At 48.9% G+C, this 233,557-nt stretch overlaps 3 protein-coding genes and 1 long non-coding RNA gene across 13 annotated transcripts; 2 read left to right on the top strand and 2 right to left on the bottom strand.

Moving 5' to 3' along the window:
- The first annotated feature begins 2,510 nt into the window (after positions 1-2,510).
- On the top strand, positions 2,511-156,352 carry HIP1 (huntingtin interacting protein 1). 2 transcript variants are annotated; one of them, XM_023246656.2, is made up of 31 exons: positions 2,511-2,691; positions 105,454-105,517; positions 108,120-108,262; positions 108,497-108,553; positions 116,368-116,448; positions 118,721-118,797; positions 119,276-119,337; positions 124,066-124,206; positions 126,589-126,646; positions 129,907-129,982; positions 130,092-130,232; positions 130,567-130,664; positions 131,025-131,097; positions 131,757-131,940; positions 132,708-132,796; positions 133,165-133,281; positions 134,809-134,910; positions 135,156-135,299; positions 135,765-135,900; positions 137,657-137,743; positions 137,935-138,042; positions 138,125-138,258; positions 143,434-143,544; positions 144,319-144,377; positions 144,780-144,873; positions 146,331-146,431; positions 146,954-147,059; positions 147,775-147,898; positions 148,362-148,423; positions 151,700-151,808; positions 152,546-156,352. In XM_023246656.2, exons 1-31 carry the CDS (start codon positions 2,572-2,574, stop codon positions 152,596-152,598), a joined length of 3,111 nt encoding a protein of 1,036 aa, XP_023102424.1. In that variant the 5' UTR covers positions 2,511-2,571; the 3' UTR covers positions 152,599-156,352. The 2 variants fall into 2 exon arrangements, with proteins under 2 accessions (XP_023102424.1, XP_019676125.1); XM_019820566.3 differs by lacking the exon at positions 2,511-2,691 and adding an exon at positions 71,925-72,043.
- Positions 125,621-130,001, bottom strand: LOC109495160. Of its 2 annotated transcripts, XR_006591288.1 has the most exons (4): positions 129,512-130,001; positions 128,770-129,025; positions 126,538-126,654; positions 125,621-126,323 (listed from the first exon to the last, which is right to left on the bottom strand). It is a non-coding gene; the product is annotated as an uncharacterized LOC109495160 (long non-coding RNA). The 2 variants fall into 2 exon arrangements; XR_002150410.3 differs by lacking the exon at positions 128,770-129,025.
- An 8,680-nt stretch (positions 156,353-165,032) lies between the features above and the next one.
- On the top strand, positions 165,033-218,844 carry POM121C (POM121 transmembrane nucleoporin C). 3 transcript variants are annotated; one of them, XM_023246876.2, is made up of 13 exons: positions 165,033-165,176; positions 193,904-194,119; positions 194,654-194,812; positions 196,466-196,546; positions 198,064-198,235; positions 210,060-210,151; positions 210,793-210,866; positions 211,303-211,427; positions 211,545-211,647; positions 212,078-212,254; positions 213,099-214,712; positions 216,013-216,135; positions 216,573-218,844. In XM_023246876.2, the coding sequence occupies exons 2-13, from the start codon at positions 194,055-194,057 to the stop codon at positions 216,668-216,670; spliced, it is 2,883 nt and encodes a 960-aa protein (XP_023102644.2). In that variant the 5' UTR covers positions 165,033-165,176; positions 193,904-194,054; the 3' UTR covers positions 216,671-218,844. The 3 variants fall into 3 exon arrangements, with proteins under 3 accessions (XP_023102644.2, XP_044903979.1, XP_023102643.2); XM_045048044.1 differs by lacking the exon at positions 165,033-165,176 and adding an exon at positions 172,462-172,594; XM_023246875.2 differs by lacking the exon at positions 165,033-165,176 and adding an exon at positions 192,394-192,980.
- On the bottom strand, positions 218,838-232,069 carry NSUN5 (NOP2/Sun RNA methyltransferase 5). 6 transcript variants are annotated; one of them, XM_006942031.5, is made up of 11 exons: positions 231,908-232,069; positions 231,691-231,813; positions 231,039-231,216; positions 230,829-230,937; positions 220,586-220,724; positions 220,388-220,395; positions 219,854-220,032; positions 219,460-219,670; positions 219,246-219,386; positions 219,052-219,157; positions 218,838-218,961 (listed from the first exon to the last, which is right to left on the bottom strand). In XM_006942031.5, the coding sequence occupies exons 1-11, from the start codon at positions 231,998-232,000 to the stop codon at positions 218,947-218,949; spliced, it is 1,302 nt and encodes a 433-aa protein (XP_006942093.2). In that variant the 5' UTR covers positions 232,001-232,069; the 3' UTR covers positions 218,838-218,946. The 6 variants fall into 6 exon arrangements, with proteins under 6 accessions (XP_006942093.2, XP_003998598.3, XP_006942094.2 ...); XM_003998549.5 differs by having other exon boundaries at positions 220,388-220,503; XM_006942032.5 differs by having other exon boundaries at positions 219,460-219,548; positions 219,894-220,032; positions 220,388-220,527.
- Positions 232,070-233,557: the final 1,488 nt, after the last annotated feature.

Raw genomic sequence — 233,557 nt, forward strand, 5'->3', positions numbered from 1 at the left:
GAAGCCAGCAGGGTCCTGCAGTTTACATCCTGGGGGAGGGCTTCCCTCAATCCTTGGCAAAGAGAAATCCTTATTTTTAACTCTAAGTTTCAGACGAAGGTTAACTCGCCTGAGTCTTTCTCCACAGGGTGCCTCCAAACCACAAATTCCTGATTCCTACTCTGGTTTATCCTAATAAGAAGTAGGTTGAGCCCTTAATCCCCGTTTAAAGGGCCCTTGTTTATCGAAGCAGTAAACTCTGGGCAAAGGGTCATAAATCACTCTAGCTGGATCCAGAGCGTGAGGCGGGTGCGGGCTAAGAATGGGCACGCAGAGGTTACATTAACTGTCAATCTTGTCTGTTTTCCTGGTAGCCATACTCCTGGGAGCCCCTGTGCTGGGCCAGATCCAGCCTTGAATCTTCTCCACTCTGCTCCGTATGTAGAAGGAGGGGCGGAGGCAGTAGCGATGCATCCTCCCTGCCCCCTACCCCTCTTCTCTGCTAGGCTTGGCCAGTGGAAGGCGCCAGTAGTAAATCAGAGATAGGAGAGCTAGAGACTAGTGTCTCCCAATGATTGTTTTTTTTTTTTACGTGAGGCCACAGCTCTGGTCAGATGCCTCCCTTCCCAAGACTGGAGCCCCCAGTTGGTTGGGGTACAGCTCCCTTGCCCATGTCCCTTTAGGTCTAAGGCTGATAACAGCTTCCCACTGTTCTAATCCCTGGGTTCTTCATCCTCCCTGGTTGATCCTCAGCTTCTAGCGCACACCTTTGTATGTGTTCCTTCTTCAATTCAATTAGCCCTTCCAGTGTGTAATCCCTTCCCCACCGCAGCTCTGACCCAGACGTCTTCACAGCCCCCAAACACGGCCCTCATCTACTGTCTTTACATCCCCAGAGCCCACGGTTTGCTGATACACCTCCCTCAGGTCCTCCCACCTTGGCCTTGGCTCCCCTTCTGTTTCTCTGATTCTTTCTCCCCAGGTTCCTGTGTTTCCACCCATCACCGGCCCTTTGGCCTGTGCTGACATTGCTCTGCCCAGAATTGAAGACATTGGCCTCTTCTTCAGCCAGCGCTCACACTGTGCATTTGATATCCTCTGCCTTCCCAGACACAAAGCCTTGAAAACTAGGCGACAGCTCACTTCTGCCTCAGAGAAACCCAAAGGGAGCCACTACCCCCCAAAAGGTGAAACCAGTGTGTTATGCAAATATAGCCTCAAGGCAATTACCCCTGCATCTCATGGCCACCCTGAAATCCCTCCTTATAGGGGGATTCTGGCCCCACCACTGCCTCCTCCCTCTCCCCACTCCAGGCATCCAAGCATATCCTTAAAACATCCCACAGGACATTCCTCATTCCTTTGTAGGCCCTCAATGTCTCTCACCTACTGCTGGAGTCTCTCTGTTGGTTCCCTCCCTTCCTCCTCGCCCCCATAATCTGGTCCACACAATACCAGTCCCCGAAAGCACAGGTCTGAGCAAAAGCCTTCCCTAGTGCCTGTAAAGGCCCACCCCCTCATTCACTTCTCTATTGAATGTGTGAATTTTTATCAAAAGCTCTTAGTTAAAAAAAAATTAATACTTTCCGTCACCTCCAGTTTTAAAACATTTGTCTTTAAAACATCAACATTAGCATTTAATGGGAAACTTCTTTCTTCGGCAACTCCGCTAACGATCACGCTTCCCTCTGCCTCTCGGCACCCTGGCTGACACCGAACAGGATGGGAGGGGTGGCCCCGGGCCGCATATAAACACAAACAGAAGCAGGGGTTTCTACCAACAAGTTTGTTCTGGCCGGCTCCAGACCCGGAGAGGTTTGGATAGGTGTCCCACTGTCCCACCCAGCGCCCTCGGGTCGGCGATCGGCGATCGTTACAAAGGGGATGGGCAGGGCTGCAGGGCAGGGTCAGGACGCGGGAGCAAGCAGAGGGAGCAGGGTGGGGGCCGCCACTCCGGCCGCCAGGTCTGGCCAACGCTGGCCCTTCCAGCGGGGACCTGGCCTGGGGCAGCGCTTCCCCGGGCTGCGGCCGCCGAGCCCGTCCATCCCGCGCTCTCCCGTCCCGCCCGAGCGGCGTAAACAAGGCTATTCCCAGGCGGCCTGGATTCCCTGCGGGAGGCCCGGCGCTCCCGCCCGCGTGACCCCCGCCCACCACGCCGGGAACCTGGCAGCGCCCGCCGCCGAGGAGAGCGCGGCTCGCGGGGAACAGGCGGGGAAAGCGGCGCGCCGGGCGTCGGGGGAGGGGCGGGCGAGGGCAGGTCAGGGCAGCCCCGGCCCGGGCCCCGCCCCCCGCCCCGCCCCCTCCGGGGGCGGCTGGAACCGGTGACGGACAGGCGTCCGGGCCGGTCACGGCGCGCCTCGCGGTCCGGAGAGCCCCAGAGGGGCGGGGCGCGCGGTGGGGCTCCAGAGGGGGCGGGGGCGGGCGGGGAAGCCTCTGGGTGGGGCGGGGCCGCGGGAGAGTAGCAGCGCTCCCAGCCAATAGGAGGCGGAAGCCGTCCCGTTAGCGCCGGATCCCAGCGGGTAGGGCGGGGCGGGCGGCGCCGTGGGGATCCCGGGGCGGCCGAGGGCCCCTGACTCGGCTCCGCGCGGCGACATGGACCGGATGGCTAGCTCCATGAAGCAGGTGCCCAACCCGCTGCCCAAGGTGCTGAGCCGGCGCGGGGTGGGCGCGGGGATCGAGGCGGCCGAACGGGAGAGCTTCGAGCGGACTCAGGTGAGGACCGGGGGACCCCGGGGCATGCGTGGCTCGGGCATCCCGAGAGACGCAGTGCCCGGGAGGGGCTTTGAAGGGGGCAGAGGTCTTCAGGCCCAGGGAGGACGGGGCAAGGGGGCCGCGAGACGGAGCATCTGGGTGCTCAGGTCGAGGCGATCCTGGGGAGGTCGGGGACCCGGAGGCATCCCAGCTGGCCTGGGGAGAAGGGCAGGGCGGCTCCGAGGAGCTGGCACGACCCGTGGGGCAGGGCAGGGGTCACAGGGACGGTGAGAGCCGAGGGAACGGAAGAAGGACCGAATGGAAGGGGTGCCCTCTCAGCAGGGGAAGCGCATTGGGGGGCCACTCAAGTGTGGCGGCGGAGAGCGGAGCGCTGGACTGGGATGAGAAGCGGGGAGCCCTTTCCTCCCCTCTCCATCGCTTCTGGGTTGCACTGACATTCCCCCCCACCCCCACCCCCAGCACCCCCTTCCTAGTGCCTCTTGCTTGGCTCACGCCACCCCCAGCTGTCGGCCTCCGAGGGCCAGGCTGCAGGGGTCTGAGCGGCGAGAAGGAATGTAGGAAATGCGACGTGTGGCCGAGCTTGGAAAATGGGGGCTGGAGGAGAGGGCCGGCCAGGGGCCAGGGGCCAGGGGCCGGCCTTTGGCCGGACAGCCCGCTGCTGGTCAGGATGAGCTGCCCAGTGATGCCCAGAGCCCTGACTTGGGATTTTGGTTTCATCCCCCAAGATGTGCCTGACAGCTAATAGGCAGACTGCCCTATTTGTCCAGCCTGAGCAGGGCTGGGGGCCAAAATTCCCCAGTGTCATCAACAAAAAGCCACAATCCATTTCTACCTCGGAGTTTGAATGCCTGGTGTATTGATTTGACTGAATAAAGCGGACATGTTTCTGGTGTTCATCAACTCGTTTGTATGCAAAATCCATTTCAAAGGGCACAGCACTTCTTTTAATCCCGGTGCCAAAGTTGTATGGGCAGATTTGTGCTTCACTCTCGCGCTCAGGGTAGAACCTTTGAAGATCCAGCTGGGCCTCCACAGCCAGAGGCTGGTTCCCCTGCTGTGTTCTGCCTCACCCCCACTGCCAAACACAGTACAATGTGAAGGAAGGCCTTTGGGGTTTTAGATAGAAAGATTGTGAGGACCTGACTGTGTATTCTGTGTATGGAAGCTTGCAAAGAAGAAAGCTTTTCACCCCCCCCTGGGAACTTCATCTTCTCTTTCCAGTTGCCTCTGGCCCTTTGCACGTGTGTCTGGGTGGCGTAAAGTAGGGAGTGTCCCCTCCCTGGGTCATCCTACCCCAGGCGTGATGGGAGAGATGGCAGTTCCCTGCTGCCTCCCAGGGACCAGCTGGGTTTGGGTTTCTGGCTCTGTGGACTGGCCCCCTTGGAAGGAAACAATCTTTCCGTCTGCTTGTCCACTGTGTGTGTTCCTGCCTCAACGAGCTGCCTGATCCTGAGGCTTCTTGCTCCAGGAAGCAGTGTGAATAGTCTCCTTTTTTTTTTAACGGGAAAGGAAAAGAAATAGGTGTTCTTTTATGATAACCCCTTCCGTCTGGAGTCTCAAATCAGTAAACACTGGAGCACTAGAGGAAGACATGTAAAACTTTGACCCATTATAGTGATGGAAATTAGATTTGCAAAAGCTTCCTTCTACCCAGGACTGGCATGTCCCCTCGCTATCCAGGGACCACCCAACAAAGGAGACTCTAGGTCAATGTTCGCAGGTTTTTTATAGGTGGAACCCTTGCGATTGGCCACACCTGACCGAGTGCCTTGTTTTGGGGGTGGGGGGGAGAGTGAGGAGGTAGGCTGGGGCAGGAAAAGAGAGTTTCTCTATTATTGAAACCGTAAAGGGGGGGGGGGGTCTGAAAGCAAAGAAAAGAGAACAGTCCTAAAACTTGGCATTAATCAATCTGCAAAAGCTCATTTTGTTTAATGACTTCAACTGTATCCAATGTATTATGAGATACAAAAATGAGCTAGAAAACACTTTTAATGAGTTGAGAGACCATGAGAATCAGCCAAGGTGTAGTGATAATTGTAGCTAATTATCGTGTTTGCCGCCGTTCTAAGTACTTTGCTGTATTGCCTTCTTTAATCTCAACAAGGACCCATGAGGTGGGCATCAGCCCCATTTTCCATGAGGAAATTGAAGCACAGAGAGGTTAAGTCACCTGCCCAAGGTCACACAGCTGGAAGTGGTCCCAGCCTTTAACCACTGCGCTGTGTTGCCTCTGAGGCAACAGTGGCACCCAGTGCCTCTGGGTAGAACGGTGGCATTGGAGTGTAAGAGGTTTGAGTTTCATAGCCAGGCACTTGGATAGGCTATATGACCTCGGGCAGACCTTTCTAAGTTTTCCTTATTATAAAATAAAGATGATACTTACCTTACAGGTGTATTGTGGGGGTTAAATTAAATAAGAGGCGTGAAGGCATTTTTGTAAACTTTGGGACACAATTTCAGTGATTCTTGCTGTAATCTGGGGAGACCGAAGGAAGCACAAATGTTAAGTAATGGTGCAGGCTGTGATTAACTCTTCAGAAGGGGGGCAGAAGTGTTCCTAGGTAATGTGATAATTACCGAGAGCACATGCGGAAAGTACAGGCTGGCGTGGGTGTGGAGAGGGGTTGGGAGCCCTCACCAGGACCTAACCGCCATTCAGCATGAGATAGTGCTTGCTGGGTGGAGAGGAGGGGAGGTGGGCATTCTAGAAATGGGGAATGGCAAAGGACACGTCTGGAGATGAGCGCAGATGAGGCTAACTGGCCGAAAAGCAGAATTGGCCACTCCCGCCTCTCAACCCGTAGCACCTGTTACCCTGTCCTGTCACTCTCTCTGTTGCCCTCGGTCAACTAGGAGCTTCATGAGAACAAGACTGTGTCTTTTTTTTTTTTTAAGTTTATTTATTTATTTTGAGAGAGCACGCAAGCTGGGGAGGGGTACAGGGAGAGGGAGAGAGAAAGAATTCCAAGCAGGCTATGTGCCGACCGAGCCCAACTCGGGGCTCGATCTCGTGAACCGTGAGATCATCACCTGAGCTGAAATCAAGAGTTGGACATTAACCAACTGAACCACCCAGGCGCCCCATGATTGTGTCTTGCTCTCACCTGTGTCTTCAGATGCCTGTGTTAGTGCTGAGCCAGCTGTAGGTGAGGGTAGAAAATGGTTAACGTCAGCAGGGAAGCCCTCGCCTGGGTTAAACTCAGCTGTGGGCATCAGGTGGCATCTTTAATTACTTGATGCTTTTTCCTAACAGCCCCTGAGTGCCCTCCTGGTCCTTTGTCTCCTACACCCTCAGTCAGGAGCCCTGCCCCATGCCCATGAGAGGACTGTGAATTCTCCAGCATCCCTGCCAGAGTGGGGACCCCAGACCCACCTGCCGCAGCCCCCATCTCCAACCTGATCCCTGCTGTGTCCCCCACCCAGCCCATCACAAGCACCCTTCAGGTTCTAGGGGAGTGAAAAGTGGCTCTTGCCCTCAAAAAACTTGCTGGGGTAAAGATACCTTGCCTGGAACACTTTACAGTTTATACAGCACGTTTTAGCCATCGTTGGGGGCTCTACTGTGGTTGGGTATTAAACACCCTCATCTTACGGGTGAGAGCTTGGTAACTTGCCCAGGGCCACCCGCTGGTGACTGAAAAGCAAGATTCAGATCCAGGACTCCAGGTCCCAGGCCCCTTCTACCACGCTGTCCTCATGTTGGCCAAGGAGGGCAATTCTGGAATGAACCAGGAGGGCTGGCACCCATAGACAAAATTCCCTGTCTGTATTTGCTTAGCTGGAAAATGGTTTTCTCCATGGTTTATGTTTTCACCATCCATTTAGTGAGCAGAGAGCGTGGAGGGGACACAGAGATGGGTAAGATAAAGAGACCAGCCTGGGGGAGCTCATGAGTCAGCAGAGAGGTGGACCAGCTACTGTGGGGCTCTTCTACACAGAGGACTTACAGCACCAGCATCACCTACTGAATGAGAGCTTGCATTTCAGCCAGAGCCCTGGGTAGCCCTGGGCACCCTGAAATTTGAGCACCTCTGCTCTATGGTTGGTGATTGCTAAGGTCAGAGGAGGCGTTGGGGCTCTGGAAACACAGAGCCTTTGGTCACAATCTCTTCCGGTGGAGCCCGCCACAGAGTAACAGGATCCCAACCAACCGTGAGCTGGAAAGAGCCAGGAAACTCGGGTTCTCGAGAGGAAGAGACAGAAACAAATATTTATTGAGGGCCTGGTGGGCACTAGAAACATGCTGAGTGATTTATAGCCATTATTCTATTTAATAGCTCAGGCTCAGAGAGGCCAAGTGACTTGTCCAAGGTCACGCAGCGAGTAAACCGAGAAGCCAGGGTTCTGAAATCTGATGACCAAAACGTCAGGGGGTGTTTCTACCATTTTGCTCATGATCTTCAGCTCTGGCTTTGATTCACCTGCTCAAAAATTTTGGGGTTTGAGCAGAGGGATCAGGGCTTCTTTTTTTTTAATTTTTTTTAATGACTATTTTTAAGAGAGACAGCGTGAGCAGGGAAGGGGCAGAGAGAGAGGGAGACACAGAATCCGAAGCAGACGCCAATCTCCCAGCTGTCAGCACAGAGCCCAACATGGGGCTCGAACCCACCAACTGTGAGATCATGACCTGAGCCGAAGTCAGACGCTCAACCCACTGAACCACCCAGGCGCCCCGAGGGATCAGGGCTTCTTGACTCTGGCTGCACAGGAATGGTTTCTAACATAAAAGGTGCTGTCCCCCTCCTGTCCCCTGCTTGCTCTCTTAGTTGGTATTGGAAAGGTAGAGAGGATGCTAAGAGCTTTCTTTGAACTTGTGGTTCTGTACTTTGGTTTCCTCCCATTGATGATAATGAGAATAGCCAACATTTATAGCATTTGCTGTGTGCACATGGTAAAGGCCTTTATGAGCCACACCTGCTCCCAGTTCTTGGAAGGAATTTACAAATTATGATCCCTATTTTATAGATGAGGAAATCAAGGCTTAGACATGTCAGTAACCAGCCCAAGGTTCTGAAGTCAGGGTCAGAGTCGGGACCCAAACTCAGGAAAACCAGCCCCGGATTGTGCTTGATTGTCACCCTGGAGTCACAGCCTAGCCCCCTCAGCTCTCTTTCTCCCCCTGACAGTTGGGTCCCCAAAGTGCTAACCTCACCCCACTTCTCTTTCACCTTCTGTCCACTTCCTCTGTGCTCAGCTCCTCTGATAGTTTCTTTTCTTACTTCCTGTGACGCCACCTCCTGAGTTCTTGGCCTGTGTGACCACTTCCCATTGGACGTTTGTCCCTACATAAACCACACATGCTCCAGACTCAACTTTGGGCCTCCCCGGCCTCTGAATGCCAGTGTCTGGTCCTCGCTGGTGCCCTTCAGCTCCCTGGCATCCACTGTGAGTCCTCCCTTTCCTGTTTCCTCACAGCCACACTGTGTTCTGTGATGTTTCTCTTGTCCACTGCTCTGCTCTGCACTGTTCCTGCCCTTAGTACCTCTTGCCAGTGTGGGTGTAATCCCCTCCTTTCTGCTTCCCAAACAGCCTGGGGCCAGACGGGTTGTCTCTAAAGCCCAACACTGGCTTCTGTAACCCCTTTTTTCAAGAACCTTTGCTGGGTCCCAAGAAGCCCTGCGTGACGGGGCACCTAAGGGTCCCCGGTGCCTCTCTCTTCCGGGCCTTAGCACCGCATCCCTCCACTAGACCGCCACTGCAGTCTCCTCCAGCCAGATCAGGTATTCCAGCAAGCAGGGGCCCGTAGCTACCGTCTGTCTGTCCCATTCACCCAGGTCACACTGTGGCTTCTCTCCCAGACTGTAAGCTCTTGGGGGCAGGGTCTGGCTCTCCGTGCTGAGCGAGCCCTTGCAGGAGGCAGGCGCTGGGCCTGTTTGCCAAATGTGTGGATGTAAAACAGTTGGAGGATCTACTGGGAGCCTGGGTGCTACAGGCAGGCCTCTGCTTGCAGAGTACTTTCCCTTTGCACATTTTGGAGACTCTCCCTCTGTCTCCTTTGATTTCTCCAATGATTAACTCTTACTAAGTGACTGCCCTGTGTGCCAGGCTGGTGCGCCCAGGGTATCCATTTAGGAGAGAGCCTGCAGAGTCTAGAGATGGGATTAGGGCTCACGGTCGACGATTGGGATTTCCGTTAAGTTCCGAACACTTTACAAACATTCCCAGGACACGGGCTTGGACTTCCCAAGGTTTCTTTCTGCTTCGGGTGGGGCCATTCTGAGCTAGAAGGTATCACAGGGAAGGGAGAGAAACTGGCCTAGTGTGTCCCAGGCACCTGGACACGGCTGATGGCAGTGGCCTGCGTACTGCTGCTGGAGTAAGGGATGTGCAGACGAGTGCGGAGTAATGTGAGAGTGCTCCCTGGGGAGTGAGCAAATCTGGCTCTGCTACTGAATTTCTCCGCTCAAACTGGGGAGGCCGGGCAAGATTTCCAGCTCTCAACCATTTGGGCTAATAAAAATCCTGTAAGCGGGTTTCCACCCTGAGGAATAGGGACCCGCGCTTGATCGGAGCTCTAGGCTGCTCCCTTGAAAAGCTTCCGCGTCCCCCCTGTATGTAGACTGGGGCGCATGAAAGGATGGGGCTGAAACTTGCTTAGAATGGGATGAGGAGCACCCACGTGGCCGGAGAGCTGAGTCCCCGCCCCACTTGGGCACTGAAAGGGCTCCTTGCCTGGCATGTCAGCAAGGCACCGAGGAGGACTGTTCTACACCCCCTGTCCACCAGCCCACTCACTCCACCACTTGGGACAAAGTACGGAGCAGACCCGGGTGGGGGGTGGCGGGGCGGTGGGCCAGCGGCCAGTGCTTCTCTCGCATCCAGAGGGTTGATGGCCTGGAGAGGTGCCCACCTAGGAAAGGGAGCTTGTCAGCCCCACCTCCTGGCAGGGTGGGGGCTGCTTCCTGTTTTCCTGCCCGGGCAGGCGGGGAGGAGCCCTGTTCCTGGCTCGTGGGCAGTCCAGTCTGACACAGTGCGGGCAGAGGGACGGGGATTGAAGGTGTCCTCTGGCTGAGACGGTGGAAGGGAGAATGGGGATTTTCTTGGATCTGAAAGGTTGCTGCCGCTGCCTCTATTAGCGCTACAAGACAGCTCTCGGGAAGCTGGTTGGGGCCGTTCAGGAAGCCCGTGTGGCCGATTGCTTCTGATTTTAACTGATAGGCAGTTTATAAAGCACATTTGCACATAACCTCCCTTCAGCCGCAGAACAGCCGTGTGACAAATAGTGGGCCGTTCTCAAGTGTGGTCACTGAGGCTCAGAGAGCTCAAGTGACTTGCCCGAGAGCACTCAGGAAATGGGCTCGCAGACGCTTGAACCTGGTGGGTCTTATCTCAAATTGTGTTCTTTCTAGATCTCCCTTTAAAGCTGAAGCCTGGTCTGGGGCTGGTAACTTAGAAAAATGACAGATTTTTTTTTTTCTCTAAGTCTTTTCCAATTGATTTATTTGGACTTCTGAAATTCCTCCCAGAAGATTTTTGCAACACGCATAACTATCAGAGGGCCTGTTTCCAGAATGTGTAAAAAAAAAAAAAAAAAAAAAATCTGAAAAGAGATCAAAGGACCACCTAAATGAAAAATAGTCAGGAAGAACTTCACAAAAGAGAATGAATAAATGGCCGATAAACATATGAAAACGTGCAACCTCATTAGTAATCAAGGAAATGCAAATTAAAATTGCAACGAGGGGCACCTGGGTGGTTCAGTCGGTTAAGCATCCATCCTACTTCTGCTCAGGTCATGATCTCACAGTTCATGAGTTTGAGCCCTGCGTCGGGCTCTGTGCTGACAGCTCAGAACTCGGAGCCTGTTTCGGATTCTGTGTCTCCCTCTCTCTCTGCCCCTTCCCCACTTGCACTCTGTCTCTCTCCGTCTCTCAAAAATAAATAAATGTTAAAAAAAAATTTTTTTAATTGCAATGAGTACTATGGGTACAATGAGTACCCATAAAAAAATTCAAAAATTTTTTAATTGCAATGAGATACCACTATGTACCCATCAACATGGCTGAAGTAAAAATGGAAAAAAAAAAGAAACACTGACGGTGTCGAGCATTGGCAAGGGTGCAGAGCAATGGAAACGCTCGTGCATTGCTGACGGGGCTGCATGTTCGTGCAACCGTGTTGGGTAGCAGCCTGGTGTTATCCTAAAATTAAGGATGTACAGACTCAAGAGGCCAGCACTTTTCCTGTTAGCTGTATACCCAACAGCAGTGCACACACGTGCCCCAAAAGATCTCTGGAAGCATATTCATAACCACCTTTTACACCAGCTCCAGACTGGAAATAATCCAAAAGTCCTTAACAGTCGATGGATCACTGACTGAATCGTGATGTGGTCTCTCCTCGGGATACTGCACAACACGGAGAATGAAGAAGCTGGAGTTACGTTCAACAACGTGGATGAATCTTACACACAGAATGGTGAATGGAAAAAAAAAAAAAAAAAAGGCAGAGCCAAAAGGACACCTTCTGTATGCTTCCATTTGTATCAAGTTCACAAAACAGGCAACGCTAAACTGGTATTAAGTCTGCTGCTTCGATGGTAAAGCAGTAAAGAAATAAGGGGAAATAGGGGGACGGACGATCACCATAAAAGGCCGGATAAATATTGTCCTTGGATGCAAGGGAGGTTAGTGATTGGGAAGATGTACAAGGAGAGTGTCTGAGGTCCTGCCATCAATCTGTTGATTGGTCTGTGTAGTAGTTTATGATAATTTATTAAGCTGTACATTTTATTTTGTGCAGTTTTTCTCTATGTTATATTTCAAAATACAGAAAGTTAAAAAAAAACTCCTTCCAGGGAGTAAGAGACAGTGTCTTGAGGAGACCAAGAACTTCTCACTTACATGTCCACTTACCATTTGAGGTCTCCCCCAAATACAGCTTCCCCTGTGAAAACCCTTTTTTTTAATTTTTTAATGTTTATTTATTAGAGACAGAGACAGAGACAGATCATGGGCATGGGAGGGGCAGAGAGAGAGGGAGACGCAGAATCTGAAGCAGGCTCCAGGCTCTGAGCTGTCGGCACAGAGCCCGACACAGGGCTCGAACCCACCAACATGACCTGAGCTGAAGTTGGACGCTTAACCGACCGAGCCACCCAGGCACCCCAAACCCTTCTTTTTTTTTTTTTAATGTTTATTTATTTATTTTGAGAGAGAGAGAGCATGAGCAGGGGAGTGGCAGAGAGAGAACCCAAAGCAGCCTGTGCTCTTAGTGCAGAGCACGGGGCTCGATCCCACAAACCACAAGATCATGACCTGAGCCGAAAATAGGAGTCAGGTGCTTAACCGACTCAACCACCCAGGCGCCCCTTCCCTGTGAAAAGCCTTCTGATGCAGCTTTTGACTGAAGACACACAAATATCCAAGCATCATGTTCCACGCCCCGCTGTAACAGGTAGTTGTGAAGTTGAGACTTATCATTAGACCACACTGAGCGTGTTGCCCTCGGCTTCCATTCATTTGTGTCTTGTGTCTGCAGCGGCAGACGGGCCCTCAGGTCCTCCTTCGTCTTTCAGTGAGTCACTCCATGTCTCGCAGAGGGAATTACACACTGGCTAAGGCTCGGGAGGTCCGTGAAGTACAAAATAAATCAGGTGATGAAAAGTTCTCAAGGGAGAGAATGAGAGAAGAAAGTGTGGTCTAGGCTCAAAAGAAGCATATTTGAATAAAAGCAAAGATCTGGAGTGGGGGGGGGGGGGCACCTGGGTGGCTCAGTTGCCTAAGCGTCTGACTTCGGTTCAGGTCATGATCTCATGGTTCGTGAGTTCAAGACGCGCATTGGGCTCTCTGCTGTCAGAGTGGAGCCCATTTCAGATTTTCTGTCCCTCCCACCCCGCGGCCTCTCTGCCTCTCTCCGGCTTGTTCTCTCTCAAAATAAATAAACTTTAAAAAATAACAGTAAAATTAGTTAAAAAAAAAAAAAAAGATCTGGGTGGCGGACTTGTGGAAGACATGACCCCACGCTTGGCTTGTGCTCCACAGATGTAGATCGAGTCTTGCTTGACCAGCAATGTCAAGTGTGAGAACCTGGGAGCTTGGGGGATGTCTTGAGGGAACATGGCCGAAACGCTGACCTTCTAACAGTGGTTCTGTGAGGTCCCTGTCCTGCTGCATGGTCCCTGGGGCCAACCCACAATGACAGTTCTTAGTTTAGACAGTTGTTGGTGTGTGTGTGTGTGTGTGTGTATGTGTGTGTGTGTGTGTGTGTGATTACGTCTTACTGCCTGTCATGTGGCCCTTCTGCCATATTAATCTGGAAACTAATGCTTTCTCTGGTTTTTCTTGGGTCCGTCTTGACCAATGCTATATTCTTCCTTCCCATTTTCCATGATCCTTCAGAAGGAGATTGACAGGCATGAGCTGTGTGGTTTTGCCTCTGAGCAAGATGCAGGGCAACTTTCCTTGAAGTAACAGGTCAGCCCAGGACTCTACCTCTCCGGGCCTGGCACCTGGTAGGCTTGCCAAGACTCTGTGTTGAGAACCTTATTCATCTTTGAAGCCTCAGGCTCCTGACACAGCATCTGGCCCCGAGTGACTCTTGATAAGGGTCCATAGAATGAAGGATGAAATATTTTGAATGAAGCCCTGATGAGTGTCAGCCATTTTTGGTCCCAGTTCTGAACTGTGAACCCTAAGAAGTACACCCTGACTCTGGGTTCACGGGAGCACGACTGGAGCCAGCAAGAGCCGGGGCCCCTGAAGTGACCAGCTGTCTGACGTAACTCTGGGTGGTTCTCAGGGACTTCCTCTTGAACGTCAGCTCCCTGACTCATGCTTGGAAGTGACTTGAGGTGCCCTGTTTTCTTGAGATTCTTACTGCAGGAAGGGACCTCCCTGTACAGCCTTAAGCCCATTACTGCCGATAAAAAACAAAACTACCCCAACACACCTAGACCCGAACTTTGTCTCCTGCCACAGACTGGCTCGCGGTCCTTTGTTCTCAGTTCTAGAGAATCCCAGTTTATAAACCATCCCTGACCCTTGAAGCTGAAATTCTCACGGCCATTTTGACCTCCCCGCATTCTGCGCCCCTGCGGCTAGGCGTGGAGACCAGTTGTGTCTTCTTGACTCCTTGATTGTTGTCCATATCGCTTCTGCTTTGCCACCCGCTGCTTCTGCCTTAGCTCAGGCCTTTTTCTGGAGCTTGGGCTACGTCTTTCTTGCACAGCCCAGCTGGCCTTCCTGCCATCCAGCGTCGCCCCGCGTGGGATCTGCCCTCCCTTTGGCTGTCTTAACGAGTTCTGTTTTAATTTTTTTTTTCAACGTTTATTTATTTTTGGGACAGAGAGAGACAGAGCATGAACGGGGGAGGGGCAGAGAGAGGGAGACACAGAATCGGAAACAGGCTCCAGGCTCTGAGCCATCAGCCCAGAGCCTGACGCGGGGCTCGAACTCACGGACCGCGAGATCGTGACCTGGCTGAAGTCGGACGCTTAACCGACTGCGCCACCCAGGCGCCCCAACGAGTTCTGTTTTAAAAGGCATACCTGCTTGTATCACTCCATGTTTTAATTTTTTTTTTAATATTTATTTATTTTGGGGAGAGCGTAAGCCGGGGAGGGGCAGAGCGAGGGGGACAGAGGATCCAAAATGGGCTCTGCACAGACAGGCTGACAGCAGCAAGTCCAGCGTGGGGCTCAAACTCACAAACCGCGAGATCATGCCCTGAGCCAAAGTCGAACACTCAACTGACTAAGCCACCCAGCGCCCCTATAACTCCACGTTTTAAAAGCCTCTTTGTCACTCTAAGCTGAAACTCAAGCATATGGGCATTGCTCAGAGCCAAACTTTGCGCCCCACACCCCCTCCCCCCCAGCCCTACTCTATCCCAGCAGCCCACTGCTTCACGCCTCTGTGTGTCTCCAGGTGGCACACCATTCTTTTTGGCCTAGAATGCCACTCCCACTTTTTCCACTTGGCTAAATTCCTCATTCTTGAAGTCCCACGTCCGATGGCCCCCTCTCTGGGAAGTTCCTCCACCACTCTTCTGGGCACATCTACTTGATGGTATTTCTGCGTGTTTCTGTGTCAACGCGTTGATCTGGATGACTGTCCATGACGGACTGTGAGTTTCCCTGTAGCTTAGCCTTCTTTGTAGCCCCCACCCCAAGCATGATGCTCAGGGCCCCGCAGGCCCTCAACAAATGTTTGCTGAGTGAACTCATAATGTGTATTGAGGACCTGACTGTATTTGATTGTTGCTCTAACCGAAAATGGAATAGGGCCCAGATCCCATTCCAAGGCAGGTGCCCCATGCTGGGGTGAATGTACGTGGTCTCTGTCACATTGGACTGAAGCTGTAGGTTTGGCTACGGTGGTAGGGAGAGGAGAGCCTGTTTTAGGAGCGGAGGATTCAGTGGGAGGGACGCTTTCCAGAAAGAGGCTTGTGCATGCAAGAGTCGGTGTGCTGGGAGCCAGTATTCCCAAAGTGTGTCCCACAGGTGGGATGACAAGGATGTGGTAGGCAACACAATATACGCCCCCCTCCCACCACATTCACATGGCGAAAAGGGCCTTTGCAGATGTAATTAAGGACCTTAAGATAGGGAGGGTAATCTGAACTTTTCCCAGTAAGGAACACAGCTGCACCAGCACCTTGAATTTAGCCCAGTGAAACCGAGTTAGCCTTCTGACCCGCAGGACCGAGAGCTGATAAACGGGCGTTGTTTTAAGCTTCTAAATTGGTGGTAATTTGTTACTTTGGCGATAAGAAGCCGATACGGGATGATAACAGGTAACTCACGCTCTGGGACAACAAACCTCATGGAGCCCTTGCCTCGCTGCACAGACAGGCCACCCTTTTTAAACCCGGAGGGACACTTGTTATTTCATCTGTGCTTATTGTGGCCATAGATAAAACATTGCATTTCCACACTTGGTGCCTATTCACAGAAATCTTATCCTGGGAAAACAATTCAGCAGCCGTTCAAACATTCTTTCCTGCTGCGCCGTGGGGTCCTTTGGTGCAATTCCAAGTGTGAGGGTCACAGATATAATTTACTTAACCTTACTTTTTTCTTTTTCTTGATCAAGCCCTGTGCTGTCTATTAAAAAAGGCGGGTGAGAAATGCCTTTGTTTTCTCTACGATCATGATGGCGTCTTTGCTCGAAAGAGAGCTGACTTGTGGTCAGGAATCAGAGGTGGTGATAAATGCACAGCTTCCCTCGGGGTGGCCCTGCAGTGTGCTGGTCCTTCTTCAGGGTCACCAGGGTGGTCTGGAGTGTGCCTGGGTAGTCCTGGCAGCCAGGAGCTCCCTTAGCACTGAATTAAGAATTGGGAACCCTCAGGGCACCTGGCTGGCTCAGTCGGCAGAGCATGAACGCTTGATCTCTGGGTTGTGAGTTCGAGCCCCATGTTGGGTATAGAGATTGCTTAAAAATAAAATCTTTAAAAAAAGGGGGGGGTGCCTGGGTGGCTGAGTCGGTGAAATGTCCGACTCTTGATTTCAGCTCAGGTCATGATCTCATAGTTTGTGAGTTCGAGCTCTGTGTGGGGCATCTGTGCTGATAGTGCGGAGCCTGCTTGGGATTCTCTCTCCCTCCCTCTGTCTCTGCCCACATTCACTTTCTGTCTCTCTCTTTCTCAAAATAAATCAACTTAAAAAAAGAAAAGAATCAGGAAGTCTTGCTTCTCCTGGCTGTGGTTCCCCCTGCTCCATCGTGGTCCCTACCTCCTACATACAGGTCTTCAGTCACAGTCGTGAAATGAGGGGGATTGGCTGAGATCACCCCGAAGGTTGAGAGACTTGGTGGTTCTGTGAAAGCACAGTTATTGACTGAAGCAGCAGCCCTGTGAGAGTTGACTGTCTTTTGACAACACCTGGCCCTTGTTATTCCAGTTTTGCTGTCCCGTTTCTCAGCTTCGAACACGGAATTCTGTTTGGCTTTCCTTCTCTGTGAGACCTTCCTCTGTAGCCCTGGCTGCACTTAACTTCTATGGGTAACTTCTTCTGCATTGGTCAGAGAGGGTCTTGTGCCTCCCCGCCCACCAAGAACTGGCCTTCCAAAGTCACTCACACAGAAAAATTACCTAGCGAGAAGTCTTTTGCAGTTGGTCACTTCTGCCCAAGCACGATCTTCTGTAGGACCACCAGGTACATCTGCATAGTCTGAGCACTGCAAAACTCCAGGAGCAACTTCTGATCTTGGGCTTCCCGGGGTTAGTCCGTTAGGCCAAGGTGGTAGCACATGACAAAAATGATTTTCCAGAAAAGCTCTTTGACGCTGACTCAAAGGCCACGCAGGGTGTCCAAAAGGGTGCCATTTTGTCTTCTGCCAGCCTGCTTCACGCGTTGACCTTCCCTCCCTGGTGCCTCCCATTTTCTGAGGTGTGGCCTCTGATCCAGTCCAGTTTCCCAGAGGAAAGTGAGGATTAGAAAAGAAACTTCAACTTGCCTAGGGTCCATTCTGCAAATCCTTGCCCAGATTTGAGGCAGACCCAGCCTTGTGTCTGGGTCCAGGTCGTGCCCCAAGACTCTGTAAAGGTTAGGAGCATGGGCTTTAGGTCCGGCGGGTCACCTGCCATGGGTTCCAGGCAGGCTGCTTTACAGAGACGCTGGTGGGCATAGCTTGATCTGACTCAGTTAAGCAGAGAGCCATGGGAATAGCATCTACAGTAATGAAAATACCTACCTCATAGGCGGTTGAAAGCATTAAATGACATAATGCAAAGAAAACGCTCAGTGCATTGCCATCCATATAGCGAGCACTCAGATGTATCAGCTCGTGGGGTGCTTGGGTGGCTCAGTCAGTTAAGCGTCTGACTTCGGCTCAGGTCATGACCTCGTGGTTCGTGAGTTCAAGCCCCTCATCAGGCTCTGTGCTGACTGTGCAGAGGCTGCTTGGAATTCTGTCTCCCTCTCCCTCTCTGTCCCTCCCCTGCTTATGCTTCCTCTCTCTCTCTCTCAAAATAAACAAATAAACTTAAAAAAAAAAAAAAGAAATATCAGCTGATATTATGATTCTCTTACTAGTACTTAAGCACATCTAAATTTGGGGGCCTAGTGCACTACTGGGCACGGGGTAGGCTCATGGCTGTGAGATAAGTAAATGAATGGATCTTGGCTTCCTTGTTGGTCTGCTGCCCGAGGACGCCTGAGTTGAGGGTCACCTAGATGAGGAAATCCCACATTTTCAAGGGTGGGCACAGAACCACAGGAAGAGTTACCAGGAGATCTCAGGAGACGATTGCCTGGACCATGACCCCCCACACACTGGCCCGCCTTTGCACCGGACCTGGGGAGGGATGGCGTGCTTGGAGGAATCTGTCTTTCTGGTCCTAAGTCCCAGGGCTGGCTCAAATGCCGGCTAAGATGACAGAGGGCATGCAGAAGGAATTGTCTAGTCTGGAAAGACAAAGGCCGAAGCGAAGGCACAGACAGGAGGGCAGAACACTGGGGTCTGGGTCGCGGCTCTGCCTGTGACCAGTTGTGTGATTTTATTTCCGTTGAAGGTCTGCATGTACACAGTTTCAAGGGTCAGATAGCAACTCAGACTTGTCACCACAATCCAGGAATGTCCTGGTCCAGCACTTTGCTCCTCCCCAACTATGTCCTGCTTCCCAGAAGCACACCACTTTTAATTCTTGAAACTGCTTTCGTTATAGCCATTATTGTGAACCTCATTATAGCCATTATTGTGAACCTGCCATTCTGGAAGTTAAAGATCTAGCTTTCATCTGCATATATGCTCCCCCCATCCCCAGGACACTTTTCCTCCTCTGTGCCGCTAGAGTTGTAACTCTCTATTCAGTGTCAACTTTATCACGACCCTGGAAATGCCAGGAGCAGCTGAGTATACGTGGTGTCTTGTCCTTTCCTGCCTAAGTTTTTGTTATTCCCAGACTAATGAATTGTTTTCATTTGCTTGCTTGGGGTTCTGTGTGCTTACCACTGATTCATCCACAGCTCTCCCTTAATATGCAAATCTCCACTTACTCATTATGGTGGGGGTTGCCTCGGTTTCCCCATCCTAGGTCAAGTGAGAAGGCGAATGAGCAGGAGGTTGGAGGGAAGTCAGCAATCGTGAAGGTGACATCAACCAGTGATGATTGTTGCTGTCTGGAACTTTCTTCCCAAACCTCTAACTGGAAAAGTAATTATAGGGCAAGTGAAGGGGTGCCTCCCTGTGCACAGTGGGGATTAAGGCCCACCTAACTCAAGAGGCAAAGTCGGCTAAACCGTATAGGGCCGTAAGGAGTCTGGATCAACTCACAGATGACTTAGCCGTGACCTTTTAGGAAGGAAAGTCTGAGCAATTAAGGGTATCCTTATGTCATAGGGAAAGACCTGGACCTCACAGACCCCTTTGGGGGCCTCCTTGGAAGCAGAACTTGGGGCTGATTGGACAAGACTGATCTGATGACACTAATGATATTTTTATGGAAAGAAAAAGTTTCCTCTAATGCCTTAGAAAAACAGTAACTGTCATAGCGATGATGGTGACTGGTGACGATGATGGTGACTGGTGACGGTGTGGCCATCTCCTTCACACCCTGCTCAGGGGACGGCTCAGAGCCTGGGGTTTCTTTCTATTTATTCTCCGTGCCATTGAACGTATTCAGAATGTCTTTTCTCATGGGAAATGGGAAATAAAACCCATTGGTAGGAGAGAGTCTTAAATGCCTGGGGTAAATTCCCAGCTACTATTCTGCCTTAGGCCTCAGAGTGAGGGGCAGGCTGGGTAATGAGTGGCCCTGAGACCCTCCCAGCCTCTGCCTCCTCATTTGCAAATGACTTTATGTAATAGTACAGGCCCACAATCCCTTGTCTGCAGTTCTGAGATCCCGAAGGTCTGGAAGACTACAGGTTTATTTCAGAGTGTGGTACCCGACCTGTACTTGTCTGGGCCTGTTTGTAGACTTTGTTATGTGCCCGTCTTAGAATGGAAGGTCCTACGATAGGCTGCAAAGATGACCGTGTTTGATCAGAGGGTGTTGCCCAAACCCTGAAGTTCTAACTCCCCAGACACACATGACCCCAGAAGTTTGGGATAAGGGATCAGGCCCCTGCAGCACCAACTCCACTGTGTTGTGGCAAGGTTTTGAGCAAGATACTTTAGGGATGAAACATGAAGCCTTATGCCCGGCAAATAGTAGGCGCTCAATAAATGTTAGCTGTTAGGAGTCATCGGTTTTAGAATCCTATCTGTAAGACAAGGAATAATTAGGTTAACCATTCAAGTCCAATTTCTTCCGATCAGTCAAGGTCATATGAATGAGTTTAAATTGGAAAGAAGTGAAATGGCAGCTTGGCGTGTCCTAGAAAGAACTGGGTGCAAATCCTGTCTCTGCTGCTTATCACCCCAGTGACCTCGGGCAAATGCCTTAATTTCTTTGCCTCAATATTCCCATCTGTGTAACGGGGATAATAATACCTGTCTCATGGGGCTGCCTTGAGTATCCAGAGAAACCCAAGAAACCGGTGTGTGAAAATGAATGGCTCCTGACAGATACGCTGAACTGGGCACATCACCCGAGTGGTTTTCTTGCCAAAAGTGCGTAGCCCCAATCTTATCATGAGAAACATCAGACAAAGCCAGTGAGGGATGTTCTACAAAATAACGGACTAGCAGTTCTTCAAAAAAGTCAAGGTCTTGGGACGCCTGGGTGGCTCAGTTGATTAAGCGACCGACTTCAGCTCAGGTCACGATCTCGTGGTTCATGGGTTCAAGCCCCACGTCAGGCTCGGTGCTGACAGCTTGGAGCCCGGAGCCTGCTTCGGATTTTGTGTCTCCCTCTCTCTGCCCCTCCCCCAGTCGTGTTCGTTCTCTCTCTCTCTCTCTCTCTCTCTCTCTCTCTCTCTCTCTCTCTCTCTCAAATATACACATTAAAAAACAAAATGTCAAGGTCTTAAAAGACCAGGAAAGACTAAGGAGCTGCCACAGACCGGAGACGAGACAGTACGAAGTGGGATCCAGATTGGGTCCTGGAGCAGAAGGAGGACAATAGTGGGAACACAGGAAGCAATCCAAATGATTCTGTAGTACATAGTTGGTAGTATTGCACCCAGGTGAGCTTCTTAGCTTTGATGACTTTCCTACGCTTATGTAACATGTTAGTTAGTGTAAGGGGAAGCTGAGCAAAGATGTACGGGAACTCTGAACTATTTTTGCAATTCTTCTTAAAGTCTAAAATTATCTCAAACTAAAATGTTAAAAAAAAAAAAAAAAAAAAAAGGAATGGCATGTTGCTTGGCCGAGCTTAGTCAGGGCTAAGTAAACGTGCGTTCCCTGGCTCCCTTGGGTCATCCGGGGGACATGGGAGACGCGCATACGCAGGGGGGCCGATCACGCAGGGGGGCCTATCAGTGGTTTGTGAGGAGGGAAAGTGTGACCAATCCAGGCTGCATCGGGGGAGGGAGAGGTCCTGTGCCTGAGCCGCGAGGAGCTTCCCTGACCGTCCCAGGTCTTCCGGCAGAATCGGAGTGGGACCCGCGTGTGCGGTCTGGGGGACGCGCTCCGTCAGCCTCCACCTGTCGCTGCAAAGAGTGGTCAAGCCCTTTGCAGTCAGACAATCTGTTTCAGCTCCAGCTCTGTTATTTGTTATCTCTTTAGACTTTGGGGAACTTACTCATCTGTGATCGGAGATAACGTACTGGCATCTGGGCTCAATGAGTGGGTTCAAGGAGAGGGTCCAGAGCAGTAGCCAGTGCTGAGGGTTGTTTCCTTTCCCAGATGGCACCAGCAGAAGTGCCCCCCCCCACCCTCTGGGTTCCCCACAGCACTCACTTTGTGCTCCCCCGAGAGCCCTTTCTATGGATGGCCTCCTAGGGTCCTTGGCTTGTGCATCCTGTTTGCCACGTGACCTAGCGCTCCTGTAGGCCTCTGGGCTTTCAAGTAGGAAGATGTGCAAATGTACTGAGTGGGTGAATGAACAAGGGAGCGAATGAATGAGTGAATGAGGGAGTGAATGAATGAGTGAGTGATGAATGAGTGAATGAATGAATGAGTGAGCGAATAAATGAATGACTAAGTGAAGGAATGAGTAAAAGAGTGAAGGGGCGAATGAGTACATGAATGAGTGAATGAGTGAGTGATGAATGAGGGAGAGAATGAATGAATGAATGAGGGAATGAGGGAATGAATGAATAAGTGAATGAGTGAGTGAATAAACGGATGAGTGAGTGAAGGAGTGAGTAAAGGAGTGAAGGGGCGAATGAGTACATGAATGAGTGAATGAGTGAGTGATGAATGAGGGAGAGAATGAATGAATGAGTGAGTGAACAAATGAGGGAATGAATGAATAAGTAAATGAGTGAGTGAATAAACGGATGAGTGAGTGAGTGAAGGAGTGAGTAAAGGAGTGAACGAGTGAGTGAGTACTTGAATGAGTGAGTGAATGAATGAGTGAACAAACGAATGAATGAAGGAGTAGCGATGCCCCTCCTGCCTCTCTGAAGGAGGGCTGTGTGCTGTATATGATCACTGGCTCGCATAGTTGCCCCGTGGCAGGCCATTCTCGAGGATGCCTTTCGAAGTGTTCAGACCAAGCACACCGTTTTATTATGATTTTTCTCCCCCTATCTTGGGTGCCAGTCACCTATCCAGAAAAAGCAATTACCTCCTTTTCTTACACTGAACCTCTCAAGCCTTGAAGCTGTGTGTTAGTAGTTCAGAATTCTCCAGGCCTCTCTCCTTGCTGCTGAGAACTTTTTGCCACAGGAAATCAGTCTCATTTTAAGGGCCAAATAGTCACTAAATATAGCCTCCCAGCACAGATATTTAAAGAGCTGCGTTGATGATGTTATGTCTGAACAGAGACGAAGGGGAAGAAAAAAATTTTTTTTTTTTTTTTTTTTCTGGAAAGAAGCATGAAGTTACACCAGCATTTCTGTGGGTCTGCAAGGAACAGACTGACGGTATGGTGTCAATGTCTTAGTTATGGGATCGCCGGCTTGGGCCTCGGAGTTTAGGTTTCTGGTGCCAGGTATTTTTTGATAATTCCTCCTTATCTCTATTTAAAAATGACTCCTGCCCTGGAGAGTGACCTCCGACGAGTGTGCCCTCCCCGCCAAGCCCAGGAGAGCTGCCCTCCCCCAGCTCCGGGACCAGACGGGGGTGGAGTGGGACCCACCCCACATTATCCTCTCCCAAGTGCTGGCAGCAGGTGACAAAGGCATGAGTGGATGGCGTCCAGAGATCTTTACTGAAAAGTGAGCAGTGGGTGCAGAAGCCAGGAAACAGTTCATGCCTCAGAGAGAGGCCTGAAATTCCACTCATGCTGGCCACCATGATGTGGGGGAGGGGGGTGGCTTTCATGGGGGCTGATGGCTTCCCACTGACTCTCCTCTGGCTTTCACCTTGAACTCATTGCACGGTCAGGGTAATATCAAGAGAGTATAAAACCTCGGGGATGATGTTTTTATTTCTCAAATATTCCTCCTAGAATATAAATAAGACTATTTTAGGACTTCTTCAGAACTTTCTTTGGGGCTGAATTTATGATCTCTTTGGGAGAGGAACTTCATAGCTGTTTTCTGCAAGAAACTGCAGTGAACTATCTTAGTCTTTGTCTGAAGATGTCTACGTATATCACTGTCTTTCACCCCACCCCCCCCAACCCTGTCATAACCAAGATTTTATTGGTACTTGTTTGTTGATTGGTACTCAGACATCATGAGTTAATGCTGGTATTAAAAAGTCTACGCAATGTAATTGCAATACTTTGCGAAAGAGTTACTTAATCAGTGTTCCAGCTTAAACTTTGGAGACATTTTATCCACAAGTAGAGGTCACCAGAGCTCGGAATCTTCAAATATTTGTAACTCTCAAGCCTTTTATTGGGACTGCCCTGATAACACGGAATGTGATATCTTACACATTATATCCACGGCCCATTAACAGGTTTGGGGAAATTCTGGACCTTCCTTCCCTAGCCCTGATAGTGTGCAATTCTGATAAGGAGACAAAAGAACACACAGAAGACGCAGAGACAACAATAGTAGGAGAAAAACACAAATATGGAAGGTGGGTCATTTAAAATGACTCTGTCACTTGGGTTATGTGTATTTTAGAGGATTTTTTTTATAATGCCCTTCAAAGTGGATGGAATGTTAAGTTTACATCAGACAAAGCCTTTCTTAGTCCAACATTCCACTATTTTCTGCTTTTTCTAAAATCAACTAGCACATTTTATCTCTTAAAAAGTCATTGTACTGGGGCATCTGGGTAGCTCAGTTGGTTAAGTGTCCAACTTTGGCTCAGGCCATGATCTCACAGTTTGTGGGTTCGAGCCCTGCATTGGGCTCTGCGCTGACATCTCAGGACCTGGAGCCTGCTTCAGATTCTGTGTTTCTCTCTCTCTGTCTCTCTCTGTCTGCCCCTCCTCCACTTGTGCGCGCGCTCTCTCTCGCTCTCTCTCTCTCAAAAATAAATAAACATTAAAAAGTAAATAGATAAGGGGTGCTGGGTGGCTCAGTCGGTTAAGTGTCAGACTTCAGCTCAAGTCATAATCTCATGGTGCATGAATTCTAGCCCTGTGTCGGGCTCTGTGCTGCAGCTCAGAACCTGGAGCCTGCTTCAGATTCTGTGTCTCCCTCTTCTCTCTGCCCTCCCTCACTCATGCTCTGTGTGTGTGTCTCTCTCTCAACAGTAAACGTTAAAAAAATGAAAAAAAAAAAAAGTCATTGTACTTATTTAAAGATGTATTAAAACATGGGATGTTGTGGGAGTCCATGCTTCTTTAAAAATATGTTTCTGGGGGGGCGCCTGGGTGGCGCAGTCGGTTAAGCGTCCGACTTCAGCCAGGTCACGATCTCGCGGTCCGTGAGTTCGAGCCCCACGTCGGGCTCTGGGCTGATGGCTCAGAGCCTGGAGCCTGTTTCCAATTCTGTGTCTCCCTCTCTCTCTGCCCCTCCCCCGTTCATGCTCTGTCTCTCTCTGTCCCAAAAATAAATAAACGTTGAAAAAAAAAATTAAAAATATGTTTCTGGGGGCACCTGGGTGGCTCGGTTCGTTAAGCCTTTGACTCTTGATTTTGGCTCAGGTCATGATCTCAGGGTCGTGAGATAGAGCCCCATGTCAGTCTCCACACTGGGCTTGGAGCCTGCTTAAGATTCTCTCTCTCCCTCTCCCTCTCTTTGGTCCTAGGCCCCCACTCATGCTTTTTATCTCCCCCCCTAAATAACAATAAATAAAATAAAAATATGTTTCAGTTTATTACAGAAAACTTGCATTCCCAAAATGTTGATAAAGCTGCCTCTTAGAACTGTAGGAGAGAGAGTATGCAAGAACCACCACTGAGATTGGTCTAAGACCGCTTTGTCTCCCACAGCATTTGGGCCTGAAATACCTTCATTTTTAGATTCTGGTTCTGCTGTGAAATCTTCTTTAGTCTCTGTTTGATGATCCTCCTCTGCCCATTTGCTTTTGTTTCATTTCGCCCCTTTTGTTGAGACTTTTTTGGTCAGAAGATTTATCCTTTCCTATTGTCTTTGGGGGCCCAAGCTTCCATTTTTTTCAAGGCCAGATTAGATTACTATATGCTGGTATTCTCGGGGGTTTCTCTTTAGTGCCCACTGAGCAGAATTGACACTTTCCTTCTTGTCTTCTTGGCTGCAAGCAGTAACTATGGACACAGTGGGACAGGGTGGCAGTGCTAGGTGCCTATGGTACCATGGTAAGAACCTTCCAAAAGCCAGCAACCTGGACACTCACCCTCCTGCCACCTGAACTTCTGGGATACAAGGTGGAGGTAGAAGAGCAGAAGGAACAGGATTAGGATACTGCTTCCTTCTCACCACACTGTTGGCTCTTTTTCTTCCTTGCTTTTAAGCTCTTCTGTTGTCTTGAGGCACTTAATTCATCTAATTGTCAATCCCTTATGGATAATCTACCTTTCTCTCTGATAGTTTTTCTTTTCTCTTCTTTTACTGTGGTGTACCATGGGCACTGGGTGTTTTACTTTATTTGGGGAACTTGTTTTGGCTTTTACTCTAATTTTGAAAAATTCTCAGCCTTTGTCTGATTATTGCCTTTGATTTCTTTATTCTCTCTTTTGTAATTTCTGTTAAGTGTATTGTGGAACTTCTCATTTTATTTATTCCATTTTATTTAATGTCTTTCATAATTTCCTGTCCAGTTTTCTTTCTGCATTTTCTAAGTGATTTCCTCAGATTCATCTTCCTATTCATGAATTCTCTCTTTGGTTGTGTCTAATCTACTCTTTGACTTCTAGAATATCTTATTTGGTTCTTTTTAAAACTCACTTGCTCCTTTTCTGTAATGCCTTGTTTTTGTTCTGTGGTTTCTATTCCTTCCTTTATCTTATTGAACATTTTATTTTATTTATTTGTTTTTAAGATTTTATTTTTAAGCAGTCTCCACACCTAGCATGAGGCTTGAACTCACAACTCTGAGATCAAGAGTCACACACTCCACCGACTGAGCCAGCCAGGTGCCCCTTGTTGAACATTTTAAAGTCCCTTTTGGGGAACCAGTATTTATAGTTCCAAGGTACTTTATTCTCTGTTGAATCTGCTTTTTGTATAGCATTTGATTTTCCCTGTATCTTTTGTCATTTTTGTCTGTGAGATCAGATTATATTCTGTGGGGTCCTGCGTGTGCCTTGTATTATGGAAGTGTCCCTTGGGAAAGTTGTATGGTTGTCTCTTCTAGGCCCTACAGGACTCATTGGTTCCAAGTCCAGTTTTACATGATTTTCTGGGGGCAGGGCTTCCACACTACATGAGTAGTAAGGGAAAGGGAACTTGCAACCCAGGTCAGAGACTCTGGCTTCTCTCTAGGCTCCCCACCAAGAGTCTATGCCTTACAGCTTTGTCCAGGAATTCAGTTCCAGATCCCTGATGCACACACAGTCAGGGGTCTCAACTTTGGTCTCTTATAACATATACCTGGTTTGTTTATTCCATAGCATGTGTATTCAGATCTCATCTGCAGTAGCCTTCTGGTACCTGCATCTACATGTTCATGTTCATCTACATGTTAATAACATTTTTAAGGGGCCGCCTGGGTGACTCAGTCAGTTGAGCGTCCGACTTCGGCTCAGGTCATGATCTCACGGTTTGTGGGTTTGAGCCCCATATTGGGCTCTGTGCTGACAGCTCAGAGCCTGGAGCCTGCTTCAGATTCTGTGTCTCCCTTTCTCTCTCTGCCCCTCCCCCACTCATGCTGTCTCTTTCTATGTCTCAAAAATAAACATTAAAAACTTGTTTTAATATTTTTAAGGTTTTTTTCCCCCAGCATTTCTACATATTATGTGAGAAAGATCTTATGTATGACAGCTGCTGTCTTTCCCCAAGCGTTAGTCCCCTACTATTCATCTTCCGCAAAGCAGCCAGAGAGATCTTTAAGAAAACCCTCCTTCCCCCCCCCCAAAAAAAAACAACACATAAGTCTGATTCTTTCACTGCCTGCTTAAAACCTTCTAGTGGCTTCCTGATTGCTTAAAATAAAACCCGCCTTCATGAAGTGAGCTGTGACATCCTCTCTGTGCTGTCCCTCACATCCTCACTGGCCTCGTGCCCCCTGGTCTTCAGCCTCGTGGTATTTCTGCCCGCCTTGCTCCTGTCTTGGAAGCTCTGCGTCTGCTTCGTATGTTCTCTGCCCAACTGCGGCCTCTTTTTTCTTTCATTTTAATTTTTTTAATGTTTTTCTTTATTTTTGAGAGAGAAAGAATGCGAGTGGGGGAGGGGCAGAGAGTGAGGGAGACACAGAATCCGAAGCAGGTTCCAGGCTCTGAGCTGCCGGCACAGAGCCCGGTGCGGGGTTCAGCCTCGTGAACCACGAGGTCATGACCTCAGCTGAAGTCAGATGCTCAACCGAGTGAGCCACCCAGGTGCCCCCAAATTGCTGCCTCTTTAATCCACCCCCCCCCAAAGCTGGAGTGAGCTCCATGAGCACTAGAAGAATCTGTCTTATTTGGGGCACCTGGGTGGCTCAGTCGGTTAGGTGCCTGCCGCTTGATTTTGGCTCAGGTCATGATCTCACGGTTCGTGGGATTGAGCCCTGTGTCGGGCTCTGCCCTGACAGCATAGAGGCTGCTTGGGATTCTCTCTCCCTGCCCCTTCCCAGCTTGTTCTCGTTCTATCTCTCTCTCAAAAATAAATAAACATTAAGGGGCGCCTGGGTGGCGCAGTCGGTTAAGCGTCCGACTTCAGCCAGGTCACGATCTCGCGGTCCGGGAGTTCGAGCCCCGCGTCAGGCTCTGGGCTGATGGCTCGGAGCCTGGAGCCTGTTTCCGATTCTGTGTCTCCCTCTCTCTCTGCCCCTCCCCCATTCAAGCTCTGTCTCTCTCTGTCCCAAAAATAAATAAACGTTAAAAAAAAAAAAATTTAAAATAAATAAATAAATAAATAAATAAACATTAAAAAAATTTTTTAAAAAATATGTCTTATTTACTGTTGACTCTTGGCCTCCTGCCCAGTGCAGTGGGATAGAAATTAACCCGAGGCTTCTCCTCGGTAGATGAGATCACTCAAACCCCTGCCGCCTCTCTCCAGAATTCCTACCGGAAATGTCAGGAAAGAACCCACCTGAGGCAGAGTCAAAGATCCGTGTTCGATTCTGGCCGCAAGGCATATTCCCCGTGTGATCTTGGGCAAGTCACGTCCTTTCCCCCAGTCTCCATTTCCTCACCTCTAAAAGGACAGCCGTGCGTGGTCGAGATGTTGTGAGAATGTGACGTGGATGTTCTCATCGTCTCGGGAGAGGGGGCATCGATCCTTTTCGTTTAGGAGTAAAGGCATTCACCTCTCAGCGAGTGGCTGCGTGGGTGCCCCCTTCCAGGACCGAGGAGCCCTGGGAGACTTTCCTCACTGGGTCCCGTGCATCTTCTTGTTGGCTTTCTTCACGTGTTGGCTCTGGTCTCTGCTGTGGCTGTTTTTCGGGTGACTGGATGGTAAGCTCCGTGAAGGCCCACCGTCAAACCTATTTTTGAGGGCTCGCTCTGTGTCAGGTGTGCAAACCAGATCCGGCCCTCATGGAAGCGTCTGCCACGTCCCTTGAGGGCAGGCATCCCATTGTCCGGTTTGGCTTGTTCTCCAAAAGTCCTGTCGGGGGTTCCGAGGAAGTAAGTTAGTTGACACGCCTACCTGCCCCAAAAGCATACATCCTTCAGCACAGAAGGTTTCCTCAGTGCCTGCAGTGCTAGGAGTCTGGAATGAATCAGACTTGCTCGCCGAGTTCAAGTTCCTCCTCGACCGAAGGAAGAATGTGGGCTGAACGGTCACTCCAGTCCGCTAACCGCAGAAGCAGAAGATGCCAAAGTGGGTGGGAAAGAGCCCAGGAAGTCAGGATGACCGGTCTCAAGTCGCTTATGAAAGAACTCAGGGCCACACCGTGGCTGGCACTGATTCTAAAGCGGACGGCCCTGGAGAAGAGGAGAGAAGTTCTGGGCAGACTGGACAAGCCAGGAAGGCTTCCAGGGGCAGGAGGGCTTCAGAGGACAAAGAGGTGGGGCTGAGGAGAAAAGAAGGGAAAAGCGTATTGACGGGGAATGCAGCGTGCAGACTGGCGTCCTGGAGGCTGGATTCTCTTCTGGCCTTGTTTTGTTTGGCTCACACGGTGTTTTTTAAAAACTGTAACTTAATGTTTTCACACGGGGGGCACTCCTGCCCCATGATCCCCAACACTCTGAATTTCCATCCCCGACCTGCCCAAACACGTTCACGGAGCCAGCCCAGGATCCCCGCACGAGCCACTGAAAACCCAGGAGAATCGGTGGAAAAGAGAATGAACGGTCAAGTTCAGCATCAGGAATAAAAGTGCTGGGAGCAAGATGTATAAAAATCAATAGTACATTTTCCGCCACAACAGCAGCCAGCTGGAAAGCGTCTTAGAACACAGATCCTATGTGAGTAGCAAAGAGCAAGATCATCCCCTGCCTTTATAAAAATCTGAAATCTCCAGGCATTCACTCGAATCACCTTTATTGAGTGTCTGCCCTGCATTTTATGTGAAATTCAAAATTTAAAAACGTATGTGAATTTTGAATAGGTAAAATGAAAAAAAAAATTTTTTTTTTTAATTTTTTTTTCAACGTTTATTTACTTTTTTGGGACAGAGAGAGACAGAGCATGAACGGGGGAGGGGCAGAGAGAGAGGGAGACACAGAATCGGAAACAGGCTCCGGGCTCTGAGCCATCAGCCCAGAGCCCGACGCGGGGCTCGAACTCACAGACCGCGAGATCCTGACCTGGTTGAAGTCGGACGCTTAACCGACGGCGCCACCCAGGCGCCCCAAAAAATTTTTAATTAAAAAAGATTTTTTAATAGATTGTATTTATTGAAGACAGTGTTTCCTTTTTTTTTTTAATGTTTATTTTTGAGAGAGAGAGAGAGAGAGAGAGAGAGAAGGAACGCATGGGCAAGGGAAGGGTCAGAGAGAGAGGGAAACACAGAATCCGTAGCAGGCTCCAGGCTCTGGGCTGTCAGCACAGAGTCTGATGTGGGACTTGAACCCATGAACTATGAGATCATGCCCTGAGCTGAATTTGGACGCCCAACCGACTGAGCCACCCAGGTTCCCCCAAAAAGAATTTTTTTAAGTAAAGAAAAAAAAAAAAGATGAAAGGCTCCCTCCCACCCTTGTCCCCTGCTGCCTTGTTCCCGTTCAACTCCAAGAGAGAACCACTCATTTACTAATTTCTGGTTGAGTCTCTCTACATTATTTTATTTTCACGTACAAGGAAACATGAATATCCTGAAATATGACCCTCTTGCCCACTTTTCCTACAAGTGATAGCTCAGAATCTTTCTTTTTCCCTTAAGGGACTGTCTTGGCAGTCTTCCTCTACCAGCATAGAAAAGGCATCCTCTGGGGCGCCTGGGTGGCGCAGTCGGTTAAGCGTCCGACTTCAGCCAGGTCACGATCTCGCAGTCCGTGAGTTCGAGCCCCGCGTCGGGCTCTGGGCTGATGGCTCAGAGCCTGGAGCCTGTTTCCGATTCTGTGTCTCCCTCTCTCTCTGCCTCTCCCCCGTTCATGCTCTGTCTCTCTCTGTCCCAAAAATAAATAAACGTTGAAAAAAAAAATTTAAAAATAAAGAAAAGAAAAGGCATCCTCTGACGCCTGGGTGGCTCATTCGGTGGTCCGACTCTTGATTTTGGCTCAGGTCATGATCCCAGGATCATGGGATGAAGCAGGCTCTGTGCTGCGCACGAAGCCTGCTTGAGATTCTCTTTCTCCTCCTCCCTCTGCCCCTCCCCTGCTCACGTGCTATCTCAAAAAAAAAAAAAAAAAAGTCATCCGCATTCCTTTTTACAGCTGGATAGTAAAAATACTGATTTCAGATAAAACCACGGGCTCCAGAGTAAAATTGCCTGGGTCAGAAACCTGCTGCGATTTTGACCTAATGATCTCTGTGCGCCTCAGCTTTCCATGTGCAAGTGGAAATAATGGGTCCCTGTTCATACCGCTGCAAGAATTTAGTGAGATAATGCTTAGGAAAGTGCTGAGAACAGTTGCCTGGCGTCTTGGTGAGCTTTCTCAGCTGCAAAAGCAGGGTAATGGGATAAGGAGTGGCGTGGGGGGTATTTTAGATAGAGGGGCCCTGCTGAAAATCACAAAGTTTACTGAGAGATGTAAAGCAGGCAAATTAATGGAGAGACACGCTTTGTTTCTGGGTGGGAAGTATGGATTTGTAGAAATGTCAGCTCTGCCTGGTGTAATTCATGTCTCTCCCGTTTGCAACTGACACCCCAGTAAGAGGATTTATTTGGGGACTTAGGTTTTTCTCAAACTCATCTGGAAGAATAAATGAGAGTAGCTTTAAAACATCAGCAAAGATGGTGATAAGGAGAAACTTGCCCTGCTAAATATCGGAACGCGTTTTAATGATTAAAACTGACGTAATTAATGGCTTAAGAATAAACGGGAGGTGACTGCGTGGCTCAGTAAGTTGAGCGTCCGACTCCTGGTTTCGGGTCGAGTCATGATCTCACGGTTGTGAGATCGAGCCCTGAGTCAGACTCCGTGCTGGGCATGGAACCTGCTTGGGATTCTCTCTCTCCCTTTCTCTTGGTCCCTTCCCCACTTACACTCTTTCTCTCTCAAAATAAATAAACACTAAAAAAAAAAAAAAAAAAAGGATCAACAGAATAGATCACTCGGAAACATACCTTTATGTACACATGAATTAATTGTATGACAGAGGGGACTTCACACGCCAATACGGATGGAAAGATCTTTTGATAAATGAGGCGTGGTTAGGCATTTGGTTAGCTCTTCATGGGGAGAAGAGGGTATTTTAGATTCTCCCCTCAGGCTCCATGCCTAGATAAATTCTAGTGGATTAAAATGTTAAATTTGAGAGGGAGGGGGAATACAATCATTACAAAAAAAAAAGACCCTTAAAAGGAAAAAAACCCTTGAAGAACATAGATGGAAGCTTTTGGGGAAGAGGAGGACCTCTGAGTTTGGGTTTTTTTTTTTTTTTTTTTTGAAGTTTATTTATTTATTTTGAGACACAGAGAGAGAAAGAGAGAGAGCAAGCAGGGTCGGGGCAGAGAGAGAGAGGGAGAGAGCGAGAATCCCAAATCCCAAGCAGGCACTGAACTGCTAACAGGAAGCTTGAGGAGGGGCTCTCAACCGTGAGAGCATGACCTGAGCCGAAACCAAGAGTCTACTGTGAGCGCACAGCCCGCTGCGGATCCTCTGTCCTCCTCTCTGTCTCTGCTCCTTCCCCACTCGCGCTCTCTCCCTCTCTCTCAAAAATAAATAAAACATTAAAATAAATAAAAAAATAAGGATCCCAGTCATATTGGATTAAGGTCCCAACCTACTCCAATGGAGCCTCATTTCAACTAATATCTGCAAGTAAGGTCACATACCGGGGGTTAGGGCTTCAACACATGTTTCAGAGGGAGTATAATTCAACCCTGAACAGGCTTCATACGTCAGAGCCCAACAAAGGATTTCACCTAAAGTAGCAGATTGGCTACATACCTCCATCCCCCAAGATTGGTTACAATTATAGTAAGGAAACATGATAAAGACCTCCAGGACGAAGAATGGGAGCAGGACCGTTATCAAATAACACATTTCAACACTTTGGAAGGAATTTGGAATTCCTTCCAACATTTTGGAAGGAATTAAGGAGACAGTAACAGGAGAGCAGATATGCTCTGCTGGGCCAGACCAGCTTGAGTTTGGAGGTGTCATGGTGGAGGTGGCAGGACTGAAATCAGGTGGAGAGGGTATCAGTCTATAAGAACTGGTCCTCCCACCCCCTGCTGCATTCCAGTGGACAGGAATTTATCCTGGGGCTGTGGACCAGATTGGAGAAACAGACCTGGATGAGATCCTAACTCACAGACCCTTTGTGGCAGAGGGTGGGGATTCCGTGGTGCTAAAAACAAGGGATTTAGTTCTGGAACTTGCACTCCATCCAGATGGGCCACCAATATCCACCTCCTCGGCTGGTGATCAGAAGATGTTTTCTGAGGGCACCTGGGTGGCTCAGTTGAGTATCTGACTGTGGCTCCCATCATGATCTCACGGTTCATGAGTTCGAGCATCGCGTCAGGCTCTGTGCTGACAGCTCAGAGCCTGGAGGCTGCTTTGGATTCTGTGTCTCCCAGTCTCTGCCCCTCCCCCACTCACACTCTGCCTGTCTCTCAAAAATGAATAAACATTGAAAAATAATTTTAAAAAAAGGAAGATGTTTTCTGGAGGAACCCAAGACTTCAGAACAAAGCCCTTCACAACCAGATCTCTGGGAGGCACCGGTGTGGGGCTCACTCCCTGCCCACTCTCCCGAAAATGAAATGTGCTGGCTGACGAGCTCCACCATTGGAACTTCCACACGGAAGCTAATGTAAACAGCTAACCAGGGATCAGCTGACATGTAAGGAAAGGCAAGGCTGCGTGAACAAAAGAACTAAAATAAACAATCAGGAAGAAGTTATCTGTAGGAAACAAAGACTATGCAGGTTCAGAAGAAAACTTCAGAAACTTCCAGATAGTATTCACATAGAGTTCAAGAGGTCAGTGAACTCAGAATTTCATTAGAAAGGTAGAGAGGATAAAGTCAAGGAAATCTTGTACAAAGTAGCAAAAAAGGACTAGGAGTTGAAAAGTACACACAGTGGATAAGACACAATGTAGCATCAGTCTAAAAGGTTCCAATTGAAAAACAGAGTTCCAGAGGGGCAACTGGGTGGCTCAGTCGGTTACGCCTCCAACTCTTGATTTCGGCTCAGGTCGTGATCTCACAATTTGTGGGATCGAGCCCTGAGTCGGGCTCTGAGTTGGTGATGCGGAGCCTGCTTGGGATTCCCTCTCTCCTTTCTCTCTACCCCTCCCTCTGCCCCCACATGCATGCACTTTCTCTCTCAAAAGTAAATAAACTAAAAAAAAAAAAAAAAAAAAAAAAAGAAGAAGAAAAGAAAAGAAAATAGAGTTCCAGAAAGAGAAATAGAGGCAACAGAAGTGAGGAAGCCTGAAAGAAGTTGTACGAGGAGCGTATCTGCAGACCACAAGTAACCAGCCCAACAAATGATAAAAGTCACACTAAGGTGGGTTAATGAGGGGATTCTGCAGTTGTCCAGAGAGGAGCACCAGGCACAGGAATGGGAATTGGAGGATATCGAACTTTCCAAGAGTGACTCTGGATGTTAGGTGTTGTATGCCCTAGAGGAAAATGATTTTCCGCGTAGTATTTCATACCCAAGTATGAAAGCAGAACACAGATCTTTCCAGAGAACCAAGGATGCAAGAAAAAGGCATCTCCGTGATTCCTTTTTCTGGGAGGTGCACTTCAGCAGGATGAGAGGTAGAAGACAGCACGAGGTGCAGGAGAGTGGATCCTGTGCAAGGGAGCAGCAGAGGGTACAAGGGCTGCCTCCCCGAAACACGGCGCCCCACAGAGTTATCTCCTGCAGCAGAGTATTTGGGAGAAGTTCAGAACGTGTCTGTAGAAAGTTATGCAAATAAAATAGCAAAGGAATTTTTAACTTAAGGAAAGTTAAAAAAAAATTGGACAAGAATGGAAATGTAGTCATTCCCCACCTATCTCTGTGCAGAACATTTATACAGTCATAATTTTGAAACACTGATTACTTAACGGAAATATTTGTATGACCACTGAGAAGATGAAGAAGTTGAGATAGTTGGATATCTAAGGGAATTTTGTCTGGTCTATCATAATAGGAAGTCATTAGGAAACATTTAAAATTAATAAATTAGGTCGTGTACACATAATAATTGAAATAGCAAGCGTATTACTACCTACTAGAGGCGGAAAGAGGTGAAAAACAAGGCTGCCTTTGGGAAGTAGACTTGGAAGAGTGGAGGGGGGAATAAGGAACTTCTGGTTGTTTATTAGAAGCTGTCCTTACCACTTGATTTTTTTTTTTTTTTTGAATTTTCGCTTCAGAAGCAATTAACCATTAACTATTTTAAAGTATAAATTTCCGTGGCATTAAGTACAGTCACAGGGTTGTGCAACCACTCTCTGTATCTAGTTCCAAGATATGTTCATGCTCCCCCACAAAGGAAACCCATTAAGTAGTTACATTCTTGTCTCCTTGCCCCCACCCCCGGCTCCTGGCAACCACCACTCTGCTTTCTGTCTCTAGGAATTCATCTGTTTTGGAAGTTCTGTACGATCCTGCAATATGCAACCTTTGTGTTGGCTTCTTTTGCTCAGCGTCACGTTTTCGACGTACTTACGTCTATGATGTAGCGTGTTATCAGTGCCTCCTCGTTCCTTTTTATAGCTGAATAATGTTCCACTGGGTGAATAACATGACCTTTGTTTACCCGTTCATTGACCAAAGGACATTTGGGTTATTTCTACTTTTTGGCTGTTGTGAATAGTAATGCTATGAACATTTGTGTTCAGGTATTTGTTTGAATACATATTTTCAGTTATTTGGGTAGATACCTAGGAGTACAATTTTTGGGTCATATGGTAATTCTGTTTAACCTTTTGAGGAATTTCCAAACTATTTTCCACTGTGGCTGCACCATTTTCTGTTCCTACCAGCAACATACAAGAGTTCTAATTCCTCCACAACCTTACCAGCACCTGTTATTTCTTCCTTCCTTCCTTCCTTCCTTCCTCCCTCCCTCCCTCCCTCCCTCCCTCCCTCTCTTTTTCTCTCTCTTTCTTTCTTATCAAGTATACCCAGACTAGTGGATGTGAAATAGTACCTCATCGTGGTTTTGGTTGTCATTTCCCTAATGAGTAACAATGTTCAATATCTTTTCACCTGCTTATTAGCAATTTGTAGATTTTCTCTAGAGAAATGTTTATTCATGTCCTTTACTTATTTTTTTAATTGGATTGTTTTTCTTTTTGTTTCTGAGTTGTAGGAGTTCTTTATATACTCAGGATTCTAGACTCTGATCAGACACATGATTTGTAAACATTCTCTCCCATTCTATGGGTTGGCTTTCACTTTCTTGATAGTGTTATCACTTGATTTTTTGAAACTATATTCATGTATGGTTTTGATGGTCTTTATTAAAAATTTAAATTAGTAAAAGGATAAAAATCATAGCTATTATCAAAAAGGAAATGCTTTTTTTAATTTTTATTTTATTTTTTTGTTCTTTTTTTTTAAACATTTATTCATTTTTGAGAGATGAGACAGAGACAGAGTGTGAGTGGGGGAGGGGCAGAGAGAGAGAGAGAGAGAGAGAGAGAGAGAGAGAGAGAGAGAGAATCCAAAGCAGGCTCCAGGCTCTAAGCTGTCAGCACAAAGCCCAACATGGGGCCTGAACTCACGGATGGTGAGATCATGACCTGAGCTGAAGTCGGACACTCAACCGACTGAGCCACCCAGGCACCCCGGAAATCTGTTTTTTAAAGGGGTAGAGTAAATATTTTTGTATATAAAGAATTTACACGAACCTCTAAGACTCTCCAACAGATAACTGAACAGGAATAAATGACCCGCAAAGGAAGAAAACAGTTCATAAACACAAGAAAAACTATTAAGTAAGGAATACAAAATAACCAAATAAGATACTCACACTTTTTTCTAGTGACAACACTGAGTAATATTAGGATGTACAAGATAGACACTCCTCTGATAAAGAAAGTACAAATCGGCGTGACCTTTTGGAAAGCAGTTTGGTGCAACATGTCAAGAATCTTATTTGTTACTCTTTGACCTAGTAACTCAACTTCTAAGAATCTGTCCTAGGAAAAGAATTTGAAATATATAAAATACTGTTATAAACAAAGATGTTTATCACAGTGTTATTTAATAGGGAAAAACTATAAACAACTTATGCGTTCAGTAGGAGGTGGGTGAGTAATTTCTGATACACCCAGTGCTTTGAAAAATGCCTAGTACATGGGCATAAAATAAGTAGTTGTTGAATAAATGAATATATTCACAGGTAGGAATGTTATACAGTCATGTAAAATTATATTTATATATTTTTAACAGGTGAAATTCTTAAACTTCAAGGGGAACATGACATTTAAAAGTTTATCAGGATTACGGTCTAACCACCTGTTTTTTGTTTTTGTTTTTTTAGATTTTTATTTTTTTGTTAAAAATAAAGATTCAGGCGAGCCTGGGTGGCTCAGTCGGGTAAGCGTCCAACTCTTGATTTCAGCTCAGGTCATGATCTTACAGTTGGTGGGTTTGAGCCTCGCATTGGGCTCCGCACCATCAGCACAGATTCTTGGGACTCTGCTGGGATTTTGCTTGGGATTCTCTGTCTCCCTCTCTCTTGGCCCCTACCCTGATTGCATGTGCACATGCTCTCTCTCTAAAAAATAAATAAACAATAATAATAATAAAATAAAGGTCAAACAAAAGCATATTAATATAAAATGGAAATAAAAGGAAATAAAAATGTTACCTCTGGGTGATGGAATATTAATAATCAAAAATATACCATTCACTTAACTCCTGCACAGCTATCCAGGCTATCTCAGCTTAGATAGTTTCCCCAGGACCTCATCACCTGGGCAGAAGGAATGATCAGAAGGTGGAGGCTATGCCTCCTCCTGTGCCCTCCTTTCCCCCATTGGATTATTTCATTAAAGACTTCAGGGGCGCCTGGTGGCGCAGTCGGTTAAGCGTCCGACTTCAGCCAGGTCACGATCTCGCAGTCCGTGAGTTCGAGCCCCGCGTCAGGCTCTGGGCTGATGGCTCGGAGCCTGGAGCCTGTTTCCGATTCTGTGTCTCCCTCTCTCTCTGCCCCTCCCCTGTTCATGCTCTGTCTCTCTCTGTCCCAAAAATAAATAAAAACGTTGAAAAAAAAAAAAAAAGACTTCAGCCTTCGTTAGAGCTGGGGCATCTGAGTCTTGGCTGGGTATGCTGGGAAATGCAAAATGTGCGAAATTTATTCTCAGCCACTCTCTAGCACCTGTTTTGCACCAGGGACCAAGGACACAAAGTTCAAGGAGCCCCTCACCCCAGGAACTTCACATTTAAGATCAAATAAAACCTAAGGGCGCCTGGGTGTCTCTGTCAGTTGAGCTTCTGACTTCCGCTCAGGTCGTGATCTCACGGTTTGTGGGTTCGAGGCCCACGTTGGGCTCCACACTGTCATTGCACAGCCTGCTTGGGATTCTTGCTCTCTCCTCTCTCTGATCCTCCCCGACTCATGCTGTTTCTCTGTCTCAGGATAAATAAACAAAAAAAAACAAAAAAAAATCAAATAAAACCTAAAACCCATCAGGACCCCAAACCATCTTCTGTACACGCGTTGCAAAGGATGATGTAATTTTCAGGTTTCCTGATGGCGCTGTCGGGGCAAGTGTCTCAACCCGCTCAGTTGACGTGTCTCTACCAGGCCTAGGATACCTGAGTGCTCATTCTGTTGCCAGCTCTCACTCTGTTCTTGTGGTTTGTGGCGTGGGCTCCTCGTGGAAACACAGACACGGACGTTGAACATACTCCAAGGAGACTGACTGCCCCCAAGTGCCAGGGCACAGCTAAAACTTTTATTTATGTTACACATTCATACATGTATGTGTATACATTTATTGATATATATATATATATATATGTATATATACATGTGTAAATGATTTTCTGTGAGTTGATACTGCCTTTATACAAAATAAAATTGGGGCGCCTGGGTGGCTCAGTCGGTTAAGCTTCCGATTTCGGCTCAGGTCATGATCTTGCAGTTTGTGAGTTCAAGCCCCATGTTGGGCTCTGTACTGACAGCTCAGAGCCTGGAGCCTGCTTCGGCTTCTGTGTCTCCCTCTCTCTCTGCCCCTCCCCTGCTTGCATTGTTTCTCTCTTTCTCTCTCTCTCAAAAATAAATAAACATTGAAAATTTTTCTTTTTTTTTTAATTTCTTTTTTAATGTGTATTTATTTCTGAGACAGAGAGAGACAGAGCGTGAGTGGGAGAGGGGCAGAGAGAGAGGGAGACACAGAATCCGAAGCAGGCTCCAGGCTCCGAGCTGTCAGCACAGAGCCCGACGCGGGGCTCGAACTCACAGACCGCGAGATCATGACCTGAGCCAAAGCCGGACGCTCAACCGACTGAGCCACCCAGGCACCCCTGAAAATTTTTCAAAAAAGCAATAAAAATAAAATTAAAACTAAAAAAGTCGATTTCTGCTTTGCGTTTCCCTTTAGGCATTCGCTCTGCTTGTTTGCTTTATTGTCTTGCTGTCTGGGTCGCCTGTGGGCCGTCCAGGAGGCTCTGCAGAGGAGGACAGGGATCTGGGCATGGCCATAGTGTGGAGCTGAGCCAGAGGGCCTCAGAGAAAATGAAGGGGCCTTGAAGAGAGCCCCTGGTCACCTGGAGGCACTTTGTGACTCAAGCTGGGGACACCAGGTGCCGTGGGGCTACTCTCTGCTCCTGGCTCCTGAGGAGGCTCTAGTGATTTGAAGATTGCAATTAGAAGCCAGGGTGGGGAGGCCAGTGATGAGCCACCTCCCACCCGCTGCTGTGGTACAGCTGTCCCCGGGAGAGGACCAAAGGCTGCCCATGGAGGGAGGGAGGCAGGCAGCTGCTGGCGGCAGGCACGGGGCCAGGCCTGGGAGCACCAGGCGGAGGAATCGCGTGGAGGGCCTGACAGGTGGAGCTTTGTGTCCCGGGTGTCCTCATCCGGAGGGGTGGCCGAGCAGATCTCCCCTTAACCCAGCTCCCTCTCATCCGGCCGCACTTGGCTGCCTTCCAGGGACTCGCTCCTGCAGGATCTGTGCTGAGAGCCCCTCCGCCGCCTGCTCCCCGCAGATGCAGCACCATGCGGACCCCGCATTCCCCGAGGGCCCCTCAGCCTTGACCACTCATGGTGAGGCTGAGGGCCTTTGGTTTCTGTGGTTGTGTGTGTGTGGGGGGGTAGTCTCGCTTTCTGATCACAGAAAGTTCCACCAGCTCCTGCCCTGCCTAAGGGAAGGAAGCACTGGCAGATCTGCAGACAGCACCTGCCCGGCTTGTGGCACACAGTGGGGTGCCAGCAGTGTGGACAGGCACGGTGGTGCGTCCAGGGTGCAGGAAAGACCCCAGCTCTGCCCCCAGTTTCGTGGAGGAGAGAGAGTCAACAGCCAGAGTGAGTGTACTAGCCAAGGTGTGAAAGGATGCTCTAGGGGCTCTGGGAAGGAAGGAAAGGACTCTTTCTAGGTGGGGAAGATAAGCTTACAGAGGAGGTAACGCATGAGCTATGCCTTGGAGTTTTACGGCAGAAGAGGACAGAAGGGAAACAAATTCATTGAAGAAAACATCACAGGGAAAGCCCCGGAGGAGTGAAAGAAAGTAGAGTTTTGGGAACAGCCAGTGTTTGAGGATATGGGGTGAGAAGGGTGTAAGGCGCAGGGGAAATGAAGCTGGGAAGGACAGTGGGGCCCAGACCGTGGCCCTACCGGATGCAAGCCTGGACCCTCTCTGCACTGCCTCACTCCAGGCCTCAGTACCTTCCAGGGCCTTCGTAAATCTCAAGTGAGTAATGAAGGCTGATGTTTGTCTCTTGGAGCTCATTTAAATCCTTCAGCCTCACTGCCAAAGTCCTTGAATTAGAATGCCCCATCCCAGCCACCATGCCCTTGCCTGACCAGCAGAGCAGGAATGGATTAGCAGCAAAATCCCTCTAGGGCAGCAGGCTGGGACACATTTAGCAAGGAGGAGGTGGGGGCACGGTCAGAATAGTTTGCTGCTGTTTGTAAGTTTCGTAGCAGGCGTGTTTTGAGTGTATGTGTGTGTCTATACCCACGTGTATCTATCAGTGCTTCCTTAAGCCTTCCAAGGTCAGAGGCCTGCGTAAGACTCTTACCTCCTGGGAAATAGGAATTTCGGTTCCCTCTGGGCGACAGGGTTTTGGTTTTTTTTTTTTTTAATGATTATTTATTTTTCAGAGAGAGAGAGAGAGAAAGAGAGAACAAGCGGGGGAGGGACAGAGAGAGAAGGGGACAGAGAATCCAAAGCAGGCTCCAGGCTCTGAGCTGTCAGCACAGAGCCAGACACGGGGCTCAAACTCATGAACTGAGAAGATCATGACCTCAGCTACAGTCAGACGCTCAACCTGCTGAGCCACCCAGGTGCCCCTACAGTTCTTTTTTTCCTTTTTTGTCTGTGAAATGAGGATCTGGGCCTAGATAGCCTTCAAACCTTTTAAATTTACTAATTTGACAGGCATTTGTTAGTCGTTCTTCACGAGAGCAGACATTGTGCCAACCCAAGTGGTACGTTTGGTGGGTGGACAAGACAGGACCGGGCGTCCCCTTCGTGCATCCGGCGGTGGTAGACAGATGTTTAACACGTGATGACAGGTATGACGTGGCATAGAGAAGAGCAGGTGCTATGGGGTGAATAATAGAACCACCCTAATCTGGGGATGGCCAGCAGAGAGGTTCAAGTCAACATCTGAATTAGCTGGGAAGGAAGATCAGACAGAGGGTGCAAAAGCCAGAAGGTGGAGAAACGCTTTCATTCCAGGAAGGGTGTGGAGTGTGTCTACAGGGTGGATAAGGAAGAGATAAAGGGCTTCAGGTAGGGCTGAAGAGACAGGGCAGACACACAAGGCCCTGAGAGTGTTCTACTTTATCCAAAGGACAGTGGAGAACCTTCAAAGGGTTTGAGGCAGAGGAATCTCATGATCGCATCTGCGCACATTTGCAACCCCACAAGTCTTTGAATGAGGGCAGCAGAACAGGTGAAAGGGAGGCCTCATTGGGAAGAATGAGATGGGGGAGGAAGGAGACAGTTAGGATGAGGAAAGTGGATGGAGGCCTCCACAGGGATGGAGAAAAGTGGACGGGGGGCACTTAAAAGACCACGTTGCCAGCACTTGGTCATGGGTGAGATATGAGAGGAAGCATAGTCAAGGATTAATCTTAGGATTCTGGCTCTGGCCATGATGACACCATGATGGTGTTATCAGATTGCGGGGGTGGTCAGGGATGGATTTGGGATATGTTGAATCTGCGGTCACTGTGGACATTGCTAAGCAGATCCAGAGGTCAGAGAGATGGAAATTCTGTTAGCTTCTGGGTGGTAATTAGAGGCATGGGGGTGGGGGAAACCACCGAAGAAGAGAGTGCAGAGGGCCAAGAGGTTATGTCTGTCTTGAGGACCCCAACATTTAACACCCAGGTCAAGAAGAAGCCAGCCAGGGAAAGGAAAATGGAGAGAGAAAGGAGGGAAACCAGGAAAGTTTGGTGCCACGGAGGCCAAGGGCAGATTGTTTCTTGGAGGTCAGAGTGCCGAGCCATGGAAAACACTACGGCCAGCTGTAGTTAGGGGGGAGCTGGAGAAACAAAATGTGTTCTTTGGATTTTACAAATGGAGCTTTATTGTTGATCTAGCAAGAGCTCGAGGAATTCGTGTGAAATGAAGACAGTCAATGAAAGACGGGTCTCTCAAGACTTTTGACTTAGAAAGGGAGGAGTGGGCTAGAGTTGGAGGGGTGTGTCCGGTTGACGAGGGATATTTTTTTAAGTTGGGGAAATTTGTCTAAAAGCAGATGGAGATAAACGGAATGGTTGAACGTACGGGACCCCGTGGGTGTGGCAGCTGGGTTCAATCAGAGAAGCAGAACCACTTGGGTTATAAAGATTTGGCCTTGTGTAGTTGTGGGGACCCATTGCCCTGTCTATGTGAAGTTGTTGTCTCTGTATCTGGCGCTAGGCTGGGAAGTCCACGGGGCGGAGGGGAGGGGGCAGTTGGGAAGGGTAGAGGGATGGGGCGCCTGGGTGGCGCAGTCGGTTAAGCGTCCGACTCCAGCCAGGTCACGATCTCGCGGTCCGTGAGTTCGAGCCCCACGGCAGGCTGATGGCTCGGAGCCTGGAGCCTGTTTCCGCTTCTGTGTCTGCCTCTCTCTCTGCCCCTCCCCCGTTCATGCTCTGTCTCTCTCTGTCCCAAAAATAAATAAACGTTAAAAAAAAATTTAAAAAAAAAAAAAAAAGGGAAGGGTAGAGGGATGTGAAGTCGGTGGGGAAGAAGAAAAAGCAGGAACCTGAGAGGTTGACCTGGAACCCACCAGGAGGGACCAGAACTGTGCTGACTTCTCACTGACTCCATTCTTCCGACTGTGATGATAAAGATGTCATGCAAAGTAGGGCTGTTCTTTGTCACAGAGCTAAGTATGCCACTGGCCCAGGAGTTGGAAAAGCTAGAGCTAAGGGAGCTGCGGGCCTGCCTGCTGCTCCGTGCCAACCAGTTGACCCAGCAGACAAGTGGCCGTGTGCATCTCTGCAATCGTGCCTGGTGCTTACACCAGCTTCCTGAGCACAGAGGAGCATGGCCGCTCCTTCATGGTCGCCTTCCAAATCTTGGGCAAAGCACCCCGTGATAATCTGGAACTACACCAGGAAGGGAATTCTGGGAAGCACCTGACAGAGTACAGATCCATCTTAGAGGACTTTAAGATGTTTAAAGATGTTTGTCTGTTTGTTTGTTTAGAGATAGAGAGCACACACAAGCAGGGGAGGGGCAGAGAAAGAGAGGGAGAGAGACAATCCCAAGCAGGCTCCGTGCTGTCAGCACAGAGCCTGGCGCAGGGCTCGATCCCATGACTGCGAGATCATGACCTGAGCTGAAATCAAGAGTTGGATGCTTAACTGACTGAGCCCCCCAGGTGCCCTTCCCGTGCTCCATTTTTAAGTCAGTGTTTATCAGCAGATCCAGGCACCACGTTAGAAGCTGGGAATGGAATGTAAGTTGGAGTTCATCCTCACAGAACGTAGGTTCCAACAGGGAAATCAACCAATAGCAAATACATACATGATATCATGCCAGATTGTGATAAGTACTACTGAAAGAAAAGAAAAGAAAAGAAAAGAAAAGAAAAGAAAAGAAAAGAAAAGAAAAGAAAAGAAAGAAAAGAGAAAAGAAAAGAAACATCTAGTGTTGGTGGTGGGGGTTGGATGAGAAGGAGGTTTTTTTTATTAGAGAGGGTGATTGGAAAACTTCTTTGATGAAGTAACTTTTAATCACAGATCATAATGAAGTGATGAAGCCAGCCAAGCAGAAATCATGGGAAAGAGCTTTTCGGGCAGAGAAAAACATTATGTGCAAAGGCCCTGAGGCAGGAACAGTTTTGTTCAAGAAACTGCAAGAATGCCAGGGTAGCTGGAGCACAGGGGTGGGAGGGGAAGTTGGAGAGCTAGGCAGGAGCCAGACCATGTTGAATAGTCATCATCTAACCTAGCTGGTGGTTCCCTTGAAGATGTCACTGGGAAGGCTTGTCCTTTTTTGACCTTACTTACACCAACCCCAGTGCTTAAAAGCCTCTCCCCAGGGACATTTGCTAAATATTTTAACATCACAGCTGCATGAGGCAATGGATTACAGTTGGTGTGAACAATAGACTAACATAAGGCTTAAAAGGAAAAGGCTGAAGAGTAGGATGTCAACTGGGGGCTTTTTAGAGCTCTGATGTTCCTGTAGTCCGTGTACATGTGTTGGCTGTGTGCATGTTCAGGGAAGACTTGAGAAGGCACTAATCTCTCACCTCTGACTGACCTCGAAGCTGTGTGCAAGCAGGACGTGAAAGTCAGGGCTGAGGTATGTACACTGCCTGGCTGGGTGCTGAAGGCATGCCCCAACACACAAACAGAACCCCTCAGCAAAGAGGGGGAGATTGATTGCTTCCAGGAGTTTAAGGAAATCTCTGTCTAATCATTAGCTGACCGCTAAGTTAACTGAGCAATGAAAGACTCCAGCAGTCACTCATGACCTAGAGTACAGACTTTGCAGAATTAGTTCAGGAAAGTCACCAAGCAGTCACCGCATTAAGCAGCAACAGTGACAAACCCTATGACGGGGCAGGATCTCATTTCCAGGGCTGCCACATTATATTCTTTGGAATGTCCGGTTTTTGACAAAAATTTTGAAACATACAAAGAAACCATAAGAAAATACCATGGGAGGGGGAAGCAATGGACAGAAACTGTCCCAGAAGAAGCCCAGAAGCCGGAATTACTTGACAAATACTTTAGATCCGCTATTTTAAATATGTACAAAGGACTAAAGGAAGTCATATCTAAATGACAGTATGGAAATGGAGTCTCACACAAAGGCAATCAATGGGGAAAGAAATTATAAAAAGATACCAAAAAGAAAGTCATAAAATTGAAAAGTGTAACTCAAACCGAAGGAAAAAAAAATCACTAGGAGGATGCAATAACTTATTTGTGCAGGCTGAAGAAGGAATCGGTGAGCTGGAAGGTAGATCACCTGAGATATTTGAAGAAATAATGACCCCAAACATGCCATTTTGGATGAAAAAACATTCACCTCCACATACAAGAAACTCAACAAACTCCAAGTAGGGTAAATTCAAAGTGCCTCATCTGGACGCATCATAACCACAGCGTCCAAAGCCAAAGACGAGGAGAGAAAGCAAGAAAAGTGATTCATCATGTACGGGGGATCCTCAATATGATGAACAGCTGATTTCCCATTCAAAAACCAAAAACCAAAAACCAGGGAGGCCAGAAGGTGGTGGGAAGACGACCAAGAATTCTATGTTTGGTAAAAGTGTCCTTTGAAAATGAAAGAGAAATTAAGATACTCCTCAGCCTGATAAAGGGCATCTACAAAAAACCCACAGCTAACATTATACGTAATAGTGAGAGATTGAAAGTTTTCTTCCCTAAGATCAAAATAAGGATTATTAAAATTAAGAATATAATTCCATTTATAGTAGAATCAAAAACAATAAAATACTTAGGAATAGATGTAAGCAAAGATGTGCAAGGCTTGTACACTGAGAACTATAAAACATTGTTGAAAGAAATTACAGAAGACCCAAGTAAAGGAGAGACATCATATGCCCACGGGTCAGAAGACCCAAATAATATTGTTAACAAGGCAATACTCCCCTAATTGATCTACAGATTCAGTACAGTCCTTACTAAAATTTCAACTGCCCTTTTGCAGAAATAGACAAGCCTAGACTAAAATTTATTTGAAAATTCTAAGGACCCCAAATAGCTAAAACAATTTTGAAAAAGAACAAAGTGGGTGGAGTCAAACTTCCCCATTCCAAAACTTACTACAAGGCTATAGTAATCAAGATAGTGTGGTCCTGACGTAAGGACAGACATACAGGTCAGTGTCACGGAATTGGGCTTCCAGGAAGAAATCCATATATCAACGGTCAGTTTATTTTGACTAGGGTGCCAAAACCACTCAGTGGGGAAAGAAGAGTCTATTCAACAGATGGCACCAGGACAACTGGATATCCATATACAAAAGGTGAGGTTGGACCCCTACCTCACACTGTATATAAAAATGAACTCCCGGAGGATCAAAGACGTAAATGTCAGCGCTAGCCCTATAAAACAGGAGGAAACATAGTTTTTTTTTTTAAAGCCACCATGCCCTTGGCATTCCCGTCAAGGAAACTGGAACTTGTACTTTGCTGATGGGAATGTAAAATGCTAAATTCTATGATATTGAATTATATCTCTACTTAAAAAGCGGGGGGGGGGGGGGGGGTTATTATAGGGAAGGAACATAAGTGCCCAAGAGTGGGAACTGGAAGATTATGCAGTCTAGTGAGAAGTTGATGATGCTCTAAGGTCCCAAGAGGATGATGCCTTTAAAAGGTGGGAAGGCCCAGGACAGGACTCATTTGGAGAGGCTGGCCTCAGGAGGAAGAGGGACACCTCCCAACATTCAGGCAACAGAGAAGAAGGAAGGTGTGCACAAGGGTGGCAATTTTAGAAAATTGGGTCTGTCTTTGGATTTGGGCCAGAAAAGATTATGCGTGACTGGGGGCAGAAGATGCCTGAAAGCATCCAATAGCTGTGGGCGAGCAGGGAACTTGGCCTTGGCTTCCGGGAAGATCATGGAATCCCGTAACAGGGTATGTGGGGTTGTTTGCCAGGGAAGCGGTCCTCTTGAGTTGTACCCAACCCTGAGTTTTGAATTGGAATATGGGGAAATCTGAGATATTCATCCCATTCCTATGGCTCAGTAATACCAGCTACAGATGGATTTTCACACAATGACTGTTTTATGAAATCAAAGTGACTGATTAGTCAAGAACTGGATTGTATTTTACAATTACCATTTAATTTTGAACTGGGTGTGTGCCAATGCATTGATCAAAAAAAGAGAGTGAAAGGTAGAATTAATAATTATATTAAAATACCACGCCTTACTTGATTGACAGATTTTTTTTCCCCCGCAGGGTCTCACTTGGTGTCTGCGGCAACCGTGTGAAGCAAGTTTTATTATTTTCACACTCATTTTATACAAGGCAGTGGAGGCTTAGGGAGTTACTTCTCTAAGCAGCCTGAACCCAGGCCTTCTTAATCTCGCGTTCTTTCCACTATGACTCCGTGAATCAAGCAGGGTACTTTTTTGTTTATTCAAATGCTCAGGGTATTTTGCCAAGGTGTCCTTTTCCAGAAAGTCTATTTTTATAGAATGTCTTTAATACTTGCCCATTCCAGTGATTATTTTGAATGACATTTTTTTTCTGTTAATAATACTAATGTTAATTATAGAAAATCTAGAAAAACATTTTTTTTTAAATCCCCACTCAGATAACTCCTGCGAACATTTAGTATTTCTTTCCAGGGTCTGCCTATAAATAATACTGCCTATAAATACACACACACACACACACACACACACACACACACACACACATGCAGTTAACCCTTGAACAACACAGATTCCAAATGAGCAGATTTACTTATACGTGTGGCTTTTTTGTGGTCCAGTACTGTAAATGCATTTTCTCTTCCTTAAGAGTTTCCTTAAATTTTTTATTAGCTTATTGATTGATTGATTGATTTAGAGACAGAGAGAGAGCAGGGGAAGGGCAGAGAGAGAGGGAGAGAGAGAGTATCCCAAGCAGGCTCCACAATCAGTGCACGGAGCCCAACTTGGGGCTCAAACCCACCAACCATGAGATCACGACCTGCGCTGAAATCAAGTCGGACGCTTAACCCATTCAGCCACCCAGGCGCCCCTCTTCCTTATGAGGTTCTTGATAACACTTTCTTTCCTCTAGCTTACTTTATTGTAAGACTACAGTATCTAATACACATAACATACAAAATATGTGATAATTGACGGGTTTTGTCATTGGTAAGGCTTCTGGTCAACAGTAGGCCATCAGCAGTTAAGTTTTTTGGGGAATCCAAAGGTATATGTGGATTTCCAATGCACGGGGGAGTTGATGCCCTTAACCCCCTCATTGTTCAGGGGTCAATTGGACTTATGTTTGTTGTTTTCTTTTACAGAATTGGGCTCATACTGTAAACAGTTTTGTGCACTGCGTTTTCACTTAGTATGATGTTGTGGTGAAGGTTAGTTAGGCCCTGGAGCCAGAATGCAACACCCTGTTAGCTATATGCCCTTGTGAAGGCTGCTTGACCTTTTTGTACCTTAGTACAATGGTCCATCCTGCACACTCTCCTCTGAGCCCAGGTGATCTCTGATCTTGGGGTCAGGAACTTCTCCATGTTAGAAACATATCTGCTGTGTCTCCCATTGGCCAGGGGGTCCCTGCCTTCAGTCCCCTTCCCTGTGTCCTGTTATCCCTTGCCCTGTGACTTTCTGCAACATCTACTCCAACCAGTGAACTCCCCAGAGGCAGCCGCCCGACAGCATGGTCTTCCCAAGACAGTCTGTGGCTATGCAAGCTTATCATCTAGGTGAACTTCCCGCGCTACGTCACTTAATCTATTTTTCCTGGATGTTGTTTGTATGGGCACATATGGTCCCACCTTTTTTGTTTTGTTTTGTTTTGTTTTCAAACTGCCATGTGGGGGAAGGCTTTTTAAAGAATGCCATAAAACCTGTAAAGGAAAAGCTCGTCGATTTGGCTACATAAAAGTCAAAAGGGTTGGGGGGCCTGGGTGGCTCAGTCAGTTGAGCGTCCGACTTCGGCTCAGGTCATGATCTTGCAGTTCGTGGGTTCGAGTCTCGCGTCAGACTCTGTGCTGACAGCTCAGAGCCTGGAGCCTGCTTCAGATTCTCCCTCTCTCTCTGTCTCTGTCTCTCTCTCTCTCTGTCTCTCTGCCCCTCCCCTTCTCGTGCTCTGTCTCTCTCCCTCTCTCTCTCAAAAAGAAACATTAAAATGAAAGTTTAAAAGTTAAAAGGATTCATTCAAGAAAAGATGCCATAAACAAAGTTAAAAGACAAAAGGGCGTGCGTGTTCAGCAAGGCCTTCTACGTTGCTCTGTGATCCTCTTGTGGCCTCACACCTTTCTCAGCAGCGACTGCATTGGGAACCCCCCCCCCCGCCCCCTCTCCCCGTAAGATAGCGGATCACTTCCTGCGGTTCCAGGTACCCTCAGTCAACCAGTCAGAAAACAGATGATCCTCCTTCTGACGTAGCATCAGAAGGTCGCAGTGCCTGAGCCATTCACCTCATTTCATCCCGTTCCGTAAGCATCTTATCGTCTGGCATCATTACACAAAGAAGGGTGAGGGGTGCCTGGATGGCTCAGTTGGTTAAGCGTCTGACTCTGGATTTCAGCTCAGGTCGTGATCTTACTATGGCCATGGGATTGAGTGCCACGTCGTGCTCTGCACTGAGCGTGGAGCTTGCTGGGGATTCTCTCTCTCTGCCCCTCCCTTTGCTTTCTCTCTCTCTCTCTCTCTCTCTCCCCCCCCTCAAATAAATAAACATTAAAAAAAAAAAACAAGAAGGGTGAGTTCAATACAGTCAGATATTTTGGGAGAAAGAGAGACCACACCCACGTAACTTTTCTTACAGTATATTGTTACCATTGTTCAATTTTATTGGTTATTATTACTGTGCCTAATTTATAAATTAAACTTGATCATAGGTGTGTGTATATAGGAAAAGACACTGTATATGGGATTTGGTACTCTCCACGGTTCCAGGCATCCACACATCCCCCGGGGGTCTTGGAATGTATAAGGTCTTGGAGTGTGGATGAGGGAAAACCACTGTATTTCAAACCTTCCTGCTCCCCAGAGCTCTACCGTCATCCCTCCTTCCTTGCTTGTCTTCTACTTCACCTAGAACGCCAAAGTCATGAGGGGCAACTGCTGTCCCCCCACCCCCAGGCCTCTAAATGTATTTGAACCCGAGCCCACCTGCCCCACCTCCTGCAGTTAAAATGGAACGTATCTCTCCTCCTGTCTGAAGCTGACACCACCTCTGTGCCTGGATCCCACCCCATCTTGCCTTAGTGGGACAGTTGCCCCGTTAACTACTGAGTCAGAAAACTACAAGCCAACCTGCCCGACCACTGCTCCACTCCCGCCCTGTCGAGTGCTGTGTCCTGCTGCCTTTCACCCCCTCAGCCTGTCCCACCTGTGTTCTCTCCCCTGTTTCCTTCCCACGCTGCTCAGCGTCAGGCCCCAGCATTCCGTGCCTGGACCACCGCCGCACCCTCCCCACTGGTGAGTGCTTTCACCCTGGCCATTCTGGATGCTGTCCTCCACACGGCGGTCAGCGGTGTGCCTAAAACTGGGACCTGCTCGTGTCACCTGACTGACACCCTGCACCGACCCCCTGCCCCCTCCGTCAGGCAGTCTCGGCTACTATAGTTTGGGGGTAAGAGCAGCGTGTGAGGAATCTTCTGGTTGGTTAGGGATGGTCTGATCATACGGGGCCCTCTCCTCCATCAACCTCATGGCCCGTCTCTCCAGATTCACCTGCCGGCTTTCCTGCATTTGACTTTGTGTCCTTGTGACATCAAGCTGCCACATACCTACCCCCGCTTCTTCCAGAAATATGCTCATCACCCTGCTTCACCACAGTGGCCACTTCCAAAAGTCTCTCAGAACTCGGCTCAGGCATCATTGCCCCCGTGCTGACTGGTAAGTGATACCCCCCTCCTCTGGGCAATCCTAGCATCCTGCACAACCTAAGCGGTTTATTGAGCAGTGTGGTGGTCTGGCTGTGCCCCCTCCCCGGGAAGCTAGTTGGAAGTTACTTGACTGTGTAGAAGGTGGAACACATATCACCCCTTGGGGCCCAGCTTTGGGTCACAGCAGCCAATTCTGGGGCAACGGGAAATGTCCCCCTTCCTTCCTTCATAGCGCTCGCCATGATGCTGAAACTATATTAAAAGGGTCTATGACTTACCTCCCGTCTACACCATAAGCCTCTTGAGAGCAGACGCTGTGTCTTGTTCTTCCCGTGGCCTGCCACATACCTGGTGCGGCTGAAAAGGAACTTGGCAAACCAATGGACCGAGCTGAGTGTTTTCTTGGTCATTGCTCCGGAACAGATGGGCATCTAGACAATTTATGAAATGTCGTTAGGGTAAGTGTAAGTTCCTGTAGTTACATCCAAGAAGCAGCAGGCCTGCAGGTGTTCGGTGGGCGGCCGTGGCTCTGCAGCAATTCATGTGGAAAAGGGGGAGGGTTTTCACTGCGGAAGCCTCAGTGTGAGTGGCCAGTGTGGCGAGGCTGCTGGGGTTGTGGTCCACCATGCCTGTGTCCCGTAACCTTGCCCATTCTCACTCGTGTCTTCAGTAATTTGCCCTCCCGTCCTCTTGGCCTGGAGACATGCCTTTGTGTCCCCCAGCCTTAAAACCCTCTTCCTCAGGGTGGCCCCCCCGTTCTTTCCTTTTACACTCTTCAAAGCAGAGTTGGAACTCACCGCCTCCCCGTCCTCACCATCCTCCCCTCACCATCCAAAAACTCTCCTCCCACCTTTGCCTCTGGGACACCGCTCTGTCTCAGTTCTTCCTTCCTCTCCGGGGATAACTTCGCTCCATTGAAAAGATGGAGACCCTCCAACACAAGCATCTTCTGCATTTCTAATTTCCTCCACCATGACATTGACGTTGTCGGATGGGCTCCTTCCTCTCCCCGCTTCCCAGTCCCCTGATGGTGGCTCGCCTCCCCCCCTGTTCCTTTGAGCCCACCCAACCTCAGAGACCTAACTCAACCATCAATCTCTCTTCTGCTACGAGCCTGTGCAAGTCTTCCCTGTCCTAAAACACCCCGCTGCCTTCTGGAGATTTTTCCATCCCCTTAGGAACTTCCTGTGGCTTTGCCACCAGCCTCTTCCAAAGAGAGGGCCTCCTCCCTGCCTCCCCCATGTCCCCTGGCACCTGTCGCTCAGCCTGACTTTGGCCTGACTTACCCTGCCACAGCTGCTCCCCACATGGCACCAGAGGCCTAGCCACAACCTTTCGTGCCTTCCCTGCCTCTCCCCTGCAGGGAGCTGCAGGATTCAGCCAGTTCCTCCCCCTTGTAAGGGGGTCCAGAGTCCCCATCTTCCCCTCCCGAATTCTGCACTTTCTTGGGTCTCTGCAGTGACTGTTCCACCCATTCTAGAAGGAGGCTCTCCCCATGCTCTGCCTTGGTCTTCTCTCTACTTTACACTTTCCCCATTGCCTCCAGTGAACAACGAGGCTGGGAGAGGCTGCTGACGCTTTCAGGATGGGGGAGCTCTTTGTGTTGGCTTTTGTTGTTGTTGCTTTGGCAAATGGCATGAGGGATTCCTCGGGCTGTGACAAAAAGGGTTTTAGAAGGAGATCAACAAACCACATGTTGGTTTTGGTATTTTCTGGACTTGCCACAAATATTCTCTGTCTTCACGGTCTTGTGCTTATCATCTCGACCTATTGTGTCCTCTCCTTGCTCTCAACGTCTGTAATACTTCTCTTATCCATCAAATATGGCGCTACGGTCATTTTACCACATACTGTAGCTTAGACACTTCACCGGTCCACTCAGGCTGTCTCGAGATCAGGACTCGGCTTATTTCACATCCCCGGGAGCAGGTAACAGAGATTCTGGCTTATAGTGGGTACCAGTAAGAGCTTCCCCAGTAGCGTCAGCCAATGGGAAGAGCATGAGTTTTCGATGGTTCTGATGCTGGCTTTGCCCTCGATCCTTGCTGGTTGAGCGACCTTGGGCACATTGCTTGCCTTTTTAAAAAATAGTTTTGCATTGATTTTATTTTTTATTTTTTTAATCTGTTTTTTTTATTAAGTTTTTAATTTTAATTCCAGTGTGGTTGACATCCTGTGTTTTGTTGGTTTCAGGGTGTACAATATAGTGATTTAACAATCCTGTCTATTGTTCAGTGCGCAGCCTGAGAAGTGTGCTCTCGAGTCTCCTCTTCACCTGTTTCACCCATTCCCCACCCACATCCCTTTTGGCAGCCATCAGTTTGTTCTCTGTAGTTAAGAGTCTGTTTCTTGGTTTCTCTCACCCTCTCTCTCGCCTTTTTTCTTTTGCTCATTTGTTTTGTTTCTTAAATTCCACACGAGTGAAATCATGCTTGTATTTGTCTTTCTCTGAGAGACTTATTTCACTCAGCATTATACTCTCCAGCTCCGTCCATGTCATTGCAAATGGAAAGATTTCCTTCCCTTTTATGGCTGAATAATATTCCATTATATATATATTATCACATCTTTATCCGTTCATCCACCAATGGGCACTTGGGCTGCTTCCATTGGTTGGCTATTGTAAGTGATGCTGCCATAAACATAGGGGTGCCTGTATCCCTTTGAATTAGTGCTTCTGTATTTCCCCAGGTAGATATCCAGTGGGACAATTGCTGGATCATAGGGTAGTTCTATTTTTAAGTTTTTGAGGAACCTCCATGCCATCTTCCACAATGGCTGCACCAGTTTGCATTCTCACCAACAGTGCACGAGGGTCCCTTTTTCTCCACATCCTCGCCAACACCTGTTGTTTCTTGTATTTTTTTATTTTAGCCATTGTGACAGGTGTGAGGTGATGTGTCGCTGTGGTTTTGATTTGTATTTCCTTGATGATAAGTGATGTTGAGCATCTTTTCATGTATCTGTTGGCCAACTGGATGTCTTCTTTGGAGAAATGTCTGTTCATGTCTTCTGCCCATTTTTTTAGTTGGATGATTTGGTTTTTGGGTGTTGACATTGCTTACATTAAATTTTTTTTTTTTTTTTTACTATTGATGTATAGTTGGCATACAATGTCACATTAGTTTCAGGTATACAACATAGTGGTTGGACAGTTTTATACACCCGTGCTCACCACGAGTGTAGTCACCATGCATTATGACAGTGTTATTGACTATGTTCTCTATGCTGTACTATTTATCTCCATGACTTATTTATTTTTATAATTGGAAGTTCGCACCTCTTAATCTCCTTTGCTTATCTCTCCCATCCCCCAACCCACCTCCCCTCTGGCAACCACCAGTTTCTTCTCTTTATTTAAAGTCTGATTTGGCTCATTTGTTTTCTTTTTTAGACTCCACATACAAGTGAAATCATATGGCATTTGTCTTTCTCTGTTTGACTTATTTCACTTAGCATTATACCTTCTAGGTCCATCCATGTTGTCACAAATGGCAAGATTTCATTCTTTCTTCGTGTGGCTGAGTAGCATTGCCTATCTTTCTTTTTTTATATATATAAATTTTTTTTAAACGTTTATTCATTTTTTGATAGAGACAGAGCGTGAGTGGGGGAGGGGCAGAGAGAGAGAGGGAGACACAGAATCGGAAGCAGGCTCCAGGCTCTGAGCTGTCAGCACAGAGCCCGACGCGGGGCTCAAACTCACAGACCGCAAGATCATGACCTGAGCCGAAGTCGGACACCCAACCGACTGAGCCACCCAGGTGCCCCAACATTGCCTACCTTTCTAATTACAGTGATTGTGGGGATGAAATGTGATAGTGGGTGCTCAGAAGATGCGGATCCCCTTCCCTTCTCAGATGGGAAGGGGCCAGAAGAAGTGGAGGGGGGTGGGCACCAGTGGGTGGGGACACTAGGACACCCAGTGAGACCAAAGCCAAACATTTTTTGCAGACCTGAGGATTTGGGGGGAAGCCATTTGCAAGACTGCTGTAGTTTGTCATAACACAGTATCCTCCGTGAGTGATTTACAGTTTCAACCCTGGGATTGGCCAGAAGTAGGAGGACACAGAATGACCTAAAGCAGCACATGAGGACATGTTGATGATGCGTGATGTGCCTCTGCCTGTAGACAAGTAGCCAGTCATTGGAATATTACTGCACTTGGTATGACCCCTTTGACCTTCACACTGTCCTGCCTTAGCTTACTTTCCTGCTCTTTTTTATAGGGTTTTTCCCTGCCTCCTTCCCTCCCTTGACCTCCTTCTACATGCACAAATAACACCAATACTCCAACCCTGCTATCCTCTTTCTGACTTCCTTTCCCTCAGAGTTAGCTGCAGGGGTAGGACATGCTAGGCCCTCATCCCAAGTCTGGCAGCTCTTCAGATGGATTCACACAAAGTCGTCCTGGAGCCCGGCAGGTGTTATTCCACAGCAGAATCCTTTGAAAATGAAGCCAGCCAGCAAATCCATTTGGAGTGATCCGAGGGGGTGGGGTTTTCTTTCTCTTTTTCTTTGAGATTTTTCTATAAGCATGTTTCTTTTTTTTTTTTTTAAGTTTATTTATTTATTTTGAGAGAGAGAGGGTAGGGGAGGGGCAGAGAGAGGGGGAAAGAGAGAATCCCAAGCAGACTCCGAAGTCTCAGAACGGATTCCCACATGGGGCTCAATCTCATGAACCGTGATATCATGACCTGAGCCAAAACCAAGAATCAGGTGCTTAACTGACTAAGCCACCCAGGAACCCCCTTCTGCAAGGCTTTTTAGATCAATGCCATTCTTTTTAACAACAGTATAGTATTTTTTTCTTACATATTCTTTTTCTTTAATTTTTTTTTAATGTTTATTTCTTTTTCTTTAATTTTTTTCTAATGTTTATTTATTTTTGAGAGACAGAGTGCGAGTTGGGCAGGGGCAGAGAGAGAGGGAGACACAGAATCCGAAGCAGGCTCCAGGCTCTGAGCCATCAGCACAGAGCCTGATGCAGGGCGTGAACCCACAAACCGTGAGATTGTGACCTGAGCCGAGGTCAGACGTTTAACCGACTGAGCCACCCACGCGCCCCAGCATAGTATTTTTTATAATTAAAATACCCTAGTTTGTTTCCTCCTTCTGCTGTGGTGGGAACATTTGCGTTGTTTTCGTTTTCTCCTTAGGAACAATGCTCTGGCAAATGCCCTTGAAAATGGCTCATGGGAGCATTTCTCTGGGATAGATGTCCAGTGGTTAGAGGATATGTGTATTTATGGGTACTCAAAATTCTATTAGATCCTGCCAGACCGTCCAGTTCAAAGACCATACCGCCACAGGAAAAATGTTTTCCTCTTTGGTGCCATCATTCTATATCTCGCCCGAGAAGAGCTTCTCATTGCCTAAGTTAGAACAGCTTTTTCTGTATTTTTTTTCTAAGTTTGTAGTTTCTTTTTTTTCACTTTTGGTTCTCCAACCCCCTCCCCCGCCCGGTTGAGAACTCTTTCAGTTGTGCTGAGACCCCCTGCATTGTCTGCTTTGTTTTCCAACCTACTGTTCTATTTCACTGATCTGTGGGTCTACTCCTGTGCTACTGCTATTGTGTTTTGCGTGTGTGTGTGTGTGTGTGTGTGTGTGTGTGTGTGTGTGTGTGTGCATTTAAAAAAATTGTGGTAAAGTAGATATAAATAAAATGTGCCATCTTAACCATTTTTAGGCATGCAGTCTGGGGGCATTGATTACACCTATAATGTCCAAGAATCACCGCTGTTTCCAAAATTTTTCATCAGCCCAAACAAACTGTGCACCCATTACACAATGGTTCCTTCCCGCCCTCTAACCCCACCCCCTGGTAACATCTAGTCTACTTCTGTCTTTGTGAATTTGCATATTCTAGAAATTTCATGTAAGTGGGACCATACAACAGCTGTCCTTTTGTGCCTGGCTTTTTTCACTTAGCATAATGTTTTCAAGATTCATCCATGCTGAATCACGTATAAGAATTTCATTTCTTTTTGTAGCTGAGTTATATTCCATTTTTTTGCATATCCATTCATCTGTCGACGGACACCTGGGCTGGTTCCATCTTTCGGCTGTCATGAATGATGCTGCTGTGAACATTGGCTCACAAGTACCTGTTTGAGTCCCTGTCTTCTGTTCTCTTGGCCACAAAACTAGGGGTGGAGCTCTGGGTCATACAATAATTATGCTTAACTCTTTGAGGAGCCACTAAACTCTTCTCCACAGGGGCCCCAGAAGAGATATTACATCTCCTTCACTGCTGCCTGAGACTGCTCCAGACGATACTAGATTTTGCTCTTACCCCAATTTTGCATTCCCCTCCCCACATCCTCCCCCTCCCCTGGAGCCGAGCACAGAAGCTGGCTCGTGGTGGTAGCAGGTGAAGGGTGGTCTGGCAGGGTGGGCGGATGGACAGATGAACTGCAGACCACTGGGTGATCGAGCTTCTCCCTGTGTAATGGGACAGCAAGAGGGAGGATGATGCTGTGGAAAGAGCCTGCGGCTGTATTTGGTGAATGACTCTGAAAAGAGACGTTTCTGTTTCTTAGATGAGCCCTTAGTTTCTCTGGGTCCCGTTTAGCTCATCTGTGAAGGGCGATTGCATGCCTACCCCACGGGATGTTGACACATAAGATACGGGCACAAAAGCCCTTGGGTAGAGCCAGAGGCAGCCGCCTGCATGAGAGATTCCCTGCATGAGAGTTCCCCATGCGCCCCACCACTCAGAATAGTGCCAGGCACGTGGGTTAAGTGATTTCCTGCACGCGGTCATTCATACGTTCAGCTGCTGGTACCTGAGTGCCTGCTCTGTGCCAGGCGCTGTTCTGAATGCTGGGATTCGGCTGCAAACAAGAGACAAAAAAGCCGTGGCCTCATCAGTCATTGTGGTCCAAGAGTGCATCCCAAGAGTCCTCACTCCCTATTCCTTTTTTTTTTTTTAATGTTTATTTATTTATTTTGAGAGAGAGAGAGTGTGAGCGTTGGTGGGAGGTGGGGGGTGTACAGAGAGAGAGAGACAGACAGACAGAATCCCAAGCAGGCTCCACGCCGGCAGCGCAGAGCCCGATGCGGGGCTCGATCTCACATACCGGGAGATCATGACCTGAGCCAAAATCGAGAGTTGGACATTTAACCGACTGAGTCACCCAGGTGCCCCTAACTCCTCATCCTTTTTGGCCCCAACTCGAGACTTTTTAAAAATACAGCAAGAGGGGCATCTGAGTGGCTCAGTCGGTTAAGCATCTGACTTCAGCTCAGGTCATGATCTCATGGTTAGTGGGCTCAAGCCCTGCGTCGGGCTCCATACTGACGGCTCAGAGCCTGGAGCCTACTTCAGATTCTGTGTCTCCCTCTCACTCTGCTCCTACCCCATTCATGCTCTGTTTCTCTCTGTCTCAAAAATAAATAAACATAAATTAAAAAAAAAATTTAAATGCAGCAAGAAACGCAGGGGGAGAGCTTGTATCTTAAAGCAGCATCTTCAGCTTTGAGGAGGAAAATGGATTTTAAAATGAAGAACAAAGAATGGGCCAGGTAATTGCCAAGTTGAACAGCTTGAAACTCCATGAGGGGAGCTGTTTTGGGGTTTCTGTGTGAAGGGAGGAAAGAGAAGATTCCAGATATATTGCCCCCTTCTCTGTCGCCCCCACCCCCAGGAAAAATGAGAGGGCCATGGGTTCCATGCCTTTCCTTGCAGAAGCTTGGGGCAGGGGAGACCGTCACCAGGCTCGCTGCAACACCAGATCTAACTGAGAATGGTGTCGGGTGACACCTTGGCCCCACCTGGCCTCCACAGGGAAAGAGAGGTCTGCTTATCCGGTGTGGTCACTGTGCCCTGCCCCCCAGGAGCCTCTGTGGTGGCCCAGGAGCTCATGGCCACTGAGCACACTTCCCATGCACTGGATATCAATCATCCCATTTAATCCTGTCCACAACCCTAGGTCATCTCCAAAAGACAGGCACAGTGAGGGTAAGGTCCTTATCTAGACCATACGGCTATATGTGGTCAAGCCAGAATCCTTGCTCTTACCAGGATGCTAGTTGAGCCAGATCCTAGGGGCCGGGCGAGGGGAGGAACGGTGAGGTTGGCAGGATGAGAACTGGCAGGAGACTCTATAAAATAAAACCTGTTATACCCATAAGGACAGGTGTGTTATTTATTAATAAAATTAGCAATACAGGGAACTTTTTGGAGCCCAGAAAATTTCATGGGCATTCATAGTTTACTCTAGGTACTTGTCTCATGTTGTTTTTCATTTGATCCTTCATAACTTCTTGTGAGAGGGGTGTTTTGTTTTGTTTTTTTTATTTATTTTTTGAGAGAGAGAGCATGAGCCGGGGAGGGGCAGAGAGAGGGGGACAGAGGATCCGAAGTGGGCTCTGCGCTGACAGGCTGAAACTCACAAACCGTGAGGTCATGAACTGAGCTGAAGTTGGACATTCAATCGACTGAGCCACCCACGTGCTCTGAGAGGGGTGTTTTTATGCCCATTTTATGGAGCGAGAAACTGAAGCCCACAGAGTAAGATGCCTCAGGTTGTACGACGAGTGTGTATGTGAGCCTTGCTGTGTGTAGGGTATGGGTCTGATGGTTGTGGGCCAGTGGGGTTCTCAGAACAGAGGCGACCCCAGCCCAGGGGAGGGGCAGGAATCCCCAGCTTCATGAGGTCACAGGGTTATTTTTCCTAAATTTTATTATTCAAATCATGGATTCTAACAAATGCAAATGACATGTTTTTTTATTTAACATGTATATTATTTAATAAGCTTAATAATATAATAATAATAACATATATATTATTTAATAAGCTCTGCCTCCATACTGATCCCATTTATTTACAATTTTTAATGTTTACTTATTTTTTGAGAGAGAGAGCACAAGTGGGGGAGGGACAGAGAGAGAGGGGGACACAGACTCTGAAGCAGGTTCCAGGCTCTGGGCTGTCAGCACAGAGTCCAATGCAGGACTCAAACTCACAAGCTGTGACATTATGATCTGAGCTGCAGTTGGATGCTTAACGGACTGAGCCCCATTTATTTATTTTTTTTAATTTTTTTAACGTTTTTATTTATTATTTTTGAGAGATAGAGCGCAAGCAGGGGAGGGGCAGAGAGAGAGGGAGACACAGAATCCGAAGCGGGCTCCAGGCTCTGAGCTGTCAGCACAGAGCCCGACGCGAGGCTTGAAGCCACCAACCACAAGATCATGACTTGAACTAAAGTTGGATACACAACTGGCTGAGCCACCCAGGTGCCCCATAATGTTGCCATTTATTAAAAGGATGATGGCCACCTCTCGTGATGTTGGTGTATTTAGCAGTGGCAGAATTTTCCCCATGCATATGCTTCAAGAGCCTCCCTGGAAGTTTGGAAGAGTTCCTGGCCCTGAGCTGGACTTGGAAGGAGCCCAGGTTCCTGCCCTCAAAGGGTCAACCGGCCCAAGTAATCCCACCAGAGCTAGAGATGTTCAAGAAATACTGTGGGGAGCCTGACCCTTCATAGGTGAGGGTGTGTGTGTGTGTGTGTGTGTGTGTGTGTGTGTGTGTGTGTCTGCTAGGGGGAGAGAAAGAGAATGGACAGAGGTGGCCCTGTAGCCAGAGGAGCTGGCTCATGCAAAGGCCCTGTGGCAGGAGTAATGTGGGATGAGGCTGGAGTGGGTGGCAGGCCCTTGGGATCAGCCCCTTGAAAGCTGTGTATAGGGAGCTGGGTTTTTAAGAAGGGGGTGACCTGCCTGTGTTTATGAATGATCTCTCAGGTGGCAGGTGGGGAGTCTGGAGGTAAGGAAGCCACTGCCTCCAGCATCTCCCCACCTAAGACTGAGATACTATGACAGAAGTGGACCCTGATCCTAGAGTCCCTGCTGAGGCCTGCTGGGTGCTCAGCCTAGGAAGACTTCAGAGGAGAAGCAGCCTTGAGGGAGGCAAACAGGCAGGACAGAGTGGGCTTCACATCACCGTGACCCTGGGGGCCAGGGCAGTGAGGGCTGTGGAAATTCTAGCTCTTATCCCGGTCCCTTCCCCACCCCCCACAAGGGTCCTTTATCCCTTCCCGCAGGAAGATGTCCCCAGCCTCCTACACCCCTTCCCCCACTGCCCTTGGTGTTCCCTGGACACCTGCACCATCTTCTTATGCAGGTAACCCCCACATTGTCTTGAAATGACATGAAGGGTGGGCCCCTGGCTTTATGTGTCTCAGTCATTATAGCACTTAGCCTGGTGTCATGCATACAGCAGGCACTTAATAAAGGTTTACTGGATGGAACTAGAAGGGAGCAGCCAGTAAGGGTTGCGTTCACATAAAGGGGGTGTCAAGGGCAGAAGGAGCAGCCAGGGAGGCAGGGGGTGTTGGGAAAGGGGCAGGTGAAAGGTGGCCCATGCAAAGAAAGGTGACAGCTGACAAAGAGAGGCAGATTCCAGAGGGGTCTGGATCTGATTTGGTGAGCAACCAGAGAAAGAGAGCATTACAGATACAGATATGTTGATATATTGATATCACTGTATGTGTGTATGTATATGTATTGAGAGCGAGGGAGGGAGAGAAAGGAGGTATTTATTTAGAAGGAATTGGCTCATGCTGCCACTTGCAAGCTGGAGACCCCAGGAAAGGCAGTGGTGTAATTCGGTCTGAGTCTGAAGGCCCGAGAAGCAGGGAGCCCATGATGGAAATCCCAGTCCAAGGGTAGGAGACCAATGTCCCAGCTCAACCATCAGGCAGAAAAAAGAACAGAATTCTCCCTTTCTCCACCTTTTTGTTCTCTTTGGGCCCTCGACATTGGACAAGGACCACACCGTGGAGGGCCTTCTTCTTTATTTACTCCGTCCATCAAATGCTAATCTTGTCCACAGATGCCCCTGGAAGTCGGTTAGTCAAACCTCTGGGCTCCCTGTGATCCAGTGAAGGTGAGACACGGACAAGCCGTCACACCAGGATGGGCAATTCCAGAGTCAGTCCTAGTGCTGAGCACCTGCTGGGAGCCACCCTGTGGGCTTCTTTTTACATCGGTCCCTAAGCCCCCCAACAGTGGTTATTGCCCTGTCTGCAGGAGGAGAAACTAAGTCACGGCATCCACATCTAAACAGAGGCAAAACTCTTGGACACCCTTCCTCGGCAGGCATTGGGCTGCCAATACAAGTTTGCCTCTTTCCCACCTGAGGCCTTCGGTGATTTTCATCTCCATGCTGTGTCCTACCCCAGTGTAATTCTATTTTTGATGATCATTATTACCAACAGTGATAATTAACACATGTGCGGCTCTTTCATAGAAATGATAGCTAACTGTTGGGTAACATGAGATATACCAGGGAATCTTCTCTATGACGTGCATTGACTAGCCTCATTTTGTAGAAGGGGGAACTGAGGCAAAGAGAGGTTGCGTGACCTACACAAGACCACACCTGACCGGGGTTCCGAGCCCAGGGTCTCATTTGACTTTCCCAGTGACCTGCCCCAGGCTGAATAGCAAGAAAAAGATGGAGGTGGGGACTTGAACTTGGGGGTTTTGACTGAAAAGCTTCTCCTCTGTAGCCTCTGCACTCTGCCTTCCAAATTCTGGGGTATTTTTGCTGTGTGTGTGGGAGGGGTGTCCTTGAAGACCCTCCCACTCTCCCTCCTTCTCCTGTGAGCCCAGCTCTTACAGGTGCCCCCAGCCTCACCTCCTGTGTAAGGAGCTGCCTCTTGCTAAATAGTTTTTGTACAGAGCCCATGTCCTGGCTTTTACAAAGAAATGTGTGTGATGAATAAGCATCCAAAAATAACTCAGGATCAATTTTTTGGGGGGTGTATGTGGAGGGCTGTGTTTTCCTTTCTCTTCCCTCCTCTCCCTCCCTCTGCCCCCAAGGCCCATAAATTGCTGCTGGTTGACAGCTGAGCCAGGCTGGCTTCCTGTAAGGCTGTAATAACATGGAATTAGCCTGGCTGCCGCCCCCCTCCAGCATGGAAATGCCAGTGCTTGGTCACTACAGACATCTCTGGGTTGCTACCTCCTGCCCTGATCTACACCCCGGGGATAGGTCTTTGCTTATTCGATGACTGGGCAGAGACAGGTTCCTGGACTTGTCCTCCTGGGAAGGGGCAACTGAGAGAGGCTGACAGCTTCTGGGCTGGGCCACTTGAGGGTGCCCAAAATTGCCGCCTCCAGGGAGGAGCCGGGCAGGCAGGGGCAGAGCTCTCTGGGAGCCCCGGGCTCCCTGAGTAGAGGTTTCCAGGCCGTCTGCTGACTCAGGGACTTGGCTGAGTGGCTCCCCTCTGTCTCAGTGCCTTCAGTGGGCCCCCTCAGCCCCGCTGGCCACCCACAGACTACCTGGAGAGGCTTTAGAAATCTAGCAGATCTTTGCTGCCCAGAACCCACCAGCTAAACACGGCATCCTAAGACCAGGCCGTTTTTCTTCCCCAGGAGAATCTATCTCGAAGAATGGGTATCGATGTCAGTGCCAGGGCAGGGCTGGGGGGAGATGTGCCAGGGCTTTTGCACGCTGCTCGGCTCTGCCTGGAATCCCTCTCTCCTCCTGTGATGTGAAATGTGCAGAGAGGGCCCACGGACACCCGTGTCTAACAGGGCCCGGGGCGTGGCAGCGCAAAGAGGGAAAAGAAATCTGCAAAGCGTTCTCGCATATGCTGAGCCTTTGGCCAAGGAGTGGAAAATTCCAGGTGGAGCTCGGAAATCCCCAGTGTAGACTGGTAAGGGAAGTGCAGCACTTCCTTGTCTCCTGTCCCCTGTGGCTTGAGCCAGGACAGGCCGGGGCAGGGGTGGGGGGGAGGGCGCTGCTGAGCTGAGCACTGGCTACTGTTGTGCACTTGTTCCCAGTCTTGACTGCACCCCAGCATCTCCTGAGGGGAGCTTTAAAATGCTGATCCCAGGCTGTCCCCACGCCAGTGACATCAGCACCCCCTGGGGCGGGGGTCAGGCCTCTCGGGGTGGTTGAGATGTGGGTGTGTCTCCGGGCTGGAGGGCCGAAGCTGGCTTTTCGTCCACACTCTGCCTTGCTTCTTCTGATCTCTCGAATTCAGAGGTGGGCACGGTGGGCACGGCCGAGCTTCCTACAAAACAGGGGCTTGGTGAGTACTGTGAAGGGCTGCTGTGCTGTGGATGAGGATAGAGAATGATTTAGGCCACATTTCAACGGCCAGAAGCATTCAGAAAGTGCTTTCCATGATGGCATTGAGAAATGGCCCTTATAGGGGCGCCTGGGTGGCTCAGTCGGTTGAGTGTCTGACTTCGGCTCAGGTCATGATCTCACAGTTCACGGGTTCCAGCCCCTTGTGGGACTCTGTGTGGAGCCTGCTTGGGATTCTCTCTCCTTCTTTCTGCCCCCCAACCCCGCTCATGCACACATGCAGTCTCTCTCTCTCTCTCTCTCTCTCTCTCTCGCTCTCGCTCTTGCTCTCTCCCTCTCAAAATAAATAAAGTTTAAAAAATAAAATTAAGTAAAAAATTAAAATTAAGACAGAACTTCCCCTTGGCCCATCCTCTTTAAGCCCCACTGCCTTCCCCTGGGCTTGCCCTGAGCTAGGTTCTTGACCTTGAGACCCAGCAAGTCTCCCAAATGGCCCTGCTGGCTCCCTTGACTCACACACAGGTGACTCCCAAATCTGTGTGTCTGGGCCCTCGCGGCCCACACTGCAGTATGTCCATTGCCAACCACACGGCCAACCAGCAGCATAGACTTGAGGTACTGACAACCAGGGGTGTCACCTGCCTCCCTGGAAAACAGGGCCCTTGTCCTGATTCCTCCTGGTTCTTAACGGCACCCCTTCCTCCCAGTGCCCAGGGTCAGATCTTCCTCTGCCCCTCCTCCGTCCCTACAGCAAGTCTGTCTCCTGTTCCCTTCCGGAAACCATGGCCGAAATCCTGGCTCCTGTCTTCCCGGCTCCCCGCCGCAGCCCCTGACCACCTGGCCCCACTCCGGATGGGCATCGGAGAATCTGCCGGGACTACAGGAGCCATCCCCCTGCCCAGCCTCTGCCACTTGACTCTCCTGCACCCACACCAGGTACCCCAGCTGGCCTCAGCCTGAGCTCCACAAGCAAGGAGGCTCTCAGTCCTGCTTTACTTCCGGAGTCCGTCCTTGCCTCTAACTACTTGGCGGCCGTCTGCCTTTCTGTTGCCCACATGTGAGCCTGGGTTCTAGCTGGGACTCCCTCTCCCTCCCTGTGTATCTGCCTGGGGACACGGCTCTGCTTCACGTGGATCTAGAACACAGTTGGCTTGTTGCCCTGCCACCCCTGGTCACCCTGCCCTGCTGCCCTGTCCCCCTGCGCATGCTGTGCCTGATTGTCCCCAGCCTCCAGTCTCCCTTCAGGGCTTCGTCCCCACACTGCTCTCCTGGGACCCCACCGGAGCGCAGTGGCCCATGGAAGTACGTGGGGCAGTCCCTGTGCCCCGGGCAGCGGGGGCCCGGTAGCAGCCTGGCATTGCCTGGCCCATCTCGTTCACCTGACTGAATTCCTGAACCCTCTGGGCACCCTGCTGGTTTGGTCCCTTTGAAACTGCTATCTGCCCATTCCTCCGCCCTTTACGTGTATCCCTTCCTCCGGAGAGAAACACATTTCTGGGATGGCTCAGGTGCTGCAGCGGCCAAAGCTCTAAAGGGAGCCACTGGTAGGCAGGACTGGAAGCAGAATTCTAGATTTTGAGGTCCGTGGATGATAAAACTGGGACTAAGCCACACGGGTTCATGCACACTCGGTGTCAGAGTGGGAGAGGTGCCCCGGGCCTCTGGTTCTTTCTTCTAGGAGAACCCCGGCCCTTTCCCTGCCCAGGAGGGTACATTTCCAGGCACCTTCTGTAGTAGGCTGCACTCCCAGGCTCCTGAGTGTGTCTCTGGGTCCCAGAGGGGGCCTGATGATTGCAGAGCACTTGACCTCCCCTAGCACTAAGTGGCAATTCAGGCCTCATCTCATTACTCATTTATGCTGCAGGTCCCCTGGGGTAGCTCTGACATCCCCGGCTGCGACCCAGAGAGTGCCCTGGGGGAGACACGGCCCAGCTGATGGAGAGGCTCCCGTAGCCTTACTCCTGGATGGCTGATGGACTGTCCGTGAACAGCGATCCGCGTTTTTGCCACGGCGAGTTTGTCCTGGGAAGGTGGGCCATGGACGTGGAGGGTGGGGGGAGTGGAGAGTCTGCGCTAGAAGAGCTGTGGAGTCACATCTGTGTGACCTTGGGTGTCACCGACGTCTCCGTAGCCCACCGTCTGTGTCGGGGGCAGGGAACAGACAGGACAACACAGGCAGAGCATCTTGTCCGGTGCCTGGCAGGTGCGTTCCTTGCTCCTTCGAGCACTGTGACGGGCAGAGCACTGCACAGACGCTTATTAAGTTTAGTGCAGGCTCAACAACACACATCGCGATCATACTTCAGCAACTAAGTATTTATTTAAAGTTTTTTTTTATTTTGAGATAGAGACACACACACAGAGTGGTGGGGGGCAGAGAGAGAGAGAGAGAGAGAGAGAGAGAGAGAGAGAGAATCCCAAGCAGGCTCCACACTGTCAGCACGGAGCCTGATGTGGGGCTCGAACTCACGAACCCTGAGAACATGACCCGAGCGGAAACCAAGTGTCAGATGCTTAACTCACTGAGCCACCCAGTGCCCCCTAAGTCTTCACTGAGTGGCTGCTCAGAGCCCTTGCAAGGATTTGGTGGTACCGTGCCTACTCCAAGCTCCTAATGGGGATTTGGGAGATTACCAGCCCTGCTTGGGCCGCCTGGTGAACGTCAACACACAGGTGGCTGGTCTAGATGAGAAGGAGAATTGGTGGCCTGTCAACAGCGGCTCCTGCAGACCCAGCACTTACTTGGCTGTGACGTGAGCCCAGGACTCTGATGAGTTGAGCCGCTAATATGACCTGGTTCTTTGAGACCACAAAGGATGAGGCTTCTGGGGGCAGTAGTCAGAAAGCAGAGATCCAGAGCTCGGTGGAAACATCCAGCTGGGTGGGAAACCTACGTGCCACCAACTGCCCCTGCCAGCCTGGGGCTTCCCCATTTTACAGTCACCAGTATCTGGATACTGCTGAGGGGTTCCTGGAAAACGCATTTTACACCCTGAAAGCAAATAGCTAGGATTCTGTGTACGCTAAGAGGTGTATGCTCCAGGAGGTCAAGATAGAGACAGACTTACCAGTGGTTCCACCTGAAGGGTTTTGGCAAGAAAATGTTGAAATGGAAGCTGGAGCCTGTTTGTAACCTTCAGCAGCACCATGGGAGCTGGGGATTCGAGTCTCTGCATAGCCGTTCGTTCTCCTTCCCGGCACTTTCTTAACCCTGGCGACCCCATCTGCATTCTCTCCTTGTCTTTGACTTCGCCTCATCCCCCTGTGTGGCTCTGGGATTTTCCTGGCCATGCCCTCAAATCCCGTTCATTGCCCACAGCTCCCTGCCTAAGTTGCCATCATGTTCTGTCCACCTGGTGTCTTACAGTCGATATTTATTTTAACTTTGGTTTCAGAATGTGGGACATCTGGGACAATGCCAGGTGTCTCTAATATATAGGCCTGTTCTGTGTGTTCATGACCAAAACCTACGTGAGTCATTTCTTTTTTTTTTTTTAAGTTTATTTATTTATTTTGAGAGAGAACGAGCATGAGCGGAGGAGAGGCAGAGGGAGAATCCCAAGCAGGCTCCACACGGCCAGCGCAGAGCCCAACACGGGGCCCGAACCCACAAACCATGAGATCATATGACAAACCGTGAGACAAAATCAAGAGTCGGATGCTTAACCGACTGAGCCTCCCAGGTGCCCTGGAGCCTACACTTCCTTCTTTAATACTCACTGTTATTATGCAAGTAATAATATTTCAGTTCATCCTCCTTATAAAATACTAAAACACTGAGGCAAAGCTAAGAACCTTTGACCTCCCCTCCCCCCATCTCAGTGCCTTCCTCAGGTATCAGTGGCACACCCTTTCTTCTGCAACACCTCACCTGCAGAATAGGTGTTGTCGTAATACCTGCTCTATCCGCCTTACCTGATGGTTTAAGGGTCCAACGAGAGAAGGGACAGAAGGGCATTTCGTGAACCTCACAGCCCTCTGCGTATGCTTGTTGTTAGTGGTAGCACAGTGACATACGTTATCTAAGGCCCTTTTTTAAGGGAAGATTGTTTGGTCGAAACTTCATTACTGGGAATTAAGGGACTCTCGCACTTCTAACGTACTCTCTAAGGTCCAGCCCAGAGCCTGGCAGCCCAGACCATCTGTGTGGGACGGATTTGTAGGGCTAGGCTGCAGAACCGCGGTTCTCCAGTAGGTGTCACCCTCCACCAGGACTCATGGGCCTCCTGGGTCCATTCCATACTTTTTCGTTGTCAAAGGTGATGTGGGTATGGAATTCTGGCGGCGGGGCAGGATGTAAGGCCAGTAAGGCCCAGCCTGTGCCTGAAGGAGCCCACAGGTGAGCAGGGAGAGCCCAGGGCACGGACCATCCCATCCCAGGCTGATCCAGGCTGTACACACACAGGGGCTGTCTGTTGTGGGAACCTACTCCAGTGGCCAGCTATGTGTGGATGGGTCTGGGATGGCTTCACAGAGGTGACATCTGAGATGGGTCCTGAAGGGTGAGAAAGAATCTTCCAAGTGGAAGAAGTAGGAAGGGCATTCCAGGAGCATCCTGAGCACATGTGAGCGGTTTGATGGGCCAGGACCTCCTTGATGGGGTGGAGGGGGGAGGGGGGCTGGGGGAATACAGTAGAATGGAGATGGGGCCAGATCAGTAGGGACCTTGAGTGTCAAATGAACTATGGAAAGGTTTGGGGATTTTTGTTTTCCCATTTGGGGTGGGCCAGTGAGGAGCTGCAGTTACATGTGTGGAGATGAATCTGATGGGAAGAGACTGGAGGCAGGGAGGCCAGTTGGGAGGCTGTTGTTCAAAGTCTCAGCCAGCGGAGGAGCCGTCCGTATTGGAAGAGAAGACATCGACTGGAAGCTATTTGCAAGAAAGAACTGCATGGATGTGGAATCTTGATTACATGGGGTGGGAGTAGGCTGTTGTTAGTGGACGAATAAGGCTGACTTCGAAGTTTCTAGCTCCAGCAACTAAGCAGAGGTGGAACCGTTAGATGAGACAGAAAACACAGAAGAAGCAGGCTGTGAAAAGATGGGGGGAAACAAGACTATATCTTTAGACTCCTTGAGTGTGAGATGCCTGGGGGTCTGAGCCCCTCCCCCTCCCCCCATAGGTGGAAATGCCCAGTAGGCCACTGGATGCAGTGGCCTGGAGCTGGTGGAGAAAGGACAGAGTAGCAGCCGAGGGCCTCGGCATTCTTACATCCGAACCCCGTTTCTCTTCCTGTCCAATTTACTAAAAGAGGCTCCCCCAGCCTGAGCCGGTGGCCCATAGCCTCGTGGGCTTCCTCATGGCACAACCACTGCAGAAGGGGGGGGGGAGTCCCCAGGTAGGCCCCTGCTTCTCCCCCTCTTCTCCAAGTCTGAACCCATCTGCCCAAGAGCAGTGGTAGGAAGAAGGGCAGGCACCCAAAGGTGTTCATGTGCTGAGTGGGCCTGGCAGGGTGATGGGTTAGTGACAGCAGAGAAGCTCAGCCTCTTTAAAGACGCTGTTTGCGTGTGTGTGAGCGTGTGTGTGTGCGTGTGCATTTATGCATATACATGCATGTGGGGACTTGCTTATTTGCCACCGCTCCCACCCCCCACCCCCACCTCCTGGCCAGCCTCCTCTGCTGTCACGTGAGCAGCTCCCCAGCGAGGAAGTCTATAGGCAGGGCAGCCCGGAGGCAGCCATGGTATCAGTCCCCACTGACCCTCGGGCAGCCTATTGGTTTCCCGTGTTTGCTGGAACAAAGGATCATAAACTTGGTGGCTAAAACAACAGAAACTTATTTTCTCCCAGCCCTGGAAGCCAGAAGTCTAATACCAGTGTTTTTTGGCCAAAATCAAGGTGTTGACAGGGGCCATACTCCTTCTAGAGACTCTAGGAGGAGACCTGTGCCTTGCCTGTTCAAGCTTCTGGAGGCCACCAGCATTTCTTAGCTTGTGGCCGCATCATCCTGACCTCTGCTATGCTACCTTGCCTTTTCTGTGCGTCAGATCTCCCTGTTAGAAGGGACACATGTGATTGCTCTAGGATCTACCCAGATAATTCCAGGACTATCGCCCCATCTCAGAATCCTAGACTTAATCACATGTGATATCTTTGCCACAGATGGTTGTATTTATAGGTTCCAGGGATTAGGACCTTTTCTCTTTGGGGACCACCATTCAGCCCACTACAGGCAAAGTCTGGGAAAGTTCTTTCATTTGACCCTTACTGCCTGTGTGCAAAGTAGGCGTCACTATCCCCAGTTTCATGAGAAAATGGGCTTTGCCAGCTAGGATGCCAGGAACTATTAGGAGACTTTGATCTGTTGAGTTCATAGTATTTTTTTTAAACATATGAAAGCTTTTTTTTTTTTTTTTTTTAAGAAAGAAGATGTTGGCACATTTCATCAGGCCGCAGATTAACCCCAAACTCACCTGCAGCCCAAACTGAGGGTTCGACAGAGAGACCCTGGCCCAGAGAACCATTACCTGAAGCTGAGGGCCCCTTAACTGAGCTCCAGAGCCAGGAAATGAAAATACTCCCCACAGTGAAAGCCCCATCCGTTCCTCTCCTTCTATTTTTACATCTTTTATATCATGCTGTTCTCACATCCCCCTAAGGAGGCAGGCTAAGAAACAGTCCCTATTTCACAGATTGAGAACTCAGATTTAAAGGGGAGGGGGCCCTCCTAGTCAGGCCAGCAGGCCCTGGGGCCAGGATGGGGCACTTACTAGTGCTGCCTTCCTGGCCCCTTGGTATGGGGCCAGAGGGTCAGGGTTGTGCATGGGTCCTGCCACCTGTTCATTGGAAAGGGTTTAGAAGCTGGGGCTCAGGGTAGCCTGGGAAGCTCTTTTTGGCTTGGGCTGCACTGTCCTAATTGGGGGTTCTCCTGCCCCCATTCCTTGCCAGATGCGTGACCTGGAGGAAATCACTCCCCTGCTGCGAGTCTCAGTTTCCTCACCTGGGTAAAGCAGGGTTGGTGTAAGTGGACTCCGGTCCCTGCTGACTCGGTTTGTGCCCCAAACCTCTCTGCTCATCGGAGGATTTGAAGCAGCTTGTGTTGAAACCATAGGCTTTTCCTGGAGACTGTGGCCCAAAAGAGCATTTGCCAGGGGCCCTTTGCTGCCACCAGCTGTGTCTCCTGCAGAGAGGAGTGTCTGCCTCCCGTTTCGCGAAGGGCAGGCGAGGCATTAAGGAGTGGAAGGTTCCGCGATTCTGGCTTGAGAGAAAGCTCTGCGCTCAGGGCAGACGGCATTGAGAAGCCAGTTTCCCTCACCCCCGGAAGGGCTGGCTCGGGCTCCCTTGAGCCGGGCCGCAGAACCTTCCGGGGATACCTGTTCCACTTCCTTCCATTCGCCCGTCTGTTTGCAGACCCCAGACTCATCTGGGCGTCCCCTCCGGATTAGCCGCAGGAGGCAAACTGGCTCTGAATTCCGCCTTTGTGCGGGGAAGCCAAGTGGGGAGGGGCCGAGCGGACCCCCTGCCCCCACTGGAATGTCGGCTCGCTGCGCCCCCATCTCGCTCCTTTTCAGCCGCCTCCCCCGCTCACTTCCTGAGTCCCACCGATCCCACCACCAAAACGCGCACCCGCGCGCGCGCGCGCACATACACACACCCAAACACGCTCACCCTCAAACACACTTCCTGGCGGGCCTGGCTGTCTCGCTCCCCGCTCGGCGATCCCCGCAGCCAGGGCTCCGGGAGAAGCGACCTTTTGTTATTCAAATCACACCCTCGCCGCGCGCCCGGGCCGCAGGCTCCGGCCCCGGGGATCCGTCCTTTGCCCGCACCGCCGTCCCCCCCCCCCCTCCAACCCCGATCCTCGCGCGCCCCCGCGCCCCCCACCGCGGCGCCACCAGCTGATCGAGGGACTCCCCGGCCCCCAGGGGGCTCGGCCGTGCAGTCTGCCCGCCGAGCCGCGCCTCCCCCGCCCCCGGTGCGCGCTGCGGCTCCGCGCTCGGCCCCCTCCCCCTCCCCCTCCCCGCCTCCCCTCCCCCTTCCCTTCCTTTCTCCGGTCCAGCCTCGGTCCTGCCGCCGCCGCCGCCGCCTTCCCCGGTCCGCGGGGGCCCTGCCGGCCGCCCTCCCCGCAGCATGGCACCATCCGGGCGGAATTAGCCGGGAGCAGCATTTGGGGGAAGCGGGATCTCAAGGGGTGGGGGGTGCCCCGCAGCCTCGGTCATGGATGTGAGCAAGATGGTAAGTGAAGAGCAGGAGCTCTGCCCTGGAGCCTCCCCCGGTCCCCGTCCCCGAACCCCCCTCCCTTCCTCTCTCCCTTCCAGTCGGCTTGATCCATTGAAAGTTTCTGGATTGTTGATCTTGCTTGTCGGCCCCAACTCCAGGAGTGCTGGAGGAGGGATCCCGGCCAGGATTGTGGGGGCGGCTGGCCAACAGGGATGGGGGCTCCCGGTTTCCCGCCGTGCTGCCACCAGGGCTGCCCGGGAGAGCTCACTAGATCCCAAGCAGAAGGCTGTTGAGTTCTCCTCCCGAACTGGGAAACCAGCCTGGTACTGGGAGGGCCAGGCTGCAGGAGGGGGGCTTGTCCTATCCTCTCTAGAGCCCCCTGCTTGCACACCTATTTGGGATTTATGGGAAGATTTTTGGACTGTGCCAGGGGGCCGGGTGGGGGCACAGGTGGCTGGCTTGGAAGGGCAGTGAGGAGGAGCTAGGGCTTAAAGCATTTTAGAAAGTGAGGGGTAGGAATGGAATCCTTGGCATAGATGGGAGATGTTTTGATTTACCACTTGTAGACCCCAGCGGCTTTGGCCTGGGGACCAGCAAACACCTTTGCCTCTTAAGCATCTGGCCCTGGAGCGGCTGATTCCTCCCCCAGGCAGCCCTGTGCCCCCCCCCCCCCCAGGAGCACAGTAGGAGCTGAGTACATTGTGGTTCATTGACTGGGGAACAGCCCTCAGGGGGTAACAGGATGTGATTTGGGGCACTTGGGGCAGGTTTTCCCAGAGGTCCCAGATGGCTCCCACTCTGAATGGAGATTTAAGGGTGTCCTTGAGACCGCTACCACTCTGACCCTGGCTTTAGACCAGAGTGCCCCCCATCCCCCGGCTCCCCCAGTCTGATAACATTTGAGAGCTTGTGTGTCAGGCTGGAGAGGTACCCAGTGATGGTCTGTGCTGGGATGGGGTGTGTCTTTGTGTCTGGGGAGAAAGAGGTCTGGGTCTGCCTATTCCTTAGGGAAGAGAAGGTACTGGAATTTCAGTTCATCTTGTACAGAATTAGGCTAGTTTCCCCCAGAGAGTGCATTTTGAAGTTACCATCTCTATGGAGAAAGCAGGTGAGCTCCTGGGCCTGCCAGCCTCTGGCATTCCATCTTGGGATGGGAAGCAGAGGATAGGTGATAGTTGTCTCTTCCACCACTGGAAACCAGTCTCATACTGAGCAGTGCCCTGGACCTGGGGGCTGGATGCGGGGTCTCGCTGGCTCCCAGGTTCATACGAGGACACATACCCATCCGTGGTTGGGCGGGGCCAAAAGGCTGGACCACCATTCCCCATGCGTGTGCTATGAAAGCTTACTTTCTTTGGGCAACTATCAGAATGACCCTTCCAAAAACATCCTGTATGCAGCTGTGAGTGTGGGGAGGTGGAAAATTGAGTAGCAGCCACGCTCCTTTCTAGAGATCTCTCAGCAAGACCAGAGTCACCTGTCCTGCACGTGGACCTGAGGCTCTAGGCCAACGTCCACCAAACCACATCACTCCCAAGCTACCTTCTGGCCCTGAGCTAAGCTTCCTTCCAAAGCCTGGACTGTGAGGACCAGCTTACAGAATTCAAAGACCTGCGTCTTTAGAGATTTGGGTCCCTTCTAACACTACCACCTCTCTTCACCTGTCTGCTCATGGACTCAACAGCGTTTATTTAAAACCTGTGGTTCCTATAGCGAGTGCTGTGTGAGGTACACAGAAATGTCACCTGTGGCCTCCCTCCCTGCTCCTCCAGGGCATCTGGATGGAGGTCTCTAGAGAGATGCAGGGCCAACGAAACACCTACCTATCAAGGCTCCCAACCAGAAGGCCACAGCTCTAAGGGGTCTGCAGAGGAATCGGGGGTGGGGGTGGGGACAGAGTTCAGATGGAAAACAAGGCCCTAGGCTGGCTGTCAAGGCTGGGTGGAGTTGGCTGTGCTGAGAGCAGTGAGGGGCATTGCCTGTTGGGAGAGTCACAGGAAGAGGAATGGCCAAGACCATCGGGTGAGACTGGGGACGTTTTGGTTCGGGCACATTTAGATCAGGAAATGTTGAGATTGTTGGTTGGAGCCAGATCACAATGGCCTTGAATGCCAGCCAAGGTGTTCCGACCTTGGCCTGTAGGCACCGGGTAGAGAATGGGGGGCACAGGAGAGGCACATGTATTACCTCTCTCTTCTTCTAGCTTGGGGTCCGAACAAAAGTGATATTAGGTTCTCATTAATCATTGAGCAGTCAAAAGCCCAGTCCAGAAACAATGGTCCCCCGCTCTTTGTAAAGAGCACAGACCCAGGACTGCACCGCAAGAAGAACCTGACCCACCCCAGGGAATTGGCACCTGCTTCCCATTCCTGCCAAAGGCCAAAGTCGCTTTCCCGTTCGGACCATTTAAAGTCCTCTCTCTGGTTTGAAGTCCTCACTCTGGGGGGCCATTGGCTCCAGGATCGACCTCAAACCCAGCAGTTAAGCCACGTCCTTGGCAGAGCCTGACATCAGCCTAGAAGGTTTCTCTTGCTTCCCACCGAATGCGAATAAGCAGATTGTAGTCCACCCGATTCCCTACATGCTGTTGAGCAAGTTTTTGTAATCTCTTCGTCCCATCCGTAAAATGAGAAGAATGATATCTGCCTTGAGCATCCTAGCAAAGGTTGGAAATAATTCTTTCAAGGCACAGGACCTGGTATAGTTAGTTAGTCCCCCTTCCATGGTGGCTATTATGATAATGATGGTTTCCAGAGTCTCATCTATGACTCTGATCTCCACCCCCTCCTTTCTTTCTTTTTTTTTTTTTTTGTTGTTGTTGATTTATTTATTCTCTACACCCAATGTGGGGCTCAAACTCAGGACCCCAAGATCAAGAGTCACATGCTCCCCCAGCTGAGCTGGCCAGGTACGCCCCCCCCCCCCCACCCTGACTTTATTCTCTTGATTGACATGAAGAGTTGCCTGAAGGCTGTATTTCAGTTGACTGCTCTCGGGAGCAACTCTTCCAGATCTATTCTCTTTCTGGATGAAGGTACAAATGTCTGTGACAGTGGACCTACCAGCTGTTGCAAGCGATGAATTTTTGATGACCTCAGATTTCTGCCCAAGGGAGGGCCTGTTTAACCTGGCACTCGGGTGAAGGGCTGTTGGGGGATTGATGATGGAGTCTGTGCCTCTACTGAACGCAGAGAACGCAGTGCTGAAGTTTGGGGATCAGAGCCAATGTCGGCAATCCTTACAAAAGAATGCGTGGTTTATGTGATGACTTAGATATGCTTAGTGGTTTACAGTTTACGAAGCGTTTTTACACCTGTTCATGCTTAGCACAACTCTGTGAGGAAGGCAGGGTGGAATTAGCCACATTCTACAGATAAGAAAACCGGAGTTCGGGAAATGAAGTCTGGATCCCATACAAGTGGCGGAACCAGGTCTCACACCCGGTTCTCCTGATCACCAAAACGTACACTATGGTGACAGAGTAAATAAAGGGCAAGGGAGAAGATTTAGTGACCAGATTCTAGAATGGACACAAGCCAATCTAGAAGGACAAGCTGGAGTGGTGGCCTTTGGCTTCTGGGTCCCATAGAGGGGCAGGGGACGTTAGTGCTCATCTATATGCAGACTACACGCCTGTCAGTTACCTACCTACTGCTGTTTTCAAAATTCGGGTTTCTTCCTGCATCTCTGCTGCCCCCCTGAGATCCCCCAGCTTACACAGCAGGAAAATGGGAGGGGTAGAGAAAAGGTGTTTCATGTGTTCAGAGTCAGTGATCACGATGGCGTGGCGGGGAAAGAGCTTGTGCCGGACGTGTTGTCGCTGCTGGTGTGCGGGTGTATTTGCTGAGTTGAGGAGGGGCGTGGGAAGAGGAAACGCCGAGTCGGGGAGATCCCTGTGTAGAATGATGCTGAGAACTGTCTTCACAGCCCGGAGAGGCTAATGGCTACGTGACGTGTTCTCCTGCCTAGGGTCTGAGCTAAGTAATCAGTTAAGGCTGGGCACGGATGACCGGCTTGGTGAGCCTAGAGCAGCGTTTTCAGCTCTGGGTTACAAAATCAGCGTAGTGGGCTGCAACTAGCATTTGGAAAGAGTGAAGTAGATGAGAAAGCATCCAGGCATGTTACGTGGAAGGGGGTAAGCGTTCGCTCTCGAAACTGGCTTTGGTGGTAGGCACACGTGTGCACAAGTAACGACTGGCTTTGTAAAGTGTACGTGTTTTTTTACTATGGTCAGAGTCAGAAAAGGTTTTGAAGCCTCTGACCTAGAGAATGTCCAGAGAGCGAGGAGGATGTCAGCCTCGTAAGATGAGTGGTTCAGCCCATGGGAGAGAAGACCCCAGAAGCGCTGGTGGTTATCTTTGACTCACTGTGGGCTGTTGAGACAAAGAGGTAGTTTATGCACTCCACATGGCTCTGGAAGGTGGGATTCGTTTGAAGAGGGGCTAGATCTTGGCTGGCCAGCACTTCCCACAACAGAGCCATTCTCCGGCGGAATCAACTCCATGAAGCGGGGGAGAGCCTGTCTGTCCACCGGAGCTGCTCGGGGACCCTGGAGGAGCCTGGCCTCCCGAGTCCTTGCCAACCTTGGAGACTCTGGCACAGCTTGGCATTCAGGTTTTGGGAGCCTCAGAGACCTGTGGGTGGATGGCTGAGGTCTAGTGTGGCTGGTCTCACCGTAACACTGGGGAGCAGTTCTAGGGAAGCAAATCCACATAGCCTAGCTTTGTGCATCCCTCACCATCGTTCCTAAAATTTCAGCAGAGCATCCTAGCAGTCTTCTCCAAACAGTCCCTGTAAGAAGGTCGGGGATGGTGGATGACAGTGGCCTCAGCCAAGTGCCAGCGAGGAAGGAAATCTGTTATTTGCCTCCTTCAAAAATGCTTAGAAAAAAGAAAAGTTTTTGACATATCATCTGATTGTCATGTCTTTTTTTTTTTAATTTCTTTTTTAATGTTTATTTATTTTTGAGACAGAGAGAGACAGAGCATGAACGGGGGAGGGTCAGAGAGAGAGGGAGACACAGAATGTGAAGCAGGCTCCAGGCTCTGAGCTGTCAGCACAGAGCCTGACTCGGGGCTCGAACTCACGGACTGTGAGCTGAAGTCGGACGCTTAACCGACTGAGCCACCCAGGCGCCCCGATTGTCATGTCTTATTGTCACTGATCACTAAGATTGTTATGGGTCAGGATGAGGTTCAGTTCAACCCACGTGCATATGGGATACTCACTTTATGTGTGGACCCCTGGATGTAGACGTTAAGATGTTTGAGCCAGAGCTGAGGACGGCCGGGTTGTAGACAGACAGAGACTCCCTTGAAATGCACTGAGTGGAATGACACGTAGACGCTTGTCAGTGACAAAAAGAACACTCTCACTTGGATTATTTACTGCCTTAAAACGGCCTTGAGAAGCAGAATTCATTGTCCTCGGAGGTATCTCCCGATCTCCCTGGCAGGCAGGGGCTAAGCTCAGAAGCAAATGGAGAGTTTTGTTTTGTCTTTTTTTAATGTTTATTTATTCTTGAGAGAGAAAGAGAGAATGTGCGCACATGCATGCAAGTTGGGGAGGGGCAGAGAGAGAGGGAGACACAGAATCTGTGGCAGTCTCCAGGCTCTGAGCTGTCAGCACAGAGCCTGACACAGGGCTTGAACCTACGAGCAGTGAGATCGTGACCTGAGCTGAAGTCAGACGCTTAGCTGACTGAGCCACCCAGTTGTCCCTATAGGGTTTTTTTTTTTAATGTTTACTTATTTTTTAGAGAGAAAGAGAGAGAGAGAGAGAGAGAGAGAGAGAGAGAGAGAGAGAATGAGCGCACAAATGGGGGAGGGCAGAGAGAGGGAGACACAGAATCTGAAGCAGGCTCCAGGCTCCAAGTTGTCAGCACAGAGCCTGACACGGGGCTCGAACCCGCAAACAGTGAGATCACGACCTGAGCCGAAGTTGGACGCTTAACCGACTGAGCCACCCAGGTGCCCTGCAAACGTAGGTTTTAGGACGACAGTTCAGCCCACTGTGCTCTGTCGCCCAGCCCATCCCTGCCATCTCCCCCCACCTCCCCCACAGCTGGGTGATTTTCTCAAAGAACACGTCCCCGGGGCTGTTTCCGCTCTACCTTTGTCTCCTTTCTTGCTGGAGAGGTCCCAGTCCAAAGCCAGACAGGCACGTGGTCTGGCAGCTGCCCCTGAGCCGAAGGATTCCAACAGCCAGACAAAACGCACGCTGCCCCGGGGCCCCAAAGAAATTAAGTATAGTTCTGTTAAGAAAAAAAAAAAAAATCCCGTGTCACCTTTAGATTCCCTGAAGTCCTAATGACTCTTTGATCTGGAGGGGATTTCTCTGGGCCAGTAGGATGGGGTTAGAGGGGTAGGAAGCAGCTGGGAGGCAGCTGGGGTCCAAGTCCCCTGCATGTGGAGGATCAGGGAGCATCTTCTGTGCCCTGAAACCACACAAGAGGCTGACCATGGGCCTTTGGAGTCACCTAGGCCAGAGGCTAAAATCCTGACACCACATTTGCCTCTCTAGGACCGTGGACCAGTTAGTTGACCTGTCTGTGCATCACCTCCTTGTCTCTTGGATGGATGGGTGTCTGTCTGCCTACCTAAGAGGTATTGACATGGCCTGTTTAAAGTTCTTGGCACATGGGAGGGCACAGTAAGCCGTGCTGTAATTATTAATTTTTTTTTCTTTATTCAGTTAGGCAGCCAGTAAAATCTTAAGACTTTAGATGAAGGGTGGAACATTCCTTCTTTCAGAATGACCCCTCTGCTAGTAGGGCCATCAGCCATGTTGTAATTACAGTACCTTTGGTCAAACTCCCAGAGTGCATTTGAGGAACGCACTAGCATGGGAAAGTGGGGGGATAAATGACCTGGCACTAGAGGAGGGGTCTCCCCGAGAAAGGTGGAGAAGGAGGGATAAGGAGTCCCCCGGGGGAAAGCCAGAGGAGGGCATTTCAGGCAAAGAGAGCCGTGTGCGCAAAAGCACAAGGTCCAGAGAACACGAGGCGTGTTCGGGAACTATCTGCGGTTATACTAGAACAGTAGGCGGCGGTCCCTGTCTCAGGGGCCCGGCCAAGTTCCCAGGATGCGGGATCCAAATCCTCCTATACGTCAGTGCTTCCTGGAAGAGGAGGTGTTTCATCAGCTGTGTTGGGAAGAAGGGGAGCAGCCGTTTCATTGATGGAAACACATGGCGTGCCGTAGGTGGTAAATGAATGGGTGGTGACGTGATGAAGGCCAGTGGCAGCATGCTGAGTAGGTTTGCTAGGAGCAGGGCCAGAGGGATGAGCGGTGCCAGGTGTGAGGCCCACGTCGAAACAACCAGCATCCCGCGGCCGAAACCAGCGAGAGGCTGTCCCGCTTGGCGGTCACGTCGGGACGCGCGCTTCTGGCCAGCAGGCCTGCACCTCCCTCTGGTCCCAGGCCTGGAAGTGGCCCTCGCTGGGACCAGGATAAGCACGGGAGGCACAAATGTAGTCGTTTTTTTGTTTTGTTTTGTTTTCCAATAAGCGTTTCGTTAACTGTTCTGACTTCTCTTTGGAGCACTCAGTTCGGCCTCGTTTTCTGGGACCTAAAGTCGTTTTTTCTCCTGCTGGATTTGTCTCAGGCTAGATTCTTTGGAAAGCAGTCTTACCGAGTGACTGCGTCCCGCGTCAAGTTCCATGTCAGCGGTCTCGGTGCTGGACAGTGTCAACTGGGGTCCTGGCCATCGTCCTTTTTGTCCTATGCAGATGTCAAGATTGTTGCCCGAGTCGGCACACACCGAGGCCCTGTGCCAGGCACTGAGGATATAAAAGAGAATGGGATAGTTTGAAGGCCCCTCTCTTCAAGGAGGTGGAGACAATTATTAGAGTACAATAAGTGTGATGTCACAGATTTAAGGAAAGCGCAAAGAAACTCAAGGGTAAGGATAATTAATTCTGCCACGTGGTACAGGTGGGTGGGGGAGGGTAACATCTCAGGTAGGCATTCATTCATTCATCTATTCAGAAAAATATTTAGGGAGTACCCCCCACATGCCAGGTGCTGTTCTAAGCACTCAGGACGCTTGACCGAACCAGAGATCCTTGCCTGTGCAGCTGACCTCCTGTGTGTGCATCGGGGATGGGGTGTAGACAGTAGCGGTAAATGTAAACAAAGGAAATTGTGTAGGATGTTGGAAGGTGGTGAATGGCCCAGGAAAAGGGGATAGAGAATGCAGATGGGGATGTAGTTGCCCCAGGGTTAGAACGTTAAAGGTCAGGTGCATTACAGAGGTGGGCCAGTCATGCCCAGCAGGGGTTTTCCTTGGCTCTTGGTGGACCCTGGGAGCCCTAGTCACGGTCTGCTGTGGCTCACCGTCCAGCTGAAACTTTGCAGCCAAGGATGGCCATTGGCCTATTGCTCTGAGTTGCCTGAATCTGACCTTAGGGCACTTGCACCGCACCCCAGCCGCCCTCCCTGCAGTCCGTTCAGCTTGGCCTCCAGGACGGAGGCCGTACTGGACGGAGAGCCCTGGAGGCTCATCGATTCCTTCCAAATTTCGTTAAGTGTCAGAGAAAGACACTACCTCTAATTTCTAACAAACCTCCATGAACAGAGCTGAATGTCAAGTGAGCAGGTCTCTGGCCATGGTGCTGTGGGTGGATTTGGTGACATCGTCAGTTTTGGAGGCCCCCTTGGCTGTACCCAAGTGACATCAGCTAGAACGAGGGTAGGATTGACACATCACCTGGGTACCTACGGCTGGACTCCTCCCTTTGAATCCTGGGCCCTTTCTACGGCAGTTTTTGTCTAGCGTTGGCTTCTCACCTCCTGAGGGGACACGACCATGAGCGTATTGGCCTCTGATGCTGTGGTTCAGTGAGGCTGGGGCTTCTGTGCTTTGGGTGCATTTTAATGTCACAGAGCTGTCTATGGTCTTCAGCAGCTGCAGCGAGGAGACACGTAATCTACTGAAGTGTTTAACTTGCACTATTTTTTTTTCAGAAAATAGGTAAAGGTGTAAAGAAATAAAGATCGAGTACAGTTCCACCATCCAAAACTTCTGCTAGCGATTTGGTATAGATCCTTAGACTTTTTCTGTGTGTGTGTGTGTGTGTGTGTGTGTGTGTGCGCGTGCACACGTACACACAGGCTGGGTTGCACCATATAAAAGTGCTGCTTGTCTAAGTCAAAAATGGCCAAGGGGCGCTTGGGTGGCTCAGTCGGTTGAGCGACCGACTTCGGCTCAGGTCGTGATCTCACGGTCCCTGAGTTCGAGCCCCGCGTCGGGCTCTGTGCTGACAGCTCGGAGCCTGGAGCCTGCTTCGGATTCTGTCTCCCTCCCTCTCTGTTCTTAACCCACTCACATTCTGTCTCTGTCTCTGTCTCTCTCAAAAAGAAATTAAATAAACATCTTAAAAAGTGGCCAATTTTCACTTGATTCAACCAAATAGAAACGTATATACAACAGGTACGCACGTATTTAAACCGAACGGGACCATCCAATAACATAGGTTTGTCTAAGCTTATTTAGCTTCCGCTATGTCTCGGGTCTAGAAACAGTATATCAGAATGGTCAAGGGCATGGGTCCTTAGGGCTCAAATTCTGTCTCCAGCAGTTACTCACCTGGGCAGGTTCCTGAGGCTTCCCGAGCCGGGGTTGGCCCCCTAGTCTGGTGGGGATGATCACAAGTGCTGTCTACCTGGGGTGTGGCGAGGGCATGCTCTGTGTGCCGTTATTTCTATGTTTCCAGAGAAGTTAGAGATGATGTATTACTTCCCTGTAATCAGTACACTATTACCAGACATTTAACTATGTCCTCTGTCCATTTCCCACCATGAAGGTGACGTCCTTGTACACACATCGAAGAGTGACGCATTTTCACTGCTTTAACACTTGAAATACTTGGGGTTTAAGGTTTTAGATTTTTATTATCGAGAAATGTATTGGATATATAACATTGTGTAACTTTAAGGTATACAACGTGTTGATTTCTTCCATTTCCATATTACAATATGATTGCCATTGGATTGATAAAGGTTTTTGGCGTTTAAGAATTCTTTTTATTAATGTGTTTCTAGCTGAGTGGTAGGCCCAGGGGATGCTCGCTTGGACTGTTGTATATAATTCTGCGAATGGGGGTCCCTGGACCCGGCTTCCTCTTCGTTTGCTTTTTTTTGCTTTATTTTAACTTTAATTTTTTAATTTTATTTGAGAGAGAGAATATGAGCAGGGAGAGGGGCAGAGAGCGAGAATCCTAAGCAGGCTCCACGCTCAGTGCAGAGCCCGATGCAGGACCCAGGCCCACAGCCCTGGGATCAGGACCTGAGCTGAAATCAAGAGTTGGATGCTCAACCAACTGAACCACCCAGACGCCCCTTCATTTGCTCTTCAGTGCTCCAGCCACACATCCCCACACTGGGCACTGGCCCCCACTTCTGTGCCTTGATGCCTGCTTCTCCACACCAACGTCCCTGCAGGCCCCTCCTCCAGGCCGGGTAGGCGGCTGGCTCTTCCTCCAAGGGAGGACGCCCACACCGGCCCTGCAGCCTTGGTCAGATGCCCCCCCCCCGCCCCACTCTGCACTCACCAGTATCTCCTCTCTAACCGGCTGTGCACACAGAGCACTTACATCTGACTCATGCATGAGTTAACTTAGTACAGCACTTGACGCATAGGTGCTTGATATATGTTTGGTGGGTGAATTTCGTGAGTGTATAAAGTCATCGCTGACTAAACTCATGGGGGCCAGATCCCGAAAGCCTTTTCCCCGCCTGCAGTGGTGAGCCCCTGGACACCTGGGCATGGTTGGAGCCGTGCTTTAGAAAGAGAGGTCTGGCCATTTGTACCTACCAGGAGCTGAGGGCCCTTTGGGTGACCCCCCTCCTGAACCTCGAGGCTCTTACCCCCTCCTTCCCTGAGGAAGGGCTCCTCTTCACTCCTCAGGAAACAGAAGTGAGAGTTCTTGGGTCCTCTGCTTTCGGAGGAAGTCATATCAGAGCGCCACTGATGGTGATGAAATCCACCCCCGGAATTAGCAACCACCGCCCCCCCGCCCCGCCCCCTCCACTTCAGCAAACTGCTCGGCAGCTCTTCCCCAGCTTGTTTTGACTCCCTGGGTTCTGGCCCAGAAGTATCCATCGGGGCTCCTGCCTGCCAGCCAGGACGTTCCTTGGCCTCCCCGGGGTGACCAGATCCTGCACTGCCCCTCCACTCCCTCCTCTTCGGCCCTGCCCAGAGATCAGTGATGCCTGTACTTTGATTGTGTGTTAAGAAGGACTTCAGTGGGCCGCCTGGGTGGCTCAGTCGGTTCAGTGTCTGACTCTTGATTTGGGCTCAGGTCGTCATCTCGTGGTTTGTGGGATCGAACCCTGCATCGGGCTCTGCGCCACTGACAGTGCGGAGCCTGCTTGGGATTCTCTCTCTCTCTCTCTCTCTCTCTCTCTCTCTCTCTGCCCCTGCCCCTTGCACTCTCTCTTTCTCAAAATAAAGAAATAAACTTACAAAAAAAAAAAAATAATAAGGACTTCAGTTCTGGAGGCTAGGGCTTGACAGACCTGTGTGTTCTCTCAGTGGAAGTGAGTCTGACTTGTCCTTCCCAGGCCTGGAAGGATAGAGCCGGGATCCGTGAGGTCACAGCTGGAGCAAGGTCTTGGCTGAAATCCTGGCTGTGCTGCTGGCCAGCCAAGGCATCCCACAACTAGCTGGGCGAGTCGCTCCACTGTTCCAAGACTCCGTTTCCCCATCTCATCAGCGGAGCTGACAGCCCGGCTGCGACCATAGGGTTAAATGACATCATGTGTGCAAATGAGCCTGGGATCTATTACAGGCCAGGAGAGGTTAATGGCATTAGGGAATCAGAGCTGGAACTACAATAAGGTAGAGACCATTCAGTCCCGAGTTTCAGATAAGGGAGTTTCAGATAAGGGAATTCGAGATCCAAAGGTTGTGGTGGGTGGGGCTTGGGGTGGGGGAGTGGAAGGAAACTGAGAGAAGAATTGAGAGGGGTCTGGACATTCTGCCTTATGCTTCCTGTGTCCCACCCCCCCCCCCCCGCCCCGCCCGCTCCGCTCCCCACCAGCACACACATCTGCCAAAGGAAGCCCCAATCTCATGTCTCCTTCCTGAAAGGCCTCATCGAAGAAGAAGAGCACAGAAGTGACCGAGTGTGTCCGCATTGATTCCGTGGAGGTGCAAGCAGTTCCAAAGCTGGAAGGCAGGGGGAAGGAGGGCGCGAGTTAGTGTGAGAAACAAGGCGGGGATGGGGGAGCATTGGCCCCGGGGAAGAGGAGGCAGAGAGGACTGGCTTCGTTTCTTTCTTCAAGCTTCTGTGGAATGGGCCATCGGTGCCCCGAGTCCTGGCAGCCCCCCACTTTCCTAGACAACACTTCTGCCTTCTCCTCCCCCGCCCTCCCTCTCAGCCCCTGACCTTGCTTCCTGTTTCAACAGTGAGGGCTAGATGCAATCCCCAGAAAGCCGGCACGAGCCCCCGCCAGCCATCTGCCGACACCTGTTTCCATACGCTGTGACCTGGGCCCGTGCCTGACAGAGTGGCCAGCGCCTCCTGTGCACGAGGCCCCCTCCCCTGCCCCCTTCCCGTGACGCTCCAGTCCTTCCCCCCACACCTATACAAACGTGTTGTGATTTCTCCCATTTAAAACAAGGAAACCTACGGGGCTCCTGGGTGGCTCAGTTGGTTAAGCGTCCGACTTTGGCTCGCCTCTCAGTCTCAGGTTCCTGGGTTCGAGACCGACGTGGGGCTCTGCGTTGACAGCTCAGAGCCTGGAACCTGCTTCAGGTTCTGTGTCTCCCTCTCCCTCTCTCTCTCTCTGCCTCTCCCCTGCTTGTGTTCTCTCTCAAAAATAAATAAATAAATAAACATTAAAAAATAAATAAAACCAGGACACCTGGACCCCGCCTCCATCTGTCTCAGCCCCCTGGCTGGAAGGAGCCCCTTCTTCCTCTCTCTGAGTCCCCCTGCAGGCTCTGCCCCCTTCCACTCTCCCCAAAAGCCTTTTTAAAGATCACCACGATGTCCCTCCCGGTGGTCAGTTTTCAGCTCTCCTTTGCTTGGTCTGTTGGCAGCTTTCACAGCTGCTCACCCCCCGTTGAAAATACATCTCAGGGGCACCCGGGTGGCTCAGTCGGTTGAGCGTCAGACTCTGGCTCAGGTCGTGATCTCGCGCTTCGTGAGTTTGAGCCCCGCACCTGGCTCTGGGCTGACAGCTCAGAGCCTGTGCCTGCTTCGGATTCTGTGTCTCCTTCTCTCTCGGCTCATCCCCTACTCATGCTCTGTCTCTCACTCTGTCTGTCTGTCTGTCTCTCTCTCTCAAAAATAAATAAATAAATATTAAAAAAAAAAGAAAAGAAAAGACACCTGTTCATGCGACTTTCAGGGTGCCATGCTTCCGGTTTTCCTTCTTCCTCGTGGGCTGTTTCTTTTCTGTTTCCACCCCTCGCTCCTCCCTACCTCTTTCTTGAATATTGGGTGTCCTCAGGCTGTCCCCAGATGTCTCATCTGCACTCACTCCTTGGTGATCTTACCCAGCCGTAAATCCTGTCTATATGTGGATGGCCACCAAATCAATTGATCTAGCTCAAACCCCTTCTGATTTCCAGGTTTGCGCCCCACCCTGCTGCCCCGGATCAGATAGAGTTCCATTTGGTATCTGGTGGGCATCTCATTGTAACATGCCCCCAAACCACGGTCCTGTGGTCCTGTCTGCCCCCGGTCCTGTCTGCCCCCAAACCCACTCTTCCTTTGGTTCTCTATCGTGTGGATGGCGACTCAGCCCCGCACAGTGTTCTGGCACGTTGTCAGATGCCACTCTTGACTCCTTCCTTCCTCACACCCCACGTCCAAGTCATCAGCAAACCCCGTCGGCTCTACCTTCAAAATATATCCAAAATTCCTGAAGTCAAGACTACACTGTATGTTAACTAACTTGAATTTAAATTCATGTGTGTGTGTGTGTATGTATATATATATGTATATGTATATATATATATATGTATATACACACACACACACACACATATATATATACGTACACACACATACACACACACACACACACACACACACACACACACACATATGTATGTATATCCAAATCCATCTCAGCATTTGCACCACGACCAGCCTGGTCTGGGCCCTCATCCTCTCTGGCCTGAACTGATTCATCCGCGATGCATCTGCTCTCCCCGATTCCCTGCTTGTCAGCACAGCAGCCCGAGAGCGGGGTCCTTGAGAACAGGAGTCTGATGACATCACCCTTTGCTCCAAACCTCCCAGGGGCTCCTCTCTCGCTGAGACAAAGACCGTTCCTTGCCAGGGCCCATGTGACCCCTTGTGATTCGGCCTCTCCAACCTCCAGGCTGCAGCCATACTAAACCTCCCACCTGCCAGGTGGGCTCTGATTGCAACCCTTCTCCTAGGTGTCTCTCAGGCTTCCTTCCTCGTCACCCTCTGTCACCTAATACAGCCTTCCCTGGTGACCCTGGGTGAGGTCGTAACACCAGCCTAGTATGCCCCAGCCCCGTTCTCGGCCCTATAGCACCTGCCACCTCTCAGACACCATATAGATCGTATTTATTTGTTCACTGTCACGCTGCCTTCCACCCGAATATAAGATCCACGGGGCAGAGACGGGTCGTCTTGGGTGCACGACCGCCGTGCCCGGCACATTGTAGGCCTTCAGGAAGGACGTGCCGAACGAATGAGTGAGTGTGTAAAGGATTTGAAGCAGTTGCTCCTTGCATTTAGGCAAGGCCAGAAGAGCTTCAGATGGTCTCTAAGGATCTGCTAACCACAATCAGGTGAAACAGGGAGAGGTGCTGGAGAGCTGGGCTGGGCATCTTTTAGGAGAAAGTAGATGACGATCTGTGCGGGGCCAGGTCTATAGCTGGCCAGACTACAAGGGAGGAGAGCTCTTTTCCTGAGCCTTATGTAACAGACGTGGTTTTGTGTAAATCACACTTCTGTAAATGGAATCCTATTTTAAATGTACTAGCAGAGGCTGCTATTTAAAGGAATGTGATGCCAAATTCTTTTGTGAAATGAATCATCTCCTAATGTGTCCTTAGTGTCAATTCATATCCCCCCCCCCCCCCCCCCCCCCAGAAATGTGTATTGACTTAAACCAAAGTCTGCCTGTCTGAGGTAAGGAAACCTCCACATCCCGTCTTTCCTCTGTCCTGGCCATTCCCTTTCTGTTTGTCCTTATTCTTCCCCTGCTTCATTTCTGCCCTTCCTTTGGCTGAGTTGTTGTTGTTGTTGTTGTTGTTGTTGTTGTTGTTTCCTCCTTAGACTCTGACATAGAATGTTCTTCTGTAGCATGACCAGAAGTAAAGAGTACGAGGGGCGCCTGGGTGGCTCAGTCGGTCGAGCGTCCAACTTCGGCCCAGATCATGATCTCACAGTTCGTGAGTTCAAGCCCCACATCGGGCTCTGTGCTGACAGCTCAGAGCCTGGAGCCTGCTTCAGATTCTGTGTCTCCCTCTCTCTCTGCCCCTGCCTCACTCACATTCTGTCTCTCTCTCTCTCTCTCTCTCTCTCTCTCTCTCTCTCTCTCTCTCAAAAATAAAAATAAACATTAAGAGTACAAGGGGCGCCTGGGTGGCTCAGTCACTTGAGCGTCCAACCCTTGATTTCAACTCAGGTCATGATCCCAGGGTCCTGGGATTGAGCCCCATGTGGGGCTCTGTGCCGAGCACGGAGCCTGCCTGAGATTCTCTCTCTCCTTCTGCCCCTCTCTCCAGCTCGTGCCCTCTCTCTCTCTCTCTCTCTAAAAGAAAGAAAGGAAAGAAGGAAGGAAGGAAGGAAGAGAAAGAAAGAAAGAAAGAAAGAAAGAAAGAAAGAAAGAAAGAAAGAAAGAAAGAGAAAGAAAAGAGAGAGAGAGGGAGGGAGGAAGGAAGGGAGGGAAGAAGGAAGGAAGGAAGGAAGGAAGGAAGGAAGGAAGGAAGGAAGGAAGGAAGGAAAAGAAAGAAAGAAGGAAAGAAAGAAAGAAAGAAAGAAAGAAAGAAAGAAAGAAAGAGAAAGAAAGGGAGGGAAGAAGGAAGGAAGGAAAAGGAAGAAGAAAAGAAAGAAAGAAAGAAAGAAAGAAAGAAAGAAAGAAAGAAAGAAAGAAAGAAAGAAAGAAAGGGAGGGAAGAAGGAAGGAAGGGAGGGAGGGAGGAAGGAAGGAAGGAAAAGGAAGAAGAAGAAAGAAAGAAAGAAAGAAAGAAAGAAAGAAAGAAAGAAAGAAAGAAAGAAAGAAAGAAAGAAAGAAAGAAAGAAAGAAAGAAAGAAAGTTGAACAGTGGTCCCCTTCCAGACCAAATGAATCCAGTCTGGGGTGGAGCGGAGGAGTCTGTTGGGGTGATAGTCTCAGGTGATACTTGTGCACAGCCGAGTTTGGGAACCACTGACCAAAGAAGCAATCGTGTGCTATTTGCCGTTCTCACATCCAAGCTCACCCCCTGCAGGACTGGTGAGGCTGGATGAGCATCCACTTTGGGGTTTTGCCGAGGGTGGCCAGTGTGAATCTGGCTGTAGACTGTTCTAGGACTGGCTGGAGCTCAGGGCTCAGGAATATCCCCTCTCGGTGCATCACCCATCCTGCTAATATCTTAGGCGAGAGCAAGGTCCTGTGGCCACACTGCCTGGTAGAGTTCTGTCCTAGTTCTCTCCAGAGTTTTGCAACAAACTTGGGCTTCCCGGACCCACCACCCAATCTCTGTTTCCCTTCCAACCTGAATGTGTCTCTCTGAGAAAACACAACTGTGTGTTAAGGGTTTGGTGGAAAGTGTGGGAGCATCTAAGACCAGAAACTGCCTCCTAAAAATAGTGGAAGGTTGACTCATTTTTTTAGAGGTTATTTGGCCTAGGGTCAGGTTTCCACTTTGGATTTTCTGAAATTTTTCCTTTTGGTTCTGATCAGACCAAGAGATCATAACATCTGCTAGTAGGCCTGGTTGGACCTTTTACAAGACAAGAGAAATCTGCCTCTAAGATAATGAATGTGGGTGGCTCAGTCGGTTGGGCATCCAACTCTTGATTTCAACTCAGGTCACAATCTCACGGTTCGTGAGTTCAAGCCCCATGTCGGGCTCTGTGCTGACAGTGTGGAGCCTACTTGGGATTCTCTGTCTTCCTCTCTCTCTTCCCCTCCCCTGCTCGTGTTCTCTCTCTCAAAATAAATTAATACAGTTAAAAAATGTTTTTTTTAAGTTCTCATCACAAGGGAAAAATTTTTTAAAAAGATAATGAATGTGTTGAGGGCAGAGCAGAGGCTTAGCAAACAAGTCGGCTTTGGCTAAGAGATCAGTTATAACTATCTGACTACATCTAACTAGGACATGGAATGCGTACCTGACGGAGAAGGGCCGGTGCTGGGGCTGCTGTGTGGCTTGACCTCTCCAAGCCCACTTGTTAATAAAGTGCGCCCCCGGCTCCCTCCTCGGGTGTTCTCAGCATCAATAAGACAGTGGATTTGAAAGCTCTTGGAAGCTGAAAAGGACTAAGCAAAAATTGGAAATGCTTATTGCCATTATCATTCAAGCCCACCTGGTATTTACACACTGGAGTGAGCCAAGCAGGTAAATTGGGAATGTTTAAAGTTACAGAATTAGTTGATGGACTCAGGTAAGAACGCTATCTCCTCAGAGCCACCCCTGTACATAAAGTGGGGTTGTCTTTATGTACAAATTGTGTTCATGGGGGCGCCTGGGTGGCTCAGTCGTTTGAGTGTCTGACTTCGGTTCAGGTCATGATCTTACGGTTCATGAGTTCGAGCCCCACATCAGGCTCTCTGCTGATGAGCAGAGAGCGCAGAACAAAACCGTGTTCACGAGCCCAAAACAAAACCGCGTTCATGAAGATCGGATCATAGTCGCGTGATGACCACCCTCTGAAGCGAGACATAAAAGCTGAAGAATGGAGCGGGGAGGGGACCCTGAGCCGAAATGGAGAGTTTGGACCCCAGAAGGTCAGGAGTCACCCTAGAGTCCTCAGCTGGGAGGAACACCCGAGGAGTTACTCCTGAGGCTTTATTATTTGGGTCCATTTGTGGTGGAGACTAGAGGTGGGGGGCCATATAGCGAAATGGGCATTAGGTAGGGGGGCGTGGGGTAGAAATGGAACCAAAAATAGCGATCTGCGGGAGAAGTGGCAGGCTTTGGCACATCTGGGTACAGCAAGTGCTTCCTGGCTCATTCATGTGACAGACGGAACAGGGCTCTGGAAGGACACAGAGCGGGGAATGAATGGGTGGCTCCTATGCCCAGGGACCCCCTGTCAGCCCGGCACCACCTCCCCCTTGGGTCTTGAGATAGTGGGAGAAACGTTGCTCTGTGTTACTAAAAGAGACAAAACCGACCTCACAGAAAGCTGAAGTGGGGGGTGCAGGGGAGGGGAGGAGAGGAAGCTGGCAATGCCGGTGGTTTGGGGAGAGACACAGCACAGGGTCTCCGCTCTTACAGAGCAGCTGTCTCTCTGGGAAGCAAGGGGTGTCGCAAAAGGCCACTCCAGCCTGGCCGGTGAAGAGCGAACCATCAGGACATGTCTGATGAGGCTGCCCGAGTCTTGACCGTGTGGGCAGACTTGCCTGGAAAGTGACTGTGACACGTTCTCCGGTGCAAAATTCCTGGTGAACAGGGGCATTGCAATTTCATTTGCTCAGAAGGCAGAACCGATGCATCCTCTGTGGCAAGAGAGGCAGAACTGTGGCAGAGGGGTGCTGGTCCAAAGCCTCGGCCACCTGCAGGTGGGCAGAGGGGAGAGGGGCCATGAGACCCACTGTCTCAGTACCTAACCCTCTCGTCCTGTCTCCCAGGGCCTTCTGAAGGTCTAGGTGGGCCCCACGCCCAGGGTTGTTAAGGAAGGAGACACTGGTGTATGGAGAAAAGGGGGAGCCTCGTGAGAAACCAGGCTGCTCAAGTCCATGGGCAGTGTGGGCATGGGATTGTAGGTCGGTGGATGCAAGTACAGATAATACGGCAGTTTTTGCCCAAGGATATGACAGGATGACCTGGCAGAAGGGGACTCTTGGGCAGCAGCAATTATAAATGAAGGCAGTAAGACTAGAACCACAGAGGTGACAGAAAACTGAATGTGTTGCCTTCTCCGGGTCAGGAGGGCCGAGGTAGGGTCCCCTGCCTTTCTGTCATCAGTTACCCCCGTGACGAATGATCTGATTTGGAGAAGTTCTGGGGAACTCTGGGGACACAGGGCTGTAGGGACTCCCAGGGTGATGGTAGAGGAACCAAGAGTAGGAGGGGACAGGATGACCTGGGAAGGTCTCCCAGAGGCTTGCAAGTGTGGGGAGGGGCCTCCTGGGAGGGACGCTGGGCTTTCACTTTGTCCCTTTCTTCGTGCCTTGGAATTTGGGGAGCTTTGGGACCAGTAATGAGGGGCAGGCAGATCGGAGAGGCGTCTTGTGCAGAAAGGGAGAGTACTCTTCGCAGGATTCATGAGCATCCTGGATCGATTTCAGAGAAGGACGGAGGGGCACAGGCATCCCTTGGAGAGACTGCAGGTTCGGTTCCAGACCACCGCAGGAGTGCGAATATCGCAAGAAAGTCAGATGAAATTTTTGTTGCCCGCTGCCTATAAAGGTTACATCTACCTTGTGCTGTAGCCTCTTAAGTGTGCATTCGTGTCCTGTCGAAAGAACAAAATGCATATATGCCTTAATTAAAAATGCTTTTGTTAAAAAAAAAATGCTAACCATCATCTAAGCTCTCAGCTAGTCGTCATCGCTGATCACAGATCACCACGACACATAATAATAACGAAAAAGTTTGCGGCATTGCAGGAATCACCAAAATGTGACCAGAGACACGAAGTGAGCAAATGCTACTAGCAGAATGGTGCCGGTAGACTTCCTTGATGTAGGGTCTCCACAAACCATCCGTCTGTGAAAAAAAAAAATGCAGCATCTGTGAAGCAGTAAAGCAAAGTGCAATAAATCGAGGCATGCCTGTATTTGTCTCTGGCAAAAGAGATGTTTTTTTGCAGCCTCTCTGCCCTCATTCTGGGGACATCCTATGCCTGTGTGTTCTCCTCATCCTCATGCATGACCCTGTCTGGAGAAGGAGAGCCAGCCTTGCAGCCACCATTCCAACGGGAACACGCTGGGAGGGCCTGGAGGGAGGGACACTGGTGAGGGACAGGTACTGAGAGCCCCACCCCTGAACCCCGGGCCCTGGGAAGGAGGGCCGTTCATTTTGTCTTGGCTGCTTCCCACTCTGCCTCCCATCCTCTCCTCCCCAGACAGACTTTCACCTCCATCACGGAGCTGCTGCAGTTCTTGCCCTGGTCACCAGTGATGTCATATGCAGTGGCGAATTCTCGGTCCTCACCCACCTGCCGCTGCAGCACTCTTTGACACACTGTCTTCACCAACAGGGGTGGCCCCCCCACCCCTCGATTCTCCTCCTGCCTCACTTGGCTGTTACTTCTGTCTTCTTCCCCGGTTTTCTCATTCCTCCCAGAATTCCATCCCCAGCTCCTCTGGAAGCTCCTAGGCTCAGAAGGCATAGGGACCCTGGAAGACCGTCTTGTGTAAACACTCCTCCGGCAGCCCGGGCCAAGCATCCGTGCCCACCTTCCAAAGTCTCCTTGTCCACCTCCCACTAAACTTGCTTTCTTTATCTTTAAGGCCAGGTCTATTGAAATATAATGTAGATGTCATAAAAATCACCATTGTTGGCATAGAGTTTTGTGAGTTTTGACAGGAACATGCAGTTAGGTAAACTCCACGCAATCGAGATTGAGGACAGGATCACCTCCCCCAAATCATGCCCCTTTGTAACCACCCCTTCCTCTCCCTCCAGTCCCTGGCAACCAGTGACCTGTTTTTGGTTGTTTTTTTTTTCTTTTTTTTTTTTTATTCCTATAATTCTAACTTCTCCAGAATGTCCTATAAATGGAATCATGCAGTTTGTGGCCTTTTGAGTCTGGCTTCTGTCACTTGACATTCATACTTTGAAGATTCACCCATGTTGTTGGCATGAATCAATAGTTTGTTCCCTTTTATTGCTTCCTGTGGTGGGGCTGTACTGCAGCTTGTGTATTCATCCCCAAGTTCAAGGACGTCGTAACTGTTTCCAGTTTGGAGGATGACGGACACAAAACACAGTTTCTCTTAATGCTCACTGCCGGGTTGTGTCAGATCCCCGAGGACCTCCACTTCCCAAGTGCTGGGAATTGAGATATTTAAAGACCTCTGTACCCTTTCTTGCCCATCCCTACTTTGCACCACCCCTTGCCCTGATATCTGTTCTTATCTGACCTTGGGTGGTTCCCCATACTCATTGGGTTCCTTTGCATGCACCCACATTATCCATGTTCCTCTTGGATGGGGCGCCCAAAGCTGCATGCCCTATTTGGTGCCCGGCAGGATGTCTGGCACATGGTGGGATGAATCAGTACTCCCAAATGCGGTTGAAAGCCATAAAACCAAGGACTGGCTCTTGTTCTCGGTCATCTAATTCTGTTGATATAGCCCAAAATGAACTTCGCTTCTTGAATTTCATGTTATTATAGTGGCCACGTCATACTGTTAAACTCAGCTAACCTACCGGGAACTCACTGGGCACTTACTGTCTGACCATGTGCAGTTGAATTCTGGGCCCAGGCGTATTCTTCTGTTCCACTGGTTATCACCTATAGTCATACCCTTCCACTGTCATCCAAACACGTGTGCACTTGCTCTAGACATTACTTAGCTCTGGCGCTATGCCTTCTGTATACCCTCAGTAGTAAACACGGTGGAGGGCACAAGTCCAGGGTGGTGGCACACCCTACCCCAAGGTGACGGTAGCCAGTTATCAGCACCTGCAAGCAGAGACAGCTGCCCTCATGGATCTTCCCTCCTAACCCAGGGACTGGCAAGCTTTTCCAGAAAAGGGCCAGGTAGTAAACTTTTGGCTTTGTGGCCAGATGCTGTTGCTTCCTCCTCCCTCTCCCTTCCTCCTCTTCCCTTAAAAATGTCAAAACCAACCTTCACTCACAGGCCACACACAAGCAGGCTGCAGATTCAGCTGGGGGTTTGTGGTTTGCAACACTGATATCCTGTAGTTTCTTGTCCTTGTGTATGAGATGTTGTAAGAAACTTTGTTAAATGCCTTGATCCTCGAAATTCAGACACACGGTGCGTCTGCCTGATTTTTCTGAGATGTTGCCTTAGAGTCTACGAGGCACATCACCTTGGCTTGGTCCAGTTCACTCAGCACCGGCAACCCTTCGACACCCTCCTAACTCACCTTGGGTTTTCCCTTTCAATGCTCTGTGTCTGCCTTTTTCAGTTCAAAGATCCTTCTGGACGGAAAAGACAGAGGCAAAATAGGAGTTTATCATCCACAGTGCACCACTGGCGGAGAGCAGTGGGCCCATTCCGTCTTGTTCTTTTTGCGTTTTGTATGATAAGATAGCCTTTTTGGGTTTCCTCCACATTTTCTGGAAGCTTCATCTCATTTTCGGCTTTCACTTTCTGATACCACTCATCCGTCTGTGCCACTCGTAGACGTTGGCATAAGCAGCTTGCGTAAGTAGCTTGCACACCCAAACTGGTTACTTTTTTTCATAAAGCATTGCTGAAATTGCACAGACAAGAGGGAAGGAAAGAACAGGAAGAGGAAGGAGGACGGTTCGTATCTCCCTACAAACAGTTAACTCTTGGATGGCAAGGTCCACTCTCTTCCATCTTGCGTTGTCCAGGAGCGCCTCGCTCCGTGCCCCACACCCAGGCACCTGGTCCAGTTGCATAGAATGCCCATCCCAGTCTGCAGAAGGCCCACTTGGGCTTGCATAGCTCAGTCCTACAGCCTAGAGGCAGCCCTGCACTACATCTGATAGGTATTCAGTCAAAATCACAATTCCTTGGTGTTTTCTACTTAAAAAAAAAAATCTTCCACAAAACACCAAATTCACCATCTTAGCCAATTTAAGGCGCATAATTGAGTAGCGTGGTGCAGCCACTGCCACTAGGTTCAGAACGTTTTCGGCATCCCGAGAGGAAACCCCATCCCCATGAGCCACTGCCCATCCCCCCCACTCCTACCCGAACCTGGCAACCAGCAAGCTGCCCCCTGTCCCTGTGGATTCACCCCTTCTGGACGTTTCCTATAAATGGAATCCTATAGCCCATGACATCGTGTCTGGCTTCTTGACTTAGCATGATGTTTCTGAGGTTCATCCACGCTCCTTTTTGTGTGTGGATGTGTGTTTTGATTGTGCCAAAACACATGTAACATAAAAATGTCCCATCTTAACCACTTTTAATGGTCCAGTTCAGTGGCATTGAGTGCATTCACACTTCTGCACCTGTCATCACCATCCATTTCCAGAACCTTTTCATCTTCCCAAACTGAGATTGGTCTCCACTGAACACTAACTCCCCATTCCCCCTTCCTCCCAGCCCCCGACACCCACCATTCTGCCTCTGTCTCTCCTATTTTGACTACTCAGAGTAGCTCACGTACATGGAGTCCAACAGTATCCCTCCTTCTGTGTCTGGCTAACTTCACCGAGCATCATATACTCCAGGTTCATCCACACTGTAGTGTGTGGTAGGATTTCCATCTTTCTGAGGCCAAATAATATTCCATTGTGTGAACAGACCATGTCTTTACTTATCCATTGCTCTGTGGACGAACACTTGTGTTGCTCCCACCAGTGTTTTCCACTTCGGAGCACTGGTTTCCTGCTGCACGGTCTTGACCACCCTCCTCCCAACTCAGGTTTGTACCCCTCGCCAATTGCAGGAGTGATTGACAGTTTTTAATCTTGTCAACTTGCTTACTCCGTCTTCCCTTCCAGATGATGAGACTGCAGAACAGTGCCTTTCTTTCTGCTAAGCCCTCTGAAATCTGTGTGACCCAGATGGCTTGGTTACTCCCCACCTATCCTGAACCTGGAGGATATGGTTGGGGGCTTCATAGAATGGGAGGAAGAGGGAGATGTGATTCTAATTTCAATACCCCCCAGGTTGTGATACAGAGAAGCCACACAAAATACTAAAAAGAAAAAAAAAATACTGTCATAGTCTGTCTGGGCTGCCATGATAAAATGCCATAGACTGAGTGGCTTAAATAACAGGAATTTATTTTTCACAGTTCTAGAGATTAGGTGCCTGCTGATTCAGATCCCTGGAGAGGGCTCTCCCTGTGACTTGTAGACGGCTGCCTTCTTGTTCTGTCCTCACATGGTGGAGAGAAAGAAAATGAGAGAAAGCAAAGATGCTCTGGTGTCTCTCTCTCCTTTTTTTAATGTTGTATTTGTTTTTGAGAGAGAGAGAGAGGAAGTTGGGAAGGGGCAGAGAGAAAGGAGGACAGAGGATCGAAGCAGGCTCTATGCTGACAGCCTCGAGCCCGACGTGGGGCTCAAATTCACAAACTGAGATCATGACCTGAGCCAAAGTCAGACACTCAGTGGACTGAGCCACCCAGGTGCCCCCATAAGGGCACCGATTTCATCATGAGGAGCCCATTCTCACGAGTTCATATAACCCTAATCACCTCCCAAAAGCCCTCATCTCCAGATACCGTCACATTGGAGGTTACGACTTCAACTTACAAATTTGGGGGGTACACAATTCTGTTCATAACAAATAACCTTTTATAAAAATATGGAAATGAGTGGAAGTATTTAGCTATGTAGAGCCTAGCTAAGTACTAGAGGATAATAAGAAGAAGTAACTGGATATCATTAGTTAGAGCAGCTTCTATGTAACTATCAGCAAGAATTTTTTTTTTTTTTTTTGAGAAAGAGCAGGTCGGGGAGTGAGGGAGGGGCAGAAGGTTGGCAAGGGAGAGAAAGAGATTGAGAATCTGAAGCAGGCTTCACGATCAGTGTGGAGCCAGACATGGGGCTCAATCCCACCACCCCACCACCCCAGGATCATGACCTGAGCCAAAACCAAGAGTCAGACGCTCAACCGACTGAGCCACCCGGGTGCTCCCCCCCCCCAGCAAGATTTTTGACTTAAGAACTGTGAGGAACTTGGAGGAAGGAGAAGACGGGGCATCCTAGACAGGAGAGGGGAGTGCACACAGTAGGGAGCACTGACAAGGAGGTCTGCTTGGCGAGATCTGAGCAGACAAGGCCTTCATCCATCAGTTCGTCTGGGTACCAGGCATAGTATGTGTGCTCACGGGGGAAATGGCCAGATAACATGGTCCCTGCCCTCACGGAGATCACTGGCAGGTGGGGAAAGACACCAAGCAAATGAACAAACAAGGGAATTTCAGCTTGCGATAAGAGCCTCTACAGGAAATAACCAGGGTGGTTAATCTTGGTAAAGAGATACTGCAGGACAAGGGATGGGGAGATGCCGTAGATTAGACGGGCTGCCTAGGAGGTGACATTTGAACAGCCTGGAGAGGGAGGAAAAGCCAGCCTTGCAGATGGAAGAGCTTCCAGGCATAAGGAGCGTCAGCGACAGAAAGACTTAGAAATGCCCAAGGAACAAAAAGACAGCAGTGTGGTTGGACTGGGCGGGCTGCATGAAAGCACGGACTTCATTCCGTGTGCACACGGTGACCAGCTCTGAGCGGGGGCGTGACCTCACCCGCGTTCATACAGATCACTCTGGTTGCTGGGTGCAGAGCAGCTTGGGAAGGGCCGGTACGGTGGGGACCCTATCTCAGTGGCCCAGTGGGGACATCCTAGTGGTTTGGGCTGCGGAGGAGGCAGAGGAGTGGAGAGAAGCAGAGGGGCCAGGGGGTGGGAAGGGCCCAATGGTCGATGTTTGGATGGAAACTCAGAGGCAAAGGCTCATTAAGGAGGACTCGGAGGGACACGGGGAGAGAAATACACGGGTGGGCGTGCTGGCGGAAGTTGGGAGTGCAAAGCCACAGGCTTAGTTGAGATCATTAAGGAGGGAGGGCAAGTGGATAGAGATCTGGGGACGAGCCACCAAAGAAACCAGGGGACCAGGCGTCAGGGGTGGGAGGCGAGAGGCAGGCTGCTGACGGGGGCACAGTGTGGGGAGCCGAACTGGGTTGGAATCCTGGCCCCACCTGCTGTTGCCTGTGCTACTTTGGACAACTCGGCTCGGAAAATGTGGGCTCAGATTCCCCGCCTTCCAGGGCTGAAGGGGAGGATCAGAAGCAAATCTCCTGAGCGCAGCGCTCCGGGCCAGCTCTGCTGACAGCAGTGATGACCGTGCTACTATTCTTTCTGATCCAGAGAAGATTTAAAAAGACTTGATGTGGGACACCATGCATTCTTAGTGCGAAGGCACCCAGTGCGCAAAGCCACGTTTCATCTTCTGCACCTTGATCGTCCTTCCTCCGAGCTGTCATGACCTCACCTGGGTTCTGAACCCTGCCGCCCTGGCTCAGGCTCCGCGTCCCGGCCATGAACTCAAGCTGTGCCCTCCTCTCCCGTGACTGCTGCAGCGCCCTCCTGCGCTCCGTGCGTCCCCGGTGTCTTACCCTCTCCTCACCCATCACCAGCCTGGTCCTCCCCAGAGGACCCCTTTCTGCCCTGCGTCTCGGCATCGGGCACTGGGGAGGAAGGTTCTCCCAGCCCTGTGTTGGCTGAGCCCAGTTCGTGGAGGCCATCTCAGGGGTGCAGGCTGGTTGGGGGAAGGATGAGACCTGAGACCAACTTGCAGGTGTGAAAAGCGCCCTTCCTCTGGTCTGTTTCCCTCAGGCTCCAAACCACATGAGGGGAAGCACACTGTAAGGTGTCAACAGCTCCCAGCCCGTCCCCAGGCCGCTGGCGGCCACCAGCTGTGCCTTTGCTCAGCCACCTGCACCCCACGTGCTCTTGGCATTTACTTTCTCTCCCTTCCTTCTATCTCACTTTCTGCTTTCCCCTTCTGCTGCCCCGCCTGGTCTCACATTTCCGTCCGTGTGCCACCGGGCAGGGGCCCCTGCGGTCCCTCGCTTTGGGACCTGCCGCCCCGACCCTGCCACATCTTCTCTGCCCGGCCCCGCCATGGAACCTTTGCGAGCCAGCCCAGCCTTGGCAGCCCAAGCACGGGGCCCCTGCCAGGAGCTGCGTGCGTGGCCGGACAGTGCCCAGCTGGCCCCCAGAGGCTGAGCCCAGGCCCCGCTTCCCGCAGCAGCAAGGCCCCACGGTTCTCCATTGGGTGCAGCCTGGCCGAGGCTACCCTAAAGGAGCAGAGGAAGGGGCTGGAGAAGGAGAAGGAGGCGCTTGGGAGAATGTCCCCCTTCCTGCGGTGCCTGCTGATAGTTGGCTTTCCGGAACCAGCTCGGGACCCACGGGCCAGCTGGGCCAGGAAGCGGTGCACAATGCTGCTCTTTCAGGGGGGACTCTGCGTGGTCGCAGGTCTTGTGTGACTCCAGGGAAATCCGGAGTACAGCCTGTTCTCAGAGGACGTTCTCTAACCTAGACCGGAGGTGAGAAATCGAACCCCGACTTCTCACTCTCTGTCCTGGGAGGGTCCCCGCAGGCATCACCTGGTTCCTGATGATTTCTTGCAGGGAGAGTCTGGGGAGGGGAGGGAAAGGGAAAAGATTTTCTCAAGGAACCATGAATCATTGCGTACCTGGTGCTTTTTAGAGGGGGAGCCTGGGAAGCAATCCACTCCTTAATCACTTGATGGTTTATTAAGGCTCTGCACCTGCCTTAGCAGCTGTGGGCCCTCGAGGGAAGCAGGCAGGTCCTTGCCCTCGGGAGTTTAATCTCGGTGGGGAGGTGAGACAACATACCAAGTGTCAAACTCTAAGAAAAATTGGAATTCAAGAAGAAGGTTGGAAAGAACTTATTGGCCAGAGTGGCCTGGCTGATCTAAAGGACGGTAAAGTTTGGTCTGCCCTGGGAAGACGGGCAGAATTTGGAATGTAGAAGGAAGCAGAGCATGTGTGGCATGAAATTTTACAGAACTACAGGAAAGTCGTCGTTGTAGCTGGGAACTTCTGTCCTGGAAACATCCTGGTGTCCGACGTTCCGAGGACCCCGGAGGACCCACAGCCTGCCATGATGAGCCCAGAATGCTGAGGCTCAGCCCTGCCAACGAGCCCAATAAACCTCTGGCTCAGAAACCGGGCGGCCTGCCTACAGCCGTGGGCCGGGCTCTCTGGGGCACTTGTATGTTAGGGAAGCATTGGTCGGGGAACTTGGGGCATGTGGGCCACAGTAATGGAAAACTCCAGTGAGCTGCCCGGGGCAGCCTCCACAGGGGCAGGCAGGGCTTGCGGAGGTCAGGGAGCTGTTGGTTTGGGCAGAAACTTCATTCCGCAGCCCAACGCCAGGCTGGGCCCTTGGTCAGTGTCCTAGACTCGTACTGGGGGCTGCGACTATATGTGCACATGGAAATTGTTCCACGCTTTCCTTTTTTTTTTTTAAGTTTATTTATTTTTGAGAAAGAGGGAGAGAGAGAGTGCACACTTATGAGTGGGGGAAGGACAGAGAGAAGGAGACGGAGAATCTCAAGCAGGCTCCGCATTGTCAACGTACAGCCTGATGGGCTGCTCAGTCTCACCAGTCTGAGCTCGTGACCTGAGCTGAGATCAAGAGCCAGACACTTAACTGACTGAGCCACCCAGGTGCTGCTGAGTAGTGTTTTATGTGTGAGTTGATCCTGCATAGAGTTGGAACCGTCCCCTCCCTCATTCTGAACACTATACTCCTTTTCATACAGCCAGAGCTCAGATTTGCCTTTTGACCAATCACATCATAGTGTCGCTTGCAGTCAGTTAGCAGGCAAATAAAACACCTAATTTATTTCACAAGGGCTGATTTGAATCCTGCTTCCCCTGTGCCGGAGAGTTAGATCTAAATATAGGAAATCTCTTTGGTACCTACTGGGTTGCATATTGGGAAATGTTACTGTGGAAAGCATTTGGATTCTGATTCTGTGTTCCTGATGTGGAGGGCCATGTCTGCTATGGGGATGGTGACTCGGGGGCTGAGCTAGAGCCGCATCGCAGAGTCCGGTTCTCACTCCACTCATTGGAGTGGCCTTGGGCAACCTACTTGGCCGTGGTTTCCTCATCTGTGAAATGGGCGCGGTTAATACTAATACTCACCTACTTGGAGGCTATAGAATTAGGAGATTTTAATAAGATAATTAACACAAAATGTCTATTATTAGCACGGGGCCTGGGAGCAAACGCTCATTAGCTTGTAACTCATTAGCTAGTAACTTGATGATTATAACCACTGCTGTTTCCGGTTCACGTCCTCCTTCTTTTAAAAATGACTGTTTAGGGGCGCCTGGGTGGCGCAGTCGGTTAAGCGTCCGACTTCAGCCAGGTCACGATCTCGCGGTCCGTGAGTTCGAGCCCCGCGTCGGGCTCTGGGCTGATGGCTCGGAGCCTGGAGCCTGTTTCCGATTCTGTGTCTCCCTCTCTCTCTGCCCCTCCCCCGTTCATGCTCTGTCTCTCTCAGTCCCAAAAATAAATTTAAAAAAAGAAAAAAGAAAAAAAAGTTGAAAAAAAAAATAAAAATGACTGTTTCTCACCCCAAAGGTGCCCTCCTCTGCAGCATCTTCGATGCTCCCCTGCTGTGTCCCCTGTACCTGGGAGCTCCTATCGGCCAGTCCTGTTTTTAGAGCCCACCTTCCACTGGGCTCTTGGCATTTTAATTTCTGTCATTTTGGCCGAGGCTTCACTCCCTCATTTCTCTGTTGTCACTAGCTTCCTCCCGCGTCTCCCTACCTCCAGGTTCCGTCCTCTTCTGCCTGTGGCCTTCACACCCCTGCCGCTTCCCCACCGGCACCCAGCACCGCCTCCCTCTCTGGCTCCCCGTCCCCACCCACGCAGCCTGCGCGCTCTCTGGTTGCCTGTCCTCTGTGACCCTGACCTAGACGGCCCCTCCACAGTCCAGAGCTGTCACGATGGCTCAGGGCTGGGATCCAGCTGACCAAGATTGGCAGTGAATAGCATGACCTCAGGCAAGCTGCTTGGCCTTCCTGTGCAACAGTCATAGGTGCCCCTGAGTTCGAATGAGGCATAACTGAGAGAAGTAGGTAAATTGCAGGGATAATTACAGCACCTGGGACAGGTCACCACCTTCTTCCTCTAAGCGGTGTCCTCCTGGAGCAGTGTCATGATTTCCAGGGGCTTCTGCCTCCTGTCAATGTTTAGAGCACAGAACATGTGCGGTGTGCAGCCAACACACAAACACATACAGGATCTGTAGTTCCAGACTCATGGTATATTATTTTAAGGGAATTGTAAGGTGTTGGGTTTTCTTATTGTTGCAAGCAAGACTCATAGTGACCGTGAGCTTGGGCACTTGGTCAGTACAGTTTAAAGACGTATTTGTGGGGGCGCCTGGGTGGCTCAGTCGGTTAAGCGTCTGACTCTTGGTTTCGGCTCAGGTCACGATCTCACGGTTTGTGGTTCAGGCTCCGCATCGGGCTCCGCACTGGCAGTGCAGAGCCTGCTTGGGATTCTCTCTCTCCTACTCTCTCTGCCCTTCCTTTGCTTGTGCTTTTATTCTCTCAAAATAAATAAAATTTTTAAAAAATTAAAACACTTAGAAGAAAACGTAGGAGTCTACCAGTATAATCCAGGGGCAGGGAAAACCTTAAGTACACGCAGAAGCGGTCAAAGTTGAGGTGAGCATACTTAACTATGTAAGGCAGTCGAGCCGCCTGGTTGGCTCAGTCGGTTGAGCCTCTGACTTTGGCTCAGGTCATGAGTTCGTGAGTTCTAGTTTGTGAGTTCTAGCCCCGCGTCAGGCTCTGTGCTGACAGCTCAGAGCCTGGAGTCCGCTTTGGGTTATGTACCTCCCTCTCTCTCTTCCCCTCCCGCTTGTGCGCACGCTCTCTCTCTCCCTCTCTCTCTCTCTCTCTCAAAAATAAATAAACATTAAAAAAATTAAAAAACAAACTATCTAAAGCAGCCGACAACCATGAGCACATGTAAGGAAATACTCAGAACTCACTAGCAGTCAGTGAAATACAAAATACAGTCACAGTGAAGCGTCACCATACCCATAAGACCAGCAAAAATGGTGATGGTGGGGATGCTTTTGTACACTGTCAGTGGGAATGTGAACCATTAAGGTCTTTTCGGAATGCAACATGGCAAGCTTATCTGGATCCTGATTAGAAGAAATGCAAGAAAGGGGCGCCTGGGTGGCGCAGTCGGTTAAGCGTCCGACTTCAGCCAGGTCACGATCTCGCGGTCCGTGGGTTCGAGCCCCGCGTCGGGCTCTGGGCTGATGGCTCAGAGCCTGGAGCCTGCTTCCGATTCTGTGTCTCCCTCTCTCTCTGCCCCTCCCCCGTTCATGCTCTGTCTCTCTCTGTCCCAAAAATAAATAAACGTTGAAAAAAAAAATTAAAAAAAAAAAAAAAAAAAAAAAGAAGAAGAAATGCAAGAAAGTTTTCCTGTTTTCACACAACAGGGAAATCTGAACACCTAACTAACCATTTGATGATACTAAGGAATTATCCTTATATATTTTTTTAAATTTTTATTTATTTTTGAGAGAGAGAGGGGGGAGGAACAGAGAGAGGGCGACAGGATCCGAAGTGGGCTCCACGCTGACAGCAAAGAGCCCACTGTGGGCTCGAACTCACAACCCTGCAAGACCACGACCTGAGCCAAAGTCGGACACTCAACCGACTGAGCCACCCAAGCGCCCCCATCCTTAAAAGTTTAGGTGTGATAATAGTATCATGGTTTAATTTTAAATTTTTTTTTAATTTTTTACATTTATTTATTCTTGAGACACAGAGAGAGACAGAGCACAAGCGGAGGAGGGGCAGAGAGAGAGAGTGAGACACAGAATCCGAAGCAGGCTCCAGACTCTGAGCTGTCAGCACAGAGCCCGCCGCGGGGCTCGAACCCACGAGCTGTGAGATCATGACCTGAGCCCAAGTCGGATGCTCAACCGACTGAGCCACCCAGGTGCCCCGGTTTAATTTTTAAATTGTTCTTTTTTTTTTTTTTCCGTAAGAGATTCATCCTGAACTGTTACTAGTGAAATGATATAATGCCTGGGATTTTACTTCAGATAATCCAGAGAGCAAGGGCGTCAGAGGCTGACAGGAGAAAGCAAGGGTCAGCATACTTAACAGGCACTGGCCGAATCCCCACCACTGCCTGGTTTTTGTGCATAAAGTTTTATTTGGAACGCAGCCACACTCATTTGGTTATGTATTTGTTTAGTATCTCTGAGGCTCGTTTCGTGCTCCAACTTTTGCAAAATTGAGGACTTTCAGCAGAGAGCCATGTGGCCCACAAAGCCTGAAATACCCACTAACTGGCCCTTACAGAAAATGTTTGTGACCCCCTGGTCCATAAGGAAGTGGATTTGGCTGCAAGTTCATAAAGGTTGACACTGGGGGCTGTGGGGGCCATGTTTGTCTATGTTGGGATCTTTCCATAATGGCAGATTTAAAAAGAAAAATCACAACACTTTGACCCAGTGTATCCCACTCCTGGAAATCTACCCATTGGGAATGAAGGCATCAATATGTATAAGCATGCTTACTAAAATGGTTTACAGTGGTTAAAAAAGTTTTTTGATGGCCTGCCAGCACGGGAATGCTTGTATAAATCATGCCCACCCACACCATGAAATATTATACTGTCTCTTTAAAGAATGAGCTAGAATTTTACCATGCCGCTTGGAGAATTTTTCATAAGATGTTTTCAAGTGAGAAAAGGAGGATGTTGGAAAGTCTGTGCTCGGTGATCGCGTTTCTATAGAACAGTGGCAGAATTAACCCCTTTGGTAGGGAGGGGTGTGTATGTGTGTGTGTGTGTGTGAGATGCATAACATGTTAACGTGGCTTAGGGTCAAATGCCAACTATGGAAAAGCACAGCAAAACAGAAAAAGGAGAAAAACTGTACTTAAGCAGCCTCCATGATAGGATCCCATTTCGTCTTTCCGTAAGTTGTATCCGTAGGTACACACGATTTGCTGAATTCCAAAGGGAGTTACAATTTTTAACACAACTGGAAAGGAGTGGGTATTGTTAATGCCTTGTAAGTAAGGAAATAAAAGGGAATTTGGTTAGGGTTGGAAGATGCCCAGGAGTGGGAAAACAAGAAGTTCCAGTGACCCCGCCGCAGACCTGGGCTGGCTAGGGAAGCCTCCGTGGAAGGCTCTCCTGGTGAGAGAGGGGCGGCTGGGTGGCCTTTGGGCCGCAGCCGCTCCCTGAGCTCAGTGCCTCTTCCTCCTCCTCCCGGAGAAATAATGTTTCCCTGAGGGATGAAAAGCATCCCTTTGTGCAGGCTTTAATTGCCACGCTGTTGTATCGAGTGAATGAGTGGCAGGCGGGCACAGCAGCTGGGCACAGCCAATGCCAGGCAGCAAAGCCCGCTGTCTTAGGACAGCCTGGGCCAGCTGGCCTGGGAGCGTTGCCCATCTCTGCCCCCCACAGCCCCACCTCCTCCAACCCGGACCCTGGTCCCGGAGGGGTCCTCCGAGCACTGGGGAGGAGTCACTGGAGGGAGAGAAAGGGGTGGGGCGCCTGGGAGGGTCTCAGACACTCTAGAAGCTTATTCATCTCAGCCTCCTTTCCCCTCCCCCTCCCTCTTGTTTTTCAGACTGTCAGCATCAATAAGGCCATTAATACGCAGGAAGTGGCTGTAAAGGAAAAACACGCCAGAAATATCCTTTTGGATGTTGTTTGGAAGACTGACCCCAAGGAGGGTCAAGTTGTGGGGACTGAGGTCAGGGCGAGGCATCCTTACTCAGCTGCAGGAAGGGGAACCCCCACATTGGCCAGGCCTCCTGCAGGGTTTGAGAAGCTCGGTTGGCAGCAGCTGGCCTTCGAGACCACAGCTCATCATGAAGGGACCCAAGGACCCCGCCCGGCCTAGGACTTGAGCTCCTCAGAACTGCCAAGTCCCTTGACATTACTTTCTTTTGAGAGATTTTCTTGGACCACAGGAGTGATTTTTCACCTGTGTCCTCAAAGCACTTCAGGCCCTGCACTTGGCCCATAGGGCCACACTGACCACCCCCTTGGGAACACGATCGTCTCCCCTTCTCTGATCATGAAACCCAAGCAAAAGGTCTCGGCTGCAATGGTTGGCCTTACGAAAGTTCAGGGGCTCCACCAGGGAAATAAGATCCACCTGTGTGGGCCAGTTCACCCCAAAAGCAGCAGGGGTGAAGAAGACAAGGACCCCAAGGTGGCTTAGGGAGCTGGTGGCTTGGAGGTTCTCACCAATCGCACCCCCTGGCCCCCACGCCAAGTTTGGACCTGGGCCACTACCATCATGGGTCGTGTCTTCGGAGAGAAGCGCAGGCAGCCTCCTGGCTGATGGGTCCCTTGGGATCTGCCCTTGAGGTATAGAGACCAAGAGCTGGAGGGCTGATCCTCAAAGGCCAAAGGAGAGGCTGCTGGTGTGTGCGGCTCGGGGCGAGTGGAGGCTGGGACGAACAGCTCCTTCTTGCCTGGGCTCATCGCGGTGGCAGGGACACAGCCAGTCAGCTCAAAACCGCTCATCCTGAAGCCGTCCCATCTCAGCCCCTTAAGGTGGCGGAAGAAGCCCCGGACTGCCGGTGCGATGCCCCACACCTGTCAAGCCCCTGGGACGTGTTGCTAAAAGCACGTGCTGCTCCTACTGGCGGAAACGCAGCTTGTGTTTGGCGGGAAGATACTTTGGTTGGATTTAGGGTTTAGCTGCGGGATGGGGGCTCTAGAACTTTGCCCAGGTACCCCAGAAGCCTGGCTCAACAGTGAGCCTAGTGAGACCTTGTAGACCTTGCCCTTTTATCCCCACAAAGGCACAGTCCCCTTGCTCTACTGAGTCGAGAAAAGCCTTCATTGTAAGTGGCCCAACTGCTGGCCCCGCCCTGCCCAAAATACTGATCAGTCCGAATGAGACAGGAAATAAAGAGAGAGATAGTTTTCAGAGACTAGTGTGCTCCAGATGGGGGACTGGCGGGGCCACATCACACCCTCTCGGGAAGGCTGCCTGGGGTGATGGAAGGGACACCAGGAGATTCTGGAATCCCTCCTCTACAGCAGTCTGGCTTGCTCTGGAGCCTCCAGTGGGTCCAGCGGGGGAGCCTCCAAGAGACTTCGTCCCCTTGTCTGTCACATGAAAGACCTGGGCCAAAGAAGATTTGAAACGTCTAATGTTCCAGCTGTAACATTCTGTGAGTCTCTCTGATTCACCATTAAGAGGTGGATAAACATTGAAAGGGTAATTCCATAGGGTAGGGTTTTAAAGCCTAAAGATATCACACAACCTTTATTCTTTATTGATTTTTTTTAAAGGACTGTCAGCTACCCTCAATAACAATTGAATAAGCATTTGGAAGGCTGACGTCAGAAATGCTGTTCAGACAACCATTTATCCTTAGGTGCCTAACTGCGCCCGCCCCCACCGCGGCATCCGCTCCTAGAGGGCTGGCGACTGAGTCTTAACTTTTTTTTTATATCCCTGAGTGCCTTTTATAGTGCCTGACACGCAATGGGTGCATTAAAATGCTTATGAAATCAAAGGACAGAAAGGTCTCCTTGCCTCTTTCAAAGTCAGGGTGGCTGGCTAGCTCTCTGCAGAGGGGTTGGGAGCTATCTACCGCTCCTCTTGGCTTCTGTCTAGCCCGAGGGGGCTGTACTTGAGGGGAGACTGTAGTCATTGCAGAAATCACTCTAAGACCAAAAGCTGACTTCAGCTTCTTAGACCCAGAAGTCTGTGTTCAAGCTCATCCCCTCTCGAAATGTAAATTTCAGTCTGGGGAAGGAACTTTATGATACCTTCCAGCTCAGAAGCAAAACAACATGTGTTCTGGATGAGTCATGTAGTTCCCTGACCCGAGGCAAGTTTTTCTGGCCTGCTTGGCACCTTGCTTCTTACCTAAGCTTTGACAAAGAAGCCTGTAGTTCTGGGGAAAGACCTGCACTTGGGGGTTGATGGTGCCTAGGAATTGGGTGTGTGAGGCCTATTTAAACGAACAATTACGAAGGAAGTGTGGACATCCCCTACTGAGCCCAAAGGGGCTCACGAATTCCACATACAGAGAATTCAGAGTATTGGGAGATTAATGCATCCCTGGTTGAGGCCAGGCAGCTTTGCAGAAGCGGTGGGGTGTACGAGTCATTTTAGGTTTTGGGGGACAGGCTTCCAATGTGGTCAATGGTATTGTAACAGTGTCGTATGGCGATAGGTTGCTAGTGGCCTGTTGCAGCCTCCACCCCAGGGATTGGCTGCCCGAGGCAGGGCCCGTGCCTTTGTTTTCCATGACCCTCCCTCACCGTGCATCCTGGGCACCCACCATGAGAAAGGGGCACAGACCTTTTGGTCTGTTGTCAACCGGCTGCCCCTCTCTAGCAACGCTGTCCTCTGCTGGAAGTTCTGCCATGTGTTTCACAAACTCCTCCGAGATGGACACCCAAACGTGAGTTCTTGGGGCTGCAGGGGTGACCAGGGAGCCCGGGGCCCATGTGGGGAAAGTGGGATCGCCTGGGGCACAGGGGCCGCTGGCCACTCCCTCCCTGAGGGCCTTTTGGTTACTGGTGAGAGGAGGGCTTGTCTGTCTGGTCAGCCTCCCTGCCTGCCCCAGCCCCATCTTCTGCCATCCTCTGTCTCCTTGCCTTCTCGTCTCTCATCAGCGGATCCCTTCCCTCTCCAGGTCCTGAAGGACTCTCTGAGATACAAAAATGAACTGAGTGACATGAGCAGGATGTGGGTGAGTTTGGAGATGCAGCCGGGGGCCACCTGCACCTTCTTACCCCTCCCCAGAGGCCATAGAACAAGGACTATGGACCGGAATGAATTTATCTCTTTCAACTTGCTTAGAATTTCTCTCATGAGCATCACAGAGGGGTCAAAGATGGCCCCCAAACAGTACCATGATATCCATAGTCTTACTCGGGGGCCCTGGTAGCCATAGGGAAGTTCTAGGGCCTGAGAGCTTCTCCTGCCAATGGAAGCTTACATCAGAATGTGCTCCAGGCACTGGGATCCCTCAGCAGTGACTGCCATAGTTCCTGTGTCTTTCCTTCTGATGGCCCCATGCAGGTCACAGTACATTGAGAACCAGCATTCCCAATTCTTAATGCCAGGGCTTTTTCTTTCCTGTCTAGGGATTCTCAGTGCCTTAGGATGAAGGAGGAGGTAGGTGGTGTTATCAGCATCAATTGAAAAAAAAGGTTTTTATACACACACCAGAATCCCTCTAGATTCTGTTGTCCAAGGAGTATGTGTGTAGATGGGGTGTAATCTGCATTTTGAAGCCTCTCCCGGGTTGATTCTGATATGTCTCATTGCCCCCACTGGTTGAGAACTCCAGCCCTTTCCTTCAAATTCTTACCTGTATCTGTCTGCACTCACAGAATGTTATGTCATCCAGTCCACCCATTGCTGATAAGAATACAGGCCCAGAGAGGGAAGCAGCTCTTCTACATAACAGGCTAGGTAGTCTGAATAAAGCTGAGGGGGCACCCGGGTGACTCAGTTGACTCTTGATTTCAGATCAAGTCATGATCTCACAGTTTGTGAGTTCAAGCCCTTCATCAGGCTCTGCTGACAATGCGGAGCCTGCTTGGGATTCTCCCTCTCCCTCTCTCTCTGCCCCTCTCCTACTTGTGCACGTGTGCGCGCTCTCTCACTCTCTCTCTCTCTCAAAATAAATAAATAAACTTAAAAAAAAAAAAAGCTGAGAGTTGTCCCCAGATCTCCCAAGTGCATATTGGAGATCTTTCTATTATTATATCTCTAAACACAGGAAGCTTAGGTCTTTTTTGTTAGAATTTGCCTGGTGTGTCTTTTTCCTTCCTTTTAAAACTTTTGACTTTTCTATATTCTATGTCTTAGAAAAGTCCCTTATAAATAGCATTTAATTGGATTTATGTTGTTGCTTTTCTTCAAGATAGCAGTCTTTGTCTTTTAACTGTACATTTACTCCATTTACATTTATTGTAATGCATGATATTTTTAGATTTATATCTTCCATCTTAGTTTGTGCTATTTTCCCCTTACGTTTCTCTTTCTCTTCATTTCTTCTTTGGATTGATTGGGTATTTTTTTTCTCATTCCATTTTTCCCTCATTACTAGTTAGGAGATTTTTTTTAAACTCTCCTTTTATTTTTTATTTTTTTGGTATGTTTTCCAATAATTACAAAATACACATTTAGCTTATCAAGAGCTAAAATTCCTGTCTTTATCTGTTTCCTATTAACACAAAAACCTTAGAATATTTTCCCTCCATGCCCTCCCTATAAGCCTGTAGGTTATTGTTGTGTATTTTAATTTTGGTTTTGTTTTTCTTTTTAGACTCTATAAGATCTTTTGTTTTAATTGTTTTATTCAGACCTCTTTGTTTCTTTAGATCTCAGTGAAATCTAACTTTAAATCTTTAAATATAACATCCAGGATTACTTTTTTTTCTGCCTGAATTATTTTCTTTAGAACTTCCTTTAGTGAGAATCTCATGGTGGCAGATAACCGATTTCACTTGTTTGGGAATGTCTTTATTTCACCCTCCTACATGGAATATACTTTGTCTGGGTTTAGGATTCTGGGGTGACAGTTTTCCTCAGCACATGGACAATATTATTCAAGATACCCTTCCACTGACTTCTGGCTTCCATCATTTTCAGGAAGTCGGCTGTCAGACTCATTGTCCCTTCTTTGAAGCAAATCTGCATTTCCTCTGGCCATTTTTAAGATCTTACCATGTATAGGTGCAAATTTATTGTGGATTCCTTAGACTTCTTAAATCTCTAGGTTAGTATCTTTTATCAGTTATGAAAAATTCTCTTTGTCTCTTCAACTATTGTCTTTGCTCTGTTCTGTCTTTTCCTCTGAGACTTTGGTTATATCTGTCTTTCTCATTCTATCCCCCCAGTATCTTTTTTTTTTTTTTTTTTTTTGAGTAAGCTCTACTCCCTATGTGGGGCTTAAACTCATGACCCCAAGATCAAGAGTCACGTGCTCTATCAACAGAGCCAGCCAGGCACCCACCACTACCACCACCACCAATGTCTTTAGACTTGTGTTTCATTGTTTTCTACCTGCTTATCTCTTTACTGTATTCTGGATAACTTCAGTAGATCTAGCTTTCATTTTATTTGTCCCCTTTTCAGCTGGGTCTCATCTGTTAAACCTTTTCATTATATAATTATAATTTTAGTCTAGCTTTCATTTCTTGGAGTTCTTTTTTCCCCTCCAAGTCTGCTTGTCATTTTTTATGATTTCTTGTGCCCTGCATGTATTTTGAAGCAGACTCTGACTTACTTAAACAAATTAAAGAGTGATTTCATGTATCACTTCTTATACTTCCATTATCTAGAGACCTTTGAGATATGTTTCTGCTGTCCATTGTTTTTGATAAATGCTGTTCATGCTATGGAGTTTCTTTTTGTGCTTAGTTATTTTTTACTGTGAGGTGCTCATTTTCCCAGGAATCTTATTTGTGGGAACTCTTTGAAGTCTATAATGAAGGCAGGTTCCTCCAGAGAGAATGGGCATTTGCCTCCATTAAGATCACTCAAAGTTAAATCCTCAGCTTAAGGTTTTGTGAATTCCAGGAAGATTCCCTTGAGCTCTGGCGCCTTTGGGTCCACTTCCAAGGAGTTGTTTTTCCCTCCTTCTGATCACAACAGTGGTTCAAGGGCCTCAGGGAGGACTTTTTTGGTGCAGGAGTGCTGGGATCTGTGTTATGTCCAGTTCACCTTTAGTTCTCCTATACCAGGAAGGCAGTCTTTGGCTCTTCCCCCAGACTCTTCAACTTCAGCAGGGCTAAGTTCACACCTGGCCCCTGAGGCTCAGAAAACCAAGTTCAGTTCACCTGGTGAGGCAAAACCCCTGTCCCTGCCAACTCCATCACCCCAGTATTCCATATTTTCCCCTAGTAGCTGTAAGGACTTGGTCCCTGGTCTGAAGATTCCTTACCCTCTCATTAGTTCATTAATGCCTTCAAAGAGAAGTTTTAAATATTTTACCCAATATTTTAGTATTTTTCGATGGGAAAGTCAGCCCAACGTAATCTGACTCATTATCCAAACTGGCATTCCTTTAGGCCTGTCCTCCTATGTAGTTTTCTCTTCCATTTGACTGAGAGTTTCTAGGTATTAGAAACCTTTTCACTCTTTTTTTTTTTTCCAATTAAGACCTTATTTTCTTTTAAAGCAAGTTTTATTAGGTTCACAGCAAAGTTGAGCAGAAAGTATGGCAATTTCCCATATACCCCCACCCCTAAATGTAGCCTCCTCTGTTATCAGCATCCCCTACCAGCGTGGTACATTTGTTACAAGTGATGAACCTTCACTGATACATCCTAATCGCCCAAAGTCCGTAGTCTACATTATTGTTCACTTGTGGGGTTGTGGTGTTGTCTATTCTGTGGCTTCGGACAGATGTATCATGACACACATCCATCACTGTGGTATTGTACAGATGAGTTTCACTGACTTAAAAATCCTCTGTGCTCCACCCGTGCATCCCTACCCACCTCCTGCAGCCCCTGGCAACCACTGGTCTTTTTACTAATTCCACAGTTTTGCCTTTTCCAGAGTGTCCTGTAGTTGGAATCTTTTGGTATGTAGCCTTTTCAGACTGGCTTCTTTCTCTTAGTAGCATGCAGTTAAGGTTCCTCCATGTCTTTTCGTAGCTTGATAGCTCATTTCATTTTTAGTGCTCAGTAATACCCCATTGTCTGAGGGGACCACGGTTTATCCATTCACCAGCTAAGGGGCGTCCTGGTTGCTTCCAAGTTTTGGCAGTTATAAATAAAGCTGCTCTAAACATCCACGTGCAGATTTTGTCTGGACTAAGTCTTCATCTCCTTTGGGCAAAAACCAAGGAGCGCCATTGCTGTATTTTGTGGTAAGAGTATGTTTACTTTTATGAGAAACTGCCACACCATCTTCAAAAGTGGCTGTACCCTTCTGAATTCCCACCAGCAATGAATGAGAGCTCCCATTGTTCCCTATCTCCTCACTGGAACTTGGTGTTATCAGTGTTCTGGATTTCGGCCATTCTTATAAGTGTGTACTCATATTTCAGTGTTGTTTTAATTTGCATTTCCTGGTGACACACAACAGGGAACGTCTCTTCACATGTTTATTTGCGGTCTTCTTTGTGATGAGGTGTTGGTTAAGGTCTTTGGTGATTTTTTAAGCAGGTTGTTTGTCTTTTTATTGTTGGCTTTTTCTTTTAATTTTTTTTAATGTTTATTTATTTTGAGAGAGAGAGAGAGAGACAGAACACAAGCTGGGGAGGGGTAGAGAGAGCAGGAGACACAGAATCCAAAGCAGGCTCCAGGCTCCGAGCTGTCAACTAGAGAGCCCGAAGTGGGGCTCAAACTCATGAACTGTGAGATCATGACGTGAGCTGAAGTCGGATGCTTAACCGACTGAGCCACCCAGGTGCCCCAATTTTTATTGTTGAGTTTTAAGAGAATGTTATATAATCTGGATGACAGTCCTTTATCGGCTACGTCCCACTCTGTGGGTTCTCGTTCTGTTAACAGTGATTTTTGCAGACTTTTTTTAATTTCAATGAAGTCTAGCTTGTCAGATATTTCTTTCATGGGTCATGATGTTGGTGTTCTAGCTAAAAAGTCATTGCTGGGGCACCTGGGTGACTCAGTTGGTTAAGTGTCTGACTCTTGGTTTTGGCTCAGATCATGATCGCACGGTGTGTGACTTTGAGCCCCTCATCGGGCTCTGCACTGATGGTGTAGAACCTGCTTGGGATTCTCTCTTTCCCTCTCTCTCTGCCGCCCCGCCCTGCCCCGGTCTGTCTGTCTGTCTGTCTCTCTCTCTCTCTCTCTCTCTCTCTCAAAATAAATAAACTTAGGGGCGCCTGGGTGGCGCAGTCGGTTAAGCGTCCGACTTCAGCCAGGTCACGATCTCGCGGTCCGTGAGTTCGAGCCCCGCGTCGGGCTCTGGGCTGATGGCTTGGAGCCTGGAGCCTGTTTCCGATTCTGTGTCTCCCTCTCTCTCTGCCCCTCCCCCGTTCACGCTCTGTCTCTCTCTGTCCCAAAAATAAATAAACGTTGAAAAAAAAAATTAAAAAAAAAAATAAAATAAATAAACTTAAAAAAATAAAATAAAAAGTCTTTGCCATACCCAAGGTCATCTGTGTTACCTCCTAGGGTTTTTTATAGTTTTACATTTTACATTGACATCTATGATCCATTCATCTTTTGGTTTTTGATCCTGGTGCGTTTTCATATGAAATACAGTTGCCTTTGATGATGAGCATAGTTTCACTTTGTCTTTCTGCTACTTTCTAATTTTTCCATGATGAACAAGTATAATGTGCAACTCATAAAATATGGTTCTTCATAGAAATGAATACATTAGGAAATACTGTCATCTCTGGCATTGATATCTTTAACGTCCTCTGATGACCCAACTCCCTTTGGTGCCCTTTGAGGCATGTTTCAGTGGGGTTCCTCTACCTTAGAGGATATAGATGCACCCAGAAGAAAATGTAGAAGTCAGACCTCATGTGAGAACTACAACTATTCAGCTCAAGGGTCCTTTGTGCCAGGGCGCCTGGGTGGCTTAGTCGGTTAAGCTTCCAATTTTGGCTCAGGTCATGATCTCACAGTTCGTAAGTTAGGGCCCCGCATTGGCTTCTCTGCCATCAGCACAGAGCCCGCTTTGCATCCTCTGTCTCCCTCTTTCTCTGCCCCTCCCCTTTTCTCTCTCTTTCTCCCTCTCTCTCTCTCAAAATAAAATAAAACATTAAAAAAAGAGAGTTCTTTGTGCCACCATGTCCTTCCTCCTCTGGGCATAACTGGCAGTTCCAAGCATCACCCTGCTAATCCCAGCTTCTTCCCAGACACCCAGGACACAACCGCATGGGCAGCCTCCATGGGAATGCTTATTTGTCCCCAGCCGGGATCCATCCCATTCCGATCCCCCCTCCATGCGGAATGTTCTAGCCTCTCTTAGTCTGCTGGAGTCCATCTGGAGGAGGTGTTTCCTCTCCTGCAGTTAGAGAGAGAGAGAGATAGAAGGAAGGAAATGGCTTGTAGCCAGACTGTGATTACTAAGGGTGGGAGACTTTAAATGCTTAAATCTGAAGCCTCGTCTAGAATTCATGCAAAGGAAGTTCTCCTGTGTGTACACAAGATTATACCGTAAAAATGTTCATTGAAATAGAGCTTATAACAGAAACACTTGCCTACAACTAAAACATACAACACTAGGGAGTTCGTTCGATAAATTACATTACACACGGATAATAATACCACTGAAAATAATGATACAGGAGAAAATGTGAGAAGATAGAGAAAAAGAAGTATATTAAGTTAAAAAATGGGTTCCATTTTTAAAATTTTTTTAATTTAATTTTAGAGACAGGGAGAGGGGCTGACAGAGAGAGAGAGAGAGAGAGAGAGAGAGAGAGAGAGAGAGAGAGAATCCCAAGCAGGCTCCTTGCTCAGTGTGGAGTCTGACGCAGGACTAGGAGCCTGATGCAGGGCTTGGTCCCATGACCCCGGGATCATGACTTGAGCCGAAATCAAGAGTCTGGATGCTCAACCAACTGGGCCGCCAGGTGCCTCCCATTTTTAATTTTAAAATAAAGGTAGGACTCAGAGGATTTTTAGGGCAGTGAAACTATTGTGTATGATACTGTAATTGGCAGGTACAGGACATTATGCATTTGTCAGACATAGAATGTATCACACCAAGAGTGAATCCTAATGCAAATTTCACTTTGGATAATAATGATGAGTCAGTATAGGTTCATCGGTTGGAACAAATGTCCTCTCTTGTGCGGATGTTAACAGTGGGGGAGGCTATGTATGTGTGGGAACAGGGGGTATATGGGAGAGCCCTGTACTTTCGGCCTAATTTTGCTGGGAACCTAAAACAGCTCTAAAAAAAACATAATGTCTATTTAGGGGCACCTGGCTGGGTCAGACAGTAGAGCATATGACTCTTGATCTCGGGGTCATGAGTTCAAGCCATGTGTTGAGTGCAGAAATTACTTAAATACATAAAACTTAAAAAAAAATGTCTAGGGGCTCCTGGGTGGCTCAGTCAGTTATGCGTCTGACTTTGGCTCAGGTCATGACCTCCCAGTTTGTGGGTTCAAGCCCTGCGTCAGGCTCGGTGCTGACAGCTGGGAGCCTGGAGCCTGCTTTGGATTCTGTGTCTCTCTCTCTCTCTCTCTCTCTCTCTCTCTCTCTCTCTCTCTCTCTCTGCCTCTCCCCCCCTCAAAAGTAAACATTAAAAAAAATTAAAAATAAAGAATATCCATTTTAAAATAGGTCTATTTAAATTGAAAACATTAGATCAAATAACACTTTGTGCCCCAGAATGTTAGCCATGATTGTATCTTCTGTCTAGATGAAGGCTGATGTGTGTGTATCTGTACTTGTCTGTGTTTTCCAAATTTTCCACAATGGCCATTTGTTGTTTTCCAGAATTGAGAAAAAAAAAAAATCTATGTATTGTTTATAGAAGAAGTCCCGGCCATCAGCCTCTCACCCAGGTGTTGTTAGTGGTGACCCTTGCTTTCTTTTCTTTTCTGGAAAGGGCCACCTGAGTGAGGGCTATGGACGGCTGTGCAGCACCTACCTCAGACTGCTAAGAACAAAGATGGAATATCACACCAAAGTGAGTCTGCGGACAATTCTGCCACCACCCCTGGCTCCCCCAGCTCCTCCCCTGCGGTCCCCTGGCACCTCCCTGAGCCTGTCAGGTCTTTACAGGAATAAGGCAGCCCAGGGCCCCTCAGGGAGTGTTTGTACCATATCCAGTGAGAGAAAGAGATTTCACAGGACAGCTGCAGTCAGGCCCCCGGGATGGGACACGGAACTGGGCGTTTGGCCCACGTCTCCTGCCCCTTCTGGAGAGGAACCCGGTGCCCTGGGTTGCCTTAGGAAGGTGTTTCAGAAAGCACCGCCTCGACTGTTTCTAAAAACGATCCCTCCATTTTATATAGTGAGTTTCCACACAGAACCTTCTTTCTGTCCACGTATGGCGTTAGACAGTATTTCTTATGCACCCGATGCAGGTAAAACCGTTGTGCTCGGTACCAAGTGGCACATAAGGATACATAGGAAGGGTCGGCCGGTCAGGAGTGCACCGATCAGTGCGAGGGAGGAGGCTTCTTACCTGAAGCACCCCGTAACAGTGCAAAGCGGTCACTTGAGCCTATGGAAGGAGCCACAGATCCCACATTAGTGTGAGGAACAGTCAGGTGCAGGGTGGCAGGGGTGGGGGGTGGCTGGGCAGCTAGGTGAGACCATCCCGCTCAGAGTGGAAGATGGTCAGAGCCTGATCGGGACGGTGGTCCCTGGGACAGGCAAGAGCGACGGGGACTCTCTGAAGACTGGCAGGAGGGGTGGGGGGCAACAGCTAGGGAGATGTGGGGCCTGTGGGAAGGACCTGGGCAATAGGAAGATGCACAGGAGCCCAGGGAGACAGAGTGAGGCCACAGGTGCTCTGGACTGAGGGTTTCAGGAGGACAGAGGACAGGAGCGCGTGTCTCCTGGTGTCCTATGTGCTGTCCAGCGCCTAGCCCAGAACAGGCGCTCAATCAGGACTGCTTGGATGAGTGACAGAATCAACCAGAACCTATCTCGGATCGAATAGCACACAAGAGGGGCTGATCCTGAGTCAGGAAAGAGCTGGCCCCTCCTCTTTTGAAGCTGGAGAAACAGAAGGTCAGCTGGTACATTCAAAACAGGGAAGGGAGTGAGAAGAAGGATGCACAGGGAGTTCCAGTGATGTCGGGAGGAAGGCACGTGAGGAGGGTGATGGCGTGGGCACCGGGTTTGAGAGCGGGACAGTTTGAGGCCAGGACAGTCATTGATGGATTAGGGAGCCCGTCGGGGCCAGGAGCAAGGACTGTGAAGGGGCTCCAAGGCTGGAGAACATGATTAAAGGGTGACTCCAGCTCTGAGTCCCCCTCCAGGGACATTGGCAGCTGGTCCTCAGCACAAAGATCCAGGTTCACCAGGTTTTGACGGCAGTGTGGTGGAAGGACAGGCAGCAAGAAAGGTAGGGGACCAGGGGACCAGGTCTCTGTAATGTCCAGCCCGAGCGAGGAAGTAAACATGGCCAGAAGGGGGCGCTCAAGGAACCAGCCAGCTCTGAGATGGAGGCACAGGAGTGGTGAGCGTGGGGCAGCAGGGGACAGCCAGGGCAGAGGGCCAGTGGATAGCCAGGAGGTGCCTGAGTGGAGGATCGCTGTCTCCCTGTGGAATTGAGACCCCCTTGATGGAGCAACCACCCATCTGTCTGTGCCCATCTACACCTTTCCCTTTGCCACACTGGGGAAGAGATAATGATACGGATATTTGACAAGATTGCTGATACGTAATAATTTTTCCTGACTTTGGGGGTGCATGATGTAATGTTTTCCTACCTTCAAGTTTATTTTACTCATTATGTTTCCCTAAAGCTAATATCCCCTCCTGCCCCCCCAAACTCCCAAGGGCAGCTTCAGAAAGTGGCGGAAGGACAGAGGGAAGCATGGGTAGGATTCAGAATGTACTGGCGGTGCGTGGATGCAGCACTGTCTGTGCTTCGTGGATGGTTGAGGTCCGACCGCTGTCCCGCTGACTCTCACTGCAGCACCAGAGAGCGTCTTTAGAAGAGGGTCCCAGGACCCAAATTGTTAGGACGGAGCCCTGTCCTGGCTCCCAGAGAGGGGTGGAGCCTTTACCTGTGATGATGGGCAGTGGATGTCCTTTGATGTGAGCTGGTCAAGGGGTCTGTGTGTACGTGAGGTTGCGTGCCCTGACAACCCCCAGGAAGGGTGTCGGTGTTACACGAACAGAATCAAGTCTGCTGCTCCCCGAACTCAGTGTAGACAGTTTGCCTGGTGTCGGCTTAGTTGAGGTGCTCTGTCCTGACTTCATTCCTCTGCCTGCCTTGCCAGAATCCCAGGTTCCCTGGCAACCTTCAGATGAGCGACCGGCAGCTGGACGAGGCTGGAGAGAGCGACGTTAACAACTTGTGAGTGGACGTCCTCGTGCGGTGGACCCAACGGGCAAGGAAGCTCTTGTCAATGTTGCCACTTCTGGCTGGGGTCACACAGGGCCTGACGGCAGGGACAGTGGCTGGGGTGGGGCGACTTAGTGCCGGTGCCCCATCCGGAACCCTTCCAGTCTGTCCAGGGTTCACTTCTCAGTGTCCCCTTCTGCCCTCCCACCCCAGCATGGTACCTGCCCTTTCCCTCTGCCACTGTCACTGTGGAATTCACCCTGTTTGACCTTCAGATGGCCTTAAGACCCGTGTAGGCGGGGCTAGGGATTGGAGCTAGTGTGTGGGTCTGTGTGTGTCTGTGCATGTGTGCATATGCTCGTGTATGCATGCATGCATGCAGGCAGGCATGCACATGTGCACCGGGGACAGAGACAGAAACACAGAGCGTGGGGAGGGAAGCCTTGGCCTTGAGCTATGGAGTATAAGCTCTCTTTCCTCTTGGGTCCAGTTTCCAGTTGACAGTGGAGATGTTTGACTACCTGGAGTGTGAACTTAACCTCTTCCAAACTGGTGAGTCTCTCGCTCCCGTCTGGCCTAGGCTCTTCTGAGAATTGCCTGATTCCAAACTTTGTTCCCGGCTTGGCCCAGCCTTCCTAGCCCCTCTCTCCCTACAAGTTGTACAGCACAGGCCAGGAAATGGGGATACCCACACGCTATCTCTGCTCTCTCCATCCCTAGTACAGGGAAGGACTGGAGCTCTTGGGTATTTTCAGAGTCAGTGATTTCGTTTTGAGCAGAATGACCGTGCCCCCTACCCTGCCAGCTTCCCTCTAGAGGCCCAGGCCTCCAAGAGCCCAAAGAGCGGTTTGGCCTCTTTGATAACCTCTGGACTGTGGCCCCAGCACCGGTCGGTCCTTTGTCTGCTACTCAGCTGGGCCGGCACTCGGGACCAATTTCCGCTCAGGAAGAGGGGTTGCCGTGTGCTGTTTGGTCAGCAGCTGGGGTTGACCCGCTGGTCGAGTTGAGTTTTGGCCAAGTCCGTGTACGAAGCCCCTTCCTACAAGCAAGGGGAGTTGGCCGCACTTCCGGGCTCCCTTCGCCGAGAGTTCTGGTGCCTCCCGGCTGTCAGCCCCTCACACTTCCCTGACAAGAAATCAGGAAGGAAGCAATCCATTCCCTTCTCTCTGGTGTCCCCTCTTCCCCGCACCCCCCCCACCCCCAGCATGGCTCCCCTTCCTTCCCGGGGAACAGAAGAGCCCGTTTTCTAAGATTCACCATGCACCACGACAAGTGTTCGGCTCCGTGAAAGAGTGGATTCCAAACTGCAGGCATTCGTGCACAAGCTTGGTGACCTTCTCAGCGTTTGGACGTGTGGGGCCCACTCCTGGGGTTCTGATTTCCTCAGGGAAAAAAACAGACACCCTCTCACCCTGAATTACAACTTCTTCCGCATGTTCATCTGCACAGGAGCTCGCAAATGGCCTGTTAACCAGCCAGCGCTGTACTGGGTCGGCAAACGCCTTCCTGCCTTGGCCAGTCAGTTCAGGGCAGGTTATGGTGAGAACAGCACCACACACAGTTGGAAACCGTGGTTTGTAGGAGAAATAAGACGCTTGGCCCGCTAGCCACCTTCTCATACAAAAGTCAGTAGTTGAAACACAAAACAGAGTCCCCGCCCTAACGCGTTCCCAGCCAGGTAGGAGAAATGGTGCGGATGCGTTTTTTTGAATGCATCGGCAATGTTTGCACAAAAGTACACCAACAACTGTATGTTGTCGTGGCTGCCTTTCGGTTACTAGTGGTGGGTGGGGAGGTCCTATGTGGATAATTTAGAATTTGTCGACATTCAGCCTCGGAATGTGCTTAAATCTGAATGCAGGTAGGAGTGATATTGCAGGGATTGTCATCCTTGGGGGAGTCCTGTCCAGAGCCTGCCACTCAGCTGACCCGAGGCCTCTTCCGGGCCTCCTCAGACCCACCTGCCGCTGCTGTAGGGGTTATGGGAGAGCAAGTCAACTGTTTGAGCCTCTGTGGGGGTCGCTTCCGGCCCTGACAGACTTGAGTAGGAGAGAGCAGAGCTGTGATAACACCGAGCAGAACTTGAGCCTGGGAAAACATGTATGTGATGCCAGCCGGTGCCCCACGCCAGGTGGCCAGCTCAGTCCCCCTTTTAGTCCCACATCCCATGATAACCTGGCTCTTTTTGTGTGCGTTGGTCGCTTGTATTATTACCACTGGACGCTGGGCCCCTCCTCAGAATCAGGAGCCGTGCCCCACTCATCTTTGAATTACGTCCCTTCTGTTCTAGCTCAGTGCCTAGGATACACAGCGGGCACACAACAAAACTCAAGAATGCTTGCTTCAGATAAACAGCAGTGGGGAAAGGGCAAGGGAACAGAGTTGATAAAACGGTGCCAATATGCAGCCCAACGCGGTGGGATTATCTGGAGTGAATCGGCCACTTTGAGTGTTCTTTTTTTAATTTTTTACTTTTTTTTTATGTTTATTTATTTTTGAGAGACAGAGACAGAGCATGAGTCAGGGAGGGGCAGAGAGAGAGAGGGAGACACAGACTCTGAAGCAGGCCCCAGGCTCTGAGCTGATAGCAGAGAGCCCGATGCGGGGCTCAATCCCACGAACCACGAGATCATGACCTGAGCTGAGGTCAGATGCTTAACCGACTGAGCCACCCAGGCGCCCCGCCACTTTGAGTTTTCTAGAGGGGAGCACAGATCTTGGCACAGATCCCTCCATGGCTAAATGTTGGTGGCTTTCTTGCTCCTGAGCAAGCACTGATTGGGAATCGAGAGCCCTCTATCTTTTCCATTCCCCATCCATCCTTAGTTTCCTAGGGCATGCCATAAAAACCAAGAGGACTGGTATTGGAAGAAGTCCCTCCAGCTTCTGAGTCCTAGTCTGTGACCCTGCAGGGTTCCGACCGGTACCCTTAGAAAGGTGTCCCTGCTTTTCAGCTGTGGGAAACATGGGCCAGTAACAGTTAACGTTTATCTCCAATGCTTGCAGTGACTCTCAGAGTGTGATCCCTGGACCAGCCGCAGGAACAACTCCTGAGAACTTGTTAAAAACGCAAAACCCCCAGGTCCCACCCTAGACCTACTGAATCCGAATATCTGGGGGTGGGCCCAGCCCATCTGTGTTTTTCAGCCCCCCAGCCCCAGGTCTGCACTGTCCAATATGGTAACCACTAACCACGAGCGCCTGTTTAAATCGACTCTAATTAGGGGTGCCTGGGTGGCTCAGTCGGTTAAGCGTCGACTTCGGCTCAGGTCATGATCTCGCGGTTCGTGAGTTCGAGCCCCGCGTCGGGCTCTGTGCTGATGGCTCGGAGCCTGGAGCCTGCTTCCAATTCTGTGTCTCCCTCTCTCTCTGCCCCTGCCCCTGCCCCGTTCATGCTCTGTCTCTCTCTGTCTCAAAAATAAATAAAATGTTAAAAAAAATTTTTTTTAAATCAACTCTAATTAAATACCAATCAAAAGTCAGGTGCTCCGTTCCACTTTCCATATTTCAGGCCCTCGGTAGCCACATGTGGCTAGCATATAGAACAGCTCCTACAGACACTTCCGTCGTCACAGAATTCTGTCGGACGGTGCTTCCAGGTGATTCTGCTACATGAGAACCACTCAGCTGGGAAACACAGTTTTCAACGCTAGCTGTGTATTAGAATTACCTGGGGGGCTTTTGAGACCTACCAATGCCCCAACCCTACCCCAGAACAATTAAGACGGAATGGGAGGTAGGGCGGTTGCAGGCAAACATTAGCAGGCGTTAAATTTCCCCTAAGTGATTCTGATCAACCTGAAAGCCAACTCCTTCAATAGGTACAAGACCTTTTGGAGGTATGTGCGCTTTGAACCGTCTGCATTTTACAGAAAAGCATCTGGAGGCACAGCGAGGTTGAGGAACTTGTCCGTGGCCACACTGCTCTAGATGTTACTGGATGCCAAGGGGCGTTCCTGGAAGGAGGCAGGAATTCCTGGAAACCTGGAAACCTGGCCGCCTTGCAGTGACAGCTGCTTTTGATTTGTGTCAAAAAGAAAAACTGTCTTTTAATTAGAACTGTTGGGTTGTTTTTTCCTTTTTGTTTTTTGTTTTCCGCTGCCAGGATAAGCCAGTTAACGGGGATTAGCAGTCTGGGAAGCCAGAGTACAGCAGTTCTGGGCTTTCCCCCGGGGCAGTCCCACTCACTGATTTTTTTTCATTGCTGGCCATATAGTGGAGTCTACGCAGGCGGTGGGCCGCCACTGTGGGAGGGAATTCGGCCCTGGCCACTGCTGTGCGCGGAGGGTCCACGGCCAGGGGTCCGGTTACTTGATTTAAGAACAGGGGGCTAGGGGCGCCTGGGTGGTGCAGTCGGTTAAGCGTCCGACTTCAGCCAGGTCACGATCTCGCGGCCCGTGGGTTCGAGCCCCGCGTCAGGCTCTGGGCTGATGGCTCAGAGCCTGGAGCCTGTTTCCGATTCTGTGTCTCCCTCTCTCTCTGCCCCTCCCCCGTTCATGCTCTCTCTCTGTCCCAAAAATAAATAAACATTGAAAAAAAAATTAAAAAAAAAAAAAGAACAGGGGGCTAGTGGGGAGCCTGGGTGGCTCAGTCGGTTGAGCATCCGACTCTTGATTTTGGCTCAGGTCATGATCTCACGGTTTGTGAGATCGAGCCCCGTGTCAGGCTCTGCGCCGAAAGCATGGACCCTGCTTGGGATTCTGTCTCCCTCCCTCTCTCTCTCTCTCTCTCTGCCCCTCCCCCCCGCTCACACCGTCCCTGTCTCTCAAAATAAACTTTAAAAAAAAGAACAAGGGGTAGGGGGCGGAGGGTAACATGGAGGGGTCTGTGGAGAGAGACACTAAGGGAATGACGTGCGGTCTGGAGCTCAGGAGAGTGGAGGGCAGTACTTCTGCTGGCCAGCCCCCCAAGGACCAACAGCAGCCTTCGATCCTGATGGTTCATCCTCGGCCCTCCCAGATTCTCCAGTTGTCCAGCCAGGGCTCCTGCGCATGTCCCCTTCTGGTGTCCCAAGACGCTGTGACAAGCCACGAGGAAGCCAAGGCTGAGTTACTCCCTCCTTCGTGCTCTGATCAGTGTTTGATTATTTTCCCTGCCTTCGAGGGACTCACCCTCCGGTTCCTCCGTTTTCCTCTCCCACAGGAGTGTTGTAAGGGGTAACCGCGCCAGATGACCCAGCGTGTGCACAGAGCAGGTCCTCGGTGCGTGTCTCCTGCCCCCTCCGAGAGGGTCACCTGCAGTTTCCTGCCCCTACCACCTGTCTCCCTTTCTATCTCCTAGTGTTCAATTCCCTGGACATGTCCCGCTCCGTGTCAGTGACGACAGCTGGGCAGTGCCGCCTGGCCCCGCTCATCCAGGTCATACTGGACTGCAGCCACCTGTATGATTACACTGTCAAGCTCCTCTTCAAGCTCCACTCCTGTGAGTACGCCCGGCCGGATCATCTCTGTGTGCTTGGGGCGGGAAAGGGGTCGCAGCCTGAGGCTCTCCCTGGAGAAATGCGGTCCCCTCAGCGCCCTTTCTCCTGCTGCTCTCAAAGGCCCTAGAGTTCCTGACCTTCTTTTTTTAATTTTTTTTTTAACGTTTATTTATTTTTGAGACAGAGAGAGAGACAGAGCATGAACGGGGGAGGGGCAGAGAGAGAGGGAGACACAGAACCGGAAGCAGGCTCCAGGCTCTGAGCCATTAGCCCAGAGCTCGACGCGGGGCTCGAACTCACGGACCGTGAGGTCATGACCTGAGCCGAAGTTGGACGCTTAACCGACTGAGCCACGCAGGTGCCCCCGAGTTCCTGACCTTCTTAAGAGTGGAGACGAGCAGGGCATAAGTTTCGGTGTGCCCACTCACCATAGGGTTTCCTAGGACGGTCCTTTCCCTCTACCTCTGGCTTTATCGCACCTCTGTCCGAATGTGTTGTGTATCCTGGGACCCACACAAATGATGCCAGACCCGGCCTAGACCCACAGGAGCGGGGGCACAGTGGTTTCCAGAGCGTCACAAGTGGCATTTTGTGGGAAAATAAAAAAAAATATAAAACAGGGCTGCTCTAGTAACCGGAGGGCCACCCCCTACCCAGCCAGACACCCCCGGGATGCTTTTGTAGATTGTATTTTGGAAACTACTAGTCTCGTGGATGTTCCCATGCTTTCACGTGTGCTTCTCGCTTAAAACGGCGTGTGTGGGTCCTGCCCCTGCAAGGTCTGCGTTGGTCAGTCTGGTGGGTTAGGGGTCTTCGTTACTAAACCGTATCCCAGATGAAACTGATGTGGGTGGTTTCTGGGCCACCCTCGGAGGTGTTCACCACGAAGGATATACACATGCAGAGTGTATGGATGATGGAGAAACACAAGAGTCGAGGCCTGAGTGGATACTAGCAAGGTTTTATGGCCCTGGAAAAGGGGACGGGATGAATTTTAGAAGACAAGGACAAGGGATCACTCTAGAACGGTGGTCACTGACGAGATGCGATTCTGGTGGTTTAGACGGGATGGGGAAAGCGACATTCAGTCTGGTTAGTCTGGGAACAGTGTGAGGAAGGGAGGTTGGAAATTCGACGTTCAAGCGTTAGGAAGGCGTCGAGGCAAGTGGACGCCCCTGGAGGGGCACAGGGTGGACCGGATGCCTAGAGAAGAAATGCAGTTGCCCCACAGAGTGTATACTTCTCTAAAAATCAATGTGTGATTTTAGAATAGTTTTAGATCTACAGAAAAGTTGTAAAGATAGTTCAGAAAGTGCCCCTATACCTTGAAGCCAGTTTCCTCTGTTGTTAAGATCTTACATGAGTATGGTACATTTGTCACACTTAGTGGACCAATACTGACACACGACTCTCAACTGAAGTCCAGATTTTATTCAGATTCCCCCAGTTTTTACCTAATGTGCCATCCAGGACGCCACATTACATTTAGTCTTTGTGTCCCCCTAGGCTCCTTCTTGGCCGTGACAGTGTCTCAGACTTGTGACCTTGGCGGTTTAGGGGAGAATCGGTCAGACACTTGTAGAATGTTCCTCAATTTAAGTCTGTCCGCTGTTTTTCTCACGACTGGGGCTAAGGGTTCTTGGGAGAGAGATCACGGAGGTACAGTGCCATCGTCATCCACCGTATATACTTGGCATTCTGAATTCTCCTACATTTTGCATGTGCTCCCTATTTATACCAAACATCACCTACCCAAAAATTACTAAAATGTAAATTTAAGGAATAAAGCAAGAACTGAAAGGATCGCTGAGCTGTGATCTGTAGTTGAAGTACACAGAGTGACATAATCTGGGAGCGGAAAGGACCTCAGAGAGCCCGCTCTGTAGGGGCGGAGGCTGGCGCTTAGATGCTGCCACTCGTCCAGCATCGTGCGGCGGCAGGGCCGAACGAGCACCGGACTGAGATCCTGAGTGTTGTCCGCAATCTTTGCCTTCGCACAGCCAACCTCTCAGGCAGGCTCTCTGGATCCCTTCTGTCCCGCAGCTTGGTCTGGTCAACCACGGTCGCTTCTGTGGTCAGGGACACAACTTCCAGCCCACTGTGCCCAGAATGGCTTGCACTCCGGGAGCAAAGAGGAGGACAGATTTGAGGGACAAGCGCCCCCCCACCCCGGGTTCCCTGCGGGTCCCTCTGGGCCCCTTGGTTACCAATCCTGGGGCAGCTCTAGGCCAGGAATGCCCACCTCCCTCCTCCCCCCGCCCCCGCACCGGCAAGACTGGCCGCAAGCCCCAGGGTGGCTGGTCCCCTCCTTCCAGAGCCCCGCTGTGGCTCACCTGGTCCTCCTGTGGTCCTCTTCCCTCTCACTCTATTCCAATATCTTCCAGGTCTCCCAGCTGACACCCTGCAAGGCCACCGGGACCGCTTCATGGAGCAGTTCTCGAAGTAAGTGGCTTATGGGAGAGAAATGAAGGCGAATCCAAAAACTGCTATAAAATCAATGAATCCTTGTAAGAGCACTTGCTTTATAACGATTGAGGATCGCCAGTATCTGAATGGCAAAGCAGTAAAGTGAGGGAAAGTAAGTAGGACAGCAGCAAACCTACCACTGGCTGGGGAAGCCATCTGTTCTCCAATAAAACCCATACACACATGTAGAAGAAGGCGATTCTGTACATCCATTCATCACCTGCTGTATGCCCAGGGCTTCACGCTCTGTTTCCTCTTCTTACATTCTCCTGCCGCGTAGGGTCTTACACCATGTACATGAAAAGCGACGCCCAGATATGTGTCTCTAGCAGGGCCTTGACTCCGAATTCCAGTCTCACATTCCCAGTGGTCCGTCTGACATCCTACACCAAACTTACATCTCAAACTGAACTCTAGATTTTCCTCCCAAAGTGTTCTCCCCAGTCTTCTCTATCTCAGTAAATGCTGCCACATCCATTTGGGCCAGAGACCGGGAACTCCCCATTTTCCTCATCCCCATCCCCCATGTCCAGTCTACCAGTAGGTTCAGCTGATGCTCTGCAAATATATCTTGGTTCCAGTCATAGCTCCTATCTCTCTGGCTGCCATAGTTGTGTGCCAGGACCCTCCAATATGGCGGACATGCTGAGTTTCCACTGGTGCCCCCTGCAATTCTGTCCTCCCTCAGCAGTTAGAACAACCATGTGAAGACATCAGTCCCTTGCTCAGAACCTTCCGGTGGCTTCTGATTACACCGAGAATAAACTCCAAGCTCTTCTCCGTGGTCCCCAAGGCCCTGCTTGCCATCTCTCACCTCGTCTCCAGGGCTTATGAGGTTTCAGCCACACGGGGTCTTCTTGTTCCTGGAACCTACCCAGCACATTTCTCTGTCAGGGCCTTAGGGCTTGCCATTCCATCCCTGGGGATGTTCTCCCAGCCTGGCCAGCTCCGGATCATCTTCCATCACCTCCTCACAAAGGCATCTCTGGCATTAAATCTTTTAAGATTTTATTTTTTATTTTATTTTATTTTATTTTATTTTATTTTATTTTATTTTATTTTATTTTATTTTATTTTATTTTTGAGAGAGAGAGAGAGTGCACGTGCACACAAGTTGGGGTGAGGGGCACAGGGAGAGAGAGAAAGAGAAAGAAAGAATCTGAAGCAGGTTCCACACCCAGCAGAGCCCAATGGTGGGGGGCTGGATCCCACGACCGTGAGATCATGACCTGAGCTGAAATCAAGAGTCTGACTCTTAACCGACTGAGCCACCCAGGGCCCCCTTAAATCTTAAACCTCTTACTTAAGTTGGGTTTTCTTCGCCTCCTGCTCCTCCAACCCCAACCCCGCCTCCCCATATTCGCCAGGCCAGTGCCTTGTTTCTTTCATGGTTCTTAGAACCAGCTTTATTTCTGCTTGACTACCCATTCTTACGTCCCTAGCTCCTGATACGTAGCAGCCAGTTACCCACAGATATTGGGATAAATTACTAAACGAGGAAGCCAGGTGTCTTGTCTAGAAGAGGAAGAGATTATCCGACCGAGGGATAAATTATTCTGTGCATTTGGGCAAGATGATCACTGGTGAGGCGAGAAGTACAACTCAGCTTTCGTTACGCGTGCCCCCAGAAGAGGGGAAGGAAGCCCGAGAGAGAGGGAGAGAGAACCCAGGCGCCGAGAAGGGCACTGGGGCTCGGCACGCTGTATTTGACCCTCTTGTTTTGCCTATTAATTTCTTCATCCCTGACAATAGAGGAAAAATACCCACCAAATCCCAGCCTTCTCCTACTGGTTCCGAGCCACAGTCCGAGGACAAGTTCAGGGTTTTGCTCACCTCCCTGTTTCCTTATTCCATTTGAAAAGCCTCATATGTTTATTCTATAATAAATGACTTATTAAATCCTAGGAGACAGGCCCTGGGGCTGATTTCCTGGAATGGTAAATTCCAGTAGCTTATGAAAGCAGTGCGGCCTATTACTGTTGGCTCCAGCCCAGAAAGAGGGGGATGTGTGGTCAGGTGATTTTATTTCCTTTAATGTTCTCCTAGCTTATAAAAACTTCTGCCGTGAGCAGCTGTCTCACTTTCTCCTCTGCACGGACCTGGCAGCTCCCAGAGGCCTCAGTGTCGACGACTTTGGGGAAAGCACCAATGACATCACAGGGGCAGTTCCAGCCTTGGGGTCAGAATGGCTGACATGAGATCCCAGGGGTTTAGTTTATTGGGCTGAGCTGAAGGAGATTCTGAGAGAGGTTGCCGAGAGAGGGTGCTGAGACCCACGATGCTCTTTCCTCTCAGGAAATCTGTCTGGTGCCCTCTGCTTTCTGGGCCTTCCAGGTTTCGATTGAAAACAGAGACCTGATGACAAGAAAAAATATTTGGTTTCTTCACCCCCATATCCATCCAAGATTAGGACACAGTATAAATAGATTGCTTTCCTCCAATGAAGTCTTTCTTGATGAATTAATGCCTCTGTGCATGTGGTACCCCTAGCTCAGCAGGGCCCAGGCTCTGCCCTCTAGAGGCTTCTAGTCTAACTGGGAGGTAACACACAGCTTTAAAGCAGGGTGAGTTAATTAAAAGGAGCTTTACCTTAGTTTTGGGGTTGTTGTTTTTTTTTTTACTTTTTTTTTAATGTTTATTTATTTTTGAGAGAGAGAGAGAGAGCACGAGCAGGGGAGGGGCAGAGGGAGAGAGACACAGAATCCAAAGCAGGGTCCAGGCTCTGAGCTTTCAGTCCAGAGCCCAACACGGGGCTCGAACCCATAAACCGTGAGATCATGACCTGAGCTGAAGTCGGACCCTTAACCAACTGAGCCACACAGGCACCCTGAGGAAATTTACCTTAGTAATTAAGTTCCCTTCCCTTTTCTTATGGTTAGGTGGTTTATCCTCAGAGAGAGTAAATTTATTGTCGTGTTATTCTAAGCCGAACATTCTTGGGAAGAGACATCAGCCAGACAACAGCGTAGATTCTGTGGTGATGCAGATCTTGTTCTGGGATGATCCGCTCTTCCAGAGGATTCGGTCATTTGAATCCCTGTCTCCTGTGAGGACTGGCTACAAATGACCTTCCCCCTGTAGCATCATAATTGAAGCCCAGCGCCATGGAAGCCGTCTCCTTGACAGCCCACGCCTTTGGGCTGGGTGGGCAGCAGGAGACCTGGGTGGCTGCAGTGTCCCCAACCCGGGGCTGGGGAAGGCGCCCAGCACCCCTGAGGCCCTTCTCCACCCCCCAGGTTGAAAGATCTGTTCTACCGCTCAAGCAACCTCCAGTATTTCAAGCGGCTCATTCAGATCCCTCAGCTGCCGGAGGTAAGCGTGCCCGGCCCCCTGGCCGTGGGAGCTGCCGGGTCCAGGGTGCTCGTAGAGACCGGCAGGCCTGGTGGGTGACGCGGTTCGGGGGCGTGTCTTCCCTCTTCAGAACCCACCCAACTTCCTGCGAGCCTCTGCCCTGTCAGAACACATCAGCCCCGTGGTGGTCATCCCGGCCGAGGCCTCGTCCCCGGACAGCGAGCCAGTCTTGGAGAAGGATGACCTCGTTGACATGGATGCCTCACAGCAGGTGCGGAGCGCCTCACTAGAACCCGAGGGGGGCGGGGTTGGAGCCCAGCAGGTGACGTGCCCCAGGGGCGGCCCTTCCAGCTGCCCCACACAGGGGAGAGGACGCGAGAGGCTCTGGCCAAGACCCTTTGACTGTAACCAAGATCAGCTGCCGTCTAACCCAAGTGCTAACCTAGACTGAGCCCCCTCCCCCCGCCCTGTGGTCCCCGGGAGGGACCACAGATGGATTTGAACCCAGTTAAGAAAGGGTCCTTTTTCACATGTCACTCACCTGACCCCTTCCCGGAAGTCTCTGGGTCTCTAACTTTGTCCCCCCTCCCTTTGGGTCACCACAGAACTTGTTCGACAACAAGTTTGATGACATCTTTGGCAGCTCGTTCAGCAGCGACCCCTTCAATTTCAACAGTCAGAACGGCGTGAACAAGGAGGAGAAGTGAGTGGGAGCTGGGCACAGCCCGCTGGTGCGGAAACTAGGTGGAGCCGGGAGCCGGCTTGCCGCACCTAACCGGGGCGGGATGCTTCGTGACACGTGGGCCCCCTAGAGAAACGTCTTGACCCACAGCCCCGTGATCCCAGAGGGAAATCGAATGGGGCTGAAGTAACGGTGGGCCCGTGAGTGTTAGGTTCAGGTCTGGGAACACTGAGGGTCTTAGCATTTAATTTATGGGATCTCAAAGCACTTTCCCCACATTAACACCAGCTTTTAACTTCCTCCCCTGATCTCCCAGCTCGCATTTAAAAGGAAAGGGGTGGAGGCGCAGTGGAAGCAAACTTGTTCTCCTTCTGTTCCCAGGGATCACTTAATTGGTCAACTCTACAGAGACATCAGTGAGCTGAAGGCACAGCTAGAGAACTTGAAGACTGAGGTAGGACTCGGGCTCTGATCCGGTTCTGGGCTTCACCAGGACGGGACGTTTTCATATTAACTTCGCTTTGTGGAGACACTTGTCAGACCTCATTTTGGGGGGGGGGGACTCATTAGTAGAAATGCCCAGACCAGACGGACCTGGTCCTCTCGTGGTCTTGGTGGCACTGTGTTTCCACTCTTCCTACCTCGAGAATGGCATCTAGGCCAAGCCCAGCGTCCCCGGGGTGCTTGGAGAGAAAGACCTGTTCTCTTCCCATGGCGATCAGAAGGTTTGATTTGTAACTCTGGTGGCTGTTTGCAGAGGCCGGGGCAGTGAATAGGCCCGCCCCTCAGGCCCACGGCTGGTCGGAGGCTTCATTCACTGGGACAGGCACACATCGCCTCCTCCCTCAGGCCAGCTCGCCCACAACTGCTCCTAGGCACCTAACAGGATCAGAGCTCCCCTGCTGTCACCCCGTGTTTGGCTGGGGGGCTTAGAATGAGCAAAACCCTCAATTCCCGTGAGGCCACGGGAGTGGGTTTGTTAGGCAAACTCGGGTACTTTATTGGATCAGCGCTGGAAACCCTGGAGGACCCGCTTCTCCCGCCCAGCCCAGCCCAGCCCAGCCGACCCCAGCGGTGCAGCCCTGGGGCTCATTGGCTGAGTTCATCCCACAGAGCCAGCGGGCGGTGCTGCAGCTGAAGGGCCGGGTCAGCGAGCTGGAGGCCGAGCTGGCAGAGCAGCGGCACCTGCGGCAGCAGGCGGTCGACGACAGCGAGTTCCTCCGCGCGGAACTGGATGAGCTCAAGAAGAAGCGAGAAGACACGGAGAAGGCCCAGCGGAGCCTGACAGAGATAGAAAGTGAGTCTGTCGGGCTGGGGCTGAGGGCGGGGGCCGCAGGGTCGGGCTGGGCTCACAGGGAGGACGGGGCTGGGTGGCAGAGCCCCAGGTGATACATCTGTCCAGAAGAGCTGCCGGGAAGGACCCTCGTGTTGCCAGTCTGAGGCGGGCAGGTTGGGGCCCAGCAGGTAGAGAGCCCCACGTGCCACACTGCTCAGAATGCCGGGACGGGAACCAGGAGGTGACGGTGGGGTGTCCAAAGGAGAGATAGCCTGAGAAAAACTTGCCATAAAAGCCAAAAACACTGATGAAGCAAATACCGTGTGTGTGAATGCCCAGGAGGCTCGAATCAGTGCAGCCATCAGAATCAGGTAGATTTTTTTTTTTTTTTTTGAGGTTTATTTTTGAGAAGGAGAGAGAGCGAGCGTGCATGCACAAGCAGGGGTGGGGCAGAGTGAGAGAGGGAGACACAGAACCAGAAGCAGGCTCTGAGCTGTTAGCCCAGAACCTGACGCAGGGTTCGAACCCACAAACCGCGAGATCGTGACCTGAGCCGGTGTCGGACGCTTAACCGACTGAGCCACCCAGGCGCCCCACGAGTCAGGTGGATTCTTTTTTAAAGACCACTTCCCAGAGGAGTTTATTTCAGTAGGACTTCCCAGGGAGCAGAAGGTGCATGCATTTGCGAAAAGAAAGGAGGATGTTCTAGGGACTCTGGCGTGTTGGAAGGAAGGCACGGGGTCCCCCAGCAGGGGTCCACTGCTCACCTTGGCCCCCTGACAAAACAGGGAGAGCCCAGGCCAATGAACAGCGGTACAGCAAGCTAAAGGAAAAGTACAGTGAGCTGGTGCAGAACCACGCCGACCTGCTACGGAAGGTAGGACCCTCCACCCGCCTCTTGCCCCGCGGCCTGGGCAGTCCCCACGCCACTCCCGCACCTCCATCAATTCTGAGGGGCTCACCATCGTTTCTTGGAACCACAGCTCTTCAGGCTTCCTTGCCTCCCACGCCTTGAGCCCCACCTTTGATGCCAGCCCCGAAGGGTTTGTCCCCCATCCTTGTTATTCTTCTTTTAAATACTTAAGCGTTGAGTATCCGAAGATGACAGCTTCATTCTGGCTTCTCTTCAGGTAGAAAAGTGATTACTGTGTCCAATAACCTGAATGCTGTCATTTGTTCTCGAAGGGAGATGTTGTCCCCGAGATGTTACGCCTGAGATAAGCCCACTGTTCTTTTCTCATCCAGAACGCCGAGGTGACCAAGCAGGTGTCCGTGGCCAGACAAGCCCAGGCGGATTTGGAACGAGAGAAAAAAGAGCTGGAAGACTCTTTCCAGCGCATAAGTGACCAGGCCCAGCGGAAGGTGAGGGGGGAGAAGTCGGGGGGGGGGGGCAAGGGAGGGGTCTGCCCGAGCTGGAGGCGGGCCTGGGGCACTAGGCCAGTGGAAAGACTGCTCCGTGGACAGCAGAAGTGGGTTAGAGCCCTACAAGTGTACTACAGGAGGCGTGAGGCAGGGACATGGTGTCCGATGCACAAGGGATTAGAGGCACGGAGCGACGAAGGGGGTCCAGCTGAGTAGGTACATCAGCAAAGGCTTGTCCAGGGTGAGTCCGGGAGGGTTGAGAGAAGTGAAAGCACCTGGGTGTCAGAGAGACTTGTGGCCAGGAGAACACCCACGAGTTGGGGGGTGGGTGGCAGTAAGAGATGTCAGATGGGGGTGCCTGGGTGGCTCAGTCAGTCAAGCGTCTGACTTCAGCTCAGGTCATGATCTCGCTGTCCATGGGTTCGAGCCCCGCATCAGGCTCCGTGCAGACAGCACAGAATCTGGAGCCTGCTTTGGATTCTGTGTCTCCCTCTCTCTCTTCCCCTCCCCTACTCGCATTCTATCTCTCTGTCAAAAATAAGATAAACATTTTAAAAATTTTAAAAAGAGGGGTGCCTGGGTGGCTCAGTCAGTTGAGCGTCCGACTTCGGCTCAGGTCACGATCTCGCGGTTTGTGAGTTCGAGCCCCGCGTCGGGCTCTGTGCTGACAGCTGAGAGCCTGGGGCCTGCTTCAGATTCTGTGTCTCTCTCTCTGCCCTTCCCCACTCACACCCTGTCTCTCTCTCCTTCAAAAATAAATACACATTAAAAAAATTTTTTTTAATTTTTTTAAAAAGGAAAAGGATAGTGCCTTTCACTTTTCTGTGACCCAGAGTAGGAAATAAAATTTCACAAAGCCGTGCTCAGCCTTACCGTGTGGATGCGTGTGGTTATATTTTTTGCTTTGTTTATTTCCTTTTTTAAAATGTTAGCTGTAAATTCTCATGGGTTGCAACGGGCTCTTCAGAAAATACCACTCAGAAAAGACATTTTTAAAGAAGGGAATTGTTTCCAGATGGTAAGATGCAGCAACATATCAGGCGTTGGGGTGGCTGAATTAACAATCCGGTTCTGTATCAGTAATGCTTCTATTTAAATAATAAGAAAGAACACCTTCTATGTGTAAGAAAAAAGAACCAGTTCTACTTTAATTAGTATCATAAGCCGAAGCGTGACATTTAGGAAATGTCCCTAAAACTCCCGTCTTTGATATTCCACTTAGCCAGAAGACTCGTCACTATACTCTGGGTTCCCACCTCCTCCCACCCACTTTTGGGCGCATCCAATCTTGCCTCCAACAGAGCACACAAATCTCCCATTGATAGCTTGGGGCTTGTTTTTGAGATTTTGTTTTTAAGGAATCCCTACGCCCAACGTGGACCTCCAACTCACCACCCAGAGATTAAGAGTTGCATGCTCTATCTACCGAGCCAGCCAGGCACCCCAGTAGCTTGGGGATTTTTACAGGTGTTTATCCCTTGCAACCGGCACCTTGATCAGAGTGCCCCTGCGTTTCTTCTCTTTCAGACTCAAGAACAGACCGAAGTACTGGACAACTTGAAGCAAGAACTTGCCACCAGCAAACAGGAACTCCAGATTGTCCAAAACAGCCTGGAAACTTCTGCCCAGGCGAGCATCACCTCCCTTCTCTCCCTTATTTTTCCCCTCTGGCTTGGGCACCGCCGTCACCCGGCGGCCAGCTCCATCCAGCAGCTGGCCAAGCTGGTCCCAGCCGTGCTCTGTGTGTGATTGGGGAGGGTGAAGGTGGCGGCTTAGAGATACCACCTGCTGTTGCGTGTGGCCTGCTGGCGGGTCTGGACTCCTGGGAAGCGGACAGTTTGATTCTCCCTCTTCCCACGTGGCCGACATTACAGGCAGAAGCCAAATGGGCAGTGCAGCTCGCGGAACTAGAGAAGGAACGGAGCGGGTTGGTGCACACTGTGGCCCTCCGGGAGGAGGAGTTATCTGCTCTTCAGGAACAGCTGGAACTCGCCCGGCGGGAACTGTCCAGCACACAGGCAAGTAACAGACGCCTGCTGGGTGCCCGGGTCCGAGCCGTGGGCCTCGGTGATGTATCCGTGGAGGCGGGGAGCTGGGGACGGTCGGTGAAAACCGTCTGGGGCCTCTGGGCTGATCGTGAAGGCATTCTGTGGGCACAGCACTGCACACCGGCGTGCTCTGCATCACCCCCAGAGCAGATGAGGGACAGCCAGGCTCCCTGTCTTCACAAGAGAAGCACTGTGCGCGGTACTCCCCCCAGGCGCGGAGAATGGGTTACAGGAGGTCCATCCCCATAGCTTCCTGTGTTGCACGCCTGTGGACCAAGGGAAAGGGTCGTTCTCTGTGGCAGGCGAACTGGCTTGGGCCTCCTTAGCCGCAACTTGAGTTAAGATGCCGGAATCCCAGCTGCATCAAGATGGCTGCTGTTCGAAGGCCCATGACGGGGTCTGTGTCAGATTCTCACCTCCCTGGACCATTTCTAGGAGTCAGTGTGCCAGCTCGCCAAGGACCAACGCAAAATGCTTCTGGTGGAGACCAGGAAGGCTGCGGAGCGGGTGATACAAGAGGCCCTGCGGCAGCTGGAGGAGCCCCCTCTGATCAGCTGTGCCGGATCTGCAGGTACGTCCCCCTGTCCTGGTTGCACACGTGAATCCTTAAAGCCCGTTGCCGTTGGGTGTTGACATTGAACCCCAGCGACACTGAGAGCGGGGGTCCTCGGCCTGCTGCCTGTCAGAGTCGCCTGGTGATGACCAGTCCCCACTCTAAGATCAGTTCAGCCGGAAGCTGTGTGGCCCAGGGCCTCAGTGGTAGTACTTTCTGAAGCCCCCAGTTGTGATAAGGACTGCTCTGTGCAGTGGGTCACGCTAACGAAACTCTCCCTGGGAGCAGAGCCCTGATGACGACTCTAAGCGTCAGGGGGTGGAGGAGCAGACGGCCCTGCGTCTCTGAACAGAAAAACGTGGTCTGAATGAAGAGGTGGTTGCTCAGGAGCTTCAAGCCCACACGGGGAGCACCATGATGTATGGCGGGGCAGAAACAATGAGAATACCCATGCAGTCGCAGGCTATGAACGGGGCCCGCTCTGCAAGGTCAAGAGTCCTAAGGGCATGCTGATTGGGCAGCAGTCGGAACTGGAGAAGCCCACCGGATGAGAGGAGGGCCAGGGGCGCCTGGGTGGCTCAGTGGGTTAAGCATCCGACTTCGGCTCAGGTCATGATCTCACGGTTTGTGAGTTCGAGCCCCACATCAGGTCCTCTGCTGTCAGCACAGAGCCCGCTTTGTATCCACCGCCCCCCCCCCTCAAAAATAAACATAAAAAAAAAAAAAAAGATGTAAAAAAGAGAGGAGGGCCTTCATGCACAGTAGTAGGTAGCAGGGCATCCAGGCCCAGGACATTGGTGACGTCATGTGTAGTTGCTGGCGAAGTAACGAGAGGACCCACTGAGAACAAAGGCGGATGGAAGGGAACAGCTGATAGTTGATTTTCATTATCGAATAGAAACGTCTCCATTCGGTGACGTGTACAGCCAGGACTGTCCTATCTTATTCGCCGGGGAAGCCATCTGTAATGGCTTCCATTACGGCAGCCCCGAATGAAGGAGCACACAGTGCCCCGCCAACCGGGGAAATGCCAGGAAATGGGGCAGCCGTGGGCAGGTTCTGAGAAGAGACTTCATGAGCCGGGGGTTTGACAGAAGAGGACAGTCATGAGCCAGTGGAGGAGCAGAAACGTGGGCATTGTAAGCGCTTCACATACCTCGGCCCAGCGAATCCTCACGATGGCGCCGTGAGGTGGTGCCGTTACTCCGTCTTCAGATGAGGAAGCTGGCACGGACGGCCTGAGAGCATAGCCAGTGGTGGTGGGGCCCGGAGCCACACCGATGCAGTGTGACCTGAGCGCCCACATATTAACTCCTACGGGACACGGTCTCTGTGGACCAGGGCACAGAGGCACAGAGTGGGGACGGCTGTGTTGCGTGCACAGCATGAGCCTAGATTCGCCTCACGGAGCCAGGGGTCTGGGCTCGAGAGTGATGAGAGTCCAAGGGCCTTGAAAGACTTAACAGGAAGGCCCGGATTTGATTTGGCGGCAGTAATGAGAAGTGAGAGGCTGATTCTCGGCTGCTGCCGTGGTTGCCCTGGTTCTTGGCTCAGGGACCAGATGGGCTCAGAAGAACAGCTTTTGAAGCTGCATTAAGAGAGTCGTGTACCTGCAGAGTCAACCATCTCCGCCCCCACCCCCCATCTTAGGGCACCCCCCGCAGGGCTGAGGCCACTTGCTAGGCAGCCTCATCCACTGGGTGGCTCGACCTCACGGGGAGAAAGTGACTCCAACACCAGTGGCTCTGACTCTGCCCTGTCTCCCCTCTCACAGATCACCTTCTTTCCAAGGTCAAGTCTGTTTCCAGCTGCATTGAGCAACTGGAAAAAAGCTGGAGCCAGTATCTGGCCTGCCCGGAAGGTAAGAAAGGCGAAGGACGGGGTCTGTTGCTAGTGACGGCTGGGCAGAGTTCAGAAACGCTTGCCTGCGGAAATAACAACCAGGCCCTATGCTCCAAGAAAGGGGTGCATATAACTTGTCAAGCAGGGAAGGAGGTAGGGCGGTAACGGCTCGTGAACAGTGCTGAGAAACCCCCTTTACACTCCTGGCAGATATCAGTGAGCTTCTCCGCTCGGTAACCCTCCTGGCCCACCTGACCAGTGACACCATGGCTGATGTTAGCACCACCTGCCTTCGAGCCCCACCGGAGCCTGCTGACTGTGAGCACTGGGGCTGGGGGGGCCAGTCTTATAAGCAGGGGGAGCGGAGGACTCAAAGGTTTTGGTTGTCTTACGTCTCCAGCACTGACCGAGGCCTGCAAACAGTTTGGCAAGGAAACCCTCACGTATCTGGCCTTCCTGGGGGAAGAAGGAATGCTTGAGAATGACAGCACAGCCATGAAAAGCTGCCTCAGTAAGATCTCCGCCATTGGCGAGGTAGGACCAGTGTCCCAACCGGGGGGAGTTACGATGGTTCTTGGGTGAGTGCCGGTGATGGCCCAGGGAGTCAGTGATGTCCGAAGCCAGTTCTTTCTGGCTTTCCACTTGACTCCAGAAAGTGAGAGTTGGGGCACCTGGGTGGCTCAGTAGGTTAAGCGTCCGTCTTCAGCTCAGGTCATGACCTCACAGTTTGTGAGTTTGGGCTCCGTGTCAGACTCTGTGCTGACAGCTCGGAGCCTGGAGCCTGCTTCGGATTCTCTGTCTCCCTCTCTCTCCGCCCACTCCCCGACTTGTGCTCTGTCTCTCCAAAATAAACAATGTTGAAAGAAAAGAAAAGAGAGAAAGAGAGAAAGAGAAAAAGAGAGAGAGAGAGAGAAAGAAAGAAAGAAAGAAAGAAAGAAAGAAAGAAAGAAAGAAAGAAAGAAAGAAAGAAAGAAAGAAAAAGAGAGAGAGAGAGAGAGAGCTGACACTGAAAAATCCGACCCTCTGACCAATTTTCCAGTCATATTTCATTCATCGGCTATGAGTTGAGAACCTACTGTGTGTTCATCGCTATGCTAAACAATATCAAAAAAGAATAAGCATAGTTTCTCTGTTTTCAAGGATTTGTATCCGGTTGGGCAGGTAACACCTAACATGGAGATAGCAGGATATTTATTGATTTAATAAAGATGTGGTGAGCATGTCATGTGTAGTGGGAATTGTGGTAGATGTAGTTGTACGGAGACAGGCCATCGTCTCTCTGGGAAAGAAAAATAAGGAAATCATCCATTTTGATACAGTGGGACAAGAGCAGTAATCAAGTCTGTTTTAAGAGTTCAGTACAAGGCCGCATTTACTTAATTCCAAAAATGTGTCATGATATCAATTCCAGGGAGGGAAGAGATCAGGGCCAGAGTTCAGATTTTCGTCATCCCTCAGCGCAACTCTTAAAGCAGGCTTCTGGTTCGTTTTTCTGCCTCTGGTCTCTTTTTCCTCTGATCTCTTCCAAAAACAAAGATCGTTGGATGACAAAAATCAAATCACATAAGGTGACGTGCAAGGACCGTCACAGTCTGGCCCTTATTCATTTTTCTGGGTCCCTCTCCCCCTTTTCCGCCTTCACGTTACAGAGTTGGTGGCTAGTGCCACAGGGTACCTGCCTGCCTGTCTCTTTCCCCGATGAGTCTTCAAAGGTAGAGCCCGTACCCTTTTTCCATTGTCCCTTGGTCCCTGGCATGATATCTGGCAGGTGGTTTACACCCAGTGAATGTTTAACTAATTGAATATGCACATGGAGAGAGCAAAGCAGTTACAAAGATCGGATAGAGAGGAAGGTTCATACTGGGGAGAAGTGGGACGACGAGGTAGGGGTCCGTGAAGGTCTGGATGAAGGAAGACTGGATAACGGTGAATTGCTAACCCTTCTTTCAATAGAATGACATGATCCTGGTGGTATTTTAGTAGTATTAAATTCCTGATGGCGGCCAAGAGCATTGCCACCGTCTGCCTTTTGCTGGAGACAGAGCATCTTCTCCCGTGCTGTGCAGAACTCGGTGTCGGTATACACACACAAAAGCCTGTAGGACACCGTGAGGTGAGGAAATAAGAATCGAGTTAATTTAAAAAAGCAAAGTGTGAGAGCAAGATCCTGGGCAGGTTTTCTTTCCGGCAGTAAGACTGACCAAATATTTAGAAGCTCTTCCCAGCACAAGACATGGAAAAAGCCAAATAAAACTGGGGGGGGGGGATGTTAATTGAATCTGAACTGGCCGAAAACTAAGGAAATTCTCAGAATCAGAAACCAAGAGGACGCAGGAACTGGTGTTTGTCCATCTCTTGGCCTAGAGCTTGGATTTTAATGGGCCACACATACATTGGAGACTGAAAAACAAAACATAAGCCCGAGTAAGGTGAAAGTTTGGAATGCAGAGACTTCCTCCCCAAAGCAGAACTCCAAAAGGTCACACCCCAAGTAAGTGGGGGGGGGGGGGGGGGGAAAGCCTACTCTGTTGGAGAGATCTTGTCTCAACCTCAGTTGTAGGGGGAGAAGGAAACACGGCTGCCTAGGGAATTTCTGACTACAAGCCACCTTTCTATGGTTTCAGGGTCCAAATCTCCTACTACCTGTGTGACCTGAAAAAACCCAAACAGAAAATCAAATATAGGGCGCCTGTTACACGTCGGTTACGTGTCTGACTTCATCTCAGGTCATGATCTCGCAGTTTGTGAGTTTGAGGCTGGAGCCTGCTTTGGCTTCTGTGTCTCCCGCTCTCTCTGCCCCTCCCCTTTCATGCTCTGTCTCTCAAAAATAAATTTAAAAAAATTTTTTTTTAATTTAAAAAAAAAAGAAAGAAAACTAAATGTAAAGTAGTCAGATTTTTAGGAGCCCAAGTACCTGGCGGAAGCAGATCCAAACGGTCTCTGAAGGAATATACTTTGAACCTGAATCCCAAAGAACTTTCACAGAGTCCCAATGCACATCACTTCACCATGAGTGTGTTTGACGTGTTCCAGAACGTTTCTTTTTTAAGTTTATTTATTTAGTTTTGAGAGAGAGAGAGAGCATGAACAGGAAAGGGGCAGAGAGAGAGGGAGAGAGAATCCCAAGCGGGCTCTGAGCTGACAGCGTGAGATTATGACCTGAGCCAAAGTCAGACACTTGACCGACTGAGGCGACTCCAAGTACTTTTTAAAAGACATTAAAAGCGTGGCAAAGGAATAAGACATTTTCAAAAATGACCAGATATATTTGATAAACAACCATGGGACTTCTAGAAATGAAAAATATAATCATTGAAAGTCAGAACTCAGTATACAGATTCAACAGCAGGTTAAACAAAGCTAGAGAAAGAATTAGTGGGCTGGATGATAGAACTGAAGGAATTATATAGAATGTGGCACAGATTTTATAAACTAGAGTACAGAAGTTATAGGTAGAATGATTAGTCAGGGTTCCAGATGAAGACAATAGAAAGACTATGTCCTTTTCTCCCCCAAGTAACATTTTTAGTTCTAAGTGTTACAGACTTTTCTCCTACACCTGCTTTTTCCAGCATTCTGTGTGTGAGGTTCATCCGTACAGATACATTCATTTTCACTGCTCTGTAATATTCTGTCGTGTGACTATAGCTCAAATTATATATCTATTACATATCTGTTTACACTTATTTATCTATCTGTCACATAGCTAGATGTCTATGGCTGATGAACATTTGGGTTCTTTCCAGTTTGAGGCTGTCTCACAAATGTGCCATATGGTCACTTGTGTAAATATCTCCTGATGTAAGAGTTTCTCTAGTGCATTTGCCTAGGGATAGAATGACTACATTACAGGGGCGGCTGGGTGGCTCAGTCGGCTAAGCGTCTTGACTCTTGGTTTTGGCTCAGGTCACAATCTCACAGTTTCATTAGGTTGAGCCCCATGTCAGACTCTATGCCGACAGCACAGAGCCTGCTTAGGATTCTCCCTCTTTCCTTCTCTCTTCCCCTCCCCTACTTGCTCTGTCTCTCTGTCTCTCTCTCTCTCTGTCTCTCTCTCTCTCTCAAAATAAATAAACTTAAAAAAATAATAATTCCTACATTATAGAACAAATCTCACACACAATGCCGAACGAACAAGCAAAATACATACGGTAGGATTCCTTTTAAATAAAGACCAATATATGCATACTTAACATTATACTGTTTAAGGATACATTCTTTATGGAGCTTTAAAAAAAAGACATGACAGGGACACCTGGGTAGCTCAGTCAGTTGAGCATCCAGTTTCGGCTCAGGTCATGATCTCATGGTTTGTGAGTTTGAGCCCTGCATCGGGCTCTGAGCTGACAGCTCAGAGCCTGGAACCTGCTTCAGATTTCGTGTCTCCCATCTCTCTGTCCCTCCCCGCTTGCACTCTGTCTCTCTCTCAAAAATAAATAAGCATTAAAAATAATAATAATAGGGGCGCCTGGGTGGCGCAGTCGGTTGGGCGTCCAACTTCAGCCAGGTCACGATCTCGCGGTCTGTGAGTTCGAGCCCCGCATCAGGCTCTGGGCTGATGGCTCGGAGCCTGGAGCCTGTTTCCGATTCTGTGTCTCCCTCTCTCTCTGCCCCTCCCCCGTTCATGCTCTGTCTCTCTCTGTCCCAAAAATAAATAAAAACGTTGAAAAAAAAATTTTTTTAAATAATAATAATAATAAAAGGATATGATAAAGCATTCTCCTGAATTCTGTGTTTATCTTAAGGTAGGGAATAGGGATGTCAGGAAATGGAATTAGAACAGGATACAAAGGAAATTTCAAAGGTACTGATGTTTCTTAAGCTATTCCTTAGGTCGGGTGGTAGATACATGGGTCATTGTTCTTATTCTTTTTTTTTTTATGTTTATTTATTTTTGAGAGAGACAGAGACAGAGAGAGAGAGCATGAGTGGACGAGGGGCAGAGAGAGAGAGAGGGAGACCCAGAACCTGAAGCAGGCTTCAGGCTCTGAGCTGTCAGCACAGTGCCTGACACGGGGCTCGAACCCACGAACCACGAGATCATGACCTGAGCCAAAGTTGGACGCTTAACCACCTGAGCCATCCAGGCACCCTGTTTCTTATTCTTTAAACCATTCATACCTGTTTTATACTCTTGGAGGCATGACACATAATATTTTCAGAATTCACAGACTTTGCCATCAGACCTGAGTTCGGATCCCTGCTCTGCCATTCATTAGCAGTGTGACTGTGGTCAAGACCTCTCTGAGCCTTGGCTTCCCATCCGTAGAACAGGACGAGTCACTGCCTCATGATTGCTGTAGACACAGAGTTAAATAAGAGGCAGAGTGTTGGTTGGAAGGCATCACCCACATTTGAAGAGGTTTTTGACATACCTCCCAAGCCTCAAATACAATCAACACTGTGCAGCTGTGGGGTCAGGGTCCAAGCAGCCGCAACTGAATGGCCTTGTGGGGTTAGGCAGGGTGGCTTTCTGGAAGGAGGGGGGGGGGGTTTCAGCGAAAGGGGGGTGTGGAGCGTGAGGGTTTACGCAGTAGCGAGTTCTAGATGAGGCCTGGCCAGGATGCCCCTCCCTGGGTTCTACAAGCGCGTTGCATAGTGGGACCTTCCCCTCCTACCTTCTGCCACCATGCGAGGACTATGGGTCTGTCGGGGAGGAATGGAGAGGAAGCCAAAGGGTCGTTTCAGCCTCTGTGCTGCCGTTCGCAGGAGCTCCTGCCCAGAGGCCTGGACATCAAGCAGGAGGAGCTGGGGGACCTGGTGGACAAGGAGATGGCTGCCACGTCAGCTGCCATTGAAACTGCCACGGCCAGGATAGAGGTATGGGAGCGTCTGCCCGTCTCCTAAAGCCAGGCCCTTGCAGCTTCCTCGGGTGTGACATTGCCCGTGGGACGCGTCTCAGTTGTCCGTCCAGGCCACAGATGGCCCCTGTAAGACCAACCCCAACCCAAACTCCCCAGGCTCCCTGAGGCATAGAAAAGGAGAAGGTCCTCACCTCCTTCGGTGTGAGGCCATCCTGCGTTACGGTTCCAGCCGGACCGCTTGTTCGTCGTGTGACTTGTGACGGGTTGTTCCGTTAGCCTCGCTCAGATTCCATTTCTAGATGATGGCAGTGATAATAGTGCTTGCTTGCCTCAGAGGGGCGTTGGAAGAGTTAAATGAGATAATGCACATTTATCTTCGTGCCAGGCGCGCGCCAACAGTTCCGATTGTGTCGGGGAAGAGCTGAGTGGGCACCATTGGAAAGGTCACATATTGTTCCTTTGGTGGAAGGCTGCAGGCTGCCCACCTTGGTTTGCCCCTAGCCGCTGCCCCCTCTGGAGGTGCAATATCTCAGAGTTCTGTGCACATCGGCCTGGGTGCCAGAAAGTCAAGACGGGCACTCAACGGACAGGAGAGCCAGCCTGCCGGGGGCTGCTTCTCGCTGACTAGATCGGAGGTCTGGGCTCTTTTCCCAACCCACCAGGACGTGGATGGGCGTTTCTGGATTTGGGTTTCTCAGCTACCACGGGGTGTTGGACACAAGGTGCTTCAGGACGCCAGTGAGTGCTCCGTGCCCGTGATGTATTGAGATACCCTGCTTGTTTTCAACAGGAGATGCTCAGCAAATCCCGAGCTGGGGACACAGGAGTCAAATTGGAGGTGAACGAAAGGTCAGTCTACACAGTGTGGTGGTGCCTAGGTGATCAGGATCAGTCTCTCCTGCATTGGATTGTATTAATTACAATAGGACATTAGCAGCCACAGGCATTGGCTGAGTCTGTATAATTGTCGATAACGGTATTCTTAATAATATTGCTGTTGCATTTTAGGGGAAAAGAAACCCCAAGAATCATCACATAACTGTCTGCGGTCAAGTCTCCTCACTCACGTACCTTTCCTCCAAGGCTTCACCGCACCCCCAACCCCCCTCCTTCTGCCCCCCCCCGCCACCGTATTCCCCACCCCCTTTCCCATCCCAAGTTTGCCTGTGTTTAGGCATGAAAAAGAAAAACGTCTGTTTCATAGCTCTTGGTCTCTGTTCTGTGTCCCTGACCTTTTTTTTTCCCCCCTAGGATCCTTGGTTCCTGTACGAGCCTAATGCAAGCCATCCAGGTCCTGATTGTGGCCTCTAAGGACCTCCAGAGAGAGATAGTGGAGAGTGGCCGGGTAAGCGCGGCTGAGGGCCCCTGGATGGGGGGACCAGACATCATTCACAGACTCCCAGTTCACTGGGAGGCTCTGTCCACTCCACACACTCATCCACCTTCGGTCAAATCCACGGCTGCTGCCATCTTGTCCCATGTGTCCATCTGAGGGCGTGGTTCCCTTTCCCCGGGCCGAGCACAGATGCCATGGGAATCTGGGGCACTGCCAGGTCCCCAGGGAGCAGTCAGCCCCAGCCTCCAGCTGCAGGCTCGTTAACCCAGGCGCCATCGCCAGATCCTGCTCTGGAAACTCCGCGTGCATTGAAAGTCTGGGCCCTTGGAGGAGGAGGGGAGGGCTTTTGAAAAGTGGGCAAATGAGAAGAGCCAGCCTGGTGCTGACCTTTCATAGCGGGTGGGGCCATGTCTGTTTCTGACGGTGGAATCCACTCCTCGCAGACAGACTCTATCCCAGTTTCTGGTCAGCATCATCGCTTGGCTTTCTCAGTCCTCTGCACGCAGTCCTACTGCCGTGTTTCCTTCTCACACCTGCGTGCAGTGCAGCTCAGGAGACAGAGGTCCAGGGAGGGATTCCGGAGCCCGAAAACTATCCTGTATTTTTTTAATGTTTATTTATTTACTTAGAGAGAGAGAGAGAGAGTGGGAGAGAGGGGCAGAAAGAGGATCCCAAACAGGCTCCGCACTGTCAGCACAGAGCCCGATGCTGGGCTCGATCCCATGAACCGTGAGGTCACGACCTGAGCCGAAACCAAGATTCAGACACTTGACCGACTGCACCACCCAGGCGCCCCCTGAAAACTATCCTTTAGAGAACGAAGCCGTATCTGCTTTGATGGTGGTGCTTCTTACCAGTCTGGGAGGGGATGGTTTCTGCCCCCCGAAAATAGAGACAGGGACTGAGTAAGGAGAGCTTGGAGATTCTAAGATTATCGTCTTAGAATTTGGAAATGGAAGACACTTCCAAAGCATGGAAGCATTTTAAAATTCCAAGCAGAAATTATTTGCTTAAATTATTCATTGTGTAGTCTCTTGGCAAATCATGGTAAGTGGTTGGACTCCAATCACGTTGTTCATCTATGCAGATGCCTATATACATATATATGTATATGTATATATACACTCTTATATATACAATGTAGAAATGTTGTGATATAATAGAAATGCTAGGGGCTTTGGAGTCAGAAAAGCCTGGGATTTACTTCCACTTATTTCCTGCATCAACTGGAAAAGTATTATTGCCTTTCTGAATCTTAGTTTTGTCATCTGTGAAATGGGATGATAATGCTTACCTCTTGCGGTTACTATGAGGTCTGTATGGGGTTATATATATATATATATATATATATATATATATATATATATATACAGATAGATATATATAGATATTTGTAGGTATCTAAGCACCGGGTACCCAGTAGGCACTCAATAAAAGCTAGCCATTCTTATTTTTCATTTCCTTAGGGAACAGCATCACCTAAAGAGTTTTATGCCAAGAATTCTCGATGGACGGAAGGACTCATTTCAGCGTCCAAAGCTGTGGGCTGGGGAGCCACTGTCATGGTGTAAGTGTCTGTTGCTCCCAAGGCTCCTCAACCCCACCCCCATTCCAGTGACCCATCGCAGAGAATAGCCGAGGGAAAATATCTGCCCCTTAGAAACTGTTGATAGGGAAGACAACAGTATTAAACTTTTTTTTTTTTTTTTTAGTGTTTATTTTTGAGAGAGAGAGAGAGAGAAAGGCAGAGTAGGTGGGGGCGGGGGGGGGGTGGTGGGCAGAGAGAGAAGGAGACACAGAATCCAAAACAGGCTCCAGGCTCTGAGATGTCAGTACAGAGCCCAGTGCGGGGCTCAAACTCATGAGCCATGAGATCAGGACCTGAGCCGAAGTCAGACGCTTAACCAACGGAGCCCCAACAGGACTAGAAGTTTAAAAGGAAACCTGGATCTCCTTGGCAGTGCAGGAGTGGGGCAGGCAGTCTGTGTTCTCTGAAAAAGCCAGGGTGATAGGCGAGGTCTAGAGGTGGGATTATAAGGGGTTGTAGCCGTCAGTGACATAATCTATCTTGTCCCTTCCTGACTCCCAGGGACGCAGCCGATCTGGTGGTACAAGGCAGAGGGAAATTTGAGGAACTGATGGTGTGTTCGCATGAAATTGCTGCTAGCACAGCCCAGCTTGTGGCTGCGTCTAAGGTAGGAGCCGCACACGACACCCCGGGGCTCTGTAAGGGCCGGCTAGATTAGAGACACTCGGATGATGGAGCCTGCCCCGAGAACAGAGGAATTATCCAGGGTCCACGTAGGTTGGGTCCCACATTAAAATTCTGCCTCTCAAGGGTCCCAAACTACCCTCCTCTGAGAGCCTGCCATCTGTCATCAAGGAGCCCCTCTGCCCAGCTTGTCACATGGGCTTCTCTTCTTGGCTTTCATCACTTTTGTTAGTAGTGGCCTTTGAGGGTCCCAGCCATGCCGACCTCCGATCGACAGTCTCGGCATTCAAGGAGCTCTTAGATAAGGAATATGTCAGCACAGTGGGCTTGTTACCTGGCCCGGCTCTGAGGTTCCACTACCAATGTCTGCCTCTCCTTAAGAGTCTCTGCATTTGAACCACTGCCCCATCTAAACGTGATACAAAGCTTGCTACCAAAATCTGTCTGTGAGTTATATAGTACCCCGGGGAGTGTTCTTATCGTCCTTACTTACCATCACCCCAAATTAGTTTCCATAACTAGGAAAGCTAGAGTCTGAGGCCACCAAATATGCCGGGGAGGTGACCCCAGAGACAGCGATTTTTAAGAAGTCGATTGGGGACCACAGCGGATACCATGTTTGTCAAGAACTGTCGGACCGACTATTTGATTCAGTCGTCGCCACGTTGTGTGAACCTCAATCCGCTTGGTCCTGGCAGGTGAAAGCTGATAAGGACAGCCCAAACCTGGCCCAGCTGCAGCAGGCCTCTCGGGGAGTAAACCAGGCCACCGCCACTGTTGTGGCTTCGACCATTTCTGGCAAATCACAGATCGAGGAGACAGGTAGCCTTCCAGAAGCAATGCTTTCCTTACCTATCTTGTTCAGCTATTTTTATGTTCTTTTTCATGACCCCGATGTCCCACAATTCTGTTTCCAAATTCTGTATTGTTCATCGTTCTCCACGCATACTTATATTCTCGTAAGATGGGACACCGCATAAGCATGCTATTTGTATCTCCATGGCAACAGACCTTAAGGTGGATTTTCCATTTAGTAATTTCTCTGGATTCAAAGACATGAGTCTCCAGGCCTGGCTGTCCCGGGGGGTGAGGGGAGGGGTGGGGAGGTTCCGAGCCTCGTTACCCTTTCACGGCACTTCTGTCCCGTCCATCCATCAGTGACTTTCAAGTGTGTGGTGGGAACTAGCAAACCAAGCCTTTTAGCAGAGCGCTGACATTGGCCGCCTCTCGGGGGAGAGTCAGCCATGGGCATTCTCTGACAAGACCTTCTCTCTCATCCTTGCAGACAACATGGACTTCTCTAGCATGACACTGACCCAGATCAAACGCCAGGAGATGGATTCCCAGGTACGATCCCCGCTTCTGAGTGTACTGTTCTGTTGCCGGTGACGTCACCCCCAAATCTTGTCCCCGTGGAGAGAAGCCAGTGGGGGAGAGTCTTGGGGAGGAAACAAACACGGACGGACAGTCGCCCAGGAATGAATGAATGCCAATGATGCTGGAAGGGACAGTGGAGGCGGCGGCAGATGACGGGTTAAGATCAGAATCTTAACTCTTGCTCACTAATGCCCCTCTCAACGTTACCATCAGGGATTTCCTAGCCGACATTAACGAGCATTTAATGTCTTGTGATTGACAATTTTTTCATTGTAGTTGACATCTAACGGTACATTAGTTTCAGGCATACATGTAGCGACAATTCCATGTATGGTCCCCACCTGTCACCATGCAACATCATGACAATATTTTGTTAATGACAATATTATTGACTATATTCCCTATGTCTATGACTTATTTTTCTCATAACTGGAATCCCGTACCTCTTAATACCGTTTACCTGCTGCACCCATCCCTCCGCCCACTTCCCCTCTGACTAGTTTGTCTATTTCTGCTTTTTTTGTTTTTCAGCAGTTATTTTTTTTTTAAACTTCTACTATGAATTATTTGTGTATGACCTCTGGTTTAAAAAAGAAAAATCAGGGGCGCCTGGGTGGCGCAGTCGGTTAAGCGTCCGACTTCAGCCAGGTCACGATCTCGCGGTCTGTGAGTTCGAGCCCCGCGTCAGGCTCTGGGCTGACGGCTCGGAGCCTGGAGCCTGTTTCTGATTCTGAGTCTCCCTCTCTCTCTGCCCCTCCCCCGTTCATGCTCTGTCTCTCTCTGTCCCAAAAATAAATAAACGTTGAAAAAAAAAATTTTTTAAAAAAAGAAAAATCAATTCACTGAAAGCCCATCAAAAGACAATGCCATTATCCCCGATTGTTCAGTAAAGTTATGGCATGCAAAGGAATAGGAATCCATGGGACCCTGAAAAAAACCCTGACATCCTTGTTTTAGAATGACTGGTCCCAGGGGTGCCTGGGTGGTTCAGTCGGTTAAGCATCCAACTTTCGTTCAGGTCACGATCTCACAGCTCGTGAGTTTGAGTCCCACACTGGGCTCTGTGCTGACAGCTCAGAGCCTGGAGCCAAGCAGGCTCTGTGTCTCCCTCTCTCTGCGCCCCACCCCTGCTCATACTCTGCCTCTCTCTCCTTCAAAAAAAAAAAAAAAGAATTACTGGTCCCAGTCTTGGAGTAAAGTCCAGGTTGAAGACCATTAAAGGCTCTGTATGTGTCTCTCGACATCTTTTAGGAAAAGTCATATGGCCAAATACTGGAAGACCTGAGGTCAGGCTTGAGTCTACACTGTCTACACTGTCTTGCTTACTGGTCTCATCCAGCCCCGCTTGACTGCAGATCCCATCTGTATGCTGATGAGTACCAGAGCCTTCTCCCAGGCCTCAATCTTCTCCTTGAGCTCTGTGTTTGTCCAACTGCCTACTTGATCCCTCCACGTGATGCCAAATACATCTCTAATTGAATGGGTCCAAACCAGGGCTACTGGTTTCCTTCCCACTCAGATCTGTCCCTCCCCTGTTTTCTCCATCTCAGTAACTGGAACCCCTCCCAGACCTGGATGGCGGAGACCTAGGAGGCTTCCTTGGGTCCTCTCTTCTCCCTCTTCCTTCTACATCCAGTCCCCCAGCAGGTCCTGTCAACTGTGACTCTCCTGGCCTGAACCTTCCCCCTTTTCTCCGTTTCCCTAACCCAGCCTAAGCCACCACTGGTTCTCTCCTGACCTACTGCAAAAGCAACTTAACTGTAACTTATGCAAGTGTTTGTTTCCAAGTAGTTTTGTGGAGGGGCCAGGGAGGTGGGGCAGTTGGGGTGGAGAATAGGAAAGGGTGTCGCTGAGACAGGTCCAGCCCTGGGTTGACAGTTGGCAGAACTTGGTGAAGGCACACGATGGAGTTTGCCATATCATCTCCATTTCTCTGTGTATGTTCTCCATTTTGCATAATCAAAAATTTGAAAAGAAAAAAAAGGAACCACCTAACCGGGCTTCATTGCTTCCACTCTTGCCCCCTACAGTTTGTTCAGGTTCCGCATATTTTATTTTCTTTCTTTCTTTCTTTCTTTCTTTCTTTTAAGTTTAGTTATTTTGAGAGAGAGAGAGCGAGCACACACACATGTGAGCAGGGTGGGAGTGGGGGGGTGCAGAGAGAGCTGGAGAGAGAGAATCCCAAGCAGGCTCCACACTGTCAGTGCAGAGCCCAACATAGGGCTTGAACTCACGAACTGTGAGATCATGACCTGAGCTGAAATCAAAAGTCAGACGCTTAACCGACTTGAGCCGCCCAGGTGCCCCAATTTTACGTATTTTAAAAGCGTAAATAACATCACTTTATGTCCCTTGCTTAAAATCTTCCAATGGCTTTCCTTTCACACTTGAGTTAAAACCCAAATTCCTGACCCCAGCCCGGGGCCCTGGGCTGTTTTTCCACCCATCTCCCATGGCCCTCTCCCTCTCCCAACCTCCTTCCTGCCTGAGGAGCCTCTGCTGAGCACCCTTTGCCCTTATCACATGACCCTGTGTCACTTTCACTATGGGTCTGATCTATTCTTGTTCATGAGTTTATGTCTTTGCCCTGCAGGGTAAGCAGAGACCTTGTCTGTCCATGCACCACTGTGTCTCCAGCACCTGCCGCAGAGCCCCGGGGTACATGATGGGTGCTCAGCTCAGCAAATGTTTCTTGAATTAATAAATAAATTAATAAAATAACTAGAATTAATGAGGGGTAGGGATAGCCAGGGACCAGCCTTTTCCTTGGGAAGATTGTGCTTTTTCCTGTATAATGATAACCCTAAGTTGGGCCAGCCCTTCAGAGATACCAGAGCCATCAGAGCTGGCTCTTGCCTGGATTTCCAGGAAAGCGGGATTGAAAGAGAAGGGGGATTTGGTTGGAACATGCCACACGGATGGGCTACACATTGGAGATGCTTTCAGATAGAGATTTCAGAGGAGCACGTTATGAGCCCTACTCCCAACAGGCTTTGGGGCTATAAGGCATCAGGTCCAGTAGAGGGCCCCAGTGAGGACCAAGAGGAGCCACTGGGATAGACTGGTGGATGGCAGAGGGTGGGGAAATGCACAGACCCGAGGATGAAATGGAGAACCAGGTACACTATGGAAACGGGGGGAATAACCCAAAGGAAGAAGAGACCCGGAACACGGAGGAGAGGGACTGAGTTAGCACGAGACCACCGTCCGGTTGCTGCTCAAGAGCACCTTCCGCTCTTCCCACAGGTCCGGGTGCTGGAGCTGGAGAATGAACTGCAGAAGGAACGTCAAAAGTTGGGAGAGCTTCGGAAAAAGCACTACGAGCTCGCCGGTGTTGCCGAGGGCTGGGAAGAAGGTGGGCCTCTCTGAGGGCCGGTGAGGGCACGGTGAGGGGAGGGCGCACGTCCCCTCAGACGTGACCGAATGAGGCGCCCTTCAGGCCGCTGACTTCCCCCTCACGACTCACAGAGCGTGTTTTCTCTGCAGTTGTAGACAACCTCCAAGCCCAGAACTGCCATAAATTGTGGCGAATCGAGAGCTTTGGGGGTCACCTGTCAAGACCTTAACCTTGACCAGTGGGCTCATCACCCACTCACCACTGTTCCCTTCCAGGCCCAGTTAGCCTGGTTTCCGGCCCAGCAGTTTCCTGTGTGGCTTGCACAGAGGTGAACAGTGAATGAAAACATGGCGGCCAGCAGGCAGGGCAAGTGGATCACAGGCCTCTCGCTGACCAGGGTCAGCAGTGGGCACCAGTGGCCGCGCCACAGACAGGGTCAAGAGCTAGAAATGGAGTGGAGTAGGGGTACTGTCAGGCCCACCCGCCCAGAGAGGCTTTATCGCCTGGAATGTACTGCTCTCCCACGTGCCTAACGCGGCCAACTTGATCACGGCCAGGACTGCCAACCCTCGTCGTCTTGTCTGCGGGAACCAACCACAGATGCGTACCACTCGTGGTCGGGCACCTAACTTGGGGAATAGATGCCTGTGAGCATGAGGTATTTTAGAGCCTAACGCTGGTCGCCGTTCCTGTTGGGTACACGAACGCGTGCACACGCGACGCGCTATGAAACAGAAATTACCGTTGTCTTTCAGGAACAGAAGCATCGCCACCAGCACTGCACGAAGCGGTCACCGGAAAAGAATAGAGCCACACCGACACCCCACACGTCTGAGTGTAAATCTTGTTGCAGTCTCTGTGTGTTATTCCCCAGCCACAGCCTAAGCCCCCGGGGGTCCCGGCGGCAGCCACACCGCACACCGCTCCCGTTGTCCAGAGCCGGGGACCCGAATGGCCTTCCACAGAGGAGGGGGACCAGGGCCGCCCCCGCGGAGAGGCCCTCCCTCCCAGTCCTGCCTGCTGTTTGGCCCCCCCACCCCCCACCCCCGATGCTCGGCATCCTTGTCCGAGGGGCCTGCTGTTCCAGAGAGCCTGGCAAGGGGCCATCTATGCCTTCTCTTCTCTGTTTTCTTCTCAGCCTTTTCTTTTACCATCATTTGCACCAACTTGGGAGCATCCGAGGGCTGGTGGGCTCCCAACCAGGATGCCGCCCCGAATCTGCCGTCAGAACGGCAGGGGCGTCCTGGCTGAGCACGCCAAGGCAGCTCTCCCCTCTCTTGGCAGTCCCATGGCTTCCCACTGCTTCTTACGGTGGTTGGTTGGGTTTTCTTTGGGGGGGGGGGCTGTTTTTGGTTTTTTGGGGTTTTTTTGGTTCTCTTCTTTCAGTGTTCACTCGTAGAGCCAACTCTCCCAAAGGGAGCGCCCCCAGAGCTCTGAGCCATCGGGGGGGGGGCCCCTAACCACAGCAGGTAACAGCAATGGTGCTGCTTAGCCTCCACCTTGGTGCTCCACGCCAGCCTCCATGCTGAGTGTCCTGCGGAGCGAGGATGGGTCAGCCGAGGCCACTCCCCAGGGGCGGGCACTGCTGCAGGGCCACGCTTTCCTCCAAAAGCTGAAGCAGAGCGAGTGCCTTTTCCTCCTAAAGCGAGAGCCCGGCTGAGAGAGCCCCTGCCCACCTTCACGAGCGACCAGGGGTAAAGAAAGAAGGGGAGGAGGGGTGCACACTGCCCAGGTCTCGGGAGACCCCGCTCTTGGGAACTCTGCGCGACCAGGCTGAAAAACCTGATCACATGCCTCAATGTGTCGGTGAGAGAAGCCACATTTCTGACCCCAGAATGAATTTTCCGGGCCACCTCCCTTCAGGCCCAGGCAGGACCCTGAGAGGGAGTGCATGAGGGGTTTCCAGTTCCTTCCTCCAAATGGCTGCTTTGGCATCCTTGTGAACCTGAAGAAGCTATATAGTTCCGCGTTCTACCTAATCGATAGACCCAGAAGATCAGGCAGACTTGCTCCCGGCAGGAAAGAACCCTGTGCTTGGTTTGGTACCTTTCATATTTATTACTAACCTCCGTTGAGCAGCAGCAGCCTACAGAAAGCCGCTTTGAGCAATCAGGATTTGAGGTGTAACGATGGCAAGGCGTGCGTTGCTGCCCTAGGTCATCAGTCTTCAAGTATCAGAAACAAGCTTCCCAATCTGTTACCAGTCTAGACCCCGAAGCGAGCAGCTTCCTCAGAGCATCTGGGTCAGAGAAACCGAGAAAGGGGGACCACTGGCTCTGAGCCCTTCCAGCCACACATCCCGGGCCCTTGCTGCTCGGACGGGATGAGGACAGAAGGCACGTAACGGCTTCCTAGAGGCGGGCAGCCTGACAGCACTTGTCCACCTCCAGATGGACCCCCGCATTTAAGTGACCTTCCGATCTTGGACAAACAGCGTCTTCCTTCCTTATCTGTAGCAACTCGTAGGTAGAAAGCCAACAAGCACTTCCCAGGACCTGTCCCAAAGGAACGTCTCGAAGTGTTGCTACCTGACAGGTTGTGAGAGTCCTGTTTGATCACTGTGAATCAACCCCGCCCCTTCCTAACCACGCCCCTCCCTCTCTGTACATTTCCTAAGTAGGGCACTCAAGACGCACTCTCCCATTAGCTCAGATTCCAAGAGTCAGACGTGCTATCTCCACATTGGGCTAAGGGGGGGGTGGTCAGCGGTAGAAGATGAGCGGTCTTACGCTTTAAAGCCCCTTGGTGCTCGGCGTTTTTCCATCCGCGGCTCAGAAGGAATGGCGTGCGGCATCCCCGTCCCCGTTGTGCGTTCTCAGAGTGGGTCAACATTACCACAGAGGACTAGTCCTCACTTCCCAGAGTCTTGGCCAAACTGTTGTGCTCTAGGTTCCCAGTGGTGACAAAAAAATCTAGAATGTGGGACCACACTAGGACTCTGAATCACACTCCCTCTAAAAAGAAGCCACGGTAACTTTTAAAACCTTTGTGGACTGTGGACTTAGCCCGAGTAATCCAACCGTGCAGAAGGCAATTAAACAGGAACGCAGGCTAATCCGTCTCGCACGAGCCAGATGCAGCACAATTCTGTTGGTCGTTGCTCACCTTGGAAGCTGGTCCATGCTCTAGCCAAAATCAAATTGTCCTTCCTTGGCTTTTCTAAAAATGAGCGTATCTCTACTTGGTGTGAAATGCTCAATTAAAACAGGAATCACATCCTAAGGCTAAAAATGAACTCACAGCCTTTTAGTCACCTGAGCATCGGTAGTGACTGAAGTCCCATGGGTCAGTGTAAATGGGTCACAGCAAGGCAGAGGAAGAAAATGGCTTAGGGCCGATGAGAGGTTGAAAGACAGCCGTATCCGTTATTTAATTTTGTAATACAGTGCTCTAATACCTCTAGAGTAAGGGTTTGTGTGTACATAATAAGGAACACAATAGAAAAGACCTGCCTTTGTGGGGTTCTTTTATATCTGAGTCAGGAGTTTAAATTAGACTGTAATTTAGATTGTTTGCTGATTCTGCTGCTTACAGCAGGGTCCCTAGGATCCCACCTGAATGGGAGTCCCTAACCCATGGCTGGAAGAACCAAACATTGTCCAGAATATCCTTTTTTGGAAGTGTTTGAGCTGCCAGGTCAACACCAGGGTTTACCAGGTACCACGGGGGTCACGATGCATGTCGTCCATTCAGTCAGGTTGGTTTGCTTCGGCTCCTCCCTGAGGAGGAACTGGTTCTGAACTTGCACCTGGGACATACTCCCTTCTCTGCCGGCTCCGTGGCCCGGAGGCATCTGCCGGCTCCACTTACCCTGGTCTCTGACAACAGGTAGAAGTTCTTGTTACCTTCTACCGCCTTTGCAAGTCTCTGGAAATCCTTCCTGCCAATGAAAGCCTTCGATCCTGGCATTGACCTCTCAACTAGATTGGCTTTGCCCGTCGCCATCTTCGGTCCTCCAGAGACCGCCCTGTCTATAGCATAGAACCACCACCACGGGCCTGCCAGCCTTCACCACAGCAAACCGGGCCAGCTGTCTGCTGCTCAAGTCCCCTTCGTCTCCCAGGGTCAGACCAAATGCAGGATCAGCGACCCAGAGTGGTGGCACAGCCTCTCACCCCCAGGAGCCAAAGCAACGGGAAACAATTGGTTAGATGCCGTGGGGTCCGATTCTGAGAGTAGGTCATTTCCAGACATGGTTTTCAGGTGACCCTCAACTACCTCAGGTTTGAAGGCCCTAAACGAAGCTGATTACTACTCATAGGGACAAACCGAGGGGGTTCAGATAAATCTTGGTGATAACTTATAACAAACTCTCACATTTAGGTTTGCAGGGATAGGTTGGGTTTGTTTTTTCTTGTTTTTAACCTTTCCCCCAGTTTTCCGTTAGAATAGTTCCTATAAATGAATTTCATTTTCCACTGAGTGCCTACCTTCCCAGGGCAGGTAGCCACTGGCTTTTGTTCCCTTCCAACAATACTTTTCTTATGGTATTAAGACCTTTCTTTGTATAATACATTGCATCTGTGTTTTCAATTTTTCAAATAAATATTTCAACCTGGCAATGGAGAGTAGTTGTGATGACCGGCCAACCAAAGTGGTTTGGAGGTTGGGGCTCCAGTGAAAAGCCTACACTTCTATCCTGGGATTCACTGAATCCGCTTAAGCTCTGGGCCTCTGGGAGTCGGTCTGAAAGACAGGACGTTTTCTGAGGAATACAACTGTAGAGAAACTGGTTTGCACTCCTTAATCATGTTCTGTCTCCTATACACTGTCCTGACCTTGGGAATGATCGAGCGGAACGTGCCAAAGTGGCCAATGCTGTCATTTATCTTGATGGCCGGGTCTGTGCGTGAAATCTCGGGATTTTAGGTGTGATCTGAGGTCCCAGGCTATGGATGAGCCTTTCCCCGCCTGCAAGACACAATAGTCACCTGCCGTCTTAAAAATTGGATGGGACAAATGCCGCTCAGTGCCAGAGGCTGCCAGTCCCGGCTCCCAGAGGATCTGCAGAGGGAGCTGCTGTTAAGCTAAGGGGACATCCAAGGGAGGGAGGGAGATGGGGAAGGCCCGGGGATGAATTGCCCAAATGACTCATCAAGTAAGGAGAGAGGGACCGCCCGGCGGGAAGATGATCTGGATAAATACAGAAATGGGGGACGCTTGCCTACAGCCGGGGTTTTCTGCTCCCTGCAGCAAAATGCAAGGGTGAGCCTGTTGCATTTGAAGCACCACTGAGAGAGTGGACAGACCTTGGTCACAGCTGTCCTGTAGATCACTCCTGGGGCTCAAGTGTGAAGTTGAGGGGTCTAAAAAGCCAGGCAGAGGGCTGCTTTGAGCTTCCAAGTGCCTTCCAGGGGCCTAGGTCTGGCCCGGCCAGCTGGGCCACCGAGGCAGGTGTACCCAGCCCTCGACACTGCCCAGCCTGCACATGGCCTTGACCAGATGCCCCAGAGGCTCTGGTACTCACACCTAAGGGGTCTTCCCAGCCTCCTGTGGCCACGCCCCAGTTCTAGAAAGGCAGCTTGGCCGGCTGGTCACTCCGGCAGGCAGAGCATTGCAAGGAATCTCGAGATCAGGCCACTAGAATGATACTAACATGCCTTAATAAGGGCGGTAGGGGCGGGAATTAGGGCTTACACAGACGGGCCAAATTTGGGGCCTGGGGGTAGCCCTGCCAAAGTAAAAGGCAACGAAGGGAATGGGCAAGTGGAAGGATAGTGCAGCTGAAATCTAAGCCGAGGGCACACAGCTGAGGCACACGCTGTCCTGTTGCCTGAAGCCCGTGAGTTCATCTTGCTCAGTCTGTAACACGTTGCTGAACAGATGGTAGGCCTTTCAGCATTTTGGGGCGAGTGAACGTTTCTCTATTTACTCTGCATTCTTAGTCATACACACGTTTTATGAATCCATCCACTGTGCGAGCACTGAAATGTCGAAAGATGAAGACTGTCCGTTCCCTACCCGCAAAGGTTACGTGCACGTGTTAGGTTTTATCAGATGTCTGTTTTGTGCAGGGCTGGCAACACGGTGTAGAGCGGAAACCCACCCTTCTAGAGCTTACAGGCGACACAGGGAAACAAGCAGGATAATCCAATAATCACAAAGACAAATGCAGAACTGCAGTCGGCCCTTGGGGCACCTGGGTGGCTCAGTCGGTTAAGCATCCGGCCTGGGCTCCGGTCACGATGGCCTTGGCTCAGGCCACGATCTCAGTGCTCGTGAGTTCGAGCCCCGCGTCGGGCTCTGTGCTGACAGCTCGGAGCCTGGAGCCTGCTTTGGGTTCTGTGTCTCCCTCTCTCTGCCCCTCCTCCACACGTGCGCGCGCTCTCTCTCTCTCTCTCAAAAATATATAAACATTAAAATTTTTTTTTTACAAAAACCACAGCTGACTCTTGAACGACACGGGTTTGAGCTGCACGTTTTTTTATCCGTGAATATTTTTTGATAAACACAGTATAGCACTGTAGGTGCGTTTTGTGCCTCTCTTAATAGCATTTTCTTTTCTCTGGCTACGTTAGTGTAAGAATCCAGTGTACCTGAAAATACTGATTGGAAGGGGTACATGCACCCCGATCTTCATGGCAGCATTGTCAACAATAGCCAAATTATGGCAAGAGCCCAAATGTCCATCGACTGATGAATGGATAAAGCAGGTGTGGTATATATATAAAATGGAATACTAAGCCACCAAAAAAGAAGGAAACCTTGCCATTTGCAACGACGTGAATGGACCTAGGGAGTGTTGTGCTAAGCGAAATAAGTCAGAGAGAGAGAAATACCATATGGTTTCACTCACATGTGGAATTTAAGAAACAAAACAGAAGAACATAAGGCGGGAGGGAATGAGAGAGAAACCAGAAAGCAGACTCTTAACTATGGAAAACAAACTGAGGGTTGTCAGAGGGGAGGTGGGCAGGGGGTGGGTTAAATCGGTGATCGGGATTAAGGACGGCACTTGTGATGAGCACTGGGTGTTGTATGTAAGTGACAAATCACTAAATTCAATACCTGAAACTAATATTACACTCTATGTTAACTAACTGGAATTGAAATAAAAACTTGAAAAAGAAAAAAGAAGTATACGGCATATAACACATGTACAAAATAGGTGTTTGCTGACTATTTAGGTTATCGGTAAGGCTTCTGGTCAACAGTAGGCTACTAAGTTTTGGGAAAGCCAAAAATTACATGTGGATTTTCAGCTGTGTGGGCATCGGCGCCCCAAACTCCTACGTTGTTCGAGTCAACTGTTCACTTAGAGTAGGCACAGTAACAATGCTCTGACAGCGTGGAAGGCCAGGTTATAGAAAAGCTTCCTTGATAAAGTGACAGCTACGCTAAGCTACAGAGTGTGAGGAAGTGTTGACTAGGCCACAAGGGAGGCAAAGCCCGTTCTCGATCGCAGGAGCTGCATGTGCAAAGGCCCTGTGGGACATTAAAGGAACTGAAAGGCCAGTAGAGCCCGAGCCCAGACAGTGGTTCAAGACGAGTCTGGGCAAAGAGGCAGGACCTGATGACGCAGACAATGGAAAGCAGTTGATGGGCTTTAGGCAAAGGGATGTCAAAACCATATTTGCATTTCAAACAGACTATTCCAGATACAGTGTGGAGAACAGACCAGAGGGCAGGCCGCAAGAGTGGATGCAGAAATCCGGTAAAGAAGCTGCTGTATTAGTCCAGGCAGAGGATGGTGGAAGATAAGACAGTGGCAGTGGAGGGGCGCCTGGGTGGCTCAGTCAGTTAAGCGGCCGACTTCGGCTCAGGTCATGATCTCGCGGTCCGTGAGTTCGAGCCCCGTGTCGGGCTCTGGCCTGATGGCTCAGAGCCTGGAGCCTGCTTCCCATTCTGTGTCTCCCTCTCTCTCTGCCCCTCCCCCATTCATGCTCTGTCTCTCTCTGTCTCAAAATAAATAAACGTTAAAAAATTTAAATAAATAAATAAATAAATAAATAATAAGTAAAATAAATAAACTTAAAACAAAAAAAGGAGTGGCAGCGGAGATCGGGGGAAATGACAGGACAGAAGCACGTGTAAAAGGCAAAATATTCAAGACTTGGTTTAGATAGAGGGATACGGGAGAGAGGGAGGCCCAGGTTTCCGGCTTGTGCCATCCGCTCAAGAGAGGGGACACAAGAGGGCCAAGCTTGGCACAGATATTATGTCCTCAGCCGAGGTGCCTCTGAAGCACCCAGGTGAAAATGTTCGGTGGGCCCCTGGAGCCCAGGGAAGTCGGAAGCGATGGGAATTCATGGTAACTGGAACCATAGCGTAGATGGCCAAGAGGAGAGTGTGAAGAGAGAAGTGGGTCCAGCACTGAGGCATTTCGATATTCACAATAGTCAACTACAGGAGGCCACACTTGCCACGGACCTTTGAAAGAGCAGCTTGAGAGGCAGGAGGAAAATCGGGTGAATTGGCACTTGGAAATGAAGGGGGGACAGCGTTCCAAGGAGTGACACGAGATGGCGTCAGGTACTGCCCTTCTGGATGCGGGTTACAAGCAGATGCTGGAGGAGCTGTTGAGATCGCTCCCAAGTGGAAAGATCAGGAAAGGCTGCATGTGAACAGTGACTGATCCCCTAAGAGGCAGATCAGATTTCAACAGGTAGACATTGGGGATGAGGACATAGCAGGTGCAGGAAGATGCCACAGAAGATGTCAGTGTGAGGAAGCAAGGCGAGGAAAGCATCTACCCTCTGGTTTGGTTAAGGCATCAAATACAGGAGTGGAGAAATGGAAGACAGAGCTGAAGAGGTAAGTTGTGGCCGAGTGAAAGAAAATTTTGACTCAAGGGGCACCCCAATGGCTCAGTTGGTTGAGCGTCCGACTTCGGCTCAGGTCATGATCTCGCAGTTCACGAGTTCAAGCCCCACGTCGGGCTCTGTGCTGACAGCTCGGAGCCTGGAGCCTGTTTCCGATTCTGTGTCTCCCTCTCTCTCTTTGCCCCCCCCCCCCATTCCACCTCCTCGCTCTGTGTTTCTCTCTCAAAAATAAACAAACGTTAAAAAAAAAAAAAAAAGAAAGAAAGAACATTTTGACTCCCAGGCTGAGAAGTTTTCATTTTGTTCCCCAGTGAGCCACTGACGAGCCCTTGGTAGAATGGGCTTGTCTCACATCCTCGCCTCCCGGGTTCACCGGTCAGACTGGCCAACCGGAAACACTGTTGTGTCACCCCACAGGATCCTCCACACTCCCTCGTAGGCCCCCCTTCCACTCTGCCTTTCACCTCTCGCAATTCCGTGAGCCTGCACTGAGCAATCTGGTGGGCACGCGGGCTCCGTGATCCACACTGTTCCTAGAGAAAGTCTAAGTTTCTAGTTTTAGTAAAGCGTCCAGGATCCTTGAAAGCATCCTGGACTGTCCCTCAAAAATTTCTCCTGAAATCTCCACGTCCAGTTACATTTTTTCCCCTCCAAGACCAACTTTGGAAACTAAATTGTATTCGACTCCTATCTGGTTGAAAATGACTAATATTACAACAGGTGTAACTTCTTGAATTCTGTCAATTCAGCAACCGTCGCTGATTTCCTATCCTACACACGAGACTGGTAAGAGGGAAAAAAAAAAATAAGCAAGAGCTTGTCCCTTCTCTAAGGACCTTCCAGACTTGGAAGATAGACACATACATGAGAAACTGAAGGATACGTGTGAAAGAGATGAAACGCTGTTTGAGGAAATCCAGCGGTATTCAAAAGGAAAGAGAGGGGTGAGGCGATCACTTTAGGAGGTAACAGCATCTAGAGAGGTGTTTTTAAGGAGAAAGACGGAAGCACGCTTCAAAGCTAAAACAAAGTCAAAGGAGGTAGAGATGCAGGTATGGCGGAAGGAGGAGGAGGGCTGTAGCACATTCCTTGATTGATTGATTCATTCATTCATTCATTCCTCCCCCAAGTCCTTATTCAATGCCCGCCATGTTGAAGGCAGGAGGGACACAGTGCCAGGGACACGTCTGCCCTCCAAAAGCTTGGGTGGTCCGGTGGGTCAGCTGACGCCGAACCAGTGTGATGCAGGACCCAAAAGGTTCGTGGAAAGGGGGACCAGCACGTTCAAGAAGCTAGTACATTCAAGGAGGTCAGGGGAAGCTCCTGTGAGCAAATGACATTTAAGCTGAAACTTGAAGAGTAAGGAGAAGTTGGCAGTGGGGGAGGGGGGGGGAGGAATACTCCAGGCAAAGCTAACAGCAGGGAGAGAGACTTTGGAACACTGAAGAATGACAGAAGCCTGTGCGGATGGAGCGTGACCAAACTGAGTGCCAGATGGGAGAAGGTCTCGAATGCCACTTGAAGGATTGGAGGCTTTGTCAACGTGGTTTTTTTTGTTTTTTTTTGGTTTTTTTTTGAGACAGAGAGAGACAGAGCATGAACAGGGGAGGGTCAGAGAGAGGGAGACACAGAATCTGAAACAGGTTCCAGGCTCTGAGCCGTCAGCCCAGAGCCCGACGCGGGGCTCGAACTCACGGACCGCGAGATCGTGACCTGAGCCGAAGTCGGCCAATTAACCGACTGAGCCACCCAGGTGCCCCATGTTTTTTTTTTTTTTTTTAATTGAGGTGAAATTCTCATAAAATTAACCATTTAGTACACTTTGGACATTCACACCGTCATGCAACCACAATCTCTTTCCGGTTCCCAAACATTTTCATCTGCCCAGAAGAAAACCTCTTACCCACTCAGCAGCCACCCCGACCCGCCCTCTCCCCAGCCCCTTGAACCAACTGATTTGTTTCTGTCTCTATGCAACGGTGGATGACAGATGGCGTTATAAGCCAGTGAGGAAATTATGGGATATCTAAATACTCAAAACATTAAGTTTTATGGATATAAGTGGGGGGGGGAGGGGGTCACTGGGACAGAGAACAAAGGAAACTTCATTTTTACCTGGACTCTTTCCTTTTGACAGGGTTCAGGACGCGCTGATATCCCATCGGCACATCTAGCATATTGAATATTTGAAGCTGAAGGAAACTGAGAAATAGCACGTACAGGAAGGACTTTGCGGCCTTCCTCTGAAGCAGGTCATGTGAGAGGTACCCTCCTTATATCTGGAGGAAAGGAACGTCCTTATCTCCAGAGGGATGCTGAGAAGAATTGGAACAGGGCTTCCTTGCTGTTTCTCCCAGTTTACTGCACTCAGCTCACATTTTCTTCATTCTATCAGTTTTCTTATTTATTTATTTATTTATTTATTTATTTATTTATTTATTTATTTTTGAGAGAGAGCGAGTGAGCAGGGGAGGTGCGGGGGTGGGGGGAGGGGGGACAGAGGATCTGAAGCGGGCTCTGCGTGGACCGCAGAAAGCCCGAACCCACGAGCTGTGAGATCACGACCTGAGCCGAAGGCAGACTCTCAACCGACTGAGCCACCCGGGTGCCCCTCATTCTATCACTTTTTCCACGACTTTCATCATTAAACCTAGCATAGCAACACTCAGGTTTAACTAACCACTCCTTTAGGTCTTCATTCCTGTATGAAGACGCCCACGTCATGTAAAACTGATTTTATATAAAAGTGTACGTTTTTCTGTTGTTCGTCTATCTTCTGTTGCAAGGGCCCCAGCTAAGAAGGTAGAAAGGCAGAGGAGGGAAAAGACCTTTTCCTCCCCTGCAGTTTCTGACAACCACAAAGGGACGGCCGGGATACCTCACTTGCTCCAGAGCAATTAGATGTAGGTGAAAGCCTTTACTGAAAGTACAATGGGATTGAGTGGCAAGTTTGGGGCAGACTTTAGGAAACTGCGGTGAAATGCTGTAGTTAATATGACAGCAAGGTTCCAGAACGGATAAGAGAACTTCCAAATCTGCAGGAGGAGCACAGTGCCATTAAAAAGCATACACTGGGGGGCGCCTGGGTGGCTCAGTCGGTTAAGCAGCCGACTTCGGCTCAGGCCGTGATCTCACGGTCCGTGAGTTCGAGCCCCGAGTCGGGCTCTGTGCTGACAGCTCAGAGCCTGGAGCCTGCTTCAGATTCTGTGTCTCCCTCTCTGTCTGACCCTCCCCCGATCATGCTCTGTCTCTGTCTCAAAAATAAATAAACATTAAAAAAAAAAAAAAAAAGAAAGCATGCACTGGGGCACTGGGTGGCTCAGTCAGTTGAACATCCCAACTCTTGATTTCGTCTCAGGTTATGATCTCGCAGTTGGTGAGATTGAGCCCCGCGTCAGGCTCTGAGCTAACAGTGCACAGAGCCTGCTTGAGATTCTCTCTCAAAATAAACTTAAAAAAAAAAAAAGAAAGCATGCATCTACAGAGGAGTGACGGCATGATTCTTTGGTTTTCACCGGCAATGTTTACAATCTCTGCAGCCAGACTGGAGAGAAGACACAGGCTGGTTTTGCAAGGGATGGACATTGGCCAAAAGGGCAGAATGAAAACTCACTGAGGTGAGAACTAGATCGGTCAGGATATCCAAGCCATTTGGGAAAGGAAGAGAAGCCCAGAGGGGGCCGCTGGTTACAGCCAAAGAGACCTGGCTGCCATGAGGGTGAAAAGCCTATTCATAGAAGAGCTGGAGAAATGTGAATTATGCATTAAAATGAAGGGTCAAGAGAGGTAACAGAATCATTTCATGGGAGGAATGAGAGATTGCAGAGTTTGACCCCCTCCCCTTCCCCCAGATGGCTTTTCTCTAATGCTGAGACTGGTAGAACAGGTGTTAGCTACTCAGTTTCATCCAAACCTTGAGACAGAATGATTATGAGGGGGTAATACCCCTCAGCTATTGTAAAGAAAGAAAAAAAAAAAGGTGCCCTTTGGGTCTGCCTTCAGTCTAATTGCGCCATTTTCCGGGAGTCTTTACAAAGGTCTGAGCAATTTACAAGGGAACAAAACAAAAACCCGATCTCCAGCTACTTGCGGGTGCTCTGTTCCTGGGGGTCCCAGAGAAACCCTGCACAAACCAAGGGCAGAGCCGCAGGGGGATTTGGGTTCTCAAAGCGCCACACAGCCTGGGAGGCACACACCACCCTAAGGGACGCGGGTCACTGGACGTGAGCGGATTCCCTCCTCCCTTGGGAAAGAGTCACCGAATGGGATCCCGCAAGTCTACAAGGCGAGGACGGAAGGCGGGAACGACGGCCAGCAGGCGCTCTTCCCCTTCCTGACCCGAGACTCCCGAAGCCCACTGCGGGTAGGGAGCAGCCTAGAGCGGTTGCCCGGCAACCGGCTCCCTCGCCCGCTCTCGCGGGAGTCGCCCACAGTGACGCGAGACGCGCGTGGTGCACGGCGGGACCACGCGGCGTTCGCCTGCTGGCGGCGGGCTGGCTACGGAGGTTGGAGACGCGTCCTCACGGCCCAGGCTGGAGTACGACGTGGCCTCCCGGGCCGCAGCCTCCTGGACTGGCCGCTTGCCGGGCCGTGGATGGGCCACCGCCTGGAGGTGCGCCGTGGGGTAAGCTCCTTCCGCGCGCTCTGGCCGCGGGACCTCGCGCGTCCCCGTCCTTGAGGCTCGCTTTTGGGCCGGCCACCAGCGCTTGCGACTCCCGCGAGGTGGGGGCCGCAGGACGCTGTGCGCCTGGGTGTGTCGGGCACGTCATAATGGAAAGGCAGTTCGGCGCATAGTAGGTGCGCGGCGTTTGCTGCTTGGCAGGCGCTCCAGCGGTCGATCCTGCGCCTTTTTCGCCGATTCCTGGGCCCCCGTGGGTTCCACGATGCCGCTCCTTCGATGACATTGGGTCTCCTCTGCCTGCTGTCCCTTCCTTGGTTTCTGCTCCTGAGCATTACGTCTCTGTTCAGGATTCAGTTCTTGGCGCTCTTTTAAGAGATGTTGGCCAGCCCTCCCGTCTCCCTGATCACCCAGGTTGTTTACATGGCTCCTAAATGCTGTCGTCGTCAGACAGGACTTCTCCTGTAAGTTCTAGGGCTGCATTTCATCTCTTTGTAGGGCAGCTTTGTGCCTTTTTCCCATATCGCAGACTCCGCCTGAATCTGGCCTGGTGATTTTCGCTTGTCTCCCAGTCTCCCTCCTCCTGTGTGTTGGCTGACTCAGTTCACAACAGTCACTAAGGCATGAAACCGTCAGATTTGACCCGTGACCAGCTCTTCAGCGCCATCATTCCGTGAGGTGGCGGATCCTCTAAAGCCGTCCCCATCCTTGGGTTCCCACGGGTCTTTTCGGGCCCTGTTCCATTTCTTCGTTTAGTTTTCTTCAAACCGGATAATTTCAAAGGACCGGTCTTCAAGTTTGCTGATCTTTTCTTTTACTTCTCAGATCTGCTGCTGAACCCCTCTAGTGAGCTGCTCATTTAATGTACTCTTCGGTCCAGAATTTCTGGCTGGTTCATCTCCGTAATTCTTTCTTTTCATAGATATTCTCCTTTTGTTCATCTCTTGTTTTCCTGATTTCCTTTAGTTCTTTGGCCGTGATTTCCTGAGCTCACTGAGCACATTTAAGATGGTTGGTTTAAAGTTTGTGTTTAGCAAGTGCAATGCCTGGGCTTCCTTGGGGATGGTTTCAGCCAAATTCTTTTTTTTTTTCCCCCTGGGAGTGGTCTGTACTTTCCTGTTTCTTTGTGTGTTTTATCATTTTTTTGGTGACAACTGTACATTCAAATGTTATAACGTGGTGACTTTTTTTTTTTTAATTTTTTTTTTTCAACGTTTATTTATTTTTGGGACAGAGAGAGACAGAGCATGAACGGGGGAGGGGCAGAGAGAGAGGGAGACACAGAATCGGAAACAGGCTCCAGGCTCTGAGCCATCAGCCCAGAGCCTGACGCGGGGCTCGAACTCACGGACCGTGAGATCGTGACCTGGCTGAAGTCGGACGCTTAACCGACTGCGCCACCCAGGCACCCCATGTGGTGACTTTCAAAATGTGATTTTCTTAGTCATCGGGGATTGCTAATTTTTGTTTGCTGAGAGCCGGGACTGTGTTACCTTTCCAAACTAATTTTGCAAAATGTGTATGCTTTGTTTTTGCATCATCACCGAAGTTTCTGTTCCGTTTTCTCTGCAGTCAGTAAGTAACCTGCCATAGATTTCCTTAAATGCTTGCCTCTAAGTTGGGAAGCAGGGGAAGGGAATGCTGTCTCTTCAGGTCTGATAGATGCTCCCCGGGGAAGCCGTGGCCGCCAAGAAGGTCAAATGCACAGCAAGTATCTGTGCTGGTCGTCAGGGATCTGTCAGAGTGTCCAAAACGTGTAACCCCAAACTTACGGAGGACGAGGTTTCCACAGCCTGCCCTGGGGCCAGCAGATTCTTCAGGAATGCAGGCTGCTACCCATACAGCTGCAGCACGTCTGTCTGAGGAACGGGGGGATATTGGCTGGTTTCCACATGCTGCTCGCTTGCGAAGAATCAGCACCCTCTCCGTTCATTTTGGAAGGACTCCTCTGGTTGTTAAAAGTCTCCGGTCATGTTCCAGAATTCCAAAATAGTTGACTCTAATCATTTTTCCCAGTTCAGTGGTTGCTTTGGTGAAGGGACCAACCTTTAGAGCTTCCTACTCCTCCATTTTGTGTGCTGTCACGCTGGGTAGTTTGGGTTTTTTTTTTTTTTTTAAATGTTTATTTATTTTTGAGAGAGACTGTGAGCTGGGAGGGGGCAGACAGAGAGGGAGACACAGGATCTGAAGCAGCCTCCAGGCTCTGAGCCATTAGCACAGAGCCTGACACGAGGCTCGAACTCATGAAGCACAAGATCATGACCTAAGCCGAAGTGGGACACTTAACTGACTGAAACACCTAGGCATCCCTTGTTTTGTTTTTTTTTTTAATTTGACAGTCTGTGTTTTAAATTGGTCTGTTTAGATAATTTACACTTAATATAAATTTTGATTGGTTAGGATTTAAGTCCGCAATTTTACTTTTTTCTATTTGTTCCCTCTGGTTTTTTCTGTACTCTCTTGCCTTTTTCCTTCCCTGTTGTGTGATATTTGAACATTTTTTTAGTATGCCATTTGAATATGTCTGGAGGGTTTTTTTAATTTTTTTTTAACGTTTATTCATTTTTGAGAGAGAGGGAGGGAGGAAGCAGGGGAGGGGCAGAGGGAGAGGGAGACACAAAATATGAAGCAGGCTCCAGGCTCTGAGCTGTCAGCACAGAGTGCCATGCGGGGCCCAAACTCAACAACCGTGAGATCATGACCTGAGCCGAAGTCGGACGCTTAACCGCCTGAGCCACCCAGGTGCCCCTGTCTAGAGGTTTTTAATGTAGCTCTCATTTTATAGGTTTTAGTGGTTGCTTTAGAGGTTGTATTATACATACTTAGGATAATTTACTAGTATCAGTCATTTTACCAGTTCACGTGGAATGTAGAAATTTTACCACCTTTAGGTCTCTTTGCCTTCCTTTATATGAGGCTTTAGTCTTAAATATTACCTCCGCACACATTGAGAACCTCATGAGATGATGTTATAATTTTGCTTTCAGCCATCAAACGTAACTAGAAATTCAAGAGATTATATTCACCCAGATATTTACACCAAAAAATGCTTTTTTCTTCATTTCTGTCTGATGTTTCAAGTTTCTGTTATTTCTTTTTCATTTGAAGAAGTTTCCCTTGATGACTTTTAAAAAAAAAAAAGATTTTATTTTTAAGTAATCTCTACACCCAATGTGAGGCTCGAACTAACAACCCTGGGATCAAGAGTCGCACGCTCTTCTTTTTTTTATTTAAAAAAAATTATTTTTAACCTTTATTTATTATTGAGAGACAGACACAGAGCGTGAGCAAGGGAGGGGTAGAGACAGGGGGAGACATAGAATCTGAAGTAGGCTCCAGGCTCTGAGCTGTCAGCACAGAGCCCGATGCGGGGCTCGAACTCACAACCTGTAAGATCATGACCTGAACCGAAGTCGGTCGCTTAACCAACTGAGCCACCCAGGCGCCCCAAGAGTGGCACACTCTTCTGATTGAGCTTGCCATCCACCCCCCCTTGATCACTTGTTTTGGAGCCAATCTGATGGTGGCAGATCATTTCATTTTCCTTTATTTCATAATGTCTTTATTTCTCCTTTGTTCCTGGAAGATATTCTCACTGGATATAGAATAATGGCTTTTCAGTTCTTTTCTTTCAGCACTTTAAAAATATTTGCCACTTCCTTCTCTCCTCATGATTTCTGATGAGAAATTGTTATTCCTTTGCATTGTTCTTCCCCTGTAGGTAGTATTTTCCCCTGTCAAGGTTTTTTTCTTTATCTTTAATTTTCAGACATTTGATTATGATGTGTCTGGGTGTTGATTTATTTGGGTTTATCCTTTTACGGTTTGCTCAGATTCTTGAATTGGTAGGTTTACGTCCTTTGCCAAATTTGGGATATTTCCAGCCATTATTTCAAGTATTTTTTTTAACTTTTTTTCTTTTCTTTTAATTTTTTTTTAATTTCCATCCAAACTAGTTAGCATATATTTTTTTAACTTTTTTTAATGTTTATTTTTTTGCGAGAGAGACAGAGCGTGCACAGGGGAGGGGCAGAGAGAGAGGGAGACACAGAATCTGAAGCAGGCTCCAGGCTCTGAGCTATCAGCACAGAGCCTGACACAGGGCTCAAACCCATGAGCCGTGAGATCATGATCTGAGCTTAAGTCCGATGCTTAATTGACCGAGCCACCCAGACACCCCTCAAGTTTTATTTATTTGTTTGTTTATCTATAAGAGAGAGTGAGAGAGCATGCATGCACATGCACAAGCCGAGGAGGGGCAGAGGAAGAGGGGGAGAGACAATCCCAAGCAGGCTCTAAACCTAGCACAGAGGCTTGATCTCATGACCGTTATATCATGACTTGAGCCAAAATCAAGAGTCAGATGCTTAACCAACTGAGCCACCCACATGCCTCTCTTCAAGTATTTTGTGTCCTTCACTCTTTCCTCTCTTTCTAGAACTCCAGTAAAATGAGTAAGATCTTTTGTTATTTTCCTGTGGACACTTGTTCATTTTTTTCTGTTTTGTCTCTGTTGTTCAGATTGGATCATTTCTACCGATGTATCTTCAGGTTCACTGATTCTTTCCTCTGTTAAATCTTCATTTTGTATTAAGCACATCCTGTGAATTTTTCACTTACTGTAATTTTTCATTCTGAAATTTCTATTTGGGCCTTAAGATATTTTACTTTGATGAGGCTTGCTATTTTCTGGTATCTTTCAAGAGTGTTCCTAATTACTTCTGGGAACATTTTTGTGATAGCTGCTCTAAAATCCTTATTTAATAAATCCAACATCTGGTCACCTTAATGTTGGCATCTGTTGGTTTTCTTTTCTCATTTGAGTTGTTTTTCCTGGTTCTTAGTATGAGGAGTAGGTAATTTTGTATTTTATCCTGGGCGTTTTGAATCTTCTGTTTTGAGGCTCTAGTTCCTATGTAAATCTTCTATGTTAGCAGTTAGTCAGTATGTTTATATTCAAAATGCACATCCTGGTCCCTCTATGTAGCCTCTGGTTTGAAGGTGACTTTGTTTTTCAGAACCTTTGCAGAGCTGTTTTGGCCTGCCCCACTAGTGTGCTACCCAGAGGCCGGTTTGAACCCTCAGAGTATTCCACATTGTAGTTCAGTTCTCAGAGCTTCAGAGCTTTTGCTGTGTTGATGCTGGTGGGTTTCACACATGGGCTGCTTAGGGAGGCATGCCCAGTACTTCATACCCGTATTTAAAGAATCCCTTTTTCTAGATCCTCACTGTCTACTTGAGAGGGGAGGGGGTGCCAGCTTTTTTAGTATTATTCAGTTAGTGCAGGTGGTGGATGATGGGGCTCCTCCCCAGTCTCCTCAGTGCCTGGTGGGGAGGGGAGAGGCTCTACCTCTGCTTTGTTGGTGCAAAGTGGGCCTGGTCTACAGGGCTTCATCCCACAGTCTCTGCAGTACCTGATGGGAGGGGAAAGGTATGGATTCTTTCCCAGCGTTTGCCTGGAGTAGGGTGGCTGTAGTCAAAAGGGTACCGTCCTGGGGCGCCTGGGTGGCGCAGTCGGTTAAGCGTCCGACTTCAGCCAGGTCACGATCTCGCGGTCCGTGAGTTTGAGCCCCGCATCAGGCTCTGGCTGATGGCTCAGAGCCTGGAGCCTGTTTCTGATTCTGTGTCTCCTTCTCTCTCTGCCCCTCCCCCGTTCATGCTCTGTCTCTCTCTGTCCCAAAAAAAAAAAAAAAAAAAAAAAAGTTGAAAAAAAAAAATTAAAAAAAAAAAAAAAAAAAAGGGTACCGTCCTGCAGAACTACCCTCTTCCTGGTCATCTGGCTGGAGAGAGTGGGCTTTTCTTGGCACTTTTGTGTTTGGGGTTGCGGGGGTGGGGCCAGGGCCTGTTGGCGTATTCTGGTTGCAGACTGCTCTGTCACCAGAGCCAAGATACGAGAAGGCAAAAGAGACAGACCACCCAGGGAACTCACCACTGGGTCTCCTCTCAAGTCCCTAGCCAGTTGGCCTTCTTTTTTCCACCTTTCAAGAGGTTTTTTGATAGTTGCCTCATGTATTTTAAACAGGAGTTTCGGTTGTAATTAGCAAAAGGAATGTGATGGAATGTCCTTACTCCTTCTTCTGTGGGGCCAGGAACAACATCAGGCGTTTTTAATTGTTTTCTTTATAAGTTTTAGAGTGTTACTCCTCATTTTAGCAGTGATACATTTGCTGCCGTGTGATGAAAATTCCTATCCATGTTGTGTGGGGGTGACGTCTCGTGGTCCCCGTGCTGCGGCAGGCAGTGAAAACCCGACCCCAGTCCACAGTGTGCAGAACTCCACTCTCCAGCCCCTCTGCCTTTGGACCCTGGCCCATGGGACCTCTCCAGATCTCTCCCCTCATTTCGTCCATCCATTTGGGCCCTGTTCTCCCCGTGACCAGCCTCAGCCTTGTCACCCTTTGCTGGACTCACAGTAGTAGGACTGGCAGGAGGAATAGGTGGATAATACGTGTCAAGCACTTAGAACAGCAGCTGGCCTGGGGGAAGCAGTCATTACGTGGTGGTCGGTGGCTGTTACACCCTTCAATTTTGGCATAGTCTCCGCTTCAAGTAAAAGACAACCCAAGGTGTCTGTGCTCTCCCACTGAAGTAGGGGAGTCGGATTCTTGTTAGCTTCAGTTCGAAGATGAAATTTTCACTCCTCCAGCCGTCTGCAGACATTTATTGAGCGCTCACGATGTTGTGCAGCCAAAGACGGACAAATAGTATATATGTGAATGTGCACAATAAAGTAAATAAATGCAGTGAGGGGTGCCTGGGTGGTTCAGTTGATTAAGCATCCGACTTGCACTCCGGTCACGATCTCACAGTTCATGAGTTTGAGCCCTGTGTCAGGCTCTGTGCTGATAGCTCAGAGCCTGACCTGGAGCCCGGAGCCGGCTTCAGTTTCTGTGTCTCCCTCTCTCTCTGCCCCTCCCCTGCTCACACCCTGTCTCTCTGTGTCTCTCAAAACTAAACGTTAAAAAAATAAATGCCATGAAATTAGTCTGTACTAGATAGAACGGGGACCCCAGGGCAAGCGTGGCCATATGTTTCAGGTTGAGGAAGGGTTCACAGAGGTGGTGATGCTCAGGTTGAATCTTAGAACATAAGTAGGTTTTCCCCATGTGAGTAAAGGCATTTCATGCAGAAGCAGACATCATTGTGGCAGGTAGTTTAGTGTCCACATAATCTGTGTCATGTCTTCAGGTGGATTGACATTGTACGCTTAGAGAGGCACGCGAGACAGGCTCTAACCTAATTTACGAGGTTATGATTCTGGTTTTATCTCTTATCATTTGCATACAGATATTTATAATTTTGCCTGATGGAAAGTATTAATACTTGCACAGTGATACACAGTAACCATTTGAAAGACAAACTTCATGGATCTGACTCTGCAGACAAGACCAGCAGCCGTACACGCATTCAGTCCCAACTAGAAGGTGAGAAAAAGACCCGCTGAGTCACTGATCTGAATGGAGGATGAAGGCAAGGAGTACGGGGTAGCAGATGCCTAAGTGATGGCAACTTGAGATTTTGCTGCAGACGTGCTGGGTCTCCCCGTAGCCACTGGGCTGCTGATACGCCTGTGCGGTCTCCATTTTTAGCTGCCTCGAGCATCTGTTAGAGGCAGAGCCGTTTCTCCAGATTTCCGTTGCTTTGTCTGGATACAACTTGGCCAGATTCCATTTTATCTTCCATGCGGGGGCCTCTGGGGCGGGATGGCAGCTAAACCGGGCAGCTTTCCCCGCACCGTCACCGGTCTGCTGCTGTCCTCTCGAGCTTCTCTTTTCCTAGGACACTGCTGCCTGGAGGCTGCTGCTCATATCGGGGGCAGCACAGAGGGCCTGGCCCAGAGGCCTCCGAATCTCCCCTGTGTATCTTCCTTCTGCACCACTTTTTCCTGCCTCTGCTTTCATCACAGCCTCTCTTTGGACTGCAGCCTCTCACATTCCTCCACCTGAAACTCTTCCCCAGGCTCCTCTTAGCCCCTGACCCCCTCTGCCTAGGACAAGACTTCCTCACTGAGGCCTTTGCTGGCTGACCTCTTCGGCTAAGTTGTGCCCCCACCGCCCATCCTATGCTGTCACGACAGCCTGGGGCAGATTGTATTCTGCCCCAGAATGCAGGTATTACTTTGTGCCACACAAGATACAGCACCCCGCCTGCTCTTCTTACCATATCTCCCACCCCGCGTGCTCTTCTTACCACATAACCTTACTGCTGCTCCCGTCGCATGATGGTGGCAGTACGTCTCTTCCCCTAGAACCTGTGCACATCTTTGAGATTGCCTTGACCAAATACAGGAGGACGGAAGTGATGCGTGGTACTTCTCAGGCCAGATCATCAAAATGCCATGCACGTCTACCTTTCTCGCCAGGAGTGCTCACCAGGAGTACGGCCAAGCTGCCGCACTCTGAGGAAGCTCCAACTGACCAATAGGGAGAGACAACAGGCGGAAGAAGCATGTAGCTGTAACGGCCCACGGGTCAGCAGAGGTCCCAGCTGACGGCCGGCACCAGTCTCTAGTATGTGAGCTGAGATACCTCTAGATGATTCCAGCCCCCTACCGTCAGCCACCCCTAGCCTTTGAGTCTTCCTAGCTGAGTTCCCAGACATGGTAGAGCAGAAACAAGCCAGTCCCCTGGAATCACAGAATCCCTGAGGATCATAAAATGAGTGTTTTATAACCACTACATATTCTGTTGGTTTCTTACGCTATTAGTAACTGAAGCAATCCTTTTCTTTTCTACTTCTGTGCTTTTCGGTGCATTTCTTGTGGTTTAATGTATGCTCCTTGAGGGCCGGTACTGTGTCTGTAGTGGTCATTGCTGTATCTTGTGTGGCACAAAGAAGGTGGCGGGTGCACAATAAATAATGAATTAATGAGTAGGAGCTATGTGTTTCTTCTTTTGATGTGGGTAGACACGTTGGTGTCTGTATGTGCAAGCAGGCACACATGTGTTTCTGCTTCCAGGGTAGCTTCTGGCCTGTGGTTCTGTGCTTAACGTGTTAGTCCCTCCCTCCCCAGGCATCTCCTCTCCCTCCCCACCCTGACTGATCTATTGGTGTGAGACGTACTTGATTGTTTCTGCCACCTGGTTTTTTTTTTACTTGACAGGTGGTGCCTGTAAAGGTTCACATCACCACTGCAGGGACAAGGGGAGAAAAGGTGAAGAGATAGGAGGCTAGGAGTTCCAGAGACAAACTTGACCCATTTCATAATTTTGTCAATGACCGTCTTGAGAGAATAAATACGAACCTTAGGTTATGTGGTATTTTGTCCTTCAGGGCTGGTCACAGGTAGTATAGACTGTGGGGTTAACAGCCATTATGGAAAAGCTTCAGCCTGCCCTCTAGTGGGAAGTAGCGCATTCCTACTGTAAGTAGGGAAGTCGTAAAATCCTACTATATTCCACTCCCAGGCAACCTGGATCTCGGAACAAAGAAATTAGAGTGTAGGGGCCAGTTCTGTCTTGCCGACGATAATCGGGGCCTACGACATTATCTGGCATTTAGTAGGAGCTCCACTAAGATTTCCTGAACAGACTAAACAACGTGCACTGTTTATGAATGCCAGCACATTTCTCAAGAGCCTCCTGTGTTTAAGACATTAAACCAAGCACTGTAGATGATAGAAATCAGGGCCAGGTAGTTAATATTTTGGGCGTAGAGGCCATATGGTCTCTGTCCTACTCAACTCTGCTGTTGTGGTAGGAAAGCGGCCATAGACAATACATAACCTAATGAGCATGTCTCTGTTTTAGTGAAATTTTATTTACAGAAACAGGTGGCCTGCTTGCAGGCCATAGTTTGCTAATCCCAATATAAATGATAGTATAAATAATAAAAATGGGGATGTTTCTAGTTGGGTTCACCAGTAACTCCCGTTGCCAAATCCCCTAGATCCTGTAAAAATGTTTTTTTTAGTATGAAGTATTTCAAATCTCAGAAATGTACAGAGGACAATATAATGAATACCTCATTCATCTATCACCCAGATGTACCAAATGTTCATATTTTTCCATGTTTCAAATCTTGAAAAATAACAATACATTATAGGTACAATTGAAATTCCTTTGTGTAGGCCAACTGGATGCCATTCTCTTCTTTCTCTTCCTGTCCGGAAGTGAACATAATGTTGAAGTTTTGTGTTTTCTTCCCATGCATGCAGTTACATTCTTAATATATATGTAGGTATTCATATTAGGTATATTATTGTTTAGCATCCTTTAACTTTGCATGCATCGTTATGCCACTTTGCTTTTCCACTTACCATTGTTTTTGACATTGATCCATATACTGTGTGTACAACACTGAATTATTTTCAATGGGAAGTGCTTTTTGCACACTAAGAAATCTTGGCCTCTCCCAAGGTCACAAAGATTATCTCCTATGTTTCCTTCTATATGTTTTATAGTTTTACCTTTTGTTAAATTTTCTGATCCATTTTTAACTAATTTCTACATCCATGTGGGGCTCGAACTCATGAGCCCAAGATCAAGAGTCATATGCTCTACCAACTGAGGCATCCAAGTGCCCCTCTCTGATCCATTTTCAATTAATTTTTGTGTATGGTGTGAGGTAGGGGTTGAGATTAATTTTTCCCATATGGGTGTCTTGTGTGGGCATTTTATAATATGTTTACAAATTCTATGATACTCCTGTCTTCAAAAGATAGAACCCCATTCTCTTCTCTTAGGTGTGGACTGTACTTAATGACTTGATCTTAATGAGTAGAATGTGATAGAAATGATGTTATGTGACCCAAGATTAAGGCATAAAAGGCATTTTGGCTTCCCCCTTGCTCTCTCTCCTTGATGATTCACCCTGTGGGAAGCCAAATGTCATTATGGAGAGGTCCACATGGTGAAGAACTAGGCCTTCTGCCAATGGCTGGCAAGGAACTGAGGCCTTCTCTAAATGCTAAGTGAGTGAGCTGTCTTGAAAGCAAATTCTACAGCACTAGTTGAGCCTCCATATGACTGCAGCCCTCACTGATGTCTTGACGCCCACCTCCTGGAAGATTCTGAGCCAGAACCACCTAGCTAAGCCACTCTCAAATTCCTGACTCACAGAAACTGTAAGATAAGAAATGTTTGTTGATTTAAGCCAGTAAATGGTGGGAAGCTATGCAGTAATACATAACTAATAGGTCCAATGTCCTAGCATCTTCCCCTTTGAATTACAATGGTGCCTATATTGAACACCAGTTGACTACACATATATGTCTTTTTCCTGGATTCTCTATTCTATTCCAGTAATCGATATGTCTGTGTTTATGCCAATAACATACTGCCTTGATTGCTATGACTTTTACTATAGTCTTGAAGTCAGGTAGTGCAAGTCCTCCAACTTTGTTATTGTTATTTCTTTTGTCAAAATTGACTTGGCTATCCTGGGTTCTTTTGCATATCCATATATATTTTATTTTATTTATTTTTTTAATTTTTATTCATTCATTTTTCGAGAGACAGAGAGAGACAGAGTGTGAGAGGGGAAGGGGCAGAGAGAGGGTGACACTGAATCCAAAGCAGGCTCCAGGCTCTGAGCTGTCAGCACAGAGCCCAACATGGAGCTCGAACCCATGAACCGTGAGATCATGATCTGAGCCGAAGTCGGACGCTTAACCGACCAAGCCACCAAGGGGCCCCTCCATATATATTTTAAATCAGTTAGTCCATGGGGCGCCTGGGTGGCTCAGTTAAGCGTCTTTGGCTGAGGTCAGGATCTCATGTTTCGTGAGTTTGAGCCCCGCCTTGGGCTCTGTGCTGACAGCTCAGAGCCTGGAGCCTGCTTTGGATTCTGTGTCTCCCTCTCTCTCTGCACCTCCCCCGCTTGCACTCTGCCTCTCGCTTTCTCAAAAATAAATAATCAGTCCATTTTTACAAGAAAAAAAACCTACTGGGATTTTCATTGGTATTGCACCAAATCGATAGTTCAACATGAAGATAGTGGCTATCTTAGCAATATTGAATCTTCTAACACATGAACATATATCTCTCCATTTATTTAGATCTTCTTAAATTTCTCTCAAAAACACTTTGCAGATTTGTGTGATGTTTTACTATAGAGGTCTTGTACATATTTTGTTAAATTTATTGCTGTTTTTCAAGTTTCTATGCTATTATAATTGGTATTGTATTTTTAAGTATAAAATTTTAATTATTGCTAAAATTGATTTTTATATATTGACACTTTTCGTGTACTTTTGCTCAGTTCACTCATTAGCTCTAGCAGTCCTTTTGTAGATTGGGTAGGATTTTCTTTGAACACAAATCATTTTCTCTGCAAATAAGGAACACCTTTGCTTCTTCCTGTCCAATTTGCGTGTCATCGCGTTCTTTTTCTTGCCTTGATTGCCCTGGTAATGTTGAATAGAACTGATGAGAGTGGACATCCTTAACTTGTCCCAGTCTTTCCTCATTAAGTGTAGGCTTAATTAAGTGTACAGCTCATTCGCTGTAGGCTTTCTAACATGTCCTTTATTAGGTTGAGGGAGTTCCTTTTTTTCCCTAGCTCACTGAGAAATATTTTTACTTCATCATAAATGGGTGTTGAATTTTGTCCATTGCTTTTTACTGACTGGATCCTCTGCCTTTTAATTGGAGTGCTTCTACCATTAACTTTAATGTAATTATTGACATTTTAGGTTTGCTTTTATCCTCTTGCTGTCTGGGATTTGCTCTTTGTTCCTGTTTCCCTCTCAGTTCTGCATTCTTGTGGATTAATCCAGTACTTTTTGTTATTCCATTGTCTCCTTTGTTGACTTGTTAGCTTAATTCTTTGTTTTGCTACTTTAGTGATACTTTAAAGGTTTTAGTATTCATCTTTAACTCATCAGAGCCTACAAGTAATAGGTGGGCACATCATATATATGGCTTAAAAACCTTTTTTCCCCTGTCTCCCCATCTTAAAAACTTTTTAATATTATACTTTCATCCCTACCTTTATGGCCCCTTGTGCTATTGTTATTATGTATTTTACTATTACTCATGATACAAGCCCCTCAATACATTGTTGTTGTTTTTCCAAGATTGATTGAGATATCATTGACATATTGACAAAGTTCAAGGTGTACAAATTGATGATCTGAAACATGTATATATTGTAAAATGATTACGATAAAGTTAGTTAATACCTCCATTCCCTCACATAATTACCATTTGTGTGTATGTGTGGTGATAATATGTCAACAAATTTCAAGTATACAATACAGTATTGTTAATTATAGTCATCATAATATACACTAGATCACCAGAACTTGTTCATCTTACGGCTGAAAGCTCTGACCAACATCTCCCCATTTTCCTCACCTTCCGGGCCCTGGCAATGACCATTCTATTCTCTGGGAGTTTGATTTTTTAATATTTATTTTTCTATGTTTATTTATTTATTTTGAGAGAGAGAGTGCAGGCAGGGGAGAGGCAGGGAAAGAATCTCAAGCAAGCTCTGTATTGTCATCACAGAGCCCAGTGCGGGGCTCGGGCCCATGAAGTATGAGCTCTTGACCTGAGCTGAAAATCAAGAGTCAGACGCTCAACCAACTGAGCCACCCAGGTGTCTCTCTATGAGTTTGATTTTTTTAGATTCCACATATAACTGTCTCTGACTTATTTCACTTAGCATAATTCCCTCAAGATCTAGCCATGTTGTCACTAAAAGCAGGATTTCTTTCTTTTCATGGCTGAATAATATTTCCTTCCCTGTCCATACCACATTGTCTTTATGCAGTCACCTGTAGATGGACACTTGGGTTATTTCCATGGCTTGGTTATTCTAAAGAATGCTGCAGGGAATGAACATGCAGAAACAGCTCTCTTCAAGGTCATGATTTCATTTCCTTTGGACATACACCCAGAAGTGAGATTACTGGGATATATGGCAGTTCTGTTTTGTGTGTTTTTGAGGAACTGCCAAACTGTCTTCCACAGCAGTATTTGAGGGTTCTAATTTCTCTATATCCTCACCAACACTTACTTTCCTTTTATTATTATTATTATTATTATTATTTATTATAGTCATCTTAGTAGGTGTGAAATGGTATCTCATTGTGTTTTCATTTACATTTCCCTTATGACTAATGGTACTGATTTCATGTCCTTGTTGGCCATTTGTGTATCTTTGGAAAAATATCTGTATGAGTCCTTTGCTTATTTTTTAATTGCACTATTCCTTTTGTTGTTGTCGACTTGCAGAGATTTGCTGTATATTCTGGATGTTAAACTCTGATCAAGTACCTGATCTGCAAATATTTTCTCCCATTCTGTGGACCGGCTTTGCACATTCTTGATAATCCTCTTTGATGCACAGGGTTTTTTGTTTGTTTGTTTGTTTATCTTGTTGAAGCCCAGTTTAGTTCCTCTTTTGTTGTAATGCTTTTGGTATGAAAGCCAGTGTCATGAAGAATTTACCCCTTTGTTTTCTTTTAGAAATTTTAGGTTTTAGCTTTCATATTTAGAATTGATTTCTTTTCAGTATTGTTTTGCATATTTGGAACCCTTGCAGTTCCTTAGGAATTTGAGGATTGACTCTATTTCTGCAAAAACAAAAAAAAAAGCTACTGAAATTCGGATAGGGATTGCATTGAATCTGTAGATTGCTTTGGGTAGGATTGCCATCTTAACAATAAGTGTTCCAATCAATAGGGGTGTCTTTCTATTAGTTTAGGTCTTCTTTAATTTCTTTCAGCAATATTTTTTAGTTTTCAGTATGCAAATCTTTGGTAAAATTTATTCCTAGGTATTTTAGTATCTTAGATTTTACTGTAAATGGAATTATTTCCCCAGGTTTTTTTTTTTTTTTTGATTATTTATTGCTGATGTATACAAACAAAATTTAACACAATTGATTTTTGTGAGATCTTATATTCTACAACTTTGTTGATTTTATTAGCTCTAGTGACTCTTTTGTGAATTCTTTGGGATTTTCTGTGTAGGATTGTGTCATCTACAAATAGAGATGGTGTTATTTCTTCCTTTGGAATGTGGGTGTCTTATTTCTTTTTCTAGTCTAGTATCTCTGGTTAGAACTTCCAGTTCATTGTTGAGTAGCAGTGGCTAAAGGCTGCATCCTTGTTCTTTATTTTATGGATGCTTTCAGTCTTTCACCACTGAATATGCTATTAAATGTAAAGTTTTCATAAATACCTTTTGTCACCTTGAAGAATTTTCTATTTCTGCTTTATCATGACAAGATGTTGGATTTTGTCAAATGCCTTTTCTACATTAGTGGAGATGAGTATGTGTTTTTCCTTTATTCTATGAATGTGGTGTATTACACTGATTTTCATATATTGAACCAGCCATACATCCTTAGGATAAATCCTACTTGGTCATGATATATAATACTTTTTATATGCCAGATTTGGTTTGCTGGTATTTTGTTCAGGAGTTTTGCATCTCTTTTTTTTTTTCCAAGTTTTTATTTAAATTCTAGTTAGTTAACACATATGGTAGCATCTATCTTCATAAAAGATATTGGTCTATAGTTTTCCTGTGATGTCTTTATCTGGTTTTGGTATCTGCCCTCTAGAATGACTCGCAAAGTGTTCCTCGTCTTCTGTTTTTTGGAAGAATTTGAGAATAGTTGGTGGTAATTTTTTAAAAAAGTTTATTGTATTTTGAGAGACAGAATGCACTCAGGAAAAGGGCACAGAGAGAGGTAGAGAGAAAGTCTGAAGCAGTCTCCACACTGTCAGCGTGGAGCCCAATGAAGGGCTCAAGCTCATGAACCATGAGATCATGACCTGAGATAAAATCAAGAGTAGGACGCCTAACCGACTGAGCCACCTAGGCACCCCATTGGTAGTTCTTTAAGTATCTGGTAGAATTCACCAGTGAAGCCATCTGGTTCTTGTCTTTATTTGTTGGGAGGTTTTTGGTTATTGATTCAGTCTTTTTACTTATTTTAGGTCTATTGAGATTTCTGCCGCATCTTTAGTCAGTTTAGATAATTTGCATATTACTAGGAATTTGTCCGTTTCATTTAGACTGTCTCATTTGTTGGTGTACAGTTATTCATAGTATTCTCTTATAATCCTTTTTCATTTCCATAAGGTTGGTAGTGTTCCCACTTTCATTTCCGATTTTAGTTATTTATGTCTTCTTTTTTTGTCAGCCTGTCTATAGGTTTGCACATTTTGTTGATATTTCCAAAGAACCAACTTTTTGGTTTTTATAGATTGTCTGTTGTTTTCTATTCTGTACATTAATCTCCATTCTAATCATCATTATTTCCTTCTGATAGCTTTGCGCATAGTTTGCTTTTTTTTTCTAGTTCCCCATAGTACAAAGTTAGGTTATTGATTTGAAATCTTTCCTGATTTTAAAATGTAGGCATTTACAACTATACATTTCCTTATGAACACTGCCCTCACAGCATCCCAAAGATTTAATTGTTATCTTTTCATATGAATTTGTCTTTTTAAATTTCCCTTGTGATTTCTTCTTTGACCCATTGTTCAAGAGTGTTAATTGTTTAAGAGTTTAATTTCCACCAACTTGTGCATTTTTTCAATTTTCCTTCTGTTATTGATTTCTACCTGTGTTCCTTTGTGGTCAGAGAAGATACATTGTATTAAAATCTTTTAAAATTTATGGAGACTTAGTTTGTAGTCTAACTTATGCCATATCCTGGAAAATATTCCATGTGTATTTAAGAAGGATATGTATTCTGCTGTTGTTGGGTACACTGTAGTTTTATAGTATTGTTCAGGTGCTCTATTTCCCTGTTGAGCTTCTGTGTAGATAGTCTATCCATTGAAAATAGTACATTGACTGTTACTGTAGAACGGTCTATTTCTTCCTTCAATTCCTTCAATTTTTTGCATCATATAATTCAAGGCACTATGTTTTTGTTGCATGTATGTTTATAATTGTTGTATCTTCTTGATAAAATTGGTCCTTTTATCAGTAGATAAGGTCTCTTTGTCTTATAATAGTTTCTTAGTCTTTTTTGTGTGGAATTAGTGTGGTTGCAACTCCCAGGTCTCTCTTGGTTACTGTTAGCATGAAATATCTTTCCTTTCCAATCTTTGATTCTCAACCTATTTGTATCTTTGCATCTAATGTGAGTCTTTTGAAGACAGCACCTAGTTGGATCATGTTTTTTCTCCATTCTGCCAAACTGCCTTTTGACTGAGATTTTTTATTTATATTTAAAGCAGTGACTCATAAGGAAGGCTTTCTTTTCCTTTTTCCTATTTGTTTCCTGTATGTGTTGTACTGTTTTTTTGTTCTTCATTTTTTCCCATTACTGCCTTCTTTTGTATTTAGTTACTTTTTTTTATAGTGAACCACTTTGATTCCCTCTCATTTCTTTTTTTTTTTTTTTATTTTTTTTCAATGTTTATTTATTTTTTGGGGGACAGAGAGAGACAGAGCATGAATGGGGAAGGGGCAGAGAGAGGGAGACACAGAATCGGAAACAGGCTCCAGGCTCCGAGCCATCAGCCCAGAGCCTGACGCGGGGCTCTAACTCACGGACCGCGAGATCGTGACCTGGCTGAAGTCGGACGCTTAACCGACTGCGCCACCCAAGCGCCCCTCCCTCTCATTTCTTTTTGCAGGTATTTTAAAAATATTTTCTTTGTGGTCACCATGGAATTACATTCATCATCTTAAATGTATAACAGTCTAGTTTGAATTGATAACAACTTAAGCACACAAAAATTCTGCCTTTATACAGCTCTGCCACCCATTATTGTTGTCACAAATTACATCACTATATATGGTGTGGCCAATAACACAGATTTACAATTACTTTTTATGCATTTGTCTTTCATGTAAGAAATAAAACATGGGGGCGCCTGGGTGGCGCAGTTGGTTAAGCGACCGACTTCAGCTCAGGTCACGATCTCGCGGTCCGTGAGTTTGAGCCCCGCGTCTGGCTCCGGGCTGATGGCTCGGAGCCTGGAGCCTGTTTCCGATTCTGTGTCTCCCTCTCACTCTGCCCCTCCCCCGTTCATGCTCTGTCTCTCTCTGTCCCAAAAATAAATAAAAAACGTTGAAAAAAAATTTAAAAAAAAAAAAAAAAAAAAAGAAATAAAACATGGAACTACAAACCAAAATACAATAAGGTTTTTGTATATGCCCATTTAGTTAGAGATCTTTGTTTTTTCATACAGCTTTAAGTTACTCATATCCTTTCATTTCCATCAAAAGGACTTACTTTAGCATTTTTTGTTAAATGGGGGTTTTAGTGTTATAAAATTTCCACAGTTTTTGTAACTATGAATAAGTTAATTTCTTTTTAATTTTTGAAGGAAATTTTTCCTGGATATAAAATTCTTGGTTGACAAGTGCATTTGTTACCACTTAAAAAAAAATTGAGGTGTAAACATAGAACACTGTGTAAGTTTAAGGTGTACAGTGTGTTGATTTGATGTATTTGTATATTGCAATAAGATTACCACCATAGCTTTAGCTAAGACTACTGTCATGTCACATAATTAACACTTTTGGGTTGAGAACAATTAAGTACTAGTCTTTGAAGTTTATAATACAGTATTGTCGACTATAACCACTGTGTTGTGTGTTAGATCTCCAGAAGTCATTTTTCTCTTGGTTGCAAGTTTGTACATTTAAAATAACATCTCCTTGATTCCTCCACCCTCCAGCGTCTAGTAATCACCATTCTACTCTGTTTCTAGGAGTTTGGATTTTTTGGATTCCACATATAAGTAATATCATATAGTATTTGTCTTTCTCTGACTTATCTCACTTAGCATAATGTCCTAAGGGTGCATCCATGTTGTCTCAAGTGGCAGGATTTCCTTTTCTGATGGTAAATAGTATCCCCTTGCATGCATATACCACATCTCTTTTATCCATCCTTCCACTGATGGGCACTTAGGTTGTTTCTACATCTTGGTTGTTGTAAATAATGCTGTAGTAAACATGGGAGTGCAGATATCTTTCAATGTATCATCTCTCTGCCTTCTGGTTTCAGGTGGTAAGTCAGCTGGTAATCTTACTGAGGATCTCTTGTACTTGACAAGTCACTTCTGTCTTGCTGCTTTCAAGACTCTTTTTTTTTTTTTTTTTTGCAGCTTCATGGTTGGTTTTGGCCAAACTTTTTACTTAGTATTCTGTAGTTGCTTAACACACACTTAAATGGTCTTATTGGGGGAGGGGAAAGGGGGAGGTTCTTGTAGATTCCCAAGGAAATGTCAGAAAGGCAAAATATGGCCAGCATTATCCATTTGCTTTTTTGGATTTACTGGGTGAATAGCACTTTCCTTACATAAAAACATCTGATCTCAGGTTTTACATACTGAGAACATGGAGATTTCAGTTTGAAGACACTCTGAAATCCTAAGAGTAGCATATCCCGACCACCCTCTAATAGCTAGCTTGTTTGTATAGGCAGAAGAATTCCACCTCTCCATTTTAGATGGCTAGATGTTTGTGGAAGGTCCTAGAATTGCTTGCCTCATTTACTGGGAAAAATCAAGATATAGGAAGTGACCTTTAGGGACACTTTTACTTGGAAAATTACAACACTAGTACACAAGTCAAGTCTTAAACACATTTAACATTTGCTTACTGAAAGCAATGTCATAAAGTCAAATAAGATTAACAGATTTTACTTTTTTCCCTCACAAGAACATAAAAATTATGGAAGGGGAACTTAACAGGAAATTTAAGAAAGGTAACACAATTTTTCCTTTTAGTAGTCCTTGGGTAGTTATGACAGAAAAGGTTCCACTGTTTTGTTTGTTTCTTTGAACGGGGATTTTGGTCCAAAGTTTTGTTTGCTTTTAATACCTGCTTCTGCCTCCCCCTCTATCAGATCGGCTTCCTTCACGGCCACCACCTCTTGGTGCTCCGCAGCTTGAACTGCTGTAGGAATCACGTGGAGGAGGCTACCCCCTTTCCATAGAAGGCGGAAGCCCTCTTTCTTGTCTGCCAACCCGATCACGACCACTTGAAGACTCTTTGTCTTTATACAGTTTGATTATAATGTATATTGGCGTGCATCTTTTTGAGCTCGTTTTATTTGGAGTTTGTTGACTTCTTGGATCTGCTGACTAATATCTTTAACCAAATTTGGAAGGTTTTCACTATTACTTCTTCAAATATTCTTTCTGCCTTTCTCTCTCTCTTCTTTGAGACTCCCATAATGCATGTGTTCGTCTTCTTGTTTTTGTCCCACAGGTCTCTTAGTCTCTGTTTATTTTTTTCTCAATCTTTTTTCTTTCTGCTTCCCGAACTGGATAATTTCAGTCAAGTTTGGTGATTCTTCTGCCTGCTCACATCTGCTCTTGAAACCATCTAATGAATGTTTTATTTCAGTTAATGTACTTTTAGCTCCAGAATTTTTTTGGTTCCGTTTTGTAAGTTATCTCTTTATTAGTATTCTCATTTTGCTTAAACAGCATTTCCCTGATTTCCTTTAGCTCTTTGCCCATAGTTTCCTGTAGTTCTTGAGCAGATTTAACACTGTTCTTTTAAAGTCTTTGTTAAGTCCAAGGTCTGGAAATTCTCAGGGCCAATTTGTGCCAGTTTATTTTTGTTACCTTGAGTGGACCACACTGTCCTGTTCCTTTGCATGACTTGTGATTGTCATCGAAACCTGGACATTTGTATAAAATGATATAGTAACTCTGGAAATCTGATCTCCCCCTGCCTTGCTGTTTGCTGGGGTTTGTAAAAATTAAATCACTGTTAAATCACTGAAGGTGGTAATCGTCCTCTTATTTAGTGTCTTTTCCAAACTATTTTTGCAAACTGTATCATTGTCATGTGTGATTGCTGAAGTCTGTCATGTTGACTTGTATCCAGCTAATGTTTTGACAGATTTCCTTGAATACCAGAAGCTAAATACGGACGGGAAAAAAAACCCACTTCTAGTCTTTGTGGATTGCCTCCATGCTGCAACTTTTCTTCAACACTTGTCCAGGCCTTCACTGATCTAGGATCAGGCCAAAGTGAAAACTTCGGTCTTGTCAGATACATTCCGAGCATGCATCTTGCCTTGGGCATGCATGTGGCCTTCTAAATCCTCTGTTATACATGGGTGGTTATGAATGCCCTGATTTCCCATAGAAACTCCCACAATTTCCCTCCCATACTTTAGTCAGTCTGTATTAGTCTGTTAGGGGATTGCCATAACAAAATACCACAGACTGGATGGCTTAAACAATAGAAATTAATTTTTACACAGTTGTTGGATGCTGAAAGTCCAAGATCAATGTGTTGGTAGGGCTGGCTTCTCCTGAATCCTCTTGGTTGCAGTTGTCTGTCTTCTGGCTCTGTTCTTACATGGTCTTTGTACACAGACATCCCTGGGGTCTCTACCTCTTCTTATAAGGACACTGGTCATGCTGGATTAGGGCTCCACCCATATGACCTCAATGAAATTTAATTACCTCTTTAAGGAACCTGTCTCCAAATAGAGCCACATTGAGGATTGGGGTACAGCATATAAATTTGGGGGGAACAAAATTCAGTCCATAACAGTGGTTCATTGTGTGTCTCAACTGTAACCTTTTGCCCCATGCATCTGTGGTTGCTTGTTTCCTTTGCAATGTTTTCAAGCAGTGCCCGCTGTTTTTCCAGCCTGAATGAGTTCCAAGTTTGGCAAAATAGAGATGAGTTCCTGCATCATTCCCTCAGGTAGCCCCCATATAGAGCAGATATACATAGTAATTTGCAAATAAGGTCTGCTGTGCTCTGTGGAACCAGGAACCAGGTTCCCACACTAGGAATGCAGGTTTCTGTCTTGAAGATTACTGCCAAGATGGAGAGTAGGTGGGAGAAGGGCAAGTAAAAACATTACAAAGCTTTCCACCACTTTAAAATTGCAGTTTTTTTTTTTTTTGATTCAGCATTTGTTTCATTGATGTAAACCTTTTTTTTTTTTTTTTAATTTTTTTTTCAACGTTTATTTATTTTTGGGACAGAGAGAGACAGAGCATGAACGGGGGAGGGGCAGAGAGAGAGGGAGACACAGAATCGGAAACAGGCTCCAGGCTCTGAGCCATCAGCCCAGAGCCTGACGCGGGGCTCGAACTCCCGGACCGCGAGATCGTGACCTGGCTGAAGTCGGATGCTTAACCAACTGCACCACCCAGGCGCCCCAAAAAAAAATTTAAAAAAAAAGATATTTTCACCAGGTATATATATCACTCTAGATTTAGTTTTTTCTCTTAGTACTTTGATGTTGTTACTCTCCTGTCTTCTCTCTTGCATTGTTTGCAACAAGAAATTTGGTTATTATCTTTATCTTTGTACCTCTGTAAGTAACATGTGTTCTATCTCTAGCTGTCTTTAGGGTCTTACCTGTGGCACTGGTTTTGAACAATTTGGTTATGATGTGACATTACCATGTGACTTGTTATAGTTCTCTTTGTTTCTTGTACTTGAGGTTGAGCTTCAGATGTGTGGGTGTATATTTTTCATTATATCTGGGAAGTTTGAGGCCATTATTTCTTATATTTTTCCATATCTGTAGTTATCTTTTTGAACATATGGAATACAGTTAAAACAACTTTCATTGTCCTCTGATAATTTTAACATGTGTGTCAGTTCTGGGTCAGTTCTGATTGATGACTCTTCTCTTGGTGAGTCGTGTTTTCCTGCTTGTTTATATTCCTGATGATCTTTGTTTGGATGCTAGACACTGTGAATTTTATCATGTTGAGTACTGGTCATTTTTTTATCCCTGTACATTTCTTAAACTTCATTTTGGGATGCAGTTAAGATCCTTGAAAACAGTTTGATCCTTTTAGGTTTTGCTTTAATGATTTATAAGGTAGGTCCAGAGCAGTACTCAGTATAAGGCTGATTATTTCCCATCACTGCGGCAGCACCTTCCTAATACACCCCTAGCATTTAAAAGAAACTTAGTCATCTTCTAGCCTACCTTGTTTCTGATGGGAAGCTGTGTTATTCTCTTAGTTGCTTTGTAGTTTGTTCAACTTCATGGATCTTTATGTTACAATTTTCATCACATTTGGGAAATTCAGACATTATCTTTTAAATATTTCCTCCTGCCCCAGTCTCTTTTCCTTGTTACAGTCCAGTTACACAACATATGTAGACTATTTGATATTGTTTCATAGGTCCTGGAAGGTCTCTTCATTATGAGATCAGTTCTACTGATCTGTCTTTAAGTCCACTGACTTCATTTTGCTGTCTCCAATCTGATGTTAAGCTTATCTGGTAAAAAATTTCAATTATTGCTTAGTTTTAGTATTTCTGTTAGTTTCTTCCTTATAATTTCCATTTCTCTGCAGATTCCTTATCTGTTTACTCATTAAGACCATACTTTCCTTTAATTCTTTGGGTGTATTTATAATAGTTACTTTAAGATCTTGGTTGGCTAAATCTAACATTTAGACCATCTTGGGTTCATTTCTATATACTGCTTTTTTTCTTTCTTGACTATGGATCTCATTGTTTTGTTTCTTTGTGTGTCTCAATGGCTTTTCATTGAATATTGTATGCTGTCAACAATACTCTGGAGTCTCTTATCTCTCCATGAGATATATGGATTCTTGTTTTGGCAGGTAGTGTAATTACTGGCTAATGACCTTATACTTGTTTACACTTGGTTTTTTGTTTTGTTTTTACAGATACGGCCCCACTAACTTGGTGAGACTCAACCTCCAAACTCATTGCTTGTGGATCTTGTCATGGTTTGATTTTAGAATTTATTAAGGCAGACCTAGAGTAGGTCTTACTCTAGACTGTGGTCCTTACCTCAAGTTGTAGCCTTTCTGCTGTTTCAGCTGGATGCCAAGGATGTTAAAAATGCATTTATGAGATCTCTCCATTTTGGTAGGGCCAGAACTCCCCTGGCAATGCTCTTACCCCAGGATTGCTCTAAGTCTAGTATTTCGTTATAATCTTAACCCATTTAGTGCTTTGCTTTCTGGTAATCCTCAGGTGGTCTCTCTGTGCATATACAGCCCAACTATATTATTCAGGGTTTTCCAGAGAAACAGAGCCAATAGGATGGATACACGCGCGCGCACACACACACACACACACACACACACACACACATACACACACAGTATTATTAGGAATTGGCTGAGAAGTCCCAAGATCTATAGTCAACAAGCTGGGGGGACCCAGGAGAGCCAAGGGCATAGTTTCAGTCCAAGGCCAAAGGCCTAAGAAGCAGAAGAACTGATAGTGAGTTCCAAGTTCAAGTCTGAAAGTAGGGGAGAGAAGACAGACGTTCCAACTCAAAGCCAGGCAGAAAGAATTCTTACCCAGGCCTTTTGTTCTATTCAGGTCTTCAACAGATTGGTTGAGGCTTACCAACCAATTCCCCTGTGGAAGGGGAATCTTCTTTACTTAGTATACCAATTCAAATGTTAATCTCATCCAGAAATACTCTCACAGGCATCCCCAAAATAATCTTTAACCAAATATCTGGGCACACTGAGCCCCAGTCAAGTTGAGACATAAAATTAACCATCACTCCAGCCTTCAGCCACAGATTTTTGGGGAACTCCCACAAAGACTTCTGGAACTCCCTGTCTGCATGACATCCTCCTTTCTCTTGCTCTCCCCAGTGGTTTCCAGCAATTTGAGCAATCCTGAAGTCTGATTTTTGCCTCCTCAGCCCTACTCTAGCTGTCTGCACTGAACTTGGGAAATTGTCCCCAAGTAGAGGAACTAGGTGATTTTCAAGGCTCACTCAGGAGCGTCCTCTCAGGGATCAGTCTTGAGCTTTCTGTTGTTCTCTGTCTGACAGTAGTTGCCTCATAAATTTTGTCCATTTTTATAGTTGTTTATGGTGGGAGGACTGGCCTGGAATCACTTAATTATGGCTAGAAAGGTGGTTAATTTTTCAGCGGCCTTTATAGTATTTTATGATATGAATTATACACTGTCCATCTGTTCTTGGGTTGGTGGGCATTAGACGTTTAGGGTTGTTCAGATTGCCGGTAACGCAAATGCTGCTGCAATGGCTGTCTTTGTACCCAGAAGTGGAACTGCACAGTTAGGAGGTACCTGTTTCTTCACTCTTACTAGATATTGCCAAATTGCTCTCCAAATCATAGTTTTACGAATCCACAAACAGTATGTAAGTTCCATTTGTTCCACATTCTTGCCACAATTTGATCTTGTTGAACCATTAAATCTTTCTCCTTGAGCAAAGGAATGCAAAATTTTTACTACCGTAAAGCCTTCCTGGATTACTAGTGAGGTTAAACATGTATGTATACATATATATACACGTATGTATACATGTACATATATATTTACTTATTACTATTTGGGTTTCCTATTCAATGAATTAATTTTTATATCACTTGTACTTTTTTACATTTGAGTCTTTTTGTTACTGATTCCTTATAAATTTCATTTATATGTTTTTTTATATGAGGTTTATTTGCTTATATGAGAGTGGTTTTTTTCTCTGTCTTAATTAGCTTCTCTTTTGGCACCTGTGTTGTCTTTTCCCATACAGGAGTGTTAACATTTTAATGTAGTCATACTTATCTGTATTTTACTAAATGATTTGCAGGTTTTGTGTGTCCATTTCTTCGACTTGAAAACACTGGCGTGCCCTGGGGCTCAGGTCTCAGACCTCTCTCGATCTACATTAATTCCAAAGTAATCTTAGTCTCCCAACATGTATACACTGATGGCTTTTATGTCTGGCTCTTCCTCTGAATTCCAGTAATATATGATAATTTAAAGGACCCTTGCTGAGCTAGATACTTTCTTTTTCCTTAGTATCCCAGTTCTTGAATGGTAAGTCTGCAGTCACTGCCTCCATTTCCTCGTCTTCCATTTCATTGTTTAACTCACTGCAGCTTGGCTTTTGTCCCGCCATTCCGCTGCTGCTATTGACATTTGTTCCTAAATAACAGCCCATCCCTTTGCTTGTCAAATGAAGTCTTATGTGAAATCAAACAGAAGCCGAATTGCCCTTGCAGTGGGTTGGGGAGAACTGCGTGCCTTTCTCATCTCTTCAAATTGCTCCAGAGGCATCTTTACCGAGTCCTGCCTATCTTTCCAACCTCTTCATTCCCTCAAACTTCCCAGTCTCCAGCCACATTGAACTGTTCGGAGACTGTTGTATCATACTCCTTTCCATCTCTGTGCCTCTGCACAGTGCTCCCGTATTTGCCTTGAACTTGCTTTAGCCAGTTCTCTCCCCTCCAGTAACACCTCCCAGCCTACCTACTTCTTTATCATTCCCTCTCTCTTTTGTGCGTCTGTTACCACACTGGCCACACTGAATTGTAGCTTTCTACTTACACCTATTTCTTCTCTACTAAAGAGAAGGCTTGTAGAGATCAGAGACCCTGGCTTTTCCCCTTTCATCTCTTCAGTGCAGATTAGCAGTGGAGTGAATGAATGGTCCAGGAAGCTCAGCTAGTTCAAAATCTGAATTGGCAGACCACTAAAGGTTTCTTTGTTTTGTTTTCAGCGGTTTTATTAAGATACAATTCACATGCCATACAATTCACAGGATTCTGCAACAATCACCATAATCTAATTTTAAAAGTTTTGTTGCCCTTCAAAAAGAAAACTCTACTTTTTAGCAGTCTCCATTTTCCGATCCCCAACACACTCCCCAGCCCTCGACAACCACGAGCCCACTTTCTAAGACCACCACATTTAACATAGGTAAATTGATCACAAATCCGCAAAATCTCCCCGATTCTGGACCCGATGTGAAATTTGGTAGATAACTGTACCACTGAAACAATTTGTACGGCAGCAACTCCGACTCAGGTCGCAGCTTAAGGTTTGATCCGCAATCTGTTAGACTCTTTGTTAGACTGCTTGAGCGGGAATTTATTAGAATTAGATGCACATTTAACAAGGGTGGTTGGTTTGGGTTGGTCTTGCATTTCAGTGTTGCTGTAGAAATAAACCCCCTTGGGCAGTAAACAGGGCAACTGAAAAAACTCACTACCTCTGGTAACACTGTTCCGGGGACGTTAGTCCCCTAGAAAATAACATGGATCAAACATCACGTCGCTTTCCGGAGCTTTTATTCTTAACGCGACTCTTCCACAGGCTCACCTCGGTATGGGTGGGGTGCGGTGCGGTGCGGTGGACGCGCGGAACCCGCCAGAAGACGAGCACCGCGTTTCTGCGAGACCGCCTTTGCCGAGCTGGGTCGGGTCTAGCGCGTTGCCGGGCAGCAGCGGCGTTGCCCGCGGCGGTCGCGCGTCCGGGTCGCGCGCGCAGTGACGCAGCCGGCGCGCGATGACGCGGCGCGCGGCGCGGTGCACGCTGGGATATTTAAGTCTTCTCCGCGGCGCGGAGCCGCGATGTCTCCGGCGGCTGCGGCGGCTGGCGGAGGGGAGCGGCGGCGGCCGATAGCGAGCGCCAGGGACGGCCGGGGCCGGAGCGGGGGCTGCGGTGGGTCGGCCGGGGCGGCGCTCCTTGGCTTGTCGCTGTTCGGCCTCGTGCTGTACCTGGTGCCGGCGGCGGCGGCGCTGGCCTGGCTGGCCGTGGGGGCCACCGCGGCCTGGTGGGGACTGAGCCGCGAGCCCCGAGGTTCGCGCGCCCTCTCCTCGCTCGTTCGGAGCGCGCGGCGTCAGCGAGCACTGCACGCTTCGCCTCCGGCCAAGTCGGCGGTGAACGGAAGTCTCCTAGAGCCGCGGAGCCCGCTCGAAGGACCCGACCCGGCCGAACTGCTCCTCATGGGCAGTTACCTGGGCAAGCCCGGCCCCCCGCAGCCTGTCCCCGCCCCGGAGGCCAGGGACCTGCTGGAGAGGCCTGGCCGCCGCTGCGCGTCCGCGCGCGCCGCGTCGCCAGCGCACTCGGCGCATCGCGCTCACCACATTCACCCTTCTCTCCCCACTCCTCTTCTCCGACCCTCGAGGAGGCCTTCCCACCGGTAAGATACGCTCACCTTCCCCAGACCCTCCTCTTTGTCGACCAGCTTTGAATTGAGGGCTTAACTTTTAAGTCCGATTTTCTTTTTCGTTAAGTCAAAGTGGATTCTGTGTCGCTTTGTCCTCTTTAAACACCTTGGTGTGTGTCAGCCGCCTCCTGCCCTCCTTGAACCTCTGGGATGAGATGTGATGGCAGAGCTGTTTCCTTCCTTACAGTTTTTAAAACTTAATTTTAATACGGCATGGATTTAGCAGGATACTTAATAAGCTACTAAAATATCCCACTTCTGGTGAAAATATCTTGTTCTTTCAAGAATAGTTTAGATCGTATATTTTGTTACATTTTGTCCTTTCGACCAGTAAGAGAAGTACATCAAAGCGGTGTTCCCAGGAGACCCCTCTTTGATAAAATTTGATGATAAATATCAAAGAGGCATTTCCGTTTAGTCCCAATAGCTGAGTGACACAAGGAAGTCCAAAACTTTGGTGAAAATATTAGATTATGGATAAACACATGTAGTTGAAAGATCGACTTTAGGTGGTGAAAATGTTTGACTTTGGGTGTATATTACTTATGACTCAGCATAAAAAACTGAAATGCTTTGAGAATTCTTGAAAAGTGCCGCCTGGCATGCCCTAACATGCACTTTCCTTCCATTGTAGTTTTCCTTGTGTGGGCAGGGTTTTCAATTTCCCTCTCAAAATTGTTGAAGTCCATTGTAGGGACAGCTGTTCAACAGCTGCCACTTGCCACCCTTAGATGGAATGGGGGAACGTTGCCATAAAAATGCTGTTTTGTGTGGCTCAAAAAGCGGTCTGAGCTCTCTGGAAAATAACCGAACCCACGTGATGCTTTAGGAGTCTGCGTTTTCTGCCATTCTTTTAAGCTTCTTTGATTCTGTAGTGTGTCTCCCATTCTCCATAGGGATTGTGGGACTTTATCAAACCGGTTTGTCATAACACCTCGAAGACGATACCCAATCCAGCAGGCCCAATATTCCCTTCTGGGGGTACTTCCTACAGTGTGCTGGAATGGTTATCACAAGAAGACTGTGCTATCTGCTCGTAATTCCAAAATGGTGTGCAGCCCAGTGACAGTGAGGATTGCTCCTCCGGATAGTAAATTGGCTCGTTCGCCAATGTGAGTATTACTGCTGGCAGAATGAACTCCGATTTATTTCCACTTATTCTTCTATAGCTACTCCTCTGATAAAACAAATGTAAAGCATAAAAGGGAAGAAACTGCTTATTTGAATGAGAAATCCCTAAATCTGGTCCTTGAACAGTTTTTTATGTTTGTTTTGTTTTGGCCTTAGGCTGTAGCTTTAATTGCTAGGGGCAGTTTCTATCAGTGTATACGTTTGCTTATCGGTTAGCTTCTGATTTCCAGCGGCTGAAGTCTGTGCTGTATGGCATGATTATTTATTTTTTTAACGTTCATTTATTTTTTAAAGAGAGTGAATGGGGGGGGGGGGGCGGGCAGAGAGAGACAGGGACAGAGGATCTGAAGCAGGCTATGTGCTGACAGCAGAGAGCTCGATGTGTAGGGCTCAAGCCCACGAACCGTGAGATCATGCCCTGAGCCAAGACAGAAGCTTAACCAACTGAGCCACTCTACTGTCCCTGACATGGTTATTAAAATGTGTTGATGCTAGAATATTATCTTTCCTTACAGACCAGAGCAGATAATCAACTCCACACTGTCCTCACCATCAAATAATGCCCCAGACCCATGTGCAAAGGAAACTGTACTGAGTGCCCTCAAGGAGAGAAAGAAAAGGACGGTGGAGGAAGAAGACCAAATATTTTTTGATAGCCAGGAAAATAAAAGAAGGTAACCAGCCCAGCAGAGTATTAAACAGGCCTCCCACATGGGCTCCTGTGATTTGTTGAAATACAGATCATTGCCAAAAAGATACAAAGGCCAACTCCAGTTTGTGAGCTTTATATTTATAGTAGGCTTCTTTGGCTTCTGTGGAAGAGCTTGGTAACAAGGGCTTTAATGTTCTTAGTTTTCTAAGATACAAGTTAAGCTTTATAATTTACCTTTTCCATAAGTGCCAGAGATAAGCTGACAGCTATTAGCCATGTTAGCCTCATACTTTGGATACAAATGTGCTGAATCTTATTTTTTAGAGAGAATGCTAACAATCTTTCCCTCACCAGCTTGTGTTGTTCAGTTATTTGGGTAACCCCCATTTCAAATGTCTTACTTTTGCTGAAGAAACATTTAGCAGAGAAGGGTGAAGACTGGAATATGGTAGATTTATCAGTAATGAGAGTAAAACCAATTTCATTGTTTGATTTCTGATATCTTAATGAAAATGGAATAAACAGTCTATCTCCTGAGTGTGGAAAGAGTCGAGGCTGAAGTCACTAGTTAGGATGCAGAACTGCTTATGGCTTTCCAAGAATCAGTTCAGGATTCCAGTCTTTTAATTCAACAGATTGAGCACCTTCTTTTTGCCAGGGCCTACTCCAGGTACTGTGGATAGGGCAGCGAGCAAGATGGAGTTCCCATGGGACTTGGATAAGAAGATGAGGAATTCTAGATTGTGTCTAGAGGTTAAAAAAAAAAAAAGAAGAAGAAACAACAGAGTGGATCTAACAGACTAATTAGAAGGGGGGTGTTCTTTATATTAGACAAGGAAGCACTCTGAGGAGACAGTGGACCCCATACTTGTTAAATATATTGTTTCTATTACCTAGACTAGATTTTTCATCTCCTACAAGTTCAAAGATGGCCATCTTTGATACTGCCAGTGGAAAATTAGGTAGGGAAATATTAATAAGTGGAAGTGTTTTATGTGATGTGGGAAGATCTGATGATGGAGAGATGATTTACAAGTGAGCACTTTGAACTAATGTTAGCTAGGCTAAGCAGGGGTGGTGAGTGGGGGTTGGAGGTAGGAGAAGGACTCTTTTTTTTTTTTATATTCCCAGTAGGTCTCCCTTGTTCTCCAGTTATAATTTTTCTTCACCCCATGAGCCTATATAACTGAAGACCCTGTTATCTTTCTCACACTTGGAGTAAGCGGTGATTATGGGCACCATGCATAGGTCCTTCTTATGTGTGTTATATGACATTTTTCCCTAACGGATTTGCCATATTAACCTTTAGAACACTATGCGATGTGTGGGTTGGTCCCTAAAGTGTTCATTGGTTTTTTGTTTTTAATCTGTGGATGGTAGAGTATCAAATTTGTGATTGTAAAACTTTGGAGAGAAGTTAGCAATTAATTGATACACCTTAATAAGGTCAAAAGGTTTTGAAGCATGTTTATACTTCCCTTGCTATGAGGACAATCTTAGAATAAATTTGCCTTTCAGAATCTTTAGGATTTGAAGCAACTTTTCCTTATCTAGCGTGGAACTTATATGCCATGGAAATAGTATAAGGTTCCAGGAATATGAGAAGATACTCTAAGAAAAAAAAAGCAAACAAACAGTCATTTCATTTAATTGAGGGTTTTTTGATTTGTCACAGGCGCCATGATAGCAGTGGGAGTGGACATTCAGCATTTGAGCCCCTGGTGGCTAATGGAGTTCCTGCTGCTTTTGTGCCTAAGTAAGTGAGACTCTTATCTGAATGAGATAGACTGTTGGGGAAAGGGAACCCTCAGAGCTGTTTTCCTGTAGATTTTACTCTGTGCTTTTTTGTGATGCTTTATTAATTCAGGTTCAAATCTTTGAAATTGGAGAGGAACATTTTGAGTAATGTGCCACAGTATCATCTAATTTCTTCTAATATTTTTTCATTACTATGGATAAAATATGGTAAGGCTAAGAGTTTGTAAATGTATTTAACCACATATGTAAACAGGTTTGTGCGATGGATAAAATGCAACAGTGTGGAATTTAAGATAAATGTTAAGTTTGTACGTGTGAGTTGAAGTATATTTAAGGAAGAATTGGATAGGAGGGAAAGTGGCTTAGAAATTGGTGAGGTACTTGGGGTGACTTACATGCTTATTGAGTTAGTAGTATGATAAGGCTGTCAGAAGAGCGGATGTGCTCCTAGTCTGTACTGATGAAAGAACAAAGATTAGCATGGAGCAGGTGAGAGGCAGTCCTGCTTCCTTTAATTCTGTTCAGATCATCCGTGCTTCGATGTCCTACAGATCATTGATCCTACAGATCATTGCTTCGATGTCCTACACGGTAAGAGAAGATAAGCACAACCTGACATTCATTCCACGTGAAGCAATTATAAGATGTTAAGGGGTGGCGGTGGCACATGAATGGGTTTTAAAAGTACAAAGTACTAACCCAAAGGAGAAAAATCTCAAGGAGAATAAGGAAATGAGGGAGGGGAGGCTAATGGTCTTCAAGAACCTCAAGGACAGTCGCATGGAAAAAAAGAAGGAAAACAGTTGCTTGGTTTGGCTCCAGATGGGATTCCCCTGGTGAAATAGGTGGACCTTAGGGGAAATACATTTCCTCCATCCCGTGTAAGAGTGGCTAACAGTCATCACTCTAGGAGATCGTGAGTTGTCTACATTGTAACAAAGGTTGGATGACTATTTTACAGAAAGATGTTTAGAGAATTTTTGTTTCGGTTGGAAGCTTAGAAAAATTGGTTGGTTCCTCTTAACTCTGATTTTTTTTTTAATAGCTTTGTTGAAGTATAATTGACATTTATAATAAACTGTGCCTGTCTAAAGTGTACAGTTTGATAAGTTCTGACATGTATATACCTGCTAAACCATTGCCACAATCGAGGTAATAAACATAACCGTCACCTTCACAAGTTTCCCCGTGCCCCTTAGTAGCACCTCCCTCCAGTCCTGCCTCTATCCCCAGGCATCCACTGATCTGCTTTTTGTCACTGTAGATTAGGGTGCATTTTCTAAAATATTTTTTTTTTCTAAAATATTATTTAAGTGGAATCCTACATTTCACTTTTTAAATATTTGGCTTTCCCTTCCTGCCTTTGTCAGAGATATTTAGCTGAAGTGGTGACAGTAATATTAAGAGCCTTATCCTTTTTTATTAAGTTTATTTAAGAAACATTTTATGGCCACAGATGAAAGCCTTCAAAGAACGTTGCCTTGCGCACCTCACTGTCCTTTTCTCTTGTATTAGGCCTGGCTCTCTGAAAAGAGGTCTCAATTCCCAGAGCTCAGATGACCACTTGAATAAGAGATCCCGCACCTCTTCCATGAGCTCCTTGACAAGCACGTACACAGGTGGCATCCCTAGCTCCAGCCGCAACGCCATTACCAGTTCTTACAGTTCTTCTCGAGGTTTCTCTCAGGTACGTTCATCCTGTGCTATGGGAGAAATGCGTTCCAAGCATTAATTAGTTGACTAGCCAGTGTTTACTAGGCACCTTCTGTTTGTCAGATGTTGGGGTTACCTCTAAGCTAAACAGAAGATACAAACCCTTGAACGGTAATGGTAGACCCAGGGATGGACTAGAAAGCCCAGAAAGCAAGCCAGGGCACGTGGCACAAAACAGCCAGCATTGCAGATAAATAGACAAAAGGATGAAGAATTCCATAAATAATACTAATTTAATTGAAAAGGTAGATTCAGTCCCGATTGCACTGGGTCTTAGAAAAGAAATTCACCCTATTGTCATTGAGAATTTAGTGAAAGTTTTTAAAATATTGTCATTAAAAAAATTTCTTTTTTAGAAAAATTTGCGATTCTTTCTTAGTAAGAGGAAGTAGTGTGGCCTAGGGAACAGAGCAAGCTTTGCTACCAGACAGACTTGCGTTCCAATCTTGACTCTTGACTCTTAGTCCCTATAGGGCCTTGGGCGGGTAAGTCACTTAAACCTTTTCATCTCCAAAAGATTATTACAAAGATTGAGGGCAGTGCTTGGAAAATGCCCATCACAGTGCCTGTCAGTAGTGGACACCCTATATATAGTAGCTAGAAAAAAAATAAGGCATGTGTGAAAGATTTTTGAGAGGAGACCGTTTTTGAGATAAGATAATCCAGAAGGTTCTTAGGGTAATACAAATGAAAGATGAAGGCCTAAGCCAGAGCAGCCGTGGGAATACAAAGAATATTAAATAATAACCTTTACCTGGAGCACCTACTCTGTGATAGGCCCTGTGCTGAGCACTTTACGTAACTTTCCTCACGTAATCATCACAACGCGCAGATTTAGGATAATTCTTAAGGGCCCTAGGATTTTCAGAACGGTCAGTGAGCACTGGCTTCAACTTGAAGTCACCAGCTGCATTCACCCGTGACAAGAGAGTCGGCCTGTCCTTTGAAGCTTTGAAGCCAGGCACCGACTTTATAGTTACAGAAGTCCTGGATGGTCTCTTCCAACGTAAGGCTCTCTGTACTGAAAATCTGTTGATTGGTGGAGCCGCCTTCGTTAATGACCTCAGCTGGATCTTCTGGGTAACTTTGCTGCAGCTTCTCCATCAGCACTTGCTGCTTTGCCTTGTTGTGCAGACAGCTTCTTCCCTTAAACCTCATTGAGTTGGCCTTGCTGGCTTCAGACTTTGCTTCGGCTTCCTCACCTCTAAACCTTCGTTGAATTGGGGAGCTGGGTCTTGCTCTGGATGAGGCTTTGGCTTAAGGGAATGTTGTGGCTGGTTTGGTCTTCTGTCCAGCCCACTGAGACTTCCTCCATCTCAGCAAGAAGGCCTCCTCACTTTATCATTTGTGTGTTCCTTAGGGTAGCACTTCTGATTTCTTCAGTACCTTTTCCTTTGCGTTCACACCTTGGTTATTGGGTATGAGAAGCCTAGCTTTCAGTGTCTCGGCTCTTGACCTGTCTTTCTCACTCAGCTTGATCATTTGTAGCTTTTGCTTGAAAGTCAGACATGCGACTCTTCCTTTCACTTGGACACTTAGAGGCCATTGTAGGCTTGTTCTTGGTATGATTTCCATACTTTTGTATCTCGGCAAATAGGGAGGCCCGAGGAAAGGGAGAGAGAGGGTGGGGGAAGTGCCAGTTGGTGGAACAGGACACATGCGTTTACCAGTTCAGTTTGCCACCTTACACGGGTATGGGTTGTGATGTTCTAAGACAGTTACAGTTACAGTAAGAATATTGAGGATCACTGATCACAGGTCATTATAACACATAGGATAATAATAAAGAGTTGGAAATATTGTAAGACTTACAAAATGTGAGACAGAGACATGAAGTGAGCACATGCTGTTGGGGAAATGGCAGCAATAGACTTGCTAAAAGCAAGAGTTGCCACAAACCTTCAAGTTTGTGAAAAACAGTATTTTTTTAAAGTTTATTTATTTTGAGAGTGAGACAGCGTGAGAGGGGGAGGGGCAGAGAGAGAAACTCCCAAGCAGACTCCACACAGGTGCTCTTACTCCAGTAGTTTTTGATAAATAACTTCAGTGCTTTTTAACTTAAAAAAAAAAAAAATCCTTTGTGTACATTTCCAACTCAAACTGAAGTCTCTTTGTTCAGACAGCCTTGGTTTCTTTGAGTTGGAAATGATATTTGTAGGTACAGTCTCTAGGACCATTAAGGTATGCATACCCTTTAGAAAGAGGATGCTCAATCGTTAGTTTGTACTGATATTTCAAATTCAGATTTAGGATTACAGAACTTTTTACATAATTTCTTTGATTTTATATTTTTATGTATTCTTATACAAAAAAATGTTGCTTCATGATTACTTGATTGGTCCCTAGTACACACGATTTCAAAATAATGATATCAGTGCCATTACAAACAATAAGACAAACCAGCTTAAGAATTACTTGTGACTCATTTTGTTGTTAGTGTATATTCTTGTATGGGTACTGGGGAATATACAATCAAAATACGTGTTATAAAGTAATGTGAATTCAGTGTTCTCATTTACAGCACCAACTTGATATACGGTAAGGTTTATTCAGTGTCTGTTAATGTTTTAGGGATTTCTTTTATTGTTGAATATAGTTTGCTTTTAATTATGTAAAATAAAATACTTAAATCATCCGAAGAACGTATAAGGCAAAATACACTCAGAAGTCCAGTTGCCACCTCTTTCTACTCCATGTTGTTCCCTTCCTGTTTTATTACTTTCTGATCGTCCTTCCACTGTTTTTTTTTTTTTGTTTCCCCTCAAAACCATATGCAAATCCATGTCTATCTGTAAACCCCACCTTCTAACCTTTGAGGCAGTGATAGGTGCAAGTTTGAGCCTTGCTTCGTCTTTCCCTCTACACCTGCATAGTTACTCTTTCCCTTTGGTGACAAACATTGGGTTGTTTCCATCTAATGCTGGGACAGATGGTGCTGCAGGTAATGCTCTAGTTCATGTGTCATTTCACACTTTGGCCTTTACACTTTTAAGATAGCTTCCCCAGAATATAGATTTCCAGGCCAAAGGTTAAATGCATGTGTAGTTTTGCTAGATATTGTTAACTTCCCCTTCTTAGAGTATGTACCGTTTAGCATTCCCATCAGCATCGTATGAGTCACCATTTTTCCATAGTAATCAATAGATGAAGGTTGTCATAGCTTTGGATTTTTACCAGTTAGGTGAGGAGTAGTATTTGTGTCTCTTATGAGTGAGTTTGGGCGGATTTTCCTGTATTGGAGAAACAGGATTTAAATGTAAAATAAAAGTCATGAAAGTATTTGTGAAAACGGTCTTCTTGTGCAGTGCTGGTGGGAGTGTCAATTCATACAGTTCTCTAGAGGGCAGTGTGGCAGGTAATTACCAGTATTAGAGATGCAGGTGCCCTTGGTCCAGCAGCCTTGCTTTTCGGAGTTAATTCTGCATATACGCTGGAAAACATATACAAGGATGTTGATTGTAGCATTTTAATAGCAGAATCTTGGAAACAATGTAAATGTGCCTGGGGGGGAGGGGGTTGAATGACAGTATTTCCATAAGTTGAAATACTGTGTAACTATCCAAAAGAATAAGGTACCTTAATAGGCGCTGATGTGAATGATCTAAAAGATACATGACAAAAGCAAGGTGCAGAACTGTGTCTATGGTATCCTCTGTTGTTTGTGCTGCTGGTTTCTTTAATCTTATAAAGTGCATAGAATAATTCTGACCGATTTTATTAAAAACTGGGAATAACTATTGCTGTAGGAGGGGAACTTTTTACTGTGTACTCTTTTGGTTGGAATTTGTAATACCTGCTGCAAGTAGTGCATTTCCTGGTTTCAAAAAGGTGTTCATTAAAATAAAATTCCCCTGACCTGGGTGTCCCAGTCTCTGTCCCGTAGTACCTGTTAACATTCGTGCTATATGCAAACACAGATAATACACAGAATTAATTGGTCTGTGTTACACAAATGGAGTCATCACGTGTGCTTTTTTGAAAAACATCCTTTTTTATCATATATTCTGTGCCATATGATCCATGTTGAAAATATTTTTTTAAATCAGAGTCTAATGTAGAAAAACAAGTATTGTGAGTGTTTAGCTCCATGTAACCACCACCCAGGTCAAGTAATAAATCATTTTCTTTTTATTTTTTTAACTTTGTTATTTTGAAAGAGCGAGAGCACAAGTTGGGGAGGGGCAGTGAGAGGGAGAGACAGAATCCCAAGCAGGCTCTTTGTCATCAGTGCAGAGCCTGACGCCAGGCTCGAACTCCAGAACCATGAGATCATATCCTGAGCAGAGATCAAGAGTCAGGCGCTTAACCACTTGAGCCACCCAGGTGCCCCAATAAATTTTCAATGCCCAGAAGGCCCTCTCATACTCATTCCTTCCTTCTTTTTTTTTTTTTTTTAATTTTTTTTTTTCAACGTTTATTTGTTTTTGGGACAGAGAGAGACAGAGCATGAACGGGGGAGGGGCAGAGAGAGGGAGACACAGAATCGGAAACAGGCTCCAGGCTCTGAGCCATCAGCCCAGAGCCTGACGCGGGGCTCGAACTCACGGACCGTGAGATCGTGACCTGGCTGAAGTCGGACGCTCAACCGACTGCGCCACCCAGGCGCCCCCATTCCTTCCTTCTTGAATATTAGCACCATATAATTTTCCCTTTTAAAACTTGATATATAAATGGAGACCAGAATATGTTTTCTTTGGTATTTGGCTTCTTTCACTCACCATTTTCTTTGTGAGATGCATCCATGTTGTTGCATGTAGCAACAAGTCTTTCATTTTCTTGTTGTGTTCATTTTTGTTATATGAATATACCACAATTTTTTCCTCCTCTTGTTGGGACATTGGGTTTCCAGCTTGGAGCTGTTATGCATAATGCTACCATGGACATTCTTGTATTAAATCTTTTGGTGCACATATATAAAGTATGTGTAATTCTCAGTTTTAGTAGATTGTATTGAACTGTTTTAAAGTTATGTTTCAGGGTGCCTGGGTGGCTCAGTTGGTTAAGTGTCTGACTTCGGCTCAGGTCATGATCTCACGGTTCGTGGGTTAGAGCCCCGCATTGGGCTCTGTGCTGACAGCTCAGAGCCTGGAGCCTGCTTTGGATTCTGTCTCCCTCTCTGTCTGCCCACCCCCACTTGAGCTCCGCGCCTGCCTGCCCCTCTCTCTCTCTCTCTCTCTCTCTCTCTCTCAAAAATGAATAAATGTTAAAACAAAAATTTTTTAAATAAATAAATAAAAATTAAGTTTTGTTTCAAGGGTGCCTGGCTGGCTCAGTCAGTTAAACGTCTGACTTTGGCTCAGATCATGATCTCACAGTTAATGAGTTCAAGCCCTGCATTGGGCAATAAACTTTTAAAAATATATATATATAAATAAATAAATGGATGAAGGGAAGAAGGAAGGACGTTATGTTTCCGTTGATACTCTTACCCTTACCAGTGCAGTATGAGATTTTGTTCCTGTGGTTACACAGCCTCACTGACACTTCGTGTTACCAGTCTTTACCCATTCCAGTGGGTGTGAAATACTATTTCATTGTGGTTGTAATTTCCTAATTGTAATTTGTGGTTATAATTGTAATTGCTGATTGCTAATGAAATAGAGGTATGAACTGTTCATTGGCCATTCATACTTCCTTTTTTATGAAGTACCTATTCAGGTTTCTTGGCTTTCTTCTATTTACTTGTCTTTTTTTTTTTTACTGATTTATATACATTCTTCATATATTCTAGATGCAAGCTCTCTGAATTCTATGTATTGCAACAAATCACTGTCCTGTTCTGTGTCTCACCACTTGGTTTTCTTCAGATTTACTCTTATGGTTAATGTATTGTGTGCACTGTTTAGGAACTTTTTGTCTACCTGAAGTCATGGTGGTGTTATGCTACCTTCTAGAAGCGTTATTATTTTTCTTCTCACATTGGGATCTATAATCCACCTGAAGTTGATTTTTGTATATGATGCGAGGTACGGATCAAAATTAGTGTCTTTCCACATAAATATCCATTCGACTTAGCAACATTTATTGAAAGGATGGATCGCCCTTTCCCTCTTGCGCTGTGGCACTGCCTTTGTTATAATTTAAGTGTCCATATGTATATGTGGATCCGTATCTAGATTCTGTTCTGTTGGTCTGTTTTTCTGCCCTGTACCTGTCGTCTTTTCTACGCTATGCCACACAGTCTTTTAGTTTTGGTGTGTAGTAGAATAAGTCATCCAACTTTCTCATTTCTTTCATTCCTCTTCAGAATTGTCTTCGATCTTGACCCTTTGCATTTTTCTGTAAGTTTAGAATTAGCTTGTTGATTTCCACCTAAATAAAGACCGCTTGCTGAGATGTTAAGATTGCCTTTAATCTGCCAGTTATTTTGGAGAGAAATGACCTTTTTACAGTGTTGAATCTTCCAGTCCATGAACATGGTATATCCTTCATTTACATCATCTTTAACTTCACCATGTAGTTGTTTTACTATTAAACTTATTCCTAGATACGTGTTTTTGATACTACTATAATGGTGTATTAAAATCTGTTGCTGATGTATAGAAATACAACTGATTATTGCATTCAGGAAATTTGCTAAATCCCATAAGCATCTATATATTCTTTAGGACTTTTGTGTGTGCATCACGTTGCCTACGATAATGACAGCTTTTTTTCTCCCTTTGCAGTCCTTATGTTGTTTGCTTATGCCTTAGTGCATTTGGTTAAGACCTGAAGTACAACGTTGAATAGAAGTGATAGCAAACATCCTTGTCTTTCCTGATCTCAAAGGGAGCGCTTTCCACATTTCCTGTTACATATGCTGTTTAATACAGGTATTTTGTAGATAGGTACTCCTTATTGGATTAAGGAAGTTCCTTTTTCAAGGTTATGTATCAATGAATTTTAGAAGTCACTCTATTTTATGCTTTCTTTTTTCTGTAATTTCTGCCCTTGTAGATATTACTTCTTTTTTTTTCTTTTTCCTTTTTTTTTTCTTTTTTCATGTTTGATTTGTTGGGATTTCTTTCTGGCTTTTTAATCCAGATTCTTAGATCACTGGGGTTTTTCCATTGTTTTCCCTTTTCTAATATATGTATTTAAGGTTACACAGTTCCTACAAACTTAACCGTAGCTGCATTTCCACAGCTTTGTAATAGAAGAATTTTTCATATTCATTCTTCGATTCATGGGTTACTTAGAAATTCGTTGCTTAATTTCAGAACCATTAATTCCTTGTCCTCTTTGTTACTGGTTTTTAGCTAAATTCCATTAGCTCACAGGATATACTCCTCTATCCATTCTTGTTTTGAGATTTGCTCTGTGCCTGAGTACATGTTTAGTTTTGGTAAGTGTTCCAACTTTACTTGAAAAGAAATTTTATGAAGTGCTCCTTTACAGTTTATATTCCTTGGAGTTTGTCTTGTGGCTTGATATGTTTTGAAAAACTCTCAACCTAATATTATCTCTTCAGATACTGTTCTGCCCTATTTTCTCCCCCCCTCAGTGTTCTAGGGCACATGGTAGACCTTTTCCTTTTGTCCGTGTCTGTCTGTCTGTGTCTCCCGTCATTTTGTCTCCACCTCTAGTCTTCCTTCGTCTAGTTTACTGATTTACTTTAGCTTTCTGTCATCCACTGCCATCCATCTTAAGTAGTTTTGATTCTCTTTCTTACGGTTGTTGTTGGTGTGCCAGGATTCTCCATATTGTCATTTAAATTCTTGTATAACAATTCTTCTAAGGTTTTATTCAATAATTCCAGCATTTGAGTCTTCTGGTCTGTTTTTGATGTCTGATTTTTTCCTCTGGGGTATTGGATAACTATTACTTTCTTATATATTTTTGTTGTTGCTTTATTTCTGTGTCAGACAAAAAAAAAAAAAAAAAAAGTAATGGTGACTTAAAGCTCTGAATGATGGTGTCTTCCTCCAGGGAGGTTTTCCTTTTTTACTTTACCTTGGGCGGTAGTTAGGATAGTGGCAGGTTACTTCTGTCCAGGTAGAATTGACATGGTTTTGAGTTGGTTGTCAGTTCTCGTGAGGGCTGCTTTATTTCTGATTTGCCCTATGTCCTCGTATGTCGCCTTTGGGATCCCAACCAGAAAGCTTTAGGTCTTATTAAGGACCCTCTACTTTGGAAGACCCTGAATTCATTTTTGTCTTTCCAGCCATATGAGACTGCCAAAAGCTTTTCCGTGCCTCTCAACTGCAGCTTTTGCTTTTGGAATTGGCATTCACCATGAGAGAAAAAGTAGACTTAAATATGGGGGCTAACCCTTGGCTCCTCTTCCCTTGGCTCCACGATGTCTACTGCCCCGCTGGCTCTTCCGTACTGCCATACCTTCAAACACACGTAGGTCAGACCTTCAGCATTTGCTTCTTGTCTCTGGCGGGAGTGTTAGTGTAAAACAACACGGTCAGCCTTTGCCTGGAAGTGGGTCAGATTTTGAGCAGCCTCATTTGTGGTGGAGCCTTTGACCTGTTGCAGGAAATACACTCCCTGACACTAATAACTGTTTGGTATTCTGTTTTAAGTAGTTACTGGTCCCCTCTCTGCTTGTCCCCTGCTCACATGCATGCACTGTCTCTCTCTGTCTAAATAAATAAATAAATAAATAAAGTAATATTAAAGTTCTTTTTTTGTTTATTTATATTTAGAGAGAGAGACAGCATGAGCTGGGGAGGGGCAGAGAGAGAGGGAGACACAGAATCTGAACCAAACGGGGAGATTATGACCTGAGCCATAGTTGGATGCTTAACCGACTGAGCCACCCAGGTGCCCCAATATGAACGTTCTTTGTTTCTTTGGAAAAAAACGTACTGAGGTAGTGATCATCTCCAGTAATCAATTTCAGTGTCAGTCCTTACATTTGGTGCAGGTGGTAGTAGAGGTATTTAATTTAACTATATTTTTCCAGGGGAACACTCGTAAATATCCACATCTACAACTGTCTACACTGGAAGTCCTAGCATTGATACAAAATCATCACAGATGTTACACTGGTACCAGTTATAGAAAAAGTAAACTGTCCTCTGACCTTTTGTGCGCGGCGTTGATATCTCCCTGTGTCTTACCAGATTTCTCATTTTCCAGAGTAGGCGTATGTATTTACCCTTGCCTTCAGCACTTCCAGACCTAACCTGCCTGTCGCCCTTGTGCCCCGTAACTATGTTCTACGTTGCAGCCAGACCGTGACATTTATTATCTACCAAGAGCACTTCCTACCTGCTGCCTTCCCTTGCTTTGTTCTGGTCTCCCTCTGGAATAACATGTCCATCCCACTGCAGGCACTCTCCAGGTGCTTTCTGTTAAGTCATGAAAGGCTGTCTCGTCTTTTGGCTGTTACAGCCGATTTGTGTTCTTTCCTCTTTTTCACACTGTAAATTTCTTGATGGAACCGTCTTGCTCATCTTGGCATTCTTTGTAAAGTAGAAAGGTCTAGAGCCTCTGTGAAGTGGGGACTCTGCAAATCAAAGTTGAGTTATAGCGCAGAACTAAATTGACTGTTAGAAGTATAGATTGACTGGGGCGCCTGGGTGGCGCAGTCGGTTAAGCGTCCGACTTCAGCCAGGTCACGATCTCACGGTCCGGGAGTTTGAGCCCCGCGTCGGGCTCTGGGCTGATGGCTCGGAGCCTGGAGCCTGTTTCCGATTCTGTGTCTCCCTCTCTCTCTGCCCCTCGCCCGTTCATGCTCTGTCTCTCTCTGTCCCAAAAATAAAATAAATAAACGTTGGAAAAAAAAAATTAAAAAAAAAAAGTATAGATTGACTATTTTTTTTAATGACTCTCCTTGTTACATCTTTTGCCTGTTTTTCATTTGATACGTTCATTATATTTTTGTGGAGTTGCAGGACTTGCATTTTTCACATTAAGGATAACTCTTCCTGAAAATATTTGCCTTTTAATTTTGTTTATAGTTTTTGTTTGTTTTGGGGTGTGTTTATTTCCAGCCTACATAGATTTTATTTCGATTTTATGGAAATGTGAGCATGGTGGAAAAGACAGATGGCACATAGAGTCTTCCTGCTGCGCGTGATACTTTTCCACAGAGAGGTTCTTTACGTAGCGATTTTATGTGACAGTCTGTCAGGTTTCTGTCTTCTGTCTCTGGCACAGACTTCTCCCTGGCTCATAGTATGGAACAGCTAATCTGGTTTTTTTTAGTCCTTTTGTGACACTTCTTACATGTAAACCTTGGTCACATCTGGATTGTGTGTGTGTGTGTGTGTGTCACCTGTGACAGACATAGTGGGGGTACAGTATTTCCCCTTAAGTGTTGAACCAGGTTGTCCTTAACCCTGGCTAAACATTGGAATCATCTTTGGTACTTTATTAAAAATGTAAGGTGTGAGGTCCAAGTGTTTAGTTTTTGTTTTGTGTTTCTTTCCCTGAGTGCACGAGCATTCCTCTCACACCCGTTCTCAGCCTCGGGTGTCCTAATACTGGTCTCATGGAGCTGCCCTGTTTCACCACTTTCGCCACCTGTCTCTGAGTTTAAATTCTTCTTTACCTCTTCAGACTTTTATTAAAGATTGCTGTCTGCTTGTTTGTGCTTATATAACTGTTAACTGAGTAAGAAATCACTAGAAACTTCTGGAAGAATGTCTGCAGTGATAGGTTATTAGTATTTTTGTAATTAAGCTAAAGACTTCACGAAACTTTATAGTGCTTGCTCTTTGTCAGTTATCGAGGCTGCTTTGCATGAGGGGAAGGTGAGAACAGACCTTCGCTACCAAGGAACCGATTGCCTGTTTGTTGGAAGAGACAGGTGTCTGGATAATAATCATGTAACAGCAAATACCATAGATACTGCATAAGTCATAAATGTCATGATAGCACATCTTAAAAAAATAAAGTTGAAGCAGGGGGCACCTGGGTGGCTCGGTCGGTTAAGCATCCGACTTTGGCTCACGTCATGATCTCATAGTTTGTGAGTTCTAGCCCCACATCAGGCTCTGTGCTGACAGTGCAGAGCCTGCTTGGGATTCTTTCTCCCTCTCTCTGCCCCTCTCCACTTGCTCTCTCTCAAAATATACCTAAAAAAAATAAAGTTGAAGTAAAACAAAAATTGATAAAAGCAAGACTATTAGTTTACTGGCTTACCTTTGCCATAATAGGTTTTTTGAGGCGGGGAGGGGGGTTGGGAAGCTTCTTAATTGTATAATTTCTGCAGCCAACATAAAGTAAAGCTGGATGCATCATAGGCTCTAAACCATGACTGAATGTAACCTTCTACTTTTTAATATATGCAAAAAGTACATTGTTCCTTGTACTTTATTAGTTAGCATTTGCTTACTTGTTCAGATTTTTTCCCCATAGTTAATACTGGCAACTGACTTTCCTTCAGGGGCCTTCCTTCACAGAGAAATGTTTTTCTTTATTTTTATTTTTCTAAATTTATTTTTGAGAGAAAGCTCATGCACCAGGGAGGGGCAAAGAGAACGGGAGAGAGAGAGAATCCCAAGTAGGCTCCACGCTGCCAGCAAGGAGCCCAGTGTGGGGTTTGAACCCACGAACTGTGAGATCATGACCTGAACCAAAATCAAGAGTCAGATGCTTCACCGACTGAGCCATCCAGGTGCTCCTTTTTTGTTTTAAAAGACCGTATTTTTAAGTAATCTCTACACCCAACGTGGGGCTCGAACCCACGACACGGAGATTGAGTCTCATGCTCCACTACGTCAGCCAGGTGCTCCACAAAAGATGTTTGTCACTGAGGAGGAGACCGTGTGTGGCGATGAACAGAATACAAAGTTGTATTGAAGGCGGATGTCACGCTGTCCAGTAGGGGAATCATGTCACTGCTTTTTGCCTTTTAGCTTTGGAAGAGAAGTGGGCCCAGCTTGTCACCGTTCTCCAGCCCAGCCTCATCCCGCTCGCAGACACCAGAGAGGCCAGCAAAGAAAATAAGGTAACGGGTCCTTGTTTGCACTGCAGACTAATGAGAGGGCAGGAAAAGAAGCACACGTACTTGGCTCTTAGGCCTCCTGCGGCTCCGATCCGGAGGATCCAAGATCGCCATCCAGAAGGACAGTGAAGTACCTGCCCAAACTGCTCTCGCCTCTTAAATGTCTTCTGTGCTGACCCTGGAGGCTCTGGCTCTCTTCCTCATCCTGCAGCACAAGTGACTGGGGTGTGAACGCAAAGGCCACAGGGTAGAGGGGGCACAGAGAATCATGGCAGGGGCAGGAGAGTTCATGTTCTGGACCCCAGCTAATCTCCAGGCACCAACAGGCGACTAGACAGCTGCTCTTAGGGGTCAGCTCTGTGGCTACAGCTCTCGGGAACTGGGCGAGGTGTAAGTAAGGTTGTGAAGGTTCTCGTTTCGTGCTTGTTGTGAGACAGAGGTTTCTCCGTGGCTTCCATGAACTTCTCCCTTCGTTTTGTAGGAATTTCCTTTTGATTTCTCTTATTTTTTGTCCTGGCCTGTGATCTTAAATCACAGTTGTTCTAGACTTTGGCCGGGTTGGTAGTTACGAGGCTGTAAGTAGTTACCCGATACTCTGTATCACAAAGTCTTTCTAAATGCGCTTCTGCCTCTTCTGCCCTCAGAGAGGACGAGCTTTCTCACCGCTCCAGTTCTTCAACTCCTTTGGCAACAGACAAGGAGGCCCAGGGAGAAAAGGGTAGGTTGTGAAGCGCGCAGGAGTGGCTTCTGGTGGTGGGAGTGTTTATGGAGCATGTGAGACCCCTGCTCATCCGGAAGCATGCGCTGAGCATCGCTGTGCGCAGGACCTGGTAGGTGCAGAGGTCTGTGGTCTGTGGCACAGGCAGCTACGGCACCGGCCAGTGGATCTGTGGGCTGGCGATGAGCGCTGGTGGGGGCCTCTGAGCAGCCTGGGTGACTACTGTCAGTAAGCACTTGTATGCCTGTGTTTGGAGCAGTTATCTTGATACCCTCCTGGCAGAAACCGTCTTGCAAACTCTCCAAGACCCCATCCACGGAAGACCAAATCTTTCAGACATAACCAGTGAGAATTCAGTGTTAAAAACCAAGTGGATAGACAAACTTAGCCGTTTCTGGAAGAGGAGGAAGAAAACAAGTCCATGTTGTTTCTTTAGCTGCAGATACAACCACATGGAAGGCGCAGAACTCGTGGAGCTCCCCTCCCACACCCGGCAGCTCTGGGCAGCGGAAGCGAAAGATTCAGCTCCTACCCTCCCGGCGAGGGGCTCGGCTGACCCTGGTATGGCTTTGTCTGTCCGCATCCGCCCACCCCAGATCGGCATCCCCAAGTTCTAGGGTAGCTCAATACGGTTTCTTCCAACTTCCCTGATGGGCCTCTCGTCTTTCTCTTTGGCAGCCCCCACCTCCCCAGCTTGGCTACTCCATCACTGCCGAAGATCTAGATTTGGAAAAAAGAGCTTCGCTGCGGTGGTTTAACAAGGCCTTGGAGGATGGGACTGGTAAGGAAGACTGACCAGCTTCAGGCTGCAAAGAGGAGTTTCCTCTGGTTTTATTTGGATCTTTCTCATCTGACAAATCCTTTTGAGGCCTCAGTGGAATCTGGAGAACAATGAGCATTGGAATCAAGGAGAAGCATTTCTTTCTTGCTTTTTTTTTTTTTTTTAAGTTATTTAGAGAATGCCAAATGGGGGAGGGGCAGAGAGCAAGAGGAGAGAGAGAGAATCCCAAGCAGGCTCCATACTGACCGTTCAGGGCTTGAACTCACAAACCGTGAATCATGACCTGAGCTGAAGTCAGTCGCTCACCTGGAGCGACCCCACCAGTCGCTGGGGAAGCATTTCTAAATAAGCAGATACCGAGTCCGTGAGCGTCTCGTGCTACGTGATGTGCCCCTGGAAAGAATTTCCCAGCACCTTTCTTTCTCCTTAGATACGGCTTCTAACTCTGGCACCGAGAAGCCCCCTACTACTCAACCTTCTTTGACGTTTACCCTGCCAACTACTGGGACCACCGCCTCCCCAGCCGCCCTCCCAGCCCCAAGCCCCAACCCGCTGTTGGAGAGCTTGAAGAAGAAGCAGAGTTCTGCAGGCCCGCCCCCTTCCTCGGGTGAGTGGGCGAGCTCCATCTGCGGCGTCGAATGGCATCCGTCCATGGGTCACGTGGAGTAAAGGCGTCATGCCTGCCAGTCCCTGAAGGTCTTCGGGAGCTTGAACTTGCTGTGGCTCAGCAGTCCTGAGCTGGCGCATGCTTCCAGGCTTCAGAATTCTCTCATCAGGAGATTCTAGGGAAGGGGGTCCGCGGCTTAGTCTTAGCAGTCGGAGGCTCTGGAGGCCAGAGCCACTCAGAGCCTTGCTGTTGTCCTCTGTAAAATGCACACGTTTACCTTTGAGGTGGCTCTGAGATGTAAATGTGATCCCATGGTTACCAAGTCTTGTCACATGACCACAGGCACAAGAGGACGTCATTTTTCCCTCTAGGTTTCCAAGGGTCCTTCATGGTACTGCATGTGCCCACACTCCTCTTGTTGCCCTTTAACATAGAGTAGTCTATCCGGCATCAGCCCGTCCCAGGGCTCAAGGGCAGAGACTCTTCCATTCGTGGTTATGTGCCCTGCACTCAGCACAGTAGGCAAACAGGTAGTCTTTGTTGGACGAGTAGTAAGTAAGGTGCATCTGGGAAATTAATGGGACTGGAGTTTGGGTGATTGGGTTTTCCTTAGTTTCTACACCTTACCCCCCAGTGAGGCCACATCGTATCCCCTCGTATCCTACAATCGGGGAAGGGTGGAAATAATGTTTCCTTGATTTTAAGGGGTGGATACTTCAAGGGTCTGTGGTGTGGATGTCGTCACAATTTGTTGACGGTCTCAATCCCCAGCACGGTGCTAGGGAGAGAAGCGTTGAATGCCATCACGTTTGAGGTATTCAGAATTTACTCTCTGTTCTTCCAGAATCTGCTGGAGTGGCAACCACTGGGGCCCACACACCTCCGAAGACACCCAGCCTTCCGGCCCCTCTTGGGTCTTCACAGTCGGGACCCCTTCCGGGCACCTCCTCGGACTCCAAATCCACAGCCGCTTTCTTAGGGCTGACCCCTGCTGCTTCCCCGATCCCAGCCACTGACCCCACCAAGTCCCCTCCAGCTCCTCAGGCTGAGACATCGGCCCCGTCTCCCACCCCGAAGCAAAGTCTTCTTTTGGGAATGCTGAGCACCCCACCTGCCGACCCCCCTACCTCCACAGCCCCCGCCGTGTCCTCGGCATCTCCCATGTTCAAGCCCATCTTTCTGTCCCCACCAAAAAGCGAGAATGAGGGCCCTTTGCCATCCAGCCCATCCAAGGTCACCACCGCGACCCCTTCCGGCTCTGCCCTCCCTGCGCCTGCCAGCAGCCCCAAGCTCACTTTCGAGCCGATCTTCGGCAGCATCGGGCCCCCTACGTCTGTGCCCTCATCGGTCCCCTTCTTCAGTCAGACGGCCGTTCCAGCCACTGCCACGAGTACCCCTCTTTTCACCGGCCAGGCCGGTGCCACCTCAGCCGTGGCTCCCACGAGTACAGCCAGCACGTCCACAGACTCTGCTTCGAAGCCCACGTTCAGCTTTGGTGTGAGCAGCGTGACCAGCACCACCACTTCCGCTGCCCAGCCTTTCCTCTTCGGGGCTCCCCCTGCCTCCGGTGCCAGCTTCACCCCGGCCGTGGGCTCTATATTCCAGTTCGGCAAATCTTCTGCCGCGCCCGCCTCGACGACGGTCACAACCTTTGTCCAGTCCCTCCCCGGGGCCGTGCCGACGACCGCCAGCGGCAGCGGCACCACCGGCTTCGGCGGTTTCGGCGGCGGCCTCAGCACCCCCGCCCCGGTCACCAGCAGCCAGCCGGCGCCAACCTTCACTAGCGCCGCCACCCCGGCGTTCCACATTCCCTTCGGCTCGAGCACCAAGCCCCCCCTCTCTTCGTACCCGGGAGCCAACCCCCAGCCCACGTTCGGGGCCGCCGACGGGCAGCAGCAGGGCGCCGCCAAGCCGGCCCTCGCCCCGAGCTTCGGCAGCTCTTTCGCTTTCGGGAACTCTGCGGCCGCAGCCCCGGCTGCGACCCCAGCGCCCGGCCCGGCCCAGCCCGCCTTCGGCGGCACCACGCCGTCCGGCTTCGGCGGTTTGAAGCCCACGGCGTCTGCCTTCGGCGCCCCCGCCAGCACCCAGCCGGCCTTCGGCAGCGGCACGTCTGTGTTCTCCTTTGGGGCGGCCGCCGCCTCTGGCTTCGGAGCTACGACCCAGACCACCAGCGGCGGGACCGGTAGCTCCGTGTTCGGCAGCACGACGCTGGCGCCTTTCACGTTCGGGGGCTCGGCCGGCCCGGCCGGCGGCGGGGGCTTCGGGATCAACGCGGCCACCCCCGGCACCAGCTCTGCTTCTGGAGCGTTCAGCTTCGGCACAGGACAGAGCGGGACCGCTGGCGGCACGACGCCTTTCGGAGGAGGCTTGAGTCAGAGCACGTTGGGCGCACCCAGCCAGAGCACACCCTTTGCCTTCAGTGTGGCGAGCGCGCCCGAGAGCAAGCCCGTGTTCGGAGGTAAGATGAGGAACGGACTCGGGTGCTGTTCTGAGTGCTGGCCCCGGCCGCCCTCGGAGCGTTACGGTGTGGCGGTGACTGACATTAGATACAGGGTCAGGGAGCTGTGCGTCCTGGGGGAAGACGGTCTGGTGGTCGAGGAGGTGGGCCTTTCTGAGGCCGTTTGAGCCAAGACTCCCCGTCTGTGATGCAGGGGTTGGGAGCGTGGGTGGGTAGGCGTGAGCCAGAGCCCACTCTTCGGGCGCAGGAGAGCTGGCGCAGAGGCCCAGGGGCGGAAGCAAGCTCTGGTCACAAACAGCGAAAAGTGAGGTGTGGCTAGAGGATCGAGGAACAGAAGTGCTCCAGAATGATGTGGGGAGGCAGAGTTGACGGTCACACGTGGCCAGGGTTAAGTTTGGATTTAAGTATTGAGGGAAATCTTGGTAGAATTTCAAGCAGAAGAATGAAGTGATCTGATTTGCCACGTGGAAAGAGACTCCCAAGGAGCTCTGATCCTGATAGCGTGCTTTCTTCAGGAGACGGGAGAGGTCTTGAGGAGGTCCGTGTACAGAGGAGGGTATCTTGAAATGGTCGTTGGAGAGTGGGAAAAGGAACGTAAGGAGAATGTTGGAGAATCGCGGTTATGAATTGAAAGCGAGGCCAGCCCGTGCTGTCACACGTTGTTAATCAGCGACATCCAGACTGAGGTGGAGAACGGGTGCAGGCGCACCTGTCACAGCTCCAGCTGGTGCCGCGAGAGGGGCAGGGCTCGGCAAGGTGGGGGCGATACTTGAAGTGCTCGCGGTGGCCATCTGGGTGCTGGGCAGTCCCGGGCAGCGGTGAGGGGTGACGGGGTGGGGAGTGGGGTGCGAGGTCAGGACTGGGAGCGAGGCGGCCGGCACTCCCTGAGGCCTGTTGGGGGAGGCGGCGGCAGGACTGGACTTTGAACGTGGCCATGGGAAGGCGAGAGGACCCACACTGGTGGGGTGTTTGGAAGGTTCCAGTTTCTGATGCCAAGGGACAGATAAACAGGGGGCAGAGGCAGAACTCAATTAGTCATGACAGAGGGAAGTAACCTGGTCCAGGTGGAGGCGAGGGGGGTGGAGGGCGTTGAGTGTCCCCAGGAATGCGGAGACTCTGTTCCTGAGGTGGCCAAAAGGCAGCACGGTGGTTAGCAGGCAGAGAGGCACTTCCTACCACCGAGGGAGCCAGCTTTGGTGGTCCGGGGCTGAGGTGCCCAGTGGGGACACCCCCCAATTCGTTATCCCGGCTGTTATGCCCACTGCCTAGTCGCTCGTTTTCTACGGTCTCTTCGTTCTAGGCACTTCCACACCCACTTTTGGTCAGAACACCCCTGCCCCCGGGGTGGGCGCATCGGGCAGTGGTCTCTCCTTTGGGGCGTCCTCAACACCCACCCAAGGCTTTGTTGGAGTCGGACCTTTTGGTAAGCAGCCAGCGTGACCCTGCTTCTTTCTGCAAAGAAGGAGGGCGGTGGGGGGCGGGGGGGAGGTGGAGGAGGGGGGTGGGTCTTGACAGGTTCCTGGCTCTGGGGCTCCCTGGAAAAGATCAGGCTCACAGGCATGAGAAAGATGTGGCCTGGCTACGAGATTGGCAAAGCCCAGGTATGGAGTTGAGGATGGAATGTTTCAGACCACTGGAAAGCCAAGGGCAAATGCTTTCTTGCTCGCTCTCAGGTGTTCTGGGATTCTGTACTTTCAGTAGCCACCACCCCCCCCCCCCCCACACACACACAGCTGCCACTGTTTGGGAAGCCCGGTTTAAGTACCGGATTCTGTCAGCCTAACCTTCCAGAGATTAGGGTACCCAGGGAGGTGTCCCGGATAGCAGCTGCCCTGATGAGACCTTGTTGAATCTTTCCAGGATCGGCGGCCCCTTCATTTTCCATTGGTGCAGGATCCAAGACCCCGGGGGCTCGGCAGCGACTGCAGGCCCGCAGGCAGCACACCCGCAAGAAATAGCCTTTGTCCCCGTTCCATACCCCCCCCCACCAACCCCCCTCCTTGCCCACATCTGGACCTCAGCACCTGCTAGGAAGAGCCTTTGACCCTTCTAGTTCCATAAAGCAACCTACCCCAGATCTCTGGCTTCCGCCACCAGGGAGGCGGTGGCAGCCCCGGTGGCCGGTTCCTGCTCCTTGAGGAAGAAGCCCCTGGCCTCTCGAGGGAGGGGGGTTGGGGTGCGCAGGGCAGGAGCCTGATCCCTTCACTTGAATGGCTCCTTGGTGAGGCTGGAGAAAACTGAAGAAACATCTGTACATACTGTCCTCGTCCTCCCCTGACTCTTGTCTGGTGTATGAGCTTGGTCAGGCAGCCTCCCTCCCCGCCTTGCCCCCAGAGCCATCTCCTCTCGCCTGGCAGGTCGTAGGCACGGCCCTGCCCACACGTGCCGCCGCCGTGCAGTGGATGATGGGAGTCGGGGAAGTGGGTCAGCCCCGCGGCTTTACCTTGCTTGGCTTGCCTATAAAAAGCGGTTCTCCTCGGGTCCCGTTAGGGGACTCTGCTTCCCCAGTTCTTGCTGCTTCGTCCCTCCCTGGTTCCCCGCAGGCTCTACTCCTTTTTAAAGGACCTTGAATCTAGCTTTGCCTTGGAGACCCCAGTGGGGCTGCTCCTGCTGGTCCACTTCCTCCTGCCAAGTCTGAGTCCGTGTTTGTCCTCAACCCTCTGCCAGTTCGGCCCCTAAAAGCTCGGTGGCTCAAGACTGTTAGCCTGGCAGCTGCAGGGGAGCTACCTCGCTCCGGGGGAGTGGGGTGAGCGCCGGGAGCGGGCAGGATGTCCCCCGCTGCTCCTCGCCCGCCCTCCCCGCTGGCCTCCGTGGGGCTCGTCCGCCTCCTCCCCGGGGTTGTATGTTTAAAGCCTTGTCCTGTGTTACTGTCTGATGCTCACGTCTATTGCTCTTTGAATCGAGTTTGGAGGAAGAATTGAATTGTATGAGTGGCGGCATGTTGGTAGTGCCGGACTTAACTGTTTCAAGTTTCTGGGGCCTCGCTAATTGAATGTGGAAAGTAGCACCGCTTTATGGCTACACGTGCTGACTCCTGGATTTTCAAATGGTGTTTTGACTTTAAGGGCTGGCAGCCCAAGAGGATGGGGCCGAGGGGGAAGCAAAGTCCTCTTCCCTCTGCTGTTTCCCTCCCGCCTACCTGACCCCACCGTGGGCTGGATCCTCCCCAGAATGTTAGAAAACCAAAATTAACCAACCACGCTTCAAAATTCATCCCCCCCACCCCCCCCTTCAGCAGAGCCTCCCCTCCGTCCCGTTCTTCCCCTGTTCCCAGATCACATACCCCAGGCCCAAGAGCCTTGCTGCCAATGCCCATCCTCTTTGGGAGAAGTATGAATGCGTGTGTCTAAATTAAAAGAAAAAAATATTTAAACATTTTTTAACGAAATAAAAATTTATTTTTGTATTTAAGCTAAATTGCCTTTTAAATTCCTTCAAGCTTGGTTCACTGAGGTGGTTAAGTATAAATGCTATTGACTAGGAATTAGCTGTATAGTTAAGTTATGCCTGTGTGGACAAGAGGCTCAGACTGTCCCAGGCAGCTTTCCTGAGGGACTAGAGCCCCTTCGGGACACATTCTATAAACCATAATTCTTATTTTATAAATAATGTGACGTAGATGTGACTTGTCCCCCCTCCCCCCTCGTGACTGAGGTTGAGTGTGACACAGGGGACTGCTCCTTCCCACCCCCCAGGAAGAGCAGACAGTATTTACCTGTGTGTGGCGCCCAGAGGCCTGGACCTCGAGTCCCGAGTCCCTGTTAGGATTGGGGGGGGGGGGGGTGGGCACGGGTCTAGAAACCAAGCTTCTAGCGATACCTTCCGGAAGGTAGAGCCTCGTTAGTGTTAGTGTTCCGAGCTAGTTTACCTCAGGTCCACAGGCAGGACACTTGGCCCGGGAGCCCACAAAGAGGGTGTCCCGGCGCGGCCTGAGTGTGTGTGTGTGTGGGTGTGTGTGTGTGTGTGTGTGTGTGTACACGTACGTGCACTGGACAGGAACGGGAGGCTGGGACTTTCCATTACAAATAAAGACTTAATTCCTGTGAGGCTAGTTGGAATTTTTAGTATGAATGTGAGATTTTTCTCCTTGCTTATGTCATTAAGAATAAAAAAAAAACTGTGATCTATCATAGACCATGTCCTGCTTTTTATTTCCGTGGGTAGAGCTGTCACGAGCAAGAACACGGCCCGGGGAGGGCCCCAGGGGACAGGCAAGTCCACACACTCCCTCCAGCTACCGCTTTCCTTCCTAAAGCAATAAAAAGAAAAGAACCTTAAAACCCGCCGGCTGAGCTGCGGGACGGCGGGGTCCCCCCGCCCAAGGCACAGCTCTGCAGACCTGCTCGGTGCCGGGCGGCACCCCAGGGGCCGCCGCTCTGCGCCGTCTCTTCCTCCGCGGGGCGGCCTCGGGTGGAGGTGCCGGTGCTTCGGCCCGGGAGACTGAGCTAGAAGGAAAGTACCTAGGTTAGAGGTGCCCGGGTCTTCCGGCGTCTTCCAAGCAGCAACCCCCCCCCCGCCCCGCCCCCCACTCACCTCGGCACCTCCACCCGTTCAAGTACGGCAACAAAGAAGCCGCCGGTGAGCGTGGTTTCAGGGGAGGCCCGGAGGCAGCGTTCAGCCCCCGGAAAAGTGCCGAGGCCACGGTGGGGCCAGGAGGGGAGGACGGGGACTAGCCTGTGGAGGTGAACAGACTTCTGGGTAAAAGACAGCAGCCCCCTTCCCCAGGACCCCGGCGGGTCCCCACTACCTGAAGGTCCCCGAGTTCTGCTGCAGGGCGTCCCGCACCACGTCTTCATTCTCCTCTTGGCAGAGGGAACACGTGGAGTAGACCAGACGCTGCAGGGAGGGGAAAGTGAGCGCGTGGCACAGTGCTCGCCGCTGGAACCCAGCCAGGGCCTGTAAGCGTGCCTTGCTAGGTGTGCCCGCCCCGGGCTCCTCCAGCCGTCTGGTCGCCATACCTAGGGACAAAGCCTGTCAGCTGCAGATGGGCCTCGTTTCGCACCGAGATCCTGCACTGCAGGGGACAACGTCTGCCCAGGGTCACCAGTATTAGACCGAGGCCAAAGCGAACCGCTGCCCCTTCCGCCGCAAGGTTGCCCCGCGTCTGCAGGTCCCGCGGCCAGGCTCTGTCCCCATCTCACCAGAGCCGCTACAAGAAGGATCCAGCAAGATGTACTGGACCTGACGGTAGCGCTGGTCGGAGGGCGATATCGCCAGGAAGTCCTCCTCGGCCAGCTCGCAGCACGAGACTCCGGCCCGGGCCAGCAGGGTAGCCATGGACGCCAGCCGCCCAGCGTCCAGGTCAAAGGCAAAGATCTTGCTGGAGAAGAGGGGAGAGACGGGGCGAACTGAGAATCCACGGGGAACCTCAGGGCCCACAGTTCTGACACGAGAACATGTCCCTTCACAGGGACACAAGAGAAGGGACAGTGGTTAGAGGGACCTGACCTGGAGACTCTGCCCCAAGGGCTGAGGGATTCCTATCTTCGCACCGGCCACCCAGAGGGCAGCTGAGCCTCGGGCTCCGCCACCAACTGCTCTGGGTCCAGAAGCGAATATTTAAAGGGAGATCCTCCTTTCGGCCTTCAAGCCCCCACTGGGTCACAGTTTTCCTCATCTCGTCCTCCAAGTACAAGGTCAGACCCCAGCTCCCTCAGGCTGACCATGGCACTCACCCCTGGTTCTTGAGAAGAGCAGCCAAGTGACTGGTCTTGTTGCCTGGGGCAGCGCAGGCATCGATGACATGGGAGCCGGGGGGCGGGGCCAGCAGCACGGCCGGCAGACAGCTGGCCTGGCAGGCAGAGCAGGCCCTGGGCTGGCGCACAGAGGCCCGGCTCCCTCTCGGTCCTCCCCTTCCCACCCACCTGCCCTACCTTGTCTTGTAGAATGAGGTGGCCGGCCTGGTACAGCGGGTGGTCGTGCAGATCCGTCTGGGCTGGAAACACCAGCAGCTCTGGCAACAAGGGATCCAGAAGAAAGCACTTCCCTTTGAGGGCCCGGAGGTCCTCGAGGCTGCCAGGGAACAGGAAGCATCGGCACGTCTGAGTTCCTCCGGGCTATGCGCCAGGCTGGCCGTTTCACACGTTTCCTCACTTGAACTGTTCATTCACCCGACAGATGCTCCAGATCGCCAGGAAGCGAGGGACAGGATCGATTTGATACGAATGGGCAGCAGAGGGGCGCCTGGGTGGCTCAGTTAAGTGTCCAACTCGACTTCGGCCCAGGTCAGGATCTTGAGGTTCCTGGGCTCAAGCCCCATGTCAGGCTGCCAGCGCCGAGCATGCTTAGAATTCTCTCTGTCTCTCTCTGCCCCTGCCCTGTGTATGTGCGCACGGGCTCGCTCTCTCTCTCAAACAAACAAAAAAACCACCTAACTTGGACAGAGGTCCCTCCTGGGGAGGCGGGCACCGAGCTGACTGCTCAGGGGCAGGGGTCTCCTAACGTGAGGAGCGGAGACGGAAGCGTCAGGTTCCAAACCCTTGCGAAGCGGGCCGACAACGATGCTCAGTTCGGAAAGCCATCCACAGGGGCAGAGCTGGAAGCCAAACCCAAATAGCCACTGCCTGGCGCACCGCCCGGCCTCCCAACCACGTGCTGCGGGCAGAAGGACAGAAGGACCGTCTACCACAGAAGGGGAAGGCGGACGCAGGGGCGGCTTCCCAGGATGAGGGGGATGGGAATGCAGGGGAGCAGCGGGGAGTGCCCAGGAACGGTGGCGGGCAACGGAAGCAGTGGGCACAGCACAAGAGAGCCAAGGACGGTTTAGGCAGGGGAGATCTTTCTGTGGCCGACCACGTGACACGTCTGGAGGCGGAGAGACCAGGTCAGGGGCTGCTTCTGCCAAAGACGACGGAAAACCACGGGCAGGGTGGGGGGAGGGGGCAGAAAGATGCCGCAGGCAAGGGCGTAAGTGACGAGGGTGAGAAGAGAAGCATTTCCGGTGACTGGGTTCCTGGCCTGACCAAACGGTTGCGTGATGGTGATGTCAGCTGCCAGGTTAGGAGGGAATGCAGAAGGGGCAAAGGTCAGGGGTGCAAGGATGGGTTCAGGGTCCACAAAGCAATCCCCGTGCTGCGCTGCACTCACAACAGGAGGGATAAAACTCCTGATCGGCTCATCTGACAAAACTCAACATGCACTGAGGATAAAAACACTCTCAGCAAAGCAGGTGCGGAAGGCACACGCCTCGCCACAATAAAGGCCGTATGTGAAAAGCCCACAGCTGACAACCTCGGTGGGGAAAAGCTAAAAGCCCTTCCTCTAAGATCAAGATCAGAGATGCCCACTCTCACCCGTTACTCAACAAAGCCTGGTGAGCATTTGGGCGAGATCAAGAAGAAGGCGCCCACGTTGGAAAGGAAGAAGTAACACGGTCACTATCTGCAGATGATATATATAGAAAACCCTAAAAACTCCCAACCAAAAAAACTTGTCAGAATTTTTTTTTTTTTTAAGTGTATTTGAGAGCATAAGCAGGGGAGGGGCAGAGAGAGGGGAAGGAGAATCCCAAGCAGGCTCCTCGAGGTCAGTGTGCAGAGCCTGACTGGGGGCTCAAACCCACAAAACCGTGAGATCATGACCGGAGCCAAAATCAAGAACCAGATGCTTAACTGAGCCACCCAGGTGCCCCCAAACTGTTAGAACTTATAAATGAGTTCAGTCAAGTTGCAGGATACAAAATTCATACGCAAAAATCTGTTGTGTTTCTACACACTGACAACCTGTTGGGGGAGGTCACAGAGAAGATGTGACCACCTGTTGGGAGCAGGACCCGGGCAGTCAGGGGCTCCTCACCCCTGCCCCGGGATGAGCATCCTGCTTGCCTTCGCCCCTCCCAGAGGCTGCCTGAGGACACAGCCTTGAGAGAGTAATACGGTGTTGAGACCATCTGGAAGGTATGAGACAACCCATTAAGGCCTCTGTATAAACTGAAGATTCTGGCAGGCAGGTGTATGTTCCCTCGCTTATGAAACCTGCCACCTAGGGGCGCCTGGGTGGCTCAGTCAGTTGAGCGTCTGACTTTGGGTCAGGTCATGATCTCACAGTTTGTGAGTCCGAGCCCCGGACCGGGCCCAATGCTGTCAGCCTGTCAGCACACTTTGGATCCTCTGTCTCCCCTCTCTCTTCACCCCTCCCCTGTTTATGCTCTCAAAAACTAAAACATTAAAAAAAAACAACAACAAAAAACAAAAAAAAAAAAACCTGCCACCTACCCACCCTTTGGTCTCTCCTTGCCCTCTGCATACAGGGGCCAGTTTCAGATCAAAGGCTGCAAACCAACAACGGATGAACCAGCCTGGAGACCAAAGACACGGGCCTTGGGAAAGGCGTCCACAGGGGAAGTCGGCAGTTGGCCGGCGACCTCTGTGTGGGGAGGCGTGGCCCATACGTCGGCCTGTGGATGGCTGTACGAGCACGGGGCCGCCCGGGGAAGGGCGGGCCGCTTTAACCACACGGATCGCACGGCTGGGAAAGTGAGGACGTGGAGGGCGCTGTGGCGGTGGACAGCAAAACAGACGAAGCACCGGGGCTGGCGGACCCCTGGTACAAGGGAAAGCAAGAACAGCCACGGCAACCCCAGCCAGCAGGGCAGTCCCCGGTTCAGGAGACACTCCTGATGAGAGTCTGCTCCTGCCGAGCTCACCGACGTAGCTGCCAAGCTCCAGCAAAAAGCCAGGGAAAGCCGCCAGGCGCAGCTGGTGCGGCCACGGGGCAGTGGCTTTTCCCTGACCACGCACGAGGCGGAGATGCCCTCCAGTCGGGGCTGCCTGGCGCTACTTCCTTCCTTAGACACCGGATTACTCTAGCCCGCGGGGAGGCTTGGCCCTGTGAGGGGGACCTCCCCGGGCTTGCGGGACCCTGGGAATCTAGAGAGGAGATATAACAAATTCTCAGGGGGGCTGGGAGCGAGATGGGCCATCTGCAACTGTCTTTGAAGGCTCTGATCAGGCCACATGATGGCAGGGAAGAAAGCCGACACGATCTCCAGTCCACCCCCAGCCCCGGGACGGGATGCTGGTGTCCACGCTGAGCCCACTTGTGCCACAAAACGCTTAGAATGGATGCTGGACAACGTGCTGCTGATCTAGGGGAAGCGGAGCGGTCGCGGGGCCGGGTGTGGGTTGTGGGGAAGAGCCAGGCCTGAGAGGGAGCTCAGAAAGCCAAAAAGGCTATCCCAATGGGCCACGAAGGGTCTGGAGTAAGTAACCTGGAAGCAAATGTGATCTGACCGCATCGCTGCAGGGACCCCACCTGAACAGAGAGGTCAGCCCGTGGAAAGCCTTAAAACCCGAACAACAATTTCGGTCAAGAAAGTCCCTTGACACTGCAAGCTGGGTGTTCTGCCCCTGCCCGCGAATATGGGGTTTCTCTCTCTCCAGTACGAGGGAACACACCGGGCACAGACATCCCACAGGGCTGAACTCTGCAAGCCTCTTACGGTGAGTTCACGCCGGTGCTGAGGGGAAACACAGCTGGGAACCTGTAAACCTGTTACCCCCACGAAGAGTGACTGTCCAACAACACAAGCCGCACAGGGAGACCGGAAGAACTACCTAAGATCTGCGCCGAGTGGGCACTGTGCGCCCTGCACATAGTCCTTCCAACAGCCTAGCAGGGCAGACAGAAGAGCCAGAAGGCTCCTGGTGGGTGACAACCAGGACCTCGCAAAGCGTGAGATCACGACCTGAGCCAATATCAAGAGTTGGACACTTAACTGACTGAGCCATCCAGGTGCCCTAATGTTGGACCTTTCAAGTGCTCCCCCAAGGTCACCTGCACAACCCCACCATGTCATGGCATGGCAGCCAGAGACCTGTAAGATGGGCCCTCCACATTAACGCGATAATGGTCACATGTGCAGACCTGCCTCTCTCTCGCAGGACATCCTGCAGGCTTTGCTGGAGATCTGAGAGAGGCTGGGCAGTGAACCCACGGAACATTCCAGGCCCAGACACTGCCCCAAGGTTTTGGGAATCGTTTGGTCGGGTAAGACCCGCCTTGTCACAGACGCCGTGATTGCCAGAAGGCACACTTATCCAGCCCCTAAGAACGTGGAAGATGTGTGTGAGCCTCTGCAGGGGTTTTTGGAGTCTGGAGGCCTCTTATTCCCTACCTGGCACAGTGCCGGGTCCTCTATACCGCCGGGTAAAGAAAGTGCACGTGTGCGAGCAGGGATCAGAGAGCGGGCCGCCTATGAAAAGGCAAAAATACCAGTGGGACAGATGAAAGCCCTGGGCGTCCCCCAAGCAGGGCTGCCACTGGAGTTCAAGGTGTCTGTGACTCTGGAAGGTGTGGGGCGGGCGCTGTGGCAGAGACAACAGACGGGGAGGGTGCCCCTGGAATTTGGGTCTCGGCTCTGGAAGGAGACAGAAGCCACGCATTCCGCCCTGTCCCCCTGGGCGGGGGGCAACAGCTTCTAGCGGTGTGCCCCACGCTGCTCCAGGCAGAGCCTCTCAGGAAGAAACAGCACAGAGAGCGTTCCTGACTGGTGATCTCTCAGAGCCCTGGCCCTTAACCCTCCGCACGGGCAGCGGGCTGCGCCAAGGGCACTGGCCCCGCGGCTCGGACAGAGGATGGTGAATAAGCCCCTGTGCGGTCAGGGCATATGACAAGACCCGTGGTTCCCCTGCAGGAGCCCAAGGCAGGCCTCACCGGTCTCCACACCCCGGCTCCGAAGGCACTGACGCCCCCTGGCGGTCAAGAAACTGATGCCCTAGCTCAGGTACGAGCCCTAGCAACGCAATGCGGCCTAGGCGCGGAGGAAGCCGACCCACCATCGCCCCCTGGCGGGGCGGCCTGCTGCCGAGGAAGCCAGATTGCCCCGCAGACGCGGTGACTTGACTTGGTTCACCCTGTGTGTTCTAAATAACGCCTGAGGCAACTGCCAAAGGTGCCTGCGGACATCCTCCTGAGCTCCCAACCAGTAAGGAATTGGCAAACTGACTGGACCGGCCCCTCCCTCCAAGCGAGGGTTCTAACTGCGACTCGGTTTGCGTGGTTATCACATCTGGCCCAACCTGAACTTTCCTGGCCTCCGCACCAACTGGGCCGCCACCGTTGGGAGACTGAAAAAGACCCGTGGAGAGACATCCTCATCGACCAGTGACTGGGGGTCACGTTTGAAAGGCCGTGACGTGCAAGACCGGGCAGAAGAACATGATACTGAATGGAGGATCCTTCACCCACACACCCTGCAAGCAGCAGGACCGGCAGTCAGGAAAAAGAGATGTTTAACTTTTTTTTTTTTAACGTTTTTATTTATTTCTGAGACAGAGACAGAGCATGAGCAGGGGAGGGGCAGAGAGAGAGGGAGACACAGAATCCGAAGCAGGCTCCAGGCTCCGAGCTGTCAGCACAGAGCCCGACACGGGGCTTGAACTCACACGCTGTGAGATCATGACCTGAGCCGAAGTCCGACACTTAACCAACTGAGCCAGCCAGGCGCCCCGGAAAAAGGGATGTTGTAACAAGCAGATTACGTCACTAACAGAAAACCACCTTGGCTGGGTGGACTAGGCACCGTCCCTGCCGTTAGTACGTCCGGACGATCCACCGGTAGGGCCTGCTGCCCCATATGCCAGACCGGGGACCCTGCCGAGACACCCAACACCATAAAGCAAACAGCTGCCGCCCCCTTACCGTGGAGCATCGTGCTAGGCCACTGAGCACGCCAGGCTCCACCACGCCTGGGAAAGGAGTCACCCGCTGACACGCACGCTGGGATGTCCCACACCTAGGTGGGGCGCTACCCGTCTCCCCCGGGATCCTGCTGCCCTGCGGCAAGCTGCACCTGCAGAAAGGCACCCCACCTGGAATGGCACACGCGTTCCTGGAAGAGGGGAGGAGGTGGGGGTCCCGGTCTGGCACGTGCACCCCCCAGTCCCATCTCCTCATGGCGGACAGCGCCGCCTCCCCCCCGCCAACACTCATGCTGTGGTCAACCTGGTCAAGAAACTAAAGCTGCCAGCCTCCCTCTCCTCAAGGCCAGATGGGCACAGTCTGTCGTCTGTGAGGATATGATCATTTGGATGGTGCCTCTGTTCCTTCCGTGAAACTGGAGGACGTTCTAGCACATACAGAAGCCCTTATGAAATTCACCCAGCCCACTGTGAATGGCAGCCAGTAAAGCCGGTCCTTACAGAACACTGAAATGTCTCTAATAACAAAAGCTGCCCTCCAAAACAGGATGGCCTTGGAAATTATTACTGCCTCACAAGGAAGCACCTGTGCCATTATCCAAACAGAATGTTCTATGTTTGTATCTGATGAATCCACTAAAGTACCATCTTTACTAAAATCATCTAAGGACACAAGTAAATGCCCTGAGTGATCTGACCTCCAGCCTAGAGGATTTTAAGAAATCAATGGTTTGGATCCTGGGGTTCTTGGAGGAAGAAGTTATCACTGGTTTGGGGAATGTCTGCCTTCATCTGTTTTCTTCTGCACGTGCCTGTACCGTTGCTGTGGCTTCTGCCTCCAGGGCAGGCAGCCAGCCAGCTACCAAAGGAGCTATCTCCGTGCTCATGAGACCCTCGCTGACCGCTCAGGGCACACTGAGGAAAACAGTCACGTGGGATTTTAAGAGCTTGTCACAGGGGTTAGTGTGGAGGGAGGTCACTGAAAGGACATGACTATCAGTTGACCTGTGAGCTGGACCCCGGCAATCAGAGGCTCCTCCCCCTCTTTCCCTATCCTTGGGATGGGCATTCCCACTCGCCTTCTCCACCAGAGGATGCTCTAAGAACAAAGCCTTGAGACAGGGTCATGGTGTTGAGACCATATGGACGGTATACGGGCATACCTCATTTCATTGCATTTTGCGCTTCACAGATAAGTGCGTTTTTTACAAACTGAAGGTGCCATTTTTCCAACGCTGTCTGCTCACTTCTTGTCTCTGGGTCATGTTTTTGGAATTGTCACAATATTTTAAACTTCTTCATTATTAATTATGGTCATCTCTGATTAGTGATTCTGACTCACCAAAAACTCAAGTGATGCTCAGCATTTTTTTAGCAATAAAGTATTTTTAAAATACAGTTGTTTTTTTTTTTCTTAGACATGATGCTCTATACACTTACGAGATCACAGTATAGTAGAAACGTAACTTTCATAGGCAGTGGGAAACCAAAAAATTCATTCCACTTGCTTTATTGCAGTGTTCTGGAACTGAACCTACAATATCTCCAACGTGGGGCCTGTATGTGACTGAACCCAATTAAGGCCTCTCAATAAACTTTCAAGATTCTGGCAGGTGGGGGCAAAGATGTACTTGCCTTTCAGTTACCCAAGACAAGCCTCGTATAGAAGTTCCCTTGCTTATTAAACCTGCCACCTATCAATCTGGAGCGGCCTGCCTCTTTTTTCATTCCCTCTCTGGCCCTGCCCTCTGTGTTTGGGGGCTGGTTTCAGATTATATCTGGGAAGCTCCCAAGGAGGTTGCCAATCAACATTTTCTTGAAAAAGAAATTAACAATCCCATTTACACTTGTATCCAAAAAAATTCAAAGAGGTGAAAGTCCCGTACTCTTAAAACTATAAGATAGTGGGGTGCCTGGGTGTCTCAGTTAGTTAAGCATCTGACTTTGGTTCAGGTTCTCATGGTTCATGAGTTAGAGCCCTACATCAGGCTCCGTGCTGACAGCTCAGGGTCTGGAGCCTGCTTCAGATTCTGTGTCTCCCTCTCTCTCTCTCTCTCTCTCTCTGCCCCTCCCTGCTCATGCTGTCTCTCTCTCTCAAAAATAAACACTAAAAAATAATAATAGTAATAGTAATAATAAAACAAAATTACCTATTCTTGAAAAAACAAACAAACAAAAAATCTCTAAGATACTGATGAAAGAAACTAAAGATGATACAAACAAATGAAAAGATAGTCCATTCTCATGGACTGGAAGAATAATGCTAAAATGTCCATACTACAAGCAAAGCAATCTACAAGTTCAATGTGATCTCTATCAATTCCGATAGAATTGTTTACAGATAGAACAATCCTAAAATGGAGAACCACAAAAGACCCTGAAGAGCCAAAGCAATCTTGAGAAAGAAGAACAAAGCTGGAGATACCACACTCCCTGATTTCAAACTATATTACAAAGGTATAGAAATCAAGACAGTATGGCATTGGCATAAAATCAGAAACACAGATCAATGGGACAAAACAGAGAGCCTAGAAATAAACCCATACTTAAATGATCAATTTATGACGGGGAAGCCAAGAATATACAGCAGGGGAAAAAAAAAAGTCTCTTCAATAATGGTGTTGGGAAGACTGAAGCCACACGCAAAAGAACGAAACGGGACCCCTACTTTACAGCAGACACAGAAACTAACTCAAAATGGATGAAAGACCTAAACGTGAGCCCTGGAAGCAGAACACCCCTGGAAGAAAACATGGGTGGTAAGCTCCCTGACATCTGTCTTGGTTTTTTTGATTTTTTGGATCCAACTCCTAACAAAAAGCAAAAGCAAAAATAAACAGGTGAACTATGCCAAACTAAAAAGTTCTGTAGGGCCCAGGAAACCATCAACAAAATGGTAAAGCAACCTACCGCATGGAAGAAAATATCTGCAAATCACGTATCTGGATAAGGAGTTAATATCTAAAATACGTAAAGAACACTAACTCAACAGTTAACGAAAAAAAGGGGGCGGTGGGATTAAAACACACGTAAGGAATCTAAACAGTTGTCCAAAGACAAACAGATGGCCAAAAAGTACACGAAAAGGTGCTGAACATCACTAGTCATCGGGGGAAATGGAAATGAAAACCACAATGAAACATCACCTCACACCTGTGAGAATGGCTATTCCCAAAAAGAAATAACGAGGGTTGGTGAGGATGTGGAGAGAGGGGAGTCCTCGTGCACTGTTGGAGGAAATGTTAACTGGTGCAGCCGCTGTGGAAAAACACTATGGAGGCTCATCAAAAAATTAAAAATAGAACTACCGTATGATCCAGCAATCCCATTTCTAGGTATTTGTCCAAAGAAAATGGAAACACTACTTCAGAAAGATATCTGGACCCTGTTTACTGCAGTACTATCTGTAACAGCCAAGATGTGGTCGACGTGTCAACTAAGAGATGAGCAAAAAAAAATATGTAACTATATATACGTGTATGTGTGTACCTACACCTGTGTACACACACACATAGGAATATTATTCAGTTCCCTCTAAAAGAATAAAATCTTGCTATCTGTGACCACACGATGGACCTTGAAAGTATTATGCTAAGTGAAACAAATCAAACAGAAAGACAAACACTGTATGTTCTATTGGGTGGACTCTCTTTTTAAAAAAAACAAAACCAAAACCAAAACCAACCAACCAACTCATAAATACAGAGAACAGATTTGTGACTGCAGACGGGTGGGGGGGCATGTGTGCAAAAGGGGTAGAGACAGTCAAAAGGTACAAGTTTCTACTTGAAGTCTTGGGGATCTAATATACAGCATGGTGACTAATAAAAATACACTCTTGCATATTTAAAAGATGCTAAGAGATCTTAAAAGTTCTCATCACAAGAAAAACTTTCTGTAACTATGTGCGGTAACAAATGTTAACTAGATTTCTTGTAGCAATTCTTTCGCAGTGTACATACATACAAAGTCATTAGCCATCTATCTGAAACTAATGTTATGTCAATTATAAGGGGGCGGGGACACTGCAAAATAAACCAACAGCCGTGTGTTTAAGCATGTTGCTTTGGAAGGATTTCTCTTAAATCTTGAATTTTGAATAAACAGGATTTAGCAATTTAAAACGAAGAAGGTGCAAAGTTCAGAGGGGAGATGAATTTAGTATGACACACACTGTGACTGTGGGGTCTGTTTACCACTCATATGACCCCGAGGGTAGCAATACTGAGAGAAGTCTAGACTGCGAGACACAAATCATCAGGCGAGAAGCAGGAATTAAGAGTTCGAGAAATTGAGGGATGCATTAGAAGAACATAGGAGGGAACCACAAGAATCCATGTTTAAGGGACAGAGGAAGACAGGCCTTGGAAGGAGAGGAAGCAACTGCCGGAAAAGTCCAAGAAATGGATCCCTGTTTCCCAGTGCCCCCCAGGCACCTCCCCTGGAGGAGGGCAGCCAGGCGGAGTTCTCAGCTCACCTGGAAGCCCGACCCTGGTAGGAGAAACCTTGTCTCTTGAAGTAATCAACCGCATCATCACAACAGGTCTTCAGAGTGTTCACCCGCACAAACCGAGGCACCTGAGAGGCTGGGAAGCAATCAGCAGTGAGTGGGCAGGATCGAGGCCTCTCTTCCCAAGGCCTGCAAGCTACCCTCCTCCACACAACTCCTTCCTGGGAGAAAGCTCACCTGGGCCAGGCTTGGATTCCACCTGCAACAGGTCCTCGTTCTTGCTCACACCTCGATGAACCTTGAGCCGGGCCAACTCAGCCTTCAGCCTTGCCTGGTGCCGGTCCAGTAAAGGTTTCCATCGGCCCCCACTGCCACCTTTAAAGCCCTTTCCCAGCAACAACTCATACACTAGTACCTGGGGATGAGGAAAGAAAGAGAAAAAACCTTAAACGTGAATGTCTTGGAACTCCATAGTGTTGGAACCGCAAGCGCTGAACCAATCACCTATCCAGACAGCAACAGATGAAAGTGAGGTGTCCCGCCCAGGATCACAACGGATTTACGGCTGAGCCCTGTCCCGAAACCTGTCCCCAGGGCTGCTCAGCCCAGGGCTCTGGATCCCAACCTTCCTCCTTGTCAGCATCATCCATTTGTTTCGGCCAGTGTCCCTGCCACGGCTACTTTGCACTTTCGTCCTTACTTCATCTTCCACTCGGCTCGAAGTTAAAGCACTGTCATCCCACCTCAAATAACCCGGCTAAAGAGTGCTCATCCTCATTTCAGAGGGGAGACTTGCCGAAGTCACACCGTGGACGGTACCGCGCGGCGACCAGGTCCGGAGGCGGCTCACAGCCCAGCCCAGCCCCGCCCCGCCCCCCGGCCCCGCTACCTTGGCCAGGTGCGGCCGCAGTTTCTTCTCGGCGCGGAGGAGGCCGGCGCTGGTGATCACGGCGTCCAGCACGGAGGAGTAGCGCTGGGTCTCGCACACCAGCGCGTACAGCTGCTTCACGTTCTGCTCGTGGCCGAGAGGACACCGGCTGAGGCAGGGGCCCCCCGCCCGGGCTCCCCTCCCGCCCCTCGCCGGCCCGAACCCCGAACCCCGCTACCTGGAAGCTGCTGGCATACACCAGCCCCTTGATGGAACCCCGCCGGCTCTCCACGCCCGCCAGCACGGACGCTGCCGTCGCGTAGAGCGCCATGCTCTGCTCCCGCGCCTTTACGGCTGTGTCGCGAAGCGTGCCCGCCTCTGCACCGCCCTGTCTGCCTGCACTTCCGGAGTCAAAGGGCACGGAGGTTCCGACCCGGAAGCCCCAGAGCTCTTCCGAGGCTCTCGGGCGTGTTTGCGGCCGAACCCTGGGAGCGCGTTTCCCTGTTTCGTAGCTCTTCGCTTTTTTTCCAACAAATCTTTGCCAATCTCATAGACAATGGAATTTTGCTGCTGTTTTAACTTCCCTGAGGTTGACTATTTTCCTATGCTTATTGGTCCTTCCTAATCTGTTATGGTAACATGCTAATGTCTTTTGGTCACTCTTACAGCATCCCTTAGTGTCCTTTGTATATTGACCATATATAGCTCGTCTTAGGTGTTATTTTTTCCAGTTTGTTTTTGCCTTTAATGTGGCTTGTAGTTGTTTTGGACAACTGTAAATGTTTATGACAACATTTATAAAACTATAAAAAACGTCTTCACTTTTTACAAACTTTTATGGTGTCTGCCTTTGGTGTCATGCTTGGAAATCCCTTCACACCTTTGTAATATAGAAATCGTGGCTTCATTTCTTCACACTTAAATCTTTAACCCATTTATAATTCAGTTTGCACATGATGTGAGGAAGAGCTCTTTGTTTCCAAATGGCTAGCTTTTCAGGCATTGTAATCATTCATTTACGGGAAAGTGTCCCCAGCCTGAACTCTAGGAGAACAGGGATTTTGCAGTATTTGCCTCTGTCCCAAGCCCCCATGTGGTTAGCGGTACATATGGAGTGAACAGATCCAGTGCGTGTGTATCTCAAGCATTCAAGTAGGCCTCCATGGACCAGAATATTCCTGCCTGTCTAGTCTCTGTATTGTCAGCAGCATGTCGGCAAGCATTTTGCAAGAAGGTTGACTCTACATTAAAATTGCTGAGTTGTTTAAAGTTCAACCCAGTCCTGTGCCTCTAGGTTGGTTAATAAATGATCTTTTAGTGGACTCCCCCAACCCGATCAAATCACATAATCTATTTTATTTTCTTCATAGCATCTGTTCCATATGTAGCTATGATTTATCCTCTAGCTGGCTCCATGAGGGCAAATCCTGTTTGACTTATCAATCCCTACCTCCTAAACCGGTGTTTTTCTCACAATAAGGACCTAATATATCTGTTGAATAAGTGAAAGAGTGAATGAATTGAGCACAAATTGATGTGGACACGTGGACAGCTATGCCAGAGTTGACCCGTCCTAAATCCCAACCCCACTCCTTCAGGTGAGTGGTTAAAAGTGCAACAACATTGATAAAGTCCATAGTTGACTCAGATTTCCCTAATTTTTACCTAATGTACATTTTCTGTGCTTAAATACCAGGACACCACATTACATTCAGTCATCATGTCTCCTTAAGGCAACTCTTGGCTGTGAGTTTCTCAGACTTTCCTGGTTTTTGATGACCTTGATAGTTTTGAGGAGCCCTGGTGTTTTGTAGAATGTCCCTCAACTGGGATTTATCTGAGGTTTTCCTTCTCATGATCAGACTGGGGTTCTCGGTTCTGGGGAGGA

The sequence above is a fragment of the Felis catus genome, chromosome E3 (assembly GCF_018350175.1).
Source record: "Felis catus isolate Fca126 chromosome E3, F.catus_Fca126_mat1.0, whole genome shotgun sequence".
NCBI lineage: Eukaryota > Metazoa > Chordata > Mammalia > Carnivora > Felidae > Felis > Felis catus.

Excerpts from the sequence above, each read along its gene's own strand:
- POM121C (XM_023246875.2), top strand. The coding sequence starts at position 192,409 with ATGTCTCCGGCGGCTGCGGCGGCTGGCGGAGGGGAGCGGCGGCGGCCG. Across the intron at positions 211,428-211,544 it reads GAGGGGCTCGGCTGACCCTG|CCCCCACCTCCCCAGCTTGG; the intron begins GTATGGCTTTGT and ends TCTCTTTGGCAG. Across the intron at positions 216,136-216,572 it reads TGTTGGAGTCGGACCTTTTG|GATCGGCGGCCCCTTCATTT; the intron begins GTAAGCAGCCAG and ends GAATCTTTCCAG.
- NSUN5 (XM_006942030.4), bottom strand. The coding sequence starts at position 232,000 with ATGGCGCTCTACGCGACGGCAGCGTCCGTGCTGGCGGGCGTGGAGAGC. Across the intron at positions 231,814-231,907 it reads TGTATGCCAGCAGCTTCCAG|AACGTGAAGCAGCTGTACGC; the intron begins GTAGCGGGGTTC and ends GGCCACGAGCAG. Across the intron at positions 231,217-231,690 it reads TGCGGCCGCACCTGGCCAAG|GTACTAGTGTATGAGTTGTT; the intron begins GTAGCGGGGCCG and ends CCTCATCCCCAG.
- HIP1 (XM_023246656.2), top strand. The coding sequence starts at position 2,572 with ATGGACCGGATGGCTAGCTCCATGAAGCAGGTGCCCAACCCGCTGCCC. Across the intron at positions 131,941-132,707 it reads GAGCCTGACAGAGATAGAAA|GGAGAGCCCAGGCCAATGAA; the intron begins GTGAGTCTGTCG and ends CTGACAAAACAG. Across the intron at positions 138,043-138,124 it reads CCCACCGGAGCCTGCTGACT|CACTGACCGAGGCCTGCAAA; the intron begins GTGAGCACTGGG and ends TTACGTCTCCAG.